This window comes from Lycorma delicatula, chromosome 9 (assembly GCF_047948215.1).
Source record: "Lycorma delicatula isolate Av1 chromosome 9, ASM4794821v1, whole genome shotgun sequence".
NCBI lineage: Eukaryota > Metazoa > Arthropoda > Insecta > Hemiptera > Fulgoridae > Lycorma > Lycorma delicatula.
The window spans coordinates 84,260,516-84,483,354 of record NC_134463.1 but is presented as its reverse complement, the minus strand read 5'-3'; the positions used below and the strand labels follow the sequence as shown (position 1 = coordinate 84,483,354).

Sequence of the window (222,839 nt, the reverse complement as noted above, 5' to 3'; positions counted from 1 at the left end):
GATATCATAATAGAGATTTGAATATAAAACAAGTTGTTATGGTGTGAGATATTAATGAGATACTATTACGTTATTATTCTTTGACAAAATATATATATATATTATGAAAGAGGTAAAAATAATTAATGAATGATTATTAATTATAAAATTCTGTGATATAAAACTGTTTAACATTAGAAGAATTTTATTAAATTTTAGTGTAGATGAGTTTATAGTACAAATTGATGATATTTAAATAGTGTAATATTATGAGTTATTAATAAATAGCGCAATGTATTTTATTGTATGATGCACTATATATATTTTATGTTATTGATGTTAACACTTAATTGTTCGTTAATATTAATAAGCTACAATGATCCAATATTATAAAGCCAGCTCTATATTGATGCTTGACTGGTAAAAAAAGTTCTTTCTCTTTTATTTAAACATTAGGAATACAACAGTGGATTTATTTTTACCAAATGATGAATATTTTAAATTAATGAGAAATTTTATCCAAAATTATATATATATATATATTGACCTTAAAATGTACAGCTGCATTACTGAACCTTTATACAGATGTTAAACGGTATTTTATATTTGTAACTTTTAAAAATTATGTTAAATCTAATAAATTTTTATAGTATTGTTTTTTATTTTTTTTTTACTTTATATACATACTTCTAACATGAAATTTTAAAAAAAGGGTCTTCGTAATAAGCTATTGTTTTATTCTTTTGCCTTATTTAAGAATATTCTGTAATCTGATTCAGACATATACAAGATCTATAAATAAAGTAATGAGTAATGGTTCAGAAAAACGTTTTATTTACAATCCAGTTATACATGGACTCCATCATCTTTGAAATAGTTCCTTTGGGAAGCCACACAACACTTCAAATGGTTTTTCCACTCTTCATAGCAGTGTTGAAACTCAGAAACTGGAATATCCTTCAGATGGTCGGTTATATCTTTTTTATGTTTTCTACTGTTCCAAGATGGTGTCTTTGGGATGTTTTATTTCCTGTCGGGAACAGGAAAACGTCGCAGGAACTCAGGTCAGGTGAATAAGGTAATTGAGAAACTACAGGAATGTTTTTCTTTGCAAAAAACTCATTAATTGAGAGTGTAGTGTGACAAGGTGCATTGTCTTGATGCAGTTGCCTTTGATGGCCTCACGCAGCCAATTCTTTTCCACAGTCATTCAAGAATTTCTCAGTAAACCTATTGATTTACAGTCTGTCCTGTAGGCAGAAATTCCTTATGGACAATGCCATTACTATCGAAGAAACAAATTAGCATGGTTTTGCTTTTTTGGAACATGGTGAGTTTGAAGTTTGCCACTTCTTGCTCTGGCATTTTGTTTTTGGGTCGTACTCAAATATCCAAGATTCATCAACAGTAATAACAATTTTTTTTAGAAAATCAGGATTAGTTTCAATTCATCCTAGAAAATCGCTGCACACTTCCACCCTGTTATTTTTCTGTTCAACAGTGAGGTTTTTTGGGACCAATTTTGCATAAATTTTTTCATGTCCAATTCGTTTGTCAAAATTTGATGCACTGTGTGTGGTTCAAATTCAATTATTCTGCAATCATTCTGATAGTTAATCGCCGGTTGTACCTTATCAAGTCTTTGATTCGCTCAACATTGTCGTCACTTTCTGACGTTAACAGTCTTCCAGAGCATGGACCATCCGTAACTGATTCCCGGACATATGAAAATCCTTTAAACCACCTAAAAACTTGGGCTCATAACAGAATGTCATCTCCATATGCCCTTTTCAATTTTTAAAAAGTTTCAGTCGCATTCTCACTGAATTTAACACAAAACTTAATTCCACAACATTGCTCATAATTAGTATCATTCATTTTTGTAACGCACAACAAAACTCATTTCACGAAAAGTTTTTTTTTACATCTCACATGACAGCAATAGACTAAAAATATTAATATATAATATAAATCAGCTGTTCATATAACCATATGTTTACTAGTAACTTTACAGTGTTGCCACTTTGACTGCCAAAAATCTACTCTCATTACTTTATTTACAGACCTCATATATTTTTATATCTTCTTGTATCTTTATCATATCAAAACACATTTTAAACTGTTACAACACATGGACTAAAATCAAATTAAATGCTAAAGAAAGATTCTGCCAGTTTGACTTAAGTTGAGGAAACCAGTGAAATGGTTAAATTTGATTTGTCCCTTATAAATAAAATCTTGATTTACTGATTTTATACATGTTTTTTAATGATTATAATAGTTAAAATCATGGTTCTGAATAGTGAAGACGAAGACTAATAGGTAACGTAATATTGTTTAGATTTTCCTTCTTTTAATTATTGAAGCATATCAATAATTTAAAAAGGGAAATGGGTAGGACAAATGTGGATATAGTAGGAATTAGTGAGGTTCGGTGGGAAGAAGAAGGCGACTTTTGGTCAGGTGATTTTAGAGTAATTAACTCAGCGTCAAATAATGGGCAGGCAGGAGTAGGTTTCGTGATGAACAAGAAGATAGGGAGGAGAGTGGAGTATTTCAAAACGCATAGCGATAGAATCATTGTAATAAGGATAAAATCAAAACCTAAACCGACAACGATTGTTAACGTCTATATGCCTACAAGCGCCCATGATGATGATGAGGTAGAGTGTGTATACGAAGAGATTGATGAAGCAATTAAACACGTAAAAGGAGATGAAAATTTAATAATAGTTGGAGATTGGAATGCAAGCATTGGAAAAGGCAAGGAAGGAAATATAGTGGGTGAATAAGGGCTGGGCAAAAGGAATGAAAGAGGGGACCGACTTATAGAATTTTGCACGAAGTATAATTTAGTAATTGCCAACACCCAATTTAAAAATCATAATAGAAGAATATACACTTGGAAAAAGCCAGGCGATACTGGAAGGTATCAGATAGATTATATCATGGTTAAGCAAAGATTTAGAAATCAACTCGTTGACTGCAAAACTTACCCTGGAGCAGACATTGATAGCGACCATAATTTGGTGATAATGAAATGTAGATTGGGGTTTAAAAACCTGAAGAAAAGGTGTCAGATGAATCGGTGGAATTTAGAGAAGCTTGAGGAAGAGGAGGTAAAGAAGATTTTTGAGGAGGACATCGCAAGAGGTCTGAGTAAAAAAGATAAGGTAGAAAATGTAGAAGAAGAATGGGAAAATGTTAAAAAGGAAATTCTTAAATCAGCAGAAGCAAACTTAGGCGGAATAAAGAGAACCGGTAGAAAACCTTGGGTTTCAGACGATATATTGCAGCTGATGGATGAACGTAGAAAATATAAGAATGCTAGTGATGAAGAAAGTAAAAGGAACTATCGGAAATTAAGAAATGCTATAAACAGGAAGTGCAAACTGGTGAAAGAAGAGTGGATTAAAGAAAAGTGTTCAGAAGTGGAAAGAGAAATGAACATTGGTAAAATAGATGGAGCATACAGGAAAGTTAAGGAAAATTTTGGGGTACATAAATTAAAATCTAATAATGTGTTAAACAAAGATGGTACACCAATATATAATACGAAAGGTAAAGTCGATAGATGGGTGGAATATATTGAAGAGTTATATGGAGGAAATGAATTAGAAAATGGTGTTATAGAGGAAGAAGAGGAAGTTGAAGAGGATGAAATGGGAGAAACAATACTGAGATCTGAATTTAAGAGAGCATTAAAAGATTTAAATGGCAGAAAGGCTCCTGGAATAGACGGAATACCTGTAGAATTACTGCGCAGTGCAGGTGAGGAAGCGATTGATAGATTATACAAACTGGTGTGTAATATTTATGAAAATGGGGAATTTCCATCAGACTTCAAAAAAAGTGTTATAGTTATGATACCAAAGAAAGCAGGGGCAGATAAATGTGAAGAATACAGAACAATTAGTTTAATTAGTCATGCATCAAAAATCTTAACTAGAATTTTATACAGAAGAATTGAGAGGAAAGTGGAAGAAGTGTTAGGAGAAGACCAATTTGGTTTCAGGAAAAGTATAGGGACAAGGGAAGCAATTTTAGGCCTCAGATTAATAGTAGAAGGAAGATTAAAGAAAAACAAACCAACATACTTGGCGTTTATAGACCTAGAAAAGGCTTTTGATAACGTAGACTGGAATAAAATGTTCAGCATTTTAAAAAAATTAGGGTTCAAATACAGAGATAGAAGAACAATTGCTAACATGTACAGGAACCAAACAGCAACAATAACAATTGAAGAACATAAGAAAGAAGCCCTAATAAGAAAGGGAGTCCGACAAGGATGTTCCCTATCTCCGTTACTTTTTAATCTTTACATGGAACTAGCAGTTAATGATGTTAAAGAACAATTTAGATTCGGAGTAACAGTACAAGGTGAAAAGATAAAGATGCTACGATTTGCTGATGATATAGTAATTCTAGCCGAGAGTAAAAAGGATTTAGAAGAAACAATGAACGGCATAGATGAAGTCCTACGCAAGAACTATCGCATGAAAATAAACAAGAACAAAACAAAAGTAATGAAATGTAGTAGAAATAACAAAGATGGACCGCTGAATGTGAAAATAGGAGGAGAAAAGATTATGGAGGTAGAAGAATTTTGTTATTTGGGAAGTAAAATTACTAAAGATGGACGAAGCAGGAGCGATATAAAATGCCGAATAGCACAAGCTAAACGAGCCTTCAGTAAGAAATATAATTTGTTTACATCAAAAATTAATTTAAATGTCAGGAAAAGATTTTTGAAAGTGTATGTTTGGAGTGTCGCTTTATATGGAAGTGAAACTTGGACAATCGGAGTATCTGAGAAGAAAAGATTAGAAGCTTTTGAAATGTGGTGCTATAGGAGAATGTTAAAAATCAGATGGGTAGATAAAGTGACAAATGAAGAGGTATTGCGGCAAATAGATGAAGAAAGAAGCATTTGGAAAAATATAGTTAAAAGAAGAGACAGACTTATAGGCCACATACTAAGGCATCCTGGAATAGTCACTTTAATATTGGAAGGACAGGTAGAAGGAAAAAATTGTGTAGGCAGGCCACATTTGGAGTATGTAAAACAAATTGTTGGGGATGTAGGATGTAGAGGGTATACTGAAATGAAACGACTAGCACTAGATAGGGAATCTTGGAGAGCTGCATCAAACCAGTCAAATGACTGAAGACAAAAAAAAAAAAAAATCAATAATTATGATTTATATCAGTTTGAATTTTCATTCTGAGATTTTAGAGCATAAAATGTTTTAAAATAACAAAATATTAAAATTAATTGTCATATATATTAATAAATATATGAATCATAATACTTATATACTGTTAGTATATGTAAAATATGTGTTACTGTAACTTATATGTATTATTATTCTGTAACTTATTTGTCTTAAGTATATATGTATATTGTACCGAAGATTATAAAAAAGGTTTTAAAAAGAAAACTGAAAACATATTTTTAAATAAGCTACTGAAATTGATTACTCTTTAAGCAAGCAATGTTTTGTTATCTCGTAGATCTGTGTCTTTTTTTTTTCTTTAGCAAAAGCAGTTGTGTCATATACAATTAAGTTTTCATACTAAGCTGGTGAAGTCTAATCCGGTAATTGCTTTAGGAAGAGCAGGCCTAAATGTTTACGCTTTCTTGAAATCCCCAGCACAAGTTTCTTTTACTGATTTCACAAACTCACTGCAATTTTAAAATAATAATTGTAATTTTAAAACAATATTAATATATTCAGTATTATTTACAGTATATCAGTATTATTTTGTAACCATTTTTGAATATTTGACAATTATAAAACTCTGGAATTTATAAAAAAATATTAATCATCTCATTTAATATTTGGCTCTCTTCTTTATTTTCATTTCACATACAATCATTTTTTTTATATTTGTTCTATGAGAGGCCACAATTTTTTCCTTGCATTCTTTAAATTAATCATAGTAAGTGATTCCTATTCATCAAAATGTTAAATCTTACTATGTTGTGTAATTACTTTCAGTCTTTCATTGCAATTGATATGCTTGTAATTTTATATATATATATTTTTTTATTTTTTTTAATGCATGTTTATTTGCATTAGAGATTAACTTATAGCAAAAGGAGTTTATTTCTAGTACAGATGCTTAAGGTCTTGATTAACTTACATATTATCATTATTCCACTTCTCAATGACTTCCATTAAGGAATTAAATTGCTATTTGTGTCCTTAAATATGTATAAAATATAAACAGTGCCTAGACTTAACTGATTGTTAGGATTATTGATAGTTTGTGTTGTTGAGTCTTATGTATTGTGTTATTCTGCCTAACTACTAAAGTTAAATCGTGCCGGTATGTGAATCGACTGACTAAACATTTTAAAACTAAATTTTTTTGTAATTGAAAAATTAATCGTAAAATTATTAATAGTTTTCAACTAAAATGGTATAATACTATTTTACCATGAACATAGACAGCTGAATTGATTTTGTATAATCTGTTATTCCTTACAATGGAATTTTAAAAATATAATCATAAATATTTATAAAAATAACAGTTATTTTAATTATTTCTAATCTACAAATTGTATAGTAACTTTTTCAAAATATATATTCATAGAGAAACTGATGGTGAAATTTTTTTATGGTAAATAAATAAAAAGATTTGTTTTTTTACTAGTACACCTGGCAATGCTTCACTATTGCTAGATTCGAGTTTATATATAGATTAAATGAACACAATTGATAGTTTGATAAAACATTAACAAAATGAACATTATGGAACTTCACATAATTTAACCTTTCCCTTTTCTTTTTTCACTATCCCATTTTCCCTTTTCCCATACTCCCCTTTCCTTTTCTCCCCATCACCCTTTCCTTTCCCTATTTATCTTATTTCCCTTTCGCCCTTCTTTTATTTTTTTCTCCTTTCCCATTTCCTTTTCCTGTTTTTCTTTTTCCATTTTCCTCTTCTTCCCCTTTACCTTTTAGATTTTACCTTTTAGATTTTCCCTTTTTTCCATACATAAATCTGTCCAGTAGTTTTTTAGTCTATAGCAGATACACATATCGAAAACATTGAAATGGAATTGTAAAATATTTAGTATAGCATGTGTTGCGTTTACATCCAACAGATAATGCTGTTTTCTTAGGTATATAAATAGATTTAAGATTTTTTAAAGATTTTTAACAAATTAACATTTACATTTTTATTTATTTAGATTTAAATTCGTATTAATTTCAGGATGTATAAATTTTTTTATTTTGTGAGACGGAATAAAAACCATAATACAACATAAAGGCAGCCACTATATTTTGATACATATTCTTGGTAATGGTATTGTAACTGCGAACTTTTAGTTCCACTTTTGTGTTAAGTATATTAAATAAAAGTTAAGAATCTCATGTTTAAAGATTACATGTAATTGATTAACTTGCAGATTCAAAGATGAAAAAGTGTTGACTATACCAAAGGTACATCTGTAAGTCGTGAGGTTAAAACAAAGTTTTCTCCTTTCCATCTTGATCTAATATTTAATTATTTTAATTAATTTTACCTTCAGTCCAGTAGTTTGTCATAACTTGTTCTGAGATTTAATGTAATAATTTTACTGTAATTCTTACACTTCTCTTCAAATAAATTGAAACTTGATTTTTTTCTATTGAATGGTATATACAAGTGACAATTCAAAATCAACCTTTTTGTGTTAGTACAAATTCTTGAGCATGGAAATTTCAAGAACAAAGACACGGGATACTGGTTTTAAATGATGTTGAGTATAATAATTTAATAGTAGGGTTATAAAAAAGGATATTTTAAATTAATATATACAATTAATTTTAAATTTTATATACCCAAAGGTTGTATTTTTGCAATATGTTTGTATTATTATTATTATTAAGTACTATTGAAAAATATGTACATTTGTATATTTTTGGTTTACAAAAATAATGAATTAGAATTCATTATATATAAATAAACATATTTATGTATTGTTTTTCCTATTTATGTTATATTAATTATGTTTCCAAAAAACTCTGTTCACTTGTATAATAATTTAAAAAATATTTTCAGTAAATTACTTATGAACCAAGTATTGTGCTTTGAATTATGTACCTATTAATTCATTATATTCTGAAGGTTTTATTTTATTTAGATATCTAATGGGGGTCAAAGGCATTACCATCAGTTTGTGGCCGTAGGGATCCTCAAATATTTAGAGTACTTGGCGTAACAATTCTGGGGTACTCTAACTGGGTCAGACTTTCTTCAAACTGCGGAAAGACTACATATCACATCTACATAAACCATTTCTATTACATACAGACACATTCATTAAACAATATCACAAACATACTACACCCAGGGCTTCACACTAATCTCTTTTAGAAAACTATACCAGTGGGGAAGCTTGGATGTGATAGGAAGGTCACTTTTTGATTTAAGAAGTAGCAAATGGCATATCTTGTTTGAGAGTGCATCCACTCTCTGTGTAAATATAAGGCAGTTCCTGTAATGGAATTTGTAAACCTTTTTGATTAAAACTGTTACATAAGTTAACACGGGTGGCTATGAGTCCACTTGAGTGCTTACTTCACCAAGATAGGCGTTTCGGCATTAAGCCTCCTTCAGTTTAGATATTTGCTGTTAGGATGTGTTGAGAACTCTGTGATGGAACTGTGGTATGGGAAGGTGTAGGCATTGATCTCACTCCTGAAAATGGACCAGAGCAGAGAGATATAAGAATGTTTTCATTAGAAACTTATTAAATTTGTGAATTTGTTTCTTGATTTTTGAGTAAATTGAATTGTAGGAAAAGATTATCATTTATCTAATCAACACTTGTTTTGTTGTTATGATAATAGTATTTTTGGTGTTTAAAATGCTGTATCAAGTAATGATCTGAGTGCATAGTCTAATTGAAGATAGATAAGGGCAGAGTTCTTGTGTGAAAACTTTGGTTAATTTGATAGTTGAGGGTTATAAGTTACAGTAGGTGATCATGCTTGGAAGAAGCCATACAAAGGCAATAATAAGTAGTATAAGCGCACTAATGGAAATGTCTACCAAGGCATTTGCATTGATGGCATCCTGACAGAGGCCAAACTGATGACTTTGATGTGTTATCTGGTTTAGAGGTTCTAAAAGATAACCTCCAGTAAAGCTCATCAAGGCTAGCAACAGAGGAGTTTGGGTAGCAACCAGGATCATCACAAGACAGATGTCTTTCCGTATGTGAGTCAGGATGTTAGGTAAGTTAGTACTCATAATGACCTCATTGCAGATGGAAAAAATTAATTGTAGATAAATTAATTGGTAAATCTACTGTTAAAAATATTAAAGATTCCTCCTCTTGAGTATGTAAAAAGTCTTATGCCTTGCCAGACAATGATATTATTAATATAAATGATAAATGTAATGAGAAGTAACACATTACAGTGCAGGTTTTAACTTTTAACATACATTAAAGTTAAAATTACAGGTATATTTGGTAATTTGTGGTCATCTGTGAAGGACAAACCAAAATGAATGTTATAAAGGGTTGGGGGAAAGGTTTCTTTTGCATTTTAATATAAAGGTAAAACAATTTTTTTTTTATTTCAAATGAACTTTATTAAATCAAATATGTGCAGTTTTGATCGACCATCTTTTGCCATTTTTAAGATAAAATCTTATCCCATCTTTAGAACTTGTGTTTTTTGGACAAAAAACTGTGACAAGTGATCTTCATAGGCCTTTTTTGAAGCCAACGTAATACTGTTAAGAAAATCCTCTAGAGCTAGAAACAAATGGTAGTTTTACAGTTCAAGGTCAGAACTATACAGTGATGCAACTAAACTTCTCAGCCAAGTTCTTTCAATTCTAAGATGTTTGGGATCTGCCATTGTTGTAATAGTATGCTATTAATCGTTTGACCAGGTTACTGCATCTCACAGTTGTTTTCCAATACCACCACACATACAAAGAATCGGTTTTCTTGGCGTTAATCTTGGCTTCGCCATCATTTGTGTAACTTCACCTTGCTTCAACCACAATCTTTTCCATAAATTATTTTGTTGTATGATTCATTTTTTATTCCCATAATGAGCCATTTTAAAAATGATTCAATTTCATTCCATTTTAGCAGTAATTTTAAGATGGAAATTCTGTCGATTAAATTTTTTGTTGTTAAATCATGTGGCACCCACATATAGTTTTTTTATCCATCCTTCTTCAAATGGTTTAAAACTGTTTCATGGTCCATATTTAATTTGTAACTAACACTGCTAATCAGCCAGTCTTGCTCAATTTTTTTCACGATTTCACCAATTTTTTCAGTCATTGGCCGACCAGAGAAATATGCATCATTGACAAAAATTTCCAGATTGGAAATTCTTAAACCAGTTTTATGCCACACACACTACTTCATGACATAAACATCACAAATGTTTTTAGTAGCCTGTTGCATTCTTCCCCTTTTATTATAAAATTTCAAAATATATCAAATCTCTTCTTTATTTTCAAGATTGAGTAACTTTTAATTATATAAGCTTCTATAATCATAACCTTTCTAAAAATACTCAGCGATATGTCACATTACAAAAGCATAGAAGTACTGCCAGAGTTACACAATCCTAAATCCACCTACTGTGTAAATACAAAGAAACTTTTTCCCTTCTCCCAATACTTGTATTCAGCAGTAGAAGGCAGTTATATGTAAATTATGGGGCTGCAGCTTTCTCTTTTAGACTATGTGCTTTGAGGATATTGGATTTCACCCAGAATTTCTTCATTCAATTTTCAACCAGCACCTTTAGACTTCACTTTTTATCAAGTATATAAGTGGACAGTGCCTTACAACTTCTAAATTTTTAGAAATATAGAATCTATTCTTTCTTGGTTAGTGGAAGAACTTGCCCTGATCTGATCACCTGCTTTTTTATACTGCCCTTTTCAATTGACCACAAAACAATGATCATCACCCCCCCCTCCACCCCCATTTAGTGTTAGGGCTGATAATGCCATTAATTTACTCAATCTTTAATCACCTTCACTTCACCTTTTTTGACCCAGAGTTTATCCACTGTGGTTAGTAACTAATATATATTTCAACTTTTCATTGTTAATTTATCACAGTGACTGAACAGCCTTAATCTCATATTAAAAACTGTTTCATGAAATTATTATTAGCACTGAACAAAATATTATTTTTTATATCGACAGATCTAGATTTAACAATTTTACTTCTACATTTGTTGTAGATAGCATGACATAACGTTTTGACTCGTTTTCATAGTGTTTTATGTGCAGAGTTATAAAGCACTCAAAATAATTTCATCATCAACAGACAATAATGATTTTCAGCATGGATTTTCTCACTATTCTGTTAGCATTGTCCAATTACTCTAATCATGCTTTCACATAAATTTGTGACTATATCAAGACATAGCTTTACTTTAGCAATGGTCAAATTGAGGTAATAGATGTTAGGAAGTAGTTAAAGGTAGGATACAATCTTTTGACCCACAGATTCCTATGGTTCTCAGAAATCCACCTGATGGCTCTCTTTGCTGTTTGAAATTTACTTTTCATACTGATAACATAGTGAGGTAACTCAACTTTCCTTTTCTAAGCTAATTGGTTGGTGATGACTATAACATGATAAATAGAATGCTTGTTTATTTAAGGCATATTCTCTAATGCAAACTATATTTTGTTAAACTGTTTTAGTTCATATCTATTATTTAATGAAAATGAGAATTCCTCACATCCTTGTTAGCTTTGTTTAATTTACTAGTCATAGTTATACCACAAAACACTAATCCTTTTGTGATTTTGTTTTTATTGTTATAAGAATTTTGCCTTATTTTATGTACTGTTTTTGTTAGTTAGGAACCCTCTGCAGTTACAAAATGCATATATAATGGAGCATTAAACAAATAACAACAATGCAAAAGGGATTAATAAAACATATTTGAGCAAATTTTTATATATAATTAAATTTGAATGAAGAAATTTCTTTTTTTAATTATTTTTTAAAACAAAAATAGAATTAGAATTAAAAATATGTGTGTTGCACTTATAAGAGAGGATACAAATAAATTATTAAAATTAATAATAATAAAGTGAATTATTATTAAAATATGAAACCTATTTTATTTCTTATCAGCCTTTTGTTCCATGTCAAAAGGGGCAACGTGATTTCTGTAGTATTGCTCAAAAACACTAACATTTTGAGCAATATTGTGGTATAGGATCCCAAAACCTCAATGTACCATTGGTCATTGCATCTGGACATTTCAAAAAGCACAGTGCAATTTTTTAAAGAAAGATCTGCATATGCACATGTTTAAAATTCAGCTTAACCAGGAACTGAAGCTAGATGACCATTTGAAATGCAAGATATTTGTTGATTGAGTACTGGAAAATCGACAAATGGATGTCAATTTTGGTAAGAAACTCAATAGCAACAAAGCACATTTCCACCTTTTGTAGGTATGTAAACAAGAAAAATTGTCGCATTTGGGACATATTTAAGTTTGAACAAATACATAACCTGTTAGTTTATTAGCTAATTATAATAAACCTACCTGATAAAAAAATAATCACAAAACAATTGAAAATATGCTTCTTAACTTTTTAATCTTTTATTCTGTTTTGTAATTGCAGAGAATTAATTAATTCATTACATTTTTCTATGAACTCCAATACAAATTTTTTCATATTATTATATTACAAATATTTAATATTACAGCCCTATGTAGATTTATCAAAACTGAACGAATGAAATATTAACTGTACCTATTTCATGTATGTAATTCAATGTAATTATTGTTTATAACAGCATTCCATGTATATTATCAGCAATATCTATATATTGCTGATAATTAAGTACTACTTATGAATTTTGATGTTCATTTTTAAATGGCAAAGCACCAAAGAGTTTTACAATCATTTCAAAAAGAATAAAATTCATCATCAAATAAATTATTATTATATTCAACAAAAATAAATTTTGAATTAACTTTATTGCAATACTTTGAAGATCTATCCCTACAGTCCTCACAATGTATTACTACTAATATAAAAAATTGTCTGTAAGAAAAGAAATAAAAACCTGTTTAACTAGTTTTTGTTCACTTCTCATAATTATTCTACGTAGGTATGTATAATTAGTAGTAAATTTTTTTAAATTATTTTATTTAAAGCTTTTTTGTTGTTTTAATAACTTGTCATTCAATATTATCTAATCACCTAGGTACGATGCTAGTATAAGTTTTTATTTTTTTTTAGTAACGTGCTATTTAAATATAAATTTGAATGAAAATGAACACATGTATGTATGTACTAGCTGTGATGCATTCCTGCTAACTTTTACTGAGCAAGTTGTTTGCTTATATCTAGAAAAAAATGAATTTTTTGAAAAAATCACAAAAGGCAAAAGATGTTTCCTGTTTTATTGTTTTATGGAATACATAATTAAAATTTGAAAATAGTGAAATTTTTTAATTTTGTTCCTCCCCAGTGTAGATAAGACAATTTAAAATATGTGATTGTAATATGGCATTCCGCCCCTACAGCAGCTGACGAGAATGAGAGCAATTCTGTATGAAGGAGGAACGAGTGAAGTAGCACTGGAAGAAATGAAGAGCAATTGGCAGAAAATTTGGGACACGTCAAGTAAGGGTAGGTGGACGTATCAGCTGATAAGAGAGGTGGGTCGAGAGGGGATTCGATGAGCTAAATTTTTGGCTCATCCAATTCCTGACCGGCCATGGTATTTTGTGATGCATTCTCTGACAATGATGATATTAAATACCCAGGCAATCTTTGTATTGAAAAGAGTGGAGATGTGGCTTGTGGTGACAAGTAGCATCTTATTTTGGTGAGCTTGATATGCTGTTGTGTGACAGCATATTTGATTTAATTAAGAAAGCTAAAAATATTTTGTAAAGTCCTCACATCTGTCCTCACTTTCCACTTATAATTAGTACAGGATTCTTGGTATTCTTGAGAATTACTTTTGTCTTTTTCAGAAGTATATGTAATTCATGTTAGTTGACAACAATATCACAAATTGCTCCCAATAAATAAGTTATAACGATGTTACAACTTTTCAGCATTTTCTGCCTCTAAAATCATTCTTAGTTTTATTTTACATGGAAGTTAGTGAGCATAATAATGAGTTTTGGCCTTAAAAATAGAACTTATTGCGTACTTAGCAATCTTTTTTTTTTGTAAACCTCCAGGTTCACTGTTAGATATTGCTTCAGAGGATGAGATGAATGATTTGTAGTGTGTCTGAAAATGGCATGCCTGACCGGGATTAGAACCCAGGGCCTCCGGATGAAAGTAGTTACCATTTCTTTTTCCTGTTTAGCCTCCGGGAATTACCGTTCAGGTATTACTTCAGAGGATGATATGTATGAGTGTAAATGAACTGTAGTCTTGTACAGTATCAATTCGACCATTCCTGAGATGTATTGTTAATTGAAACCCAACCACCAAAGAAACCGGTATCCACGATCTAGTATTCAAATCCGAATAAAAGTAACTACCTTTACTATCAATCCAATCCTATCATTCGTCATTTACGTCACGAAAGAAACGATTCATTTATGAGCAATTTATCTTTCAGTATGTTTACTGACAAATTTTTTCTTGTAATTGGAATGCAATTGTTTTATTCGGTTAATCGATAGTATAATTAATGAATTATGGGGGTTTCCAGCTGGATGGTTAGAAATATTCTTTCTAGTCGTGGAACTAGAGGTAATTTTTTTAATTATTTGTTATTTTTGTGATTAAAAGTATTCGTTTTGTGTTTCGTTCAATATTGTTATATTCGTATTTTTTCAGGTTACACTGGCACCGATAAAGGAATAAAATTGGATCCTAGTAGAGGTATGTTGGTTTTTTCAATGTTTTCTTGAATGTTAGATGTGAATTTGCTGTTTGTTTTCTATAATAACATACTAAATTTTGTTGGTTACACAAGCCTAACCAATTAGTATTCTTAGGTTTTTTTATAGATTTTCTTTAAAAATTACATCAGCGGTAGTAATTTTATTTTTATTCAATAATTTTAGTGTTTTACTGTGTTTAGTTGTGTGAAGCTATGGAAAAACATATTTTGGATGTGGAACTAAGATGTTTTATTTCTGGAATGTAGATTGTTCGCATTATTAAATCGCAGAGTTATTTATTTTAGGTTTTTTGTACAGAAACCTATACATTGTAGTATTATATAAAAACACAAGATTATGTACTCATGAATGTTAGTACTTACATCTTAGTCTTCAAGTTTATGTTTAAATATGCTGCGTCAGTATTTTAACAGTCTTAATTTTTCTTTTTCCTGTTTTATTTTTTTAACATCTGAACTGAGATTTTTCTTAATTATACTCTGTCTGCTACATTTAATGTACCTGAAATAAGTCAAAGTAATGTAAAAATTCATTAAAATATTCATATAAAAGAAATAAAAAAGGATTGAGTTTCTGTAATGCTAAAATACTGAATCTGAGGTATAAGATTAGGTGCACGATCAATGATTGAAACCCAGGGTCAACAGATATAAGTAAAATAAGTATTTTTAGTGTTTTTAAAAATACATTATTGTTTCTTCATCTTGTTACCCAGCAGTCATCAGAAGGATCTATATGATTAAAAGTTATATTGTTACTTTAATATTATTTTGTCTTTTTTTAATATCTTAATAGAAAATCAAATAAAAGTGTATAATTACTTTTAAACCCCGATGTATGAGTTTAATTAAACTTGGGAATGTTTTGAAATAACTTACAGCTAGTAATATGTAATTTATAATTATTAGTTAATAATGTTGATTGCTAGCCACTTAGCATTGTAAACTTCCTATAGCAAATGTATCAGTGTTATCTGTAATTATAAGTAGATCTATGTCTGTAGTAAATTAGTATTCACATTTTATATCATTCTATATGATTTTAGTTTTTTATGCCTTTTTCATTATTACAAGTAAATCATAAGGACAACATTTTTAAACAATTAATTGTGTATATCATGTTACTGAATACTGACGAGTGATAAGTAAATATAGTTAATGAATTATTATTGAGATAATTAATTTACGTGAATACTGACAAAAATTACGCAAATCTAACAAAGGGATATACAATATTGTATGAAGAAAAGATAGAACAAAATTTTAATATTTTGTTAATATTCATAATAGTATAATCCAACAAAATTAACTATGCATAGTAACTGGATACGCACTTGTTTGACTGGTGAAAGAAGAGTAGAGTACTGGGGAGACAATCACGTTGTTGTGTAGCTGACCCCTGTTAGTGCTTAGTTAGGTAGGGTTTTTAGTTGTATTCATATTCTAATTATAATTAGAATATGAAGCTATGATTGATATTGAAATAATAACCCCCAATTGTGAGCATTCTGCTGAAGTGCTATAACATAGATATATTGATAGATAATAATGGCATATGATCACAGGAATAACATTATTTTGTCTTTGTGAACTTTAACCTATTTTTAAATATTCTTACTAAATGTATTATCCTATATATATTTTACTTAAACTACCTATATATTCTTAAACTGAGGTATTTTTGATAATTTAAAATATTAGAAAAAATAGAAGAAGAATATTAGATAAAACAGAATAATAAACAATTATCAAAGTATTCATCATCAGAAAAAAATTCTGTAAACAATCTAATATGTGATTTATATGATTTTTTGATTTATATGTGTATATGAGGGCCATTTGAAAAGTTCTTGGCCTGACAAAGAAAACACAAAATTTATCAGAAATTAAAAAAAGATTTTCAACATAGCCATTTTGCAATTTGATATATATAGATCAATGACATTCCAACTTTTTAATACCTTCAATGTAATAGGATTTGTCCAGCTCTGTAAAATGAGCGCATGTCAGCTTTGACCTCATCATTTAATGTAAATTTTTGTCCAGGGAGCCATATTTTCAGGTTTGGAAAGAGGAAGTATTCCCTGGGAACCAAATCTGGGAAATATGGTCCATGTGGAAGCAATTTGAAATGTAAATCATGAAATTTTGCAGCTACAACTGGAGACATGTTAGCAGGCCCATTATCATGGTGAAAGAGCATTTTCTTTTTTGCGAGATGTGGCTGTTCAGCCTGAATAACAACCTTCAATTGGTCTAATAGTGAAGCATAATACTCCCTGGTGATGGTCTTGCCTTTTTACAGGAAGTTTAATAGAACCACTCTATAAGAAAACCAAAACTTGTAGCCATAACTATTCCCACAATTGGAAAACCCGTTTTCGCTTTCTTTGGCGCACTTTCACCCACTCGCACTCCGGTTTTGACTTCTGTTTGGTGTTTAGCATGTAATGGTGTATCTATCAGTTATTTACTGTTATAAAATGAAGAAACTCAGCAAAATCCAGTTTAAATAAGTCTAAACACCTTTCAGAAGTGTTCAGTCAATTGCTTTTTTGGTCAACTGTTAATAAATTTGACCTAAAATAACTTTTCCATAGAGTAAAAAGCTTTTTCACATCCAAAATATTTAATAAAATATAAATAGACACAGTCTAGTTAGATATTTGCAATGTCATCCAGCTTGCATACTTTCAGTCATGTCATCAGTCATTTAATATGGTGTTGTGATTTCTTGAGGCATTTTGTTGGTAGCTGTTTTTGGTTGCCCTGATCATTCATCATCTTGGACAGATGTACGGACCACATTAAAATTCAGAAGCTTGTTTTTTTTATCAATGAAAACAAAGGGGAAGAATCCTGTAAAAATGAACTTTTTTTATATGTCTGTTGGGATTAAATCTTTTATAAAAGTTCTTTATAGCAACTCGATCATCAATTTTATCCATTTTTTAGTAAATGTCAGAACTTATTTGCATTGCTTATTCACTACAAAGATGAAACGTATGCATCTGCTGAAACATTGCAGCCCACCATCTAAAGGATCATACTTGATAAAAACATAGTGATTTGGTCATAATTGCATCATCTCTTTGTCAAGCTGAGAACTCTCCAAATGACCCTGGTATTAGTCCTTTTTCATTCTCTTTTCCCTTTTACAATTCTTCTCTGAAAGGTGCCTCTACAACATATGATTGAAAATAACATTTTACGTTTTTAATATCTTTCAACAGATACCTCCCCCTTCTTAATGCTTCTCTCATTTCTTATTCTATAATTTCATTTTGTTGAAACCAAATTTCAAAACCTTCATGGTTTTTTTTCATTCCTCTTGATTCATATTCTCTCTCCACTTTTTACAAGGCTAGGTACCAAGCTTTCAAGAATTGTGTACTTATATTTTTAAGTGTATTTTTCTCTTATATTTTAGTGTAACATATATTTAATTTCATTTCTTTGTTTTTATTTCTATTTATTTACCAAAGGAGTAAGTCAGTGATCGGGTTGTGTATCCATTAATATGAATCTTAAAATGTTAAGTTCTGCTTGATCTTTGGGTGATATGGTTGGTAGGTCTCATGACAAGGTAGGTATAATAGGTTAGGTATTATGAATAAGTTTGTGTGTCATCAGGAATATATTCATAAACAAACTGTGTACAAATTAATACTTTGGTAAAATAAAAATGTTTTACTCACTTCGCAATAAATGAGTACCAATAATTCCCTAATATTGTATAAATAATTTTGTTTTATAAATATCAATTCTATTTGTTCTCTAGGAGTTGCTGAAAATGTAAAGGAGATATTGATCAGTGTATCAAAAAAACATGGTGTTTCAGAAAGTCATCAAATTATTTATTTAAATGGATTTGTTAAAATTATAACTGATGAAAATGGTGATAAAGATTTTGGATTTCCAACTGAAGATATATTATTGTGGTATGTGAGATTTTGTTGTTTTTGTGTTATAGTTTAACAAAAGTAAGAATGCCATTAAAGGTTGCCAAAGAGATATTTTCTGCTGTTTGTTAAATAGGTAATTACCCTAATATTACTATTCATATGATCTCTGGCTCTTCCCAAATTTAAAGATGCTCTAAGAGAAGGAATATGTTTTAACATTATTGGAATCCAGCATAATGTGATATACAAACTCAAGAGTATTTTGAAAAAAGGGTTTCAAGCCTGTTTTCAGAAATGTGAATTCAAACCTGGATTTAAATTCACAGTGGGAGTACTTCAAAAGCAACAATATTCACTAATTAATGTTCAGTTCCAAATGTATGTTTTATGTACACTTGTTTCCGGGCGGTAAGTTTGTATAACTCTCTGAACAAATTTTTTCCAAGAATTCTGAATAAAAGCAATATTTTTCTGGGAAGGAAAAAGCCATGAATTATTTGTTAGTTGTGGTGAATATAATTAAGGATCATGTGGCAAAATTGTATTTGATAACTCTTTTCCGTTGCCTACAAAAATTCCAATATTAAAACAAACTTCTTATACACTTTAATAATGCTTTGAGTGTTAGGTAAGTTTTTCTGAAATGTTTATTTTTTAATGGTTAATTTAAAAAAAGATTTATTTGGAGTGATTTAATAAGATGAGAAATAATTTTTGATAAGGAAAGCAAAAATTGTTTCGGTGGTCTTGAAAAACAAAAAATATTATTTTTAACTAAACTTTAAATAGCTATAAACTAAAACACAAATGAATTGAGTAGAAAAAGTTAGGTACATATCTAATTTAGTTATATATCTAAATGAAAGGATAAAACATAACAAGTCTTATAAAAATTTTATATTGTGAGTGTTAAAACATTTATTTTTCTTAACCAGGTGGAATGCCCATTTGAAAAAATTCTTTTTCATTTTAAATATTTATTTTTCATTCTGTTCATTTTTTTCTTTTTTGCTTTCAGCTTACGACCTGCTATGGTACATGAATCTAGTCTTGTTTGAGCAGCTGCACTTCGAGTCGTTAAATTTCTTATTCAAACTAAACAGGATTTTGCTTCTTGTATAAAATTACAGTTTGTTAGTGAGGTATGATAAAAAAAAAATATATATGTTCAGCAGTTTTACCTCTGAGATTATTATTATTATTATTATTATTATTATTATTATTATTATTATTATTATTATTATTTACTCACTGTATAAGTATTTGCTTGTATATGTATGGGTACCTACTACTTATTTTAATTTTTTTATTCTATTTCACAATAGTTTTACTGTTACTGATTAATATTATTTTTATAATCTCTAGAGTCCATTTTTAGCAACTTTTTGTTTCTGTTTATTGTCACCACATGAAAAAAGATTTTCTGCATGTATTTCTCTTTGCAGTTGTATAATTTGATATATACTTGAATGCAGTAAGGCATTTTCCTGCTCTTCTTATTTGGGCAACATTAACCTGTTCAGTTATTCCCTCTCAAAATAAAAGATTCCAAATTTTGTTGCAATAAAATGAAGATAAACTCCCTAAATTTATTTACAATTCTTTCATTTGCTCAGTGTTTTCTTTACAGTTGCAAATGGATATGTAGGTGATACTGTTGATGATATGTCTCGTATACATGTGAGACATCATCCAGTTGATCACTGTTACAGCAGCAGTGGATTAAAAATTCCACAAGATCAGCAGGGGAATGATGGTAGTAAGGAAACAATATACTTTATATTGCTACACTGATAAAATTTGGAAATCATTGTTGCTACTGTATTAATACCTCATCATTGCAATTTTCGAACCCTATCCTAACATTTTGGCAAGTTTTCACTAAAGTATCTTCACATCTTGTAGTAACTGGAAAGAGAGTCATCATAATGGTAGATATGATTCTACCAGTCATCATCTGTGGGTGATTCATCTTCATAAAGTTGTAGCAACAGGCTGTTCAATCTGTCTAAGTATTCCTGTTGACTTTACAAAGAAAACTAAATGCTGTGTACGTTGAATAGTACAAAACATGTTCACCTTTAGGGATTCTTGCAGATGTTCAATAACTGGGAATTTCTGGTTCCAGATTCATGTTTTTTTGGCGATTCATAATTCTTTATATTTGAAAAGTTGCATCATCACTAAAGACAAGAAATTCTATAAAACTGTTAAATTATTCAATACTTGATGCAGAAATGAAGGTGCACTTCTTTATCGTCATTAACTGAGAGTGCACCAACTGATGTTTGTTAGGTTTGACCTCTCACCAAACTGTTTGTTATGAGATGTTGTATTGTAAGGTTGCATAAGTACTATAGTTGGAGGGGTATTACAGTCTTAAGTGACCAATCTGCAGTCTCTTTTTGTAGCTCTTGATATTCCAGCTTAGGAGTATATGTATCTTAAAAAGTTTAAGATAAAGCTTTATGTGGTAGAGTTGTATACAAGTAGACTCATCTGGAATTATGCTCAAAATCATCCTATATTGTTATTTAGTATGGTTTTCTTATATTTTGACAGTGAGTGTCTGCATATTGACTTGGCAGCAATGTTTCTAAATAAACTGCCTAATGGGAGACAATAACAACTTTGTAACATGGTTGTACAGTAACTATAAAGTAATTTACTCATTATTGCCTCTTAAGTCCCTAATTAATTTCTAATCAAATTTTATATTTATGGATGTTTTTAACCTTTCAACATAATATATTAATTATCTGATTTGGAGGACAGTTTGTATTAATAAGAATTCAGCTCGCTATAATCATATACAAAGTGGTGTAACCCTTTAAACTGTTGCATTCTGCAGTGTACTTTCAGCACATACCAATGTCATAAACTACTATTTGCATTTAACTATATTTATTTAAAAATTACACATGAGAATTAGAAAATATGAAGTTTCTTTAATAAGACTAATTAAAACTTTAAGAAGTGTATAATTTTTACATATAATAGAGGTAAAATTTATTATGCTGCATAAGTAGACATGTTATATATGTCTAAATAGATTTATTTATTACTAAACAGACCTGGTCATTTTTTCATCATCATAATTTTTTAAATTAAAAAAAAAAATTATTATTTGATATTAATAAAACTTTTTGATATAACAAAAAAATAAATTTTTATTGAGGAAAAACTTATATATATATATATATATATATATATTTCAAGCTTGTTTTTCTTTTCCATAGATCTTTAGATTTTTTACTGGATAATGATTGTGAAAGGACTCAAGCACTACGTGTTGTATGACGTTTACTTTCCTTAAATGCTGCTGAGTTTCCAATCAGTCTTGCACGATGTCTTGTATCACTTACTATGACACCTCCTGATATACGTGATCGAATGATTCGAGCAGTTCTGGGTACACTCGTTGAGTTATGTATGTAAAATAATAATTCTTTATTTATTTATTTTTATTTATTTTTTTTTCATTTGAGGGTGAAAAACAAGAAAATTGCCTTTTACTGAATTTTTTTTAGGCACATAGACCTTGGATTTCATCATTTGGTGGCAAATAAATTACATTGTATGCAAATGTCATGATGTAATAATAGATTCATAGTAAGTTCTATACACGTGTAATATTTATTATTTGCTGACAAAATAATTTGGCTTCAGTAAAATTTAATAAAGAATTAGGATAGAAGGATAGATTTTCTTGATGTTAAGTTAATTTAAGTTAACCCTAAGTCAACCCGGTCGGTGGCTTAACCCACCGGGTTGATCTAGTAGTGAACGAACGTGAGTTCCAGCGTTCAAGTCCTAGTAAAGGCAGTTACTTTTATACGGATTAAAAGGCTTATTTATTTTAAACTTTATATCATGCATGATAATGACTGTATGGAGGCACAGTGTAAATGACTATTAGGAGTTTGTAAGTTGTATACTACAGTAAAAAACACCAATAAGTTGAGTCAAGTCATTTTATCTGCAAGAAAAATTGTTCATTGTGAAATGGTCTTTACTTTAAATGTCCCCCTCATATATCTAGGAATTAGAAAAAGATTATTAAAAATATTTTTTTTTGAAATTTATGGTGAAAAGTCATGGAAAACAGAAAGATGTGGATGGACAATAATATCAAATCTGTTACACGAGTGAGGAAGGCACTAAAAATATATATAACAGAACTGAAATTATTATGAATGGTTATTTTTACTTCTTTGTATGAAGTAAAAGGATGTATTGTGATCGCGAAAGTTTCGGTTTTCAAATTTCAACGGAAATATCCATTTTGACCTTCCCTGAATCCATTTTTACTAGTCTTGATGTGACGTCTGTACGTAAGTATGTACATACGTATGTATCTTGCATAATTCAAAAACGATTAGCTGAGGATTTTGAAATTTTGAATTTAGCACTGTTGTAACGTCTAGTTTTGCACCTCCCTTTTTAATTGAAATCGACGGAGCCAAAAGTGTCCAAAAAAGCTCAAAATCCAAAACGAATTTGGATTTTCGACTTTTTCTTAACTGCAGTAATAAGCGTTCATTGAGAGCTTTTCAACAATATGTCATAAGTGGTACTTATTTTCCTTGGTTCCAGAGTTATAGCCAAATGAAATTTTAATTAATGAAATATTTCGATCTTAGAAGGACACATCGGTTCGAATCAGACTTCAGCTTTTTTTTTAAACTTCTTTTGTAATTTAAATTATTGATTTATTAATAACCTGTGATTGCAAAAATTTATTACCATAAATAGTAATTCAATAATTATAAAAAAATAAAAAATATCAAAATTTATTAATGAAATAAAATTAATTATATGTACTTTTTATTTAAAAAAATTGTGTATGTGTAATTTATTAGGCGTGCAAGAAAGTCATGAGGTGATCACATCAGATTTAAAAAAAAATATGTAGTGAAAATGAAGGTGAGAAAAAATGATTATCATGCATGGTAGTAATTCAAATCATTAACAGAAATATTAAACCGGTCATAAATAATATTATTAGCTAGATAGTTAAATTTACAGAAATAATACTTTAGTAAACATAAATAATTACTGGTATAATAAAAACCTTTATTTACAGATCAGCGAAAGAAAATGCAAGTGCAGAACATTATTTTGGAAAATTTTATTTTGGTCACTCTTCAGCTTTATTTGCTTTATTAGCACAGCTTGGAACTTTTATAGATAAGGAACACATTACTGCTGGTAATTTTAATCAAATGAAGAATCGCTCATGGCAAACATCAGTCATTGATCCATTTGGTTCTAATTTTGCTTCAGTTCTGTTGAGGTATGTAAACATCACCTTTATTAAAAAAAAGAATTTATAAAAACCTCTATTTATGCATTAAACAAATCAGTTAATAATATTTAACAAAGTCACATTTTGATAATCAGAAGTCTTCATGTGTTCAGAAACTTAAATTAATCAGTAAAGAGTGAATGGTGTTCTGCTACAATAAATAAATATCACTTACATAATTCAATAAGTTTATGTTTCAATATCACTATATATATATATATATATATATATATATATATATATAGTGAGAGAGAGAGAGAGAAAGAGCTTATTCTCAGTCCTTTCTCATTACTTGAGAAGAACTTTAGGTTATTATGGTCTCTATTTGCCATAATTTGCTCTTAACTTGCCATTTAATTAATTACAATTATTTAACAATGATTGTTTCAGAAAAAAAAACACATGTCGATGATATTTTTCAATATTAATTTGTTTATAATCAGTTTATGTTTGTTAATTTCAGTTGCAGTTCAGGTGATCCATACAGGATAATGTTTTACTTAAATGAAAAGAATTAAAGATTTAATGAGTGCAACGGTTATGTCTGTAATTGGGATCACTTTTATACTATATATAAAGATGTTATTAATCCAGTCACTTGTAATACAAAGTATTGCGATAGGATAGATTGGTTTTCAAGACAAAAAATGGAAATTAGTGAAGAGATTGTACAAATATATTATGAACTGATTAGAAAAAAAATTGAAAATATTATGTATGTTACTGTTGAAGATGAAGAAGGTAAAACTACTGATTTTATAAAATATGATCCTTTAAGAGTACAGTTAAATTATAATAATTTTAAAGTACATAAAAACTTAATCTATATATTTTGGGTTTTATTAATAATTTTTACTACAGTATTTGTAATTTCAACAATTTGTTTTTTAAAAAATAAATTACAATTAAGAAAAATCTGTTGTTTTAAAAATAAATTGTCATTAAGAAATAATTTTTATAACAAATATTATAATAATAATAATAATAATAAATACGTTATTTAATATGCTTTTTTGAGTTAAATGAATAAAACAAAACATAATTTCTTAAATTAAACATTTTTGATTAATTTCTCTTTCTTCCTTACAATCCAAGCCAACTGCAAATATATGTTCATGTACAGAATGGCGGTACTGTTGATCAGACCCTTTTAATAGTTGTCGAACCCGACGTTTCGTTTTGTTTATCGTTAAAAAGGTGATAGCGATTTCACCGATGACAAGTAAATATATTGCTTGTTACTGTACGCAATTGTATAGGTTATGGTATAATCGAAAAACTTTATAACTCTATAAGTAGGATAATTGCAACTTTTTTACCAGAAAAAAGGGGCTTTTTTACATGTCTCAGCACTCTTATATCCCCCCAAGACCGAGACTTATAAAATATAAAAGTGGTGGCCATGGTACAGTCCTTAACGTTGTCAAATTCAAATCATAATTTGCTTTACAAATGATTGATCATCGATTCGGAGGGCTGGATAATGTGACTTACATAAGGATGCAAAGTAACATTAAAAGATACTCAATTACATAAATAAATATATATTTTTTGAATAAACTGATTTATTTACTTACTTATTTACTTTACTTTTTAATATAAACTGATAACAACGTTTGCTTTTCCATATCACCTTGGAGGTAACAACTATTTCACGTTGATGGCTAAGAGTGAGCCTCAGAATCTTTAACTTCAAAAATTATCCTAATAATGATCTTTTCATCCGGAGGTCCCGGGTTCGAATCCTGGTCAGGAATGACATTTTCACACACGCTACTAATCATTCATCTCATCCTCTGAAGCATTATCTAATGGTAATTCAGGAGATTAAAAAAACAATTTAAAAATCAGCTGTTAAACAACTGATTTGCGAAGATAGTTCACCGCTAAACCAGCCCGGGTTCACATAAAATAGATTTAAAATAAATTTATTTTATTTAGCTTATTATTATTTTAAATTTAATAATACACACAGATTTATTTATGATAGTTATTTAAATGCAACAATTGCTTCACACGGGTAGTATCACAATAATTTGCATAGATATCGATTGAACAATGACGAATTGTTTAAAACTATGTTTGGTTATCGAAATATAATTTCGATATATATATATAATATATTTTGAAATATATAATTAAGTTTTTTGAAGCTCTAAGACTGACCGTTTTCGAGAGAAGTGGAATTTTTTTTATCCAATTCGGAATATTTTTTCACATTTTAAGTCACTATTACCATCGGGAAAGGAAGAATATACCGTCTTCGGTCGAGATGATAAAAAGAAAAATTAGAGTCGAAGGAAGGGGATTATACCTTAGACGGTCTATGACCTGATTGAAGATGGGGCGGTAAGAAAAAAAACAAGTCGTCGTCGTCTCCGATAAATGGAATATCGGTGAGTCAGCTATCAGATATCGAATTGACGTGGTACGCTAAAGAACTAAAAACAGCCAATTTTAGAGAAGCTTTCAAGTTGAACGTACGCGTTACCCACCAAACCGGAAACTATCGAGTCAATGATAATCAATCTGAATCGCAGCACCGGTCATGGGACGCATTGGGTACGTTATTGCAAATGCGTACGGAAAGTTGATGCGTTATCTTTCGCCAAACTTAACGGTAAATTACAATTACCTAGTTTTAGTCAGCGTAAAACACGGTTATTTGCGGACATTTGTCATCAATTCCTCAGTTGTAGTTCTCGACACCTATTATACAAATAAGAGCTTAAAATTATTGAACGAAAAATGAAAAGCATAACTTGACTGGTGTAATCGGAAAGTTATGCAGTTCATCGTCGTTGTTTTTCATTTAGTATCGTTTTGTTTATTCTAGTTTGTGTTAATTTTATGCTGTTTAAACATCTAAAATTCTTCTCCTTCAGTGGAACTGCCAACTGACATAAATCAAGAAAGAGCATTCTCCATGATGGTCTGTACTGAGCTTTTTATTTTAAATTACAGTATTCTTGTCTTACTTCCAATTATCCAATATTCTTATTCTACTTCCTCTTCCATTCAAACCTGCAACTTTTCCTTAAATTATTACTTTTTACATACAGTCATGTCTTAGGATGTGGCCTATCTAGTTAACTTCTTTCTTTGTATTGTCTTCCATTTATATTTGTCAAGACCTGATCTTGACAACTTGCTCTCACCAGTTAATACCTAACATTTTCCTCCATAGCCACAGTTCAAAACTTTCCAGATGCCAAGTTTTTCTTTTCTTTACTGTGCATGTGTCTACACCTTTCCCAGATCAATAGGTATACTTTTTGTCGTAGGCAGATTTCTAACCTTGCTGAAAGTCATTTTACCACTCGCAGTTCTGTTTCTATTTTTCGTAGTGCAACTTGCATCAAACTTTATTGTGCTTCCAACCTATACCACCTGTTCCAATTGTTTCTCCTCAATAGTAATCTTTGTTACACCATATTCCCTGGATATTTTCATTACTTTGGATTTGGAACACTGTACTTAATTGTTACGTAATAATGTAAAAAGAAATAATGATAATGTATTTGGAGAAATTTAACTGTGAAATTCACAATTAATTTTGATTTGAACTCAAATACTCTAAAAACTTTTTTGGATTAGGCTCTTTCTCACATGATACTAGTCAAAGTTTAATCTTTGAGGCTTTTTTGTGCTTATTAACAGTTCAACAACAAGGAAATTACAACAATTTTCCTTTATTATTAATATGTAAATTTCTTGTTTTATTATCTTAACAAATAAATCTTGAATTACAAAGTGTTACCTTAAGTAACACTACAATTATTTACCTTACAATTACAATTATTTACCTTAAGTAATGTTGTTAATAGCTTTCTTCTTCAGGATAAGAAAGTTTACTTGAAATCTTGAATGTGGTATGTGAAATTTAATTTAAATATTTTAAAATAATTTTAATATTAAAAAAAAAAATTAAATTTTATATACATCTTATGTATGTTTTTAAGAAAGTTGAAATAATTTTACTTTGTAACTATAAACTACAACTCTTATGTAAATATTCAAAAAAATTTCTATTATACATATACTTTGAATCATTAAAGTAAATGATTATTTTACTTAATATATAAATTAAAAAATAAGGTATTTTTTATATATTTCTGCAATAATAAAAGAGCTAAATAAAACAATTGATTCAGTTATTCTGAATATAAGTATATTTTTTATCATAACTTAAGTAATTTATAATTTCTTCTTTGACAAAAATGTTTAATTAAATATTTAAGGACGATGCTGGAAAAGATAACTATGGAAATATAGGGTAAAAGTAAGCATGGATCATTTCTTTGTGGCCATGAAGAACTAGATTTTTTCACTTTGGTAGACGTATATATTTTAATATCAGGCAAATTAGACATATTACTTATGTTTTCACTTATACTGAATATTGGAAATATATCCTCTGTTTGTGGTTTACTAGTTTTATTATTATTATTGTTAATGTTATAATTAAAATTTTCTTTAAGACTGTCATTAAACACTCTGGTTCCAGTAGTATCATTTTTACTTATGACATTCTTGTCTAATTTTATAGCATTATTATTATTATCATCACCATGACCATCATTGTTGTTTTCATCATTATTAATTTGAAGTTTCATTGAATTTTTATTTGTTTCTTCATCATTATTTTCATTTTGTATCTTTATATCAGTATTTAGTAACCATGACATAATGTCTTCTAATTCTGTACAATAATCTGTATTACATTGTGTTGGGTCAAGATTATATTTATACGAATCATAAAACTGATTCCAACTACAAATATTTCCACCACATGCTTTGAACTCGAAATTCATTTCATTCAAATAAAATGCAATTTTGTATAGTTCATCAGATTCACACCTATAAATAAAAATAAATGTTAAGATAAATAGATCATTAATGAAAATAAAAAGTTTAATTAAGAACAATTAAAAATGAGTAGTTTGAATTTTAACTATTTGAGGGTATGCTAAATGTATGCCTCTGAAAACAAAGCTAATTTCTATTCCAAATGTTAATATAGGCATCACTGTTATCTATTATCTCTCACACTATAGTGTCTGTTTCTGTGCACTACATCTATAATCATCTCCAACACTATGGTTTGAATGAAATGTTTAATTTTACTATCGCACGACTTTTACACCACATGTAGTTTTTTCATTTACATTGATTGAATTCATGCACGGTATAATCTAACTTATGGTTTCTGTAATAAAGAGATTATACCTGGGTAAATCAAGGGTGAAGCGGATGAGCATAGTGATAAATGGAATTGGGTATATGAGAGAATAAAAGAGTTAATTCGTGAACCAATAGGTGTGGAAAAAAGTATTTGAAGGCTCAACCTTCCAACTGTTTATATCCAAGAGTAACCTCACATTTGGTGACCATAGTTAGAAACAATATTAATGAGAAAACAAGAAATCTGAGTGCTTTAATGAAGTAACTTAAGAACAATGAGTTGTGATTGTTTTTGAATAATTATTTTGTTTTTTTAATTGACTAGCACAGGATTTAGTGAAATGTAAAAAAAAATTATAAGTATGAGGTATGAATGAATATGAATATAAATGAAAATAAAAATTTTTATTCATGATTATCTTCAACATTCTATACATTTATGAGTTTATTATCCAAAAAAAAAAAATTATTAAAAGCTGTGTGAAAGACCAAAATCCTTAGATCACCTCTTTTGTGTGTACTGATACATTCATATTTCCAAAATTTAAAAGAATAAAATCTTTGTAATATGATTCTAAGATTATATTTGCTACCTATTACAAGAAAAAAAGATTACACTTTGTGTAAATTTGACAAAACACTTTGTGTTAATTTTGACAAATCTATAAATCCCACACATACTCATATATTTACAAATACTGTCAGTTAACCTTACCAAATTTATAAAAACTGAAATTTTTATTAAGTTGTTAAAATGCTACAAACTGGTTAAATGAATACTTAATTTATATAAATCCACATTCAACACATAAATTCTGGGTAATGGGGAAAATGTTTCTTAGGGAAGCCTGTGCCTCTTCAAGGGTGGCTTTTTAGTATTTGAACGAAAAGCAATGTGTTACTTTTCAAATGTGCAGTGTATATTTGAATTGGTCAATGCAAAATCATTAATGTATTACTCCCATTCTAGTTCATGTAGTGAGCATCCAATACATAAAGGAGAGTTTGTACTGTTTGAGAGAGTACTTGATATAGATGAAGTTTGTTTAGATGCAGTTTACCAGACAAATTACTCCTATTTGTTTTCGATATATCCAGGTGCACCTTGTGAAGGCTCAATCTGACTTTTGTTAAAGTTGTTATTTTGGAGAAAAATTAAAAAATCTTATCCTAAACATTACATCCTACTCTAGTTTTTAATAAAAATGTAATATTTTATGTTTCAGAAGAGTGTAAAGTAGAATCACTATGGATGTTAGTTCGACATGGTACATGTTATGCTACTGAGAATAAAATGAGAAATTTTCAACAATTATGGAGATTGAAGAAAATGATACTGAGAAATCATTATTCTATAAAAAGTAGAAGAGATATTCTAACATAACTTGTATAAAATTTGTAGTGAAATATTCTTAAACACTTTTGTTTTATAGTCATTTATAGGAGTACATTAATTGATTTCCAAACTGATGGAGCTAGTTGAAGTTTTTCTTAAATTGGTATGAATAAAATTGAATTCAGGTTGTAGCATGCTGCATCACCATTACTCATGAAGAGTAAATGCGCATCACACAATATTTTAGTCTATGACAGATGACAATGATAATTGTTTAAACTGTAAATTTTTTAATCTGACCAAATATAACAATGAGTTTTTAAAACTCATTTTATTTCATTCTTAGTCACTCTTCTGGCTGTTTTTAATGATTGGTGCTTTTGTTCTCCAATCACAGAAGCCTTGTATTTGGCGACAAGGCAACACAAGACAACTGAACAGCAGTTGCATTTTTGTATATGTTAATAAAAAAAAAAAAATAAATAACATGAATCAAATTTTATAGCTGAAGATATTTATAATAAAAACATTAATTTTCTTGACCACTAGTAAAAAAAGTAACTTACAAAAATAGAAAACCAATGAATGACAGACACTTTCCCATAATATATCAAACCATCTAACTGCAAATTATATGCTTTAGAAGCATGATCAAGGGTGGCTTTTTAGTATTTGAATGAAAAGCAATGTGTTACTTTTCAAATGTGCAGTGTATATTTGAACTGGTCAATGCAAAATCATTAATGTATTACTCCCATTCTAGTTCATGTAGTGAGCATCCACTGCATAAAGGAGAGTTTGTTTAGGTGGGTTTATCCAAACAATTTTATAGTTTTTTAATGGGAAAACTACTTTTCTCACCATCCACCATTTTCCTGATCTTTGAACTCTTCATCTACAAGATTTTTCCAAGGTTTTACCAGTCAATATCCAGGAACATGTTTCCTTTCTCTAATACCTTTACATAAAACTTAACTAGGAACTATGATGGTTATTAGGTAAACCCAGGTCTCCTCATATGTCCTATCACATATATAAATATACATAAGTAAAGCTCAAAATAATTTCTTACTATACACATATTAATGATGCCACTAAAGGTAATTTACATCAGACATGATTAGTAAAGTATGTGAAAAAAATTTATTACATCAGTTGCTACTCGCATCCATAAAAAAAATAGGTTGTCATCAATTATAAAAAAATTTACCTAATTCCAGGAGAGTTGAGAAAGAAGCCAATCAAAATGTACATTTGCTTTAATCAGTTGCTCATTCACTTTAAAAAATAATTCAAAGATAAACAAAGTTAGATAAATCAAATTAGTATAGCTGATGTTTGTTTGAGTGTATGGCAAAATGAATTATGATGGTATAATAGATTATTGAATTTCATTAGCATTTTGAGTATCATAGTAAAACATTGTGATTGATTACAAAAAAAAACCAATTAAATAGATTTAGTGGACAAAAAATATTTTTAAATTAATTTTTTTACGCTTATATCACCTTGTTTTGTCTAAAGAAATTTGGATGAATTTATTTTCAACAAGTAATGTATATATACTAATAAAAATATCTCAGTTTATTAGTAGAGGAAAGTGTTGTTATACCTTGGGTCAATTTTCATTTTATTTTATTTACTTACAACTGTGTTGTAATTTTTAATTGTTAATGATTTTACAATACAGTTAATAATATTGTTAATCTAATATTTTTTTTAATTCTATCGAATAACTATTTTAATATAAAACTATTTCTTTTCTTAAGGTCTGCAAGGTGGTCCAAGGTACAACATTGTGATGTACCTTGGGTCAGTCCATGTTGTACCTTAGTCCATATGATAAACAATGGATTAAAAAGTATTTTTCTTTCGAGGGAATGAAACATTACATTTCAGTATACAAACTTTATTTATTAACACATCTTTACATTAGTCATTAAATGCTTTAACAGCACTTAACTTTTAAAAATACACAAATTTGACCTACCTGGAAAATTAATGGAAAAGTAGCCTATTTAATTACTAAAGTTTTTTAATCTGAAAAATATACAGGAAAATTATAATTTATCTCAGTAAATAACAAACATTTTGGCTCATTGTACATTGTACAGGAAAATATCAACAGGAAAAATATATGTGTTTTGTTGACGCTAGAAAGTGCCATCATAAGTAGGAGGAGAAAGTTTAAATTCAATGTCTTCCTTTGAAACATCATAAATATTATCTGTCTAGAAAAAATTTATTGCTGAAATTCACTGTTTTGTAATAATGAACTTCATTCATCTCATTAGGTAATTTTTCCACAATTCTTGCATTATAAAACAATCTTCTTCCTTTTTTCCCCTATGACTTTTACAAAACAAAGTCCTCATTTTCAAGTTTGAAAATTGTAGAATTTCCAGTTTCATCCATATTATAAATCATATTAGGTGGAAATTTATATTTTCTATTACTGTTTTTAAATTAGTAAAAAATGATGTAGACACCACATGACTTCCTTATATGGCTATACAAACTAATTACCTCTATGGTTTTCTCAGTTTGTTGTTTATGTGTTTCTCACCAAAAATCAAGAAACACAATCAAAAATATTTACTTTTACTATTGAAATATTAAAACTAATTTTTCACAAAAAGCTAGCATTACACAATGGGGTAAAACAACATCCACAGTGCTCCCTGTAGCAAATCAAATGACACTCTACTGTTTCCTGCTTACATAGCAGCACAATCCAGACTAACTCAAGGTACGTATGACACAAGGAACAACACTTTCCCCTACAGATATAGTATAAGAAAAATTGATTACTTGAGAAGTACAGCTGCAAAATTTGATCCAAATGGATCAAGATGTGAAGTTTGCCATATTCTATTATGCATTTTGTCATAATTATCGACTGTAATATGTTCTGATGATGTGTGTGTACCAAGTACCGACAATAAATTAAATAAAGTTGTTGAGTGCCCAAAATAAAATTTGCCCAGATAATGTGATGAACTTTCATTATGAACAATGTTTCTGAAATAAAATTTCAATATTACAAAAAACTTATTGATTAACATGATGAGATGCAATTTAAAATGTTGCAACAAATAAATTTGCTCTAATCTAAATACTTAGAAATATATGCTTCCAGAAAATGTTTTTGATGCATTCACAAATAACATAAAAAAAAAAAAACATGATGTACACAATGTATTAACCTCAATGTGCAAATAATATTCAGGTGACCGCGAAGCACCATACCCCCTAAAGTTAGAACTAAAAATTTGTAATGAGTTATAAATAAAAAATGCGGTAAAATAATGAATTATTTTATTTACTTACTTGATACGTTGCATGAACGCTTGGTACGCTCATGTTGCATGAACAATTCTATATGTCACCATGTCCTCTGTGACATGTTACGGAGCATTTCTGGTGTTACGTTATGGAAGGTGCCCTCACATCATCACGCAATTCTTCATTTGTGGTATGACGACGTGCAGATATGTATGCCTTGATAATTCCCACAATGAATTGTCTGGTGTGGTGAGATCAAGACTTCTTGGTGGTCATGACAATGGAGCTTGGTGACTAACCTGCTGCAACCATATTGGTTCCATGAGATCCTTCTCTTAAACTTCTGGTAATAATCATGCCTCCAACATCTCTAAATAAGTATGTGCATTCAGAGGTCCATCAGAAAAATAAGGATCAAACAAATTACCAGCTGTCGTTTCAACCCATATGACGCGTGATGCATTTCTTTCCAACTCTGTTCCACAATAAAGATTTTCGTTTGCTCAAAATAACGCATTTGTGGAATGCGAACTGCGACAGATTGCACATTTGTAAGTAGAAAGCACCTTTCCACGGTGCACTGCAGCAGGGAATTTTTCTAATAAAGCCCAGCATGATTCAGCAGAACGTTCCATATCTGCATTTTACAGTTCATTGATAAACATGGACGAAATGGCCTAACTTTCACGTCCTTTTTCATATGGTCTTGCATTGTTGTCCGAGGTGTGCAAAATTCTGCTGACCTTACGAGCTGATTTCATTGGGGATTGTTGAAAGGAAACTGCAACAGCGGCACATACTTTAAACTGTGTTAACTTTCGTCCACTCCGCGGCCTATCTTTAACACTGCCTAATTCAATGCACATTGTTCCCAAGCCAACACTGTTGCTTTTCATGGTGGCGGCTTATTAAAGCGCTGCCAAAACATATCACTATTAGCTTCATTGTTTGATACGAATGTTTTTTTTCATGAATCCATACACTTGTTACTAATCGCTCTTCGACGCTGTAACTACTCGTGTCGCCAATTAGTACATCTGTTTTTTTATTCATAGTGTGACGTAAAAGATTGTTACCAACCGATCCCAATGAAAATACCTTCTGTTCTAAACACATACCCTAACTCATATTTTTCTTTAACTTTAGGGGTACCATGACTTCCCAACCAGACTGTCGATAACATGAATAATTATATTCAACATTCTTGAATGACATGCGATTTAGATTTACAAACAAATTAAATTGGTGAAAAATATCATATTTAATGAACAAATATTACACAGAGCAAGTATGCTGTTCGATCATTCAATAAATGGTCCTAACCATTTCAAGATGAATGCCAGTTACAATAGCATCATCTGCAGTTACAACAAAATTGAAATAACGCTAAGGAGAAGAAATTTCTCCTTAATTTCATCGTTTTTTATCGCTAGCAAGTATTTATATTACATATGTATTTATGCTATCATTAATACTGAAATTGCTGAATAAACTAAACAATTAACAACAAAATTGTTAATTACATTGGAAATACAATTTCTCCTCCAATTGAAGAATGGAAGATTTCAATTGGTGAATCCTTCCATTCAGTGATGAAGAAATTGATCACTAATTCATCTTCATAGTTCTGATAAGTTCTTCTAGTAGTATAATTCCATGAATTTAGGAAGTTATCTTTAGTTCTGAAGTAATTATTTTTAAAGCTAATTCATTAAGTTACTTTTATACATACTTAACATTACAAATAAAGTGTGTATATATTTTTCTTTTGTATCTATATCAGTTCATTTATACATCTTCAGTATTTGTAAATAAAGTTAAATAAAAAAATAATACTGTATCTCAATAAAAATTTACGTTTGGTAAGAATTATAGTTGGCTCATTACAACTGGACAAAATTTAGATTTGTTCTAAATCATTTAAAACAATTGTATGAATTATTTTACATGCACACAACAATAGTTAAGTAAGCACAAAGTAAGATAATTAACATTCTTAAAAGTAAATGGTATAAGTAATAGTAAGTCTAACAAGATTACAAGTCTTTAATTAAATGTTTTGAACTTTTCAAATAATTTACACATCTTTGTAATCCCCCACTAATACATCTTGTAAATATTTTTCATTTGCTTATTGCGTTTAATTATGTATTTATTATTTATATTTATTATGTTGTCTTTTTACATGACTAATTTCATTACTTCAGCATTATGCCTTTCTGCACCCACTTTGTTGCAAGATTAGCTTGCAGCTCTTGACACTCGGGAACTCAGAATTTTTGGTCAGTATTATTCTTCTGGTTCATAGTTCCTTTATTTGTATCTAATCTTCCAGTTATTCATCTCCATAAGCTTTTTTATTATATAGAGTATCTTATTCTCACAGATTAGAAGTTTCTTAATTCTTTCTTTATTAGCATCCATGTTTAGCACCTTTACAGAGAATACCAGATGTTTCTTAAACACTTACTAAGGATTTCTAGACATTTAAAAAATTAAAGCACTTTTAATTTGCTTAAAAAAATGTTTACTGTGATTTACTCTGTATTAATTTACAATAAATGTTCAAAAATTCCACCATTGACATCAATGCACTTTCAACACATTTCCGTACATTTTCTGTTGCCAACCTAATGATTTCTTCGCTTTTCTTGATGATGGCAGCAGCAATGAGAATGCAAGCAATCAGTTCCATCAGTGTGTCTACTTTCTGCTTGTATACCTCACATTTCATTCATCTCCATAATAGTAATCTAAGGGAGTAAGGTCCAGTGATCTAAGTAGTCAATTTACCACCTGAGACTGTAAAAAACTACACTTTATTTAAACTAATACATATCATCTTCTGAAGTAATATCTTACGATGAAAATGGAGGCTAAATAGAAAAAAGAGAGGGGGTCAATTTACAATCTCTATGTCCAATCCATTTATCAGTAAATTTTTCATCTAACAATTTGTCTTACTTCACTTGTGAATTGTGTTGATGCATCAAATTGATATAAATTTCAATTAATTTCACTAATGAGAGATTTTCAAGCATTGTAAGAGATTCTTTGTCTAAAAACTCCAGATAATTTCCCCCTGTGAAACAATCTAGTATGAAAGGGCCTATTAATAAGTTGTCGATCATGCCACACAAAACGTTCACCAAAAATCATTGCTGGAAATTTGATTCAACTGCAGCATGTGGGTTTACGTCAGACCACTGATGTGAATTCTGTGTTGCTTATGCCATTATGGGTAAAATTACCTTTGACCGAAAATAATATTAACAACAAAGTAGTAATAATTGTTAACCCAATGACAAAACTGCAGTTATTTGGCATGGTCACCAAGCTGGAGGTGTTTGAAATTTTTGAACACGATAAGGATGCAGTCCGTAAATAAGTAATGTCCTCCATACTGTACTTTCTGGAATGTTGGCTCGTGAAGAAGTTCTTCACATGTTTGATGTAGGACTAAGATGTACCAGGTGAATATTGTTTTTCCTTTCATCACCATGTACCAGTTGACGTTCAGATGAAACATGAGTGCTGGGAAGTGTACCATTCTCATGAAGCTTATTAAAAATTCTACAAAATACTTTACATTTTGGAACTACTCATCCAGGACAGCTACGATGGTATTCTTCCACCCAACTAAAGTACTTCCATTACAAAAGCCATACACAAAAATCATATCAGCATATACTGCATCAGTGAAGAGATGTGGCATTTTTCAAAACAAAGAATTCAAAATTAAATTTCACTTTTTTTAAATTCAGATTTAATTGGAAAAATATAGGTGCAGTTTAGAGTACAAAAATCCCAAAGCCACTACATAACCTGATTCTCAAAAATAATTAAAACTTTAATTATTTTTGTCAAAAAAATTAATTATGTCAAAAAAAACTAACCCAAACTTGAATGTTTATCATTAACACATAATCACAATTTTATTACAATTAATATTATTCAAATAAATTTTGAAGGTAGTGTTGCCAACCTAATTTCTCAAAAGTCTAAATTTATTCTACTACCTCTCTTTTTCTGTTTAGACTCCGGAACCACCGTAAGGTTCAGAGGATGATATGTATGAATGTAAATGAGTGTAGTTTTGTACAGTCTCAGGTAGACCATTCCTGAGATGTGTGTGGTTAATTGAAACCCAACCACCAAAGAATACCGGTATTCACGATGTAATATTCAAATCCATATAAAAGCCTTTACTAGGACGTCAACTTGCAAACAAGTTCACCACTAGACCAACCCGATGGGTTTAAATTTTAACTTATTGTAAAAGTTTAAATGTTAACTTTTGTTTTTAATAATAAAAGTTTTTTTTTCTAAAATTTGTAAAAATTTAATCAATTATCTCAGAATAAAATTCTCTACAAATTTTGATAATATTATTTACATGCTTATTATCATTTAACAAAGTTATTGTACCTCACCCTAAAAAAAACTTGTTTTTTGTCACCAAATTTTTCTGTTTAACGTTGAATATGATTGAAACTACACAATATACAGTTCTGGGGCTGTTTTATTCAAATATTTAGGTCAAAAACATAAGAAAGCATCAGTTTTACTCTTTATATAATGCCTTAAAAATTTCTTATCAGGGGAACTGAAATGTGGACAAAATTTTTTGCTAGCTGCAACTCGGTTACAAAGCATTTTCGGACATATTTATATGAACATTTTTTTTAAATTTCATTCTCTAGAATCAGCTCCTGAATTATTTCTCTTTCCTTCTGAATCATTCTGTAAGTATATATATATAATATAGAAAATGTAATAGATATATGTCCTATGTGGACAGGAAAGTCAAAGCAGGTGTAGCTTCCATTTCAAAGAAACTTCCATAAAAGATTCTCTTGCACTATATGTACTATTACACTGTATTTCTTCGGCAGTTCTTGCATGGCACTGACCCATTATTTCATCATTGAATTATCAAGGAGTAATTCTCCAATTTTTACACATAGAGATAGCATGTATATTCTTATTTATTTCTCAATTCCAAAATTTCCAAAGCGGTAACATTCCTGGAAGTTGTTTATTGAAATCTTCTATTGTTTTGTTGTTTGAAATTATTGTTTATCCACTTGATTTTTCAGGTATTCTAGCTGTTATAATCTTCTGGAGAATTTAATATTTCATCCACCTATTTGGTTTTTTTTTTGATAATATGCTTCATTGTAGCTGTAAATATTTAGTGTAATTTTCAAAAGAAATGTTAGGTCTGCTAAAAATAGTCCGAATTAAATAATTTTTTGTATTTTTTAAATTTTTGGCCTGGACCAAAATGCAGTTGACATTGTAGGTAGATGGTTGCATTAACAAGTTTTACTGGCTATTTTAAAATAAATTAAATATATTTAATAGGATGACTACATAAAACTATTAAAAAAAATACTACTTAAAAGCAATCTGAGTATACTTACAAAAACTGATTTAACATATCTTGCATGAGTGGGCAGCCAAATTGGCGATTAATTGTTAATCCCGGTCCAGAATTATAATAATATGCTAAATCATTCATGTATTCAAAAACCTGTGGGATAAAGAAATACAGGCTAGAAATTTCTTAATTATTTCTTTGATTATTACCAACTTTTCTTTTAAAAGTTTCAATTGGTTAACTGATAGATAAGATCTTAAACTTTGTACAATGTATATGCAAAAAATATGTGTACAACATATGGAAATGTATCGTATTTTTATTTATACCAAGAGGGATAAATTTAGATGTTATATTCTCCCCAACATATGTGAAATTTACATTATTTATTAAAAGTGTTTTTTTGTAGTTTGAGTTCAAATAATGGTAGGAATTTCTGTCTACATATTTAACTCTGGAATCCTACTACTCTGCCTTCCTGAGATTTGTATTATATTAACCACTGATAAATTTTACGCAATCATTATTATTTTTTTATAATTTATAGCAAAAAAATTGAATGCTATTTGCACTCTTATTAATATTTCCTGAATGTTCTTTCCATCCTCATAGAAATTGTATCTTAAATATTCGTACCTAAAACATTTAGAATCCAGTTTTGTCTACCCCAATTAAAATTATGAGTGAAAATTAACACAAGCCTGCGACGGTTGTGTTCTTTAGGTTTTGATAATTGATTCTTATGTTTTTTTTGGCACTGAATCTGAAAATAACCTTCATTTTTTTCTATCAGATCAGGATTTTTGTAAATTGTAAATTTCAAAATTTGTAAAAAGTTGAAAAACTACAAAAATGTGATGTAATAAAATAAATTTGGCTTATACTCTGTTTACTACTTAACCACTTTTTTTGCTTATACTATACTTTTTCATAGCTAAACAATTGAGTGGTCTGAAGAGGAGAGCGGGGTGGTTATTGACCCCTTAATTTCTAATAAAATAAGCCTAATTTCTATAGTGCATTTTTACATTAATTCAGTTTTATTTATTTAATTATTTTTTATGAGGTATTGCCTTTGGAGACCACTCCCCTTCACCAATTTTTACAATTTTATTCCATCATCAAAGTTTCTTTAGATAGCTTATACTTTTTCTTCGCATTTTTCCTTCTATGTTCTCTATAGGGTTTCTTGGTGTAACACCCAGCACTTGTCTGCCATCATCGTAATTATCCATTCTTTGGCACCTTCTTTCCTGAAGAAGGTGCCAAATCTCATGTCCTGATGAAATCTCTCACCCATCCTTTTCACCAATGCCACACAGATTTTCAGGAAAATAGTCCACATGTGAATTTAGAAAGTGAACCTTCAAGCTCATGGAACAGTCTAAATTTGTGTACTTCTACAGCATGTTCTCAATGTTAAATTTGAAGTTTGGATCCTTCTTATTGCCCAGAAACTTGTTTACTATCCAATATCTTTAACGGCTCCCCAGGCTTCTTTTTCTTCAACTTCCATTTGCTTTTCAAAATTACCATCTTTGAGAAGTTTTCTAATGTCAGGACCAGTAAGGATAACCTCTTTTAGTTTGGTGGTTGATAAGACTGGAAATTTGTCACAGATGTATTTAAAACATTTACCTTCTCTTTGTAAGGCTTTGACAAATTGCTTCATCAAATCTAACTTGATATGCAGAGGTGTAAGGAGAACTTCATCTGGATTTATGAGAGCTTTTTGGTGCAAATTTTTGGCGCCATGTTCTAAAGCTTTTTATCACCAATCTTTCTTTATCCAATGATTTTCTCTGTCTCTGCTAGTCCATTCACATAAAAAACAAGGAAACTCTGTGTATCCTCTTTACTGTCCTAGCAGCATTGATATTATTTTGAGATCGCCGCATGTAATCTTGTCATATTTAATTTTATCAAGAACGAATTCCAAATTATTGTAACACTTTTTTAAACAGACAGAATGTCCAATGGGTATTAATGGGATAAGTATTCCCATTGTGAAGAAGGACAACTTTGAGGCTTCTTTTGGATGAATCTATGAACAGTCTCCAATCGGTACTTTCGTTTGAAATGTTAAATTTAGTGAAAAGTTCACGTACATCAGTGCAGAAGACCAATTCTCCTTCTTCCGAAAAATGTGGAAGAAAAACCTTTTTTCTGTACCTGAACCAGGAAAATGAGGTGCCAGCTGCTAGCAGGATCTTCTTCTTAAGCCTCAAACCAAGAAATTCTGAATTTTCTTCGGTCAGATGTAAGTCTCGAACCAAATCCTTTAGTTCAGACTGTGAATAAAGCTCTGGTGCACAAAGTTTTAGTAAATTATGTTAGCATAATTTAAGAATTAATGGAGATGTATTGGGGAAATGAAACAAAAAAACTATTTGCCAGTTTGTTATTAAAGAATTTGAAAAAAATAATTTAGTCTGACAAGCAGATGGACCACTGAATATAAAAATAGGATGAGAAAAGACTATGGAGGAGAATAATTATGTTATTTGGGAAGTAGAATTGCTAAATATGGATGAAGCAGGAGCGATATAAAACACTGAATAGCACAGGCGAAACGAGCTTTCAGTCACAAATATAATTTGCTTACATAAAAAATTTATTTAAGCATCAGGAAAGCATTTTTGAAAGTACATATATCATAGAGCATAGCTTTATATGGAAGTGAAACTTGAACGATTTGAGTACTTGAGAAGAAAAGATTAGAAGCTTTTGAAATGTGATGCTATAAGAAATTATTAAAAATAAGATGGGTGGATAAAGTGACAAATGAAGAGGTGTTGCGGCAAATTGATGAAGAAAGAAGCATTTGTAAAAATATAGCTAAAAGAAGAAACAGACTTATAGGCAACATCTTAAGGCATCCTGGAATGGCTTTGATATTCGAGGGATAGGTAGATGGGAAAAATTGTGCAGGCAGGCAATGTTTGGAATATGTAAAACAAATTGTTAGGGATGTAGGATGAAAAGAAATAGATATAGCGAAATAAAATGACTGGGACTAGCTAGGGAATCTTGGAGAGCTGCATCAAACCAGTCAAATGACTGAACAAAAAAAAAAAGTTTGACATATTTTTTAAGTACAAAAATGATTAAAGTTTATTATTTTATTAGGCATTATCTTTTTAATTTATATTTTAGCACGATTGATAGAACATATTAATATTTATACCTTCAAGTCATCTTTGCTAAAGGCAGCGCACCATGGTGATATATCAGAAGTATCCCAAGACTTAGAATAACGGCAGAGATTGTACATTTTGTCAATTGTCGCTATATGACATGAAATGTAAAAAGAAAACATGATAAAAAAATAAACAATCAGTGAGTATTATAATTAAGATAAATTAAAACGCTATAATTTATAAATATAATATGTTAAAGCAAATTTCTATTGTTATATTATTTTTAAAGTGCACAACTATGTAAGAAAAGAAAAGGTCTACAGATAAAGTATAAAATAAGTATAGTAATATAACTAATAACTAATTTGATTAACTTAAGTTGAAAATTTTAATAAAAAATTTAGTCATATAAAATGATTTAAGAGATGCTAAGTTTTTTCAACTATGTTTAACATAATACTTTACTTACTGACTTTACTTGACCTTCTGTTCAACAAAGAACAGCTATTGCAAACAATTTTTTAAATTTATTTATTTGAAAATTTTAGTTTTGAATGTGAAAAACCAGAATATTTACAACTAAATGGGTCAATCCATATAAACTCACCTGATGGTGGTTACATTGACCATTATTTTGTATTCATTCTCTCATATTTCAAGAGTTCAAAACCAATTTTTTTTATCTTGAAAAAATTGTTTGTATGCACTAGGTTAAATCTGATAATACCTTGCACACCAATTTTTGCATTTTTTGCCATTTGAAGTTTTTGTAATATCTCAGAAACTAATTAATTTAAGAGGTGTTGCTCAGGATGTGAGCACTGATAATAAAGATATCTTTATGAAGTTGTTTCCATTCAGCACGTCCAAGAATACCTTTTAAATTATCAAATGATGAGTGGGTATGTCTGAAAGACATTTTAAGGAACTCACTCCTTTAGAATTGACGACAGCAACTGGGACAATGAAGTTTCACAGCTGATATTAAAATAAATTGCACTGGTCACATCAAAGAGCTCAAGAGAGAACTTTATTAATCACATTAACTTTTTTCTATGGCCAAACAAACATATAATCCTTTGAATTTCAATTTTTTATAAGTACAAGATCTGGTTCTTAAAAGAAAAAAGTGATAGGTATTTTCTGGTTTTCTATTTTTTCTATCATATTGTGACTTGAGTATCTTGCTTAGTAGTTGAATATCAATGTTTAATTTTTACTGCATATTCTATTCTTAAGGAGATTCAAACCAAATAGTTTCTGAATTTTTATTACCTTCCCCATCTAAGGTATGAGTCAAGAATGCATTTTGAAAAATCCTGTTTTATTCATCTTTTATAAAAATAAATACATCAGACTTCAAAATTATTCATAAATAGGCTCAGTAGAACTACGTTAAGAATAGTTATGAATATATTAGAAGAAGAGGTGTGATATATTAGAACTAATGTCTCTTCTGTTCACAGTGAAATACTTGTGCAAAAATTTTAATCTTTACATTTTAAATTATCTGATTCGGAACTGATTTTAGAGGATAAATAAACATCAAACAAATATTATGTAATTAACATTAATACATAATAATTTTTGTGTAAAACACAATGGTTTTTATTTTAAATCTATAAGTTTATTAGTTTATGAGATATTTAAAAAACTGCAAATGCCAAAAAATGCAAAAATTGGCAAGCGAATCATTTTTAAATTTAACCTAGCACAAATGGTTTTTAAACCATTTGCAACTTTATCCTAATATGAGAGATGAATGTACAAAAAATACAAAAATCAAAAGTGGTTATGCAACCCTTTAATTTTAGATCAAATGATTTGATATGAAATGACCCAAAAAAAGAAGAAAAAAACTGTGGCTAGCATGTGAATATACTTCAAATAATTATAATAAGAATAATAATTGTATTAGGAATTATTAATCTCATGAATAAATTATTAGTTGAGAATTATTATTCTTCATGAAAGACAAATTTATTACTTCACCAAGATTTAGTTCTAGATAAATTTGGCAGCTAGGATCTAGTTACCTTACTATAAGATTTTATCTGTAAGATCTATAAGTTATTCTTGTAGATCTAGGATTTCTAAGTGTTTGTTCTCACTAGTTCACACTTCATCAACTGAGGAGAAAGATTTGTGCATTAAATGGTAGTATTTTAAAGTTTATGATTACTTTTTGTACAATTATTCATTATGGTACGCAGGAAAATTGCTTTATTTTATTGAAACAGAATCAAAACAATAAAATCAATGTAAAAAACTTATAACTGTTTAATTGTGATCTATAAATATCTACTCTCATTTTCTAAAGAAAGTAAGACTTGAGTACTAAGTATCATTGATAAGAAATTTACCAAAAATATAACTCAGAGTGTTCTGTTTCAGAAAAAAAAAGTAAAGTAACTTAAAAAGTTGAACAACTTTCAACAACTCAATTAAATAGTTAATTAGTTCATAATAAATAATCAAAAATTAATCAATAAAAAGTAATTAATTTAAAAACATAAAATCATGTAAATACATTATAAAAAAAAGTTATTATTAATTACTATTAAACTAACTAACTACACACTTAATTATTGTACTTATCTTAAACATTTCACAAACCAAATATCAGAAGATATAAATAATGTTGATGTAGGTAATGTAACAGGCTCTGATATGTTAAAAGCTAAAGCTCTCAATTGTTCAAAGCACATTATTATAATTAAAATATTATAATTTTATGTTGATGATAACTTAAGATAGTTTGAATCATAGTAAAGTGTTATTGAACAAAAATTTATTTTATATTGTAAAAGTAGAATCTAAGTCTTCTAACAGTCTCTAAAATACCCCATAATCTATACTGTTAAGTTTATGGTTTTTATAAGCAACTTACCAAACAATGCAAAGTTGTAAAAATATGGAAAAACTAAAAGAAAACCTTATTAAATTGATAAATAATCTAAAAGGGTGGCTTTCAATTAACAATTTAAAATTAAATGTGGCAAAAATAATTTCATTCATTTTAAGACTTAGTAAAGTCTTATTATAAAATAAACACTATTTTATAATAATGTTTTTTACTTACATGTAATAAAAGGATAAAGTTGTTAGGTTTTTAAGATGTTAAAAACATTTGATAGTATGATCATGTCAAATGTGTAAATAAATGACATCTAGTTTCATGCTTTAATATGCGGCATCGAGCACATGTTGTAAAAATTGCTAATAGTTCGCATAATTTTAACCAGTCTTATCTTATGAAATTATTATTTGGAATAACTTCAAGAACTGGGAAACAATACGAGAAGAAATAATAAAATTTATGCATCCACCTTCAAAGGCAACTTTAAAAAATACATCTTAACTTTTTTCCTTCAACGAAATTGTATGAATTTATTTGCTATATGTATTGAAATTTAAATACTTTTCAAGAAAAATAAATGATATTTACAATGACAACAGAAAGAATCAATTAAGAAAATTTTTACACAGACTGTAATTATATGATGAAAGGTGTGGTAATACGAAAATTAATACATAAATAAATTTGAATTCTATGGGATTGATATACCAGAGAATACAGTTATTTTTCAAATACTTAAAAAGATTTTTAGCTGAAAATACTTTTATTTTAAAGAAATTTGTTACCAAAAGATTTTTTTAATTTAAAGAACTGGATTAGCCAACTGATTCCATTCACTTTCATATATTTAAGAATGATGTATTTTAATGAATAGTTTTCACAGAGGTCATTAAAAATTAATTCATAAATATTTGAATCCATTTTAATGGTAATGTATAGTATTTCTTTTTGTAGCTGAATTTTTGTTATAATGTGTGTCATTTTTGTTTATTATTTATAATTTTTTGACAAATTGGTTTATAATTTTAGATATAAATAAATGTATGGGTCCATAAAATATTATTATCATTAAGTGAGGAAAAAAGTGCAAAGTAATGAATGATTGATTACTTACACTACTAGATATAAAAGCCCATGGTGTAAAACAAAGTACAACAGGGTCTAAAAAATTGCCATTGGTAAGTTCTTTCATTAAAATTCATAACACCGGATGGTAATCCTCCCAAGGAAACAGACAAGGATCCCGTTTCACAAGTTTTTACTCTTTTTTCCTTCAATGTTTCATTTTTTAATTTTAATTAAAAAAATTTTTCAGTTTTTTTGTTATGAGTTTTTAAGTTTTTATTATTATTTTTTTTATTGTTTCTTAGCATGTATCATTACATAATTATATACTGATTACAAATGAAGTCAGTTGTTTACAAATGGAAAAATTTATTTTTCTTTTGTAAATGATTTCTGCAGCAGAAGTAAACGAACAAACATTTCTGAGCTAGCACTAGCTTGGCTAGATTGTAGAACCATAGCTCAAGTGATGGGGATTAACTGGTGTGGACAGGAGTAGATGCACACAATTTATAAAGGACTCTTAATTTCGTAAATAGGAACAGGAAATCACAAATGCAATAACATTTTTAAGAAAGTCTACATCAGATTTTAAATTTAGGTTTCGCAACAAAAAGTCTCTAATTTTCTGGACTGGGAATCTATTAAAAAATGCAAAAAACATATTTTATGTAATATGGCCTTAATATAACTACATATACTTAATAAATGTATAAACTCTTAGTTAATAAATAGTTTGGCAAATTGCATCCTGGGAGCTGAATGTAAATTATTTATTAAAATTCTGCTTTTATCTGCAGATAGTTCATTTTATACCAGTGGATAAACATACATCTCTCTAGATCGTAAAAAAAAAATAATTTTTTAATTATGCAGAACTAATAAGGGGCATTTTGCAGTCTAGCCCAGCCAAAAAAATGGCTGATAAAAATAACATATGACTAAAGTGTTGCTTACCTTATATTAAAATGAAGTTCACTCAACAGATACTTATTTAAAGCATACATATTGTAGACCGTAATCAATTTATTGAATGTAAGCCTACTGCTGACATACAGTAATTCATTGACCTAAAAAATAATCAATCATTCACCAATTCAAACTAACCACAGATACCACAACCACTAATGAATTTCAATGAGACCAATCATTCTAACTATTTGGATCTGTCCTTAACTACAAAGTATAGCCCTTGTATTCTTTCCCTTAAATGAAGGCAAAACAACTTACATTGGCATCAATATGATGATAAAAATTACTCTGAAACTTTAATTTTATAATTACTTGGGGAAAGGCTCAATTTACAAGATTCTCTGAAATCATTTTATTATAAAACTGTGGGTGATCACAAAATATTGCCATCACATCCACCAGAACTACACATATCAGGCTGATAGTCAACTTGACCTTCTCGTAAAACAGTTGACTACCTTTAATGAGAGTACAAGCAGAATAATACATACACAAGCAGATAATAAATTTTTAAATGTAATTGTATAGTACATACTGAAAGGGAGTAGTTTTGAATATCCAAGTCTTTCGCTGACATTAATTATGACAGTTTTCATATGAGTTCCCTTTTTAAATAATCCTTTACTTTTCATTTTATTATCATCATCATTATAATACAGCACATCATCTTTACAATCAGGATAGATCTAAAAATAATGTAAACAAGAAGTAAATAATGACAGTATCTGTGTGCCAATTTTGTTTTAAATTTGAGATCAAACATGTTACTTGACAATATTTTTTCTTTTTTTTGGCAAATTTAATTTTGTAATAATACCTAATTTAATGCATTTTATTGTCTAATCTGCATCATATTTATAAGAGGAAACACCAAAAAAAGTATTTATAGAGGTACAATTAGAAACTTTTTCTCCTTACCAAGTTAAGGGATTGTGTAAAAGACTATGGTTCATTAGATGCAAGTCAGCAAATATCAGTAGTAATGCAAGTAGAAGTTTTCTGAGTATGTTTAGGAATCTTGGATTCAGTTTCAAGCTAGCAAAAGGTGTTATTCCGTGTTTTAAATACAGCACATAATCTTCTCGTGAGACATTTTAACCATCAAATGAATTCAAAATATGAGAACAAATATAATCTAGAAAACAACTTCTTTTGTAGGTGCACAATGTACTGTCAGAAATGGACGCAGTGATGGGGTTACCAGCAGCACCAAACCTTCATAAAAGTAAAGGTTCAGAGTCCTATCAAATAATACATAGTCTTACAGTGAATAATCTTACTACTAATTGATTGTATTTTGTGGTTAAATAAATTATAGCAATAAATGCATTAAAACTGTATGCAGGAAACAAACTTTTAATGTGATTATATTCACACATTAAGTGAACATAATGTGTGACGAAGTCACATGAAAACATTTGCATGATGTGTTTTCAGAGTTCCTTCCATCATCAGTTATTTCATTTTTTTTCATTTTTTAAATTATATGATTCAGGATAATGAAATAAAAGTTGAAAAGTTTTTAGTTTACTATGAGGCATTTACATGCCAACTTTTACTGATAAATTCATGAACGAATTATACATGAATTTATGAGCTTATTGCGATACAAAATTGTGTTATTTATAACACAATTTTATAATTATAACAACTTGTTTTCCTTATATTTTTATTATAACACAGTTTTGTGTTTTAACTGTTTGACACTGAATAAAATCAGTGGAAAATATCTTTGCCTAGTAGAGAAGAATTATAAAAGATTTTATATTTTCATATTGATCTCTTTCCAAAGATTCAGGGTTTGTTTTTATTAATTATTATATTTTGAATCTTGTAAATAACAGGCAAAGATTAACAGAGACAATGAGGATAAATGCAAATTTATTTAATTATCGTTAGAAACTTACGAAAGCTCTAATAATTACCTTATTAAGTATATCTTCTTTGTTAGGTGGTGGACAAATTTCATTTAATTTTAAGTCTGCTTTTTTTGTACCAAAAATACCTTCAGCAAATGCAGTAGCAGTTTTTTTACATTTTAAATGTGCTGAGTACTGAAACTATAAATACCATAAAAATAACATTTTACTCATCTTATTTGATAAAGTAAATAAATAAATATTTTATTCTAATTGGTAAATAATCATTTATAATGTAGATCACATCAGAATTGGATAAAAAAACCATTGCTGGGACAGATCAAGGGAGACCATTGTAAAACCTTAATCAGAGCAGTCTTAAATACATAAAATTATAAAGATTAAAAATAGAAATGGTTAAAGTTCATCTTAATACTTGAAATAAAAGATTTATAATACATGCATTAAAAAAAAATTAAAAAAACTATTTAGATGGCATTAATGAAATTTTAAAATGAATATGCAGAAAATTCAGTATATTTAAAAAAATTATTTTATTAATTAGTATTATTTAGAAACACACTAACATGGTAACATATTTTCTGTACAAGAAAATTGTTTAATTTTATTTTAAGTAAATCGATAGAAAGATTATTTTAAATTACTTGGTAATTTATTAAAAATGGCAAAGATAGTATACCCTTTTAAGTATATTGTACTGAGTTACAAGAAAACAGTAGTTCTATTGCATGGAATGATAGAATTAATTTTTTTTAAACCTATTTTTAAACACATTTATAAGTTGGGATTTTTAATTTTATTTAATTAAATTATATGACATAATATAGGAATTTCTGGGTTATAGGGTTTATGAGCAGTATAAAACAAACTTATCAAAATGCATAAGAAGAGAAACTTCTACTTCTCTGATCTGTAAACTCCAACAAAATTAAACAATAAATGAAAACATATAATACAGTACCAAACTGAACATTAACATTAAACCAAAATAACCAGGAGAATATACAATAAAAACAAAAGCAAAACCAAAGATATCAAGGCCTGAAGTTAATAATATAAATCAACAAAACAAACCTAATAAAACCAAACACAAATCAAAAACCGGCACAACAACCAAAAACTGGAAAACAAAAGAAGAAACCACAGCAGAAGATCCTAACAAAAGCAAAATACAATAACACTAACCCTATAATAGCCCAAATATCAATCCTATCATCCAGAAGGTCCTGTACACACTTGTGGGACATTCTCCTGACTTACAATCGTGGCCGGCCAGCTGTCGAGCACGGAGACAGTTTACGCAGGTAGGAGGGTCCCCACCTTTTTAACCTGATAGTCTTTAACATGATGTCCCTCTTTGCCACAGTGGGAACAAAGCTGTTCCTTTTCTTTACACGATTTTGCCACGTGGCCAAATCCCAAACACCGAAAACATTTTCTGACATTTAAATAATCCTTTGTTTTACATAACTGGTAATCAATAAACAACCTATCCTTTTCCAAAACATTGTACGCAAAAGCTTGTCGCACTCAACTATAACATTATTGTCTCTATATTCAGCACGAAACACCACCTTGAACAAAGAGGCTAAGTCCTCTTCTGAATAATCCGTGTTTTGTACTCTAACCGGATCCATGAACCCTTCTTCTCCAACACTCTGCAAGACATCATACACTATCATCCTTGGCCGCAGGGTTTCAATGCAATAGTAGTGGTCGTATATTTGTTTATAGTGTCACTGAGTCTTATTCCACACGCTGTCCCATTGTCATTGACCACAATCCTTACACCCTTAGGGTTATCCCACACGCTGACAATCAGTAAGACCTTCTTCCTAGCCTCCAGATTTTTCACCACCTCATCCTTAAAGGATGAGGCAGTAACTCTCTCAGGTTTATCAATAAGCGTAACCTTTGGTCTCGACGCTTTCACTACCTCAGAAGCCAATCTCTTAGTCAACAACAAATCGGAACGCTGTCGCTTACCCATACCCGGCCTGAAGCATTCAATATATCCTTGCAGACTGCCGACCGACTCCGAACTCGAGACAGAACGTACGCCGCGCTCTTTCCTCTAAAATTTTTTGAGTCTCCCACAAACTTTTCGACTTCGAGACAGAGGATATACATTTAAATCACTTCAATAATGACATCACTTGAGACAACATCAGAAGAGATAAGTCGCGTCTCTAACTCCTTCAGTGCCGCTGCCTCTGCCTCTGCCTCCATCGGCGGAAGAACCTGTTTGGTTTGACTAAATGCAGGACCAAACAATTCCTCTATTACTCTGCTTCCGAATCAAATCCGAAGCCTTTAAGCCCTGAGCTACCTTATCTCCTTTCTTCTTAACCTCTCTTTTTTTAACTTCTCTCTCCTTCTGACGCATCTCGCGTTCCAGTCTTCTGCACTTCTTTTTGTGCTCCAGAGATACCCCGGAGAACCTAACCCTTTCCCTGACACGGATTCACTACTCATTCTAAGATAAATAAAATACAAACATGCTAAAAGTACAAACAGTAAAAAAACAAAAAAAACTACTATAAGCTGTGACTAACGAAAAAGATATTAATAAATCACAACTAATTAAAATAAGATATAAATCCAACGAGCAAATCACGTAAAACAAAAGAACCTCAAAAGAAAACTCCCAAAATATTTAACAACTAGTAACCACTACCCACAAACAAATAACCTAGATAGTCTAGGCTATCTGAGCAATCAAACTAAATAAACTGAAAACAACACAAACAAGACCCCTAATGAACGATGAAACCAAACTGAACCATAAATAATCGAAAATATAAAAACAATAAATAAATAAACTTTACAAATCAGAGCGTATAAGGCACAACCGTATTCGTCAAAATTGCGTGTTGTTCTCTCCATAAGTAACAGGTTATATTAAAAGAACTAACTAGTTAATATAATTTAATAATTATTTTTTTAAATAAATACAAGTTTTAATATACAGTTGCCGCCAAGTAATGGCGAGCTTGGAGTAACGACGATTACTACCAAACGTAAAATCATGTCTTTGCTCTTAGTGATCCTCCTTATTAAATAATTGTTCTATTTTTAACAAATGAATGCAACAATTTTGAAACGAAATACAGTCAGGTAATTCTGCACTGTACACTGTTCTATTTTTTCTTTTCTTAGGTGGCATTTCCAGGTCAGTCTCGCTTTCCAGATTGATTCCTCATGAAATCACATACGTTGTTTACATTTTTGCGCACCTGTCTTCGAAATTTTTTACCTTTCACAACAGACTTAAATTCAGCCATAACTATTTGCACGTAAACGAACTACTTTAAAAGGTCTGAACCGTAAACACAATTAAAACCTTTTACAAAATATCGCATCATAGATTAATTGACTATGTAAAAAAATACACAACACATGCCAAAAGAACCGTACTGAGAGGCAGAACTGAAGTTATATTTATGGAAAAGCAAAAAATAAACAAAAGTAAAATAAAAATAATTATTTTGTATTTGAAACATGCTATCACTTTCTTATTACTGTAAACATACGAAAATACATTGCTTCGTAAACAACAGTTGCATCTGGTTTATGCTATTAGGAGATGACTGACTAATCATGGTGTGACAGTGTTTCAGAGAACAACAGCATAGCAGAAACGATCGGGTAATCATCAAGTTCGCCGTTACGTGGCGGCTATTCTAAGTTAATAAAGTTCACCCACCGGGTTGGTCTACTGGTGAACGCATCTTCCCGGATCAGCTGATTTGGAAGTCGAGAGTTCCAGCATTCAAGTCTTAGTAAAGTCAGTTATTTTTACACGGATTTGAATACTAGATCGTGGATACCGGTGTTCTTTGGTGGTTGGGTTTCAATTAACCACACATCTCAGGAACGGTCGAAATGATACTGTAGAAGACTACACTTCATTTGCATTCATTCATACATATCATCGTCATTCATCCTCTGAAGTATTATCTGAAAGGTAATTACCGGAGCTAAACAGGAAAAAGAAAAAAAAGTAGTGATGTTCATTCAGTACTGGAAAAGTGATCCAAACTCTAACAGACAATATTATTAGAGCAATCTTTATAATATTTTCTCCTAAAACTTTCATTTTAACTATTTATTTTAACAAAATTCTCATCAGACTGCATATATTGGATAAGTTATACATTTTCTAAACAATTTTGATTACACTGTGTTTACTGAATGACAACGAAACTGTATCTTTCAAATTTGTTGAAAATAAACTTCTTTTATGAACACCAGTTTCTCTCCTTTGAGGAAATTTGCTTGTTGACACCTTCCTCTGTGTAAAAGATAAATTGAGCAGCAACTAAACTGGAGGATATTTAAAAATAGATAAGATATTTTAAAATACTTACAAAGATACCTAATTTTCAGCCGTGTAATTAAGTGTAATCTAAATGATATAGTATAATTTTTATAAATCAATAAATTTATACTCTTTCAACGTTATCACATTTCAGAATAATATTGTATGTAGCAGAGGAATAAGTTCATATTAGATTAAAGAAGTTTAACATTTTGATCATTCCATACCTGATAAATATTTTCTGAGAATTCTTCTTCAAATAGTGTTGGAAATCTCTCTTTATAACGTCTAGCTTGATGTACAATCTCTGCATATCCTTCTGGTGTTAGCTGATCACTCTCTTCATAAGGAATGTGAACTCCTTTCCAGTTTCTTAAGTTTTCAATATCTTTTGAGCACAGTGATCCCCCTAAAAAAAGAGTAAATTGTAAGTCAAAATAATTTATATAAATACGCATGAAACATTAATCAAGATTGTTAAAGATAGTAAGTAAAACAATGGAAATGTCAGTTTGTTACAAGGTGTTTATTTCTTTACAGGCATGACTCCTCAATGTTTTAGCTTAGAGCACTGCGACAAAAGAAACCGAAGCTAGGCATTCAAACTGAACTCATAAAATTTCTAATACTGCAACTGAAAATATTTAAACTTAAATTTCAGTGGTTAAGAAGTATCAAATCATAACAATGTAATATTCATTTTCTGAACTAACAAAATATATTTGTCAACATTTTTTAACGTAAACAAACGTACAACATGATTAATCCTAGAACACTCATCTGATCCTGTACTCCATTACTCATTATACGTAAAAATTACGTACATTTATATACCGTATTTATTCGAGTACCCCCGCACTTTTTTTCTTGGAATTGGAGAAAAATAAGGGTGCTGGGCTTACTTGAAACATAGCCTTTAGCCAAGATAATTTATGTAAAGTAAACGTTTTCTTAGAAGTACCTAAATTCAATCGCATAAATATAGTTACATTAGGCTTTCGTTTATCAATACCGGATGCCGCTTATACAGAATACATTCTTAATTATTAACATCCTGTTCATATTATCAATAGGAACGAAGTTACGGTATTTTTATAAAACTGATTCATAGGCTGCATCCGATTCTAATGACACTACAGTTACAGTATCAGTTACCCATCGTCGTCTTGTCTATTCGCCATAGTGATCGTACTGTTTGTACATGTGGACGGTTATGTGTATTTTATCTGTTTAGTTTATCTTGTGAAGTTTAATACGGTGATTTATTCTAATTATGGCATTAAAATGAGTACAAAAGGACAGCGTCTACGATTTTTTGCAGTAAATGAAAAACTGCGCGTTATAGAAGAGACTGAAATAATTGGAAATCGGGCGGCAGGAAGAAAATTTGACGTAAATGAAAGCTGCATGTAAGACTGGCGTAAGAAGAAACAACTTCTGGTGAAAGGCACTGGTAATAAAAGGGCTTTTCGTGGCTTAAAATAAACAGAAATAGAAAAAAAAGTTGTTGACTTTGTTATGGAAAAAAGGAAATGCGGTTATGCTGTCACGATAGAAATGTGTCAATCATATGCTCGTAAATCGCTAACTCATTGAATAAAGTTGATTTTAAAGCAAGCCGTGGATGGATAACACGATTTTTTGCACGAAATGATTTGTCAATAAGACGAAAGACGACCATTTCTCAACGACTTCCAGACGCTTATGAACAAAAAATATTACGTTTTCACAAATACATAATAAATTTAGAAAAGATAAAGGCTAAATAGCCTTCTCAAATAGGAAACGCTGATCAAACCCTGTATATTTTGAAATGCCATTTGACAAAACCGTAAACAAAAAAGGTGAAAAAAGTGTTACTATTCGCACAGGTGGTAATAAAAAACAAAGGTATAGTGTTATGCTTTGCATTACTTCTGATGGATCAAAATTACCTCGGTACATTGTTTTTAAAAGAAAAACTCTTCTTACCGTACAGGTAAATGGAATTATTATAAGAGCACAGGAATCAGGTTGGATGGACGAAACCTTAATTTTAGATCGGATCAGGTGTGTATGGCAAAAGCGATCAGGAGATTTACTTAATAAAAAAAAATACCGGTATGGTAGTAATGGATAGTTATCGGGAGCATACGACTGATAAAGTGAAAGACATTTTAAAAAAGGGTATGACAGACCAAGTAATAATTCCAGGCGGATTGACATCTCTATTGCAACTAGATTTCTGCATTAATAAACCAAACCGTTCAGATCTTCATTAAAACAACTGTACAGTAAATGGATGGCTGATGAAAATTTCTTTCTCACGCCTACAGGAAGAATCAAACGTCCAGATTTTAACCAGATTTGTGTTTGGATAAAAGATGCTTGGGAAGGTATTTCCACTGAATTGGTAAGGAAAAGTTTAAAAAATGCGGAATATCTAATGAACTTGATGGTAGTGAAGACGATCACTTTGGCAGAGCGACGTGGAGACTACCGGTAACTCTTCTACAGACATTGACAGTGACAGTGATTAATTAAAAATAAAATCCCACATTAAAAACTGTATTGAAATGATACTTTTCAACATGATGCTTTCTTTTCGTGTTACTGGCTTACTGATTCTGAACTAAATTAGTACTTACGGTAATTAATTATTAATGTAATATTAATATTGTAATTTAAATGAACGAATTAAATGCTTTACTTTCTGAATATTTACGTAATTTTTTAACATATCTGTTGCACTTTAAAATACCGGTATATACTCGATTTTTTTTTAGATTTTCGGTCCGGAAAATCATGGTGCATGGTACTCGAATAAATACGGTAATTTACAAAAATATCTTTTAACTCTAATATGAAGACATATTAAAATGAATGATAAATATAATTTTAATATAAAAATGTATATAGTTTAAACTTAATTACAGTCAAAGACGTTCATTACAAGCGTTATGTATTAATAATTAAAACATTTAAATTGAACTACAATATAACTTTAGAATTTTGGGAACTTCTTGTTAATAATTTAAGATGTCATAATAACTAACTAATAATAAAAAAATATAATTACTAATGGAACATACATTATTTTAACATTTGGAGCAAACAACTTTATTTTGGTGTTCATGACATGTACCACAATAAATCGTGATCATTCGTTTTTTTGTGTAATGGCACAAATAAAAATATTTTTTTGGCCCTGCTTTAGAGTCATTTCCTTTTTGAGTAGATGGCCTTCACCACCTAAAGTTTCTTCAATTATTCCTCGGGTTTAATGTTTTAATGTCGGTGATTGCAATCTCCTAAGTTTCTAGTCGGTCGTTAACTGTTCATATAGTTTTAGTAGAAACATTTGTCTGAACAACGGTTTCGATTTATTCGAATTATTTTTTACAAAATTTGACAAATAAATGACATATGCGTTAATTACGCCGATGTTGACCATATTATAGAAAAAACATAAAGGCTACTTTTTTGTTTTTCGTCCTCGGTTCGTATTGTGGCACATTTAGTCGAACATGTCGGCGGCCCCTTCGTCTGATTATAAGTTTTGATTATTTCAGGTTTCCCCGATATATTATCAATCGTTGCGTTTTCATTACATTTAAGAAACTAATGTTACAAGTTTGTTCTCTTTTTGTTTATAAGAAGTAGCAGTTATGTCATTATCAAATACACACTATGTCTGAAAATTTCCCTACTAAATTAAATAAAAATAAAGATTTAAAGCTAAACGAATTTACTCACATCAGCCCTATACATAGAACCCTTCTCTAGTTATATGCTCGTTGCAGCGCCGGTAGAACTCGTCAAACGCTCTGGAGAAATTACTTTGTGGAATCGCCTTCAACTGCTTGGTGCAAGCCATTTGGATGGATGTCATCGAAAAAGCGGCCTTTCATCTTCAACTTGAGTCTCGGGAACAAAAAATATTCTGCTGGAGCCAAGTCGGGGGGAGGGGGACAAGACGGTGATTTGATTTGTGGCGTAATAACGTGTTAAAACTGTTGCCATGTCTGCCGAGGTATTGTCAAGATTGCAAGAGAGTCCAACTGCTCGGATCCCGATACTCGGGCCGGATTCGACGAATGCAACGCATCAGGCGTTTCATTACTTCAAAATAGAATCTAGAATTTACGGTTTGATCAATTGGGACAGTTTCGCGCGTTGCGCGCGCACTTTCGCAACGTTTTCATTGTGAGCACCTGTTGACGGCCTCCCGCTTCGTTCATCGTCATCCATCGACTCTCTACCGTCTTTAAACCGGTTCCACCACGTGTTTCTTGTAGTAAGAGATGCGGCTTCATCACCGAATGCTTGCTGTATCATAGAATAAGTTTCAACGAAAGACTTTTGAAGTCGAACACAAAATTTAATCGCGTTTCTCTGTTCCATGTCGCAAGCTGCACAAGATCACATGAACGCAACATCCGTGGTCGAATATAACCCGAGACTGGAGTGACTAAACGTGATGAAATTTTGTACACACTCGTCACACATCGTAATTCATAGGTTCTTGGTTGTCCGAGAGATGACGCTACTTTTAATGACTACAGGAATTCAGTTCGGGAACTTTTCAGACAATTGTGTAGAAACATGCTTGATTCTGCTTTTCGGTTTTCGTATTTTATGTATAAGTTCTGAAGGAAATTCCCCATTTTTTATTTTATTGCCCCAATCATGTTGAGTCCAAAATCATCTAGAATACGTTTCACGAGTGGCGAACTCGTAAACCAATTACCAGTATTTATATTTCTGTGAGATCCCCTTACGCATTTCACTAACTCTTCCACAAAATAGACGGCGGCAAGGATATTTGCTGGAACAATACCTTTACCAACATAGGGGATGAAGTATTTCATAGAATTGTACATCATTATTATTTTAATTCCGTATTTCTCTGGTTTCGATGGTATATATATCCTAAAGGGACATTGACCATGAGAACCTAGTAATTGTTCATCAATGGTCAAATATGAACTCGATCTCTAATGCGTTTGACAATTTTTTAATAAATAAATCCCACACTTCTGAAATAGGAGCAAGTTTGATGTTTTTCAACATTTATTTCTTGTGTCCCTATCATCGAACCTCAAGCAGTTAATTATAAAATTAAATTTATTCTTCGGCATTGTTCCAATAAATTTGTTTCCATATAATGTGGTATCAAATATTATATTTGTTGATAAGTGGTTTATTTTTAGAGCTCCAGCCAAAATTAAAATCCCAAGTAACAGGTAAAATTCTTCTTTACAAATTTCATTTAATATAGGATTTCCTTGATCACGGTAATTAATTTTTTTCCGGCGAATTTCTTCATTCGTGTCGGTTAGAATTATATTTATGATATCATCAGAGAAAAATAAAGACAAAATTTCCAGTTGCTCGAAAAATTAAGTAGCTCTTCCAACTGGTCCGGGTCGAATATATATTATGTTCTTTTTGCTTACTTTTTCCCCGGTTGCATCAAAATAGGATTTTTTATCCAATCATACTCATCTTTTCCATAATATTTTTTTCCTTTTAAATTCAAGACTGGATTGGTATCTCCCATAGAAGCTGATGTCCATCTTCGTTTTCGTTTTTGTTTGATCTTTGCCTTTTTTGATTGACATTCGTAGGCGTCAAGATTTATTGATGTTATAGTTAGATCACCTTGAAGCAAAAGTTCATCCTCTAGAGATTCCTCAGGATTAAATTCTGGATCTGCATCGGTGTTATCTGAATCTACTTCACAGCAGTCTTCAACCTCGCTTCCAGATTCACCTTGTTCAAACAAAATGTGGTGGATTTCTTCCACAGTTTCCACAAGTCACGACATAATTTCTAGAAAAGAAGTGAGATATAGCATTTTAATATATAGACAGAAAGATGTATCCAAACCATTTTTCATTACAAATACAATTAACGCCTACTTTACATACATTAATACTCATTATTCGTAAAAAAGACGTAGAAAGTTTAACTGACATTGTTCATTATACGTACAAAATCTATAGACATTACTAAATGTATACATAAAAAAAAAAGCGTACTTACTTTTACAAAATCCTATCTGCTGCAGATAGCACGTGACTGATCGACGTTCACTGCGCAAGGTCATGTGAGGCACTGATTGGAGGAAACTTAGTCGGGTAGTGGGGAAAAGCGTGACTAGGTGGGAAGGGGGAACCCATCGGGTTGGTCTAGTGGTGAACGCTTCTTCCCAAATCAGCTGATTTGGAAGCCGAGAGTTCCAGCGTTCAAGTCCTAGTAAAGCCAGTTATTTTTACTCGGATTTGAATACTAGATCATGGATACCGGTGTTCTTTGGTGGTTGGATTTCAATTAACCACCCATCTCAGGAATGGTCGAACTGAGAATGTACAAGACTACTACACTCATACATATCATCCTCATTCATCCTCTGAAATATTATCTAAACGGTAGTTACCGGAGGCTAAACAGGAAAAAAAAAGGTGGGAAGGGGGGAGTGTTTACATGTTTGTACCTGCTACACGTAATTTTTACGTAAATGAGAGTTCTAGGGTTAATGATATGCAATAAAGTTGTGCAACCATAGCACAATTTTTACCGAGACTTATTTAACAAAATTATAATTTAAAAAAACGCAAAAAAGTGATATAATAAGTACTTGGGATAAGTATTGCTGAAAGTCTAAATACTAATTATCAATTATAAATAAATGTACATCATAGTACAAGTTTAATCTACAAAGATGTATCACGACGTTCTCCCGGGATTTTCATAACCTATTCTATTCGTGAAAATAATAGAAAAATTTATATAAATAAATATCCTAAAGATGCTACGAGTTGCTGATGATATAGTAATTGTAGCTGAGAGCAAAAAGGATTTAGAAGTAACAATGAACGACCCATGTCGTTCATTGTTACTTTCAAACGAAGCATTTTAGGACCTATGTTTATATGATTATTTCCTTTATTTTCACGAGTAGAATAGGTTATGAAGGTCCGGGAAAAACTTCGTGATACATTCTATATATCAATATTCACGAAGTGTCTACGCAAGAAATTACTATTACGGGTATTATATAACTATTAGAAAGAAAGGATCTGATGAATTGGCTTCAAAGTTGAATTTATTTTCCACACAATCGACTCTAGAATTAGCAAACCAGCAACATTTTTGTGGCTTGTGTTTTGAGAGAACAATAAACATCTTCTGATGCTTTTTATTATCTTGTACATGTCAGCCACAAATATGTAAATATTTTTCAAATTTTTAATATGACTGACCAAATAATTTTATATTGGCAAATTGGCGAACTTAAAAATGATGTGGTATTGCCTCTTTACGTCGGCAGATAAAAAAATAAAAAATAAAAAAGTTCCTTGAAAACTTCATAAATAATAGGAAATGCTATTCATACAGTTTATATGTATACTATATACACTCTAGTACATTGTGTGATTACACATGCGCACACTGTTATCACTTACACCACTCTCACATGACCTTTGCCTTACAGATTTTTATGGTAAATGCTGAAACAGTTCCAGCACCGCACCTGAGGATTCATCTCGTAGTCGTGCGAGATCGCTCTGATCGGCCTTTCTCCACATCACATACTGTTCCATGGACCTCGAATTTGTCTCGTAGACATGTAATTGTTAACAATCCTATACTATGTCTTCATTGAGTTTGACCGCAAAGTACATTTATTTTTCAAACTGGATTGTAGCCTTATTTTTCCTAGAACTCTAACCTTGTAGGTACGAAATAAATACTATATGACAGTTCACATTTTTTGAAACACTGTACACACACACACACACTCACTCACCTTAGTAGAGAGTTTAGAAAAAATTGTGTTCTTGATGACTATTTGCTAATTTTTAGAAAATGTTTAATTAACATAAATAAAAAGGAAATTCCTTTTTCTACTTTTTTGCGATCTTTATAAAAATATTTTTTAATTTTTTATGTGACTATAGAAAATACTCATATAAAAAATTGATCCTCAATCCAAGATGTGAAATGCAAAGTAGCACAGGAAAGGTCAGCAGTTTTTTACTCTTCTTAATATTTATTTAAAATCCTCTTTAAAATTCCAAATTATCTTTATTTTTTTTAGCAGATGATTACACTGCAGGTGTGTTGATACTACTGTTTATCGTAGATGAACTCTTAATAATATTCCCATTATTGATAGCAGTAGTAATTCTCTTACAAGTAATGTAAAATTATTTATTTAAACCCAAGATAGTTGCATGGAATCGTACGATTGTTACGTTACATTAAGTTCCAATAAAGAAGTAACTGGCCTGCGCGGTTACCAAAAGGTGCCAGAATGATGTCACAAATTGAACCACTGCAGTTGATCCAACTCCCTTGGCAACTCTCAAATGATAAGGAAAGGGGCGGAAGAGAAGGGGAAGTTACAGGACTCCTTTAGATAAGAATGAACAAAGTTTATCATATTGCATAAGATCATTTACGTATAGTTTTTGGGGTGAAACGTCTTTAAAATCGCACCGAAACATACGGGTACTCAAAACAGAAATCTGTAGCGTAACGAAAAGGTCTATATCGTACTGCCTTAATAGTTCCCTAACTATTAGTCTCAGAGACGTAAATGCGGTGTCATTTTATAACTTATATGATCAGCTCATCGATACGTCTTTGAGTTTGCGTCACTGGGGAGCAGGTTGGCGGAGAGGGAGCACGGTGCAGATCGGCCAAAACTGGCGCTCTTGCTTATTTCCATTCAGTGTAGCTCACGACTTAGACGTGATAGCACGATGATTCGTGTGTTTGTGTTTAGAGTTTGTCGAGATAGATCGATTTAAGTAATAATAAGTGTATTTTGGAAAATATCTATAAAAATTTTGGACAATATCTATAAATAAAGTAAACATGTAAAAAAGTATAAAAATTTAATTTTTCAGCCTCAGCCCGCTCAAAAAAACCAGTCAAAAATATAAATTACGCATATCGTTGGAAAGGGGAGGTTATGGGCCACGCACAGGTACCCCAATCTCCGGTGCCGAGCGGGCGAGACTGTTTTGGGAGTGTCGCAAAGCTGGGACGGCGCGGACAGTAAACGAAGCCGACGGCGCGAGCACCTCCACCGCTGCTGCACCCGAACTGATGGACATAACGAGTAAAGATAACACCCATAGATCTGTCGAAGACGTCCCCGGGCTGATAGATATCAACATCAGTCGAATTAATGCGATACAGGACCATTGGCGTGCAGCGGACAAACGCTTCAAAACGGTATTTGAAAACAATCCGTTTGGTCTATCTTGCGACTTTGGTTCGATAGAGATTTAAAGCAGGTGAAAGAACGGAATTCGATATCCTCGAAGCCGGACGGCCTAACGTCGCTTGACCCGATCAGTGTTCGCACACAAGCTGTCTTTATCAATCACTCCTGCCATATTCAGCGAACTTAACAAAATTATTACCAAGCTCTCGACTAGACTTGGAGACCGATCGTTCTCTGTGGCGATTTCAATAACGATCCACAACACAACAGCTCCCTCGTTGACTTCATGAAGAATGAATTCGGTCTCAACTACGTATCCACAGAACCAACAGCACTGTGCAACACCACTATCGATTGTACGCTGGCCAGGTACATTAATGTTGATATTATGCCTTATGTCAATAACTTCTCATATTACAGACTACTGTTGAACAAAATTGCCGTCGAATATTAGTCGAAATAAATATCATGTACCACTTAGTGTCTGTTTTATGTTAAAATTAAATTTAATACGCAGTCAATGTCTCGTTTTTATTTCAATCTAATACACTAAAAGTTACTCGCTGACATACAGACCGACCAATTTATCTGTAGAGTTGGCTAAATAAAGGAACTAAAATCTTCCACTGGAGACATTCAGTTTTGTTCAAAAAATACGATGATGGCTCTCCCATTTAACTCTACAGACAAGTTGGTCAGTCTGTAGCTTGTAGGAACTTCATCCAATGTCTGTAATGTTTCACTTTAAACTAACTGCCGTGCGCCTCACCCAATTTTTTTTCCAAATTCAATGAGTAAATAAATATTTTTACTGATGTTAACTTTGCTTTTAGTTGTTAATATTGATTCTTATGTTTTAAATGTAGAATTTGCACATTACTGTTAGTCTTGTGGACATAAGGAGTGCTTTTGTGAGATGATTCTGTTATGTTACTGTCTGTAATTGTTTGTAAGTTTGTCTGATATGATATTTTTTCTATCACTTAATCTGTATATGCCTGATTTTGTCAGAATTGGTGTTTGCTTTGTGATCTGATCTCATATTGTTTTTAGTTTTGTAAATAATATAGGATCCTTCTTTCCACAGATTATTGGGGATTATTTTCTGACTGTTGGTTAATGTATCTTAGTGCTATGTATTTTCTGTCATTAGGTATCATGTTTTTGAATTTGTTCTGAGTTTTATATAAGATGTTTTTGTGAATGTGTTTATTTATTTGGTTTCAAAGTACTTACTTTTTAATATCTCATGATTATGAACAATTTGTTTTTGTTCAGCTTTTAACTTTTCAAAATCATTTAGCGAATTTTTAAGACAATATCTTACTCCATGTCGTACTAGAAGCCAGATACCTTTTGCTTCACAGTCGGCTGTAAATAAATCAAAAGGCAAGTCATAGAATTTATATTTTATTGTTCTACAGTACACCTAAAGCATGATGTATAGTAATTATTACGGAAAGGAGTGGAAAGAAGTCCCAAAGTTTATTGTGCACTCCCAAAAGAATTAGTCTATACTTCTTGTTATGTATCACTGTATGAATGCCAGAACCTTTCTGGTCAAGTTAGAAATGTCCACATCTGCCAAAAGACAGATTCTGAGAACATAGAAATCATTCAAGTTTAGGCCTTACATTCAAGAATAAGGTGTTTTATCATCTTTGGAAAATGATGACAAATTTTACATAGAATATTATACTCTAGTGTTGATCCATAGTACATAGGTATCCCCTGAATGGATCTTGACCATTAATGAAACAAAGAATCTTTTTCAATTATCACTTGCCTACCTAGATTAGGAGTTTGCCAAACTCAATTTACAATGTGTACAGGCTCCAAGTTATCTTTAAATAAAAAAGATCCTGCAAGTGCATCAGCTCTCTCATTCCATTCAGTAACTTAGTATTCAGTCTTTCAATGCAATTTTTTTTTGGGCTGAAAAAGTTAATAAAAGGAGGTCTCCTCGAATAGTATAGAATTAAATTGAGTTTAGCGATTTAAAAGCTATCAGATTATTACAAAGACCGTCCAAATCTAACGATCAGGTGACTGATCTCTCATACAAATGTGATATAACTTTTAAAATTTTAAAATGATGCAGATTACAGCCTGAAATTGCAGTATGCTAAGGCTTAACCCATAAGAAAACATTGTGTATACACTATGATCTTGGCTGATCGTAATTAACTCTGGAATCATGGGTAAAAAAATAAGACTAAAGCACACCTGTGTTAGGCAGGAGGCTAATTATCCATTATCTTTTTTCCTCAATTTTGACTATGAATGCATGAAGCTTTAAGCCGTTTGGTGTCATTAGATCTCCTATCAATAATACAGAGTGATTCACGTAATGTTACCATGTTTTCTGAGCTCATTCTATTACCAGAGAATAATGAAAAAAGTTCATATAAACATGGATCCAAAAACGCTCCATTAAGGAATTACAGCTAGTGAAAGATTTTGCCCTGATTCCTGGGCAAAGAGTGAAATAAAACTATACTGATATTCAAATTGATATTCCAAATTGAGGGATAAACTTGATGGTTTCTGACCTAAAAAACTGAACAGGTTCCAGAACCACATCTCCACTAGTTTTCAAAATATCCAACGTAAAACAGAAAAATCTGTTATCTAAAAATATGTGTTTTTACATTTGTAATAGAAAAAGTTGCTTAAATAACTAATAAATGCAAAAAAAAAATTTATTATAAAAATTTTTAGAGTTTAATGTTGAGAAAATTGCTGTAAAATAGTGTAATAAAAATAAATACAAGTTCAAGAAATTTGATTTTATTACTAACACTTGCTAAACTTTATTTATTACTAAACTTATCAATCATAATTTTCTTAGAATTAAACTCTTTATAAGTTTTAATAATAAATTTTACATAATTTTTAGTCATTTAACAAAGTTTTTGTATTAAAAACGTAAAAAAGTGGTTTTAGACAACACTATTATTATTAACACATTTATTATATAATATAATAAACTAGAATACTTAATTCATGTTAGTGTACAAAATATTTTTATACCCACAATATTGCATAGGAATTCTTATGGCAATCTTATTTCTTTAATTCTTATGGCATTTTTTTAATGTTGAAATGACCATCTATTTACTGCTGGGAGTCACCCACTCACCTGGATGACATTGTTAATATGATTTAAGGGGTCAACAGAATAAAAAGTAATTTAAGAAATTGGATCATAATTGCTAACTTATTAAGTAATAATTTTAATTTTTAGAACTTTTCTTTTACAAATTAAACACCACTTTGAAAATAGGTGCAGATTGATTCTGATTCAAAATTATACATGCGTCAATCCATTTGAAGTGAACCATGGGTGGTTGTTTGACCAATTAAAAAAAAAACTGAAACTTACCCACTTGTTTCCTACATGTCTCAGGACCTTAAAACTATTTTTTTTTAAGTTTACCTGTGGCGGCCATTTTTATTTCGGTGCACACACCTATTTTTGTGATTGTAAGGGTTTACAGAAAAAATCATAATTAAAAACCTATTGGTCCTTGAAGGATGAAATAAAAAGAAATTTATTCATATTTTCTCAAAGTAAAAGATTGGTTCAGTGGTTTATTTACCTATCTCTCTTCTTTCTATGAGAAAATTACCAATAAATTTGAACATGAAAAACGGTGAAATTTCACTTTTGGTAATTTTTTTAAGAGGATGGCATACACAGTTTGAATTTTTGTTATATGTTAGTAGTTTTGTCATAAATATTAATGGTGATATACTTGGTTCGAATAACTGTGCCTAAGTGTACCTTTCATTATTCAGAACTTATGCGCTGGATCATTAATACCTTTAAATAAAGTACTTGTGAGTCTGATCAATATATATTTTATTTATATTTAATATAAAACACATTTAGATACATTTTCACTTATTTAAATGTTATATATAATTAATATATTTACATTTAGTTTAAAATTGAAGTTAGATCCTTTACTTTTTTGTTTTTGTTTAATCTCCGGGACCACCATTAAGAATTGCTTCAGAGGTTGACATGAATGATTTGAATCTTTTACCGATTGATTTAGACCAACAACACTATTAGAAAAAAATATATATAAAACAGCTGTTGAACTCAACTAGAATAATAAATTTATGCTTTATATAAGTAAGAAGAAAAAGTTAGATAGTTTATTTACCATTAATAAGGAGGACATGAAACTGAACAATAATTACCCCTAAATTGTATGAATTTTTGAAAACTAACTTTTTAAAAAAATTCAAATTGGGATGGTGATCAAAATCTCAAATTTGTATAACTTAGTGTTTCCGTAAACGTTTATGGCAAATAAATATGTTTGTTGTGTACTGTACTAATAAAAAAACTATACCTCTCAAAAATCATGAAAAACCTGTTAAAGCAATATCAGTTTGACTCACTAAATAAGTGCTCCAAGGGGGTTTCTTGTCTTCTTGGCACTTTAATATTTTTATAATTAAACTATAGTTGAAATAGTCTAGTTTGAGCCATTTAACTGCAGTGTTCGTATTATAACAGGTGCTTGAAGTCATTTCCAGACATCAGGATTTTCAAAATTCATGTTTCAAACATGCTCATTTATGCTTGTTGCATCATTTAACTTTGCAGTTACAGATGGTCAGTCTGACATTAGTCAGTGACCTGTTCACATTTTTACAGTGTCTCAAATTTCATCCTGTGTTTATTAAATAAATAAGTTTTACTTAATAATATTATGTTTGCAAATTTTAAAATCAATTACATTTTTACATTATTTTCAAGTAATTGAACATAAAACAATGGAACAACAATGTTCCATAGGAATTTATGTCAATGAAGAGTGTCATAAAACAGTGTATGATTCAGTGCCAAAAGAACTCATTAAAATTTGTGAATTTAGTGATGAAAACAAATAACTTATTTTTTTAAGTCTTAATTCGATGTCACCAGTGATTGTAATTATCTTGAAAAAGGTTTTTGTCAACATTCAGTCACCTGTAAAGGCAGTTCTGTTGTGACCCTTTGAGAACTCATAAAAAAACAGTTACAAAAAACTTAAGACAAATAACATTAGAGCCAGCTCATTTAATTTTCTCACAGAAAGAAGAGAGAACTAATGAAATACTACTGAACCAATTTTTACCTTGAGAATATACGAATAAATTGTTTTTTGTTTCATCCTTCCAAGAACAATAGGTTTTTAGTTTTGATTTTTTTCTGTAAACCCTTACAATCACAAAAATAGGTGCATGCAAATAAAATAAAAAATTAAAATGGCCAGCACAGGTAAACTGCTTAAATAGAAAATTTAAAAAAATAGTTTTAAGGTGCTGTGACATGTAGGAAACAAGTGGGTAAGTTTCAATCTTTTTTTTTGAATTGGTAAAAACATAAGCAACCGGCTTATGTTTATGGGGCATTCAAATGGATTGACACACATAGAGGCTTCAGTTCTTAACTGTATTACTATTATTTCTGGCATTGGGGATTTTGTAATTACTGTGACATAAACTTTAATTATAAATTCACTAACTAAATAAAAAGGTTGTAAAAAAATTATAATGAAAGTTGTTTAAGATTTTTAGGTATGTAAGTAACCAGGTGATTTCAAACTCTAAAAATAAAGCAAATAACAGATATAAAAAAATCAAAACATGTGATGTTCAAATACTGATGGAGTAACCTTACGTCTAAAAAAAAAACTAAAGCAAAAATGGATACCTGGTGGTGGTTCAAATTTTGATTCATTGTAAACAGTTTTGTAAGGAGTTTTAGATGAAAAATAAAGGTAAGGGTCAGGATCATCTGCATAACAATAATTATATACTATTTTGTTTTGTTTTTGTCTTCTCTCTCCACTCTCTTCTTCTTTATTCAGTTCAAATGACAGTGATACCAACATTATAATTGTTATCATTAATATCACTGTGATCCATCTTGAAAACTGAAAAAAGTTACAACTACTAATAGAACTTAAATTTCAAACACATTTTTTATATCATTTTATCTTCATAAAAAATATAGTTATTAAAAATGTGATCACGGAATAATTCAACGAACACTTAAAATTTTGGTTGAAATGTTGAAGCCGGTTATTAAGCTGGGCTACTCTACAACTGTTTTAATTAAAAAGAACTAGTGTAATAAATTTGTAAAACCGATATTAATTTCTTCTTCTTTTTAATGTTAGAGATTCTATTTAAATTTATATTTTTGTGCTTGTATTAAAAGTTGTCCTCTGTGGCAAAATTGATTAAGCTCTTGACTGATAAACAGTAGGTCCTAGGTTTCAATCACAATTAGGTTTATCATTTTTATATATATATTTTTTTCATTTTATGAAAGTAATGTTTTATATCAGTTATATTAAATTCCAAAACACAGGTTTTGAGAATTTTGAAGATGACCTTCTCTCAAATAAAATAATAAAAATAGTTGCAATGTTGTTCACAATAGGCTGTAATATAAATTATCCAAAACTTTTATAGCAAACAAAACCAAATTTTCTGCACTTAAATTTTACGTCTAGCTCTATGGCAGAGCTATAGCTTTAGAAGGTTAATCAGTCCAGCTTGGGCATAAATGGTATTCATTCGATCTTTACGTTTTGACACCTAAGGAACCCAAAAATCAGACAGAAGTTTTCCAAATGCTCGTATGTATGTGTGTATATTTGGTGTCGCCCTCTAAATCACCTTATATCTCCAGAACTACTGGACCGATTTTGACCAAACTTGGTCCGAATACTTCTATATATGGGGTGTTGATGCCATTAATTTTTCAACTTAAAGGTCAAGGGGTTGAGGCTGTACAGCAAGGTCACTCTCAGTATCTTGAGATTTCTCCTAATTAAGGTCTTATTTTTCTTAGGCACATTTGTCAACAATTTGCAAAAAATATTTTTGCAAATCTCACCCCCACCCCAAAAAATGCTCTAACTAAATACACTAGTGGCTAAGTGGGTACACTGCATCAATAGTAACACTTCTCATCACAAGGAGCGTTAGTGTAGCACTGATATACAGCTGCTGTAGTCGTCTGCTATGTTGTAACGTCAAAGGTGAGCGGTAGAATTAAATAAATGAATAATATTTAGTATAAAAAAGTATTTAGAGTGGCTGCTATGTGGGAAAGTCCAATGATTGTGTTGTCAGCTTTTTTTTTTTAGAATGTAATTCTAACTTTTTACTTCATATAACATAAAAAATTTGCAGTATTTACAAATTATCCAGTAAGCAAATATAAACTGCAAATAATATTATTATTATTATTATTAGCAAATCCTGATAAGTTATACTGAACGCAGACAATGCTTCTTTAAACAGATCCACTCTCCAAGCTAAAACCATTTAGCCGGTTTAAAAATACTCAAAATTAAATTGTCAAAATCCTCCTGCCTAAAAACTTCCTATCGATGAACAATATATTGAGAAAATGCATTAAAAATTTCTAGAATCCATAAAAACAACAGGATCAATAAAAAAAGTATCAAAATATATATATATATATATATATATATATATATATATTTTAATATATATATATATATATATATATATATATATATATACATATTACTCACTTATTATTATATTATTACTCACTGTGAGTAATATATTATTACAGTGAGTAATATCAGATTTGATATTATGTACATAAATTCTAATATCAGGAAAAAAATCACTATTCTTAAAATCAACCTTAAATGTAAATAAAATATCAGATGAATACATTTCAGAAATAATAAATGTATTATAAAATAAATACAAAAAAGAACTTTGCTAAGCAGTAACTGAAGTAAAATAGCAAATAGAAACACCTAGGAATTGTTAAAAAAAAAATATATATATATAATAGATGTGCATTTTGGCTGTTAAATAATCATCAAGTCATTAACTACAAATACCCAAAAGAAAAAATAATACAGAACAAAAATAAATAAGTAAAATAAAAGCAAATTAATAGTAATAAAAAAAAAACTTAAGTTGTATTGGTATCTTAATAATGAAAAAAAATAATAAACTAACAATGTAGGCAACACAAAACGGGTTACGGTTTTTTATCTCAGGAAAGTTTAAATGTCATTTTAACACAAACTTTAAATAAATTACAAAACAAAATGAATTTTAAGTTTTACAAGAAATATTACATACTGACTGATAATTTTCCTGTGGGCTACCCTCTCACTCTTTTCACCAATATAATAGAAATACTTTTACAATATGTAGAGCTGAATCAAAGACCCATCAAATAATGTACTGCATAGATATGTTGACATTATCTTATTATATATCTAGTCAACACAAGAAAATTATTCTCGTGAACAATTTTTAATACATACAAACAAAATAAATCATCAATTAAAACTCGTAACTTAAAAGAATCACAATAAACAAATAAATTTTCTTGATATTATATTACAAAAAGCAACCAACACAGAAGAGAATTTCAAAATACGAGGAAAATAAATAATGACAATCACAAGTATGTATTCATTACCGAAAACACCCAACCTCATGTAGATTCTATTATTTTAGAACCATGATTCATGAACTATTTAACATAGGTCATCCCTGAAAATCGAGCTCTTTTATTATACAATACTAATCACAAAAATATATTTTTTAGATATGTTTTCCAAAAACCATTTTAAGAAAATCAAAATAATTTGAATTGTTATTTTCATATTATATAGCATGTTACTCTTGTTTTGACTTTACTACTTCTGTAGTTAAATTCAATTCAATTTATTCAGTACTCAAAAGAAACGTAACATGATACACGTCTATAAATAGAGTGAATCAGTTTTTCTGAGAGTTAAACTGTGTGCACAGATCTGGATATAGAAATTACAAAGATTTACAAAATATTACAAAAAACATATATATACATGAAACAAAAATTTATTTTCTAATTTTTAATTACCAAGCACTTTTTTTTAATGTTCATTCAGAATGTTGTATTATAAAATCATTTTAAAACCTGATAAATAATGCATTAATTATTAATTTACAATAGTATCTAATGCAATAGAAATTTGTACAAGTATAATGCGAAGCAACTATGAGTTCTTGTTCTATAAATTATTTATTTTTCAGGCAAAAGAAAATAAAAATAGTTTTTAACTGAAAATTAAATAATTATTTCTGTTATTGTTTAATAATGGATACAATCTCAAGCATAATCATAAGATATAATCAGAAAAGAATAATAGTTATATGACAAGAACAACAGTCTGGGTCAACTACGAGTGATATGTTTCCCACTGATAATCTTTGTCATAAGAACATAATCATATTTAGCAACAATGTGCATTTCTACACACATCGGTTCAGTTTTAGGGGTCATTATCAGGTCACTTAGCAATTACATTATCAGTCATAAGCCCAACTGCTGATACCATTTTAATTTTCACTTTGTTGTACAAATAATAGGAAAAGAATAAAGCATTCTTTTTCTACAGTAAGTGGAAAAATATCATTGAATCTTTGGAAGTTTTCTCAATATGAGAAAAACAAACATGCCAGATTAATTTTGTGGTAAAACTTGTCATCACAAAATCAGCTGATTTTTTTAAGTCAACAGTTCTAAGGTTCAAGTCCTTGTACAGATAATTGCTTTTATATGGTTTTGAATGCTAGACAGTGGATACTGGTGTTCTTTGGTGGTTGGGTTTTAATTAATCACAGATCTCAGGAGTTGTTGATCTGAGTCTGTTAACTGAAACTACATGTTTACCGGTACAATATATTTACATATATATATATATATATATATATATATATATATATATTTATAAATATGTAGAGAAAAACAAAACAAAAAATAAAATGTCTGGTTACTTATTCTGATCAATACTTATTCCTAATATACAGATATCTGTATATTAGGAATATACAGATATTCCTAATATCTGTATGTTATTTAATCTCATTTAGTAGTAAAAGATATAAAACTAAATGAAATTTGATGGGTCTTTGAGTCTGCTCTACATATTGTAAAAATATTTCTATTATATTGCTGAAAAGAGGGTAGCCCATAGGAAAATTATCAGTCAGTATGTAATATTATTTTAAAACTTAAATTTTGTTTTATAATTTATTTAAAGTTTGTGTTAATATGACATTTAAACTTTCCTGAGATAAACAATCGTAACCTGTTTTGGGTTGCCTACATTGTTAGTTTATTATTTTTTTCCAACTGAACTATTATTTTTTCCATTATTAAGATATCATCATTACAACTTAAGATTTCTTTTTTTACTACTATTAATTTGTTTTTATATTACTTATTTACTTTTGTTCGATATTACTTTTTCTTTTGAGTATTTGTAGTTAATGACTTGATGATTACTTAATAGCCAAAATGCACATCTATTATTTTTATTTTAACAGTACCTAGACCTTAAAATTACAATGAGAGATTATTTAGAATAAATAAAAAAGTAAGCTGGATGACCAAGAGTTTTAAAATGAAGTAATAATGCTATTATCCATTGCAGACTATTGATTGATCAAAATAATATATAATTTTGGAATTAAAAAGAATAAAAATCTAAATAATTAGAAAATGATCATACATTACCATAATAAAATAAATGAATAAAGAAGTCACGTATATAAGAAATTCAATACACTTTCAAGCATTATAGATATATTCTCACCCAGAATAAAAGTTATCAGTGCTTGCTGTTAACTGATTAAATAATACATTGTTCTACTGATTGAAATGATTTCTACACAACTGTAATTTTATTATTGATTGTAACAAAAGAATTTGATTGCATTTATTATTCCTATTTATTACTCTACCTTTATCTGCTATTTTATTGTTATTACCTTAACTTTTTATAGAAATAGGTATACAATACATTACAAGCATTGAGTATATTCATTAAAAAAAAATAATAATTTTATACAAATAAATATAAAACTTTTTTCTACAAAAATGCATTCCGAGAGTATGAATTAAAAAATGACTTTATCAAAAAGGTGAGTAGTATAATTTTTACTCAATAATATTATTTTTTTACATTCTGACCAATAAGCAGGAAAAATTTATTTTTCTGTCAGCAGGAGAGTAATCCACTAATAAATATGAGTACATTAAAACACAACCAAATTAATGTAATAAGGCAGAAGTTAAATTTATGTTTAGTTAAGATAAATTCATTCTGCAAGTCTCATTAAACCAGATTTTGTCATTGACAAATCTCATAGAGATTAAATATGAATGGCAAAATGGCTATGAATAATGGCAATGAACATAAATTGATAGACTTTTGTTTTAGTATTGTATGGATTCAGGACTAATCAAAAGTAATACGGAATTATATGTTAGTATGGGTACTATTCAAAGGTAACATGAAAATAAAATGTAAAGCGATTTGTGGATAATTTTTTTTATACCAACTATACCGAACTATATTTTATATATTAAACTTTTCATTAAGTTACTACATGGTTATTAAATGGCAGCAAGAGCTACATGATTACTTTCAAAATGGTCAAAGTGTGGTAACGATATAACTTGTTTTAAAAAAAATTAAAAATCAATTAAAATGTATCATTTAAATAAAGAATAAAGGTAATATAGTAAATAATAAATTTTAATTGCTTTTTATGTTTTTTTTTAAACACGTTATATGGTTGCACACTTTGAAAGTATTCATTGAACTCATGCTGTTGTTTAATAATCAGATAGTAACTTTAACGAAAATTTTAATATGTAAAATACTGCTCTACATATTGCTATAAAAAAAATGATCCACAAATCACAATACATTTTATTTTCATGTTATCTTTGAATGGTACCCATGCTACCTTATAATTCCATATTACTTTGATTAGTCTTGTATCCATACAAGACTAAAACAAAAGTTGTTTAGATTTAAATGATCACATCAAATTTGAAACATCTAATGAGAAGGATTGTGGTAATGATAAAAGTAATTTTCAAGCAAGTAAACAAAAAGCAAATTTAAATCAAGAAGAAGACAAGACCTTCCTCTTTCATTCATATCAAATTTATCAACAAAATCAAGTGCTTCTTCAGCTAATCCAGACCCACCAGTGCAAAAAGTCTAAACGATTTTCAGCCAACACTATCTAACAAAATTACATTGATAAAACACAATCCCCTGAAACAAGTAAAAGAATAGTGGTTGATGGAGACCCATCCTATATACTTGGAAATTAATGGGATTAAAGGGAAAACTGATTTAAAGTAACAAACTAAGAATTCAGTATTACCTGACAATACAACCTCTGTTTTAAAAATTGTTAGTTTCAGGTCAGAGCAGGAAGGGAAGCTTGATCAGCTTTAGAGTCTATAAAGTATTTTAAGTTCTTTAATGAAGAACTTTTGTTAGAAATCATTACATTTACTAATAGTAATATAACCATACAAAGAAATAATTAAAGAATAATTTATTAATAAGCATTATTTCAACGAAAAGTCCTAAAAAGTTTTGAAAGAAAAATTTTAAAGATTGGTGGGCCAAAAGGAGACAACTGGAGAATACAAAAATGAAAAACTGAACACCTTCATAGAAAAAAGGGATATGAATATAAGGGCCAAATAATAAGTTGGCCAGGTACACTGAAAAAATGGAAGCAACTAGGGTAGTCAAGATAATATGGAAAGAAAGACCGCATGGAAGACAAAAGGAGGGTCAATTAAGGAAGAGGTGGTTGGATGACATTATGAAGGACCTGGTTTAAATTGTTGTGAGGGGATGAAAAGTGCTGGTAACTGATGAGGGCTGGGTGCATGATTGTTGAGGAGGCCCACAAAGGGCTATGGTCACAAAATGTAAGTACTTATTTGATAACAAAAATCAGACTTGTGAGAAACTCAAAATAAAAATGCTCCTTAATATTTCAATGTTTAGTGTGAATAGGCCTACATAAATATTCTATACTGACACTAGAAAAGTCAAGAAAATCCAATCTGTGGAGAAACAGTCAGTCTTAGAATTCCTAAATTACAAGCTTAACAATTTTACATATAATTCCAAGCAATCATCAGATTAAACAACTTTCTTTACTTAAATTTATTTAAAACCTTTAATATAATTCAATGAGCAATTCTTTTGTCTGAAATTACTTTCCTACCTTTCAGTTAGTATTCAAATTATTTAAGCAGATTTTTGTTTTACCAAAACTGTCAACTACTACTTTTGTTTAAGTTTGACTGATACATGTTATATAATAATTAGTAAATAATAAAAAAAATAGCAACATTTAAAATAATAAATCAAACCAAAATTTATGAGATTCTTTTAATAACCAACTTAAAAACACTTTCACTGGCTTTTTCCATCATCTTCAGCGGCTGGTGTTACTATTCTCCCCTTGGAATCAGCTGATGTTAGTGGCAGCAATTGTATTTTTTTTTTTAATTATGCAAAGACATAAGTAAAACATGGTTGAAGAATGTACTGGGGATTTGAATAGTCAGTGGCAATTTTTTACTTTTACATGTTTATAATTCACAGTATTTAAATATCATAAGATATGGTTCTTTTAGTATATGTATACATGTTATTGGATGTATCTCCATCTGCAATGCTTAAACATAAGTAAAAATGTTAATATACCAATCACAACCAACCAAATTAATAATATGTTGATTATAAGTAGATTACTTTTAAAATTATGATTTTCTTTCATATAAATCTTAAGTTAAAATTTTCAAACATTATTAGGAGAAGTCCTCCATAACCCCCAGCTAAAATAAAATACACTAATACGTGGGAGCTACATGCTACACAATAAACAACCTTACATTACATAGAATGGCTCAAAGTAAAGCAATTAGAATTAGAACTTCCATATCAATTTCTTTTTATATAAAACACGCTACGAAAAAATGACGGTTATGCACCATTTATAAAATGCCATCAAAACAAACTCCCATAAATGTGGTATTGCTGGATATGGAATTATCTCTTAGGTGTGCATCGGACAGATTTAAAATGAAAAAGAAAGTATGATGCAAGTGCAAAAATGTTCAGTTAAAATTCAAATTTGTTTCACTGGCCCACGGTGCATCTACCACCACTGACACCAGCCATATGTACATTTCAACCACTGTACATATGTATACTTCAATCATTGTATGTCATACTTCAGCTGAGTTTTTCATGTTGTGACATTTTTGCAGGAGTCCATTATTCTACTTATAACAAATAGTGACAGGCAGATAACAAGAAAGATCCAATGTTTTTTTGTTAATGACGTTAATTCATTTATTAACAAAGTACCACAATATTTTGTGGTTATTTATCATACATGTTTATAAATCATTGGAAGCTGATACAAATACTTTATTTTTAATTCATTAATTTACTTTTTATACTAATTCTTTCTAGATTTTCAAAAATATTAGGAATAATTTCAATACTATGTTCTCAAATAACACTGATAAATTCATGCTCTAAGGTATTTATATTGGTTGTTATTCATAATCAATATAACTGCCTCTTGCATTTTTAATTTCTGAATGTAGGGAAGAGACAGGACGGGCTAGCCTAAAACACATTTGCAGGACTGTACACAGGCAATATTTCAATGAGCAGCATATACATTATGGCAAGCATCCACACTCTGAGATATAATCAATGTATATACATTACGATAATATTGTACACATTTGAGTTATAATGGTGACTTATGAATACAGCCAATGAATATAAGGGAGTTACGTTACCTCCCACAAAATCTAGTGATAAACACTGAAGAATATGGAGTAATAAATTACATTACTTTACACTTTTCATATAATTTCTACTAGTAAATTTACATTTTATTAATTTAATACCTAAAGAATGTTTAACTGTAGGCATTACAGGTTCAAAAATGATAAATTATCTATAAAATAAAACTTAATTTTAAAGTGGTATATCACCCATAAAAGATACAAAGGAATTGCTAATTAATCATTACATGGGCATTACTGCAAAGAATTCTTCTACTCAAAAGTAATAAAGCAATTTTAACATTTTTCATGAAGAGAATCTTGGGTAATTACAGTCAATTAACAAATTTCAATCTTTACAAAGTTTAATATGTAACAGCAGATATGTTTATGATAAGGAAAATGCAACGTCTTAATATTAGAAACCAGGTGAATGGCGCAAGGTCAAAGTCCACATGTTGTCAGTACTCTAGTCAATTAGCAATCAATTTTGTGAGTTATGGCAACCTATTCAATTACTAATCCATTCTGCAGAAAAATTAAGGTTAAAGTTTTATGAATAGAAGTTTGGGGTAATGTATACAGGTACAGCAATGCTAACACCATCTTGTATAACACTTAGCTGAATTTATATTTAAACAAAAATATAGTACTACAAAGAGACTAAACCATATGTTCCATGCTACTAGTCATGTGTACGATGGAGAATCACCTAATAAGAGTGCTAACAGCCATTTTCAACTTAGCTGTTTAAGGCTGGCTCTGACGACGTAATTGCTCAGTATAACCCAATCAATTAAACCCAATTCATTTAAAAGAATAAGGTTTCATAATAATATAAAAACTAAATTACTGTAACCATAATTAATATTATTTTGCTATTTCTAAAGCTGCAATTATAAAAAAACAGACCTCTGACACAAATTTCAAATATATTTATTCAATAATTTTCAAGCCTATTTTATAGCTATTTATTATGAGCAATAAATAATTACATCATTAAATTAAATATTACAAATTTATTCCTAACTACTATCATCTTTTTTACGAATCCCAAATATATTTTTTTTTGTATGAATATCTTTCGAGTTACAAAGTGAGTCGTTTAATTCTTTTTCTTTTTTCTCTATTACTGAAACATCATCACCCAACAGATAGTCATCTTTACATGTAAGTCTTTTATTTACGTCAATATGTTCATCAAAATCTTCACTTTGCAAATCTAAGTATTTAGGGGGAATCAATGCTGCACCAACAAACCTATTTTCAGAACACAAAAAATTAAAGGTACTAATTGCTTTTTCTACTGTTAATAATTCAAAGTTTAATTTTGTCTTCCTTAAAGTTGTAAACCGTTTCAAATACGCAGACTGTTTTTTGAAATTATCATAATCGCTAAGACCTAAAACCAACACATCGACTTTAGGTTCCAAATGATAGAATAATGACAAAGATTCTTCACTGATATCATCGTCGTCGGCAACATTCCAAGAAAAAATAGTTCTAGGAAAAATGACCATAGGACCAAGAATAAATATACCATTATGCAATCGAAAACCAAATTGATTAAATGATGTGATAAGCAGCCGTTCTTCTGCTTCTGTACTTAAAAAAGTTACTGTTGTTTTACCATCACCTTCATAACTGTAACATCTTTTCTGATAGAATTTAAATATTGATCGTTGAAATGTTTTTAACGTAGCAGTATAAAATGATCTCGACAGAAGAGACATTTTTAAACAAAACTTATCAGAAAACAATTAAGTTTCGCCGAAGCCTTTGTCAACAAAACTTCAACTATTCCACCAATCGAAGAGAATAATATAATGAATACTAAAATACAGTATTTAATACAACAATGACAAACTTAAAAAACTACACATACATTTTTTGTTTGTACACATAACCTCAATCAAAATAATTATCATTGTGACCAAAACAACAAATAAATAATTTTTCTACGTAACAGTTTGTAATTAAAACCACTGTGCTAAGTTTCCATTAAAAATATTTGATTTCTAAAATTTTTGTGAATATAATTTTTTATGTCACTGAAGAAAATTTATCAAATCTGTGTTTCTGTAATGTCTGCCATATAGGAATTATAACTATTGTTTTATGAATCTATTCAATTATTCCGGTTATTAACGATAAATTCCCTCTACTTTACTTTTGAAAGAATACTGGAACAGGTAACAACTATTTAATTTTATGGTATGCTATTTACCATTTTCAGTATCAAATTTCCATTTTATTACAAAGGATTAATTTTATCTTAAATAGTTAATTATTTGTTAATCTTAGTTTTATTTTAATCATTTTTACTAATATAATTACTTTAGTTAAATTTTTCTTATGCTATATACACTACATAAACCTGAGTACGATGCGTGAGACGCGTCAGAATCAGATCAATGTAACTGACCAACGTACTAGACTTATGTGACCGATACTGTATAAGACTTCCTCTAGGATCACCATTAGGTATTGATTCAGAGGATGAGATGAATGATTTGTAGCGTGTGAAAATACCGTGCCTCCCCGGGACCTCCGGATAAAAGGCTAAGACGCTACCGCTCGCGCCACTGAGGCCGGTAAGACTGTACAAGACTTAATTTACATGTATACACATCATCCTTTGAATTAATACATTACGGTGGTTCCAGAACCAACACGTTTTTTTATAGTGGAAAAATCTAATTTGTTTTTTGAGTATTTTGAAAAAATTATATTCCATAATAATTGGCAGATGCATTTTATGAAAATAACTCATTTCAATGGTAATATATCTAATGCTCAACAGCCATCCATATTCACTTGAATTAAGTGAATGTTCACTTAAATGAGGTCCCATCACTTAGCTTAGTCTATAAATAATAGTTTATTGGCAAACACTTAAATAATAATTTACAGAAGGTGTTGAAAATGATGTCTATCCATTTATCAACAAGTTTGACCATGTTCCTGGCTACTCTTGTTAGCTGTACCCTGTCTATTTCCTTGCCTAATGGGATAGCATTGGTAATGTTTGTCTTCCAATTCCTGTAAGTTTTGTGGATTGATCCTATAAACAATCTCTTTTTAATAACCTCACTGAAAGAAGTCTGGACTGGTCAGATCAGTAGATCTTAGTGGCCACAATCCATTTTTAAAAAATAGATCTTCTATTGAAAAAATCCTGTAGCATCTTCATAGTAGTGAGCTATATGGCAAGTGACGTTCTCATGTTGCAACCAGCAGTCTCATGCTCATCCTCTTGCAATAATACAATGAACTGTTGCATAATTTCTTGGTAGATGACAGTGTCCATGGTTTTTTTTTTAAAAAAAGGGTCCTATTATTTGTCTTCTCGAAACCATGCACAATATGCCTATTTTTTGTGTATAGAGAACATTTAAAGAAAATATGCATGTTTTAAGTACCCCAGGTGAGGTAGTTACAACTATTAACATGCCCACTAAGGTGAAACCACATTTCATCTGTGAAAAACACTTGATCTAAAATGCAATATTGCTTCTAATGAAGTTCTTGAACCTTTGATTATAGTGAATCCTTTTAGCACAATCAGCAAAAATTAGCTCATGGAAAACCTGCATATGATACGGATAACATTGCATCATTCTCCTCAGTGCAGTGTGGACTGAACCTACTAAAATATTGCTTTCCCAGCTTAGTCTCCATAAAGATTTATGAGATTTGTAACTGACCTGTATTGAGCACACTTTTGGTTTAACACCAAACCTGTTAAACAAAATTTTTTAACTAACTTATGGATAATACTTTTCAAATTTCTTCCTGAACTTTTGCTAACACCCGACATGGGATTTCAACTCTAAATAAGTTTTCATCAAGAATACACATTCTTCAAATAATTAACTGCATTTTAACAAACACCACATGATTACATAACCTTGTTCAAAAGCCAATGCTCGACACAGACTGGTGATAATCACATGTGCAGGCAATAAACAGTTCTCCCCACTACAGCTCTAGTCATACAAACATCTTCCTCATCATTTAACCCATCTCACACAAATATATGGATTTTAACAAAAATATGAATTTAGTATAAACTATTGAGAGATGGTGGATATTTGAAGTTGTACAATTAGGTAGTTAATCAGAATATGGTAGAGATATACAAATATATTTTAATTTTTATTCATTTATTAATTAGTTTGTGGTGCAAGTTTACAGAGGACAAAGACTTTCTAACCCATAAATTTTATAAGTATTAGCTAACCTTAATATATTTATTGATGGTAGTGTTGAAGAGGTCAAAGTAACTTTCAGGTTGGTATGAAGAAATAATTTGTTTTAATAAGGGTTTAACCTCTTTGGAAAATAGTAAATTCAGTAAGCAAAAGGCACCATGTCAAATTTACATTGTCAATAAACATACATCCTGACTCTGAAGGGGAAGATCCCACCATGTGACAATTCCGGTCACCATGCCACCCCTCTCCATAACTAGCCCTGATAGGCTTTACCGGAGGTCATCTTCTAAACCCACAGACTGAATAACACCTCTCAGTCAACAGCTTGGCCACCGATATAAATGCCACGAATTACATTTCCATTGGTGAAGAATATACTATCAATAAACACAAAACAAAACCAAAAACAAACTATTCACACAAACAGAATGGGTAGAAATAAAATGTTTAATTTTGAGCTACAGCCCTACCAATGAACATCACAAAATAACAAAACAAAAACAAAACTACGGAGTGCCTACCTTGACGACAAGAGAACATCCTAGTGGTCCCTATCCACCCGGGTAACTTTCTTTTTCCTGTTTAGCCTCTGGTAACTACCGTTTAGATACTTCAGAGGATGAATGAGGATGATATGTATGAGTGTAGTAGTCTTGTACATTCTCAGTTCGACCAATCCTGAGATGTGTGGTTAATTGAAACCCAACCACCAAAGAACACCGGTATCCACAATCTAGCATTCAAATCCATGTAAAAATAACTGGCTTTACTAGGACTTGAACGCTGGAACTCTCGGCTTCCAAATCAGCTGATTTGGGAAACCCGGTGGGTTTCCACCCGGGTAACTAAAACTCCCCTCCTACACACCCTCTGCAATTCACTGAAGAATCAAATATTTCATGAAGTTCTTCACAACTAACCATTCAGCCCGGCATCTCCAGTTATCTTTTAATTTTAAGTAGACCCAATATCCCCAAGCTACCTCACTACCTCTAATCGTCTTTCATCATACCGATGACAGGCATGTAAAACATGAAACATATCATCTAATATGCCACACCAGATACAGCTCCGAATCAGCCAGGCCAAAATGAGCCTGGTTGATACCCTAAAACCACCGTGGCCTGAAAGAAACTGACTTGTGTATTTGTTAGGAGACACCAAAGAGGAGCCCCACAGACTCCTCAGATCAGAGAAAAGACCATCTGTGTAACACCCATCAGCCATCTCATCCCACCTACTTTGCCACAATTGAAATCTATCATTCTAACTCTAGCATTATCTCTCTAATTCTAGTAGAGGTTAGTTAACCCAACTTTCTGAAATAGCATTGTTGATGCTCACGTGCAAGAACATCAGTAGGCTTTACTCCAGCAATCATGAGGACAGCCTCTCAAGAAATTGTACGATAACCACCTGTCACCATTAACAACAAAAGGTGCTGGACCCTCAACAAAATGTCCTTATCAGTTTTAAATTTCATCCTATCTGCCCAAACAGGTACAACATAATTTCCTCATATACAAACTTAAAGAGGATACTCATAGTCAAAAATTCAGACCCCAATCTGGATTAACCATACGTCAAATACCAAAGAATGGCACTATTGGCCTTCTTTGCGACGTACTGTAAATGCTCCTTAAAACAAAAATTTTCATCGAGTAGCACCTCGAGGTACTTCTGAACCTGAACATATCAAATTCGATGGCTTGACATTAAACTTGAAGCGTTAGACAAAAGAGCCCTCAGCAGCATCATCATGGTTTTCTCCAGGCTGAATGCCATTTTATGTTGACAGTCCTACAGCTCAAGATCCTGCATGCCGGAGAGGTGCGGAATTCAACCTCTTTCCACGAATATCCTTTGACTAGCAGCAGCCTGTCATCGGCATAACAGACAACATGATTGCTGCTAGACAACTTCATCGCATCAAACTTCACAACCCACAATAAGAGGCACAGTACACTTCCTTGAGAACAACCTTTAGTCAATGTCTTCTCCACTTCGTGGCCACCATCATAAAGTAGAACGTCTCGATGCCCAAAGTAGATGTCCCTTACCTGCGTTTCATTTTTGATAAACCCATGTCTATATAACTGAAATAAAGCAGAAGATTGTTAAATGATCAGATATATCAATAAAAATCCTCAAGACATACCCATAACTATTATTCTTGACAATGCTTAAAACTCATAAAAATAGCATCTTCTGTCCCCTTACCAGGATGAAAGCCATACTGATCCAACATCAATAATCGTTGCTATGTCAATCTCTCATTAATACGCAGATACAGTATCTTCTCGAAGTCAATACCAATAACCAGCAATAACTAATGTGAGGAAATAACAGTGGGATCCTTGCCACTACCCTTAAAAAACAACTTAACTATTCCCTTTTTCCAATAAATTGGAAAACAGCCCGTAAATAACTTTTTGTTAAATACTTTAGTGAATATTCCCACACTACTGTTCACTGATCAAACAAGGAGCTCCACTGTTATTCCATCAAAGACAGAACCTTTTCCTCTGCCAAAGCTACAGATTATCTCATGCATCTATGCCCCAGTAGCTTCTGAAGACAAAACATCCACATGACAAGAAGCAACATCATTTCAAACACAATGCTGATAAGCATTTTCTACAGCTAAATCATCATCCGGCAAAAGATCATCTAACAAAATATGTAGGATCTCAGTTTTATCCGAGATCACTCCTGTGCTTATGATATTTCCTCAACCTTTTACACGATGGAGGACCAGCCTTTATGGGACAGTCCTTGTGCTTATGTCCCTCATCACAGCAGTGGGAAGGCATATCTCAGAACTTAGCCCTGTGACCGACAACACTTAAAACACTGCTGAACATCGACATACTCCTTGACTCTGCGAGAAGCAAAATCGATGAACAGCTTCCCTTCAGTGAGGAAGGTCTTCAATAATGAAGGACCCACCTCGCACACCCCATGGTAGTGCTCTGCATTGTGCCTACCCGTTTTAAATAAAAACAGACACTCGGATTTCAATGCAACCTCATCCAGCTGGGTGTTTTCCTCTCTAATGAGATACATCACCTCATCCTCAGCAAGACACTGGTAAATATCATAAACTTATCATTATTGGATGCCTCTTTCTGTATGGATTGGCTCTCATGTTTGCTTTTCTCGACTTTTAACAAGTCTGATATAATCTTGACTATCTCTTTGTTATCAGCCACCACAAGCCCCTTCTTAGTTTCAAATTCTCAGGTACAACCTCTTTCACCAAAGAACGACTGGAAATTTGTCTCTCATCTCTTTACTAGTTTTGGTATGCCCCTCTCTCATATTAATGAACAGGACCTCTGATTGCTTTCGAGACAAACTGGCCTCTCGCTTGTCCTTGATAACACTTATGTAACATTTCCTCTGGGCCTTAGGAGGCTTGTAACCAGCAAGAAACAGTCTCGTTAAACACCACTTCCTCACCTGGACTGGCTTAGAAGCCAATCCATCCTTCTGCCAATGCAGACATAAAAACTTTGAATTACTTCAATTTTAACCTTACACCAGCTGAGGCACTTCTGGGATTAGAAAGATCATTAGCTGCTCAAAATGCTCACTAAAAACCCTCATCAAAAGCATGGATGGAGCTTACCTTTTGATTTCAGAAAATTAGCCACATCTTTCCTTGCTCAAGTGGAAGTCCCTGCCCGACTTTCTTCATCACCAGAGGAGGCTGAAAAATCATTAGTCCTTACCTCAGCGACCTCAACAGCCCTAATCCACTTGGGCTTAGGTTGCTTCTTAGATTTGCCTTCTGACATTGCCCCCTGAAGAAATATAAATTGAACAAAGCTTGCTCGTTACCTAGCTACTAACTCAAATGGATGAATCCAAAAACGTGACAACTGCCCACGGCAAGCTACAGACAGCTGGAAGCCTATAAATCCTCCTGTCATTGGCACTCCTTAGCTTCTGTTGGATCGGCTGTGCCAGAACCTGGCTGAGTAAGCAATCATGCAATACCACAGATTACAGCATGCAGCCAAGGGGTGTAAGAAGACCAACAATCATTGCCACTCCTTCACCATGTACCCTTCAGAACCTGAACAACAAATAGCTTTGAAGGCCCTTTGATGAGCGGATGCACATCCAAACCTAAACAAATTACTATTCGATGAAGATGAACAAATGAATTTTGTTCTAATTTTCAATTAGTACATATGGATGTTGCAATACTTAAGACTGACACAATGTTCAATATCAGTGGCGGTACACATGCAACCACTAGCTCAAAGAATGACCAAAAGCAACCTCAATGCAACAACAAACTCTTAACGTATCAGGAGACCAGTTATCAATAAACATAAAATTCTGTTTAGAATTCTTAGCATGGTACCAAAATATTTAGCTACTTTATATCCTCTAACTTTATATCCTCTAATGCCTGTGAGTCCAATACACACAAGCTGCTGATATGAAGTAATAAGTTATCGAATGAAAATAAATTTGCCAAATATCAGTTTAAAAATTTATTTTTTATTTTCTTGTAACATAATTTAATTTATATATAATTATAAGTTACTCAACTAATCTTATTAACAACTATTAAAAAAAAAATATATATATTTATTATATATAATTTAAAAAAAGGTAATAATCTGTATTTTATAATTTATGTATTTTTTTATCACAATGATTTTATCGAAAGCGTATTTTTATCCTAATAAATAATCACTAAATTAAATTACCTGCTCTAAATAAAGACAAGACTATTTTATTTTTAATATTATTACTACTTTTTATTTTATAATTGAGACAACATGCTTGTATTTATGTAAAATATTACCATTATTATTTTTTTAATGAGTACTAACTGTTAATAAACACACAACATTTGTGTAAATGTTAGGCTCAATATACACAATATATTCAGAAAGTTCTTGGACTGAATATTATTAAAATGTACGTAGTAGTATAATCTATTAAAGACATTAAAATTAAAGAATATGCACTAACATTAAGAGATAGGGAGTAAATCTATTGTTATCTTCTCTCTTTAATGATCCTGTTTTTACTGCAGGAATTAAAATATCTTAAGATGAAAGATAGTATGAGCAATTAATAAGAAAAAAATAAGGAACAGTTTGCAGATGTTTAAAAATTGTTTCTGAAATATTAAAAAGATGAAGACATTTTGTAGTTCAGTTTTCTTTTATTTTTTTGTGAGCATAAATTCATTTTTCTTCACTAACTGGTCACATTTTAAGAAAATAGAGTAATTTAATTTGTTACAGTCACATAGGATAAAATAACATCAATGATAAATATAGTTTCAGAAATGTTTTTTAACCATCACAAGAACTATTTAAGTATTGTGCACAAAATTTACAAATATTTTCATCTAACGTGAAGCACAAGTAATAAAATCTATTATTACTTCTTTATATTGAAGAAGAAATAACAGAAAGTGAACCTTACATTTAGGATTTTCCCAGTAATCAGTAATTTCAGTTTATACAGTTAAAAATTACATAAAAATTTAGATGTGAAGATTTCAGAGCAACTGATTTGTTGTTAAACTAAAGGTTTCAGGTTAAATTCCTGGTTAGAGTCTAGAAAATTTTCAGTCAACATTAGTGTAGTCACTAATGACTTCATAGTTGATAAACAAAAAAAGTTTAAACAAAAAAAGTTTTAACAAAAATGGGGACTAATTCTGTTGGATATTAACATTTAATATCACAATAAATAATAATTTTGGATTTTAAAATTATTTGTTTCAATTTTTTTCAGCTTCTTCATCATAACTTTGCTATCTTCTTTTTATACACTCCTTTTGGGAATTGCTGTCTACTCTATTTAAAAAAATGCCACTAACTGTATGCCAATCATCAGTTAGCAAATAGTTAAAAATGAAAGACAAGAAACTGGCTAATGAAACTTCTCTCAAATTAAGTATAATTAATTTTTAATCCTACCAGATTTCCAGATAAGTTGTGTAATGTTGTTAACACAAAGTTATACAAAAATAATATAACAATAATTATGGCTAATTGCTATAGGAATTGTTTGAACAATTTAAATAATGTATTTAATAAATAACAAGTAAAATTGTGGAATAAACTCAAAAATCAAATGAATTGCAGATTTACTTAATAAATCATAATAAGTTTAATACAATGATGCATTTAACTGAATGTTCATCACATGACAGTGAGAGCTCTTTTTTTATTACTAATATTATTTATTTTACTTATGATTACTAATATTATTAGATTTTTGCATTGAACAGCAACAAAAATTGGTCTATTTGTTTTTATTAATTATATACACATCTCTTAAATAGTATAGATATCTAAAATTATTATTAAATTCAGAGATATTTCTCATTCAGAGATATAAGATATAGATATTTTTAAATTCAGATTTATTGTATTTGGCTGAATGTAGGTCGAGGTTTTTTCTACATTTTTCACATAAAATAGGGGGGAAGTTGACTTATATGAGGGGCTGACTTACATTTGGATTTTATTCGAGTTTAAAGTAGTTTATTTTCATTTCCACATTCATAATGGGAGACATATTACAGTTTTGTATTTATAATAATAACAACTATTCAGTTACTATTATTCATAAAATTTCTTTTTTCAATTAAAGATAATCTTAAAAAATGAACATTAGACAAGAATGTTGCATAAGTAATACATTACATGAAACGGAAGATGATATTCTGTGAAAGGAAGAAACACATAATGAAAACATTATACTTTCAGATGGCAATAGTGATGAAGATAGTGTCAACTCAAGTGTTCATGTTGTGAGTGAATTTTTTAATGCAATTTTTTTTTCATGACAATATACTAAAAACAATTTAAATAAAAAAATTAAAAATTGCAATCATTATTATTTCTTTAAAGTATTTCTTACTAAAAATCTTATACACAATTAAAAATTTCTTTTTTTTATTATGATGCTACTTTTTTCCTAATGTGTATGTTGCAATCTGTTCAACTAGTGAACAATAATCCCCCCAGATGAAATGAGGATAATGTGTACTACATGTAAATGAAGTGTAGTCTTGTAGACACAGACTGACACCATTCCTCAGATATATGGTTAATTGAACCCCGACCAACAAAGAACTACTATCCACTGTCTAATATTCAAATGCATATAAAAGCAACCTACGTTTACTAGGATTTAAACCTGAGAACCTTCGACTTCAAAAATCAGCTGTTAAACAAGTGATTTGCGATGATGAGTTTTATCACTAGACAAGCTATATGGGCTGATGCTATTTAAATATATAATTTAAGCAAGCAGCATGTATAGTATTATGTAATTAAGTATAACAAATTTCAAAATTGATTTCTTACTGGTGGTAAAATTTTATTTGGTGGGAAAAAAATTCTAACAACTTTTTTCCTAAAAATTAAATTAAAAAACGGGGGGTCAACATATATTTGAGCAAATATTATAATTTCATATATATGAAGATACAAATGAAGTAAGATACTACTACTAGTTTTTTCATATTGAAAAATATCATATCTGAAAAAATCAATAACTATCACTCACACAATTTTTCACATTAAAAATTAAAATTATTATATAAGTTCATAAAAAATAATAATTATGTAAAACAAAAAAAATTAAAACACAACCTCTGTTTTATTTCTACTAACAAACAATAAGATTAAAGAGAAAATTAAAGCTTAAAATAATTACCTATTTTTTATCCTTTTTTTTTTTTTACAAGAGAAATTAATTTATGATTTTTAATAAAATCAAAACATTAAGAAGACAGACATCTAATAATAATTTAAAGCTCTAATGTGCTAAATAGTATGATTTTTTTTAGACGTATCGATTGTTATGATCATCTGCTAAGTGATAAGAACATGAGTTTGACCTGGCATTTTCTATTAGTTTACACTCTTCAATTTTTAAAATATTACTCTCTGATACAGTGCAGTTATTGCAGAATCAAGAGAATCTGAATAATTTGTAAGTTACACATTTTATTTTATTTATTATATTATTTGATAACTAATTTGTAAACTAAAAAATATACTGAAGCCAGTATAACGGGCTTCTTCAAACTAAGAAGAAAAAGACAGAAAATAAAGAAAGAAGAATCTAGACAGAAGTGAAAAAGATTCTTTATTTGGAATAATGGGTCCATTTAAAATTTGTTCTTTGTTATACAGTCAATGGCACCTTCAAAAGCTCCTGTTCAGCCAGAAAGATTCCCAGACCGGAAAAAGAACTTATAGAAAACAATGAAAATTATTACATTTCAAAAATCAAAAGTATAGTCTGTTATTGGTTCTGTAGGCCAGGATGTATAAATACTGCTGGGAACCAGCAGAGAGTCAGTAGTTTTGCAAGCCCAAGTCTGGTGCAGCATGTGATGAAAGAGATAACAATAAGTATTCCATTTTGGATGGTGGTTGAAAATTAAGCTGTTTGGCGAGTTATTTGTACATAGACATGAAAGTGATAGTATTCTATTCATTCATAAAGTGTAGGGTAGGTCTTTTGTAAACTGTGAGAGAAATAATACTTGCAGAAATTGAATTGGAATTTTAGATTTTTCTATTTTTATTCTTAGCAATATTTGTTTCTATCAGTTACTATAACGATTTTAGTATTTTGGACTATATTTTGGTATTTGTAATTTAAATGTCATTAAATCAATTTTGTCTTTTTAGTTGAATTACTATTTTGAATATTATATATATTTTTAGAATAATTGTATTTGTAAGAAATTTTTATGGTTTTTAGTCTCAATATTCTTGCTGAACCTTTAACCCATGACACTATATATTTTTTTAAGTAAATTAATTAAAATGGTAATCTTTGGCTAGGAAATACAAGGCCCATATAAAAAAAAATGTCCATGAACATACATGTGTGTTTTAGACTCCTTCCACTTAATACCTCAGGAATGAATTAACATAAAAGCTTGAAATTTAGAACTGTAAGAGAAATGATTCTATTAATTTTTTGAAAAATCTGTTGAGGTGGGGAGATATGGGATAAAGAGTCATACTTCGATAAAATGTGGCTAAAGAGTAAATTTTTTTTGTCTTTTTGATAGTAGTAATTCTAATTTTTTTTCCAAAAACCACATCTTCCATGATATTTGTAATGAATAAATTTCATTCAAAGCTGGTTTCTACTAATTATTCTGTAATTTAACATTATCTTTATAAAATATGTTTTATGGATGCTTAAGTTTCTATTTTGAGAAATTTTTCAAAAGAAGTAGGCAGAATAACAAAATTCAGATAAATTTGATATTACTGAATTGTGTTAACATACATATTTGAGGTTTAACAAATGGCTTCTAAATAGCAACTAAATGATACTATCCAATCTTTTAAAAACTGTGACAAGTGGGGAGATCAAGTTGAAGTATCACTCTCAATTAAAATGTTACAGAAGCATATTTTTTTCTTATTTATTTGTTGCATACTCAAATTTAATAATATCTGTAAAAAAAATAATTTTCAGAACCCCAAATAAACAGATTTCAATCAGATTTGGTTTTCATCCAATCCTATTATAATGTAACAGTTAATTATTGATGTAAAATATTATTTATGGGTCTAAATTCTTAATTTGATAAATATTTTTAATTAATGTATAGTTTATTTGATGATTTAAGTCATTTTTCTAAATGTATTAAAATGAATGATTAGTTACAATCAGTAACTGTGAGGATGTTAAAATAGTGACTTCTATAACCTGTTAAAAAATATAGTTTTAATTTTTTTTAAATATTATACGACCAATGTACACTGATTATCATTTCTAAACATCAAATATTGAAATAAATTTAAAGGTACAGAAAATAGAAAAACGTGATTATTTTTTTGAAAGTTACATTCTGCATAAAAACTAGTTTATTTTTGCATTCTGAAATCTAAAATGTATACAAATAGATTCATGTTGTTGGATAATTAACTTTTTACTGTTACTACCAACTTATATTAGATGAAAGTTGGTAAATTTTGGAATTGGAATCATCCAATTTTTAAAATATATTTTGTCATGCTTTTAAATAGGTACATTTATGTAAAACTAATTATGTAAACACCTTACTCTACTAATGATACCTTATGCTAGACATATAGACATATAAATATGAATTTATTAATAAAACCTAACTAAACAATGTAAATGATCATAAAAATTGCATATGATAATTTACATAATGAAAAAAATTACATAAATTATAATAAAATATAACTTACATCCAACAAAAAACGTATACATGTAACAGTTTTTGCATTTTATGCAAATACAATAATTAAAGCTATAACAATAATTTTCTTTAAACTAATTTTGATTATAATTTTTTACAATATATGCTTCATATTTAAAAGTAATTAATTATCTAAATAAATATAATTAACAGATTAAAATTAATTACATCAGGTATATAACATCTAACTAAATGAATTACTTTCAATTATTTTGTGTATTTAACAACTTTATGCAATTGTGTATTTTGTGATGCAACTCTATCAAGATTTTACCATAGTTTTCCTTCATCCATCCAGGCATATGTAAGAACAATTACTTTTTTATCTGTATAGTAACTTATCTATCCATTCTTGGTGTGATCTATATAATGTATTACTATGTACTAATCAAAATAAAAGTTGATTTATTTATAAACCTTGTTTAATAATAAATACGCTGTTCAGTAGTTAAAGAGACAAATTCCAATAGTAGAAAAACTATTTAATAAAATAAACAAACTATCTGATGTTCAAGTAGGCACCATAACAAAGATAATACCAACTGTTTGAAAAGAATTTCCCTTAATATAACTTCTTTTGTTTATTTCAAAATATAAGCTCTACTTGAAACCTGCTGAGGTTTTTCTTTTCTGAGGGAGTAAAAAACCAGTTGGAATTCACTCATAGATGTTAAAAGAGAGTAAAAACTGTATTAACCATGCAAATTTTTATATAAGTGGATAAAGCAGTTAAAATCAGGCAGAACAAATATCACTAGTTTTCACTGTAACAGAAGACTGGTGGTGCAAGTTTTGACTGATGCTTTGCAAAGTCACACTAACACATCTACAAGGATAGACATAAAAATTTGTAGTGTAAATACTGTACTCTTTATTATCATTAAACTCTTTATTATAAGCTGAAACTGCAAAAGATGTTCAAATGGGTTGACTTAAAATCACATACACCCTTATTCACATTTGTAATTTTTAACTGTGACCGACCAGTTAAAAGCCCTACCAGTTAAAGCCTTCCAGCGCTGCTACAGGAGTGGGAACAACGACTCCACTGGTGTATAGCTGCCCAAGGGAACTACTTTGAAGGGGATAATATTGTTGTTTGAAAAAATAAAAACTTTGGTAAGTAAAAAGTCAGTCTCATTACTTTTCACACACACCGCGGATGTGATGAGATTTAGATGTTTCATACTGTTTGTAGGGACAATTACATTATGTGACAGAAGGGTTATTTTTATTTGTACCTACTACCCTTTCAAGTACACCTAATGAACCTACAGGTAGAAATTCTATTTGAAAATAACCAACAATTTTTCATAACTATAAACTCTTGTAAATAAATAATTTAAAGTCAACTTATAACAAAATTGTTTTCTTTTTAGGTAACTGATGATTTGTGAGTATTATGGCCTGCAAATGGGATTAAGATACGTAAAATAGTAATAACAGTAAATTATTAAGTAAAAAGCTGCTGGGTAATTAAAGTAGTTCAACAAAAATATATACTGTTAGATGAAACTGTGGACTGCAAATTTTGTATTGTCCCAGCTGTGTCATAAATAAGACCAAAACATGCTTGCTATCTCTATTTTCACTTTTATTACATTGAGTATGTTTATTTATAAAAATTTTAATTTTAATATTAGCAAAAAATAATATGAGCTGAAGAACTGCAAAAATTACATAATTATGGCATAGTTACTTTACTGATGCATTAAATTTAATATGTCTGTGAGTGTATTATATTTATGCACACTGACATCTTTTAAAAAGAATAATATCATTACAAAGATAACAATTGCTACAATAATCATTAATCTGAGACATCCAAATTTACACATAATAAAAAAAAACACAAAAATATCAATTAATTAAGAGAAAATATTTCAACCAAATTCCAAATTTAATAATGACCAAATGTGGTTATCATTAAAACTGAACAAATCCAGTTAGAGGAAATATTAATTAACATTAAATATACATATATACTGGAATAATAATAATATAATGTAGAAAAATATTGACAATATAATTAAATATTTATTGTCATGCTTAACAAATCAAAAATAGATAATATATATTTTTTATTTATAACATATATATTTATAATAATCTTATATAATAAACTACTATCCTTAAATATCTTTTATCACAATCCAAAATGTACATATAATATTTTACATAAATTGCATTTTTCTTTTAATATAAATACAATTAACAATATCATTATATAATAATATAAAGCAAAAAAAAAAAAAAAAAAAAGGTTAATAAATAAATAATTACAGCTTACCACATATAAAATTAATTCAAATCTAGTACAGCAATAATATACATATATTTCTTGTTTTTCATATGGAGAAGCGGTTCTGTGGAAAAAAAAAACTAAATAAAACTTTCAGCAATAGCAAAGTAGACCTAATTGAAGTTAATGAAGGTGTTTTTAGATAGGATATACTGGAAACACTATTTAACTAAAAATTCCAGTTTAAATTGTTAATCTATTATTTTATAAGTGCCCACTTTGGAAATTAACTGTGAATACTCTAATTAATAGCAATGGAAATATGTTTTATTCAGAAGAGTAAAAATTTTTCATAACTAAAAATTCTTCAGAGTATATAGGTCAACAAAATTTAATGTTTTGTTTGTTAAATGACAGTGAATGGCTGATTTTTATAGTATTTTTATGCTGATTTCATATATGTTAATAGATTTTTTCTATTGGGCTCAGTTTTTTGTAATTGAAAGTTCTTTTGAAACAAAAATGTATGGTGAGTGTAATATGACAATATATTGCATGCATCTTGCAATCACCTAAAATCCAATATCTTTTGGATTTTCGGCTGTAATTTGATATAGGTAGATTCTTTCCCTTTCTAGAAGGTAGATTTTCCCTTTAGATTCCAACAATAATCAGCTAACATTTTTGGCTTCCACTTTCCCTGGTATTGTGTTTCCATCGTAGATATCTCCTAGTGAAAGCGTTCTCCACGTTCATCATTGACAAAGCCAAGATTTTTAGGGAAAAATCCAAATGTGAATGTAAGAAATACACCCAATTTCTTTATAGTTTTGAAGAATTTCACTCACAAATTTTCTGAAGTTACTGGCCTTATGGTTTCCAAGGAAGTTGTTCACTACATTCTGAAATGATTTCCATGCAGCAACCTCCATCCAAGTCATTCAAACATTCTTCAAATGCCGGATGACTCATTAGCTTTCTTATTTGTGGTCAACAAATATACACCTTCCTTTATTTTAGTATTGCTTATATTAAGGAATTTGTTTTTTAGAAACTGAAAACCTGCACCATTATGATCCATTGCTTTAAAATTTTTTTTGAATAAACCTAGTTTCTTAATGTGTAGTGGCAGAAGACAAACTTTTTCTTGTTTTACTAACACCTGACTACCAACATTCTTCTCTCCCACAGTCAGTACTTCTCTCTTTGGCCACTGCTCTTTTATGTAACAGTTTTTCCTATCCCTGCGAACCCATTCGCACAAAAAGCAACAGAACTTAGTGTATCCAAGTTGCAGTCCAAGTAAAAGTGCTATTACTTTCAGATCTCCACAAATATGCCATATATATTTTTCATACTGAATTCTGCTCAATACAAGTTTCATATTTTCATAAGACTCCTTCATGTGAACAGTGTATGGTAATGGTATTGACAAGTATTTATTTCCAATGTGAAGTAGAACAGATTTCAAACTAAACTTTGACGAGTGAATAAAAAGTCGCCATTCATCAGAAAGGCGACATCATTACAGTATACTAAGTTTTTGAACTGAGAGAAGAAATGTTCAAATTCTGACTGTCTGTCACAGAAAGCACTGTGTTTTAGTGTTTGGTTGTAAAAGATGCTATCCTTTCATTGAACGCTGTCAGCATACAATGAAATTCCAGCTGATGTTTTATTTTGATGATCTATAGAAACCAGTTTAATACATACAGTCTTGACTACTGATAACTGGTCTAACTTCAAATTTGTCAATTTCTACGATGATAGTCTCTCAGACATTCTAGGTGTTCCAAAGCTATTAATTGTAAAAGATGCAGTTAGTTAACTCACTGTCTTACCCAGATTAAATTATCCATGCAAGTCAAAACTTGAGTATAGAAATATGAAATTGAAATTTTGTAGTGCGTGAAAAATGTCTTACCAGAATTTGAACTTGGGGCCTTCAGGAAAAAAATAAGATGCTACCACTCTACATGGAGGTCAGCAGAAATTTTAAAACATCTTTATATGATTTAATGAGGACTATATGCATTAAAGTCTAAACAAACAGCTTCAAACAACAAAACAAATTCTAAATAAACAACTTTTAAACTTGTAAACAGAAAAAGATTTTATAGATCAGAAAGTATATTTTATAAAAGAATTTCGTAAGTAGTTTTAAGAAAGAAAATACAATAAATTACAAATAAAAAAAAGTTGAAGACTATGAAAATGCTAATTTTCATTTAATTCACAGTGTATAGAATAAAAGGGTTCTAGCATAGAAAGGATTAGTGCGCAAAAGTGTAAAAACTGATAAATTCTAAATTTCCACAACCTTCTATGTGATAAATAAACCCACTGACTTCACAATTAAGGTATTTATGTTTATAACTGATGAAAAATTTCTATACATCCATTTTTTCCTTTTCATCAAAAAATTAAACTAAATTACCCTTAGAAATATGCTTTCTTGCTTAAAAATAACTTGTTTAGGAATTTAAGCAAAAATAAACACAACAGTTTTTACATATTATACACTGGACCATGCATTAACATCTTTTTAGTATCTGTTGGGAGTTCAGTGCTGTAACATTGTGTTTGCAATCAATGGTACTTGCTTTTGCATCCGCAAGGAGTGTAATTATTTGTTTTGCAGAATGAAATATTTCAGTACTACTTGTATTAATTCAAGATTAGGAAACAATACAAAGAATCACAAAAAATACAAATTATTAAAATGAAAACTTACCAATTTAAAAATAGTTGAAGTATTTATCCATGTTGCTGATGCTGCTCTAGCAAATTGTTTAGCTCTTCAGGTGTATTAACTGGTAAAGAACATGTCCTCCGCCTACATACATAAGCTGTTGCTTTACCATTAATAGGCTTAATACGTCTAATCATATCAGATCTTCTGTATAATATGCTACTGGTATTATCATCTGCCAATAAAACAACGTGGTTAGGAATCAGTCTATCACTGATGACTGACAATAAAGCTTCAGTGTCTGGATCTGATGATTTACCAGTTATAACGATCTAAAAAAATAAAAAGTAAATAATCCAGAACATAGATTATATATTAAAATACTTTTGTGTAAATTAAGACAAATACTAATATGAAGATTACTTTTTTATTACCTTGCTTAACAAGGCTAGGAATGACAGGGGGGGATGGCGACTGAAATTGTCACAAGGTAGGTGTCTTTCCCTATGGGTTGGGATGATGTTAAGAATACTGCATCTTTTATTTAACTGGAATATAAACAACAGGCTGAGAAAAACTTGGTGGTCTATGCATTTTGTTTTAAGACTAACATTTATTCCTCCAGCAAGGAACTATCACTTGATAAGTCCATGTACTTTTGGAAAATATTTATATTTAAAGCAATATTTATCACTAACAAGGCATATGTATGGCATAAACATTTACATTTTAAGAAAGCATAATTGGTATGTCAAAATCATGCATAAGTATTGTGACTGACCACAAAGTAAGAGTGACAAAAACTACGTCTAGAAGATTGTTAAAAAATATGTACAATACTATAATGGTGCATTCTTGACTGAGGTTACTGCAGTGTGACACCTAATGCAATAGAACTCTACATTCTACAATTTAAGGTACACCCTGAAAGTAACTACAGCAAAGTTGAAAATGAAAGATAATGTAGCACAGTATACTCCTCAGGGAATGTGTGGAATTAATGGAAGGATAAAAGTGAAGTTCTTACTATTTTCAGTGAATTTGAGGGAAACTATTCATAGTCTGGAGTAAGAGAGGTGTTACTTCTTAAAAGAAAACATGAATGATTATGCAATGTAATAAGAATATAAAGGAAGTTGGCAGACAAGACCTTATTTACTTATTGTCCACTTTCCTTATTGTTAACCTTGCTTACTTTTTGTCAATTTTCCCACAAAATACTGACTGAGATGGTAAGAAAAATAAATTATAAATATTTTCCAATACTATCTTTAAGACATCTTTACAATCAGGAAAGAAAACTGATTTGCATGATTTTCATTTTAGCATTATAGATACCTAACAAAATAGAGCCTGTCAAAATTGTTCATTGTCATAAATTTTCCAATAGAGATGAGAAAACTAAAATTAAAAAGTGTACATTGATAACAAAAAAAAGTAAAGTAAGAAGAAAAGCCATTCATGAATGTTTCCAAAAGGTATCTCTGATTATGTTTAGAATGTTTAAATAAATTCCGCCATTATTAGGCTGCACATCAAAATTCTTACAATAAAAATAATTATGCATTACATGAAAACTTACACAATCTTTCTTTTTAATAAAAAGAGTTGATATACTATTTAAGAAAATGTAAGACTTCATATCCTACCTCTAGATAATATTTACTCTAATAATTAATATGATTCTTTTAACTAAATGAGTTGTTTGAAAACTTTAATGTATAGTTTTTAATAATAATTAGCATTACAAAATATAATAGAATAATAAAATGTACAGTTAAAACATACAACATTATATAATACAGTATCATTAAAGAAAAATACATTTAACATATTTATTATTATATTTATGGATAAAAGAAAACAAAAAAAAAAAAATATATATATATATATATATATAAACAATACTGATCAGCTGCTCACTAACTATGCTGTTTATGACACAAACACAGCATTGAATGTGTTATAAATAGTTTTTAAAAAAATAAATACAAGGTAGATGCAAAACATTCCTGTCTAATTTATTTCTCAAAAACTATTAACAAACAGTTTTCAAAAGTTATAGTTTTTCAAAACAGTTTTCACTGGCACTCCACCTTTTGCCAACTTCTATAAAGTTGTTTGAAACATTCCTGGAACCTATTTTGAGATATCATCTCAGCTGCATTAGCATACTGACCTCATATATCTTATATCTTTTACCCTCAAACCATTTTTCAAGTGAGGAAATAAATAAAAATCAGCTGGGGCCAAGTTGGGAGTGTATGATGGATGCTACAGAATTGTTACGTAACATAATGCCAAGTGCTCTTTGACGAACCCACCGGGTTGGTCTAGTGGTTAACGCGTCTTCCCAAATCAGCTGATTTGGAAGTCGAGAGTTACAGCGCGTTCAAGTCCTAGTAAAGCCAGATATTTTTACATGGATTTGAATACTAGGTCGTGGATACCGGTGTTCTTTGGTGGTTGGGTATCAATTAACCACACATCTAAGGAATGGTCGAACTGAGAATGTACAAGACTACACTTCATTTACACTCATACATATCATCCTCATTCATCCTCTGAAGAATTATCTAAACGGTAGTTACCGGAGGCTAAACAGAAAAAAGAAAAAAGCTATATAGCTAGGATGGAATTCTCTTAGCTCTTTATTAATATATCTATTTTTACACTTTAGTTAAAAAAATGAACACACTAGTCTGCTAGACAGACACAGTATTGAACAGATGTAATTAGAGATCACGTTAAATGTAAAATAATTATTTTTTCACATTTTATCAAAGGTTTTCATGTTGACACCAAACCTATGAGAGCTCCTTTTTTTAAATAAGATCCGTTTTTTAACATAAACAAAACTAGTAAAGATATTACCAAAAACCTTTCTTTATTTCATTCTTTACACTTTATGTACTTTTCTACATAGTTACCTTGTGTATTTAAACATTTATCTTAGTGTTTTACTACATTGTTTATGCCCACATCATAATAATAAGCCACCTGTGAAGACAAGTAATCTTTAACTGTTTTTATTTTTTACTTCTTCATCGGTGTCAAACTGCTGACTGCTGAGAAACTCCTCCAGGTAGCAGAACAGATGGAAATTGTTCAGTGCAAGGTCTGGGTAAAAGGACTAACAGGACACCATGTCTATCTCAAAACACAGCTACTACACTTTTGCATGGTGACAATGTCTGTTTGGCTTTCACTTTGAATCGGAGATGTTGTGTAATGCCGTTCCATTGATTGCTACTTTGATGCTGCAGTGATGTGAGAAATCCATGCCTCATCCCCTGTGACAATATGGTCCAAAAGTTCACCTCCTTCCTCACTATAACAGGTCAAAAATGTTAAAGCCCTAGCCATTCTCATTTTTTGTTGTTCAGAAAGCAGCCTGGGAACCCATCATGACCAGTTTTTTGAACTGCAAGATTTCAGAAGCAAATTTGTATAGCACTGACCTTGAAATTTGTAGGAATATCAGTGAAAAAGTGAATTCCATAAATCGCTGGTTTTCATGACTTTTTGTGTCAAATTAGCACACCAAATTGTCTGATTTTTTCCAATAAAAGGTCGACCTGATCACAGTTCATCATGGACATTGACCTGCCTGTTCTTGAACAGTCTTACTTATTTACGCACTCTGCTATCGCTTGTTGTATTAAGCCTGTAAACTTCACATATCTGGCAATGAATGTCTGCTGCTGACCCATTCCTTGTAGTCAAAAATCGAATCGCCGACCATATTTCACAATTGGTGGGCCACTCAATTATTTGAAATATTCCAACTTCACAATATAAACCGTATATAGTGACACTATGATTGCAAATGTCTGCATTTGTGCAAGGCAGATTGGGAGCCGAGACACATGCGCATTTTGACAGTGTGCAGAATTTATATCAATACAGCCAATTGGATCTAACTTAAAAAATAGTCCTCAATACAAATGCCCTGAATATCAATGGAGATCAAACTAGGTTAATTTTATTACTGGTTATAAAAACAAATTATTTATATATTTTAGAGCTTCATTATTCAATTATGTGTGTGAGTAATGATTCATCATTACATCACATGTAACCATCAATTTGTTATAATCACATCTGAATATTATTATCAATCACTGAATAAATTTGATGGTTCTGATTATGTATTACAATGTAAGTAATGCACATTATAATAAAAATCTATTTTGGTAAATACAGAACAAATAAATTAATACATCAGCAACAAGTAATTATGAAAATAAAATAAATATTTCTATATTAAAATATATATTGTCATTATTTCTACTTACATGTTATTATATCTAATAATCTGTTTTTGAATCACATCTACTTTACCGATGAGACTACAATGCATGTTAATGGGATTATCAGTAAACATAATTATGCATAATCTGGGAACGAAAAATCTGCATGTGGCAAGGAAGTATATTCATGATAATCCTAATCAATGTGAGGTGCATGCTTATTTAAAAGATATAATTATGCTTTTCTCTAGTTGCAAGTGAGATATTCCAAAGTTATCTTCCTGTTAGATGGAACTCCAATTCACTAGGCTTGTTCAAGATGCTTTGGATGTGAAATTTCCTACTACTGATATGACAGAGAAGGGCTGATTACTTGCTTTCAAAGATCCAGACATCACACAGGATTTTTTTTTTAATGATTTGTTAAAGACATTATTTATAGTGCCTGTGGAAGAAATTTATACACTTGAAGAGAGGATTAGAGAAGCAATTGAAGCCTTTATTTCACAAATATTGGAAAATGTATATATTGAGTATGAAACTCAAATTAGTATTTTTTGTACCACTAGAGATGCACTCACTGAAGTTTGTAAAAATTGAATGGTATGAATATAAACTTTACTTTTTCATGTACAAACAGATAGGTTCACCCATTTTTATTAACAAATTTTTATAATATATTGTAATCGAGTTATTCCTTTATGGCACCTTTTTCTCCCAAACTTATGTGGGAATCAAGACTGAAGATGGTCTAAGGACTGAAAAAGTAACTCTAATGCAGAGATATCTTTTGGACTATTTAGATGGCTTAACTGTGAATACATATATAATATAAATTATAATTATATATAATATGATGCTGACATCAGCATCACATTATATACTCATGAAGGGAAGTTGAGCATATCTCATTAATAGTATGTATAATATATACATACCTGGGTGGTAGAATCATGGTACATCATTAGAGATGATGCCATTTCTGGCATAGAAACAGGACTACGAGTCAAACGACTAGTAAAAGATGAAAGGACCTGACCAGCTTTTTTAGTTAAATCACTTGAATCTAACATGGAACCAAGCCTTAAAAGATTGTGAACTGCCACTGAATTGCCTGATGGTTCAGCACCATCTTGATCTAAAAGAAAAAATATTTCAATATAGTATTTAGTTAATTATACACATCAATGTAAATATATAGAATGTTAAAAGTTTTTCTTTAGCATATATTTCTTTTTTCCAGGTTGGAAATTTTTACTTTTCCACTATGTAAACATTTAGAAACTGCAACTAAATTTTTCTTTATATTACTTCTATCTTTAAATTTTCCTCTACAAAACAATATATATTTACTCTTATTACAAGGGCTGTTTGGAAAGTAAACTCCACTTGGTTATAAATAAAACACAGTTTAGGTAAATACATTTTATTATATAAATCTTACAACTACATCTTTCCTCTACTTTTTAACATAATTACCATTTAAATTTAGGCACTTATCATACCTTGTCACTAACTCAGAAATTCCGGCTGCAAAAAAATCTCCCGCCTATTCCTTACTTATGTAACTTACTGCAGCCAACCTCAAACAAAACAGTCCTGGAAATTTTCAGGAATTAATTGAAAAGCTCCAAGATCATAAAATATCGATTTTCACATACTTTGACATCAATCGTTTGAATCAGTTTATGATTGACCACAGAAGGAACCACTCCTTTCTTCATCATGCACATTTCTTCGTCCACTATTGAATGATCGAACCTAATCGTGTGCAATTCCTTTGCTCATAATCTTTGGTCTATAAACAGCACAAAGTTCCTGATGAATATCTGCTGCTGAATATTGTTTTTCCATGAAAAATCTTATAACAGTGTGTACTTCACAGTTTGTGGGATTTTCTATAGCAGTGCACATTTTAACAAGACACAGAAAATTAACAAGCGATTGCACGACCTTGCTACTGTCATGGGTGGATGCCGACTGGCCTCACACGCACGTCTGTACAAAATATGGTAGTGTTATCCCCACTCCTTCATGCATAGTGAGAAAATGGAGGTACTTTCCGAATTGTCCGAATTGTGATTTAGGCCCAAATAAAAGAAACAAAATCAAACCAACTCCCTTCATGGTAAAGAAAGATAACGGCTTTTCTTATTTAAGTCTCAGTTTAAAATAATTTCCAAGTTTATCTTTATTCCTACAAGACACTGCCACAAAAGAAAATAATGGTTCTGTTTGAAACTATCCACCAATGTTTGCAAACATTTAATTTATTATATTCAAATACAAATGATAGAAATAGAAATAATACTTACTGCAATGAATTTTTATTTATAGAAGATGATCAATATGGGCAATAATTACCTCCAGCAAAATGTTAGAACATGCTTAACATATTTGGAAAAAGATGCTGAAGCATCAAAGAAGTAATTGAATTTATAAATTCACTAATGTTATTTTTCAGTTTATCCAGGCTATGAGGATTCTACCAATAAAAAAGGATGGTATGTTGGTTTTTATGTTTGTTCTATGCGCTTACATTTTATTTGAGCTGCTATTGGCATAGAGTGGACCACGTGATGTGCCGGGCGGCTGTGCAAGCAGACTCTCTGGTCCTCCCTTTTGAATGAAGGGCTTCATGTGTTAAAAAATCACAACTCAAGAAACAGGTAAATTTTACAGGTTAGAAGTAGTCTGTTTTCAATAAATTTACAGATTATTTAACTTAATTTCTAAGCGTAAATTATTTTTATTTAGAATTTATATTTGTATTTTTGTTTATTTATTAATTTTATTGATGTAATTTATAATATTTATTATTTTGTTTATACTGTATGAATTAAAATTTATTAGGTAATTATAATTTATTATTAAGTTTAAATTAAAGATTAACAATTTTGTTGATATATAAATTAATTATTTATATAATTATCATTCAGACTTATTACTCATTAATAAAATAAAGGGGTTATTAGTTAATATTAAACAGTAAAAAAACAGGATTCTTTAACAAATTATTTAAAATTATCTTACAATGGACTGTTAGTAAGAAAGACTAAGAGAGCACAGGGAGTGGGAGTTAGCTACGTGCAACTGCCTGGCACACCATGTGGTCTGCTCTGTGCCAATAGCAGCAGAGTAAGAAACAGCAGCTGACCCAGCAACTAAATAACCTTACACAAGACTAAATGAAGAAGACTGCGCCCCCAAAGCCATTTCTGTGGTGGGCCTATGACCCGCCTTTTTTCTAGTGTTCTCATAAACAAATCCTTTCATTGCTTTCCATAAATAAAAATCAGTAGGTGTAAGATTTGGAAATCTTGGTGACCAGATGTGCTTTGAAATGAGCCTATCCTTGAAAACTTCATGCAGAATATTTAGTGAAACACTGATAGTATATGCTGTTGCTTCATTTCTTTGGAAGCTCACTCCAAAAAACCTTTCTCTTCATTAAGTTAGCTAAATGAAATAAATGATTTCATTGCAATAACATTCTAAATTTTATTATCTTCTTTGAAAAACTGAATGATTATCTGCTTAAGTGATATAGCACACTAAACTCCAATTTCTGCATCACGTAATGGTTGTTTCAAGATCTCATGAGTATTATTCACAGGCCATATTAGACTGTTCTAGTTGTTGACTTGACCCGATAATAAAACCGTGATTCATCTGGAAAAAAAATTATCGAATAGTGTTGTAAAACAGATGCACTGAATTTTTTCTTGTCTAGCTGTAGTTTTAAATGTTCATTCAGTGCTCTGAGCATACTACTCCTTGAGATTTATGTTTGTTGTGCACTTTTCTGATTCAATTTTGAGGATGTTGAATAACGTGATTAGAAATATCAAACTTTTCCTGTCCTGACTTTTCTGGTCTTTGAACTTGGACATCAATGAAAGATGCAATCTCTCAGAACTTATTGATCAAGTTTTGCATAGAATTGCGATGTGGAAGTACGATGCTGGAAACTTCGGATGAACATCTCCATGTATTCTGTACACATGCACATACACACGTGCATGCAAACACACACCATATTGGGGTTGTTTGTAAAGAACTTTATCCTCTTTTTATTATTACGCAAAAATGAAGCATTACAGAATCTTTAATAATAAAGCCAATGCGACACATTTTGTAAAATTGATAATAACATACATTTCTAACTCCAGTTCACACGCACATAAAATAAAAAATTATGCAACCATATTTTGTAAAAAAGTGCATATTTTAATTTTTATTTATTGACAAAATACAGCCTTAAACTTTTAAAACTTAAAACAGAAAATCAGGAATCCTTGTAAAGTAATACTGTAGGCAAACTACAACAGAGCCTATCCAATGTCCAATGCCAGGTCATTAAATTTACTTTAACGATTAGAATAATTACTTTAACCTTTAGAAAAATGTGTATACCATATATAGTCGATTCTTGTAAATTTTTAATTTACTGAAATATACATAATATCATGCCTGCATTTAAAAAAAGAAAAGTTTACATATTATAACATAAAAAACCCTATACTGAGATTATTTTTATTTAACAAAAACTTAAAAAAAAAATTTTTCTCACCTTGTACAAGATGACAATAGTCACCTCTTTAATGTTGTGTATATTCAGTGTAACATATGACAAAGTGATTTGAATGTAAAATTTCTGGATTTTTCCAACAATGCACATACAAGGTGTGTTCAAAAAATAATGAGAATTTTGAAATTTCACAGGTTGTATTAGTCAGATTCCTTGGATTTTTTCATTATTGTATTAGTAAACATGTCTGAAAAGTATCTGTACATTTTTAGCCATATTAGATGTTTAGTCTGTTGTCAGCTGTCAAAAGGATAACATGTGTTTTGGTATGATTGGCGATTTTTTATTTGTATAAATAATGGATCAGAGAATTTGTATTAAATTTTGCTATAAGAATGGAATAAAGTGTAGCAAAGTTTTAAAAATGTTAAATATTGCTTTTGGTGAGTCTGCTAAGAGAAAAGCAAGAGTTTACGAGTGGTATTAGTATTTCCAAGAAGGTCGTGAAGATTCTGAAGATGACAAGTGCCCCAAACGCCCCAGCACATCAACAACTGATGAAAATGTGGAAAAAAGTAAAAGAAATGACTATGAATAATCACCGAATCACAATCAGAAAAGTCTTATGTTGTATCCCAACATCTGATGATGTTGGGATATCAAACCGCTCATGCCATGAAATTTTTTGGATGTTTTGGGTATAAAACGTGTGACAGCAAAATTTGTTTCAAAATTGTTGAATTTTGAATGAAAACAGCAGTGAATGGAAGTAGCTCAGTCAATGACGCAGAACTACTGAAACGTGTCATAACAGGTGATGAAACATAAGTTTACGGATATGATGTCAAAACTAAGGCTCGATCGTCCCAGTGGAGGCATTCTGGATCATCAAAACCAAAAAAAGCTCGATAAGTGTTGTCAAATGTGAAGGTTATGCTCACAGTGTTCTTCGATTTTAACGATATAGTGCATTATGAGTTCTTGCCACAAGGTCAAACGATCAATAAGGAATATTACCTATAAGTTCAATGCTGTTTGCATGAAGCAATCTGAAAAAAATGCTCGAATTTTTGGTGAAACAATTCATGAGTTTTGCACCACGATAATGCACCTGCTCGCACTTCATTGCTTGTTCGTCAATTTTTAGCCAAAAACAACACTGTAATGATATCCCAGCTACCATATTCACCAAACCGTGACTTTTTCACCAGTGTGAGTTTTTTCTATTCCCAAAAATAAAGAGAGCCTTAAAGGGCCTTCATTTTACAAGCATAGATGAAATTAAGAGTGAATAGCTCAAACGGAACAGAATGCAAGAATGGCAGGAGTTTCAATATTTTTCCCTACAGATCGCAGAGCCTAGACAATGTCCCTTGTTGCTGTATCTTTCTATCATCGAGTGGGTTTCATCGGTTATTTAGTGGCGGTTATAATTTAAGTTTTATTTATGGACAGATTTGGTAATTTGCATTCCTATCTGTATGGACCAGCGTGAAATTTATTTACTGGTTCTGACTGTGGGAGACTAAGCTTTTGAGCCTAGTACTCCCGGCGTGATTCCCCTTCACTCCATCTGCTTAAGTCCTTCCGGTACCAGCACCTATGGGCTAGCAGGAATGTGCCTACCGGAGCCCTAGTTATTTGGAGGGAGAAATGCGCCCCATTCTCCAGAGGGAGTCGCATATGCTGACTAAATGAAATTGTGGTCTCTTCATGGGACGGTGTGGGGTGTTGTCTAGGTTTTTATAGTTTTAGCAAAATTTAATTGTGAAAACTGTCACTTTCGTGGCCGGAATTTTCATGCAGTTTCCATTTATATGTTACACGATATAGAGGCTCCTAAGCCTGGTTTGTCATTTTTTGACTCTCGTACCACCTCTTCAAGGTGATTCGTTTAATACAGCATGAAACCGTTTTCTTATACCCTGTGTAGTACGGTTTCCTCAGCAGGTGTCCTGAAGATGGACACGAAGATCAGACACGGCTGCTCTCCCAAACAGTTTGCCTGCCTACACCACCCCCACCTCAGATATGGTGTGTAGTCCCGCATTGCACTGAAAAGTGACATTTCTGACGAACACGGTGCTCCAAATATCATCCACAATGCTATGTTTTGGACGGCTTCTAATTTCTTTTGTGTGGAGTTCAACAAAGCTCCCCATGCCTGGTAAGCATATGTTAGAATTGGCAGGACGTATAGCCGGAAAATGAGCAATTTGGTTGCCAGTGGATATGGGCTGGCACTGTTCAGTACTGGGTATAATGAGGCCCTGACAGCTTTTGCCCTTTGGGTCATACATTTAACATGTTTTCCTAAGGTAAGCCGTTTATCCATGACTACTCCCAGGTACTTGACTGTTTTCCCAAAGGGGAATTTCTCTCCTGAGATTTCCAGCTGCCTGGATGGATCATGTTTCTTGTATGTGAACATCACTGCCAGCTTGTCTGTGCCTTCTCTGAGCCTTGTCGGGGCTTGTGGATTTGATTGCTGCGGAAACTTCTGCCTCAGTGACTTGGTTTATTTCTAGTGAGGTGTCCTCCACCTGTGCTAAATAATCTAAGAGGAAGCACTCCACCTCGGCTGTGTGGTCATCGTTCGTGGTGGGAGGGGGGTTTGGAGTAAATTGGTTCTCCAGGCTGTCGACGAAAACCTCTGAATATGCCAGAAGATGGCTTTCTGGCATATTCAGAGGCCTTCTTTTGCCACCCGGTTGTGGGGCAATGCAGCTCAAAGAGCTAAATACTATTCCAAAGATCGAGTTTCAGAAGTGTTTCAGGAATTGGAAAAAGTGCTGGCATAAGTGTATAATATCTAACGGGAACTATTTTGAAGGGGATAAAATTAATGTAGACGAATAAATAAAATTCTTTCCAAAAAACAAATATTCTCGTTACTTTTTGAACACACCTTGCATATGAATAAACAGGAAAAATTAACTTAAAAAAATACTCAAATTTAAATATTCTTATTTTACCTCTTAATTTTTATATGAAAACATAAAGAAAACTACAAAATAAAATATAACATACCGTCTTTCAATCTTAATAAAATATCATCAGATGGTGGCGTGGTGAAATATCCAGCTGATCCATTATCCCAAAATATTTCATCTTGTGTCTGCTGAAGATCCCAAGCCCATTCCAACCAGAAAGGATCAAAACTACATTCATACAGATCGAGTAAACCACGTATCAAAAATGCATAATCATCTAAAAACCCACGAATTGGATTTGCTCTGTATAAAATTAACAAAATAAATGTAAGTTAAAATAAAAAATAAATAGATACATTTTTTATATTAAAAATTACAATAAATGCTATCATATTTTTCTGGATACAAACTTAAATTTCACATTTTTATTCAATAATATTTTTGTACATCAATCTAAAGTTTATCTAAAAGCAGGTGCAAATCTTTAAAAATTAATTAGTTAGAGATATGTTGACCAAATCGGCATGAGAAAATAATTATAATGTGTATATAAAAAAAAGTACTTACAAGTGTGGCATTTACTTTTAAGAAGAAATTAATAACATTAGGTTTATTGAGAACTTCCTCATTTTTAGTTCAACATAAACACCAAAAAAAATATATATTTATTGTATACAGCAATAATACAATGTGTAAGTTGGTAACTTGGATTCACAAAACAGGCCTAAAATCTTGAACACATCTTGGAGATAACCTCTATGACAGTCAAGGAATTGTAGCCATCTTCCAGCTACACTTGCTATCTAGTGTTCTACACAGCCATTTGTAATCTCTTGATGAATTCCAATTTTAAGGTTATTAATGTAAGGGGAGGTGTGAATGAAATTTTGAATTTTCAAATGTTCTCATAAAAATGTTTCCTGCAATAAGATTCATTGAACATAAGGATCACTGATTGTCATCAAACCAAGAGAAAAGCTGCCTGGTCATGAATAAGCTGCCTATTCATTGAGAATTGTGTTGCATGGTCTGTGACACCATCCTGTTGAAACCATGATCACACTATATTTTAGTTGTGACATCTAACTCAGGTAGAAAGAAAGTTTCCAACATGTAGTTATAATTTTCAGTACTCACTGTCAGAAAACATCATCATCACGGTTCAAATGGAACAAATGACTCAAGGACAGTGTAGTGCTTACATCTGTAACTGGGAGGGGATTTGTAGATGCCCAACGTCAGCAGTTTTCTTTTTTTAAAGAACCACTGAATGAGAATATTTCCTTGTTATCATGATAAGGCCCCTACTGAGGTCATTGTGCAAGTGATACTACAACAGATGGTGCTGCACCACCTGTTGACAATAACAGAAGTGCAACATTTTGAGCACAATACTTAATTCATGGAAAATTTGCCATTTATATGTTTGAAAATGCAAACAATAATTGTGTAAAATGTGTTGCATACTGTTGTCTGATAAATCCAAGTGTTGTCATTCCCAAACATTGGGAATGACAACACAATGATTAGCAAGAACTCCTTTCTAATGCTGTTCTCACGTACTCTACATTTTCAAGTGATCAGATGGTGTTTTGATGAATATGGGCTTTATACTGTGTGGATCAGTCTCATGCCATTGATGCAACCATTGTCTGATAATTTTCTTGAAAATGCAGCCCCTGGTAGTAGATATCACAAAACGTTCTATGAAACCCTCACTGCAGATAATGATTGGTTTACAGAACACAAACTATTCCGCATAGAAGATGAGCTCCTCAGATCAACATTCCGTTGTTCACTGAATCTGAGGTAGCAACCCAACCACCATCAGTAACTCCCTCATAACTCGCACAAACAGTGATGTCAACTCAAAATGAATAACATTAATGGCGCAACTTGTATTATGAAGGGAAAATAAATTAAAATAATACAAGTATGAAAAATTATATTTCTAATTAACTAATATTTAAATATCATTATTATATTATAACAGCAATTTTGATAAATATGCTTTTGTTTTATAAATTAATAATCAATAAAATACATAATAGTCTCATATGATATAACGTTATGGTGTAACATAACTTAATATTAAGTATTCAGTTATATCAAACTAAAGTAACTAGAACTATTAGTCAAAACAATGGGTTTACATTAATAGAGATGATTTTAGTACATATCTGAATTACAGAATGACACAGGATAAATAACAGCAAACTTTACAAATGAGATTAAAAATGGCTGGAAATGAATGAGTAAACTACAGTATGTTTCAACAGTGAACTTTATTATTGAAATCCCTTTAGCCCAGAGATTTATACATATTGGACAAAGTTATTATTTTTTAATTAATTAATTTTTTATTTAACTGCGATAGGCAAAAATCAATTATTTTTTATTTTTAGTGATCGGCAGTCAATTTTTTTTTAGTTTGTATAATTTTGGGATTAAAACAAAAAAGGTTCCATTTTTAAATAAGCTGTTATTGATTTTCGAAAGCATAACTGAACTGAATACCGAGTAGTCTTAGGGTCAGTTCAAACGATATGGTTTCAGTTCAGTTTTTTGACATTTTATTTATTTTGTTTATTTTGTGCTAATCGAATGCTGTGTTCACACACAGATTGATTTACAATCACGTGTTCTTCATCAGAAGAATCAAGATTGGCTTTCCTTCATGCATTTTTCATCACTCGCGGTTGTGACATCAAGGAAGATGCATGTTAATATAAGCAGGTTTTTTTTTGTATTGCTATTACACCATCAAAAAAAGTAAAAAATAAAAAATATTGATTACATTCTATTTGAAGGAAAGGTATAGTTTTGGCGCTTTCCAAACATTAATGTGTAGACTAGATACTACAAGTCAAAATCTGTTAACTCTTTCTGAATTTTAAATGTTTTAACTACTTCCAGGCTAAATTTGAAGACCTGTTAAATAGAGTGGGGAAGTTTTTAACAAGATAGGATACAACTATGAGCATCTCTGCAGAAGAAAGGATGTCAATACGCTTAAGGTAAGATTGTTTTATTAATCTCTTCATCAATACAAATTTTATTTCTCTTTAAATGAAATGATAATTGAAAGTAAAAACTCTATTATAACAAAAAAAAAATTAATTTAAATCATAAAAATCAAGAAAAATGTAATCATTTAGGTAAATATAAATCTGACAACTGTATGAAAAAAATTACGATGAAGATAAATCAATACCTGTATAATTAGTGTCCTGACTTGTGCTAGACAATAGTGATGCGATTTATGACTATCAGTCACTGCAATATTTGGCTGAATAAAACCCTAGGTACTTGGCTGGGTGAAATAACCTGCATTTTTCCAATCATAATAGTTCATATTTTGGTGTGTAGAAAATTGTGGTTGTATGTGAGGTTGGAATTATGTGGAAGTTTGTGGTGGAAAAATGTTTGATTATGATACTGTGTTTCTTTTAATTCTTTGTAACAAATTTATAACACAACTGAAATTCCTAGGCACGGTCATCAGCAAGTGACGACAAGGAAGGCAAAAGGCTTGTAAAATATGATAAACTGTGATGATCTTGCGTATTAATAGTAACTTTGGTTGAAAAATTAATTTGATGTTCCATGAATTTTAACATTTTAAAATCCAATTCATAGTTCAGCATCATCCTCTGTTTCTTTGATACATCAATACATCAGACAAAACTATTTTCAAAATTGTTGATTGCTGGTCCCTTTCGTGGTTTTCTTCATTTTCAGGATATTCATTCTCATTCACCTCACTATTTTTTTCATTTTTATTGTTACTTTTGTGGGTGTCTGTTGTAACCATAATAATCTTTTCCAAAAAAATTCATCTTCATGATATAAATACAGTCATGAGAATTTTGAAGCAGAACCAGTTATTATTTGTTCGTTTTGTTTTTTCATGGATTTCATCCAAGAATCTCTTGTTTGCATTCACTTTCTGATAATTAGTTTGCCTTAACAAATAGATTAAAATATGTGTCTTTTTTTGTCTTCAGTCATTTGACTGGTTTGATGCAGCTCTCCAAGATTCCCTATCTAGTGCTAGTCGTTTCATTTGAGTATACCCTCTACATCCTACATCCCTAACAATTTGTTTTACATATTCCAAACGTGGCCTGCCTACACAATTTTTCCCTTCTACCTGTCCTTCCAATATTAAAGCGACTATACACACTCTACCTCATCATCATCATGGGCGCTTGTAGGCATATAGACGTTAACAATCGTTGTCGGTCTAGGTTTTGATTTTATCCTTATTACAATGATTCTATCGCTATGCGTCTTGAAATACTCCACTCTCCTCCCTATCTTCTTGTTCATCACGAAACCTACTCCTGCCTGCCCATTATTTGACGCTGAGTTAATTACTCTAAAGTCACCTGACCAAAAGTCGCCTTCCTCTTCCCACCGAACCTCACTAATTCCTACAATATCCACCTTTACCCTATCCATTTCCCTTTTTAAATTTTCTACCCTACCAACCTTTTTTAAGCTTCTAACATTCCACGCTTCGACTCGTAGAATGTTATTTTTTACTTTTCTGGTGACCCCTTCCTTAGTAGTCCCCACCCGGAGATCCGAAAGGGGGACTATTTTACCTCCGGAATATTTTACCAAGGAAGGCGCCTCCATTATTGTTATGTGAAAATGCAGAGAGCCACATTTTCTTGGAAAAAAAACAGCTGTAGTTTTCCATTGCTTTCAGCTGCGCAGTACCCACAGGACTGAGTGATGTTGATATGGCCGTTTAAGTCATTGTGATTCACGCCCCTAACAACTACTGAAAGAGCTGCTGCCCTCTTTCAGGAATCATTCTTTAGTCTGGCTCTCAACAGATACCTCTCCGATATGGTTGCACCTTCGGTCCAGCTACTCTGTATCCCTGAGCACTCAAGCCCCCTCACCAACGGCAAGGTCTCATGATTCATAGAGGAAAAATATGTGTAGCCAAAACAATATTACTGTGTTTCAGTTACAATTTTGACTACACTACATGCAGTTCAATGTTTTTATTTGTTGCAGATATTTGGCGACTTGATGTTCATTTAGAGATCTTCATTATTTTATAGAGTCGGTGTTACAAGGATCAGAAACATTGTGAAAGAAATAACAAAAGTAATATGGAAAAATCTGCACAGTGAATTTTTGTGATTACCAGACACATCTGACTTATGGCAGAAAATACCAAATGGCTTTCAAAGAAAGCAAATTTTCCTCATTGCCTAGGTGCCGTTGACGGGAAACATATCAGGATTAAAAAAACCACCATTCAGATGCTCAATGTATTTTAATTACAAAAAATATTTCTAAAATTACATTGTTAGTGGTTGTAAATTCGTAATATAGTTTTATATATACAAATGTTAGAGCATATGGTACAGAATGTGATTCTTCAATCTTTAAAATGACTACTTTTGGCAACTGTTAACTGAAAATAATTTGTGTACTCTGACACCTACGCCTTTGAGCGAACATTCAAAAAGTGATGTTCATTATGTGCTTGTTAGTGATGAGGGTTTTGTATTATACAAATATTTAATGAAACCTTATGGCGGAATACATTTAGATGAGGAAAAAAGGTTGTCAAATTACCGCCTGACAATAGCTAGAAGGTACATTAAATATGTCTTTGGAATCTTAGCCAATAAATGGAGAATATTTCACAGATGTGGATGTTGAGACAGCCATTTGGATTATTAAGGCTTGCACAGTACTGCATAACTTTATCTGAGAAAAATATGGTTTCAATTCGAATAGCTCCTCTACAGAATTAGAGAAAAATAATCATAATTTACTAACCGCACAAACTACACGGGGATGTCAAATGTTTCAGTTATTTTACCGAATCATTGAATGCAGTTCCTGCTGGCAAAATCGAATGTTGATTTCACCATATACAGTTAACAGCCAGATTATGTGAACGTACACATGCTTAATACATGCACCACTGCTAGAGATGCAAAAAATCCTGTATTAAAAGTTACTGAAACCAAATTGTGTGAACTGATCCTCTCTCTCTTTTTCTCTTTCACTTCCAAAACCACTGTAAGGTGTTACTTCAGAGGATGAATGAGGATGATATGCATGAATATAAATTAAGTGTAGTCTTCTACAGTCTCAGGTCAATCATTCCTGAGATGTGTCGTTTAATGAAACCCAACCACAAAAGTACACTGGTATCCATTATCTGGTATTCAAATACATATAAAAGTAACTGCCTTTACTAGGATTTGAACCTTAAAACTCTCAATTTAGAAATTATCTAATTTGCAATGACGAGTTTACCACTAGATCGTAGGTGGTTTGTGTGAACTGATCTTAACTCTAAAGTAAAATGTAGTTATTTAATGCAGCCTTTGCGATTATAAAATTTGATAAAATTTTTGTAGTAAAATTTCAAATCATATCAAGTTAAAATTAATAAGTTTTTTAACTTATCAGAATTAGAAAAATGATAAAATAATAGTAATAATAAAAAAAACTTTGCAAACTTACTTATTATGTGTTATAAGTAAAATGGTACAACATAATTATCAAAAAAGAATAAGTTATATAATTCAAAAGTGAAAAAAATTAATGTCAAAATTTTGCATAATTCTAATATATTTGAAGAACATAAAATAAAATATTGAAGAGGGCAATAATAATTTTAAAAATATATAGAAGCCTCCATGTAATAATACAGAAGGACCAATAATCTGTAAAAGTAATAATAATGATTAAAAAAATAAAGTTCGGTTATTTTCTAAACAGATCTCATATTGTGTTTTTATAATGTAAAATTTGTTATGTTGCAATTCATGTCTTTGCACGTATATCTGTTTCTATGAGATGATTTGCCAAATTTGATACTGTTGTATGTAGTGCTTGTATATGATCCTTGTATTTAGTGGTCCCATTTATCCATGAGAAACACAAACCAGCTTAAAATGAAAAATGTATTAATACCACACAATTCCATACTTCACATCCTTCAATATAATCAGTCTTTACAGAAACATATAGAACAAGAAACTATCACAACATTGTACGTCACAAAAAAAAAAAATATATACAACTCACAAAACAAGATTTCAACACACTTGAACATGAAATTTTCAAACACACAAAACTTGATTAAAAAAATATTTAATGAACAACAATTTTGAATAAACATTTAACATTTTTAAAACTTATCTATACTTCCTTACTAATGCTATTGAAAACTGAACTTAAGTGATTGCTGCTAATTAGCTCTGAAAGGTCCTTCAGAACATTTCATTATTTTTAGAATCTTTTAATAATTTTAGTTTTATTAAAATTCATCAAATAAAGAATATAATACAAAGTTACTTACATTTGTACAATAGATCCATTTTTATCTGTGTAACAGCTGCGATATAAAGTTCCATTCTCACTATTATATAAATAATTTTTAATGAAATTAGCAGCATCTATTGCTCTCTTAACATAATCAGCATTTTCCAAAACATTAGCAGCATGTGAATAACCAGAAATCATTAAACCTGAAATATTATTAAAATAGTATTTTATTAAGAATTAAAAAAAAAAAACTAGAAATTTTAACTTCAGTAAATACACATTTTTAAGACAAATTATTTTTATAGTTTTAACTATCCAGATAATAAGTAATCCTGAAGTACTGAAAAGTGATTTATCAGGCTAATTAGATTATTAAAAGAAGATATTGATAAGAATGAAAAAAAGCTTTTAGTGTTGATATGTTGTGAATAGCAATATTTGTTATATAGATTCCCACTAATTTGGTCTACTTATAGCCAAACAAATTTTTTTTTTGAAATTCAATTATGAGGGCAAGTAAAAATTATCTACACTTGTCATTCTATAACTTATTTACACAAAGGTAGGGTTCAACATGCACTTAATTTTTCTACGTTGTCACCTCTCTTGTCAATGCACGTGGTCCACAAGCTTGTGTATTCCTTCCAAGAATAAGGGTTCTGGTTAGTTATAAAGTCACTTTTGCACTCCTTCCTGCACATTTAAGTCTGTGGAAAATCGATAACCTTGTAAAAGCAATCTTGAGTGGAACGAATAGATGAAAGTCAGAGGAAGCGAGATCTGAGCTATAGGAAGGGTTTTCCAGTATCTCAAAATTCAATTTGTTGATGGTTTGAATGATGTGGCGAACCAAGTACAGGTGGATGTTGTCATGGAACAACATAACACTATCTTTGAGAACAGACTTTACAGAAGCCAAGTTCGTCATGGATGATTTGTTCAGAAGAACTATGACTTCAAAGAAGATGCTATCTCATTGAGGCTAACTCGCCTATTCCTCTATGCTATTCATCTATTATAATAACCTTCACTAGAGCTTGCTGAATCTTGTCATCCATGGTGGAGACTGACAGGCGTCCTGCTCCCATTTCGTTTGGCCACTTTTAAACTTCTTGATCCACAAAACAATACTTTTATATAATAAAACACTGTCCTCGTATTGTGATATAAATCTATAATGAATTTCAGCCCCTTTCAAACCCTCTGACCAGAGCAATTGGTCACTGCTCGTTGTTCCTTCTTGATGTAAATTTTGCTAGTAGAGTGGACATGTTTACACTGCAATACATAGATGGCAAATGGTGCCCATGTCAAATTTCTACATGATCGGAATCAAATTTTGCACTGATTGCAATCATACCATCTCTGAGTACATATGCGCAGAAAGCAGTACGACAACCTTGAAGGTGTGTTATGGTGTAAATGTAGATAATTTCTGACTCGCCCTCGTACATTACAAATACATTATTTCATTTGAGCAAATATTTAAAGCAGTGTTAATAACAATGACTAAAAGTCATTAAGTGGTGATGAAATTGAATATTTCTGAAATGGAAAATTCACAGGAATACTAAATCTAAGTGAGACTATGGGATGATAATTAAATACACAACACTCAATACTTCAAGTGGGCAGTCATACAGTGTCCATTGTATACATTTTTTATATGTTAATCTATCATGACTAGATGTAACAAACATAATAAATCTTCAAATCACATTTACAATTGTGTTTTTAAGATTATTTATTATATCTAAAAGTGTCTATACATATCTCTATACTATTATGTAAAGAGGAAGAGGGTGTTTGTTTGTTCGGGATAACCAAAAAAAAATATAATCACAACTAAATTTTTACCCATGTTTCTTGGCATACCTGAGAAAGTTTTTAGATATATTTCATCTCAGAACACACACACATTTGTATGATGATGTAACTTACAACTAATGAAAAATATATTTATTAAAATAAAACACTTTTTACCATTCCAAGCAGTAATTATTTTATTATCAAGATGTGGCCTTGGTCTCTTTTTCCTTGCATCATACAATATTTTATGTGCACCAGAAAGTTCTGATTTAAGTTGCTCAACAGTAATTCCAAACTTTTCAGCTGTTTCAGTAACAGAATGTTTAATTATAAGAACATTCTTATTTGTCAATTCATTATGTGGATCCTAAAGAAAAAAGTAAAAAAAAAGAAAAAAGAACATAAAAGTAATAATAAAAAATTTAGCAAAAATATTACTGTTTAAGGGACATTATTATAATATAATATAATATACTAAGATATGAAATAAAAGTATTTTCATGATGGAAAAAAGTTTATATAGGATCAGAAACCCAAGATAATCATCTTCTAATTACATAATCAAATGTAATTTGATTATGTAATTAGGTAATTATGTAATTTATTTATGTAATTAAGTTGCCAGGTATATTATCCTTTTCTCTCCACACTTTCCTTAATTTTCTCTTTCAATCTTGTTGTATATTCTCTGTATATCTCTGGGAATCATCTTTCATGCCTTAGACATGTTTAAACAGACACACAATACATCTATCTGTACATAACAATAACAACTATGACCTACTTATTTAAGTTTGTACTTCATTATACCATTCCAAGTATTGAGCTATCTTTTTACACAAATTCCATTTTTCTCCAAATTGTCATACCATGCTACAGCGTGAAAATTAGGTTTTATTAGTCACTATAACGTAATGATTCAATTACCCTTACTCAATACAATTTTCAAATGACATAGTGTATGTTTTGCATTACCCATTAAAAAAAGGAATCAATTATTTTATAAAAATAAAAATAAACTAGTATTCAAATTTTGAGCCATTAGGAATTTGTTTCTTAAAATACCGAATTCCACTATCTTTTGCAATAAATTTTGCTCTAGCTGTCATAACTTTATCTGTGAGGTCTACCTTATCTATTGTACTTCCTATTTTCAAACAATAAAAATAGTTAAGTATGGAAAGAAACAAATTTTGAATGATTTAGAAATGAAAGCAACAAATGTCAATGGACCATAAACCAAAAATGTTTTTAAGAAATATTAAAAACATAGAAATAAGACCAAATAGATTGAATTTTTGAGTGAATATGAGGAATAGTATGTACATTTCATGACTCTGTACGTGCCTTTCTTGGTTGGGTGTGAACTCTCAGCATCTTTCATATTTTACGATGGTTTTATTAAAAAATAAAACCATCTTTGGTTAGAATATTAAAAAAAAATTAATAAATAAATTTTACCTGACTTGGATCAACATTTCCATTTTCTTTAACATTGTAATAATAGGAGAAAACATCAGCTAACAACAAATCTGGTTTATTTTCAATAGGCTTAGACAAAAGCTCTGTTATTTCATCATAAGTCCAAACATAGAATGCACCTTCCCTTTTATCAGAAGCTTCAGCGTCTGGAAATGAATCAGCATCTTCAGCACTAAAAAACCCTCCTTCCTAAACATAAAAAGCAAAAAAAAACTATGTTTATAAGATGATATAATTATCATCTTATATCATCATCTTATAATTATGATTATAAGATGATCAAACTAACGGAATGTCCTAAAAAAATGTAGATAAAACACATAAATAAATTAGAATAAGTATATATTACGTTATAGAAGTTATTTGGAAGCTTTGCATTGGGAATATAGTGAACTCTAAGTCTTAGAGTTGTGTGAATTTTCTAATCTTATATGAAAGTTATTTAACAAATCTATAATTCTCAACTGACAAAAAAAATCTTAACTATCTGTTGTAAGTGTATGTTAACACACACAACACACAGCACATACATGCATGTTTGTATACTTATGCATGTGCATTTATATACATACACACACCCACACAATAATCTGTGTACTGAACCAATTTATTTCTAACAATTAGTAGTTTCTGCAATTTTTGTAAACCAACAAAATATTAATTATTTAAATTATTAAAAACATTTAATATACATGCAGTTATTTTAATTCTGTAATATTTTTTTAATTTATTGTAATAAATACCCTCCTCTATGAATCATGAGACCTTGCCATTGGTGAGGGGGCTTGAGTGCTCAGGGATACAGAGTAGCTGGACCGAAGGTGCAACCATATCGGAGAGGTATCTGTTGAGAGCCAGACTAAGGAATGATTCCTGAAAGAGGGCAGCAGCTCTTTCAGTAGTTGTTAGGGGCGTGAGTCAGGACGACAAAAACGGCCGTATCAACATCACTCAGTCCTCTGAGTACTGCGCAGCTGAAAGCAATGGAAAACTACAGCTGCTTTTTTTCCAAGAAAATGTGGCTCTCTGCATTTTCACATAGCAATAATGGAGATTGATGAAGCAATTAAACACGTAAAAGGAGATGAAAATTTAATAATAGTTGGAGATTGAAATGCAAGCATTGGAGAAGGCAAGGAAGGAAATATAGTGGGTGAATACGGGCTGGGCAAAAGGAATGAAAGAGGGGACCGACTTATAGAGTTTTGCACGAAGAATAATTTAGTTAATTGCCAACACCCAATTTAGAAATCATAATAGAAGAATATACACTTGGAAAAAGCCAGGCGATACTGCAAGGTATCAGATAGATTATATCATGGTTAAGCAAAGATTTAGAAATCAACTCGTTGACTGCAAAACTTACCCTGGAGCAGACATTGATAGCGACCATAATTTGGTGATAATGAAATGTAGATTGGGGTTTAAAAACCTGAAGAAAAGGTGTCAGATGAATCGGTGGAATTTAGAGAAACTTGAAGAAGAGGAGGTAAAGAAGATTTTTGAGGAGGACATCGCAAGAGGTCCGAGTAAAAAAGATAAGGTAGAAAATGTAGAAGAAGAATGGGAGAATGTTAAAAAGGAAATTCTTAAATCAGCAGAAGCAAACTTAGGCGGAATAAAGAGAACTGGTAGAAAACCTTGGGTTTCAGACGATATATTGCAGCTGATGGATGAACGTAGAAAATATAAGAATGCTAGTGATGAAGAAAGTAAAAGAAACTATCGGCAATTAAGAAATGCTATAAACAGGAAGTGCTATAAACAGGAAGTGCAAACTGGTGAAAGAAGAGTGGATTAAAGAAAAGTGTTCAGAAGTGGAAAGAGAAATGAACATTGGTAAAATAAACGGAGCATACAGGAAAGTTAAGGAAAATTTTGGGGTACATAAATTAAAATGTAATAATGTGTTAAACATTGATGGTACACCAATATATAATACGAAAGGTAAAGTCGATAGATGGGTGGAATATATTGAAGAGTTATACGGAGGAAATGAATTAGAAAATGGTGTTATAGAGGAAGAAGAGGAAGTTGAGGAGGATGAAATGGGAGAAACAATACTGAGATCTGAATTTAAGAGAGCATTAAAAGATTTAAATGGCAAAAAGGCTCCTGGAACAGACGGAATACCTGTAGAATTACTGCGCAGTGCAGGTGAGGAAGCGATTGATAGATTATACAAACTGGTGTGTAATATTTATGAAAATGGGGAATTTCCATCAGACTTCAAAAAAAGTGTTATAGTTATGATACCAAAGAAAGCAGGGGCAGATAAATGTGAAGAATACAGAACAATTAGTTTAACTAGTCATGCATCAAAAATCTTAACTAGAATTTTATACAGAAGAATTGAGAGAGTGGAAGAAGTGTTAGAAGAAGACCAATTTGGTTTCAGGAAAAGTATAGGGACAAGGGAAGCAATTTTAAGCCTCAGATTAATAGTAGAAGGAAGATTAAAGAAAAACAAACCAACATACTTGGCGTTTATAGACCTAGAAAAGGCTTTCGATAACGTAGACTGGAATAAAATGTTCAGCATTTTAAAAAAATTAGGGTTCAAATACAGAGATAGAAGAACAATTGCTAACATGTACAGGAACCAAACAGCAACAATAACAATTGAAGAACATAAGAAAGAAGCCCTAATAAGAAAGGGAGTCCGATAAGGATGTTCCCTATCTCCGTTACTTTTTAATCTTTACATGGAACTAGCAGTTAATGATGTTAAAGAACAATTTAGATTCGGAGTAACAGTACAAGGTGAAAAGATAAAGATGCTACGATTTGCTGATGATATAGTAATTCTAGCCGAGAGTAAAAAGGATTTAGAAGAAACAATGAACGGCATAGATGAAGTCCTACGCAAAAACTATCGCACGAAAATAAACAAGAACAAAACAAAAGTAATGAAATGTAGTAGAAATAACAAAGATGGACCACTGAATGTGAAAATAGGAGGAGAAAAGATTATGGAGGTAGAAGAATTTTGTTATTTGGGAAGTAAAATTACTAAAGATGGACGAAGCAGGAGCGATATAAAATGCCGAATAGCACAAGCTAAACGAGCCTTCAGTAAGAAATATAATTTGTTTACATCAAAAATTAATTTAAATGTCAGGAAAAGATTTTTGAAAGTGTATGTTTGGAGTGTCGCTTTATATGGAAGTGAAACTTGGACAATCGGAGTATCTGAGAAGAAAAGATTAGAAGCTTTTGAAATGTGGTGCTATAGGAGAATGTTAAAAATCAGATGGGTGGATAAAGTGACAAATGAAGAGGTATTGCGGCAAATAGATGAAGAAAGAAGCATTTGGAAAAATATAGTGAAAAGAAGAGACAGACTTATAGGCCACATACTAAGGGATCCTGGAATAGTCGCTTTAATATTGGAAGGACAGGTAGAAGGGAAAAATTGTGTAGGCAGGCCACGTTTGGAGTATGTAAAACAAATTGTTGGGGATGTAGGATGTAGAGGGTATACTGAAATGAAACGACTAGCACTAGATAGGGAATCTTGGAGAGCTGCATCAAACCAGTCAAATGACTGAAGACAAAAAAAAAAAAAAAAAAAAAAAAAAAAGTAATAAATACCATGGAAGTATGCCATTACAAGCAGTAAATTTTTTTAATCGGACCATCAATTAATTTCCATTAATTACAAACTGGATCGCTTTCGTATTTATATAAGGGTGATATATATTTATTTTACATGAGGTTAGGGCCACTAAGTGAATGCTTGCTGGGTGCTTCTGAGCAGATTTAATTAACTTTATATTTGTAAACTTAAAAAAATAATCAGTGAGTTATATGAAAATGATAATTTTGTGTGTAACCAATACCTGTGAGAGAATCTATAAAAAAAAAAAAAAAAAAATTGTGGCTGGTTTTTTTTTATCTTATATAAAAATAGCATAATGCAAAAAAAATTGATGTTTTTTTTTAACTTCAATATATAATTTTATCAGTGATATCAACAATATGAAGCTCAATGAATGTTTCCTAAGAAATATGATAGCCATACAAAATAAAGGAAACCTAAACTAAATGACTTATTGAAAGTAGAAATTTTTTTTTGAAATAAAGAATTGTAATTACTAATCTTAAGGAATACAAAAAAACTACAATAATAAATTCCAGCCTAAATTAAACTTGAACTGCTGTTCCTTATACTTAAAAGAGGTATATCTTGCCTCTGAATGTGTTATTTTCTCCAAGTGAACCTTTTTATATCTAGAATGACTTGGGCATTGGAAACTGCTAAATTGATGATTTGCGGCATATTCCATATTTTAATATGTCTTATATCATATAATATTATATCTAATATTGTTTCTTACATGTACAAATTCAGGGCTGTTTTAATATTCTAATATAAAACAAGATGATTTATTTATTTGTTAAAATTACAAGGTATAAAAAATTAATTTCGGAAAATTTAAAATGTCTTTAAATATTGCGAGTCTATACAAGCAAAAGAATGAGTTTAAAAGGAGTTAATACTTAATTTGATATATTCTGTATATATATATATATATATACATAACTAAGAAAAAAAATTCATATAAACATAGGTCAGAAAACAGTTCATTAGCAAGTTCTGGACTAGCGAGTCCTGGGAGAATTTCATGATACTTATATACAGAATGATTCCAAATTGCATGGCAATCTCTTGGGAGATGATTATATAGCCAAAAATAAAAAAAAAATCCATACAAACATAGGTCAAAAAACAGTTCATTAGCAAATTTCGGCTTGTGAAACATTTAGCCCTACTTTCTACTCCTATGAAATTAAATTGTACTAAAATTCTCGGGGTACAAATCGCGGGGTAAATTTGTTGCTTCCTTATGGTCTTTGATTTAAGAAATTGAATAAAAGTGGTTCCAGACCTCAATTTCACTTATGTTTTAAGAAAAATGGGGTAAAGCAGAAAAAAATGTTGTTGAAAAATATATTTTTTATGTTTCGAATAAAATAACTTTGTTAATTTACTACTAAATAAACAGAAATTTCTAGTTAACTTTGTAGAGAATTTATTTCTGAGAAATTCATGTAAATATCTATTAAAACAAATTTCTAGTTAACTTTGTAGAGAATTTATTTCTGAGAAATTCATGTAAAAATCTATTAAAATTAAACACAAATTTCAGAAGTTCAACTTAATTAAAAACAAAACAGACGAATTGGATTGGAAAAGTGACGACACCATTTTAAACAGAACAATTTACATATAAATGCTAAAAAATTATAAAAATAAATTTGAAAGACATCCTTCTAAAACTGTTTGCGCTGTTGTTCACAATGGGTGATACCACAAATTTGTTTTCATTTTTAGAGTTGACAGAGATGCTGTTAATTTATGGTAAAGTAAATAAAAACAGATTGACTGCTGTGTGTGAATATTGGGAAAATTATCCAGAATGAAATGTACTGATAGTAAAATATTTGAAGCTTGAACAGACGAGTTCAAAAAACAATATGCTTAAACCACAACGAATTGATGCTGGTCGTGAATCAATGCCAATGCTGAAGAAGCAATATTGAATGCAATACAATTATCTCCCACTTCAAGCACCAGAAAGTTGTCACATTACTTTAATGTTCTGCAATCAAGTGTGTGGTGAACATTACAGGAGCAGCAATTATACCCATTTCATATAACACATGTACAAGAGTTATTTCACCCGATAATAGTGAAATTCTGTCGATGGTTAATTGGAAAAAACAAACATCACCCTGATTCCTTTGTAATTATCTAATTACTAATGTATTCTGTTTTACAAGAGATGGTAATGTATGTAAATTATCGAAGCACTCACACTTGGGCAGAAGAAAATCCCCATTAGACTACTGCAAGTCATTTCCAATGCAATTTTTTGTTTAATGTGTAGTGTAGTCTTCTTATCTTATAGGCCCTTTTTTCTTAACACAAAGACTCAATGAAGAGCGGTACTTACATTTTTTGCAAATAATCTGATGTAACGCTAGGAAGAAATTCCACTATCAGATAAGAGTATATTTGTGGTTTTTTAATGATTGTGCAACTACTCACTAGTCATGATGTGATGAATCATTTAAACACATTTGGTAAGCGATAGATTGGTCAAAACAGACCAGTAAAATTGGCATCTTGATCTTCCGATCTCATGCCAGCAGACTTCTTTCTTTGGAGTTGATAAAGTTGTTAGTCTATTCCGCTTGTACTGGCACACAAGAAGAACTGACATCATGTAATGGAAGCTGGCGCTAGTATTAGGAATACTAATGGTGCTATTAGGCATGCCTAACTAGCATGGATTCGTTGAGCTGAACTGTGCATTTAACAGAATGGCAGCCACATTGCACAGTTAATTTGAAGAAATGTTTGCAGCTTTATCAAGTAACCATTTTGCAATTTAATCATTTTTAGAAAAAACTGAAGTATTGGATTTTTATTCTTTTCAATCTATGTTTTATTCATTTTTTTCTGTTATTGATAACTTTTCTATTTGCTTTCACTTATATTATGTTGTTCAAACATTGATGAAAATTGTTCTGTTTAAAATCCTATCACTTTTTTGATCCAATTTGTGTTTTTTTTTCTACAATTCAAGTTGAACTTAAATTTGAAATTTTAATAGATGTTATTTATATAAATTTTCTCAGAATCAAATTTTGTACAAAGTTAACTGAAAATTTTTATTTCTTTATTGGTAAATTAATAAAGTTATTTTATTCCAAACCTAAAAAAAAAGGTGTATTTTCTGACAAAGCATTTTTGTGTTTACCCCATTTTTCTTAAAATGTAAGAGAGTTAGCGGTCTGGGATCATTTTTAATCAATTTTTTAGATCAAAAACCATAAGTGAAACACCAAATTTATCTCTTTATTTGTATCCCAAGAATTTGAATAGTTTAATTCCACAGAGGGAGCAGAAAGCAGGGCTAATTGTTTTATTAAAAAAAATTTGCTAACAAATTTTCTGATATGTGAATTTATATATATATTTCTTTATATGAAACTTTTTTCTTATTTTTGGTTATGGAATCAATTCCCGAGACTAATTTAGAATCATTCTAATAATTCAGAATGGTTTAGATTTCACATAGAAATCTAAACCACCAAAACACAGCAATTTTTTTGCAAATGCTAAATTTTTTTTTTAGGAGCAAATGCCATGCCTGACTGGGATAAAACACAGTAAATTGATAAGTTAAACTTACCATATATTAATTTCCAATAACCCATTTCACAGCATTCTGCATTTTCAATTGGCATTAAATTCTCTATTTACTGCATTAAAACATAATCTTTAATAATCTGTCATTGTTTTCTGAGATTACAAGATTACAAGATTGTTATTGTCGAATTTTGAAGATATAAGTGTAAATATAATTTTGCTGTCTAGTACTACAGTAATTTAATCTCGTAGTATTTTTCTTTGTTGTATTGTCATTAATGCCAACTGTTAGAGTGTACTTTTATTATGATTTTAATTAAATCATCATTCTTGAATGTGACCTGGTGGTTTATTATTTTATATTTTTATTTATATTTATAAAGGTATAATATATTATACTATATTATAAAGGTATTTCTCGAGCATATTCATTTTTTTATCACTATCACAAATCTCCAAAATTGTTTTTGCAATCCTTAATCCTATGTTTGCATTCTAACAGATGGTCAGCTACATTAGATATACCTCTTTCTTTACTTCTATATGCTGTGTAAGGTTCCGTAAACTTTTTAAATGATCTATTGTTTTCACCTATAAAAGTATTGTCACATTCGTTGCAATTAATTTTGTACATTCCTGTTAATTCTTCTCTATTATTTTTATTTCTTAAATATTTTATAAAGTGATTATTTGGTTTATATGCTTTCTACTTCCTTGTACAAAGTAAAGGAAGTATTGTGATCGGGAAAAATGTTAGTTTTCAGATTTCAACAAAAATATCCAGTTTGACCATCCTTGAATTGTATTTTGACTAGTTTTAACGTGATGTCTGTACGTAGTATCTCACATAACTCAAAAATGATTAACCATAACATGTTGAAATTTTGGATTTAGGATTGTTGTAACATCTAGTTGTGCACCTCCCCTTTTGTTTGCAACCTGACGAAAAATGTCCAAAAGAGCCCAAAATCCAAAAAATTTAGATTTTGGACTTTTTCTTAACTCCCTCAGTTTTCTTAATAAACCCTCATTGAGAGCTTTTAAACAATATAAGCTTTTTAACTATCATATGTGGGATTTATTTTCATTGGTTCCAGAGTTGCAGCCAATAAAATTTTAATTAATGAAATATTTCGATCTTAGAAGAGAAACGCATATCGGATTTGTCTTCAATTCCTTTTTCTTTTTTTTTTAAATTTAAATATACTGATTTATTAATCATTACTAATCAGTGATTGTAAAAAAAAATGTACAATAAATAATAATTCAATAATAACAATAAAAAAAAAGAAAAAATACTGAAGTTATTAGTGAAATAAAATTTTATCTACTTTTAAAAATGTATATATGTAATTTATAGATATACAAGTAAGTCCTGTAGTGTCCACATTAGATTTTTATATTTATTTTGTCATATACATTAATTTTTTTCTATTATTTTGTTTGTTAATTGTACTTTAGGAATAGACTATTATTAACCTTTGTGTTATTTTTTTCCACTGTATTTTGCTATAATTATCTTGGAATTTTTTATTTTGCTTTTTATAATTTCACCACAAAACAATTAAATATTGCTATTTGTTTTATTTTTTACATTTCTTTTTTGAATTTATTTTTATTGTGTTTTATACAATGAATTGTTCTAAATATGTTTTTATATGTATTAATTTTTTGTAACCACGGATTGTGATTAGAATTTAAATCTATTTTAACATTATTTATTGTGGGTTTTCTGTACACTGATGATTCTATTATACTATGTTTACTTCAATTTAAATATTCAAAAAATGAGTTTTTATGTTATTTTCTATTTCATATATAAATTTTCAATTGTTATTGTAATTATTAAGCTTATTTAGAATAACCAAACGCTCATTATTTATAGTTGGGTTATATATGACTAAAATAACATCTACATATCTTATCTACAATAATATGTGGTGTGTTTTTAATATATTCTACCTTCAAAATCTTGTATAAATATCTCAGACATAATAACAGTTTTATGTGATCCTATTGGTAAGTCTTCTTTTTGTAAATAACAATTATTCTCATACTCAAAGTAATTTTGAAGAAAAATGTTTCTTATAATAGTGTTATAATGGTATATTCTGGGGTTTAATTTAATCTATTTTTTATTATTTCTACTGTGTTGTCAATTAATATATTAGAATACATATTAGTTATATCATAACTTACCATTTTTGAGTTAAAATTAACTTTCATAAAATTTAATTTATTTATGACTACGTAACAATCTTTTACATTATGTTTATAAGTTAGATTCATTTTTATTCTATGTATTTTATCAATAAAATCTGCAGCTGCTGTTTTAAAATTTATTAAAGATTTTATAAGATTATTTAATTTATGTAATTTTGGTAGTTTGGTGAGTTTAGAGGGTGATGATATATAGGGATATAATCTTGAATGGCAATTTAATTTGTAATCATAATTAAATATTTATTAGTTTACCAATAATATAAAGGATATTAAAATCTTTTACAATTCTTAAATATTTATTTGTTGGGTCTTCTAATTTTTAAAAATTATTTCCTGCAAGGTAATTATTTATAAGTTATTTGTATTTGTATTTGTGAATAATAACTGGTGCATTAATCTTTATTTTTTTCTTTGATAACCTCATATTTTGTAATTTTGTTTATTAATTATCTTTTATATTAGACTAATTATTTTCTTATTTGATTCCTATGCAAATTATCAATTTCATCAATATTACATTCAGTATCAAGTATTAAAGTATATTATGCTTAATACCATCTACATTACATGTATTGTAACATGTACCTTCACTACAAATACGAGTAATAAACATTATATTGTTGGTAAAGCATTACTGCCACTGATGATTTCCAGCATTTAGCTGACTAGCTGAATTTACATAAATAACTAATTAAACCATAATAAACATGAAAAAAATATAAAAATTATTATTCAAGCAACATAAGCTTCATTACTGCTGCTGCTAATTATGGATACATACTTTATTGTAAATAAAATTCATTATTCTACCTTTTTAAACCTCAATTTTCTTCTCTGATGAAAAATAACTATTTAGCTTTTTATCATTCAGTTAAGATTTATGTTAAGTGTAAGATATGGTTCTATACACACATGCGCGCACACGCACACACTGAAATTTAGTGGTCATGATTTATCATGTTGGAGCCTTACTTGTGGTTTTTTAATGCAGAAGGCAAATTTTTTTAAAAGAAAAGCCACATCTGAAATGAAAGCTTAAAAACAATACTTTTAAAAAAATGTACTTTGCTACTTCTTAGTCCAAGATTAGGAGTTTATATTTAGAATTTAATTATTTAGTAAAGATTTTGATAATCATGAACACTTATCATCAGATTGTACAACCCCTCATGGAAGTACCAGCAAGGTAAGTGACTATCATTCCGAGTTCAATTATTAAAAATGGAATTTTCTTCAGGAGTAAAAGAAGAAACTTTTCATATATTGCAGATAATTCTGGTTAATTGCATTATAAAATCAATCATTCAACCTACAAGGAACAGCAATTCATTTAGTAAGCATATTTTATAAGTTGTGTACCTCAAAATAAGCATGGTTTCTATAGATTTTGTAATTAATAGATGTCATTAGGCATCGAGTGAGGCATAGAATTAAAGAATATATTTACTCATCACCAAAATTACACAAGAAAAAAACTTTACCTTGTTAAGTGCATATAATACCATGTATTATGTATTATTATACCATGAGAATTAACAATAAAATCTAAAAATAAAAGAAAGAAAAAAATATCAATAAGTAAATATACTCACGGGATGGCTCAGATCTCTTGATACATACGTTAAAATATCATCAATTGTATCAGCAAATAACTGATCTTTCTCTAATAAATATGCTTTGCTGTATACAACAGCCAACTGACCCTGATCATATAACATCTTTTCAAAATGTGGTACGTGCCATTTTTCATCAGTTGAATAACGAGCAAAACCCTAAAAAAGTAATTATTACATCACAATACAGAGAAAAACTGTTATGTGAAAAGTTATAATGTTTTATTACATAATCTTAAAAATACAAACAAAAATTCAAATAATTAGAATAGTTTTGTTCAAACAACCACTTTTACTTGGTAGTTATTGTTATTTTCATGAATAAATGTTTAAAAAAACATACAAGGAATAGTAATGGAAAACTGATGTTATGCAGTGATTGGCAGTGCTTTAACTAAGAAACAACCTCTTTCTTGAGGAATAGGTTTCTATACAGTTGATCCAAATTTCCTATGTAATTAAATAACCATTTCTAGCCACAGCCTTCAAACAACTTCATTCCTAATATTAAAAGCAATCCCCTAATTGTAAAAGTAATTTCTTAACTGAAAAAATAACCAGTTACTGAAAGGATTAAACTTTTTAAATTAGTTAAAAAAATATTATTAACATAACTTCAATCCTATACAGTTTAGAATGCTTAATTTTAAATTAATGCAAAAAGAGCAAATAACATTACATCACAGACTGTGCCAATTATAAAAATTTATGAATTTATGTAATTTTAAATAACATGAATTGCTCTGCTGGTTCATATTTTCTACATTAATCTTTGTTAAATGTTTTACGAAAGAACATTTAATTAAATGGAAAAATCTGCAGCTGTAAAACTTACTTTGACAGCAGCTACTGTATAAAAGACTATGTTGGAAAACTGTACAAGTTTCTGTAATTGTATAAACATTCTATTTTTTTTTATAGTTTATTGTAATTTAGTAATTCATTATGGTAAAATAACATTAAAATAATTTTAAAATAACATATGGTAAGTTCATTTAATCACACTTTTTATAATTATTTTTAGATGATCTTTGCTTTTTGCTTTTATAACATCATCTTTTGTAAAAGTGAAAACCAATTTCTTAATTGGATAAGATTTTTATGGAAATATACAAAAGAATGCATCTGATCTTCATTCATAAGGGATGATTGAAACGTAATGCACAATGTAACATAACGTGAGAACAAAGCGTTGTACAAAGCAGCAGGTGCTGCATTCTTTTAGTTTCATTCCCCTAGTATTAACAATCAAATGACCAATGCCCTCTCATTGTTGACCTCTCAATGTTGACCAATGCCCTCTCATTTTCTGTCAGTCACCATGTTATGGAGTCAAATATGCCTGTCATATCAACATATATATATAAAACAACATACATTTAAAACAACCTGTAGCAACTGAGTTTTTAGCAATGGAAAAAGTGAATGCTAGTGACATTTGGCATCTAAAAGCTGTATATGGTGATGAAATTGTTGACTAAAGTACTATGTAAATAGGTGAGCAATAGAATTTTATGCATCAGAAGCAGCTAGTAAAGCAAATATTAAGGATGAACTTCACCATGATCAGCCAGTTTAGATGACTAATAAGAAGCACTAAAAGACGACTAATAAGGAGAACTGCCTCCTTTAGTGCTTCTAACACACATCTACTGAACCAATAATTATTTTACAATATGATAATGTTCAGTTACACACATCATGAGCAACCACTAAGATTCTTGTGAAGTTAAAAATTGAATCTATGCCAATCTCCATACTTACCAAATTTGGCATCCTGTGATTTTCACTTCTTTCTTCTTAACTGAAGAAGGATCCTCTTTAATTAGAGGTTATTAAGAGTATTCATTTCACTACAGATGAAGAACTGAAGGATGCAGTGAGGTTGAGGATCAAGGAAAGTCTGTCAGCGTTCTTCATTGATGGAGAGAAAACAGTTTACTGTTGGGAGAAATGTATAGCTGTAAACGGTGACTAGACGGAAAAATAAATAAAAGTATTTGTAACAACTAAAACTACTTTTATGTTACATTTGTTTCACCTCTTGACTACCTCTTTTTATCTGCCAGTTATGAGCAACTGTGCATTACATTTCAGCCATCCCTAATACCAAATAACGAATTGTCTAACATACCTGACCAATGTGATCATGTATTCCACCTCGATACATCATCTTTAGAGTATGTAATATCATTGACTTAGCGTCATTAGCTTTGCCAGCATTAGGATCTCTTGAATATACATTTAATAAAAATAATAAATTAGCTGGTTGTGGGAATTTAGGTGCTAAACCAAAACCGCCGTACAATGGTTCGAAATGTTTTGATAATTGATCAGTACATAACTCCCAACATTCAGGACTTGGTATTGAACCAGAAACAAGTGCTTCTGACATGGCTACATCAAATACTGTTGTCTTTCTAAGAATGTCAACAATTTTTGTACCAGTATTTAATAATTTCTGTTTATCATCTTTCCACTAAATAAAAAATAAATAAAAACAAAAATATTAATACAATATTTAAAAAGGACATCAGGGTATTTACAAAGACAACAAAATGGATACATAAACAAAACAAAAATACACTCATCATTAAGTAATATACAAGATACAATCATTAAGTTTCAAAATTGTAGTAGTTACAGATGAAAGGAGGTTTAAAGAAAGAAATGTGTAGCTCAGATAACCTTGTTGAATCAGTACACCAAGCAGTATCATAGAGTCTACATAAGGACCCATGTTCCAGAAATTTTTGCATTCTTTCTCATTGTGATTTTAATATGGTCAAAAAATCAGAACAGAAAGAAGCCTCAAATTTCCTATCAACAAGGCTTCAATAATCATCAACAGAGATTTAAATACAATCGTATCTAAAATTCTTCAAATGAAGTAATGAGATTCAAAGTGAAGTACTATGTGGCACTCATAATTCAAGAGAAGTAAAATTTTAAGAGAATGGCAAAAGGTAGGAGCTAAAACTTATTATTTTCTTTGTTTTTCTGGTATTGTGCACCAGAATTTCTACTTTGAGGGTCAGGCTGTTAATAGGAAATTCTACAGTAAAGTTCTGACGTGGAAAGAATCTGAACTGTACTGGAGGGCAATTGGATGCTTAATCACATGCCTGTTCATATTGAGTAGAACACAAAAAGCTTTCTGTCAAGAAGATTGCTGCTTTCTACTCTCAGTACTTGCTGGATCTGAGTCGCATGATTTTTTTAATCCCTAAAGCAAAATATAATTTTAATTATAACTGTTTTAATAATATGGATGAGACCAGTCAAATCACAACTGCTAGTGCTTAACAAACTGAAAGCAAAGTAAAATTTCAGAAGGGAACTGCTGTAAAGAAACCTTTGGCATCAGCCTGTTTCAGATGAAATTAATATTTTGTTAGGAGAAAATGTTTTCAAAATTTGAAAATGCTTTTAAATCCATTCTGATCATCAGCCTTCTTAATAACTAATCAAATTCTATTATCATGTTATATTTATAAGACCTTTACAGTGTCATGATCTGTATTGAGGTGAAGTATAACATTTAATTGCAGGTGCCTATACATACACACAAACAGGCATGTGCAGGCACCTGAAAATTAAATGCTATTATAATATATAAATATATATAAAATTGTGGTCTGAATACTGAACTGACCCAATGCTGTAAAATACAAAACCTAATCTTAATGAGAGAAGTGTATTTTTTCTATACCAGGATTAGACATCGAGCACTCAACACTACTGCAATCTGGAGTCGATTTTCCAGCATTTAATCTTTCCATCAAGGGTAGGCTTCTATCAATAGCTTATAGTAGAACCTGAAAATTTATCCATAACTTTTGCCCAACATATGGCATCAAAAAGAACCATGACCAGTCAACAGATCTAACAGACCTTCATAAATTGGAGTTAAATACTATAAAACGTCTTTCTTAGAGGAACATGATAAAAATCATTGAATGCCCAAGTCCAGAATGGTTTTTCCAGACTGACGGTTTATTTTGTTTTCATAAATTCATTAGCATTCTTCAATAGATGAAGGATACTTTTTAACAGTAAGATTATGAAACAAAAACAATTATAACAATTTAATACTATTTAGTTAACTTACAATTTCACTTCTACTTCCACCTTTATGATCAGATACCTACATCAAATGAAGTCTGTTGTAAATACCAATTATATGAGATAGTTTCACAGCCTTTAAAGCTACATGCATTCTAAGAAAGATATTAGATAAATAGTTATGATGGAATGCCCAGTTCCTTTCTTCCTGAACAGTTCACTTGACAAGTTAACTGATTCAGTGGACATAAAATTTATGTAAAACTACTACATTTCACCATATTCTAGAAATCATTATCTAGCCATTTATTCAAGGCAGGAGGATTCCTAATTTATAGATAGAATTCTCAAGTTTTTAAAATAAAAAGCTTAATTGCTGATGTAGAAAAACATAACCAACCAATTTAATAATTTTTTTTCTAATTTAAAAAAAAACAGCATTTTCTTACAATCTTAATATCTTATTTTCATATAATAAAAACTAATATGAAATATCCTTAAGCATAAAATATATGCCTAATTGTTATAATTGTTTACATTTACACAGACCTGTTTTGCAACACTAAGTAAAATTGTTTTAAAACCTGGTCTACCCCACTTATCTTCTGGTGGAAAGTATGTTCCACAAGCAACAGGTTTCAAATCTGGTGTCAAAAACACACTCATTGGCCAACCTCCTCCACCTGAACTAACCTGAAAAAAAAACACACACATATATATATATATATATATATATATATATATATATATAGAATTAAAACCATATCTATATATATATATATAATATAATACAAATTATATATATTACAGTTAAATTCTTCTACAGAGTTGAAACAGTGTAAATTAAACATTGCAATTTAATAACAAAAAGGAGTACATTGATTTTTTCTTGTTTTTCTTACCATGTGAAGGATCAGAACTGAAGTATTACTTAAGGTACAACAAATGAAGAGCAGCTTTTTAGATGACAAATTGTTTGCATGGTATAGCCAGTGCATGAGATGAAAAGAATTAAGGTTACTTGTAAGTCTCAATATCACCTGTATTTTAATATGCAACAGAACATTTAGTTCTATGAAAAAGGCAACAGGGAACCACTTCATTCCTCAATTGTCCTATGAAGACTGATCATATAAATCATTCCAAAAAAGGGAAACATTAGAAAAAAGCAAAATCAAGGAGATAAGAAAACAATTATCTTTTCAAAATTCAACAAGTTATCAAGATTAAACACCACATATATTGCCAAATAGAAAAGGAGAAAAATAAGGTAATTGATGTCATCACTGCATAGATAAACTTTGGAGATCCCTATACTTCCTTTCTACTGACTTCCTTTTTTACCTATTACAGACCAAACAATTCCATTGGCAGGAAAAGTTATGGCTATGTTTTATGGAATTCCTCATAGTGCAGTCCTCATTAGACTTCCTGGAAAAAGGGAAGATATCAATGAGGAGTTTCCTGAAGGATGCTACTCAGGCTAAACATTTTCATTTGGCAAAAAAGAAAGTGTTGTTTCACCACAACAATGCATCTGCAGGCACGTTTCACATTTTTGCTGTAAAAATTCATTACCTATTTCGTGTTTTCACATGCATAGTTGCCACATGCATGGGAGTTACCTCCCAGCTATTACTTCCTCTTCCTACTTGATGAAGGTTTACTTCAAATGATAAGGTCAAAGCTAAGCTGGAGATAACCGCTTATTTTGCAGAGTTGGAAAAATTACAGTATACTGAAGGTTTTAAAGATTACTTGAAGGTTTCAAGTTGTTGGTCTAAATGTATCAAATAGCAAGGTTACTACATTGAAAAAGATGTCAGAAAAATATTGTGTATTCTTTGTCAAGTTGGAAACTTTAACAATTACCCTCACATGGTACAAGAAGAAATGCAATATAATATTAGTTAAACAATAAAGATTATTAAAGGAATAATGAAAAAATATCACAGAAATCTTACATCAATTAAGTTTTTATGAAAGTATATTAAATGTATATATAATTTATGAAACAAAACAAATCTAATACATGATTTTCTGAAAGCAATGTGTTTTGCTTTTATTTTGAAGCAAATTTTCTTACTTTTATCTCATAGTATTTGATTATTAATAAACAGTTATTCTTATAAGATAATAATAATAATGTTAACACAATATAAAAGTAAACATTTTATAATAGAAAAAAAGACTTAATATAAATAAAAATTATTCAGTTCACTTATGTGTTAATTTTTTTTAAACACAAAAGGCTTCATTGTATGTAATATGAATAAAAAATACAGTAATTCAAACAATTATGCAGATTTCTATTAATTATTTTTAGTTAGATAATTTATCTATCTCTGTACTAGCTATATGTCAGTTAAGAAGACACATAATCCTAAGAAATGAATCTAGCCCCCCCCCCCCCCAAAGAAATACGGTGAATGTAATCCAGCCTGACTATATATGATTTGTGTAACATCAACTGATGGTAGTAAGGCAAAGGGAGTGACTGACTATTAGTGAGAAGCTACAACATGTAAAATATATTACATTGCTTTGGAAATTATCAATCCTTTTTTGGAAGTTGTCCTTTTTTAATAGCACATTGGATAGTACATAAACAAAAGAATTTTTCATGTATTGTGATGCTCCAGTTTGTCTCAGTAAAGCTACGTATGAGTTCATAACATACTAATTCTATGGAAGTATTATGATTATTATGGACATTATGTGGCTTAGGAGTATTTAAACTAATAAGCAGCAATGACAATGTTTCTGAATGATGATGTGGCTGAAACAGAAACCCATTTTAAAGATTTTAAGACCAACATTTAATATTTAATTCTGGTTCATTTTTAAAGTATTGTAATTATTCTTTTGATCTGAATTCTTCAACTATCTCAACTTCAACCATTTTTCAGATTATGTCTACAATTTTGTTTTAATTTTTTAAATAATAATTTTAGTTGTTTAATTTTATGGGGTTTCTTAATAACCTTTTTCTCTTTCACTCTTCTATACCACTGCCTACAGAATTAAAAAAATGCTTCATATGGTAAAGAAGTATAATAATTATTTAGCATAAAAGTAACATACTAAACTACAACTAATAAAAATAATAAACAATCTTCTGATGTACCTGCACGAAAGTCATATAAACTTCATCAACATCAGGGCGTTCTTCTCGATCAACTTTAATATTTACAAAATGTTCATTCATCACATCTGCAATAGACTGACTCTCAAATGATTCTTTTTCCATAACATGGCACCAATGACATGTTGAATAACCAACAGATAAAAATATTAATTTCTCTTCAGATTTTGCCTTTTCAAATGCTTCCTCACCCCAAGGATACCTAATTAAACAATAATTATACTCATATAAATTATTGTAGACAAAAGCCTTTCCAATCAACATGTACTAACATATTTAATTATTTAGTTGCACATGCTAGTTTGCTTTGAGCAGACTCTTTCAGGTAAGAATACAAAAATTGTGCAGTTTCTTCAACAATCTACATAACTACTAATGATTCAGAGTATAAAAAGTGAATAAACACCAGGTAATAATGATAAAACTTCACGATTACTGTAATTGCAAAATGAAAAAAAAAACATCTAAACTTTCAAACAAACAGAAATCATATAATGAAAAAATAAAAACAACTTACTATCACAAATTATAATATAACCATTTAAAATGAGGGGAAATAGACTTACCAATCAACAGGATTATGTGCATGCTGCAACAAGTATGGTGATTTTTCATTAGCAAGCCTGTTTTTATGTTCTGCGGAAGCCATAATGGTAGAGGAATAACGTAACTCTTTTTCAGTAAACAAAAGCCTGCAAAATTATATTCATCAATGTACTTCAATTTCAAAAATATCTTATATATTTTTATGAAAGCTAATCTAATAATCCAAAATGTTAAAAAAAATTAAGCAAATAATCTGCTTAAACATTACAAGTTTCTGAAGATATCTCTTTTTTTTTAAGCATGATTAACAATCATTCTCCAGAGTACAGATTGCAAGCACAATACTTTTTTTTTACTTTTGCACATCATTAACAAAGAAATTTCAGTACAGAAAATATAAAATATAATTTTATCACTTCGGCAGAAAGTTACCTGCTAAATGACACTACCAACTTTTACCTGTAAATAACAGAATTGCAGACAGTAAAATCAGCCAAACGTATCGGTACAGATTTGGGAGTTACATCCCCATAGTTTTCTCCTATTTTTAGTTTCTTAATGACATTTAAAATAGCAGAACATTGAGGCAATCTCCCAGGAAACATAACATAGAAATTAATAAAAATAAATAAATAATAAAAAAGATATCATTTAAATTTTTTCGAACTTAACCTAGAATCTGGTTAAAGTCATTCCAGAATTCGAGGACGAGCGCAATATTTAGGTTAAACAAATGCAGCCAACCTAAATTTATATCTGACATTAATTAAAATATTATTTAATTATAATTTTAATGTGTGATATTTTGCCAAACAATAATCTGCATTCCATATCTAAAAGAACAAATTTCAGAATCACTAAAATCAAGATGAATAAATACATCTAAACAATACATATTATGAGTAATATTCAAAGATTACAATTTTAAATCGATAAATCCCAGCAGCCAACACACAACTGACTGATAAACATCATATTATAGTTGAACAAAAAAAATAAATAAATAATTTTCAGGCGTGACTGAACAATTATTTTTATACTGGTGTTTAGTTTGAATAAGAATACCACCAGTTGTACAGATTTTGGGTTCAGGGTTTTGGTAACTTGAGTAATAAGCCAATTACTAACAGTACTAAATTAATTTGGCTGTAAAAAAAAAAGATCTAAATACATCGCCCTATAATTACGCATTTTATATTCCATGGTGTCGTAATTATTACTAAAGTTGGTATTTCTACTTTCAAGTTCTAAGAATATGCCGGCCATTGTGGTGCGAGTGGTAGCGTCTCGGCCTTTCATCTCGAGGTCCCAGGTTCGAATCCCGGTCAGGCATGGCATTTTCACACATACTACAAATCATTCATCCCATCCTCTGAAGCAAAACCTAACTGTGGTGCGGGAGCTTAAGAAAAAAAGTTCTAATTATATAAGAAAAATATTAATACTTAAATTTAGCAACCAAAGCTGATTTAAACTGTCTTTGGTCACTACATTATTGTGTAAAATTGTATTAAAAAGGATTTTCATTTACTGATATCAAGAAAAAAAACCGATGCAGTGTGGCATCTTGCTCTTGTGTGCACTGACTCGTTAAATGCACTTCAAGCACTAGCAGATATTTGTTCAAAGCATCCCATTACTTTGGACATACATGCGACGGTTTTGGTTCCTGCTAACCCAATATGTATATTAACATTTTGACATTTGGGATTCCTAACCACAAGAATCCTATGTAATAAACAAAGCAATTCTGCCATAAAAAAAGCTTCATGAGTCAATCTTTGTTGAATGTGTGACCAGTTCTGATTACACATGTTTCATAACAAATTTATTGAGAGCAATATGATAGAAAACAATGCTATCTAGCATCAAAATGAATTGCAATTCATCAAAGAATTTTTTGCCATAGAGGTTGTCAGTCACTGCCTGAAATGAAGTAATCCTCTGTCAGTTGCTTTTTGGGAACACTAGATTAATGTATGCATTTCTTATGACTTCCGGTGATGTGTCAAGATGTCTGCTACAAAGTGATACATAGTGGTTAATCAGACTCTCTTTGATTTGTACATTGTGTTCCTAGGGTGAAAGTGACACATAATAAGCACACATTCATTAATCGTATTCTCAATGATATTGTGAATCAAATAAATAAACAATTTTAAATAAAACTGTAAATAAAAATGTTTAAAAGCTACCAGAATTTTGGTGTACATTTCCAACACTCATTTTTCTTTAATAAAGAGGAAATTTTTCATTTTATCATTTTAATTTATTTCAGTTCTACCTTACATTTACTTTTAACAAAGTTCTTTCTTTAAATTATTAATTTGGATTTTAATAATTGCAATGAAAAGTCTTTTTTATTACTAGCATAGTATGGGTTAAAGGTGGTTCAACCACTTTTATTCAATGCTTTACAAATTATTTCTTGTCTATGTGTTAATGTCTATTTGTGTTTTTTTCCTGGTTAAACTGGTATATTGCTAAAACATGTATAGCAGAAGTTTTTTTTTTTTGAAAAATGTGTGATAACCTTTGTTTTAAAATAAAGAACCTGAAGTACATCAGTCTAATATCATTTGAATTCTGAGAATATGAGAGTATTATTACTAAAGGTAATAACCATTACCAGGTAGCTGTTATTGAGGATGAGTTGCACTAGATCAGGAACTGGAGGAAGTAGATTTTTTCTTTTATCTTACTTTATCGGACTTGCAAATGAAATCAGTAGATCTTTTCCTACAATTATGGAGTATGACAATTCTTGATCTTCAGAGTACGACTTCCAATTGAGAATTAGTCTCAAAACCTAGTCATGGGACATTATATCTTTGTAAGGAGTACAAAGCAGGTATATGTATTTAAAATAGTTCACAAAATTACCCAAATAAACAAGGAAATGCATAGGAATTTTCCAATTTCCCCTTTTCAATCTTACATAAACAAAAAGTAGGATTGTTATGCTTAGATTCTATGACTAATGAGAGGCTTGATTCTGAATCAGCAAATCTTCAGAATCTAATTATACTCAATAGTTCATAATAATTAAAGAAAAAAAATTATACTACCTAACATATGTTCATTTATATTGTTTAACATGTAAATTTCTCAGGTTAATTTATTTAAAGGTTAATAATTAATTATGAATTATTAACCTTTAAATTAAACCATAATTTCTTAGTTTTTTATATCAATTTTTTTAGGCTTAGGTGAAAAAGATTTGGCAGGTTTTTTTTACAACCAGATATCCTTCTGAAGTTAAGCAATGTGCTTTGCACACAAAGTGAAGAGTATATGATACAAACAAGTGGATGTTTAATACAAAAGTAAGTTTATTGCAAACGAAGAGAAAAGAAAATCATACGATTCTGATGTTGGAATTTTCTTCCAACCTGATTTATGTACTTTTTTAGGTCTCGTACCTTCAAACTTGGTCTAAATTATCTGTGGATAATTTTTCTCAGTTGTGCAATCTACATAGCAAATCCAAAATAATGATGTCCATATTTATTTATTCACTGAAATATTAGTTTCCTTATGTGCATCTTTTAACAGATCTCAAGGATATTTTTAGAAGTAGTATTGGGTACACATAAACTTTATATGTTATATAACATAGTTTATAAAGTTTAATTCAAGGCAAACACAGTTTATTGGAACAAATTAATTTTTCTTATCTGATAATTAGAAGTGTATGAGCTGCCATCATTAACTAAGAAGGAGAGCTAGGTTGTGCTGCAGGTAACATCAACTCTTTATCAACCACTAACAGAGAAATTATGAAATAATTCCATAAGATACTCTTTTTAAAAAGTGAAACTTTTTATCTTACAAAATTATTTTATAAATTATATATTTGCATCAGTTATATCCTTAGTAATATGTTGAATATATAAATTATAACTTCAATAAATTTCTAATCTACATATTAAAAAGCAGGTAAAGTAAAGCAATTCATGATTATTTTATTTAAATATAATTAATTAAACTAATACAAAAACACTAAAAATAGACTAGAAAATAGTCATACATTGACAAAAAGCCCAGAAGGTAGGAGTTAGTAAGGTTTCATGTTCTATATTATTTGAAGCCATATAAAACTCTTTTACAATACTACACACTCTCTATATTTCACTAAAAATACTGTTATAGCTCATATCAACTTCTGTCTGCATCACCTATAATATTTCAATTCATAAAACATCCAGGAAAGTACAAAAAAAACTGATCAGCATTATTTAATTCATCTGAATTAAGAGTGAGTTCATTTTAAATATTATGTTTAATCAGTTTTTAAATTAAGTCTTTGCAAACTACAAATTGAAGTAGATTTTATTAGGTATATATTAAGTGAGTATTGCAATTAGAAGAAATTAGAAGTAGTATAGTTTGTTATTGATTTAAATTATTAATGATAAATGATAGAATCTTTTGAAACTTGCCATGATTTTATCCATACATCTGTAAACACAAAAATAAATTCTCTATGGAAACACCATACCATGGTATGGTACCACCATACCATTAATAGTATCCGATTTTTTAATAATTTTCATTTGTTCCTCAGACAAAAAAAAAATACCCAGAAAAAATAGAATATAAAAAAATTAATTTCTGAAAAAAAAAACACCTGTATACTTCTTAAAAATTTCAAAACTTAAAAGATTTATTAGAATTTATAGTAGAACAGAGCGTTCATGGAAAATGTAGTCATTTTTGAAAAAACTATAGAGAGCCATGTACGTGTCTATTGATTCGTAACTGTGTGAAATATAATTGGTTGGATTCATATTAGTATTCAGTTACTGACTTTGATTTTTTGATTATATGGTGTCTGAAAATAATCTATACATTTATTTTCTTTATTTTACATTCTGAGAATTCAATTTAATTTTGTAAACTACACAGAATTACAACGATTTCAAGATCTTAATAGTAAGAAATACATTCTTTATTTAATCTGTCAAATTAAATTCATATTTTAAAAATGTGCCGTAAGAAAAATGAATGTTTACAACTCATGTTTATTGTAATAGTTATGCTTAACAAATGAAACATAGGATTTTCCCTGCTGGGCTGAAATAGTGTATATAATGCATTGTTTTACAACGACAGATTGATTAATTTGTTGGCTTACACTCTCTGTTCTACTCTTTCACGGGCTTGATGCATGGAAATCATCTAAAGTAGAAGAGGCACCATTCAGTTTTCCTTTCTCCTAGATTAATAATGTTCACTATACAGATGCAGCAAATAAAGTTATTATTTGTAAAGCTAAATATCACCTACTTTTTTGGTGCATTTGACATACTGATACATAAAATTATACATTGGTTCAATGAAGAAGCCACAGGAAACCACTAAACTCCTTACTTTTCCTCAAGGAAACCTGAAAAAAGATGAATAATATTCTTGAGAATGAATGTATCATTTTCATGAGTGACTTGGCTCAAGTCAGATCACCTAAAACCATTATGGTTGTGACACTTAACATATTTATACATATATAATAAAATATAAATTTTGCTAAAATACATTATCATGTATAAGTTTACCTTAAGAATATAAAAAAAATACACAATATTTTCTTTATTTTTCTCTTAAGGCAGTGTAAAACAGCGTTTACTGGTTTGATGTACTTCTCTATACCTTTCTATTCTCTTAGCCATAACAATCTCTTAAATCTAATATTTAAATCTAATAATTAATTATTTATTTCACATAATTCTAATCTTTGTATACTTTACTTTTTGTATCATGTTCACTCCATCTAATCAAAAAATTAAACCTGCAGTGCGTTAATAAATGGACCACTAACCTCGTTTTTTTACAAGTTTCTGCCACAAACTTTTCTTTTCTATTTATCTTACAACCTATTCATTTCATATTCTACCAACCCACAATTTTTTAACATTCTCCTGTAACAATCAATCTTTTACTTTTGGCTTCCTTATTATTCATTTTTATAACTGCTAAAATAACTACAATCCAACAAATATTTTTAGTAATTTCCTCTAATTAATAAAATTCTGTTTGATACCAACAAATTTTTCTGTTTAAAATCTTTCCTGGGACTTTTATATCTTGTTTACATCATCCACAAAGAACAAATGAAAAATGTTATAAACTCTGGTAAATTAATTGTGTCTTCTATCTTAATAATTATTTAAGAAATCTTAATAATTATTTTATTTTTAATTATTATTCTGTTGTAGACCTACGTTACCATCTTTGTTTTACTATAATTTACTTTCAAATTGAATTTCTCCAAGAATAAGTGTTTATACTATTCACTATTTTACGCATTTCAAGTTTCAGACAAAATACTGTAGTTATCATCAAATCTTATCATTTTTTTTTGTCTGAACCGTAACTCTTTTCTATTATTATTTTTAATTCCTTTATTGCTTCTTCAATATGTAAATTAAAAAGCAAAAATATAAGCTAAATTTTTGTCTACTTTGCAGTTTGCCTCACTTTCTACTCTTATTAAAAGTATCAGATTCTTATGCATAAACAATTCTATCTCTTCATTTCAATGGCATAACTAATAAAAATAACAAGTAAAAAAGGTAATTAATTCTGCAATAAAAGTACATGGTCATGAGTACTATTTAATCTACTAGATACAATAGTGACAACAACCTAAAGTAAGTTTGTATTTTGTAGATAGAGGTGATGATGTTAAACTATAATAAAAGTAATAACTTGTGTATTGATTGGATAGAATACAATCGCATGGTCAAACAACAGCCCTCTTCCTTTCCTTTACTATTTTTTTCTCTCTACTTTCCTCATTTCCCCTTCTGTAACTTACAGTACATGTACACAAAAGCCTGTAATATCCCTTCTACCTACACACAATTTTAATAATAATAACACAGTACACAAGGCCTATTGAACAGTTGTCATAGTCACAGCTTAGTTCATAATTTATTGAATCTATAAGAGGAATAAGAAGTAATAGAACCCCATTAAATAAGGGGAAAAAAGACTTAGAAGAAGAATAGGAAACAAATAAATGGGTAACAAGTTCGAGCAGATGGTTTAGTTTGATTTAGTCATTTACACACAACAGTTTTAGTAAGTAATTTTTTTCTTCCTGTATTTTTACTTTAATAATATTTTTATTAAAATAAAATATTATTGTTTTTATGAATTCACATAGGTTAAAATAAGTTAATATACATTTATAAAACTATTACAATACGAATAACATTTAAAATAATTTATAACAAAAATTAAATCATATAATATAGTATGATATACCTATTAAAATAATAAAAATGATTTTATTTAATTCATTTTTGAGTTAAGTTCACCGGATTGATTTGTTTCAGTTTAGTGAATTCTATCAGGAAGGCAGTCCCTTGATAATTATTTTTTCAATTCTGTTCAAAACAGAAATTTCCTATAATATGAAATTAATTGAACAGAATTATTACAATAACAATGCTGCAGAATAAAGTATGTGGTAAGAGAATATTGTGGCTCTATCTTTCTGAAAAAATGAAAGTAAGACAAGAAAAACTTTTATTATTAATTTATTTATTCCATTCTGATAACTGCAAGTTTACACACTAATTCAGTTGGAATTTCTCATGATCATTATTTTACTCACCTCCTGGCTGTGATTCATGTAAAACATCTAAGGCAAAGCCACACAGGTAATATTTAGAGTTGCTTTCTCTGAGATGATGTTCTTTATGCATCCAATCCTTGAGGTGAACAGAGTGAAGTTATCATCTGAGAGCTGAACATCTGCATTTTTGTGGGCTTGGCATCTGTCAGTTCTTTGGCTCGTTTGGCTTGGAATACTTATTATTTTCTTAAGAATAACTAGCCAAATTTCAGGAGTGACTTTTAACTCACGTCAGATTTATTACTATCTTTTTGGTTATGATGTCTGACATAGATACAACCAAATGATGGCAGGTATTAGTTACAAAATGAGGCAATAATTGTTCCTGCAAATGGGTATAGTTAATCCCATGTATAACAAAATTTCATGTGAGGTCATTTTGAAGTATTTCCAGTTGTACTCTTAACCCAATTGAATGTTGTATTGCATATTAAACTGTCAAATCCATTTAATCACTTAATCTGAATGTTCACTGTCAAGTGAACATTCAGCTTTATGAGTGATAGTTTCATATTAAATGCCAAAGAATGTGATTATATAATGAGCATCATTAATTTGACCAAATTCTACTATGACAAGTTCTGTATTCATACTTCACAGCCATAAGAAATACTAGGTAGATAGTGAGTGTAGAAAGCAGAGAATGCTGTTTGCACGCACTATCTTCAGTTAGTATAGAAAATCAATCTATGATGAATAACATTTTTTTAAAGCAGCTTCAATGGTTCTATTTAAAATTGTAATATCAATACAGCCGTCGTCAACTATTTTTATAGAATAAATGAAAATGTATCTTATTTTAATCAACTTCTTTATATTCTGTATGCAACTATTTTGTTGCCATATGAATATAGCATTACAGATTGCATGCTATATTTTATGAGTATTTTTCAGATACCAAGTTCTTGTGGGATGTTCAAATTGATTTTGTTTGTGGACAAAATCAATTTTATAAATATGATTTATTCCATATTTATAAAATTTTAAGCTTTTCATTATTATTTAATATTTTTATTAAACCTACATGTATTTCTATCTGAAAAATAATATCTCCTGGTCTCTTTCTAAATATCAGATTGAGTTTTTGAATAAAAAAATCTGATGTGGACACCACATGACTTCCTTGTACAACTATTAAATTTCATATACACATTTAAAAAAAATGAAAAGTACATAAAATTTTATTTCATTAATAACTAATTGAATTCTAATTTATTGTAAAGATTTTTTACAATTAGAGGTTAATAATTATTAATAAATCAAACATGAAACTTTATTTATACTTAATGTTATTACATTTGGTATACATTAACTGTAAATAATTAACTTTTAACATCATTTTGTGTATATGTTAATGATGAATTAAATAGGACAATGAAGTGTATCAAACGAGTATTGCAATAGAACTTAACTTGACGAGACATGAAGACTAAGAAAAGAATAAAAAGATTAAGAGAGGATGATGAATATAAAGAGAGAGAAAATTTGAAAACTAGAGAATGTGTACACAAATTAAAATCATAAGAATTATATCAAACCAAAGAGCGATTAAATGATTGGCAACAAAATATAAATAAATGAAATGATGTTCAACTCCAACTTAGGGAGAATATATCCTACAATATCAAAGGAGTAGTGAACTAAAAGATAACAACTTTTTGCAATTTATTAAATATCATGGACATGTATGCCTCATTGTATATGCTTTTCTTGTGAGGGTCTATTTTTCAGTCACTCTGTAGTTAACTTTAATGTAGATAAATTAAACAGAAATTCCAGAATAATTAAATAAAATTAAAACAGAAATTAAACTAAAAGCTTAAAAAATAATGTAATTCTAAATTATAATTTTCAATTAATATTAAATAATCAGATGTTCCACCAAATCTGTTACCTATACACATGTACTGACTATTCAATTACATATACACCTTTTTAAAAGTACATAAAATTTTATTTCACTAACAACTTCTGATTTTTTCATATTTTTTTATTGTTATTATCGAATTATTAAATCAATATATTTAAATTAAAAAAAAGCTAAAAAAATAAATTAAAAAAAAGTTAAAAAAAAGAATGAGGTCTGATTTGAATCAATGTTCCTTCCCCTTCTAAGATCCAAATATTTCATTTATTAAAATTTCATTTGGCTATAACTCTAGAATTAATGAAAGTAAGTACCTTTTTGACATATTGTTGAAAAACTCTCAATGAGGGTTATTGCAATTAAGAAAAAGAAAAAAATCAAATTTTTTTTGATTTTGGGCTGTTTTGAATACTTTTGGTTCAGACAATTGCAATCAAAAGGGGAGGTATACAACTAGATTTACAACAGTCCTAAATCCAAAATTTCAACATACTACAACTAATCGTTTTTTATATATATACATATATATATATATATATATATATATATATATATATATATATATATACAAACATACATACGTATAGATATCATGCCAAAACTAGTCAAAATGGATTTTACTTCGTACAAGGAAGTAAAAAGGGGCTGTTAAATCATTCTTTGGTGAGCAGTAAACAAAACAAAACTAACATAATATTGATAAATTAAAAATGTTGACATTTTCATCATCTATATTTTTGAATATGCTATCTTTGTAAAAAAATTTATTAATTAAAAAAAATAGTAATTTATTTCTAAAAAGTAACAATAATCACTACAGTTAAATAAGATACTTAAATTAAATAAGTTAAATAAGATTTACTTAATGCAATGGATTAATATTAATTTATCTCAACAAACAAGAAAGGATTTTTTATATTTCTTTTGTAATTTTAAGAAATTATCAGCTCATTTAAAAAATTTCTATCATTTTATCAGAGTAAAATAAAATGATTTTCTACTTAAATAATTTCCATTAATGACTTTAACATTTTTTCTCAAATATTTCCTTTTCTATTATATATCACATTTCTATTATTTTTATCTATCTGTATGGACCTTTTAGCACTTTACTTTTTTTTTATATATAGGAAATTAATTGAATATTTTTTGATACTGTAATCAATTTTCACTATGAATTCCCTTGATCCATCCAGGCAAATAGTAATTTCTTTTATCCAAGGAAAATAGCAAAGAGTAATTCCTATTATTATCCTCAGAACAGTGTACATACCCATTTCTAAAACGATCTGTATTATGTATAATTATGAAACTCTGATTATAATATTTATTTATTGTTTCAATAAATATATATCAGTTTAACCAAAACTTTGAGACTAATTAATAGAATAAACATAAACTTTAAGAATTTCATGAGAACTTCCTTGAGAATTTCATGAGAACTCATGAGAACTTTAAGAACTTCCCCTCAATTGTCTGATACTGAAAAAGTTATTTTGACTAATTCACATAATATTTTCAAAGCCTCCACAGTGTAACATCAAAATATTTAAATAATTTGTTTGGCATTAGGGCCATAATTTCTGGTCTGATATCAACAATTGTAATAGACTTAACAGAAATATAAAAAACTTTAGAAAATTAAGTTTCTTCATTAATTTTGATTAAATTAATAAATTTGATTTAAAATTTCTGTTAAATATTTTAAGAAGGGCCTAATATTTTTAATATATTTAATATTGTGAGAAAGTACTAATAATTAATTTTCATCAATGTTTTTATATCTTCTTGCTTTGGGAATTCTGTAAAAAAAATTCAACAATCAAATCTGTAACATATTTTATTTTATTTTCTATCAGCAGTCCTACTCAGTCTTCCCTTGATGCATTTTTTGTTTTTTTCTCCTGTATGATGAATTTTTAAAAAAAAACTTTAAATGAATAAAAACAATATTTATAAAATTATATTTATAAGCTAATCATAACTTATGTTTAAAAATTAGTATTTATTAATTTTTTTAATTTCATTTATTGTTTTTTAACATTGTTTTAAAATCTTTTTCTTATGTGTACATTCATACTTTGTATGAGAGAGAGAGAGAAAGAGAGAGTTTGTGACTGCGGGTGCATGGGTGAATATTTAAACGCATTTTATTCTGCGTAGTTTATTTAATTTGTCCGCATTTAGAATTAGACGCATTTAGATTTAGGTTTAAAGTATGAAGATAAAAATAGACATATCGTAATTTATCCATAAATAAAGTGATGGTAAAATGAAAAGACGGAAGAATGCAGTAAAAATATATTGCAGATTGATCGCATCAGCATTATAGAATAATTGCGTTTTTTCTCCTAATACCATATTCATCTTTCGTCAATATATTTTATTTCTTAGAAATGAATATTATCATTATTTATCAAACCGGTGTTATTTAAACAAACAAAATATATGAACATAAATACAGGCTAACCTATAACAAAAATAGAGCGGAAATGACAAGCATGTGTGTTTGCGGTCTAATATTATCTCTATTTTCTATATAAATATTTGATGATGGTTTGTATAGTAATGACGTTAATAAAAAGCCGTTGGGACCAAATATCCTTCTAATGTTAAGTTAATTCAGATTGTTCTCCGTCTTTATAAAAAGAAAAGTGCATTTTTAAAAATATAAGTACTTAATAAGGATGACACCGGGCTGCTCTAATTGTTAACTCGTCGTTGCAAATCAGTTGTTTAACAGATGATTTTCGAAGTTGAAGGTTCTGGGGTTCAAATCTTAGCAAGAATTATTTGTTTCTTATACGGATTTGAATACTAGACAGTGTGCACCATTTTGGTGATTGGGTTTCAATTAACCACACGTCTCGGGATTGCTCGGCCTGAATCTGTACAAGAAAACACCTCATTTACATGTCGTAACATTTACAAATCAGCCTCATCTCATTGGGCCGTTGGGGGAGGGGTTTGTTATTGTTCACTAGTTGAACAGATTGCAATGTATATATTAGGAAAATTTAAAATATAAGTTAGGAGCAGAAATAAAACAAAGGCGCATATATTATTTAGAAATTCGTATGAGAAAAATATCAACGAATTTACTGATTAAATTATAAAAATCTGGAACTAGATACACATCTCGCTTGTCGAATAATTATTATCATTAACAGTTAATAAGGAAATTAATAAATTTACAGATAAATACAAGAACAAATAAAGTTATAAAACAATAAAAAAAGATATCTATCTGATGCAAATAAAAACTGAAGGTTAAAGAACAGTTCCACCAAAAAATTTGCTAGGTACGCGAAAAGCAGTAATCTAAACGTTAATTTTCTGCTTGAACTGCTCATGAGCCGATTTTACAATTTTCGCAAAATTTTTTCACAATTTCCAATGATTCTCTTTCAGATAATTGTTAATAACTGAAATCGTAACAACGGATAATTCAGCTAATAATAAATTATAAATAATATTTATTTTTTGTAAACTAATCAAATTAAAATAAATTATAATAATAAAGCAGACTTAAATAAAACACACAATGAAAAGTAAAGAAAAAGAAATAATACTTCTCAAATTCATTTTGAAATTTCAACTATTTAAGTAGATTTCATAAGAAAGCTACCTATTGTAATGGGTACCATGATTCGACTTCCGGAAAATTTGGATCTATCTTCGCGTTTCACAACCACAGATCCCAAAACCGCCGTCAGTTCAAAAGTTTATACATGCATTTATATACATATTTCACTTTCTTGTGAACACGATAACTGCCGTAATTTTGCGCCAACCACTTTCAAATTGATACGTAAAATATAAAGACCCAAAATCTCGGTCGAGTTCGTTAACGGCCAAAATCGAACCAAGGGGGTGGAAATCGCGGGCTTTTTTGAAAAAAAAAACAAAATATCGCTATAAATTTTGTATTAAGTAAAATATCGAATTCGTTTAAAGATCCTAGTATTCTTTGGATAAGGGCCTAAAAATAAGTAAAGTTTTTTGATATCACCAACCATTGTTTAATGGTTCTACTCTCTATTAAGAGAGGAGAATAATTTTTAGTACCGAGTAAATCTTTCATGACCAATTACAATTCACAATTCCATTTTATAATTATTTTAATCAGTTTCATTATACAGATCAATTTAAAAATTGAGTTCTACAAAATGCGCGAGGTCTACATTTCACAGGACTACCAGTTTAAGTTTTGTTTTTATATTTACCTTTTCTAATTCTTCCTACATAACCTGATGATGATTTATACCGACCGATTTTAAATCGGTTTTATAAAAAATATGTTTTATATATATATATATATGAATATTTTTCGCGATCGCCCAACCCCAACTCAATGAACCAAGTTAAAACGATTTAGCTGCGTCGATAGCGACGGATATGAACATGCATGTTTGAAGTGTACAAACAAGAGCAATTTACATGTTCCAACTTGATGTGTACGTACTCCTTGTAAATGGGCGGCTTGCATAATATTCGCTGTAAGAGCGACGTGTTCGAACATTCATATGATACGTTTGAACACGTCGTGTACTCAGCAGAATAAAAGAGGCGTAAGGGATAGCAGAAGATCAGTGTAGTTTCAAATGCGAAGCGTTGCGCTGTTTTAGACTATGTATCCGCTTGATATAAATAAAAAAATGAAGGTTATAGAAATAAACAAGCTTTAAACCTATATGGGGATATCATCAAGCAAAAAAAAAAAAACATTTGGTTTTATAACTCTATTTTTTGGTTTTATTTCACGATGAAAATCAATTCATTAGTTCTTCTAGTGTTGCCGGAAATTATTAATGTAAAATTAAATATCCAATAAAAACTTGAATATTGCAAACCACTTCATTTTAAACGAATGTAAAAAAAAAAAATGCTTTATTAATTTTTACTAAAGCATTAAACTCAATTATATATTTTTGTTTATCTCAAATGTATGTGCACACACGCACGAGAATTAGAGAGAATGGCGCTCTCTCTCTCTCTCTCTCTCTGTCTGTCTGTGTGTGTGTGTGCGCGCGCGCGATGTTACATATATACGTCATTTGACCTTCAAAGCGCTACAAAAAGAACTGATTAAATGTTATTCAATATGTACCTACCCAATAACGTACAGTTATAAAAGTACAAAGAAAAATAAACTACTGCTGATAATATGAATTAGCTTTCTTTCTTTTTCTGTTTTACCCCGGAACCACCGTAGAGCCTAAAATAACTCAAATATTATATGTTTAAAGAATAGCGATCACACTCGTCTTATAAAAGAAAGTATCTTTTTTTCACAATCAAAAAAAAAGCTGGAAAAAATTTCTTGATTTTTTCTGGTTGTTATTAATAATAAAAATTAAGAGAGGAAAAAACAAAAAAAAATATATAAAAAAAACAGAATATATAGTTTTAAGAGGTGGGAATAAATTTTTAAAAATGTTTTTCTAAAAATATTCATTTTAAGCTTGAAAAATTTGCTTAAGTAGTTTTCTCTAAATTTAACACCCCCTTAAAAAAAGGCCAAATTTAGGAAAAAAATTTTTTAAAAACCTTTTCTGCATTTTAGTTTCGGACTATAATTTTTAAAAATTGTAAAAATTTCTTGATAGTCCTATATATATGAAGTATAAACTTTCAAAAAAGTTTTGGAAAATGTTTAAATCGAAGGGAGATAGAGCAAAAAAAAACATACCTCAATTTTAAGACGTGGTGATTTTTTTTTTTTTTTTTAATTATTTTGTCTGCATTGTAGGTAACAACAAATTTACTTTAATAGTATTTTCTCTAAACTACCTCTGAAGAAAATCGAAATTGTTTTTTTCGTGATCTGTTAACGAATCATGGGGAAAAAACTAATATGATCAATGGTCCATACATATAAATATTTGAGCCAAATTTTCATTTTCAGTGTAAAATGTATGTGTAATATGTATCAAGCAAATTTTCTTTATTTTATTTTGAAGCTTATAACAACAATGCATTATGTTTGAATATCATTCATATTGCCTCCACGGCTTTGCTTGACGCAGCCAAGTCTATATCAAAAAAGTTTTGTGTGACCTTTTTCGCACAAATCAGCTTGAATTCCATTAATAACGCGTCGAATATTTGCTTTCAAATCATCAATCGCCCGTGATTTTTTGCTATAGACTTGTGACTTAGCATAACCCCAGAGAAAAAAGTCTATGAAGTCAAATCATACGATCTGGTGCCCAGTTGATATTACCATTTCGAGAAATTATCAAATAACTAAACTTTTGACACAATAACTGAATTGTTTCAGCAGCTTTGTGGTAAGTGGCACCATCCTGTTGAAACTACATCTCATTTAAATTAAAATTTTCCAAATTTGCAAACAAAAAAGCATTAATCATAGCTCTCTCTATAGCGTTCACCATAACAGCATCTCCTTGCTCACCTTTGAAAAAAATGGCCCAACTCGTAATTCACACCGAATAGTGATTTTTTCCCCACGTGTAATTGTCACTGTTGAATCGTTTGTGGATTGGAATCATTCCAGATACGGCAAGTTTGCTTGTCAAAGGCATAAAGCAAAAAATGAGCCTCGTCTGAAAGATATTTTTGATGAAAATTTGTATCCATTTCGAGCTGCTCTAGATCCAATCAGTAAACCTTTGATGCAGCGAATGGTTCCGTGGCTTTAATTCTTGAGTTAGTTGAATCTTTTATGGCTGCAGATCAAGATCTTGACGCAAAGTTTGCCATGTTGTTGAAAAAAGGCCCAGTTCTATTGAATGATGTGAAATTGATAAATTTCGATTTTTTTCAATTACTTGCACACTTGAATTCAACGATTTATTCTTTTGAATCCTTTCATTTCTTCTACGGATTGGTGAGTCAACAACATCAGGTAGAGAAAAATACTCTTTGAATCTTTTAACCAAACGATGAATTTTGTTTTTGTTTGGACGATTATACATACAATAAATATCGCGAAGTATACGATACTTAGCGTATAACTGATTCCATATCTCGATAATAGATTTTTATGAATTATGAACTCTGTTGAAGCGTTTCATGATGATCTTTCATAAACTACTGAAAACAAATAAGGCTTGAAAAATTTTTTAAAAAATCAACGTAAAAGTGTTCAATTTAAATTAACGTAAATTGTGTTCAATTTAAAAGATGTGTTTTTGGTCTAAATGAACTTTTGTGATCCTAAAACTATAAATCTGCAAAAAAACCCGATACCTCATTTTTGATACGATCGCCATTCTTTCCCTTTTAATATAGCTATTATAGATATATACAGCGGGAAACTAAATACAGTACCAAACCTAAATTAAAATTTAGGAAAAATAGAATAAGTGGTTGTTTATGAGAGTAAAAGGAAGTATAAAAGCGAAACAGAGAGAGATTGAGAGAATATGGTTGGTGAAAGGGAAAGAGAGAGGGAGATTTATTGGTACTTTTGATATAATAAAAAGTCGCAACAGTTGGACAAATATAAAAGATTAATCTATTTTACCCCGCGACCAGAGTTTTAACAATAGCATTTTACGTACAAAGTAAAATTAAATAAAATAAAAGAGAAATAAAGACCAATTGAATAAAAGAGAGTTGCAGGAAAGAAACAATTTATATAAATTATTTCCAGTCGTGATATTAGCTAAAAATATAAATAACGCCCAATATAAATTCAAAATTCTTTAATATAATTCGAATATTGTTATTAAAAGTAAAAAAAAAAAAACGTAAATTTTAATATAAAATATTACGCTACATGAAGAAGAAGAAGAAAAAGAAATAAAAGAGAAGGCGAAAAAGTAGAGAAGAAAATTAAATTTACATCCAAGCTAAGAGCTTAATTCTGTTTATTACTTTATAGCTAAGAGTTGCTGTTGCAGTTACATCTTACTGTGCTGTATATTAGATTAGTATTGAACAAAGTTTTGTAATGTAATAATAAAATACGAAGAAGCAATGTCGTTGCGTTTGAGAACGCCTAAGTTAAGTAAAGTGTAAAATGTAAAACAAGTTAGTCAGACTAAACGTAAGCAGTAAATATAATTTTAGAACATCCTCCATTACTTATCTTATTAATTATTGTTATTATAGTAAAATTAATAACCTAAAAATAAGTTAATAAAATTATACCAGTATTTATATTTCTCCCAAAATAATTCTGTAGATAAATCAATGCAGTTCTTGCTGATATACAAAAGATTACGGGTTTGTACCGGTTTAAAATAAATCATGTTTATTTTCTCATACTTGAAGTTTGTTAAATACTTTATGACAATAAAAAAGTAATTTTTAATCCTCTTTAGTTTCCCAGCGAATATAGCTAAAATATATAATATTTATAGAGACGGCCTCTCACCACTCCTTTTTAACTGCGCCCTCAAATTTGTCATAAGAAAATGGTATGAAATAAATCCCAAAAATATAAAAATGGGTACTAAGAAAAACTTCATCATACTAAATTGCCTGGGATTTGCAGATGACCTCGCTCTTTTAGCAAATAATATTCAAGAAGTCAAAACACAAATCATGAGCCTTCAAAACCTAGCACAAAATATAGGGCTTCATATCTCTTTCGAAAAAACTGAACATAATGGCCGTAGAGCCTCTGGTAATAGAGCACATTACGGTAAACAATCAGAAAATTAAAATAGTAAAATAATTTAAATATCTAGGGGAAATAATAACTTATAATTTAAATGAAAAATTGACATGGCAAAACAGGGCAAATAAAATGATTAAATCCCAAAAATTAATTTGGTCAACATGTAACAAAAAATGCCTTTCGACTAAAACAAAACTTAAACATTATAAAACTGTAGTTCAGCCAGAAGTCACCTACGGAAACGAGAAAAAATAGAAAGAAGAATTGTAAGAACAATTATTAACAAAAACCATATAGTAGATGGAAAATATCGACTTCTCCCTAATGAAATCGTATATCAAGAGTACAAACCCTTACGATATTCTCTTGAATATCGTGAGAGAAAAAAGTAGCCTTTTATAGTCATCTGACAAGGTTCTTGAAGAAAAGCTAACCAAGAAACTACTAACCTACTAACAAAAAAATAAAGTTAAAATCAACCGGCTAAAAGAAATATATGAAGACCTTAAAGAACTTAAAATTACAAAAGAACAAATTTTGAACAGGGAAGAAAAAGTTATCCTTAAAAACAAGAAAACAAAATTAAAGACAAAAACTCTGAAACAAAGAAATTACAATACCAGAGACGAATAGAGATTCCAGAAGACTAAAAAGATGATAAAGTTTTAGGCAAAGAAGAAAAATTCCAAGAAATGATCTTCCCAATATTAACTAGAATTGCTCCAATGAGGGCAAAAATCATATAAAAAATCCCTATCGGCAAGTTTGAAGGCGGAGTTAGATTTCATCCGCGCTAAGTAGGAGATAAAAAAGATTTCCACTTTAAAGTTAAGAAAAAAATTCTAATTTACTACAATAAAACAATGTTAGCATGTGAAAAAAAGATTCACATGTTTAGCATACGACAGCCCCACCTTCTTACAATTCCAGCAACATTTTGGTTATCCCTTGCCGTAAGGATTGGTTATGTCAAAAATTGCTACAGACAAAAGTTTTAGGTACTGTTTAGGGGACTAACGACAACTTAAAACCGATTCGATACTGTGCCTATTAAGGGAGGAAATGATATTTTGTCTTCGAAACCCTATTTCTCCATCCCCTGGACCAATGGTTGGTGATATCAAAGAGCTTTATTTGGATAAGTTTTAATCTCTTATCCAAAGAATAGTAGGAACTTTAAAGAATTCTATATTTTACTTAATAAGAAAGTTATATTTGTTTTTTTCGAAAAAGCCTCCCTTCATTTCCATCTCCATAGTCTGATTTTGGCCGTTAACGAATTCGACCGAGATTTTTGCCGTTATATTTTATGTATCAATTTGAAAGCGATCGGCACAAAATTACGGCAGTTATCGTGACCACAAGAAAGTGAAATATATATATATATATATAAACTTTTGAGCTGACGGTGGTTTTGAAGTCTGGTGGATGTGAAACGCGAAGATATATCGAAATTTTAGCTACTTATGTGCAGAGGATCATTGCAACTCTAAAGTAGCCAGTTGTCCTATTAATGAGTCAGATCGTGTAGTTTGTATAGGAAGAAAAAGTTATTGAAAGATTCACTTCTTGCTTCACTTAAGATCGTGCAGTATTAAACCTCGTCCGATACTGCACGCAAAGCCAGATCGTTAAGAACGTTTTATTCGAGGATTGATGTCATTAAATATTTCCGATTAAGTACTGTTGATGATTAAATCAAGTTCATAATAATTGCTTACAAATCTATTAAATATCCGATCTGCCATTCATACGTAAAGAGAAAGAAAACACAATTAATGAGAGATTATTAGCAAAACAGAAAAAAACATTAATTTTTACATTAAATTAACATTTAATTTTTAACAGGGGATGCACCAATGACCTTCCACAGCAGCATCTATTATCTAGTGTAAAAATATTTTCACCTGACTCCAGAAATATAGTAATGTTTTTTTCTGATATATTTATTTATGAAAGTGTATATACTGGCAGTTTTAGCACTGCAACTCCATAATAACTGCTGTGATTTTCATGAAAATAAATATTAGCTTAAGAGACATTAAGTAGTGGTAACTAAAAGAAGCCTCTGCATCTGCCGTAGTATCTGTAGAATGAAGGCAGATGCAATTTAGTGAGATCATGGTAAACGAGATTAGAGAAAATCCAATAATTTTAGATAATATTGTGTGGAACAATGAAGCTTTTTTCAAATTATCCGGTCATATTAACTGATATAATTGTGTTTTCTGGTGTAATATACGAGGGTAAGTCAATTATTATCCGTAATTTAGTTATATTTTTTGTTTATGTTGGTAGTACTATCGTGTTACGTAGATATGCATCCGTGGTTTAATTGTTGTTATGTCTGTGCAGGTTTGATGCTGCTAGGTTAGTTCCATTATCGCTGCCCTGCCGTTAACCATGGCTGTTCCGCTTTCTGTTTGCACCAAAGAAGAGCAACGTTCAGCGATCTGTTTTTTGTGGTCGGAAGGTGTATCAAGGGCCGAAATTCATCGAAGACTTTCGGTACAGTACGGGAACAGTGTGTTGCCGCAACGGAGTGTGTACGAATGGATTGGAAAATTCAAAATTGGTCGCACAAGTGTTACGCACGACGAAGGAGCCGGACGACCGTTTACCGCCACAAATGAGGAAAACATTGAGCGTGCACGTGACACAGTTTTCTTAGACAGACGAATACTATTGATTGACAATACTATTGATGAAGTGGCACATCATCTGCAAATTAGTCACGGTTCTGCCTACGAAATCATCCACAACATACTTGGGTTTCATAAAGTCTGTGCAAGACCGGTCCCAAAACAACTCACACAGTCGAATAAAAACACCCGCTTGGACATCGGCCAAAAAACATTTGGATTGCTATGGTAACGAACGGGACATCTTCTTACACAGAATCATCACTGGTGACGAAACACGGATCCATCATTACGACCCGGAAAGTAAACGGCAGAGTATGGAATGGAAACATTCAAACTCGCCCTGCAAAAAAAAAAAAAAAAAAAAAATGTTTAAGACCCAACGATCTGCAGGAAAACTGATGCTTACGGTTTTGGGGGACTCGCTAGGCCCAGTGCTGGAACATTATGAGGAAAGGGGTACGACAATAAACAGTGCGCGTTACAGTGAGATGCTTACTGCCAAGCTGCTGTCGAAAGGTGTTGTGTTGTTGCACGACAATGCCCGTCCACATACTGCTGCCCACATTGCTGAAAGGCTCCAGAAACTCAACTTTGAAGAATCGGCTCATCCTCCGTATAGTCCTGATCTTGCCCCTTCTGACTATCACTTGTTTGGTATTAAGGGGCATTAAGGGGCCGTCGATTTAGCTCGGACGAAACAGTGAAAGAAGCGGTGCATTCCTGGCTCGCAGCTCAACCGAAAACCTTCTTTTATGAGGGCATCAGGAAGCTTGTGTAACGATGGACTAAGTGCGTTGAAATGCAAGGGGACTATGTTGAAAAATGATGTACCCGTATGTTTCCTATTTGTATTGCAATAAAATTTATAACTACATTGCGGATAATAATTCACTTATCCCAAGCAAGATGAATATAAAAAAATTACTAATATGAGAGCAACAATTAAATTAGCCTGATATCACATTTTGGGGTGCTACTTCAAGTTCTGGTGTTTTAGGACTAATTTTTTTTATGGCACAGTTACAGGCGATAAGCATATCGATATTCTAATGAATCAAATTGTTCCAACTTGACCCTACAACAGGCATCCACGATATTTATAATCCACGATTTTTATTTTCAAGATGGGACCCGTCCATATTATTCAAGAGCAGTCCGTGAGTATCTCGATGAAACATTTCCAGAGAAACTGTTGGCCGAAGGGGATCAATTGATTGGTCAGCACGTTAACCTAACTTTACCCCAATAGAGTTTTTCTTTTGGGGAGTACTCAAGAGCGTCGAAAACTACAAATTGTAGGTGATTTGAATTTTACATCAGAGATGAATTTCAAGAAATTAATACATAAAGATACGTATGTAAAAATGTCTGTCGAAAAGCGAAAGGTAGAATTCAAACCAGTGTAAATTGGGATGAACAGTAGTTTGAGCACCGGCTCTAATAAAATTTTCAATGCTTCGTGTTGTATTATTATACACAATAAAATTTAATTGTAAATATAATAACTGTTTATCAAAACTGAACTGTATTAGTAAATAAAATTGTGTTTGAAATCTCAAAATAAATGTTATCATTTAATGTCCACCTGTGTTTTGTTTACTCCGTTTATTCTACGAGATTTCTAGATGTTTTATTAGATTACAAGTTCTTATAGGTTCTTGTATCAAATTGATTTCGTTCGTCACAAAATCAAATAGTATTGTTTTGCTCTGAAGCACTTTACTAAAACGAAAAGCTTGTCGTCATTGATAAATATTTATTAGCTTACATGTATTTCCTATCAAGTGTAATTTTATCTCTTGGGACCCCTTCAAAAAGTCAGAATGACTTTTCAAGACACAAAAATGAGTTTTTAGATCAATATCTGGCGTTCTATGAATCGCGTAGACCGATATTTAAACAATTAGGAATATTAATTTATCTTAGTTTTTAAATTTATGAATTTCCAATGTTTGCTAAAAAGAAATTGTCGCTTATTTTTAAAAAATAACAGTATCTAACTTTACCAAACCAGACTACAAAAATGTTTTCGCATAACTAACCAATATTTTGCCATTATTGAAATTTAGAAAGGACCTTATTATGCTTCCGACAACTTTTAATAAATTGCCAAATCATCTGAAAAATATTCTAACCAATTTATTTAAAATATAATTTAAAAAATTTATTTTATAGAAACAATATTAGTTTGTTAATAAACTAAAACAAGAAACGATTTATTTGAATCCCGTTCATCGTATATGGGCTTAAGATAATTTTCAATGGCTTCTGAAATGTAAATTGTTTTGTAGTAATTTTTTTATATTTAATTTATTTCATTAAAATATGTTCGAAACCTAGCTGTGAATAAACCCTGGACTTCTAGTAAAGCAGACAAACGCACTACCGCTTTGTCATTGAGGCGGTGATAAAATTAATTTATTATTTTTTTTTTTATAATTTCATTGCAAAATTATAAGTAAGGATAAAAAAATAATTTTTTTAAATGGAAAGTAAGTTTTATCCCCTATTTCTTTCGCAACTTGAGTGTATGCATGCAAAGCGTAAGCAATAACTAGAAGCATGGTAGGCTTCTTGGGTAAGTTGTCATTAAAATTATTTTATTTTAAATTTATTGTCAAAAATACATTTTTCTCCTGTGATAAGTTTTTGAGATAATTACGAATAAGTAGTTTCAAGTCACCATTTTTTTTAAACTGATTTTTTCTTCTTTAAATTTTTTTTTAGAATTTTAGAATCTTTAAAAAAATTGAAAACAAACATTATACATCATTTGGTCAATGTAATACATAGTTAATATATTTTTCTTAATTAAAATGTATTTTTTAAAGCATATTTAACCTTGTTTTGTTTCCTTTTTTTATGTGAATAGATACTTAAAGAAATCACACAATTTTGTAAGAAAAGTAATCACAATGAATGAACAACCATTTATCTTAGCAATAAGATGATTATAATATTCAACATAATACCGAGTAAATTACTGAAACACATTTTCAAATAACATCGACTTAAAAAAACATGATGTATTTACGTCAAACGATGTTATCAGTAAACTATTATGATAATTTTAAACTATAATAAAGTTCTAAGTTGGACGTAACGTAAATAAAATAAAACATGACCAACGTTTCAAAAATCACGTGACAAACAAAATAGCTATAATACATATTTAACATACATTTACCGCTTTCTTTTATTTGTCAGTGTAAAGTAATAAATATAGATTACTAAACCGTAGTAATCAATCAACAGCATATGCGCGGAAACATATTTTTGAGAAATCAAAAGTAGTCAATTTGAATAAAAACTAAATTTTTTAACTTACGAAAAGGAAAATTTGCCAATTCACCCATTTCTATTGAGTTTTAATATACAGAGTGTTTCTAAAATGGTGGGCTCTGAGAGCTGGCTGTAGGGGGAACGCACCCGCCTTGTGACGCTTCCGGTCGCTACACCACCCCCGTCCTAGCCCTGATGGGCTTTAACGGGAGTCGTCTTTCTCCTCTAAATTTTTAAATCTCATAGAATAAGCCAGGCCTCGTTGGAATGCCACCGATGTAAATACGTCGGTAGTCATTTACATCGGTGATTTTTAAACTCAGCTTTTGCCTTCGCTGCAGGTCTCATCTGGACATCTTGAATATCCTACATCGTTGCCCTTTGAACTAGCTAACCGGGTTTGCGGAAGCACGAACCCCGCGCCTAGTTCTACATTTTATAGAACTAATTTCGTAAATGTCCCATAATATTCGAGGCAATAGAATAAATAACAAACCACCAAAAATGTTGTTCGGAACAACGAAATTTATTCCTAGTTCCCTTAGTGAACTCAAACCCCTGACTTGGTTTCATTTATGGACTCCGGTCTGATCTACCAGGTAGAGGAGGACGACAGACGTCCTACTCCCTCCCACTCAGCTCCATCGCATAATCCCGCGTAATATTTACTTTCACTTCTACCATCGTCGAGATGTCGCTACACTTCACGGCTGCATGGGAATCCATGTCCTCGGCAGTGCAGTCGTCGTTTCGCCGATAGCTAACATTAACTACATTTCTGTACTAACTTACCGCAGCTCGATGCCAACACGCTTACCTCCAGCCAAACAACTGCTCAGGCGGTCCGTAGCCATCCGAGGTCTACTATACCCCTTCAGCCGTCCTGCTCAGGGTGAGGAAACGGAGGAAACCAGCCACAATAGTCTGCGAGTCTTCCAGTTGACTCGCAGATCAAGAAAGGAGTCCACTCTCGAGTTCTCTAATAACTCTGGTACGTTCAGCCTCGTACCTAGGACATACACAACGTAAAGGACATGATCCGCAGTGTCATCGACGCTCTGAGTTGGCTACACGTTTTTGTATTCTACTTGTAAAACTAAACAAAAAATAGTCTTACGAAAAATGGCAATTTCTCTTTCGTTCTCCTCTTGTCCGCAATTTTTTATTTTTATATAAAAATTTATCTCAAGTTTGGATAGACGAATCACATTAATATTTTGTAAGCTTCTTTGTAGTAAAGTTTTAAAATTAGCAGAAAATCAGGACTTAAATACCTTCGCAAATTACAAAATGGCAGCCATGTTTCTTTCAGAATCCGTTATATATCCATAAATATAAATTTTATCAAAATGTATATTATTGTTAAAATAATAAGCCTTTTATTTTGAACAAAATTATATTTTTATTTTTAAAATCGGTTAAGATACATCCGGCGTGATAGGAGGAACAACTTCAGTGATTCTTTTTTTAAATAGTTCATATTTCAAACTTGAACGGAATACACTTGTGTTTTTACGTAACCCCAAAAATAGAAATCCATGAGGGTAAGGTCTGAAGACCGTGGGGGTCAAGCAATCCACCCTTCTCGTCCGACCCATCGCTGAGGAAATGTTTCGTTAAGAAAATCTCCTGCTCGATTGTGGCAAAATATAAAGGAGCTCCCTATAACTGGAAAATGGAATTTTCCGGTATTTGGGGCGCTTTATATCTTTCTAATATATTCAGGAAAATATTGTTTTTTCAGAAAAAAAAATTGAAACCCTTAGAAATTACTGGAAAAAAAGAAAAGATGAAAAACAACAAATCAGCAAGAAAAGAAAGAACTTGCCAAAAAAAAAAAAAAAAAATGAACTAAAGTGATCCAACAAAATGCTATTTGTCTTTGGAAAAAAGAAGCTTCGTAGATGTTTGGATTATCATTTTTGTTTCCTTGCTTTATATATTTTTTTAATTTATTTAAAAATCATATTAAAAAATGTGGTAAACCCTAATTTGATATCTTATTGTAATGGGAAGTTGCTCCAATCTGTTGAATTTAAATCATAAAAATATGCAGTTTGGCTTCCAGATTTAGACATAATTATTCGTGCAAATCTATATTTCCAAAGTACAGTGTATTAATTAGCACCCCGTCATCATTATACATCCGGCAGTCTTGAAAATTCTAGTCAAATTTTCATGAATTCATTTCAATGGGAATATTACCATAAATATACTCCAGAATCGGAATTTAAAATAATTTAAAGTTTTCATTTGGTAGAAGATGATGAAAGAATCCTTTCTTGTACTGGGATTTGATTTTATAAAAAGTTTCCTCTTTATTTAAACAATGCCAGTTCAAAAAAAATAAAAATAAAGTAAAATATTTATTTAAAAACAGATATTTACTTCATCCAAAAATATTTGTACCTGCAGGCTTAATTTAACATAATTTTAATTAATATTATGAACAATTTTTTTTAAATGGCAAAATTAAAATAAATTTTATTACTTTTGTAAGCATTTTATTTATCTAATTTATTAAGTTTAATGTATTTTCTGTTTTGTTTAAAATGCACGATGTAATATACACAATATATAGAATGATTCACGAAGAACGTAACAAAATTTCAGGACATGTTGTGCTGATGAAAATAAAGTTCATATAAACATAGGTTCGGAAACGCACTGTAAGTGAGTGGCAGCTGGCGAAAGATTTCGCTCTGATTTCTGTGCCTTCAGTAAAATTAATTAATTAATTAATCCACAATTGTAATGGGTACCATGATTCGACTTCCGGAAAATTTCGACATATCTTTGCGTTTTACATCCCCCAGACCCCAAAACCCATCAGTTAAAAATTTCATATATATATTTCACTTTCTTGTGGACACGATAACTGCCATAATTTTGCGCCAATCACTTTCAAATTTATACATAAAATATAACGAACGACTCAAAATCTTAGTCAAGTTCATTAATGAGCAAAATCGGACCATGGGAGTGGAAAACTTTTTCGTAAAAACAAAATATCAATAACTTTCTTAAGTGAAATATCCAATTCGTTTAAAGTTCCTACTATTCTTTGGATTTTTTTTGTCTTTTTTTTTTGTCTTCAGTCATTTGACTAGTCTGATGCAGCTCTCCAAGATTCCCCATCTAGTGCTAGTCGTTTCATTTCGGTATACCTCCTACATCCTACATCCCTAACAAATTGTTTTACATACTCCAAACGTTGCCTGCCTGTGCAATATTTTCCTTCTACCTGTCCCACCAATATTAAAGGGACTATTCCAATATGCCTTAATATATGGCTTATAAGTCTGTCTCTTCTTCTAACTATATTTTTACAAATGCTTCTTTCTTTATCAATTTGCCGCAGCACCTCTTCATTTGTCACTTTACCCACCCATCTGATTTTTAATATTCTCCTGTAGCACCACATTTCAAAAGCTTCTAATCTTTTCTTCTCAGATACTCCGATTGTCCAAGTTTCACTTCCATATAAAGCGACACTCCAAACATATACTTTCAAAAACCTTTTCCTGACATTTAAATTCATTTTTGATGTAAACAAATTATATTTCTTACTGAAGGCTCGTTTCGCTTGTGCTATTCGGCATTTTATATCGCTCCTGCTTCGTCCATCTTTAGTAATTCTACTTCCCAAATAACAAAATTCTTCTACCTCCATAATCTTTTCTCCTCCTATTTTCACATTCAGCGGCCCATCTTTGTTATTTCTACTACATTTCATTACTTTTGTTTTGTTCTTGTTTATTTTCATGCGATAGTTCTTGCGTAGGACTTCATCTATGCCGTTCATTGTTTCTTCTAAATCCTTTTTACTCTCGGCTAGAATTACTATATCATCAGCAAATCGTAGCATTTTTATCTTTGGATAAGGGCCTAAAACGTATCTAAGTAAAGTCTTTTGATATCATCTACAACTGGCCCAGGAGGTGGAAAAAATGGGGTTTCGAAGACAAAAAAGATCATACCTCCCTTAATAAGCACAGTATCGAATGGATTTAAAGTGGTCGATTGTCCTCTTAATATTACCTAAAATCTAACCGTTACGGCAAGGGATGACTAAACGTTTTCTGGAATTGTAAGAAGATGGGGTCCTTTAGGAAGAATAAAAAGTAAGAAGATAAAGGTAGACATATCGAAATTAATAATTTATTTTTTTTTTAAATAATAATTTCTTACCAGATATTTTTCTGTTCACAATTAATTGACTCGTATTCATAAAAATTCGGTAGGTATTTTTGACGAAAAATTATTACAGAAGTCAAATAAATAATATATCAGATAGATTTTTCTGAAAATTCTGAACAGAAGAGTAAATAGAAAAAAAAGAAAATGGTTACAAAAGAACAATGTGGATTTAGGAAAGGGAAAGATACAAAAAAATGCAAAAATACAAAATATTGGTGACAATGCATACAGAAATTGGTGACAGGTATGTAAAAGGGATAAAGGAATAAGTTATGCCATATAGATAAGAAAAAAACATTCGATTGTGGACAGAATAAACTAATGGAAATATTAAAAACTTACGGGATAAATCAGACAACGTTTATAAAAATATGCACAAATTGATTGGTTTGACCTACGGAGAACATACAAAGGTGTTGCTTATCTCTTATCTTGTTCAATATGTATGTTGATGATATTAAAAATGCTGTAAAAATGAATTAACAAATTAGTGTAAAAAGAAGAAAATATATTACATAATTTATTTTAAAGGTTTTGAGATGACATATATGTAAAGATATGAAGCGTACGATATTTATCAAATGGTTTTAAAACTAATATGGAATAAAATAAATATTAAGAAAACAAAAGTGATGAGAATAGGTGATAATATGCCAAATAACGTCAACAGAAAGGAAGAAAGAATTTAACAAGTAAAACAGTACAGGTACTTTAGATATGATTATCATGGAAAATAGCAGAAGTAAAAATTATAATATCAATGACTGAGGAAACATTTAACAGAATAAAACCGTTATTATGATGTAAAACAATTAAACTTGAGAAAGCATTCTGTGAAGTGGTTTATTTGGAAATTCCCGATTTGAAATATGTTTTCAAAGAACTAAAAAGAAAATGTCGGAGGATTTTAAAATGTAATGATGAAGGAGAATGAACGAGAACAGAACATTAATCAGAAAAATTTAGAATGAACTGTTTGGTTGAGACGTATTATGAGAAATGGGTAAATTTAAACGTACTTAAGTATCGGTAGAAGGTTCAAAGAAGAGATCGGAAAATAATAAAAATTACAGATAATTTAAAATAAAATGGAAGCTGTCAAAAAGTCAAAAGTTCAGCTGGAAATAGATGAGAATGGAGATGGGATATACAAGGGACCTTTCTTTTTCTTTTTTGTTTAGCCTCCGGAACCATCGTAAGGTATTACTCAGAGGATTAAGATAGAGATGATATGTATGAATGTAGTCTTGTATAAACTCAGGTCGATGATTCCTGGGATGTGTAGTTAATTGAAATTAAACCACTAAAGAACACCGGTATCCATGATCTAGTCTTCAAATCCGTATAAAAATAACTGACAAGCAACGAACCTGCCTAAGGGTCCTTTAAACAGTCCCAAAGGAGTGTGCGGCGTGAGGTATGTTTTCTGAGTGATGATTGGATGTCATGGAGTGTGAGTGTGTGGTGAGATTTTGGTGATGTTTGGTATCTTGTGGATGTAAGGTCCGTGTCTGTTGACTGTGGTATCTGTATGTGTGTTTGGACGTATTACCCCCTTCCTGAAGTAATGCACACCAACTGTACCAGAAAGGGTGGATAGTCAGGGATGGAGGTTTACTCGTTAGTACGCCTTTAATACTTTAATAACATATTGCGGAACCTATTAGCGAGTCCGACACTACCCAGGCGCCCGTAAATGGAGTTTCTCTTTAAAAAAAAAGGGAAAAAAGGGACATGCCTAAGTATAGGCAATCATATGATGATGAATTAATTTTTTTTTTTAAATGTGGTTTATTAGAATATTAATATGGAGTTAAACACAATTATTATGGAGAAGGTACTGTATCTGTAATAGCGGCTTTATCAGATTTTTTTTACGTTACAAACATTTTTCCATAACTCTCATTCGATTTATAAAAGAATCTTAATCTCATTATATTTTTAATACGTAAGAGATAATTTCATATTTAATTTCTGTAAATTAAATTAATACTGAGATATAATAGGAAATAATCCTAAATTAACATATCCATCCATATACTACATGTAACCATATTTTAAAAAGTTTTAATCCTGGTTCTAAAAAATTCGTAAAGTACAAATATCTTAAAACAAATGCTTTTTTTAATAGGTAACAATAAAATATTTCTTTTATTAAATTATATAATTGAGAAGAAACTTCTAAATTTTAAATCTAGAGTTTCTAAAGTAGTTTTAAACGTAAGAATATTTTTTATGGCATTTTTTTCAATGTACTTAAGAAATAAAATGCTAAAAAAAAAATTACGAAAATCATGAAATAAAAAATAAATCCGAGTTTAAATTAAACCAAAAAAAGGAAATCCATAAATAAAAAACAAAAATAAAATTTAAGGTAAAAAAAATAATAAACCATGATTGGGGATGAAAAAACAAGATGTCATATAAATAAACTTTTAATCTAACCTGTCATCCGAAAATTAATCTACTTTTTCATAAAAAGCATGAGCATTTGAATACACCCGTTAAGAACACATTTAACCGCAGTGACACCCCAAACGTTATCTCTCATAAAGCACGTCATCTACACCTCTTATTAATATTAATTGCTGCAGTGATAAAAACTTAGACAAAAAATTTTAATTATTTTTTTCATGTTTACATGATGAGAGATTAAGAACATATTTTCACTTTGTTATTTTTAATATTTATAACGTAGCTGTAGTGGTTTATTGATCAGAAAGTTTTAGGTTTGAGTCCGGTTCAATTCAGTCAAGTCTGTATTATATTTAACTTTTTTTTTATATCTGCACATTTTCAAGCACATCCAGTAATAATGGGTATTCACCGACGACTTGATAGAAGTGAATTCTTCAATAAAAATCATTTAATAAACTAGTTTTTTCTTAGATCGAAAAATTTTTAAAGTAATATATATTATATTATTTTATTGTTACCAACCATCTGACAACTTTCTGTAATTTTTATTTTCCACTAATATTATCCATCAAATATTTTCTAAATATATATATATATATATATACGAGGTGCGACAATAAAGTAATGAGACTGATTTTTCTTTGCAACATGTGGCAACCCATCTTTGACCTTGGTCTATAAGCTACTTCTAGTCCAAGCGGCACATTGATGCAACTGCTTAGTCGTGAGTTGTGCTGTAATAAGTGAACACGTGTTTGTGTCCCTCGTCACAGCTCTTTGTACATCTTGTGTTGTTTGAAAACGGTGTCCCTTGACCGCCATTTTGACTCTTTGAAAAAGAAAAAAGTCGCACGGAGCGATATCTGGTGAATAAGGTGGCTGTGGTAGTACTGAAATTTGTTTTGAGGTTAAAAATTGCTGTACTGACAGAGCAGTATGGGATGGCGCATTATCGTGATGCAGAATCCAATTATCAGCAATGTTGGCACGGACACGAAGAACTCGTTTACGAAGTCTTTCTAAAATTTCTTTGTAGATATATTGGTTAACTGTTTGTCCAGGAGGCACCCACTCTTTATGAACAATTCCCTTGGAATCGAAGAAGCACACAAGCATGCATTTCACTTTTGACTTTGACATGCGAGCTTTTTTTGGTCTGGGTGATCCCTTTGAGCACCATTGCGAACTTAAGCGTTTTGTCTCTGGATCGTATTGAAAAAAACCAACCTTCATCACCAGTGATAACACGGCTCAACAAATCTGGATTGATTTCCGTTAGCTCTAACAGATCGGCTGCCACATTTTTCAGAGTTTCTCGCTGTTGTTGTGTGAGATTTTTGGGGACCATTTTTGCACAAATCTTTCTCGTACAAAGATCTTCAGTTAATATTAGACGAACCGTTTCTCGATCGATGTTGAGTTATTCTGCAATCATTTTCACGGATAATCTTCGATCAGATCGTACGATTTCACGCACCCTGGTCAAGTTGACATCTGTCCGTGAGGTTGATGGTCGTCCACTGCGGTCTTCATCTTCAACATTCATTCTGCCTTCACTAAAAATTTTATGCCACCGAAAAACTTGAGCTCTTGACATAACCTCCTCTCCAAAAGCCTTCTGAAGCTTACCGTAAGTTGTCGTCGCGTTTTCACCCGAAACGTTGTGTTATTGTTTTGTACGAGGGATATCTCTAAATTGAAAGAAATTTTAAGTGGTAAGCGATTCGCGGGTGTCGATGGACTTAAAAATGTTCTTAAATGGACTGGCGACTGAAGAATACGACGAGGGTGTATTGAAGGTGGCGTATCGGTACGACAAATATCTTAATTCACGTGGCGATTATATAAAGTGTATAAGGTATGTAGTTTAAGAGAAATAAAACATATTTATAGTTTTCAGAATAATTTTTTTTTACAATGAAACTGTCTTTACTTCAGAGACAATATTTTAATATTGTAAAATGGTTGTTTTTAGGTGAAAAATTATAATATGGAATATTTGTGATCCAAATATTTTATCTGCATATTTATATTTATTTCTATTATTTGTGTAGTGACTTTGGATCAGAATATTTTGTGTATTTGTTTTATATATATATATGTTTTTATTACATTTTAATTGTTTTATTAATTTTATAATCTCTTAAATATTTTACACATCTAACTAGTCCGACCGTCTACCGAGTCCAGGTGAACCCCGGAGCCGACCCAGGGCCTCAATGCTCGTTTAGGTCGCCGTACTCGTCTAGCCAGAGGGCTCCACCCCCTGAACCCCAGTAGTATTCGGATAATACTGATAAATAATTTAAATATTCAGAATTTATAGATACCTTAAAATAAAAACAAAATTACAAAAAAAAACAAGGATTTTAACTATGTTAACTAAGTTTGACGATAAAAATGCATAATTCATTTCTGTTGTTATGGTGACAAAAATATAATAATGAAGTAAAAGTATCAATTATTTTTTCTTTAATTAACAACTTCACCCCCAACGGGGTTAGGGCCTCGGTCTATGGCTAAAACTTTCCCTGAGGTAACACGAATGAATCTGAAAATTAGAAAGCAATCGGTCAGTTTATAAACAAACATACGAACTTTCGGCTTTATATATGATAATACAATTAATGAAACTAAGGAAATAAATTAATATTCTAAATAGATTTGTTAAATCAGTCCTAAACAATTCAGGAATCCAATGAAATCAGTCGATTATATTCAACCAATTAAAAAGATATTTTAACAAACATTTAAACATATTTAATCAATTTAACGATTGACTAATACAAACCTATACGTATTAATATTATTATTATAACCAATCAGAAGCTGAGATTGACGTCATCTTGACCCCCACCTTTATTAAATGACAAGTGATGCTGACGGTTAGTAATAGCCTTCCTGTGAAGGAGATTGATAATTTAAGGCCTGGTTAAATCAGTTTTATTTTAACATCTATTCCTAACGTCTTCTCAATTTTATTAGAAGCCTGCTCCGTTTTAGATTCTAATTAAAAACATATCCTGGTTTGGCGATTAATGAATTTTCACAAGAAGCGGTATACTCATTATACGAATCAGGCATGCAGCTGCATACGGATCTCGAATGAGGAAAGTTGCATTTGATATATGGAGACTACCACCATATCATACTAACCGATCGATCCGGCTTGTTTGTCTTTGCTTAGACTCTAAAGAAATAGACTTTATAAATAAACTTTATATTGAAATATAATTATTAAAACTAATTCTATAAAATGTTTTAAATTAATTCGTGATAAGGTTCATAATCAATTACAAAAAAAAATTCGATCCTCTGTCAGTATAATCAGTATGTTTAAAAATTTCATTAAAATATTTAATCAAATAAGAGATATAAAAAAAATAACTAAAAATAATGTAAATTAATTTATGAGGTACAAATATACAAAAGATCAGGTTTTAAGCATAGTTTCATTTAAGTTAAAAAACAAACGAAAGACTAAAACAAAATTATTTGAGCACGCCGATATTGACTAAATGTCAATAAATACATCAATTTTTAAAAGTGACAGTCAATTATTGTAATAAATGGGAAGGCAAGGTCGATCGCCTGTCTATGATATTTTATTCATATCTTCCGATATACAAAGGGTGTCCCTATTCACAAAACACTACAAAAATGAAATGAAATGATAACTTTACATATAATCTGATAAAAATAAACAACTTTTTTAGATTGTTTTTTTAAATATTAAAACATAATTTTTGTATGGAGACCTGGTAATAAAATACAGGTATTAATTAAATACAGTCATCGAATAAGTTTTCAAAAAAATCTACAGATTTTTAAAAATTAACATTATTTAATTAAATTAGCTATACGGAAGAAAAGATCAATCTGTTTCTGCTTAACAACTCATCTCCAATCACAAAATAAATTTATATAAATGAAAAATGAATTCATAACAAAAACATTTAACCTGACAAAATACAATTATTGAAAAACAATTAAATTTAATTACAAATTACAAAAGGGTATTCAACGGATAATTTTACCAAAGATTAAATTTAAAAACTCTGATGTGGACATCACATGACTTTCTTGTACGCCTATTAAATAAAATACACACTTTTTTTTTAAATGAAAAGTACGTAAAACTTTATTTCATTAATAACTTGTGACATTTTTTCTTTTTTTTTTAATTGTACAATAATTTATTGATGTATTTTTGAGTTAGGGTTGTAGTAAGGAATGATGTTCTCAGCATGCGATTATAATATTTTAAATTTAAACTTAAAAAATTTGGTTAAAAGCAAAAGAAGAGATACAAATATCTACAAAATGTAGTTAATCTATGAAATTTTAATACAAGTAATACAATTTTAATACAAGTTAATAATATTAACTTTTAAAGGGAGAAAATAAAGAATTTTATAGCAATTGGAAATTGAGCTCTTTCTATTTTATGTTTCACTTCTTATTCCATCAGCTTAGACAAAAATGAAATGTTATCATTTTGTATGTAATCTGTTTGAATAAAAAATTATAACTGCGCACTAAGATTATTTTATATGTTACTTAAGTGGATAAACTCGGATATGCAATCAAGGTACCTCAACAGATCATTTTGTATAATTTTATATTTTAAATACAATGCTGAGAATTAATTAATTTAAAAATACCGATGTCAGTAAACTTCCGTCAACAAATTAAGACATTTTTTAAAAAATGATAAAGGTAAACCACTAAAGGAAATTTAAAATCGCAAAAAAATAAACTGTTGTTTCTGCAGTTTTCCTCTTCCTTAATCTAACAATAAGACTGCTGTAAAATCAATAATTTTATGTATAGTTTGATCGAATACTATTTAAATATTGCAATTAAGTGTTAGATGGTGTTGAGGGCATCTGTGAGAGAGATTGATGGTTTGAAGTCTAAAGAGACTAATTATATTTTAACAATATTGACTTCTCGTTAATATCTTCCAGTCTTCATTCCAATGAAGGGTTATTAATTAAAACTGTATTCTGTAAGGCATGTAGGGATATAGAATGCTAGAGATACATGCAAAATGAAAAAGAGGGCAGCTACCTAAGGGGACTCAAAATTAAAAAAACGATAAAAACTATTCCAAAATTCTGAAATTTTTTTTTTTAGATCATTAATTAGTATTAAATTGATGTAATGTTTTAGTTTTCACAACATACAAACACATTAATGATTTAGGTTTTTACAAAGAATACATATCTCTAGAAATTATTTTCCTTATTTCTTAAAAAGTTTCATTTTTCCCTTTTTCATCTTACCTTTTTTCCTTGTCCTTTATACCTGCTAAAAAATGAAAATAAATCTTTATTTGTATATAGTTTCTCATGATATTTTATTACAAAATTTAAATTATTTTGAAATTTTAATAATCATTTGTTAATCAATGTTGAATTCATTTCAATGATGAAATGATTTAAAATCAATGTTGTATTAGTTTACTTGTTAAAAACTGGAAGAGATTTGAAAAAATCAATTTAATAACAATACAGTTAACCAAACAAATTTTAAATATCTTTTATTATTTACAATATTTGAAACTCAGTAAATTAATTTTATTAATGTTATTTTAAGGAGTTACTTTCAAAAGCTATCACTTGCTAATTGGTAAATATGAGATTTCAAATGTCTGTTTACATTTGAAATTCCCTTTTTCTTTTATAAGAAGCTGAAAAAAACTCATAAAATATAGACTACAACTCAAGATATAGAATACGAAGTACCACAGTGCATTTTCTGGCATGCTATTATTATTATTATTGATAACCTCCCTCAAAATTTCAGGAATTTCATTGCAAGGCTCTTCACAGACGGATGATATCAGTGGGTCTATATATCAAAAATTAAATATTTGACAAGGTTAGAAAATTTTTTTTAGCAGTTCAAAATTTTATTCACTTGAAGGTTTGTGACTATTTAATTTTAAATATAGATAAATGGTTCTCAGATAAATATAACATTGCTGATTGTAAGATTGAATTACCATTATTGAAAATAGTAGTATTACTACTGTCCACAGAGTGAAAAACAGGGGTCTTATATAAGACGGCTCGATTCTTTTTGAGGAAAGTTCAAATTGATTTTGTCTGTAACAAAATCAAATCATAATGTTTCATTTAAACCAAAAATTGTATCAAAACTATAAAATGTATATTATGCCGATGTATTTCTTATCAAAAATATAAAATTATATCTTCAACATTTGTTGGAAAAGTTGAAATTAGTTTTCAAAATAAAAAAGTGAATTGTCAGATTTTAGCTTGTAATAATGAATTGTGTTCTTTACAGACTAGTAATAACAGACAGATACATAACTATCTAATTAGTCCTTATTTGCAATAAACATTATTTGTGTTTATATTAACATGAATGTGCAAAAAATTAAAAAAAAAGTATACTAATTTCTTTAAACCAATAATAATATCAACTTACATGAGACCAAACAATAGAATTAATTTTATGGAACATAACACAGTACATTACGTAAAAAAAGGATATTATTGTTATTCTTCTGTTTGGATTTTGCATAGATCACCTAAGTATTTAATTGATCTTCCCACTAATTTATTTAAAATTAAAAGATTTTCCTCAAAAAACTCTGTAGTAAGTTTTTAAATATTAATTATTAAATAAACCTGAAGTTTTTCTTTTAATATGTACAGTGGTAAAGTACACAGTACATTTGTTATTTAAATCAGAATATTTTTTAATTTTAAATTTAATTTTTATTCTTCTGTGATAATGATTGAAAACTATTTTCATTCAGATAGTGCCTTATTTAGAAAAAAATAAAAATATTTCAGAATCTAAGCAGATGCTTTAAAATAATCAAAAGTAAAAAGATTTATAAAACTTTTACTTTTAGTGGTGATGATTTATTATCCCTAACCCTTTCGTAAGGTCAAAATTGACCTTGAAATTGAACGAATTCAAAGTTTTTATGTCTGCATTGACAGAAGTATGCCAGTCCACGTGAAGGAAGTGGTGGTTAAAAATACTGTTTCTTTGCTGGTTACTGAGACTTCTAAGGGCCAGAAGAAACATTATAAAGATGTTATCAGGAACAAGCGAGAGGCCAGTTTGTCTTGAAAGCAACTAGAAGAGGTCCTGTTTGTTAATATGAAAGAGGGACATATCAAAACTAGCAAAGAGATGAGGGAGGAATTTCAAGTCATTCTTCAATCAAAGAGATCAAACCTGAGAATTGGAAACATAAGAGAAATTAATAAGGGACTTGATGCGGTGGCTGATAACAAGGAGACAGTGAAAATTACATCAGACTTGTTAAAGGTTGAGAAAAGTGACAGGAGAGCCGATCCAAAAAGAAAGAGGCATCCAAGAATGATAGTTTACAATACTGAACATGCCGGTCTAGCTGAGGATGAGGTGATTTCTCTCGTTAGAGATCGGAACTTTAGAGAAATCTGGATGGTCTTGATTTTGAGTACTGGCAGATCGGTTATCGGCGGCTTTCATCGTTGCTGCTGAGCTTTCCATTCCCCGGGTCAGGAGAAGGTGGCCTCTTGGTGGTCGCGGCAACTTACACTGATGCTGTTATACTTTGTTAGTTATACTGATAGTATACTGATACTTACTTAGTTATACCGATACTTACTTAAGCAGATGCTGTTATTATTACAAGATGTTTTTAAGGCAGGCCAAATGTGATTCTTGGCGTTCCTTTGTTCAGAAACAAAATACAAAGACTCGTGGGGTGTTTTTTACCGAGTGCTAGGGCATAAATGAAAGGGCATTCTTCTGTCCGCTCTCTCGACCTGACAAGGAGTGATCTCGGATAAAACTGAGTTCCTACGTACTTTGTTAGATGGTCTTTTGCCGGACGATGATTTAGCTGTAGAAACTGTTTATCATCGTCGTGTTCGAAACGATGTTGATTCTCATCGCGTGAATGATTTGTCTTCAGAAGTTACTGAGGTGGAGGTGCGTGAGATAATCTGCAGTTTTAGCAGAGGCAAGACTTCTGACTTTGATAGAATAACGGTGGACCTCTCTTGTTTGTTCAGTGAACGTCAGTGTGGGTATATTCACTGCAGTATGTAACAAAATGTTATTTGCGTGCTATTTTCCAACTTTCTTCGAAAAAGAGGGAATAGTTAAATTGTGTTTTAAGGGTGACGGCAAGGATCCTGCTGTTAGTTCCTCGTATCAGCCTCTAACGTTATTGGTAAGGTGTTTTTAAGATATTATATCTCAATATTAAAGAGAGGTTGACATCGCAACGGTTATTGATGGAGGATTTTACGCACTGCTGTCAAGAATAGTAGTTCTAGGTGTGTCTTGAAGATTTTCCTTGACATACCCGGGGCATTTAACAATCTGTGGTAGCCTTCTGCTTTATTTCAATTACAAAGACGTAAAATTAAATGCACGTAATGCATCGCTACTTTGGGTATCGAGACGTTCTACTTTGTAACGGTGGCCACGAAGTGGAGAAGACAGTGTCTAAGGGTAGTATCCAAGGCAGTGTGCTGGGTTCCTTATTGTGGATAGTGGAGTTTGATTCTTTGATGCGGCTGTCGCTTACTCCGATGACGGGCTGCTGCTAGTTAAAGGATGTTCGCGGAATGAGATTAACTCCGCGCCTGCCTCTTGGACGTGTAGGATATTTGAGCTGTGGGGCCGTCAACATAAGATGGCATTCGGCCTGGATAAAACCAAGATGATGGTGCCCTGAAGGGTCGTTTCGCTGCGACGCGACGGGTTCATTTTTTAATGTCAGGCCATCGATTTCGATATGTTCAGGTTCAGAAGTACCTCAGGGTGCTCTTTGACGAAAATTTTCGTTTTAAGGAGCACTTATAGTACTTCGTAAAGGTCAGTAGTACCTTCTTTGGTATTCGACGTGTAGTTAATCCGGATTGGAATCAAGAGTTTTAAAACTATGAGTATCTTCTACAAGGTTGTATGTGAGGCAATTATGTTATAGCTGTTGGGGTCGGATAGGCTAAAATTAAAAACTTATAGAAACATTTTTGAGGGCCTAACACGCCTTTTGTTGTTAATGGTGACAAATGGTTACCGTACAGTTCTCGTGAAGCTGTCCTGGTGATTGCTGGAGTAAAGCCTATTGATATTCTTGCGCTTGAGCATCAATAACGCTATTTCGCAAAGAAGTTGGGTCAACTACCGCTAGAATTAGAAAGATTGAGAATGATGGATTTTTAGTGTGGCAGACTAGGTAGGATGTGTCGTCAGGTTGGCGTTACACGCATGGTCTTTAACTTGGTGTGAGGAGTCTGCGGGACGCCTCTTGGATGTCTCCTAATACGTATATAACCAGTCTCTTTCGGGCCATGCTGCTTTTAGGGATAGGTTGGCTTGTTTCGGCTGGCTGATACGGATCTGTGTCCGTAGTGTGGGATATTAGATGATGCCTTTCATGTTTTATATGCCAGTCATCGGTATGATGAAAGATGATTATAGGTAGTGGGGGGGCAGCTCCGAGATATTGAGTCTACTTTAGATTAAAATGTTAACTGGAAAAGCCATGGAATGGTCAATTGTGGAGAACTTCACGAAATATTTGGTTCTTCAGCGAGTTGCAGAGGGCATGTAGGATGGAGAGTTCAGGTTACCCGAGTGGTTGGGGACCGAATGGGCGTTCCCTTGCCGCGAAGATATAAGATTCCGGTGGTCCCGGGTTGGAATCCCGGTCAGTCATGCCATTTTCACACGCTACAAAAATTATCATTCATCTCATTCTCTGAAGCAATACCTAACGGTGTTTCCGGAGGTTAAAAAAAAGATAGGCGATAGTAGTTTTGTATTCTGTTATTTTGTAATGTTCGTTTTATTTCGTTGGTAGGGCTATAGTTAAAAATTTAAATATTTTATTTCTACTCAGCTCTGTTCGTTTAAGTAGTTTGTTTTTGGGTTTGTTTTGTGTTTATTGGTAGAACGTTCTTACTCAGATAGAAATGTCATTCGAGACCTTTTCATCAATGGCATCCTAACGGAAGCCAAGCTGTTCTGAGAGATGTTATTCAGTCTGTGGGTTCAGAAGATGACCTCCTGTAAAGTTCATCAGGGTTAGGTACGGAGGGAGTGGCGTGGCGACCAGAATCGTCATATGACGGGATCTTTCCCCTCCGAGTCAGGATGACCATAACGGTTATCAACTTTCTTCTTAGAACTTTTTTCCTTACAATGTTAAGCTATGTATGCTGGTTTTAGGTAGCTCTTTTGCTCCATAATCGGATGTAAGAAATTCATTACCACATAGCAAGAATAGAAATGGATTCAGTGAAATCGTAAACGTGGTTTCCAGTCAGCATTATTATTAAAGCGACGGCACAATGGCATTTTACAACTCAAAACTGATCAACCCATTATTTTTTTGGGAAGTATGCTATTTTACAGATGACGTGATATCTAGAGCTCTGTTTTTATTTTTTTTTCTTGTTTAATTTTCCGCAATAAAACTCATTATTTTCCTTATTAAGCTTGCCAGTAACATTTAATCTCCTGAAGCTACGTAATGAAAACTGGAGGGAAATCTTTGATAAAGGGCTGTAAACATACTGCATCTAAGCTTACAGAATTCGCTTTGGTGTTTACTACCATGATTGTTATAGTGACTATTGGGATTTCTGTTCTTCTGTTCTTTAGACGGTTGGTTTGTATTTCCAGCTGCTAACTCTGGCTACAAATGCTGTTGCCACTTGATCATAATGTCTAATATTACTACCCTTTGTTTTTTTCCTTTTCTATAATGTTCAGATTTCACGTGAAAGTATAGTTCAAATAAAGACTTCACAATACTCTTCTAATTAACTTTTTTTATTCTTCTCTTCCATGTAAAAACAAAACTACTAAGTTTTTACATGGAATCATTTGCATGGATTCTTTTACATGGATCCTTTATTTTGATAGCTACTTTCCGATTTATATAAAGTTCTTTAATTAACCCTCCACTTTTTCAATCTACTCTTTAACTTTTAATATTGAATTAACTTATCCAAATTAATAGTCATATACCCTTTACGTAACTGTAAAAGATATATTTATACATTTCTCTTTAAAGAAAACTATCTATATACATTAAAATACATACAAAAAAGAACTGTTACTCTTATCGATCCAATCATAAGCCTTGAGTTTTTCCTTCCATCTAAAACCTCATTATATAGCAAAAAAAAAATATATATATATATACATGGCATTAATTTTATATATAAAAATATGCCTAAAGAATACATATTTTGATCTTCAAATTATATATTATTATAATAAAAAACGTTGATTTATTTTTAAAAATATAAATTTCATATTTTCAAATATAAATTTGAAACGTTATTACATTGAAATTTGCTTATCGCGGTGCAATATTTTGCGATGTCTTTTCTATTGGTTAACTGGAATTCCTCCCGCCACCTCCCCTTTCGGTTGCCCTAGACCATATGACCAAATGTCCGTGCCAAAAACGGCTACTGTGCCTCAAAAACAGTTTAGCGAACAATAATCTAATAGCTCCTAGTGAGCTTACCTAACAACGTGAGCGGACTAAGCAAGGTGCCATACACCACCTGCTTACATGTCCTAACCGCTCACTTGTCATACAATAAAACTAAACCGGGGAGGCGCACCCCTTGTTATTACTTTAAAAAGATAGTAATTTCCTGTCACGCCTCGGTCGCTGAATGTCAGCTAGTACCTGTCCACCATTTAAAGCGCTTGGAACTTTATCTGGCTTGTGGCCAGCCATTATCTCTGGATTAGCTTCCTATAGCAGCACGGTAGGAGTCATTATACTTTACCCTTAACTAATTTACCGATGTCGGTTGAACAACGCAACCTCATCGAGGGATTCTCACACGGTCCGACAGTGAGGCTCTCGCCACACTGACTCGCCGTTTATGAGCGGCTAATTTTCCCCTTGACCTCTAAGTTCCAGGGTGGCTCGGTCTCTGCCCCCCCCCCCCCAAGAGCAGGGCAATAAAACATCTTATGCTCATTTGCCTGACCTTCCCGCAGACGCACAGCTCATCAGCTACCAGGTGGAACCGAAACAAATATTGGTTTAAATTTACATGACTGGAGAGCACTCGGGCTTCCGTTGCCCTTAAAAACGAAGGAGAGGCATACCACCCCCCCCCCCCCCAGATCTTGTATAAATCTATATAAGGACCTTTCCTTAGTCGTGGCATGAAATTCTTGCTGCTATGCTTCCATCGCGAGGCTGTAAAGCCTCCTCCGAAGGCGGGAGATGGGCAACTGTTCGAAATTTAGAACCGGTGCATTGAGATCACAGTTCCGCTCCGGTACTGGTCCGGCTCGAAACCGCATCCCAAATACCTCGGCCTCCCTGCCTCTTCGCAATTCCCACATGGCCACCCGAACTTTCACCACTAAATCGAATGGGAGAGCCTTTCCCAATACAGTAGTAGCCTCGTAGGAGGGTGTGTTTTCTATATTCGCGGCTAAAATTTTCCGTATTCGCGTACATTACATTATGTAGTGACATTAAAAAAATAAAAATATTAAACATGTTATAGCGCAATAGAGTATGAACGTGGAGGTAGAAGATACGAACCCTAGAAAACAGTTACATGTCAAAACGCTTACCGAATGCATTAAACTATCCAGTGATCTTTCCAGTTTTTTATAGATGCTGATCCATCTTTCAATAAAAACTCAATCTTTAAGCGCAAAATTGAAGATGCTATGCAAGAATACACAGAATTTCACGTTTAAAAACAAGAGCGAGACTAATTATAAATTTTTTGTAAATGCAATCCAAAATATTGTAGGTTAGTTTTGTAAATTGAGTTTTTAAATCTGACTGTTCGAGAAATGCTTACGAGTAAATTAGGAAATATACTGTATTTTGTTAAATATTTTTCTGTAGTGTACCTGTGTACTGCACTAAACCAGTGCTTATAATTAATGTTGCCGACTGTAATTCATCAATAACATTGCCCTAAGAACGCATGATTTTTTTTTCATTTTACATAAAACCTAACCATTTTTCATTAAATGAATATCAGTTCCGTTCTATATTGGCGGCCTTTTTAAGGTCTCTAACCCCGGCGAATACGGAAGTTTTACTATATTTTCTTTCATACAATTGATAATCAAATTTGTTGTAAATAATAAAGCAATCAAAACAAGCTGAAAAAAGAGAAAAGTTAATTACATGAAAAACTTTATGAAAAAACGTTTTAGACTATTTTTTATTATACGGAAAAAATAATAATACATTTATTTTTAAACAATTTTTACCAATCAAGTAAACTTAAATAGTGAATAAAAATCATATCATGTAGACAAGTTATTAAAAAAAAATCTTTTCCCTAAGGTTAATGTATGATTACAAACAAAAAGTATTGTAAAAAAAAAACTGCCAACTTAGGCTTGTTGTTTTTATAGTGTGATATCTCACAAGGGAAATACGTAGGTACGTACACTGCACATTCAATTACGGATATTTTTTCTGCGCAGGCGCAACATTTGTGACGTCATAGTCTGCGCAACTCCTCTGATATGGATCCCAGTGTGTTGTCAGCCATGGACAAGGACGCATTAAAGAAACAGATAGAAAATATGAAATATCAGGCGACAATGGAGCGCTGGCCATTATCGAAAAGTATCGCTGCGTAAGTACTTTTTATTTAAAAAACAATAATATAATTATAATTTTATAAACTTTTTGTCATGTAAATATTTATTAATAGATTCATTCTTAAAATAATTTCCGTAAAAAAATCAGTAGAATCGTATTTGGCAAAGTCGGCTTTTACTCCCGCCTACTTTCCACCAATCAATAACTAAGTTTCACTATCACCGTCTCTCTCTTACTTATTCCCATTCTGTCTCTTAGTATCATTAAAAAACAATCTTAAAAAACACACCTTTCTTTTTAACTCGTATGAATAAATATAGCCTTCTGAAGTAGGCAATGTTTACACTTTTCTAGTATGTTACTTTTTTTTAAAATATCATTAAATTTAATTACAAAAATCATCGTAATATCTATTATTCACTGGTAGAAATAACGTGTACATGTAAATGAATAAATTATTATTAACAGTATAGCATTTCGTGTCATTGCTAACAAATTATTTTTAATTATGTTATATATTGCTATATATGAATAAATATTGCTATATATGAATAAATATTGCTATATATGAATAAATATTGCTTATATATATATATATATATATATAATAACCTTATGTACTAATCATGATACTATAATGATGGCAAGGCGCCCGCATTTGCGGATAAAGCATCTAATAATTTTGTTTATTTGCTTATTTATTTATTCAGATGGATTTTGTATGATGCGCTGTTAAATTATAATTAAACATTTTTACTACGTATAAAATATCTCTTTCTCTTTTCAAGTAAATAAGAAAAAAAAGTAAAAGGGGAAAAATTACTTTTAACCCAATTTATATTAATATGAAAACAGAAGATGTGAAATCGATTAAATATATTATTCTTTTACAAAATTATACCATTTGCTAGATGCAAATAATTTTTTTATATTTTTATTTTGGTATATTCAGTTTTTATACTAAAAAGGCAACTCAATCATTACAATTTATTTGTTTAAGAATAAGTAAATGTTTAACTTAACAGTATATAGAATTTTTTTAATTTGATGCAAGTTTCTGTTCCACTCGGTTTTATTCTAATTTTTTAACCTCAACATATTTGCTATACTTCACATGCTCATTGAGTAAAACAGATCTTATAAATTTCAGAATCTTTTTTCTTCTTTTTATTTCATAAATTTCTATTCTTTCTGCTTTTTCTACCGTCCATGTTTAAAGTGCTAAAATCTATACCAATATTTTCAACAGTTTCTTATTCATATATTTATACTGATGTAATCTATATAATGTATTATTATATACCAATCAGAATAAAAGATTTAATTATTTTCTTGTTACTAGCAGATTTATTTTATGTGTGAAAGGTCTTTTTACTTCTGCTAATTTGTTAACTAAATAATAAAATCTTGTATATTATGCTTCTTTATCGTAACATTTAATTCTACAGTATTTCCTTTCATTCCCACAATAATTCCATGCGATTCAGTGTTTCAGCAAAAGAATAAACAATCAGGTAAACGTAACATCTTGATATATTTCCTCAAGCACTTATAGCCTTTCAAATTTTTCCTTTAATTCATGAGTTGTCAATGTAAATATTGAAAATCTGTAGGTAAAGACTACATAATTGATCGAGTCTTTCTTCAATCACAGATTTACTTTTCTTTATTTTCTATTCTAGACTATCAATATCAATTCTATTCTAAATATCAATTTTACCAGATTACTGTACCATTGTAAAAGACTCATGTTTAAATTTCAGTCTAATTTTCCTAAAAAATTTTATCATTTTGTTTCATTAAATAAAGTTCACAAATTTAAAAATCACTAATAAATAATAAACAGATGGCTTTAATGTTTTCAAGCCTAATTTCTCAGTTACTGTGAGAGCGCATGAATTGTTTTTATAGACAGACATAAGAGATGGATTTTTTAATGGAAAAACAATTTTCTGTTTTAAATTTAAGAATAATTATATAATCTCATAAATTTGACATATTCTATAATAGCCTGCTTCTCCTAAACAATATAATAATTTTCTTCAGTAATCGTTGATATACGTTAGCTCTTTCTTTTTTTCTCAAAATGATCTTAAGCATATGGCTTTTTGATCATTAAAAGTCCTTGCAAGATATAAGAGTATAATTTAATGTAAAATCAAAACTTTTGATAAAAATGATATTTAGACGCTATTAGCTACATTAGACTGTCAATATAACCAAATAACCAGACTAATAAATGTTTAACTGCTTAAAAGTAACCGGTCGGGATATTTTCTGAGGACTTTTGTTTCAACTGAAAGGAAACTAGGATACAGTTGAATAAACCATAATCTAATTCTGATAAGATATGATACGTACAATTTTCTTTTATTTATAATTAAAGAAATATAAGATCTTACAGTCAGTTAATATTATTTGCATATACTATAAATAATAATGATACAGTTCTTTTGATATCTGAAAGTCCTCAGGACAACAAGAATTAAAATGTTGCATGTTTAGAATTAATTTTTGTATGGTTTGTAGATAATAACCTGTTGAGTTGGTCTAGTGGTAAAATCATCATCATAATTCACTTGTTAACAGCTGATTTTTGAGTTGAAGGTTCTGAGATTCAAATCCTAGTAAAGGTAGATTACTTTATGGATTTGAATACCAGACACCGGCTGTATGTTTTTTGGTGGTTGGAGTTTAATTAACTACATATATCAGGAATGGTCAGCCTGAGTCTTTACAAGAGTATATTTCGTTTATATATCATATATATCATCCTCATTGGGGAATGGGGTTGTTTATTGTTCTCAAGTTGCAGGTTGCAACATACACATTAGGAACAGAAAATTAGAAAAAATATTTAGATAATCAGCTATCTCTAAATATTAATATAAAATACCTTTTGGTGTTTTTTATGATTGCATACACAAAAAAATAATCCTTTAAATATTTGTGGTCACAAAATTTTATAAATATCTAAGTGTATGGTTTGATTGTAGTGAGAGATATGACAAACCCACAAAAAACACATATCAGTTGTGTTATTTAAAAAAAAAATTAGTAAAAATAAAGATATCAAAATTACTCATGATAATCTATTATGGCTTCTTTTGAAATATATCAAATTATAAAAATATTACCTAGGGACTGCTAATAATAATACTGCATTATGTTTATTGAAATCAGTCGAAAATAATTGGCTAAACTTAATAAAAATACCCGGAATTTATTACTTATTCCTCGTTTTCCCTAATAAGCCAAGTGTGGGTATTTGTTATTCTTGAGGGTGGTTAATCTTCAGAAGTGGCTTTTGAGTTACATCAAATTACCTTCAACTATTACTGTTATAGCATTTAACATACATAATATATATTAGATCTTTAAATAAAAATATTTTCATTTGTAGTATGTATTCTATCGTGACAGTCTTGAATTTATGGAAATTTATAAACTAAAAATACAAAGAGAAATAAAAATCTGTTTCTTATAAGTAATGTTTTATAACATAAAAACTATAAATTGGTGGCTAAAAAATATTACAATGATTTTCCAGTCAATTAAAACTGCTCTTTTATTAAAAAAAAAACATTGTCTAGTTGGCTAAAAAATTGAAATGGTTTTATTAAATAAATCAAAAATTTTCTCAACTGAGAAATAATTACAAATATTGCTGTTTTGCAAAAATGATCTCTTGTTCTTCTTAGCAAACAAAACTGCAACAGTAATTTAATTTATATTTATATAAAGTGTATCAAAAAGACCTGATTTCAAACAAATATATTCACAATATATATATATATATATATATATATATATTGTTTGTTTATATTTATATTATTTTATAATATATTTATATTGTCACAAGCAGTTACATCTGGGGATCTAGGAGGCCAAGAATGTGATGCCAACTCTTGGGTTCCCATACGCCTTATCCAGTGTTGAGGTGATGTTTCATTTAGAAACTGATGAACACAGTTGTGCCAATATAATGGGGCCCCCACCTTGCTGATAAATGAATTTTCCAGTCTTCATTTAGTTGTTGAAAAGCCAATCTTGCAGCATCCCAAGATAAGAATGCTCTGTACTATATTTCGTTCAAAAAAAAAAAGAGGGCTAAAAATTTTTGTAAAGGAAAACCATTTTGCTACTTTTGTTGCACCTTACTTCTACTGTAAAATCTTGTGCAGATACTCAGGCCCCCATATGAGAACACTGCGACATCTAAATTTATCGATTAAATGAAATGTTGATTCATCACTAAAAATTAACAGTAAGAACTTATCATCTTCCATATCAACTAAGAACATATGAGATCTGTTTAGAAAATAAACGATCTTTATATTTTTATTATTAATTTTACGGATTATTGGTTCTTGCCCTCTTTAAAGTACTCCCCCTCCCCTATTCACACACTCTTTCCAGAGATATTTCCACTTCACAAAGCAGTCTTGGATAGATTCATTTGAAATAGCCTTTAAGGACCTCAATAGTTTAAATAAGCTTTAATGTCATCATTTAATAGTCTTAAAACGGCGTCCTTTCATCACTGATTTTAATTTCAGAAATATGAAAAAATCTCAAGGGGCCAAGTCTGGTGAATAGAGAGGCTGAGGGAGGACAGTCATCAGATTTTTGGCATAAAAACTTATGAATTAACAAAGCTGAGTGTCTGGGCGCATTGTCATGGTGAAGGAACTATGAGTTGCCTCGCCACAACCCTGTCTCTTTTTGCGGATTTTTTCACGTAACCGCAAAAGACGTAAAACGCCTTGATAGTTCGCACGGTTCACTGTTTCACCTTTAGATAAGAATTCAAAATACACAGTTCCATTAAAATTGAAAAAACAGAGAGCATCACTTTGACATTGGATCGAGACTGACGTGCTTTCTTGGGACGTGGAGATCCTTTGCCGATCCATGGTGATGATTCAACTATGTGATGATGATTGTCTATGTCGTAGCCGTAAACCCAGCTTTCGTCTCTCGTTTTGATCTTTTTGAATGATTGATTTTTCTCTTTTGAATGTTTCATCATCATCGGCTTATTCAAGAAGCTGCCGACAAACGTACACTTGATGTTCTTTCTGCTGTTCGGTCATCAAACGAGGAACAAACTTTGCTGCAACTCGATGCATGTTAAATTTTTCAGAAAAAATGTTATGGCATGATCCAATTGAGATGCTAACCTTTTCTGCAAGTTCTCTGACAGTCAATGAGCGATTTGCACGCACCAGAAGGTTGATTTTCTAAACGTCGGTGTTTCAGTTGGAAGCCAAAAGCCTTCCTGATCGAGGGTATTCTTCCCCTCTGACTGACGACTGCTTTTAAATCGTGAAAACCATTAATAACATTGCGTACAACCCAGAGCATCATCTCCGTAAGCTTGTTTCAAAAGTTGAAAAGTTTTTGTGAAAGTCTTCTCCAGTGTCACGCAAAATTTCACGTTGTATCGTTGTTTCCAAAATCGTACATTACAAAAATCGCTACTAACACTAAAACACGTTGCACTCAAATAACAATAATACGAAAACTAAACGAGATATCAGCAATCCAACAACATATGGTTACATAGGAGGTTATGCGGAAACAAAATACTGCCATCCGCACATCAATAAATATCTCCGTTGGCGAGTAATTAAAAATGTTTGGTTATTTTCTGAACAGGCCTCATATCACTAAGTTTTTCCGTTTTCTTTTGTCACTTACGCAAAGAAATCGTTCCAATTATAATCAGTACGGTCTGAAATACAAAAGTATTTTTAACATTCGCCAAACAGTTATATTAGGTTTCGCAAGTTCCCGGCTAGCACGAGATGACTTTTTCGGGCTTTGTTGAAAATCCTCTTAAATTCGTTTTACATTCTCCTCTGAAGTTCATGTAAATCCTTAAGACTCTTCCTCTTACATAATCACCCCAATTTTTCAAATTGTTTATATCAGTGACGAATGTTCTTAGTCGATAATGGACAAATCCTGAAATACTGCCTATAGTTCACCAAGTCAGAGTCCGTCATTACAGATTGTTGCCTGGACGCCATGTTATTTACGACTGAGGTTAGGATACATTGAGCGCTAGCACTGCAATTTGGTGGGCGATATTTGAAACTAGGACGCGCACTTTCAAACTGCGATTGCATAAGTGTATGGTTTTGAAATCGGATTATTCTTTTTGATACATGGTATATTTTTATTTTTATTTAAAAAAAAATTAAGCCAGATTTATGTACATAGATCATAGATTCATCTATGAAGGATGAATGTAATTTTTTTTATGAATATTTTGATAATAAATAATAATAATAACTGGCACTTTGTAGTTTGCTATTTATCATTACTTCTCATAATTGATTAATTTAAATAATTAATCATTTATTTTAATGTTTGAGGAATCCTTAAATAATGGAAAACTGAAATAATCAGAAAAAATTACAAAATAAGGAAAACTAAATTCAGCAGGGTTGTAAATATTGGAGTTTAAATATATTACAGATTTTAAATCTATTACAGGATGGAAATGCATCAGTTCCAAAAATAAAGGCATAATGTATGTAAAAAAAGATTTAGGTATAAGTAACATTACACAAAATAGTTTTCTATAAAAGTAATGATGTTCATTATACTGTCAGTCCCAAATAGGATGTGTTAAATTTGTCCTTTGCTACTGGTAAATTGAATGATACTGTCATTTATAGGGCTGAATATTACTAGCATTTTGGGGGATTTGATATGTTGATATACTGAATTTCATTCTCTCTTGTAAGCATGCCATCGGGTACTTATTCTTGAAAATGAATATATAATTTTTGAGGAATTTGTATTTTAGGTTGTATGTAACAACTTTTTTATAGTACTAAATACATATTCCATAACTTTGTATATCAGAAATCAATGAATTCTGATAATTAATTTTAAATCCTAAACATCGAATTCATTGCAAACATAAATAATTTAAAATATGACTTGATTTTTTTAAATATTTCAGACATGCTGTATACATACATCTTAATGAGTAAAATAAAATGAAACGTGAAAAAATAATAGGATTTTGCTAGGAATCGAACCCAAAACCATCTGATCTAGAAGCTAGCTTGTTAATGCAGAAGCCCCTATGCAAACAAATATTATCTGGTATCATCTAATAGAAATTGTATAAGTTGAAATATCATTATTTTGAACAGAATAATTATATTCAAAAAGGAAAATAAAAACTCTTAGGCGATTTAAATGCAGTAGTTCAATAGTAGATCAGTGGCTTTCTAATCCAAGAATGACAGATTCAAATCCAGTTTAAACTGGTAACAATTTTAACCTAATTACATTATTTATCAAAGTAATCGATTATTTAATATACCTTTATTTAAAAGATGATCTACTTTTATAATACTCCATTATCTTCTCGACTAAATACAGAAGGTCCCAGGTTTGACTCCCAGTGGTTTGGTAATTAATACCGGTTACCATTACTTCTCATTACCTAAGTACAAACATAGATTTATTTAGTTAAATAGATTTAAATCAATTAATAATAATAAAAAAAAACCCAGATGTATTTAATTTATAGGAACAATTTTGGTTTTATCAGCAATTAAACTTTAATAATGATCAATAAATTATACAGGTTAAAAAAGTATTTCATTATTAGTCACCAGAAGTAATTATCTGCGATAATGTCTCACATTTTAAATGATGAGTAGTGTTTTTATAGTGATTACATAATTAAATGCATAATCACCATTTTTGAAATGATGTAAGAGATGCATACAATAAAAAGCAATTTATTTATCTTAGTTTAGTTCTCTAATTAGTATTAACTTGTTAACTGTTATTACATTTTTTTTAATTGATTAAACTTCTAAGTCTCTTGATGAAACTAATAAATATTATACTTGATTGATAATTATTGTGAAATATGATTTGAATATAAATTTTAAAATTTCAGAAATCTTTAATTAAACATTTTTTCAAATGGCAAACATTCATCAGACGCTCGCTGGCTTGATAGAATTCTCAATATTTTTCTATTCTGTATACTCAAAATCTCAATATATTTGTTATATCTTCAATTGTTTGCATTACATATTCTGATCTCCGTTTTTTTATGGTTTTTATCTTCTACTTTACAAAGTACACCTCTTTCTAGATATCCTTAACCCCATTAATTAAAAAAAAAATTATCAATTCATTAATAATTGTCACTCCTAACTTTTTTTTTTATTTGTATGATTTTATTACAAACTTGACCTTTTTTCAATTTTTAAAAAAAATTCTTCAGTTCAAAATTGATTAATCTACCTCTCTTGTTGCCTCTCAATAAAAAACCTTTATTTCTGCCTTTTTTATTCTCTTTTTTTGAGCTTCCTTTTAGTATTCTTACACGATAAAGAAAATAAATAATGATAAATTCTTTAAATATATATTAAAATATAAATCTTAAAATAACATAATGAACTGGGCAAGTTGAGAACAATATAACTAACAGTTGTGCCTTTTTTAAATTTATATCTCAATGATTTTTTTACTGATTATATGATTTTGATATCTGATTTTTTTTCCTAATAAATAATAAAATATTTCATCATAAGTTCTAACATACTTTGGAGAACCAAATAAAAAGCCAATATAACAGAGGCCATTCTAGTTCTATACTAATTTTACAGGCAGGGTTAAAAAGAATAAGCCACCTAAACACCACCATTTTTAAATTTAGAGATGCTTATGTAAAATGGAAAAAAATCTTAAAAGAATCAAGAAAAATCAGATTTAAAAATCTACAATGAGAAAGACAATTTATTTACAAGAATCAGATGGCTAACATGAGAGGAAAAGATAAAACGGGAACAAGCTCTGATTCAAACAGATCTAATTCAAAGATATAGTCAGTCCTGTTGTTTCTCACTATAGTGTTTTTCCAGGCTTTAAAAAAAAGCATTGATTTTATGAAAAACAATGATGCCACTTATATTGTCACAATATTTACTTGAGGTGGAGGAACCCCATTTACAGGTGCCAAACAGTGTCGCTGTCGCTAGCAGGTTCTGCCAGTTATAACCAAGGGTGTATGTATATATGCCCACTACCGACTAAGCCTCCACCCCTGGCTTCCCCCCTTCCTGGGACTGCTTATAAAAACATTTCATCAGAAGAAAACATTTTCATCTGCTTATAAATGTTCATTATAAGAAAATTTTCATCAGAAGGGGAATCGCCCGCACACCCCTCTTTTCAACATACCCATCATGCAGTCTAAAGATCATCTGATGTCCGATGAGGTAATTTCGCACCATCCATCACAGGTAAGGAGTAACACAAAGGTCTTCCATTGTTCCCATTATTGCTGAGTGGCAGATGCAATTCAGTGCGACTAGGAGGACGCAGTTCCTACCATCACCTCAAGGCTCTTCCCGCCAAGTCACAGATACCAACCACAGCATCAAGGGCAGACTTACCCCTGCGAAATCCATACTGATTCGCAGTACACCAACTATCCTTTGCTGAAGCAAAGGATACATTCCAGCACCTTCGCTAGCGCATCAATCATCACCCGCGGCTGGTACAAGAGGGGAAGTGCCAAATCCCTCCCCGTTTTAGCAACTAGCACCAGCCGCTGACGCTTCCATCTGCCAGGAAAAACTGTCAGAGGTGTATGCCTCTAAACACCTCTGTCTCAGCCCAAGCCGCCACCTTGATAACTATATTAGGCAGACGATCTGGGCCAGGCGTCCTAGCCGACGATATTCATGTGATCGCCGCCTCCAGTTCTGCATTGGTAAACAGTGGTGTAGTCCCAACTGTGCCTCTCACCTCTGGGAGTAATTCATCCTCTGACGGGAACAGCCCATAAACTATGTTCAGCACTTCTTGCAGACACCTCATAACTGTAGCTCTGGATCTTACTGCTTTCTTCACTAGAACCGCATAGGGCCTCCCCCACGGGTCCGTCTCCACCTCCTCAATTAATTGAACCCAGCATCTTCTCTTTGACTGTAAGATGAGCTTAGCAAGCTCTCTCCTGTTTTTCTTACATATCTCAGTGTATATGACTTTCACTGAATGTAAGTATGCCCTTGTCATGCGCCTCCTAGCCTGGTGGCATTCTTCTCGGTTTCTTTCTATATTGGCAGTCCACCAATATGCAGGCAGACAACCCCTGCAGACGTACTTATGTGGGAGGACTTCGCAGGCTTCTTCGAGGCAATCAGTGAGACATGTGGCCTTTCCCTCTGCCGTGGAGACCCAACATACTACACGTAGGTCAAGCCGTTTGGTAAAAACACCCAGGTCAAAGTCCCTGGTGCTCCAGCCCATGAATATAGGTGGTCCATCACTACCAGCTCCGGTGCCAGTGATCATCATCAAGATCGCTTGATGATCGCTGGCTTACAATATTTACTTATACACATAAAAACATTGTAAATTAGGTGGCAGTGGGGAAATATTTGTTTGTGTATTTTTGATTTGTCGGCCACTTCTCCTAGCATACATGCACATGCATATTATAACCAGTGGCAGCATAAAATAAAAATTATCTGTAGATATGCTATACAACTAGTTTTCTAGTCAAGCCATCAAGACAATCAGGAAATGATGTTTGAAGAGTGAAAAAAGAGTAAGTTTACTTCAACAACAGTGTCATAAGATATAAAAATATTGTGTAATGCAATACTGTTTATAAGTATACATAAAAAAAGCAAAACAGGAATTGAAGAAATAATTTGATTGAGTATTAATTGTACAAGAAGAAAAAATTAGGATTTAAGATTCAATGATAATACAGTTTTTTTGCAGCAATCAAAATTTATTTAGAAAAAAATACTGAGTGACATAGATTTATTACTAGGAAGCAAAATTCAATTTGAAAATAAATAAAACTAAATAATTATAATGAAAAGTGACAAGAAGGCAGGTAATTAGCATTAAATGCAAATATAGTGCAAGACAAGAAAATATAGAATTTTGTTATTTAGTTAGTAAAAATTATGGAGAATGAATTATGTAAGGCAGATATAAAAAAACAGGGTGGCCTAAGCAAGAAGAGCCTTTACGCATCAAATGTAATTAAATAATTAGAAAAAAATTCCCAAAAATACATTTTTTGGGACAACAAAACATGTTTTACATTAAGTAAAAGGAAAACTGAAAAATAATAACGCAAAGAAAATATGATGTTACAGGATTGAAAATTAGGTAGGTCATTAAAATTCAAAATGAAGAAGTTTTAAGAAGAATAGGAGACAACAAAAATGTGTAGCAGAATTACCGACCAAACTAAATTGATGCATTATGTATTGAGACATCCATGTTTAATTAATTGGAAATACAAGCTTTGGTGAATGGTAAAATCTGTAACTAAAGATAACATTCCATAAAACAGGTTATTGAGGACATACATAATAAAAATTCTAAGGATAAAAGATCAGCCAGGACAGAAAAGAATGTAAAATAGCATCAAATAGTAAAATGAACAAAATAAAAAATAAAAATCCATAAATTGCATGTACGTGAACAAATTAACCTCAAATAATTTCCATAAACAATATAATTTATGCAAACTTTGTTAATGTTTATTTGATTTGTTTAACTTATATTGAACATACTAATAAAAATATATGTTATTTTCTACTGCATTATTATCCTAATTAAACGATGAAGACAATAATAATGAAAATTGAAAATTTTTAATTTATTTTATATATAGGTATACTAACAAATGTCATACAAAAAAAAATTTGTTTCATCTTCATGCTGTTTTTCATACATTCAAACAGCAAATATTAATAATTTAATAATCATCACAAGAAATATATATATTGTATACATTGTGTTTGTATATGTATGTATATATATATATGTTTGTGCATTTTGTGTACGATGTATATTTGATAAAAGACTAAAAAATTACTAACAAAGTTAAATAAAATTAATAACAGTGTTTATTAGTAAAATGTGATAAATGATAAAAAAAATACCTAAGTCATTCATAAATTTTAATAAAATTAAATATATCAGTTTAAAAAAATCATATCCATCAAAAAGTAAATCAATCTTCGTTAAAGGAATTTTAAAAAAAAATAAGGCGTATGATTGATTGTGATTAAAAGTTTTGTATATCAAATATTGCACAAAAGGAAGCTTTAACACTTGAGTAACTCAACTGAACCTTTGGGACATTAAAATTCAACTTAGCTAGTCATCAATTTTACCCCCATGAGCTCCTTGAAAACATACAATACATGAATAAATAAAATTGTATCAATTGAAAAAGGTAAAACACACATTTAAACAAAGATACTGTGCAATCATCATAATATATTTCATGAAATTAAAGAGTATTTTAAACAAATCAATTTTCAATACCTTTTAATGAAATTAATATTAAAAAAAAGAAAATTGTTGCAGAAAATAATGGCAAATTCAAAATGATTCCCCATTTATAAATAATGTAATAACATTAAGATGATTGATATAGCCAGTTTCTAATAATATATCTTAAATTTTTATATACTCTCAGTAAGTTCTCATATATATATATATATATATATATATATATATAATTATACAGAGTGATATTAAAGTATGAAAACAGTTTCATATTTCAAGTATAACAAGTGCAGGTCTGTATAGTTATAAAAATACTATTTTATGATACATTTGAAAATTTTGTCTGTCATTAAATTTTATTTACAACATTTAACATTTTTTACTACAGTAAAGTGTACATAATATACATGATTTTAATATAAAATTTTACAACAAAAACAATGGTGAAATCTGTTTCTCAATAAATCCCTTTGACTTTGAGTTATAAACAATCAAAGTTGCAAAAACAGAAAAAATTTCATCAGTAATAAAACGAAGTAGAACACTCCTTAGTAACTTTTTTATTTGGCATTACCTTCAGAATTACATCAAGAAACTTTAAAAAGTTAATATTGGTATTAATGACCCAAACACTAATAATAGAAGCCTTCACAATATAAACAACACTAATAATAATAATACACAATAACTAATAATTTGTTAACATTGTTACAAATGAAATGGCTAGGTCAACTGATATTATTTATTGTGAAGGCTGTTGTTATTATTAGTATTTGAGCTATTAATTCCAACATTAACTGTTTTAAGTTTTTTATTGGATGTAATTCTGAAGGTAATGCAAATAAAAGAATTACTACAAAGTATTTTACCTCATTTTAATACTACTACCATTTTTCTGTTTTTGCAACTTTGCTTATGAGTAGAAAACAAAGGCATTAATCGAGAAAAGTTTTCACGATGGTTTTTTCATAGCTTTACATTTAATCATGTATCATATGTCCATACAATTATTTTTAAAAAAATTTGATTTAATGTGGTGTATCCAAGCTGGGGGACAAAGATTTCAAACATACCATAAAGTAATAATTTTAAAACTATGTAGATTCGCACTTGTTTCTACCTCCTAGTATTGCCCAGTTTTGAAATATGAAGCTGTTTCCATACAATAATATCAACCTTTATGTTTTAAAAAATTGAATGTAATTTTATATAGTTAATAATATTATGTATATGTTATTAATATAATGGTAAAATTACATTAAATTATACTAACTGTTACAAATTTGGTTCAATGAGATGTAAACCACTAGTGTCAGTAATAGACATTTGTATTACTCGTATTATGCTATCAAATAAATCATTTTTTCATTATATTCAATAATTAACTAATGACATGTTATATATTGTACAGTGTTCCACACAGTATGTCATCCCATATAATTTGCTGATTACACTAACAGTATTATTATTTGTTATTATTATAAAGAAAAAGAATTTGCGATAATAGAAATTTTAAAGAAAAGGATGATAAATGGATAAGGTTTGGTTATATGTTTACATAAAGTTGTTTACTACCTACGGAAATTGACAAAGTATATGCAGTCCATTATTTAATAACATGAAGGGGTACATCATTAATTTGTTACTTTATACTACCTTTCCCAGTCTTCTCACTTTTTTTAGTAAATCTAGCATGGGGACTTTTAAAAAATCTATTAAAGGCATGTTTAGGACATTTTTCCAAGTGATTTGAGAGCCAGGTTTCTGATAAGCATTACTGTTATGATACAAACACAAAACAACATAATTTTTGTTTTAATATAACAATATAATAAATAAATAAGAAACCCTAGGTCACAAAATTAAAAAAAAAACTTTTTAATATATAAAATTAGACCTTTAAAAAGTAGAGTTTCAAAAAACATTAAAAATAATATTTTTTTATATTTGAGAAGTTTGCATCAGATTTAAACTAATACCAACAATTTATTTATCCTTAATTTGGCACTGACTTCAAATAGTAAAGAATTGAAAAATATTATATCCTCAAAAATGTAAGAATACACATCTTTTTCTGAAATAATTTTATTTTTATTCACACTTCAGTAAAACCTTCATAAAATATTTGCTATGTGAAAAAATTGTTTTGAAAAAATCTTGATAAAAATAACATATATAAATTACATAACCAGATTACTACAGAGTGTAAAGCTAAGATTCTCTGGAAAAAAAACAAATGTATATTGTTTTTAACCAAAAGTTTTCAAAATAAAATTCCCAACATTTCTATTTGAGAATATTTTGAATAACAGAATAACATTATGAATAAAATAACAATAACAAAATAATACTAGTATTTCATTATAGAATATGAATTTAGATTTAAGTGGCAGGACGGTAGCGTCTCAACCTGTCATGCATTTTTCATACTCTATAAAATTCCATTTCCATATTCCATGCACAAGGTTTTAGCTTATGTGGAAATATCTTTAAACAAAAAATAAATAAAAATTAATAATGATTATGGCAAAAGGAAAAAATCTTAATCATCCAATTATCTTTATAAAAAGCTTTTGTTTAAAAATGTTCCACTTATCAGTAAAAAAATACAATGAGACCATCAGAGGAACTTGCTCTAGATAATAAATTATATAATTATAGACTCTCCTACGTTGTAATGAATAAGAACTGAAAATACACAAAAAATACATTTGGGTCAAATTAAGAATTTTGTCCTTATTTTGAATTTAAATAGTTTATATATATATATACTTATACACTAGCATCTCCGTCGCGGCTTGTCCACAGTATATGTTTATTTGCTTTTCCCGTCACGGTCAGGGGATATTTAGCCGATCATGACTCGTTTCGCTGGCTCATCGCGTTTAGCGAGAGGACTCTGCCTCTTGGACCCCACTGTTTTCATTTTTGTGAGAATAATAATAAATAAAAATTACAGCTTGTTCAGTTTGATTAAAAATATCAGTGTATCGTCATTTTTTCAGAGCAACATTTTGATCAGTGCAGGACCCGAAACTTTGAGTGATTTAAGAATGTGGGTTTCATTACAGTCGACCTCCACTTTAAAAATATTAGTTATAACTGATTACCAGTACTAATTCCCTAGGGGAAGACACCCTCTAACCACCCCCTACGTACCTAGCCCTGATGGATTTTACTGGAGATCATCTTTTAAACCTCGGCATACGACATCTCTCAGTCGCCTCTGTCCAGGATGCCACTGATGTGAATGTCACAAGCGACATTCCCATCGGTGTAACTATTCGTAAAAATAACAAAACACATCTCTAGTCTCAAGCAAGACTGAAAACTATAGTCGTCGAAGGTACTGAATCGCCTACATACCCGAAAGTTAAAGTAACACAAACGCGGAAAAACACTTAAACAAGAACATGAAAATAAAACTAATAACAAAACAACCAAACCCGATAAAAAACTAACAAAACAAACAAAATTAACAAGAAATCGTAAAAAAACAAAGTATGCAGGTACAACACCAAGCAGCACTTTACATTCCCTCCGTAATCCGTTCCCTAGCCAAATAGTGCAGAATTCTGCAACCAGTGACCATTCAGTCCGGTACTTCCTGTTTTGACTGATTTAAAGCGTTGCTCCGACGGTATCCAGTCAAAAAATTATTGTGATGCGCCCCAGATCGTATCTGGCGCACTCACACAACACATGGAAGGCATCATCCCGCACCCTACACTGCGGGCACAGACCCGAATCCACCAGACCGAACTCAGACAGTCTACTCTTGAAGGCCCCTGAGTCACGTGCTTGTTAGGGGAAACCCAAGAGCCCCCCGCAAGCTTCTCATATCTGAGAAGAGATCGTGCGTATATCGCCCATCAATAGTCTCATCCCATCTAGCCTGCCATATATCATAACCATGTTACTCGATTTCCCGAATCTTTTCGGAAGTCAACTCACCCAACTTCCTAGCAACATACCGGAGCGGTATGAGAGACAGGAGCTGTCTCTCAAGAGCTAGAATATCAACCGGTTGCACTCTCTCTCAATTACCAAGACCGACAATGAAACTGTCCGGTAACTACCTGTTACTGTCAATAGTAGTAGTCGTTGGGCCCTCAATAATATACCTCTATAACTACGGAATTTCATCCTATCCGCCCAAACTAGCGCAGCATACAACATAATTGCTCCGCACACGCCCTTGTACAGTATGCTTAGGGTCCTAAAAATGAGACCCCAATCCGGATTGATCACACGTCGGATCCCAAAAAAAGGCACTACAAGCCGTATTGAAGGTGCCTCTTGAACTGAAATTTCTCATCAAGATACACCCCGAGGTATTGAACCTAAGTGTACTTTATTCGATGGCCTGACATCGATACTCGAACTCGCCAACTCTCCGCCAAACTGCCTTTGAGGAGCATCATCGTAGTCTTCTTCGGGCTGAAAGTCATCTTGTGTTGATGAGCCCATTCGAGTACCCACGAGTGGCCCTGAGCTCGATCTCCCTCCGCGAGCATCCTTCGACCAGCAGGAGCCCGTCGTCCGCATAGGCCACAACAAGACGACACCCAGTGGACAACCTTAGCGGTAGAAGAGAGTCAAACTCCACCACCCACAAGAGAGGACTGGAGAGAGGTTGAGTCGCCGCGTCGTATACCGTCGCACCCATTAAAAAATCCGAAAATGGTATTTAGATATTTATCCGAAGAGTATTTGCAAGCCTAGTGAATATCTCGTTTAGTATAGTCGGAAATAGGGAAAATTTGCAATCATTGTTCAATTGGTCGAATTTCAAACAATCTAGAAATTAGTTTTCAGACATTCACATGATGATTACACACACCAAAAATCAACTTTATATCTTTATTTTTTGCACAGAAATTAAAAAAAATTCTAAATTTCATTGTTGCTCCATTTTTTTAACATTTTAAAAATCCTTTTAACTTTGTATTTCAGAAAACTCGTTTCTTAGTGTGCACTTACACTGTAAAAAGGAAATGTATACAAATTTTCATCAGTTTATCTTCAGTAGTTTTTGTCTGACGCTGATGAATCAGTCAGTCAGGACAAATTGCTTTGTATATGTACAATATATATGAAAATTTTTTTTTGTAATAATTTTGATGATGTGTTCTCTTTCTGACAATAGAATTTGGGGAAACAAAGGTAATTTGTTTGAAAGAAACAAATTACCTGTGTTTCTAATTAGTAACGTGGTAAATATATATAAACAAAACTGTGTTATCTTTGAAAAACCTGTAAAGAATATAATTATGTTTTACATTACAATCAAGAACGTTATTGACCTTGATTTATTGTTATTACATTTTTTTTTAATTCAATGTTTTTCCTACAAATATAGTCATTGCAAAATCAATAAAATTAATTAATCCCTTCAATATAATTAATAATGAACCACTTCATGTTCAGAATAATAATCGTAAACTATATTTATAATTATTATTACCTTAAAAAAGAAAAAAGAATAACTTTAACCTTATCATAAGCATGATATAGTTTGTACAACTATATTTGTCAAGGATTAAAATAATGTTTTACATATTAGCAAATATTTTAAATTAAAGTAACATTTTTTGAAAAGCAGTGTTTTGAGATTTTTCAATTCATTTAAAAATTAAATCAGTTTTAAGTATTTTATCATAAATATTGTTTATTTTTCTTCACTTAATAATCTCTACAATTTTAATTAATACATCAAAAATCTTAACTAGAATTCTGTACAGAAGAATTGAGAGGAGAGTGGAATAAGTGTTAGGAGAAGACCAATTTGTTTCAGGAAAAGTATAGGGACAAGGGAAGCAATTTTAGTGCTCAGGTTAATAGTAGAAGGAAAGAAAAACAAACAAACATACTTGGCATTTATAGACCTAGAAAAAGCATTCGATAACGTAGACTGGAATAAAATGTTCTGCATTTTTTAGGGTTCAAATACAGAGATAGAAGAACAATTGCTAACATTTACAGGAACCAAACAGCAACAGTAATAATTGAAGAACATAAGAAAGAAGCCATAATAAAAAAGGGAGACTTACAAGGATGTTCCCTATCACCGTTACTTTTTAATCTTTACATAGACCTAGCAGTTAATGATGTTAAACAACAATTTAGATCTGGAGTAACAGTACGAGGAGAAAAGATAAAGATGCTACCATTTTTTGATGGTATAGTAATTCTAGCTGAGAGTAAAAAAGATTTAGAAGAAACAATGAACGGCATGGATGAAGTCCTATGCAAAAACTACCGCGTGAAAATAAACAAGAAGAAAAAAGTAATGAAATGAAGTAGAAATAACAAAGATAGACCACTGAATATAAAAACAGGAAGAGAAAAGATTACGGAGGTAAAAGAATTTTGTTATTTGGGAAGTAGAATTACTACAGATGGACATAGCAGCAGCGATATAAAATGCCGAATAGCCAGGCAAAACGAGCCTTCAGTCAGAAATATAATTTGTTTACATCAAAAAATAATTTAAACATCAGGAAAAGATTTTTGAAAGTATATGTTTGGAGCATAGCTTTATAGGAAGTGAGACTTAAGACGATCGGTGTACCTGAGAAGAAAAGATTAGAAGCTTTTGAAATTTAGTGCTACAGGAGAATTTTAAAAATCAGATGGGTAGATAAAGTGACAAATGAAGAGGTGTTGCAGCAAATTGATGAAGAAAAAAGCATTTGGAAAAATATAGTTAAAAGAAGAGACAGAATTGTAGGCCAGATATTAAGCCATTCTGGAATAATCGCTTTAATATTGGAGGGACAGGTAGAAGGAAAAAATTGTGTAGGCAGGCAACGTTTGGAATATGTAAAACAAATGTTAGGGATGTAGGATGTAGGGGGGGCATACTGAAAAATGAAACGACTAGCACTAGATAGGGTATCTTGGAGAGCTGCATCAAATCATCAAATGATTGAAGACAAAAAAATACCCATAAAAGTTTTTAAAGAAAAAAGTTTATTTATTTTAGAATACATTCTTAATGAATCTTTAAATTTAATAATAAAGTATGAGGAAATTGTCTATTTTTGTATGTATTTTTAAATAAATATATATTACTCTGGTAATATTCACTATGAGGTATAGCCCTGATTGCAGATTTCAGTGAAGGATATTTTACAGTATGTTTAGATTTTTAGAAATTCCAGACACATTTGATAGACAAATGTAACAATCAGTTACATGATCCTTTGGTTCACGCCAAACCATAGGTACACCAAATGGTAAAGCCTTCCGTGTACCTTTCAGCCATTCTCTTAAATATACAGAACAATTAGTGCCTACTACATGAGGAGCCCACGTCTTATCCTGATCACCAATTTTACACTGAAAGTACAAATGATATGCTTATCTAATTGAAGGTGTAATGTTTTTTTCTATTTGATTTTACAGTTAACCCACCACATACATAACAAAAGGCATCCACATCATTTACAGAATTTCGAGGCATTATGACACTGCATTGTTAACAAACTTAAGACAGCAATAAGACTGAACAAAATTAATTCATTACTAAATCCAGTGCTTAATACAAACAAAATAGCTGTGTTTTCAGCTACATGTTTTGACCTGCATAGACATGATTAATCTTGTCCATTAAGGCTCACTCTTCAGTATTAGGTATGATTTCATAATATGTAACTATGATATGATCTAATTCTTTGTCTAGTATTGTTTATTTATAGCTTAAAACTTATGTTATCAAAGTTAAACAATAAAAAATGAGCTAACAAAGCACAATATGGGAGCTTAAAATGCTAATTATATATATATTGAAAAATGAAAAAAAAATCCTTTAATTAAAATTTTAATTTTTTTCAAAAATGGTGGGTGATAGAATCTGAGTTCATACTCATTTTCAACATCAAAAAACAGATTAAAATCATGAATCGCATGTTAGGAAACAAAAATTATATTTATCAGTGTTATCAGTCAGTTGAAGGTTATAAGGGACAGAGTAAATAATTTTGAAAAGTCATCCTCATTTAGATTAATCTCAATTATTAATAAAAAAAATACCTCTTGCAGATACAAGACAAACGAATATTTTGATATATGAGTAATAAGAAATGCAATTCTTTTATTGCCCAATGGTAAACACGTTAATGATTATAAGTGGAGATTGAAATTTTTTCAATAATTATCACTGATTTATTAAGAAGTGTGATAAATGCCTTTACATGCTAGGTTAATTAAACATTGTAAATATGTGTTTTATATTTCAGTATTACTCTCTCCCCTTCCTAGCATTGTCAGTCTTAACATTTGTAGTGATGTGTTTCTGAGTACCTCCACTCTCAAAACTACTTTTAGCACTCTAATAGTTGCTAAAAGTGCTGAAAAATAGTTTTGAGAGTGAAGGTACGCCAAAATTCATCAACTACAAATGTTAGAGAGACAACACTAGGAAAGGTAGAAATACTCAAAATAATTATGATAATCCTGGCAAAAATATAAAGTATTGTGACAATGTGTTTTGGGTATGTTGTCAAAATAATTTATATTTACACAGTCATATATATTAAAGTTATGATTAATGTACAAAAAAGTAAACTAGTATATAAAGATTTAAAAAGGCTTTTCTATTGAGCTCTGAAGTACCATACCGGTTCTTCCCCAATCACACCCATTGGTAGGATTGCTTTTAATTAAGCTGTATTATTCTTTAAGGAATATTTATGTAGATATAAAATGGAAATATTTGGAGAATTATTCTCCTTTAAGAATTTAAAAGATTATTAATAATTACAAATATTATAATCCTAAATGACTAGAAAATCTCCATTTAATTTGATAAATTTGAATAATAAATTGTATTCTGCAACAACTAGATGGTTTTCTGGAACTTCTAATATGCATATCAGGGAGAAGCATCTTAGCATCTTTATTAACTAATATAAAGTAAGGACGAATTACAAAATGTCAAATTGAATTCTTGAAAAGAAAAAAAAATAATAAAAATTTAAAGTAAAAAGTGTAATTTATAAGATATGTATGAGGTCAATTGTCCCTGTTTTATTAGTCTCTTTTAAAATAATCGTAATAATATAAAAACCAATAAAATTAAATTAAATCCTATTAAATTAATAATGAAATAATTCATGTTCTGAATCATTTAATTGCAAAATATGTATAAAACAAGGATATAAATTTAAATTTCAATTAAAGATAATTTTTTTTTCATAACTCTTAAAGATGTGATAAAAATAATCATTATTTTTTAAAAATCACGGTTATGACTGATTCAAAGAATGTAATAAAAAATCTTATATACAATGTTTTGTATCATCTAAATGCTTCACTAATATTATTTTACAGTACGGTTATATAATATTTTATTTTATAAGGAAGTTGCAATGACAATCTTTTTATTATTTAAATGCTTAATACATTATGATTTAATGAAGACAGTAAACGATTGGTTAAATATGTGTGTGTGTATGTGTATGTGTGCGTGCGCATGGGGGTGCGTGTGTATGAAGAGAGAAATAGAACGAGGGGGAAGAATTAACAGAAAGAAACAGAAGGGTTTGAGGAGTGCACGTTACTAAAATAGATATCGTAAATAAGTAACTAAAGGCCAGACTGAGTCTGCATCAGTTTTCTTTAATATGTAGTCATAATGCTTCATTAAACCAATACGAGTTAAATTCCATCAAACAAAAAAAGGATCACATTAAAAAAAAACTTAATTAATTTGGTATAACTGCATTAATTTTTACACAAAAATAAAAAAAAAATATTAAATTAAAACAACAAGAAGTAATTGCCTCAAGTAATGTTGTTTTTTCCCCTAACATATTATAGTTTAAGAATCTTTTTTTAACAATTATCCAGGAGAACATAATGTAATATATTATAAAAATATTAAATAGTTATTTTACAAATAAATACAAAATCAAAACATTAAGTACTCCATCCTCCAAAAAAATAAATAATATAAAATTACATAAAAATCAAATTTGTTATAATTCAATTCAGAAAAACTTTAATTTTTTTTTTTAACCGGTAACTGTACCTCTTTTTTTGTAGAGTCCCCAAAATTTACAAAATTTTATTCATTTAATTTCTGAAATCTTCTTAGACAATTCTATTCCTTTTTTGATAATGAATATTTTTCAGATACTTTTATTCAAGTTCTATTCTTTCAAAAACTTAAAAGTAACCTACAATTTGCAGCCTAGAAATTTTAGTGTAGTTATTGTGTAAAACAATATCTTAAATATAGGCTTGGCTCCAGTTTCTATTTTATTTTATTTTTATAAACAAAGAGTTACTGCAATTAACTTTAAATCTCTACAACATATGCATTTATGATGTTACTTTACAAATATATTTATTTAAGAGGCAGAAGTAGAAAGACAAAGCATTCTTAAATAGTGATAATATAAATAAGATTAATTTTTTATTTCTGGAAAGGCAGAATGATCTACTAAAGTTAAAAATAATACAATTTAGATGTATAGAAGTATCCATACATGTGTACAAAAGAAGGAACAAAAATGTGAATGTCTTAATTGGGAGTAGAGTAAAATTTAATGATTGTTTGACTTATATAAAAAACACAATCTGATACAGTTATAACTTACAATTTTTATATGAGTTTTCATTTATTAAACAATAAATAATCATAAGAATTGTATTATTTCTGTAAATGTGATATGTATTATATATAAATGAAATCAGGGCCTGTAAGAGTTTTGTAAAAAAATTTTCTATTTTTTGCCATCTATTACTGTGTATCTGTTGTCTATTACATATATTACATAGGGTTTACAATTTCATTGTAATCTTTTTGGATTTCTTTTATACTTAATTTTTCTTAATATTGTAATATAATTTTTAGTTTGTGTTAATGTAATATTTTGTTTGTTATATATTTTCTCATGTGTAATTAAAATTGATCGCCTAAGGGTTTTTCATTTTATATAGTGTAATTTTCCATCATTTTCTCTGTACAGTTTAAGAAATTCAAACATACATGTATTATTTGCTTGTATGCACTCACATGTGGGCAAGTATACACACCGAATTTAAGGAAACCAAATACAGCATTTTTTATATGTTTTCAATTATGAAAAAACTTCTCGAAATAACATGTGAAGTTAGTTTTTGTACTCTTTAACTTTAATTTAGACATAATTTATGGTTTAATTAGCTTTGTTTAACTTTTTATCAAATAACTTTGGGTAATTCTATTGTACTTGTACTTTTGAGAAGGAAATCTTTACTATAAAATTTACATCTAGTTTACTTTGCAAGTTTTGTCTAGTCTAAACTTTGAATAATAGTTGACATTATCATTAATAAGAATCAAAATTAGTCTTTAGAATGAAAAAAACTGATTTATATAAGATACAATAAGAGTATTTGTATGTGCAAATGAAAAATCTGGCAAAGAATTGTAACTTTCTAATTGTAAAATACTAACTTTTGCTGATCTCCGTAGTGGAATGGTAGTGTTTCTGCCTTTTATCCAGAGGTCCCGAGTTTGAATCCTGGTCAAACATGACATTTTTCATGCGCTAAAAACTTCATGTCCATATCCCATGCATAAGCTTCACAAGCTTTTGTGATGATATCATCAAGAAAAAAAATTGTAACTTTCCTGGCCTTGACAGACCTTTCAAACATATCATTGGATTTATAAATATTAATGATTTAATATTTTTATTTAAAATCAATCAAATAAATTGTGAAGTACAAAAAAGGAACAATTTTGAAAACTGATTTTTTTAAAGAAAATCTAGTAAACATTTCAGAATTTTGTTTCTAATGTTCATAGGAGGTGAGGTGATAGCGATCACTAGCTAGCAATGAATGTATGTTGTTGTCTCATCTTAAGATTAATAACTCGTATATTTCTCTTATAAGGAAACATTTAAATTAAATTTTGCACATTAATATAAAATCTATTTAATGATGGAAGAAATCTCACGTGTGATAACAGGTACCACCTGCTTGATTGTAGGTGCAAACTGGAAATTATAGTCTGAGAATTTTATGCCTGTTTTCATATTAATTTTTGTGTTATAGTTTTTCCACAAATTCATTCATACTACAGCTGTTTATCAATTGATTGGAATAAATGATTTTGTTCACAATAAGAGGTTTTTACAAATTATCCAACGAAACATTATTCTACAAAACTAACATTTATGAAGCTTTGAATGATTAAAAATTTAATTACTGCTATTTTCAAGTTTTAAAAATTATTTATTTTGTAGATATTGGGTACATAAATATCAAACTTCATTAAAATATATCAATCTTTTCTTAAGGTACAATTTTACAGAAATATAGTGAACAGATGAAAAGTAAAGCAATATAAGGCTTATATCTACAGGAAGTTTTTTGTTTATTTTGATGCCATGAGTCAGACCCTTAAGTTTGGCAGACACTATATAATCATTTCCAGGGTGAGGTGAAAATGAGGATCAGAGGGAAAATGAAGCAAGAAAGCATATTTGTTCACATGAACCTTTTTGTTTATTTTGATGTCCTGAATCAATTCCTTTGGCCAAAATCTCCCAAGACAACCTTTTTTTTTTAGCTTTTGTTGCATGTGAAAATGCCATGCTTGACTGGGATTTGAACCCCGAACTTCATGCCATGGAGGCCAGCTACCAAGACATCCTGTCAGGGAAAATATAAAACAAAAATTATGGATACTGTGATGCCCCTTTGTTCAATGGTATCGAGAATCAGGCTAAAGTTGATTATTATATATACGTACAAAACCAAATATTTGTGAAAAATTTCAACTTTTCGATCAATAGGTTTTTTAGAAGATATGAGGCAAAAATTGTTTAGAAATAATGTTGAAGACGACCCCCCTCCACCCTAAAATCAAATTGGCTTAAAACTGTGGAATTTTAATTAACTAATTTCAAAACCCGGTTTTAAGTACAATAAATTATTATTACTATGCTACCACTATACAAAAAGTTAAAAATCCAAATCCAAAAACTATAAAAATTTAAAGCCATTGATGTTTCACATATAGAAATGTTTTGAGCCATTTTCAAAGACTTGAGCCATCTGGAAATATTTATTAAAATATAGATCACCACACATACATACTTATATATGCATATACAGCTTTCGGAAATTTCAACAGTCTTTATACATTATTTTTTGACTCTTAGAGTCCAAAATATCCTTAATATGTCAATGTTATTAACATAATCAAAAAACTTGACATAAAAATTTTGGATTGGTCTATTTATTTCCTTTTATAACTGCTATATAGCAGCCATAGAGCTATAACTAGAAAAGTAAAAATTAAGATTTTATAAGAATAATTTTTTTTAAATCAATAAAATTTTAAAAACTTTAGTTGTGAACGTTTCAAAAAATCAAATTTATTTATTTTTGAAGCTGTAAAACTTTAAATGTAGACCTTTAAATGCTAAGTTCCTATATTTAAAAAAAATCCCATTTTTCTTTATTTGCTTATTTTAAATTTTATAAAAAAAAAATTCTTAGCTTCATAACAAAATGAAATGTGTTGTTAGTTATCTATGAGTATCTTACTTCTGACACCACAACTATTACTAGTTTTTTTATAACTCCTGTTTCTAAACTATTCTTTTAATTATTATAATGACCATTAGTGCTATTCTAATATTGAAAATATGTATATATAATTTTCTACACTGTTAAATCATAAATATTGATAAATATGAATTCTTGTAATTTCACAAACCTTTGGAGACTACTGATTATTTTTTAATATCAAAATGTACTCTTAATTTTTTATTTTTACTTTGCATATGTGATTCTTCAGTATCATGCTTGATATTTATTCTATTAACTCTTTAGCTTAGTAAAAGAGATTTTCAATTTATTCAATAACTGTTTAGCATAGTCCTTTATTTCTAGATCAAAGTTCTTCAAAGTAATATAACTAATTGATTGTAAAACATGTACAATAGGAAAAGCAGAAAGGAAGGGATCAAATGTCTTTGAAATATAGTACAAGAGATTAATGAAAATCAGGTAATTACTAAGCATGAAAAGAAGAGATCTTAATATGAATAAACGAAAAGAGAAAATTGTAACAAGATTTCTTACACAGGATCATAGGTTGGTAGGTAACTTTGTGAAAAAGGATTGTGATGTGCATAAAATAGAAACTGTACAGGAAGATAAAAATTGGAACATATAAAAACAGATAACTGAGGATTTAGGATGTAATTATATTAAAAGATTAACATAAAAGAAAAGATTATGGACAGTAGCATCAAAGCAGTAAAATTACAACTGAAAAAAAAATTATTAGCGATACCAAAAAAGTTATTTAATTGCAGACAGTTCTGATATATATATATATTTAGATTAAATTTTTTATAATCCATTTTTTTTCTTTTTTCTTCCTCTGTATGTTAAATAAATATATAATATAATATATTTTCAGCCTTCGCAAAGTACAGAATTAGAGAACCTTTACCTTTTTATGTTCAAAATGTTTAAGAGCCTAAGCCCATCTTCAGTGATTTTTTTAATAATTTTTCATTTGTTTACACATTTACACATTAAATTTTATCTTTTTACTTTTATTTTATAAAAATTGTTATTAATGAAATTTAATTTTACTACATATTATTTAACTATATATTATATAGTTATTTAACGTACAGAGGAAAAAGAAAGAAAAAAATGGACTATAGAAAATTTAATCTAAGTATATTAATAATAAATGCCAATCACGCAAAGTTGTCCTTTAAATTTTACAATTTACACAGAAAATTATGTAGAGTCATTTAATTCAATAAACTTCAGTAAAAAATGTTTGGAATTAAGTCTAATATTTAAGTACGCAAAAATAAACATTAAGAGTTTATGCAGAACGTTTCAGAGTATAGCAATAAATAAAATATGCTTATTACAAGAGAAATTGCATAAACATTGATTTATACAATTTATTTAAAGTTTTGGGTAATGGTATGTCTAATTATATATATGAATTTATAAAAATTAACATTAATATAAACAAAAAAGAAATAATAAAAACAAGTTACAAAAAAATACATGATTTGATAGAGATGAAAGACTATAAGAAAAATACAATTTATAGAACAGATAACATTAATAATATAAATCAAATAAAAAACAATGGAATAAATAAAGATAGTATAGTTTGTACCAATGTCGATAATATACAGAAAAAATCAGATAAACTTAAATGATAATTTAATGAATCTAACAATAGTTGTTCCAAGATGAAGAAAAATTAATAATCGCAAATTCATTTAAATTTAACTTATCAAATAATAATGTAGATAAAATTATAAAAAGCGCGATAATAGATTCAAAATATAATATTGGTAAAATTAATTATACTAATGAAGAAAAAGATAAAATAAAAAATTATATAAGTGATAAAAATAATAAGTTTAAAAATAAAAATGATAAAAAAATTAATTCATAATAAAAATTAATAGTAAATAAAAATAAAATATATAAACTAAAAAAACAAATTAAAAGAAAATAATTGTATAGTGATAAAATCTGATAAAACAAGAACTCCCATTATCATTTCAATTGATGAGTACAATGATTTAATAAATAAATATATAAATGAAAATAATTTTAAAAAAATTAATGACCCAACCAATAAATTTTTAAGAATTAAAAAAGACCTCACAGTTAAATACAAAGAAATATTTAATTATAATAATAAAATATCATAGCAGATTATATCCATACAAACCTTACGCCCCAAAACTCACAGGTCTCCCAAAATTACATAAACAAGATATCCCTATGAGACAAATCAATTTCAAAACAGCCCCAAGTTATAAAATTACCAAAATTATTGATAAAGTAATTAGATCAAAGAAATTCAGAATATAAATATAATATAAAAAACAGGGACAAATTAATAAATTAATAATAAAACCGAAATGATTAGCTTTGTATCCAAATATACCCATTTATTATTATTATACAATTTCAATAATAGAAAACAAATTAATAAAAACAGGTGAAGATTAAAAATTTATAAATAATATTATAACAATAATTATAAATATATATGTAAGCTAAAATTATTTTGAATTTAATGGAACCCGTTATACACAAGTAAATGTTTTACTTAATGTATAAATGTTGGAAATTTATCTGCAGGAATTTGAGAGTAGAATAGTATAAATCACATAGATAAAATTTTATTATGGGTCAGATACGTGGATAATATTTTAGTTATATATGAACCAGTCATAAATAACGAACATGAAGTAAATTAAATTCGTATCATAAAACATTAAAATTTACATATGAAATGGAACGTAATAGAAAAATAAATTATTTAGACGTAAATATTAAAATAAATAAAACCAATGAATAATAATTGGAGTATATAAATAACCTACCTCAAATGAAATCATTACAAACAAGAATTCTAATCATTCTTGGTCAAAAAACAATATTTTTAAAAACATGATAAATAGAGCAATAAAATACATAAACGATAAACAGGAATTGTATAATGAAATAAATAAGATAAAAAATATAGCTACAAAAAATGGATATCGTTATTTTTCAGTAACACAAACATTACTACTTTAATACCTATAAATAAAAATAAAAATAGTATAAGAGTAAACAAATAAAATTATAGAAGACTTAATTGATGCATATAATGGTAAAAAATGTAAGCCTGCTTATAAACCTGATAATCATACAATAAAACATTAAAAATATAATAATAAAAAAGTAAAAAATAAATATGACTCTTCCAGTATTTATAACATAAAATGAAAAAATTGCAAAAAGATATATATATTGGTAAAACGAATTGGTTCTTTAAAGATAGACTTTAAAGATCTTGGATCATTTAAAAATAAAAAAAATAGCTTTCTCAAATGTAGCAGATCATTTAAAAAATAATAATCATAATATAACTTATTTAGATATAATTAAAAGAGCAAAACATGAAAATAGTAATAAAAAATTAGAAATTTTAGAAAAATTATATGTATATATATATATATATATCACACACAGATATAAATGTAAAATCAGCCTTATAAATCTGCAAACAGAATTTGATGGGGACATTCTTATTAAAATTTTAAGTTGGCATACAAAGATAAGAAACTGATAAATTAATAGTTATTGCAATACATTTTCATTCTCTTGACTGAACAAATATTTGTTCTGAATTTTTAAAATGGTTTTAAATTTTATTAATAACATGTTTTACGAAATAAAAGTAAAAAGATAAAATTTAATGTGTAAATGTAAACAGATGAAGAATTATTAAAAAAATATCTCTGAAGATGGACTTAGGCCCAAAAACGTTTTGAATATGAAAAAGTAAAGATGTGAGTGTTCTCTGATTCTGTACTTTGCAGAGGCTAAAAACATTATATTATATACGCGCGCGCGCGCACACACACACACACACACACACACACACACACACACACACACACACACACACACACACACACACACACACACACACGTGAAAAAAATGTAAATTTTTTTCTCAAAAAACAGGTGAATTTTTTAATTATAAAAAATACCAAGCCTAGCTGGGATTTGAATCCAGAATTGATGATGCAATGTTATCATTGGTTTGGCTGACTGATAATAGTTTATGTGCTGTAGATAATGTACTGTTTTTATTCTACATGTGTCAACTGTAAATGAGGTTACGTATAGTGTTTTAAATTAACTACGCAAGCGCGCGCGCGCGCGCACACATACATATATATATATACAGAGAGAGAGAGAGAGAGAGAAAGAGAGAGAGAGAGAGAGAGAGAAAGACATGCATGCACAAACATAACTCCTTGTAAATTATTGATCTTATATTAACAGGAAACTATAAATTCTTAATCGCTTTTTACTTATATTCAAAACACACATTCATTGGAATTCACTGATCTTTCTTGAAAAACAACATTAGGAATTATAATGAAGAGAAGAAAATAAACCTGTATCGCTATTTCTATCTCCATTCTTTTATTTCAAACTACTAATATCTCTTTCTACACTTTAGACGCTTAACAATTTTGTCTCATTCTAGTCACATTTTATCGTTACTAACAATTTAGACACAAGGCTTCTAACAATACAATAAATAGCTAATTAAGAATTATATTTTAAAGTAATTTATTTAAATTTATGAACACGTACAAAAAGTTTAAATGCAAGGGAAAAATATATTATAAACAGAAAAACAAGTTTATCTGCTTAGTTGAGTTAACAACTTGATCAGTTTATAAAAATCCTAGATGTTCAGGAAATTTTATAGTAATTAATTAAAGAAGCATTGTTTAATCATTTATATCTACTTCATACTTACACATATTTACACGGTCACACACAAAAAGTAAGATTAAATGAAAGATAGTTATAATAAATTAATAATATCCATTAATCAATGACTATGTTTGGTCAAAGAGTTTACAACAGAGTTTGAGCTGTTACAATGTTTTGTTTTAAAAACTCATTGTAGTCTATTTTGTTTAAAATATGGATAGGCTTATATAAAAATAGTAATAATCACATGAAAAAATGTAAGCAATGCACAGCCAAGAAATCAAAATATGATAGAAAAAAGAAAAGCAAGCAGTTAGTTGGAATCTAACACTGAGCCAATTGTTGTAGTGTAGTGTGTTAATCTAAACTATTATATAAAAAGGAAGAGGGTTTTTGTTTGTTCAAGATAAACAAAAAAAAACTGCTCAATCAATCGCAACCAAATTTTTACCCATGTTTCTTGTCATAACTGAGAAGGTTTTAGGATATATTCATCTTGAAAAAAAAATTACACAAACACACACGCGCACGCACAGACATATAAATATATATACTCTTATTAATTTATGTAAAATCGATTTTTAAACTGTCCATATTTTAATCTGTACTGATTAATTCAAAAAAAAATTCAGCAATCCATCACAGTATAGAACCAAATAAGAGCTCTTTACCTTATTTTTCTTTTTTTTGTCATTTTTGTGGCTTAAACAGCCACAAAGATGTTTAAAAAATTTTAATTATTTCACTACACATATTTTTTATATGTGTAATAACTTGGTATTTTAGTGGGTAATTTTGAAATTTTAAGTTTAATCAACCGATGATGAGGAATTCCTTGAAAGTGCTATTGATGCATAAGGGAGAATAATAAAATGAAAAAGTAAGGTATGAGCTCTTATTTGGTTCTGTACTGTGGTGGATTGCTAAATTTAATTTTTGTTTTTTACACACACACACACACACACACACACATATATATAGTAGTGGAGATTTCCCGGTTTAAAGCACAAACTTTAATGAATTGAATCTATCACTGTGTGCGCTGGGTTTGAACTGAATAATTCGAATCAATCGAATGAATATTACAAAAATAATACAATTAAATTTATGTTAAATGAAATAATATTAAATAAATTTAAAAAAATATGTTTAACAATAATGGGCTTCCAATGGGGACTGTGTGTGAGACTAAACTGGTGAGATATGCACCAATTATTACCATCAACTGGTAACAAATGCGGGGTGCCCCTGGGATGCTGTTTTGGGAGCTGCAATGGGGTGCTCTTATAATATTTTTGCAAACAATAATTCAATTTTCAATATTCAAACAGGGTATTTGTTAGTAGGTTGGAGGCTAATTTTTTGCACGCATCAGGTAGACACTCCACTTAACAGATCATGGAAATGTGTATACAGATCAAATGTGTATACAGATGTGTAACAGATCATGGAATATATATATATATAAATTTGTCTCTTTGTTATCACACCATGTGAGAACCAGCCGACTGATTACTTTCAAATTTGCAGAATATAATCGTGTTATCCGCGAGAAAGTTTTAAGCCATAGACCGAGGCCCTAGCACCCTTTAAGGTTAAGATGTTAAAAATATTCATTATTTCTTTGCCCCCAAGGAGGGAAAAGTTGTGAGTTAGAAGATATTCATTATGGAAAAATTAATTTAATCCTTTTACTTCATTATTATATTTATGCCACAATGGTAAAGAAATAAGTATGAATTTTTAATCATTGAAGGTGCATGTATTTTAGTTACCATTGTTACTATTATTCTATATTTTGTAATTTAGTTTCTTTTTCAGGTTTCTACAAACCTGAATACTGTAATTATTATTTATCAGTATATTCTCACAACCACGCGGATAGCGTACAGTGATGGGGTCCAGGGAGTGGACCCCTCTGGGTAGATGGGAATGGTGATAAAAGCAAGCTCTTTGGGTGTCCAGGGTGCCGGTCCCCCGGCAAATTGGGAATGGCGAGTAACGTGAGCTCCGTGGCCATGGGGTAGGCTCCTTGGGAGGCCCGAAGGAGCCCATTAGTTGGTTCTGGGATTCGCCTGGGCTGACCTGAGCCCCCAGTAACATCGGATATAGTGACCAAAAATTTACCTCTTGGTTGTTTTGGTATGCTGTTAATGTATAATGTATATTGTTTATAATTACATCAGTTGTAGTGACATATCGGTTATTATGACTTATTTTTTCTACTGCAATGCAAAATTTTATCCCTTATAATGACGGAAAGTGACTTATGAAAGACGCTTAAGTGACTCGTCAGTAAAGTAGTAGTATGTATACATTGTAGCTACTGGAATATTTTGACGAATAAATTGAGTCACCTTTTCCTTTTTACCTGAATATGTATTATAGTTCTTGTTTTTCTTACCTTCTTCTGTACCAGATTATTGTAAACTGAAGCAGGCAAGAATCTTTAGCAGAATGGGGCTATAGTCTACAAAATCAATCGTTGTCAAATGCATTGTTTAAAGATTTTCAAGAGGTTGAAAAACATCTAGAAACGCATGAAACTGTAACAGATGATGATGATGTAATGACTTCAGTACTAACAGAAATAGACGGGGACTAGATAATGACAACGATGAAGACATCAACCCCCCAAAACAATTTTCCTTTCATCATTTCATTGCCGCTAAAACTTCTGGAAGAAGCAGCAATAAAAAGAGTTTACCGGTTTTTCAGTTTTACAGAAATTGTTAATGAAGAAACAAAGAGTTTGTTTCTTCAAAAAACTCTCAAAAACTGTATTACAACACGAAATGTTCGAAACAAAGTAAAGCCGACTTTTTAAAAAATAAATTTTTACAGTTTCTCTCTATCTTCTTTTACTTTACCATATTTTACTTATTATTCCATATTTTTTTAAAAATATTTTATTACAGAAATAAATTATTATTGTTATTTTATTGTATTACAACATTCGTGTAGACGGCATATTAAAAGTAGTATACTAAGCTACCTAAACATCTGTTATAATGTCCTAAAATCGTCGGTTCCTTTGAGATTATTATAAACGACATTTACTGTAAATAAATCTATAATTGCAGGCTAGTATATTTAATTTTTCAGGCTCAATATTTTCTAATCTTTTTATCTCTGTTTACTTTAAGGTCATATTCAATTTCTTTTGTTGAAGATAATACAGTATTATTCTGTTTACATTTATAAGCAAATTCAAAATTTTAATTTTTATTCTTAATTGTTTACAGGATGAGAGAATATGTTGAAGAAAATGAAAAAAATGATCCATTAATTCATGCACCAGATAAGAAAAATAACCCATGGGCCGAAAAAGGAAAATGTGTCATTATGTAGAATAAATTATATAGTATACAATCATAATATTAAATAAAAATGTCATTACATCACATACAAAAAAAATACATATATATATATATATATAAACTGACAAGAACACTTGCTGATAGAACTTCATACGTCCCTTTACACACATGCAACTTATTTAAATTCATTTATCACTCATCCAAAAAAAGTCATCATTCATTTTTTCTTATTTATTTTCTTTTTAAAAACATAATGTGTAATAATAAATTATATTTATGGACAATTTTATTATTAATATAATATTACGACAATGTTTATTATTTATCTATTAAACTGATATATATTTATTTATGTATTTTAAGATAATAATCTAGATATATATTTATATTATTATTTTTATCTTTAGTATTATTATTGTTATTATTATCATCATTATTATTATTATTATTATTATTATCATATGATGTATTAAGATAGATAAAATATATATATTTATTTTTGTTTTTAATTTTTATACCATATCCATTTTATATAAATACATTTCCTTTTTAAAAAATTGTATAATTAAAAATGTAGTACAAATATTTTTCATTCATTAAAATTGCATTTAACTGTTAAATGCATAATTAATTTATATTATAAATTACACAGTTAAACTTCACTAATACATATATTATTGTTTTAGAATTCATTATATGATTTTGAACTACTTATGAAGGAAATATTTAATGAAATTACATTACTTACACTGAATTATTATATTGAAATAAAAATTAGCCAGTATAAATAACTAGCAGCCGAGATCTTACAAATAAGAAATTGATATAAATCAACTTTGGCAACATTGATGTTCTGAAAACATGTTGAAAACTAAACTAACTCCAAAAACCTTTTATTTAAGTAGTCATTTAATTATTTACAAAATGGGTTATTTATAAATGTAATTAATCTTAGTGATCCATTATTGTGTATAAATATACTTTACAGAGAAAAAGTATTTTTTAAATTAATTTTTTTAATGTTATATAAAAATTTTTTAATAAGAATGCAAATACCTTTATATATATTAATAATTGTATTTCCTTTTTTTTCTTATAAAATGTAACAACCAGATCAAATTGAATGCAGGCAAAAACTGTTTACATGAAAATAAAAAAATGTCATAAATCTGTTTAATACTAGGAAGGTTAAACTTATATTAAACCCATAATTTTGACAAACTTTCCTTTACACATTCTTAAAAATGTTAGGTTCCTTTAACTTATAAATTATTTACCTACATGAATATGGTACGGTGATTTCACGTGAAAACATGATAATTAAAAACGTTATAAGTTGTGATAATATAATACTGCTACAATCATCTTGAAACGAAAATTCTTCATTGTACCAATGTTATTTGTCTGTTACAGCAATATTTTTAGATTATATATAGAATATAAGTATGACTATAATACTGATATCTACCAAGAGCATATATAGGATGGTGTTTTCATAGAATTTCTTAAAAGAGTCTCATTATATTTATTGGCAATCCTACTCTCAAAACTATTTAGCTTTACTATTAATGCACTATTCAAAATTATATACTCGCATATGTATTTGTAATTGTTATGTGTATAGATTTTAAGAGGTATCAAATGCCAGTTTTGAGTATTGTTTACTTCTTAGGAATACTTTAATCTGTTAAAAATCTGAGTTTTAATTATTCATACCTATGTACCCTGTAAATATTTACATACTTGTATTTTAAATATTTATTTCCCGATATTCATGATATAAAATTTTTTCCACCACCTTTATCATACTAGTAGGAAATATGATTCTTTCATTTTCAATTTTATTTACCTAGTTCTCTTCGTAACTGATGTTATTAAGTATCTTTGATGTATTTTATTTCTGTGCCCTTTTCTCACTTAATAAAATGATGGGATTGTGATGTCTTAGTAATGTTGAAATTTTTTCCTCGCTTCAGGCCATTGATAATGAAAATGAAAGCGTCCTTAAAACTTTAACATCTGGATATTGAAACCCATGATGCTACATCAAATGAAAATTAAGATAATAATTATTGTCCTTTCTCAGAGAGATTTGGTTTGATAGAAAACTCTATTCAGTTACCTTTGAAAGACTTACAACAAGAACTCATCCAGTATGAAAGAGGAGCACCATGTAAGGTAAAAAAATAAAAATAAGCCTCTTCTGATATATCTACTGCTTAAAATATTATTTAAGGACAACAGTCCTATATATTTTACTCTAATATAGATAATAATAAAAGAGGAAATAATATCTTCCTATCTATTCATGATAAATGATACTATAATTAAACACATATAAAAATTATCAAAAAGGAGAAGCTTGATGATGTTGGGATGAGCTGGAATCTTTTATTTCAATTATTAACGCTTGGGGGTACATATGGTGAAAACATTTTAGTTTATCAATTAGGACTGGTTAATCTTTTATCAACTTATGATGAAAAGAAAACAAATTTCATAAAATAATGAGGCACTTGTAGTTTCATTGATCAAACTGTAAGTAGGTAATAAAAATAAAACTGGACAGCCTTTCTATCAAAATTTTTCTTAATTACTTATTTTGTGATAAGTGTTACTGTGCAATTCTTAACTTATTCTCAGGTAACTTCTTTATTTAATGTATCAAATATTACACTATTAAAAAAAGTAATGTAAATGAATTAAATTTTTTAAGGGCACAAAAACACTTGTAGCTCCACAAGGTGTTGTATAGATCTTACAACTAGTAACTCTTGTTATGTATATAATAGTTTTCTTCATTAGAGAATACTTAAGATAACAAATTGTCAATATAAGTGTATTTAGGTTTTGATAAATAAGAATACAAAAATCTGAATGTTATATACTGACTAAAAAATTTGTTCATTAAAAATAAGGGTAAAAAGGTCAGAAAGAATTGGTTAGCTGGGTCACATGGACAGAACAGAGATTGCAACCAGGGTTAGTGCATGGAGGAATAGACAGGGCTAGGACAAGAGGGAGGCCAAGAACGTGATTGCTCCAGAATGTAACAGCCTTTTAATGATGGGGCTAAAATGGAGAGAGGCGGCAAGAAATAGCAGAGTGGAGGAGCCAAAGCCCCTACCAGACTGTACCACCAGGATATGAAGAAGATATTAACTTAGTGATAATAAAATTAAAATTTAGAAGTATTTTTAACTGAAGTTTTATATTTTATTCTTTTATAGAGGATTAAAATAAAATACAGTGGTGGCTTGTGAGGTCTGGGTATCCCCCACCAAACAAAATGAAGTAAATAAAAACACTAAGGATATTTTAAAATTCATGTATATTTATTTGTCATACTTTTTATTACATGACAAAAATCAAAAATGAGCAAGATTTTTTAGTTATGTAATTTTACCATTTAATGAATAAAATACGAATATACAATGATGATATAAACATGAAAAAAATAATAAACGGACCTACCAGTAAAATTACAGTAATATATATGCACCACCACTCTGTGGTTACGACCAATCTCAGAGCCTAAGGTTTGTATTGCTATGACCAATCAGAAGTCAGTGTCATTAGGCAAACAGTTTACCTTTTAAGTAATATGAATTCTGCTAATGGGAGTAGTATATGATAAATGCAGTTAACAAAGTACATTAGTTAAATAATCATTTGATGTTCAATTTTTTGATTACTTGATGAAAATGAAAGAATCTATAAAAAAAAAACAATAAAATAAAAATCATCGAAGAGAAAGATTGAAATAACGAACAATGCAAGATCAGCATCAGATTTGAAACCAAGTAATGTATTTAAGATATACTCAGGAAAAGTAGAATTAATATGCAGTTTTGGTTAGAATATGTTTAGTGAATGTTATGAACATGTGGGTGAAGGAGTAACACTAATAATTTTTTCATATTTGCTGATGACTGTTGAACAAGAGACTGTTGACTGATGACTGTCAGTTAGAGATCTGATGACTGTTGAACAAAAGAAATTTTATTTGAAATTGATAAAAAAATATTTTTTTAGCTACTGTGAATTGTGACATATTTCTTCAGTTTTTGTACAGTACATGTTGAAAATACTTAACAGCATACTGAAACAAGAGAGAACAGATTCTTTTTAGAGAGACAGGCATATAAAAATTTTAAGATAAGTCTAGTCTTTATATTGATGAAAAAAAGAAAGTCTTTCTATTGAAAAAGAAAGCTCTAGAATTAAAGATGTACTAATTAAGTTGGTAGATTATGCCAGAAAAAATTATCTGCTTTTATTAAGTATGTGGAAATACCTTATGTTTTTAAAGAATGAGCTTTGGGAATCCATGATCAATTTGTACAAAAAAGAGATAAGAGATTCTGAATTTTATAGAAGATAATAGAACTAAGTTATGTGGAAATTATTTGGTTTTATCAATATAAATAAATGGTTAAATTTATATGCTTAGAACTTTAGACTGTAGAAAATAACATACAATTCAGAAAAACTGACTTTGCATACTCAAGTTGTTGTCAATGTAAATATAAGAAAAGTAATATTTAAAAAATACTAATTATGTTCATCATTACTCCATCAATAAACATTTTGATTAAGTGTGTCCAATGAAGTGAGTGAACATTTTTTTGACATTGTTATTAAATTGCTGCCTAATTGTGCTCCTAGTCAGAAAGAAAAATAGCCTTAGAGCAATTGTATAACAAAACTGCACAAACAGAATTGGACTTTCAATCCTGGATAAAAAACAGTTTTGATCTAAAAGGAAGATAAGCAGATTCTTTTGAAAATTCACAGTACAGATGTAATTGAAACATATTACACAAATGCTAACAAAAACTGCCGAGTAATTGTTTTGAATTTTTTCCTATTTTGATTAAATTTTATTAGAAAATAATGACTAATACTGTTACATTATCTAATCAATTACATTAATTGCAAACTAATCCAAAAAAAAATATTCGTGCTGCAGTAAGTTGGTGACAACATTTTAAAGGCAATTATAAAAGTTAAGAATCTCTGTCATCAATGCACAAGAGATAAAAATTGCAACCACTCATAACAACAATTATAAAATTTAAGCAAATTTAAATTCATGTCAAAGGAAATATGCGTTACAATGGTATCTGGAAACACTAAGCACTCAAAATTATGGAGAAAATGTTAGGTAGTTTGGCCTGAATGCCTCAATGAACATAAAAAATGGTCTTCAATACATACAGCAATTAATTTCACCAGCAGTCTGGCTTATAATAATAAAATTTTAAAAAACTCTTTTTTGATAATAGCTTGAATTGTTTTACTAAAGTTCATAAATATAAAGAAGACGTGGCCGATTATTAAAAACCATTAAAACTTCTTTTGAATGGGATGATACATTTAAATAAATCATAAAAGTGTTAAAAACATTATAATTATTTCTATGACTGTTTTGGACTCTGATTAGTGTTTTTCAATATTAAAGGCAATCAAATCCTGTTAATAAAAGTGATGATAAATTTGCTAAGTTGTGTAACACATTAGTTGACATTCAAGTTACCAGAATATAATAAAACAGAATATAAAAATTTGTCTCTTGCAAAACAGAACATTAGATTTTTCTTTGAAATGTTCAGTTTACTGATAAAATCATTATTATTATAAATACATATTGTTTGATATGGTTAAAAACTATTTATACTTTTTAGTTCATTAATGTGATGTGAATAGGATTTCAATTATAGACATTTACTTTAAATTGAGTTTCTATTTCTGTTGTAACTTTTATTAACTTGAAGTTTTAAAAAAAAATTTTTTTTATAAACTAAAAAAGAGGTTGGGTATTCCAAAGCTGAAATATATTTTATGATAATTTAGGAAAATCCCTCTGGTTAGTTTATTTATAAGCTGTCACTTAAAATGTTATATCTATAAGAAAAGATATATCACTGCCATAAAAAAACCATGAACTTAACAATATTTTTTTTTAAATATTAATATTTATAAAATATATCAAATAACTTTTTTTAAATGTATAAAACATAAAAGAGATTCTTATAACTTATGATATAAAATAGTAGCAATATTAAAACTAATAATAAAATTATTATAAATACATCTCATCCACTCAATGAAAATTTCTAAGCTACGCTATATACATTTCTGTAAATTATTTAAAAACTCACAATATTACATAAAATTTTGATTAAAACATTAGAATTTCAGGGTGAATATAACTTTATCCTGTAACATAAGACCAGTTATATCTAATTTAATTTCTATGATAATAATAATTGTAATGAGTTCTATAAATAAAACTAATAATAATGCCAAGATTAGGTTAAATAATAATACTATTTATTTATAATATATATATATATAATATATAGGTTTTCTCAAGGAATCTAAAAAATTTAAACAAAAAATCTATCAAAAACAAACTTTTCACTCTTTCTGAAAAAATGAAAATGATTAAATGTGCATTAAAAAAAGGATCATAAAATAAAATGTAAAGAACATAAGATAAAATAAGAGGAATACTGAAATAAGAGGGAAACACTCTTTCTAATAATTTGACAGAGTAAAATTTTTAATTTTTATAAATATGTAATACATTCCTTTCTAAAGAGGGTGAAATAATTAGTATGATCAGTAGTATCAGGGTGATCATCATTAGTAGTATCAGTTAACTGGTTAAGTATTAATTAATTGATTTTAAAGCACTGATTAATCTACATGATTATTAGGATTGCATAAAAATCCACTTTAGAAAA

At 30.0% G+C, this 222,839-nt stretch overlaps 5 protein-coding genes across 7 annotated transcripts; 2 read left to right on the top strand and 3 right to left on the bottom strand.

Annotated features, from left to right (window-relative positions):
• The first annotated feature begins 14,496 nt into the window (after window positions 1–14,496).
• On the top strand, window positions 14,497–32,050 carry LOC142330090 (rapamycin-insensitive companion of mTOR-like). The gene is made up of 8 exons (XM_075375148.1): window positions 14,497–14,712; window positions 14,800–14,844; window positions 18,648–18,807; window positions 19,790–19,913; window positions 22,011–22,201; window positions 23,858–24,067; window positions 24,543–24,820; window positions 30,490–32,050. The coding sequence occupies exons 1-4, from the start codon at window positions 14,658–14,660 to the stop codon at window positions 19,827–19,829; spliced, it is 300 nt and encodes a 99-aa protein (XP_075231263.1). The 5' UTR covers window positions 14,497–14,657; the 3' UTR covers window positions 19,830–19,913; window positions 22,011–22,201; window positions 23,858–24,067; window positions 24,543–24,820; window positions 30,490–32,050.
• On the bottom strand, window positions 28,104–73,446 carry LOC142330089 (multiple inositol polyphosphate phosphatase 1-like). Of its 3 annotated transcripts, none has more exons than XM_075375146.1 (10): window positions 73,308–73,446; window positions 68,445–68,667; window positions 63,965–64,099; window positions 53,733–53,914; window positions 49,230–49,358; window positions 47,840–47,990; window positions 42,455–42,555; window positions 39,311–39,420; window positions 33,411–33,620; window positions 28,161–28,939 (listed from the first exon to the last, which is right to left on the bottom strand). In XM_075375146.1, the coding sequence occupies exons 1-10, from the start codon at window positions 73,308–73,310 to the stop codon at window positions 28,261–28,263; spliced, it is 1,923 nt and encodes a 640-aa protein (XP_075231261.1). In that variant the 5' UTR covers window positions 73,311–73,446; the 3' UTR covers window positions 28,161–28,260. The 3 variants fall into 3 exon arrangements, with proteins under 3 accessions (XP_075231262.1, XP_075231261.1, XP_075231260.1); XM_075375145.1 differs by having other exon boundaries at window positions 28,165–28,939; window positions 49,230–49,364; XM_075375147.1 differs by lacking the exon at window positions 49,230–49,358 and having other exon boundaries at window positions 28,104–28,939.
• Window positions 73,447–78,343: 4,897 nt separating this feature from the next.
• Window positions 78,344–79,338, bottom strand: LOC142330432 (NADH dehydrogenase [ubiquinone] 1 alpha subcomplex assembly factor 3). The gene has a single exon (XM_075375668.1). The coding sequence runs from the start codon at window positions 79,154–79,156 to the stop codon at window positions 78,449–78,451; it is 708 nt and encodes a 235-aa protein (XP_075231783.1). The 5' UTR covers window positions 79,157–79,338; the 3' UTR covers window positions 78,344–78,448.
• Window positions 79,339–87,930: 8,592 nt separating this feature from the next.
• LOC142330431 (spermatogenesis-associated protein 20) lies at window positions 87,931–138,602 on the bottom strand. Its single transcript, XM_075375667.1, has 13 exons — window positions 138,362–138,602; window positions 137,923–138,048; window positions 137,339–137,558; window positions 134,761–134,904; window positions 132,281–132,625; window positions 130,126–130,305; window positions 119,128–119,337; window positions 117,841–118,033; window positions 115,892–116,060; window positions 108,641–108,846; window positions 102,018–102,217; window positions 96,869–97,158; window positions 87,931–94,258 (listed from the first exon to the last, which is right to left on the bottom strand). The coding sequence occupies exons 1-12, from the start codon at window positions 138,505–138,507 to the stop codon at window positions 96,892–96,894; spliced, it is 2,406 nt and encodes an 801-aa protein (XP_075231782.1). The 5' UTR covers window positions 138,508–138,602; the 3' UTR covers window positions 87,931–94,258; window positions 96,869–96,891.
• A 3,422-nt stretch (window positions 138,603–142,024) lies between these two features.
• On the top strand, window positions 142,025–216,596 carry Ggamma30A (guanine nucleotide-binding protein subunit gamma-e). Its single transcript, XM_075375643.1, has 3 exons — window positions 142,025–142,160; window positions 182,038–182,192; window positions 216,013–216,596. Exons 2-3 carry the CDS (start codon window positions 182,080–182,082, stop codon window positions 216,116–216,118), a joined length of 219 nt encoding a protein of 72 aa, XP_075231758.1. The 5' UTR covers window positions 142,025–142,160; window positions 182,038–182,079; the 3' UTR covers window positions 216,119–216,596.
• Window positions 216,597–222,839: the final 6,243 nt, after the last annotated feature.

What these genes read in the sequence shown, in the direction of transcription:
- LOC142330090 (XM_075375148.1), top strand. Translation starts at nt 14,658, where the DNA reads ATGGGGGTTTCCAGCTGGATGGTTAGAAATATTCTTTCTAGTCGTGGA. An exon ending in AAAATTGGATCCTAGTAGAG is followed by an intron (nt 14,845 to 18,647) that starts GTATGTTGGTTT and finishes TTTGTTCTCTAG; the next exon opens with GAGTTGCTGAAAATGTAAAG. An exon ending in ACTGAAGATATATTATTGTG is followed by an intron (nt 18,808 to 19,789) that starts GTATGTGAGATT and finishes TTTTGCTTTCAG; the next exon opens with CTTACGACCTGCTATGGTAC.
- Ggamma30A (XM_075375643.1), top strand. Translation starts at nt 182,080, where the DNA reads ATGGATCCCAGTGTGTTGTCAGCCATGGACAAGGACGCATTAAAGAAA. An exon ending in TTATCGAAAAGTATCGCTGC is followed by an intron (nt 182,193 to 216,012) that starts GTAAGTACTTTT and finishes AATTGTTTACAG; the next exon opens with GATGAGAGAATATGTTGAAG.
- LOC142330089 (XM_075375145.1), bottom strand. An exon ending in TTCAAAACTACTCCCTTTCA is followed by an intron (nt 42,556 to 47,839) that starts GTATGTACTATA and finishes CATGTCATATAG; the next exon opens with CGACAATTGACAAAATGTAC. An exon ending in TTTGCAGCTGTACTTCTCAA is followed by an intron (nt 28,940 to 33,410) that starts GTAATCAATTTT and finishes TTTTATTTATAG; the next exon opens with GTGTGAATCTGATGAACTAT.
- LOC142330431 (XM_075375667.1), bottom strand. Translation starts at nt 138,507, where the DNA reads ATGTTTCCTGGGAGATTGCCTCAATGTTCTGCTATTTTAAATGTCATT. An exon ending in AATGGATCTATTGTACAAAT is followed by an intron (nt 108,847 to 115,891) that starts GTAAGTAACTTT and finishes AATTTTATACAG; the next exon opens with AGCAAATCCAATTCGTGGGT. An exon ending in ACCATGATTCTACCACCCAG is followed by an intron (nt 97,159 to 102,017) that starts GTATGTATATAT and finishes TTATTTTTTTAG; the next exon opens with ATCGTTATAACTGGTAAATC.
- LOC142330432 (XM_075375668.1), bottom strand. Translation starts at nt 79,156, where the DNA reads ATGTCTCTTCTGTCGAGATCATTTTATACTGCTACGTTAAAAACATTT.